The sequence below is a fragment of a genome, unplaced genomic scaffold (genome assembly GCF_019419815.1).
Source record: "Pyrus x bretschneideri cultivar Hongxiangsu unplaced genomic scaffold, Pyrus_bretschneideri_v1 Contig28, whole genome shotgun sequence".
Taxonomy (NCBI): Eukaryota; Viridiplantae; Streptophyta; class Magnoliopsida; order Rosales; family Rosaceae; genus Pyrus; species Pyrus x bretschneideri.
Genome location: NW_025999590.1, coordinates 5,229,278 through 5,502,437, shown reverse-complemented (window position 1 = coordinate 5,502,437; position 273,160 = coordinate 5,229,278). Strand labels below are relative to the sequence as shown.

The window sequence follows — 273,160 nt, the reverse complement described above, 5'->3', positions numbered from 1 at the left end:
ATTTTTTAATTCCTAAATTTATAATCCCTAACCCTAATTAATTGTTTAAAACGAATTTTGTTTAATTGGTATTAAATCATATGGTAATGCACTAATATGATTATTGGCTATTGGTTATTGATATAATTCTATGATTATTGATATGAAATTATGAAATTATTTTTTAGGGTAAAAATTAAAATTTGAATTCTCGATTATTGATTAATTAATTGAATTGTTACATAATGTATTATGTATACAATTATTCATATGATTAGTTGAATTAAATTTTTATTTATCGAATAATTTATATGCTTATTGGTATTGATCGATTGAATTGTTGGTAGGATTAGTTAGTATGCATACTATAGTATAGTCTAAGAGTCTAAGAATTTTTTTTTTCTTTCCATTTTACAGTTACGTAATGGAACGATAATATAATAAACAATGCTTAAATCCTCCTTCAAACATTTCGGGTAGTCATTCTCCTTCAAATATTCCGAGTAGTCCTCCTCCTCCTCCTTCAAAATTTCCAAGAAGTCCTCATTCGAATATTCCAAGTAGGTCACAACAAAGTGAGGCCACTAAGTGGGATGGGATATTGGTTAATCTTCCTGTAGACCCTGCACATAGACGTCGAATGCTTGATTATCTCCCTAATTATCGTGAAGCAATTCGTAGATACTATCTCCAAAATGATCCTTGTCAACCTAGAGACCACATCATGCCAAGAAAAGTTAGCGACAAACGATGTTTTATCATTGGTTGGTTTGATAAGTTTAAGTGGTTGGAGTATAGTATATCAAAAGATGCTACATTTTGTCGTTATTGCTATCTTTTCAAATGTGATTTTGATCAAATGGGTAGCATTGGAAGTGATGTCTTCACTGAGAAAGGGTTTACAAATTGGAAGAAACGACCCAAAAATCTTCGAGTCCATGAGGGGGGGTGTTGGAAGTCTTCATAATAAAGTTGTACAACAAGCTAGGGATTTGATGACACAAAAACAACACATTGAAACATTTGTGATTAAACAAATCGATGAAGCTCGCAATAATTATTATACTTTATTGAGTGCCTCACTTGAGTGCACAAGATGGTTGTTGGGACAAGGTTTGCCTTTTTGTGGCCATGATGAATCATTGAAGTCAAGCAATAAGGGTAATTATTTGGAGTTTATGCAATTTCTTTCCAAGCATAATGAACAAGTTAGGAAGGTTGTATATGAGAATGCTCCCAAGAATCTTAAGTATACTTCTTCCGATATTCAAAAAATCTTGTTCGTGCTTGTGCCATTGAAACTATAGATGCAATCACTAAAGATATGGAATGAAGCCTTTTTTTCTCCTTTGGTTGATGGAGCACATGATTATTCAACTAAAGAGCAAATGGCAGTGGTATTGCGTTATGTGAACAAAAAAGGATAAGCAATTGACTAGTAGCTCACTTGAAGAGGCCATTGAGAGATTATTTGTTACAACAAATTTTAGTATGTTCAAGTTACGAGGACAAGGCTATGATAGAGCTAGTAATATGAGAGGTGAGTTAAATGGTCTTAAAACAAAGATTTTGAACAAATACCCTCAAGCATTTTATATTCATTGTTTTGCACACCAACTCAAACTAGCTCTTGTATTCGTGGCAAAGGAAAATGAAGATGTTGCCAATTTCTTCATCAATGCTAATAGTTTAGTGAATCTTATTGGATCATCGTTTAAGCGTCGTGATGCATTTAGAGAGAAACAATAAGAACAAATTCAGAAAGCTCTTGATCTTGGTAATCTTGAAACAGGTAAAGGGCTAAATCAAGAAGGTAGTCTCATGTGTTTATGTGATACACGGTGGAACTCGAATTATGGTACTGTAGTTAGTATTATTGTTATGTTTGAAGCCGTGGTGGAGGTGGTTGAGTGGATTAAAAGTGATCGCAACCAAGATAATCTCGGTGAAACAACTAGGTTATTCAAAGACATACAAACTTTTGATTTTACATTTCACCTTTTCTTGATGAGACTTATATTGGGAATTACAAATGAGTTATCACATGCATTGCAAAAGAAAGATCGAGATATTGTGAATGCGATGGCGTTAGTGGAAGTATGCAAGCAAAGACTACAATCCTTGAGAGATGATGACTTTGGGGACTTGTTTCATGATGTAGAAAAGTTTTGTGAGGAGCATGATATTATCATTCCTAACATGGAGATTTGCATTTCATACCTGGAAAATCAAGGCATAAAGCTCCAAAAATCACAAACTTTCATTACTATCGTGTGGACCTCTATTTTCAAGTCCTTGATATGCAACTAAAGGAATTGAATGAGCGCTTCAATGAGGTTAACACCGAGTTGCTTCTTCGTATGGCATGTTTGAGTCCGGTGAATAATTTTGCATCTTTTGACAAAGCAAAAATTGTTCGTTTAGCCCAACTTTATCCTCAAGATCTTGATCATATGGACCTCATGAATCTTCCAATTCAACTTGACAATTACATTCATGATATGAAGATGCATGGTGAGTTTTCATCATTGAGAGGACTTAGTGATCTTGCAAAATAGTTAGTGAAGACTGGGAGGTGTGAAAGCTATATATTAGTGTATAAACTTCTTACATTGGCTTTGGTGTTACCGGTTGCAACCGCTTCGGTAAAGAGAGCTTTTTCAGCTATGAAGATTGTGAAAACACCATTGCGTAACAAAATGGGAGATCAATGGTTAAGTGATAGCATGATTGTTTACATTGAGAGAGATATATTTACTTGTATTGATAATAAGCCTATTATGCGATGTTTTCATGACATGAAACCTCGCCGGCAACAATTGTAATTTGTTTGTATTGATTAATTATGGAAGACATTACTGTATAAAAAATTTAGTTGTTGCTATTTTTCTTTAACCTTGCACTCTTTTAAGTTCACCCCTCCTCTCGAGAAAACCTGGCTTCGCCACTGGTACTAACTGACTGATTTTTAAGTTATTGATTTTTTAACACAAATATTTCACCATTCGTATAATAACACTAACACTATGTTTGGATGAAGAAATTTTAAATTACTAAGGAATTTTAAAATGACGGAAATTGAAATGATGAGATTTTATTTTATAAAATTGTGAATTTTTTTGTTTGCTTAACATAAAAAAACAATGGAATTGAATATGGAATTGTTATTTTTAAGCTGTCAATCATAAGATTTGGGAAATAATGCATATTTACATGGAATTTAAACTTGGAAATTGGAGGTCCCAAATTTCAATTTTTTTTCTCACGCTAAAATTATAAATTTTTATGTTTATAAATCCAAACAAAAAAATTCATGCATATCAATTTATAAATTCTAATGATTATCCAAATTTCAATTTTATTCCTCTCGTCTAAAAACATAACATATTTCATCCCAGTGAAAATTCTCCCCTCTGTTGGCGTTTCCCTCCGCTAAAACTATCGCCACCCGAAACAAAACAAACCGATAAAATACTCAATAGAATACCATTAACCATACCCAATTGAGTAATTCAGTTGGCTGGGGTTTGTCGCCGCTTAACAGCCATCCCCAACTGCAACACCACAACTCAGCTCTCTCACTAGCAAAATTGAGCCAATCAAATTCAAAGGAAGTGTAAAGATGATGCTTCTGCCAGTGCCAGGTTCGACTTGCTTCCCTTCCATTCAATTGGCTTCTCCGACACTCATCCGCCACCACCACCATGTCTGGCCTCTGTCTGCCACCGCAGCCGCTGCCGTTACCAATTCATCCGAACCCCATCTGCCCCCAATTCCATCTTCCTCAACTACGAATCATTTAACCTCAACCTCGAGACGACGCCGCTTTGGGGACGACCAAGCTGCCGCTTCCCCCTATGACTTTGGCCCCCTCCTCACCTTCCTAGCCAACTCATTGTCATCCGATGATGATTCCGCCTCCTCCTCTTCCTCCTCCTCCTCCTCCTCCTCCTCCTCTCCAACCTCACTCGACCCGTCCGAGTTCCAGCTGGCCCAGTCCTACCGCGCTGTCCCTGCCCCACTCTGGCACTCCCTCCTCAAGTCCCTCTGCGCCTCCCACTCCTCTTCCGACATTGGACTTGCCTACGCCGTCGTTTCGTGGCTCCAAAAGCACAACCTCTGCTTCTCCTACGAACTCCTCTACTCCATCCTCATCCACGCCCTCGGCCGCTCCGAGAAGCTCTACGAGGCTTTCTTGCTCTCCCAGCGCCAATCCCTTACTCCCCTCACCTACAATGCTCTCATCGGCGCCTGTGCTCGCAACGGGGACCTCGAGAAGGCCCTCCATTTGATGTCCCGCATGCGCCAGGACGGTTACCGCTCCGACTTCGTCAACTACAGCTTGATCATTCAGTCCCTCACCCGCTCCAATAAGATTGATTCCCCAATCATGTTCAAGCTCTACAGGGAGATTGAGTCCGAGAGCATTGAGATTGATGGCCAGCTCTTCAACGACATCATTGCTGGTTTCGCTAAGGCTGGCGAGGCCTCCCAGGCTGTGCACCTTCTGGCCATGGTCCAGGCCACTGGCTTGAGCCCCAAAACTGCCACTCTGGTTGCTGTCATCTCAGCCTTGGGGAATTCCGGCAGGGTAGTTGAAGCTGAAGCTATCTTTGAGGAAATGAGAGAAGGAGGATTGCAACCCAGGACTAGGGCTTACAATGCCCTCCTCAAAGGCTATGTGAAGGCAGGCCAACTGAAAGATGCCGAATCCATCGTGTCCCAGATGGAGAAGAGCGGTATTTCTCCTGATGAGCACACTTACAGCCTGCTCATTGATGCCTATGCGAATGCAGGTAGGTGGGAAAGCGCAAGAATTGTGTTGAAAGAGATGGAAGCTAGCAATGTGCAGCCTAATTCCTATGTTTTCAGCAGGATTTTAGCCAGCTACCGTGATAGAGGGGAGTGGCAAAAGTCGTTCCAAGTTTTGAGGGAGATGAAGAGCAGTGGAGTAAGACCCGATAGGCATTTTTACAATGTCATGATTGACACTTTTGGAAAGTCCAACTGTCTTGATCATGCTATGGCTACCTTTGAAAGGATGCTATCTGAGGGAATCCACCCGGACACCGTCACCTGGAATACACTTATAGATTGTCATTGCAAGTCAGGCCACCATATAAGGGCGGAGGAGTTGTTTGAGGAAATGCAGCAAAGTGGGTGCGCCCCTTGCGCCACCACCTATAACATCATGATCAATTCCTTTGGGGAGCAGCAAAGATGGGATGAGGTGAAAGGCTTGTTGGGGAAGATGCAGTCTCAGGGTTTACTGCCTAACATAGTTACCTATACCACATTAGTTGACATTTATGGAAAGTCGGGGAGATTTACTGATGCAATAGAGTGTTTGGAGGTTATGAAGTCTGCAGGCATGAAGCCATCCCCGACGATGTACAATGCCCTAATTAATGCCTATGCACAAAGAGTAAATTGTCTTCCTTACTCTAATGTTAATGTGTGTCTATGCACAAAGAGTAAATTGTCTTCCTTACTCTAATGTGTGTGTGTGTGTGTGTTTACTTCTATTCCAATGCTGAAGCTTTTAGATAGATATCAACCAGAAAGCTATTCTTCTTACTTCAGACTACCAGTTTTGTCTTTCTGTTTGAATCCCTGATAGTGAATTGGATAGAGTCTTATCGTGAGTGTGAGGGTTGAGCATCCATTTGATTTGATCTTCCATTGGAATCTTTGACAGGGTTTGTCGGAGCAAGCACTGAACGCATTTAGGGTAATGAGAGCAGATGGATTAAAACCCAGTCCCTTGGCTCTCAATTCGTTAATCAACGCATTTGGTGAAGATAGAAGGGATACTGAGGCCTTTTCTGTGTTGCAGTACATGAAGGAAAATGTGAGTTATTTCTAATGTTGTGACAGTCACTGTTACTGCACGGATTGGTACAAAAATTGATTTTGTTTCCTTATAACTGCAGGACCTGAAACCAGATGTAGTTACGTATACTACACTTATGAAAACCCTTATCCGTGTTGATAAATTTTGTAAGGTATGAATTTCGTATAATATTAGCATAGATAACCGTTGCATGCATAACAGCCAGGCTTTCAGCTTATAAGGTTTTATTGAATATCTTACCGCTTCACTTCTGTGTATGCACACATATATGTATGTACGCATACACACACACATACCCATATTCATATATTTGATTTTGAATGTATAAGTTGCATGATTTTGGTTTCAGGTTCCAGCAGTGTATGAAGAAATGATTATGTCTGGCTGCACTCCAGATAGGAAAGCTAGGGCAATGTTACGGTCTGCGCTGAAATACATGAAACAGACACTCAGATCCTAAATGACATGATTTGAGTCATACAGCCACAGTTAAATGTGTTCACCTATTATTTTGGTCTGGTCAGGTCTGATACGAAGGTTAGGCCAAACCCGTTTATTTTTATGATGGTCAAAATTTTGTGGAATTAAGTTTCACATATGCCAGCATCTTCGACAGTCTGATGATTTTGCAGGAATGATGATTCGCACTGGCCATCGTGCAAGAATATCAAGGGCAATCGTGTTCCGGAGTTTGGGAACGATGACACTGAGCACACCCTAGTGACAAACACAGGAACAACTGAAGAAATACACCCCCTTTACCATTACCATTACCTCACTCAAATTTTAGGTTGCAACTGTTTTCCATAAGCACGGCTGCACCAGAAAAAATGTGATTCATTGCTTGTATCCTGTAAAAATTTGTCCGATTATTTTTCATCATAAAGTAGAATGTAATTATAAAACTAAGTTGCATGTGTTTTTGTTAATTTATCAAAAGGAAGTATGCAAACAAATATGGTGACGTCAACTCTTGATTATTCAAGGCATGAACAAGAAGAACGATTAATTGCTCAGAGATTCAGTAAAATGCGAGTATAAATTCAATCCAAGCAAATAGATGATCACTTAAATTAAAAGAATATTATGGGTTTGAAAATTGTTCCCATCGTGTGTACTTGTACAGAATAAAAAATTCAACTTAAAGTACATCTTTTCTAAAAAATTTGGCATACACCCACCCCCTATATATTTCTTATTTTTGCTTCTCCTTTTTCCCATGACAACTAGGAACGTGAAATCAAAAAATTCACTTCAAATTACGGACCTAAACTTCTTGCTGCTCATGGTGTTTCACAATTGGTATTGAAAATCAATGGAGAAGTGGAGGAACTGTGCGGAACAACACCTCGGTCAATACAGTGCAGCACGAAGCCTCTAACACGGAGTCGTTTCTCAATATCAGATTGCAATAGCAGAAACAATTGGTCTAGCACACTTGCTTTTTGAAATTCTGGAACAGAACATGAACATTAACAGAACAGACGATAACAAGAAGAGCCTGAAATATGTTCTTATCTCCTGCATTCCTAGTTCAAGCACCTCCATCTTCTTTCCGTATCTACTACTCCTCTCGACTAAGTACCCTTCAAGATACTCATCTATGGATACCCACTTGTCTAATAAGGTGGGCACAGAAGACTTTGAATAATTTTCACCAAGCTGCTCTGGCCCCAATTTAAAAATTGTGAAAAATGCAGCAGACCATTCATTGAGAACTCTCTGAAAGCAAAAAGATTTATACTGTTTTCATTAACTGAACCTTCTATATTTGCAGAAACTTAAAAGATGACCAAAAAACTGACATACATTGAAGGTACCCAATTCTGTGGGATTGAACATTTTGAAGCAATCTCTTGATGAGGCTGCTCCATCTCCATATATCTGAGTCACAATGAAAAAGGATGCAGATTTGTCTGGGTCAGGTTGCTTTAAGATCAGAACTTTGAGGGGAAAATGAGGGATAACTTGACAAACCTCAAAGGTGAAAGCCATTGGCACCTTTACAATGTCGAACATAAAATCAGTTGCTGTCCCATGTGCCAGGTACCTAGAAATAAAACTTGATGAAAAACTATTTTAAAGAGTAAGCATCGAAACCTACGAATTTGGCTCATGATTCGAGGAGAAATGTTAGCTCTTTTTTTTTTTTTGGGAGGGGGGGGGGGGGTGTAAAGGTTAATGAGTCAAATAAACCACTTAAAATTTCAGTCGCAGCAGAGCTTAGCCTTGCAGTCCAGCTACCACCACAAAAGGTGGTTATGTGGTTATGAGAATAGAGTCTGATCTTAAAATTTCAGGTAACAATCAACTGAACATTATAATAATGACTGTTAGTAATACTAACCCAACAGAACCTCCACCAGACCCAACCATGCAACGCTTTTGGAAATGCAGTTGGTTGAGTTCTTCAAGCAATGACTTCATCTGGTGGGAGGAAACTCCATCTGGGGTTGTGTTCTTATGGTCATACGGCATAAATAGAGCCTGAACAAACCAGAAGCTATATAAGAAATGTATCATATGCAGAGTACACAAACCCTAAGTTGAAAAGATTCAAAAATTGAGGATCACTTTGACACTTCAATGGTAATTGGAAAAAGAACATAAAATTGTATAAAGTGGCAAACCATAGGGTGACATTGCATTTGGTAAAACGGAATTACATTAATCATTAACTTCAAAAATGGTAGATATGACTTCGGAGTCAACATGAGGGAATACTAATTGAACCTACCTCCATCCCAGAGTGTATATTAATCCATATGTGTGGATCAAATGACATGGAAACTTTCCGCATTATCTGAGTTTCAGGCTCGCTGAAAGGAGCAGTTCCAGGATTTTCCTCATATGGATCATAATCCTGGGATAGAAAAACAAAATAAAAGCAAAGGAATAGTCTTAAGCACAAAATAGAACCAGAAATGGAATGACAGTTGAATATTGAAGTTAAGGAGACGAAGCAGGAAACAATACGTGAAGCTCATCAGCTAATGGTGGGTTATATATTAAGTGTAGTGCTATATAATCTTAAAGAACATCCACCTAAAGAAGACATCTTAATCAATTCAATACATTTAAATGATGAAATAAACAAGCAACATGATAAATGCAGTATTGTATGATTAACCTTCTCTTTTTTTCCCCAATCCACGCTCCAATTACGGTTGGGATCAACTCCCCTCCCTGTCCAATATGCAAATTAAGCATTCAACAATCTTTATAAGAAGTGATACATAAATCAAGGATTCATGCACATAAACAGACATAAAATCTTGAAGAATTACCACACACACGGGGGGCATTTTACAGTTACCATGCTATCCGTGGAAAAATCTCTTATTAGTGTTCTTTCATATAATAGGGGAGCATTTGATTGACAGAGAATTCTATTTATAATGGTGTCTGTGTGTCTCTCTGTGCATGTGTGCATATATATTTTAGATCCCAGAAAATCAATTGCTTTACCATTTCTCCTCTCACAGAGATCTCCTGCTTCAACAAGTCTACGGCCATTTAAGTTTTCCATTGGAACCACCTGACATAAAATAAGATATCAGAACCCAAAAAATACCAAACTTGTTAAAGTATCTCTCTCCAAAGAAATAGCTAAGAACTGCAGCACATTACAAAAATGTTACCTTTATCAAGAGCTTGTCAAGGGTACTGTCTAAGGAGGTTGGGTCCAGGTTGGGTAGAAACTGTTCTTTACTCAAGATTGATAGGATTCGTAATGCAAGCTCGGATGTAATAAGCTCCCTTCCATGCTGCCCAAAACTCTGGAAGACAAGGAATCATCTGTCAAAAACACCAGCCATTACCAATCTGAGATTATCTATGACCATAAACAGCCAGCCCGCTATGCAAAATATAGTCAGAACGAATCCAGCGTATAATAATACATGAAAAAAAAACTTACAAGAAGGATCCGTAACTTTGGCTGGTCATCAGTCTCTTGCCTTCTCCGGCAATAGGTAACTATTGCGATCTCAGCAGAGTAGCCCTTGTTTCGAGATTTAATTGTATCCAACTGCCATTAACATCAAAGTATTAGAATATGAAATGAATTTCAGAAAAATGATAAGACTCTCAAGCAGAGGAAACCTACAGTGAGCTCGTCTGGGTGCCGAAAGACGAGAGCTTTAATTTCTTCCATCAAATCCCCACTGCAGACAAATAAAAAAGGAAAACTTGAATTGTTATACATTTATTGTAGATGATGTTTTCCGGGTTAAATTAAATTGGCTGAGGAATTCATAACAAGTTCACAAGATCAAAGTAAGGCAAATAATTGAAAGGTGAGGGAGGGAATAGCCAAGGTTCCCTACAACTTGTGACCAACCTAACCAACCATAGAGTCAGAAAACAAGAAATTAAAGAAAGAAACAGAATTTAGAGAAACAAGAAATTAAAGAAAGAAACAGAAACCCATCTCAAGATTTAAACAAAAATACATGAATCAACCAGTAACTGCCATTCGGCACAATTCCGCAGAAGGCAGATGAGATTAATCAGTCAAAATATATGATTAGTGCAAAAAGATTGGAATAAAGTAAAGAATAAAACAAATTGAGATAGAAAGTAGAGGTGACCTGGAATGATAGAGATCGCGATTGATGGGGGTGAGAGAAGAAGGATTGGTGATGTTATTAGTATTGCCATGGACGACCAAGAAAGCTTGCAACCACGCAAAGAAGCAGAGAGTGATGGATAAAGGAGAGAGAGAGGAAGGAGATGAGCCATGGCATTGGCAGTCATCGGAGGAACAAGGAGTTGAGCCATGGTTTGGGTTTTCATTATTCCATTATTTATTATATTCTCTCTTTTCTTTGGAGCTGTGGTTGGTCAATGGTTCAATGTTTCAATGGTCACGGTGGCAAAATGGCATCAAAATGACATAAGAAGAAAACACAAGAAACAAGGGAAAGACAAGGGTTGTGTTGTCTTTTGGTCTCTTGATTATTATTCCTCTTTCCACGTTCGACGGTCTTGATGATATTGATGCCTCCGCAGCGCTCCACTTTATTACATTAAATTTTAAAGTGTTTTAACGAAATGCTTTCAGTACTATTTTTTTTAATGAAAAATTATATTTTTACACTAAATCAGGCTGGGACTCTGTCAATCCACTCCAGCCCACAAACTTTCCTGGCACCCAGCCCAAGCTGGTTTCCAGGCCAGCCCAAACTTGACTGGCCAAGGAATCGGGCTATTTGCCTGGTGCGTGGCTTTCACGCGACCGAGGGCGCGAGTACATGATAGCCATTCAAAGGCAGGGCCCACGACGCTAGCGCACTCACATCCCACCCCGGGTAGGCGACGTGGCCCACAGTCTGCCGTTAGATTTCCAACAGCTAGTTTTTCTAGAGCGTTGGATTTTCAATGGTAAAAGAAAATTGAATTTCACTTTTGATACGGACCATCTGATTACAAATCAACGATCCACGTTTTTTCTTGAAAAATTAAAAGAATAAATAAATAAAAAGGCCCAACGGTCAGAATTATGATCATTGGCCACGTGGCATGTAACATTCCACATCGTCCAGGGGAGTGGATCTTGTAAGCCTTATATGTATATTCTCATCTCTACCTAGCACGAGGCCTTTTGGGAGCTCACTGACTTCGGGTTCCATTGGAACTTCGAAGTTAAGCGAGTAGGGACGAGAGCAATCCCAAGATGGGTGACTTACTGGAAAGTTCTCGTGTGAGTTCCTAGAAACAAAACCGTGAGGGTGTGGTCGAGGCCCAAAGCGGACAATATAGTGTTATGGTGGAGTCGAGCCGAGGATGTGGTGGGGACCTAGGCTAGGATGTGACAATTTGGTATCATAGCCAATCCTTGGCCGGAAGTGTGCCAACGAGGATGTCGGGCCCCTAAGGGCGGTGGATTGTAACATCCCACATCATCCAGGGGAGTGGATCCTGCAAGCCTTATATATATATTCTCATCTCTACTTAGCACGAGGCCTTTTGGGAACTCACTGACTTCGGGTTCTATGGGAACTTCAAAGTTAAGCGAGTAAGGGCGAGAGCAATTCCAGGATAGGTGACTCACTGAGAAGTTCTCGTGTGAATTCCTAGAAACAAAACCGTGAGGGCGTAGTCGGAGTCCCAAGAGGACAATATCATGCTACGGTGGAGTCGAGCCCAGAATGTGGTGAGGGCCCGAGTGGGGATGTGACATGGCAGCTTATAGGCTGTTGGATTTGAATATTTTTCAAATCTAATGGTCCAGATTAATTAACTAAATTAAAAATTATTAAAAATTATGAAAAAAATACAGAAATATTATTAAAAAATACAGAGACTTTTTATAATTTCATATTTATTTGTAGTACTTTATTTAATTTCTTATGTAATTTTTATGTAATTTCGTCTTTATTTTTAGTACTTTATGTAATTTCTTATTTATTTTTATTTATAGATGTAATTTCTTATTTATTATTAGTACTTTGTGTAATTTCTTATTTATTTTTAGAACTTAGTACGTTCGGATAATGACACATGGCGTAATAAAATTGGTTGAAAATCTTATCATAATCTTGGCTAAATTATTGTAAACATATAGTAACACGTGGCGCGTCGGGATTGGTTGCAAATCTTAGCGGAGATCTATTCACAAAATAGTACATTCGGATAATGACACGTGATGTGACTAGATTGGTTAAAAAATTTATCCAAAATTAAAACTATTTTATTTATTTATTTTTTATAAAAAAAATTAAAATATTTTAAATGGGTTGAGTGCCAGCGCATTTTGTAGAGATGTAGATCGTTTGTGCCAACTCATTTTTTTAGAGGTGGAGATGCCCTTGGTCTATTACTGTTCATTGAAATCTATCATTGTTCATTGAATGGATAAATGGGCTGGATGTTAGCGCAAAATCTTTAGGAGTAGAATTGCCCTAATGGGCTCATTGGTCGTTGCAATCAATGCCCAGGTCATCTTTGATCTTCCCGGCAAGGGGGTAAAATCCAGTCAAGATCTCCGACAAAGACGTCTTCAGAACACGCAACCTTTTCATGATTGTGGCGTCATCATCGTCTTCGTCGTTGTCATCTTCGAGATCATCATCTTCAAGGAGAGTGATATTAGTGCAGGGTTTTATGAGGTAGGAGTATCATAATAGTATAAGAATTGTCATAAAAGAGGATAATGGGAGCAAGGGAGCATGTATGAGTTGATCCAAAAGGGAAAGCTTAAAAAATTTTAGGTGGGAGGGTGCTGGGGAGGATGGTTTAATTCTCTCTTTGGAAAAATTTTCCACTTCCATTTTCATCATGAATGTATTATGGTGTGTACTTTTGTTTGACAATTTCTTAATTTAAAATAAAAATAAATGTTAAAAAGAAAAAATCTTGGAGGTTTCAACTACCTAGTTTATAATTTTCACTTTACTAATCTTAAGTATATTGAAATTCCAACTTTCATACCTAAAGTTTTTTTGTCTTACTTTCATTCCTAAAGTTTGAATTTTGTGATACTTTCATACTTCCGTTAGCCTTTATGTCAAGACTCTGTTATCTGCCTACATGGACGTCACATAACCCATAATATTTGAGCCACGTGGGTAAAATTAAAAATGAATTATTACTATTTTTATCCACATGGCACAAAATATTATGCAATCCACGACATTCATAGAAGTAGACGAAAGTGTGAAAGTCTCACAAAATTCAAACTTTAGGTATGAAAGTGAGACAAAAAAAAACTTTTAGTATGAAAGTTGAAAATTAACGATATTTGAAAGTAGAAAGTGACAATTTTTCTTAATGGCTTAATGTTAGGGAAACTAAATTTGTACACAAAATTTGCAAACTAAATGATGTGTCACCAATAGGAATGAGTTCGTTTATCAATGCTTAAAGTCATAATCCAATCATCAACTTCTATGTCATTTAGTTTACAAAAATTTGTATACAAATTTGGTCTCCTTAGCATTATTCTTTTTATTAGCACCCCACATTAAAAGTAAATATTAAATGACTTATGTACCCTACTATGCAATGACAATTTCGATCTTATTAGATTTTAAAAAAGATAAAAACTTTCTAAATAGACCTCAAATTACTTTTAACGTATTATTTATCTTCTTCAACTATCAAAGTCAATTCCACTTTCATTGTTGAACAAAACCCTAACCAATGAAATTATCTTTGAAAACCTTCACTGCACTCTCGTATATTGCTGGGTATCAAATTGTGAACCAAGATCACAATTTTTTTTTTCAAAATTTTATTTTATAGGAGGCCTTTCTTTCTTCCCAAATACCTGCTTGTGATTCCCAAGATAACCATACTACCCAATATTTTTTTCAGCCTATTATTGATTCAAGCCCAATGTTTATTTACAATGTCACTACTGCTACTAATCAATAATTTTAAATAATTTTGATCTTGAGGTGTATGATTCTTAGCAAATTATATTAGTTTGCTATAATCACTATCTCTAGCAGAAATGTTTCAGTTTGGTCTGCTGGATGTTTATTGGAGTGCTATGAGTACTCGCAGAAACAATCGCTAGAACAACCAAGTGGGATTTAGAGATTCTGGAAGCAGCAATAATAGAGGACATGGTTTCCCAGTTCTTGGCACAACTGGCCCACACAAGTGAGGAGCAACATGTGGTTATGGTTGATAAACAGGAGGGTTTACTGCTACGAATTTCCAAGTTTTCTTAGTGGGAAGGGTACTAAAGCGGAAAACTTTGAATAAGGAGAGATTCAAGAAACAAATGAGTACTATAAGATTTGAGGAAGTGGGGCATATAGAAATTGTGGGATGTATTAGAAATGTAATGTGTATGTTGAGAATGTGGGGTGTGAAAGTATTATGGGAAAATATATGAGGTGTATTAAGATAATTTTCAATTGAAAAAGTAAATGTAATGTGTATTAAGTATGTAAGGTTTATTTAACAATATATAGGGTGTTAATATAATAAACATTTCTTAATTATCTATTAATTGCTAAGGATTTAAATATTTTGTGATTAGTCCGGATTCTCTGCTAGGATTTCCTGTACTTGGATACAAGTCAATTGATTGTGTTGTTAAGGATTTTAGGGTGCATTTGTTTGACTTCACTGAACTAGACTAGACTACTCATCGGTGCAATCCTATGTTTGTTACTAACTCTTCACTAAAGGGGACTTGCGTTCACTAACTCTTCACTAAAGGGTCTTAGCGAGACCCCCAAATACCATGGGACTGCTTAGACCCTCGCTGCATTCTTCTTCTTCGCGTCGCATCCTACACTCACCAAACTATGGCAAGATCACACCGCAAGTCCAAACCACCACCAATCTCTCTCTCTCTCTCTCTCTCTCTCCTCACCCTGAGCCCAGAATCACGAATGAGACCTCAGATTCGACCCTTAATTAGAGAACCCATGAGCTCCATTCCAATTCGAGAGAACTTCGTCGATTTAAGGTTTTCAGATCGAATTGCTGATCCTACATATACAAGTGAGCTTGAATGATTTAATTTTTCTGGGATTTACTTTTCCTTACGAAGGATTATAACTATGGAGGGTTTGCAGAAGATGATTGGGTTCTAGGTTGGGTGCTTTGCGTTCTTCCTCTGTCTCTCTTTCTTTTTATTTTTTTACTTTACTTTATTTGTTTTGTTCTTTAAAGTTTCGGAACATTTGATGGATTATGTGAATTCGTTGCTTTTGGTCTGTGAAGGGAAGCTGGATTTGTGAGTATTTTGGGATACCATTTCGTTCAGATCAAATTGAACGAAATCTGGATTCTACGAATGGACTGGTTAATCAAATTTTAAATGATTTCAATTAGTTCTGATTTTTCTAGGATACCAAATTGAACGATTTCTGATTTATTTGGAATTTGGGTTAAGCATTTGTTATTGGAAGTTTTGCAATTTCCAAGGTGCAGAGGAGCACCAACAATTTGCGAAGAAGATGCCATTTTTTACATATTGATATTTTTAATAGAAAAGAAATTAAAATATAATAATAATAATTTATTGTTAGTCTAACTTCTTAATCCGACACTGTATTAAACGTTTCACTAAGTTAGTCCAAATTAGTCTAGTCTAAGCCAATCCAACTTAATCCCTGAAGCTAGTTTAGTTCGAGATAGTCCGGTGTAACAAACGCATCCTTATAGATATTTGTTCGCTTCGGCAAATAGCAAATCATGTTTGTGAAATAAAAAAATGGAATTCATGGATACTGTAGCAAAAAAAAATGAAAAAGGATTTTGCGGTTTCTTCCGATTCATCCGATAAACGATCAAAAGTCCAAATCTCTCTCTTCGTGAGAGTTCCTTCTCTCCTTTCGTGAGAGTTCCTTCCCCCTTGTGAGAGTTTGTTTTTAACTGCTTCCTCCCCCTTCCGTCGCTGGCCTTAGCTGTGTCCAGGGTCGGTGGTTGTCTCCCTTTTCTCTTTTTCTTCCTTTATTTTCTGCATGCTTGTTGGCCTGCGTTTTGTCCCCATTGTTTCGACCCACTTTACCTGCACTCCTAGCTCTGATCCCCTCTTCTTCCAATCTTAGTTTCCCAACATCCTTATTGCTCTTCCTTCACCATCCTATCCATCAAACATTCCTCTGTCTCACTCAATTTGGGCTCTGCAAGCCATTTTTCTTCACGCGATTTGTCACGACCTCTCGGAAGGTGAGTACAGCTCTGGCTTCAGTAGAAACATTACCACCTTCCATGTGTATGCCTTTATTGGCATTGTTACGTGTGGGATGTCCTTCCATCTGGTTTCCTTTAATATGTGGCTTAGATCTATTTGGTTGGAGCTCTCTTTTCCACCACTTATGGGACATCGGTTGGCTGGATCTCTGGTATTTTCCAGGGATGGAGGTGCACGATAGTGGATTCCGGTTGATGGTGATTGTGGTGCAGGCTGCTTCGGCTTCTTGTTTTTTTTTTTGTTTTTCAGTTTGGGCCCAATTCTTTGTTTGGGCTCTGTTTTACTTGAGGCCTTATTTTTTTTTTCTGCTGGACTTGTAATTGAGCCTCATATTTTGTATAGGTGTTGGGTTGTTAATGAAGTCACATTTGTCCCAAAAAAAGAAAAAAAAAAAGAAATTGGAAAAAAGAAAACCTCCTTGAAAAATGATAAAAGAAAAGAAATAGTCCTGTAAGCAGAAGGACAAAAAAAAAAAAAAAAAAAAGGCGCTGGCCTGGGCCTCTTTATCGGGTTGCTTGGATTGGGTCACACAGGTTCGCGGTTGGGACTTGGCAGTTGGCAGTCAGCAGTGGGAGGGAGAGTGAGTCCCCGAGCCTGGAGTCGGAGAAATTTGAAGCCCTCCTCCTTCAGGGAATCCATGTCGGTCTGTCATTTTGCCGAGAAATGTCCTGTTTCCGTCAAAATGCTTAAACCCTAAACATAATTCAGAAGAGAAAAGCTCGGCTAGGCTAGGAGGATTGAGGATCGAGGAAGCTCTATAATCTGACAGTAATCAATGATGCACAGGCGACCTCTGTGAGTTCGTCGAACTTCCTCCAGTCCTCCTACATATTTAGGTATTAGGTTTATTCTATTCTGTTCTATTCTATTGTATTCATGTTTGGCTTGTTTTGCTTTTACAGAGCGACAGTGAGAGCGAGGGTTTCGTTGCGCTCAATTTCAGATTGGCTTTGTAAATCTCAAACACACTACCACCACCACCATCATGTATGTTAAGTTCCAATGTTGCAATGTTCACTCTCTTGTGGGTTTGCTCAGGAATCGAATGACATCGAACTTTGTAATTATAATTATCTTCTTCTTCGCTTTATTGCTTTTCTGCTTGATTACTAGAGTGTTGTTTTTTCATTAGGGACCAAGACTTGCTTCTCAAAAACTGGACTCCCCTCGCACTCTTACAACATCTAATGGTAATCTTTCCCTACTCTTCCACTCTTTAGCAACTGTCTACCTACCATCTGCATTACGCTTTACACTCTCACTACTTATTAATCTTTTGTTAGTCTACTCTTCTCTGTTTTCTCGCTTGTGCATGTGAATTCTTGCGTGTTTTGCCTTTGTGCAATTATACCCGTGCACAAGTCCAAACGGACATAAAAGTTGTAGAGCATTAATGTGCAAGTCCTTTTTCTGAATTTTGGTGCATAGTGGTTAATGCAGGTCATCAAGTTATGTGGCACGGAACAGAATCCATTACAAGGTCCGTGCAGATGCAAATTGTTGATGCACTACGCTTGGGTGAGAGGGGCAAAGCTTCAAATATGCTTTTGAATCTTAGCCATGTGAACCATTCCTTAGGAGCTGATGATTTCCTTCATATTCTTAAGTACTGTGCCAGGTCACCTGATCCATTGGTAAGCTGACAAACGTGGAATTTAAAGGTTGCGTGTCTCTTCTATTATGCTACATATTGTTGACATCAACTAGTTAGATGATTTGTTTTGCTAGCTGTTTAATCATCATTTAAGTTGTTGATGTTTGTAGCTGATTATGGTAATTTGAACAGTATCAAAGGAAAGCTTAGAAAATTATTTGTAGACAATTTTACTCCATGTATATCAGTAGGATCACATTGTCAATTTTCTTTGATATAACTTTCTGAAAATGCACTAACTGTTATAATTGTCTCATCCTGCCCCTTGGCTTGATTCAGCTATGCCATTGTGAAGGTAAGGATGGCATCTTCCAATTTTTTGACACGGCACTAGTTGCTTCCAAGTGTGTCTTTGTTTGGGTCCCAACACTAAAAACTCAGTTGTTTCCTTTTCGTGCAGTTTGTAATGGAGACTTGGAGAGTAATGGATGAAAAGGAGATTACCCTGAATAACTTATGCTCCTTGCTCATGATGCAAGCTCTATGTAAAGGAGGATATTTAGAGGAGGTAAGATTCATGCTATAGACTTAATCATTATTATCTAGCTACCCTAGTCAGCTGGTAATAGCAGAACTATTTTGTTAGGATTACTGTGATATTATTACTTTACTGTAGCTATTGAACTATCAGAACTACCATTAACATGGAACCATACCCGTAGCATCATTCTTTGTCAGCTGCTTTTAATAACTTAGCACTTGTGTGTCTACCTGTTGTTCTTTGATCAGGCATTTAAGTTGATAAATTTCCTGGGAGAAAGTCAAGGCATCTATCCAGTTCTACCTATCTACAACAGTTTCTTAAGGGCTTGTGCTAAAATGCAAAGTATGATAAATGCCAATCAGTGTTTGGACTTGATGGAGCATCAAATGGCAGGGAAGAATGAAGTTACATATTCGGAGCTTCTCAAGGTGTGTAAAGAAAAACATTTTTTTTGTATTGATCTGTTCAAATATCATTCCTTTCCTCTTTTCACTCACAAAAATTTCCTCTTCACTTGAGCCGTTTTTATTTATTATTTAGGCTAAACAAAAGATTGTGTGGGCTTTATTTTTGCTTTAATCACTGTAAGATAACCTAACAAGGGAATTGGTTTGGGTGACTGATGTAGTCAGATTACTATTAATCTCCCAATTGTGGCTTCAAATGTTTTGTGTTGTAATGTTTCAATGTGCTTGTAAGGGATAAAAAGGTGGAAATAGCGTCGTGATTTGTCTGTGACATTCAGAAGTATCATCTTCAATTGCCATTTCTATTTTTGATGAGGATGAGGATGGTGATTTGATGCTCTCTTGAATTTTCACACTTCCAGGATTTCACTTAAGAAAAAAAAAAAGTTAATTCTTTTACGTCAATTTTCAAGGATGGATATTACAAAATTGACAGTGTTTGTACTGTCTGATAGCAAAGTTATGTTTCTGGATGACTTACTCACATGCCTAGTTATTTTTCCCTGACCATGTCTGAGGATATGACATGTTTTCCCTGTAGTTCACTTTTAGCATGCATAAGAGAACCACCTGATTTAAAGTTATTTGGATCATATCATAGTTACCCTGCATTTTCATTTCTTCTAGTTTGCAGTTTGGCAACAAAGCCTCCCTGCAGCACATGAAATTTGGGAGGACTATATCAAACACTACAGTCTGAGCATTATACCTCTACGGAAGTTTATTTGGTCCTTTACTAGGTTGGGAGATTTAAAATCTGCGTATGTGACGTTGCAACATATGGTGGCTTTAGCCACCAAAGGAAACACGAATGTTAATAGAACTTCTGAAGGAAAGTTGTTTTCTTCAAGATTGGACATTCCTATACCTTCAAATTGTGAATTAAGCTTGAGGAAACTAGATTTGGAGGAGAATGAACTTTCTGTTCCTTCCATATACTGTAAACCTTTGGATGATCATGCTGTTAGTGCAGATCAGTTGACTACTTTTGGCTTGGGAGTTGGAGAAGTTGAGAATAATCAGCTAGATATCCTTGATAAACATTTAAGCAAGCCTGTTAAGAAAATTTTGAGATGGTCATTCAATGATGTGATTCATGCTTGTGCACAGTTGAGAAATGATGGTCTGGCAGAGCAGTTAATCCTACAGGTATAATAACATTTTTACTTCAGCTTGTTTATGTGATTTCCTATTATACAAACATGTTCAAATGTCTCAAATTTTTGTTCGTATAAGCAAATCTTAAATGTATACTCACTGAAATATGATATTCTTGTTGGGAGAACTATGTAATTATAAGATGCTGAATTTTAAATTACAGTTTTCTATGCTTTTGCTGTGATGGCTACTTTGCGGATTTCAATCGTCTAGTTTAATTACGTGGTTCTCTATCCTTCCCTTTTTTATTCTGTATATACTTGGTTCAGATATCATCTTATGACATACTAAAGAGGCCCATTTTCATCTAGATGCAAAATTTTGGGTTGCAACCATCAAGCCATACATATGATGGCTTTGTCAGAGCAGTTGCTTCTCAGAGAGGTTTCAGTATTGGAATGGAAATTGTAAGTTATATTGGTTTGCATATGCCAATCATCTTTTTTAAAAAAAAAAAAAAAAAAAAAAAGGGGGTGATCTTGTATTTGGTGGCAATTCATTTTGGTCGTTTTGGTTTTGGCCTTTTAATTACAGAATTTTGCAACTTTTTTGGGTTTTTATCCTTCTGCAGTTACAAGATATGCAGCAGAGAAATCTGAAGCCATATGATTCTACTCTTGTCACCCTTTCTATAGGTAGCAGCAAAGTGCTAGAACTGAATTTAGCTGAGGCTCTGCTGGATCAAATATCTGAATGTTCATATCCACATCCTTTCAATGCTTTTTTTGCAGCATGCGATACAACGGTGAGCTGATATTGTATAAAACTGAGTTCTCATATCAGAATTCCTTTGTGACCTTGTTAATTAACATTTTTAAAATCTTAAAATTGGATTGCAGCGCACATAGGTAGTCTATAACTGTGCAAGTTTTGGTTCTTCATATTTGTTTTGATAGCTAAAAAATTCGGTTGGCTCTAATAGTAGAAGTTATTTAACATGGGCACACCAAAAGAGTGTTTGTGCTAGCAGAGGGCAGCAGATGGATATCAATCTGTTTTTTTTATTTTCTTACTTGAAATTCTCCAGTGCCTGAAAGTTTTTTTCATGTTTTTTTCTTTTTGTTTCCAATCAATTAAAATATTGTTGCGTGAACTGTGCAGGATCAACCTGAACGAGCAGTGCAGATGTTGGCTAAAATGAAACAATTAGAAGTTGTGCCTAATATTAACACGTACGAGCTGCTGTTTTTATTATTTGGAAACGTGAATGCCCCATATGAAGAGGGCAACATGTTGTCACAGGTGGATGCTGGTAAACGTATCAATGCTATAGAAATGGATATGGCAAGATACGGTATTCAACACAGTTACTTATCAATGAACAACTTGGTAACTCCCTAGCCTCATGTATCTCCTTCCTTTATTTAGAGAATGAAATGGAGTATTGGTAGGTGACTAGGTGGCGTACTGCTTCCTTTGACTGACAAGGGTCACTATGAGACATGATACATAGTTTTGTATATGGAAATCTTAAGAACATCATCATCTGATAACGGGAAAATGTGGTTATAAAATGTTAATCTGATAGGTGACAAAATATTCTTCATTCTGTACATGGTTTATCAAATAATTAATTCTCTATTCAAATTGAAGGTATATGGAGCTTGATAAATGTACATTTTGTTTCCTCGAAAAGTTTTATATGTAAACTTGTGTTAATTATGGGTACTGCGATAGAATTTTATTTGTTAAATTGTTAATAATAAAAAATTGTAACAGTGCACATACACAGTAGTTCCAATCGTTTAACAGTGTGCAACATTTGCATATCAAAGTCTTTGGTAAAAGCGTTAGAAGAGAAAAGACATTGCTCACAGATGGAAGATAACATGTAGTTGTAAAAAATTTCATTGTGCATGCAGGGAGTTTCATTCATGACTGCTTAGTGTTGCATTAATATTTTGATTATATGAGATCATTTAAAACTTCTTTTCTGCCTTCTTGAAGTTCATCTGCTTGGTAATACTAAAACTTCTTGAAGCTCACAAGGGCGCTACCTTTTTTTTTTTTTTTTTGTCCTTCCCTTCATGGAGTCCTACAAGCTATTCAGTCCTTTTCTTTTTCTTCTTTTTTCCCTGTTTCACCTTACCTCATCTGGGGCATTCTTTATTTTATTTTCCAGTTGAAGGCCCTTGGAACAGAGGGGATGATAAGAGAGCTGATCCAGTATTTGCATGTGGCAGAAAATCTTTTTTGTCGTAATAACGTTGATCTGGGAACACCCATGTATAATACAGTGTTGCATTCACTTGTTGAGGCTAAGGAAGTAGGTGCTTTCAACAGTGTTGCTTTTCCTTTTGTTTGAAACTTCATGATATGTGCAACATTTGACCAGTGTTATCTACTTTATGTGCAGAGTCAAATGGCAATTAAGATATTCAAGAGTATGAAGTCATTTGGTTTCCCGGCAGATGCTGCAACGTATAATATAATGATTGATTGCTGTAGCATTCTGAAATGTTATAGATCTGCTTCTGCATTGATTTCCATGATGTTGCGAGATGGCTTTTATCCAGTAACAGTGACTTACACTGCTCTCATAAAGGTAGAAGGTTTTAATAAGGGTGTTTTTATCCTTGTTAGTGCATTCCCTCTTTTTATATATATCTAGTATGGGTTATGATGTTGTAAGCCCATCTTGTTTCAGATTCTGTTGGAAGATGATGACATTGATGAAGCATTGAATCTTTTGGATCAAGCCAGCTCAGAAGGGAACAAACTTGATTCTTTGTTATTCAATACCATTCTCCAAAAAGCCTGTGAAAAGGTATATCATATGTGCCGTTTTTCTCTTTCAAATGAAGTGTCTGTAAGATCAAAAAAGCAGTGTGGTTCTTGATATAAATTATGACAGTTTGGTCAACCAAATATTATGTTGTTGCACTGCTTGCTAATAGTTTATCTTTCTTTCTTTTTTTCTTCCCTAAAATGAATGTTAGGAATTGATCGAGGCAGTTGAATTAGTAGTTGAATGGATGCACCAAGAAAAGATCCAGCCTGATCCAGCGACCTGCCATTTTGTTTTCTCGGCATATGTGAACTGTGGCTTTCACAGCACAGCCATGGAAGCACTGCAGGTTTTGAGTATGCGTATGATATGCAACGAAGATGGAAGCTTTCCAGAAAAGGCAGAATACGAGGATGACTTTATATTTGCTGAGGACCTGGAAGCGGAATCACGAATAGTACAGCTTTTTGAAGATTCTGAAGAGAACCTTGCTGCTGCCCTTTTGAATTTAAGATGGTGTGCGGTGCTAGGCTTCCCAATTTCTTGGTCACCTAGTGAAAGCCCATGGGCCAGAAGACTCTCATCTAACTACACTACCAGGAAAGGAGCCGCCTAATATATTGGTAGAACTCTGGCTCGAGCAAGTTTCCTTGATTTTTTTTAGTTTGGGGGGGGCTGCGGTGCGTGGTGTTGGAACGAGGCCTAAGGGTTTAGGAAGAAGCATTTTAGCAGAAAGGAGCTCCTTGAATACAAAGACACTGGTTTAGGTCCTGATGAGACCACAGTGGGGAGATTGATACGTAGTGCGACTAACTAATATTGAATAAAATGGACCAACTAGGAAGGTCTGGGAACAAACAAGCATTGATGTATTGTAGATTGTAGAAAATTAGGTGAGCCGAGTGTGGATGTTACATAGTAACTGGGCGGTTTTGGATGACGGGATGCCCTTCTAATTTTCTATCCGATAGTGTTAATTTGTAAGTTGTTGCTTTGTGCCTAGATCGGTCTGCGGTTGTCTAAACAAGATTAACAGTGCCTAATAGTAATAGCCTTGCGGAACAAGTTTGCTTTGATTCCTAGTTTCTCTCGTCCTTATAACTGTGTCATGCTTCTACTTGTAATCAGGGATATTAGGCCGCCCTTGCAGTAGCGGTAGCAGGCTAGCCCAGTACAAATATTCGAAACAAAATCTTACTTCGGATTTTTGTATACAATAACAATTGTGTAAACTGATATAGCGTAGTTTTTCTTCTTCTAATCATTAGTCAATCTGTTATTGGAAAAATGGTTTTCAAACAACATAAAAGACGGACCAAAATAAAAAATGAATTAGGACAAAAGTTCAAGTTTATTGCTAAAAAAATATTATTTGGAGTTTCTTGCTAAAAGTAGAAGATCCCCGGCCGCCTCCTAATTTTCATCTAATTTTTTTTCCCCCCTTCCATGCTTGCGAGTATCTCTATGGAAGACCACCACCCTCCGACATCCCCTCTCATTAACTTCGACGCCTATTTTGCGATTCTTTGCGGAGTAATTAAACGTTCTCTCCTGGAGGCAATTCTGCTAGCTTCGGTGGAGTCCCAAGTACTCGTTCCATATCAAAACGAACTTCGATATTGCGAATGCTGTATCCAACAACCATCAGCCAATACAGCAGCTTCGCAAGTTCCGGTGCAGTTGTCTCTGTCACACTTGTCTGTACCAACACATACCAGTTGTTCAACAAGGTTACTTGATGAATGCATTCATCAACTTAAGAGCAATATGATATAGCAAACCTTCATTTGGCCAGGATCAGAAACAGCCAAAAGCCGCTTGATGAATGTATTCATCGCAACCACAACATCGTCTCCAGCACTGCTTGTCAATTCCTTCAAATTTGAAGACATTTAACCAGAAGTCAGAGAGATTAATGGACCCTTATAAATAAATCTACTAATTTCAGAAGCAATAATGGATAATTTTCTTGACGAACAACTATGAGTGTTTTTCTCCTTTGTAAAAATAACACTAGTACAATCCACATTAGATAGCTACAATATGTTGTGGATGATGGCGCAGCCAACTCGTATTATCTTTTCAACCAAAAATTTTACCTCGGACAATAACAGTAACAAATTAATAATAGTAGTGTGCGTCTTGAGACATTCCAACAGAAAGGACTTAAAATTTAGTCACAAACCTACCATTGCACAGCTGCCAGCCACGAAACTAAACATTTAGCCAACCAAAAGTAGTTGGGATAAGCAGAGGGGTGTTGTTTACCTTTAAATTTTGGGGTTCAAGAGACTTCAGGTATTCCAACAATTCATTTTGTCCGCCCGCAGATTTCCTACCAACTTGGTTATTTAGTTCCTCAATCTCTGCTTCAAGTAACTCAATGTACTTCTTAGCATCTATTCTCTCAGGGCCAGAAACATTATTCCACCTAATAACTTCACCTGACACGTTCTTCTGTGTACCAGGTGCATAATCTGGTGCATCCTGTAACAGTCACAGGGCACTATTTAAAGGTTGTACAGCAGAACCTCTCAATAACTAAACTAGAAAGATTGAAAAAGTCATATAAATGACTATGAAAAATGTATCAGAAACATCAGAATGAGCGAATGTCACAAACTCTACATATTACTTAGGAGAAGCAGGAGTTTGCATGTTAGTGACACGGGTCAGATGATTGAACTTGCCATCACGACCTAATATCAGTTCCATCAGAAATACACAATAACAAATACATGGTAAGCCAAAGCCTTCTCAAATTCACAGTATGGTTTTTCTTCAGTAAATGATAATGTAGTAAAAGGTTTCCTCAACGAGCAAAAGGATGAGTATGGTTCATAAATAGAAAGTGAAAAGAAAATGAGAAAAAATATAACCTTTGTATCTTGCACATCAGGAAGAGCAGCTGGCTGCTCTAAACCTTGCTGCAGTTCCAACCTGTACTGTGCATTCTGGAACATATATCCAGTCATCATGATACTGTACATGAGTTGTGCAAGATTTTCTGCGACCTGAGATGGAAGTTAATCAATCCCACTGAGTAAATAAATTCCTTAAATGTTACTATACTCAGATCAGATGAAATTTGCATCAGTTTAAAGTCAGTCAGCCGCCCAAATTCCAACATAAGGAACCCATCAGATCATATGTTACTATACTCAAGCTGATATGGCGATGAAAAGAAAGAATAAAAGTTATAGACTTACGGTGGTGACTGTCACTGCAAAAAATTGTGGGGGTAATGTTCCAATCATGTTTGTCACTGTTTGGCGCATTGCATCAACAACCTACATGAACAAGCGTTAACGTGCTGTCAAGTCAAGGAGAAGGCATGGAAATTGCATTAGTAGGTCGTGGTAATACACCCTCATCGACATCAAGATAGTATGCACTAATGGCAAATAAACGTAGAAATACCTGCTGGGGCGCCCTTTTTACAAACAGCTCCATAAATTCTGGCTGCACATTTTTGACATACTCCAACAGAATTTCTCTCCTGCTCTTTGGCTGTCGAGTTGAGGAAAGTAGCCAGCAAGGAGTTCAGTCAATGATATGAGCTAGCTAGCAAAACAATCATATATGTGTTTCAACTAGATATTTGGCGAAATGAAGCATGACGCGTTGATTCAAAGCTCTAGTTTGCAGGTATTGTTGTTACCATCTGAGCAATATCATCATCATCATCATCATCCATAATCCATATCATTTGTTCCAGTAACATACAAACTCAAATACGGTAAAATTACAAATTAAACGGCCAGTAAACGACAACTAGACTAGCATAACATTAACAAAGGGGACTAAAATTGAGATAGTACCAGAGTGGTGGCGTTGGGAGGGTTGGAATCGGCAGAGCCATTGGGAGTGTCGCTCTTCGAGGAATCGTAAGCATCAAGTCTCAGTGGGCGTCTGTTTCCTCTGTTTCTCGTCTTTATTGGGAAGCTGATAGAGGAAGAACACGGCCCAGCCCGACAATGTGCAGAAGAAGAAGAAGACGATGACGACGGCGGAGACAATTTGGGTAAGATGAAAGAGGGCTTGACCGTCAACGAATACATGGTTTCGTTAGCTGCCCCTTTCCTCCTAAAAATCCAATAGAATAAGAATTCAATTAAGTCTCGAAATCCCCTAATATCCCTATTCCTGCTACTGCTACTCTCGTGTTCTTGCCATCAACAACATCAAATACGCCAGACGCAGTTGGTGAGACTAGAGACTTCAAGTTCAAACTACACCGCAGGGGATGAGGAGCCGAGGCCTTTGCACGTGTGCTTTAAATGTGCGTATAATATACTCCACGAAAAGTACCGTGCAGCTTCACTATTGGATAATATCTAAGCTGTATCACAGTGAAAGAGTAACTGCAATCTTAGTTCGAGTTATGTACTCACTTTTTTACTTTGATTCAATGATATTTTAATAATATATCTCGAGAGAAATGGCTTTCTTAAAAAAGGATTTTTTATGAACTCTTCACCGTCTCATATTTTTAGTATAATTCCACCATTATTATAATCTTCTTAGCATTTTTCATGTCCTAAAATCAAAGATCTCAAAATCTAATTGATGTCTTAATATTGCATTCGGTACTACAGTCTGATGGTATTTATTTTTCCTTGAAAGTGAGATGTCTTATGTTCGAATCTCATAAATGGTGAATTCGATACTACATTAGGCTGCCCATTATATGATTTTGCTGAACTTTCTCTCTTTAATGTAAAAATATCAAGGAATTAAAAAAAAAAAATTGATGTCTTAATGTTAGAGAGAGAAGGCAGAGTTTTGACCTATAGTGAAAAAAGGCCCTATCTCCATCGTGGGCTGGACCGCTCAACAATAAAATTGGAATTCTGGGGACGAAATTTGAAGGGATGGATGGGGAGAGCATATCCTCTACCTTGGTTTTGGAATGTGAACGGAAATGGGTGGAGTGCAGACGGAGAAAATGAACAAATGTTACAACCCCACTCCCACCTCCAAAGCCAAAAGGTCACCTGCCAAAACTTGAAGTGGATGGGAACTACTTGTTTGAAAACATGTCTTTATTCAAAAACCCAAATGACGCAGAGTTTGTGACGAGGGGAGTGTTAAACCCATAAAATTGGTCAATGTTGACGAACTCGCCTGTTACTATAGAATCATAATGAAAAGTTGTGGCTTTTTAATCAAAATGTTTTTTGAGATTTTCATAACTCCTTATTTTGGTTACTGAGATTTGAAATAAATAGAATTGGTTCTTGAGTTTGTCCATCATGAATCATTTTGGTTATTCCGTGAAAAATCTTCATAAAATAAAGGTAAAATGACAAAAGTATCCTTAATTTTTGTCATTTTGGCCTATTGTTTACTAGACTGAGGGTAATTTTATCATTTTGATCTTTAGTTAACATAATTTTTCAAGCAATGACTAAAATGATTGATTGTGAATAAACTGAAGGACCAATTCTATTGATTTCAAATCTTAGGGATTAAAGTAAGGAGTTATACAAATATCAGAGACCATTTTGGCTAGAAATCCAAAAGTTGTTGAGCTAGGCTATGTCTTGTGGAAAATGAGAGTTTTTTCTAATGTCATTTTCGTTTTTATAATGAACTCACTTGAAGAGCTACTTTAGTTTTTCATTAAAAAAATAAAAACTAAAAGTAGCTACTAGTTTTCATTTTTAAAAATTGCAAACCGAGAGAAATTATCAAACAGTTCCAATTTTTTTTAACTTTGACATAGAAATTTTTTTCAATTCTTACAATAGGCATATCCTATATGAAAAACTCGCCGCCTGTTTATCATCTTAGCATTGATTTAACAAGTATAGAAAAGGGCAAACGCATCACTTCCTCTCTAGGCACAACGCCACATGCATCCGTCTGTTTGGCAAAACGGACTTGCTGCAATTTGCAAAAAAATAAATAAAGTTACTAATTATGCATACGGAAAAAAAAAAAAAGGGGCTTTTGGATTTAGGTCCAAAAACATAAGTTGTTTTTGGGACTGAGTCCAGTTATCCAATTACATATTTTGATATCAATTTTGTCCCTTCAGATAAAAATATTTAAATTCTTTAATTTTTTATCATTTATTCAGTTTTTAAATTTTGAATATTTAAATACTCAAACTAAAATATTATCTAGTAACTACCTACTATTTATGAAGAAAACAAAACTGATATAATTTAGTAACTACCTACCTATTGTATAGGAAGAAAAATGCTTTATACCTACAAAGTAGATATAATCTACCTGCAAAACAAAAATAAACTACCTATTGTATTGGAAGAAAAATGCTGGGAACCTATAGAAATATAAATATGATATAATATACCTCCATTAAATGAACGAATTTGGAGGGAAGAACACAAAAATATCACCCATGAAAAGAAGAGACAAAAAAGAGGAGGATTGATAGAGGGAATTGTTTGGAAGAAGGAAAAAAGGAGGGATGAAACGGATTGGGGGTTGAGGTGATTATATGGCTATAACTAATCCTACAATTAAGGGATTAGTTAAACGACAAATAATCCTATAATTAAGAAATTTTGTGTATTTACAACAATTCGTAAGCCTAAGGGGTAAATATGGTACAAACCACAAACAAACATACGTAGAATCTCAATTATTGGACCTATTTCAATGAAGTGGACTAATTCTACTAATGACTCACAAAATTGGATCTATATTAAGTTATCCCAAAAAAAAAAGAAAAAAAAAGAAGGGGTTACGACTAGGCGTGGAAGAATCAAGCACGTTTGCTAACGCTACCACACCAAACGAAAATAAAAGGGTTAGGAAAAATCAAATAATTATCTGTGCCGGTGAAGGGAGTATCTGTAAGTGTTTATTTCAAATTTGGCACGGGAGCAGGGCGGAGCAGGGCAGAGCGGCGAGCAGAGTGTCAGCAACAAAACCGTTTCGTATCGTCTCGTACAAAAGAGAGAGAGAGAGAGAGAGAGAGAGAGGTCTACTCCTTGTGCTGGGTGCCAGGCTGCCAACCCACACACCCCATCCACATCGCACAACCTCAAGTCTCAGCCTCTGCGGATAGTGGGAGGGCGGTGGTGCTCGGTGGTCGATCTGTTTCATAATTCATTCATCCAGATTCCAAACTAAAAACCCCACACAAACCAAAATAGAACAAGAGAGGAGTGTGATTGAGTGTGCGACTCTTTTAAAGAGAACCGCCGTGCCACTGTACCAATGCCTTTTCATTTCCAGCGCCGCCGCCTCCACTACTACCATCGCTTTCGCTTTCTCCTTCCCCTCATTTCCGCCATCTCCGGAGCACTTCTCATCCTCTTTGCACTTCTCTTGGTTCTTGCTCCTTCCCCTCTGGATGTCAATAATCAACTACGTCATTCTTCTAAGGTACTTTCTCTCCCTTTCACGAATTTCTTCTTATTCACAATTAACGATTCATTTGATTGGATTCGGATCCTAATTTCATCTTTTCCTTCTAGTTCAATGTTGCCATGGACGACGATGCCGTTGCTGCAGGGCTTACAGTCTTCCGTGTTCCGGTTAGGGCCTTTTCTTTTTCCTTCTCAATTTTGGATTTCAACCTAATGTAATTTTAGGTTTGGTTTGGATCTTTACGGCTTCTCTTTACTTGTTCAAAATCAGAGCGGTGGAGGGAGATTGGATCGTGATCTTTGGAGCTCCAGGAATTCCAAATTCTACTATGGATGCAGCAATGCCACCAAGAAATTTCCAGGTCTGTTTCTTATTCCGATTTGCTTTCCATTTAGTATATCATGGTCTATAGGGTTTCGTAATTGATTGACCACAATTATGCATTGTTGCTACTTATTTGTGGTTTCTGTTATATGTTTGTTTTATATGGTTCGTAAAATGACACTTCCATTTGTGTTAACAATGACATCACTGTTTTTAATATAATCCTGAATGCTATCTGGTCCATATTTGCAGATGTTGACGAAATTACGCGTCCTAATAGGTACTTGGCGATTGCAACCAGTGGAGGCTTGAATCAACAAAGAACTGGGGTAACTTACTTTTTTTTTCTTTACTTTTGTTTATCTTCTGCAGCATTATAGTCATCGTTACTGCATTGATGGTTCCAGAGGCTGTCAGAGGGGATACTTGATTCCACCCTAACTCTGAACAGTTCAACTGATGCATAACCAGGGTATAATATAGACTAAGAGTTTTCCTGGTGTTAAATAAGATATTGATGCTTGCATGTATGCATTTCTAACCATTTTCCTTGCATTTGTGAGGGCTCTGGAGACATAGTCTTTTACTTTATTAGTTGACATCCGTGTTCTTAGTCTGAGAGTATAATTAGTGACATAGCTTGGTTGGCTTTGGTTTAGTTGATTTTTCACTGGAATTAGTTTAGTCACCCTTTATGACGGGATACGAATGTACTATTCCAGTCATCATCTTGTAACCTATCCTGTCGCATTTGTGCTCCTTGATTATAGAGTATTTGTATAGTTTTGTTGCTTTTAGTGAGGAGCTTACTCTACCTATACTTTTGGTAGATCACAGATGCCGTTGTAGCAGCTCGTATACTGAATGCTAGTCTTGTTGTTCCAAAGTTAGACCAGAAATCTTTCTGGAAGGATGCAAGGTCAGTCTTGAATCATATCTATGCTTCCATATTTACTTGCAATCTGGATTTTTTAATCGCATGGACATGTTTCAATCAATTGTTTTTTTTTTTTTTTTTGGCAGTAACTTTTCAGAGATCTTTGATGTTGGTTGGTTTATGTCATTTCTGTCAAAAGATGTTAAAATCATAAAGCAGCTTCCAAGAAGGGGAGGTAAAATGTGGACACCATCCACTATGCGTGTTCCAAGGAAGTGTAGTGAAAGATGTTATCAAAATCGTGTATTACCTGTTCTTTTGAAAAGGCATGTAAGTTTTCAGTTCTCTTAAGCTTCTTAAGCTTTTAATTCTTATTGAATGTAGAAACTTCCTTTCCTCTGTAAGTTGCATCACTACTGCCTTCTCCTTTACTTATTTTTGTGTTCCGCTGTTTGTTTGCCAACTGTTAATTTCAAAATACATGATATTTCCATATTTCGTGCACTTATCCAGTGCCCAATCTTGTGGACCAAATGGTTCTTGTCTGAAAATCGAAACATTGCATAACTGATGAACCCGATGTGAAGTAAACATGGAAAGGCATAGCATACCTTGCACTTTTCTTGGTCAGACATTTTGTTTTCCATAAGGATTATATTGTTGCATTTAAAATAAAAACAATATATTCAGGCTTGCAAGTACATGAGCCAAGCCCCAGGCTTGGGCTCGTTTACTAAATAAGTATCAGTTTAGCTTTGAGTGTGGCTCTAGTGATTGATTTGATCCCTTAATGGATGGCACCGCTTGTTTGCATCCCTAGATACGTCTTCTTGAATTATCTTTCTACAAGTATACAAAATTTATGGAAAAGGCACTTATTAGTTTTCATTCTGCAACAGGCCGTTCAGCTCAACAAGTTTGATTACAGACTTGCAAACAGGTTGAATACAGATCTGCAAAAATTAAGATGTAGAGTCAACTACCATGCTTTAAAGTTTACCGACCCAATACAGAAAATGGCTAAAAAGTTGGTTCATCGAATGAGGATGAGAAGCAAGCATTATATCGCATTGCACCTGAGGTAATTTTATCCATCTTTTATTGTTTTTATGTTTAGAATGACCATTTAACTAGCGTTATTGCCCTGTCTTTCTTGCATATTTAGATTGAACCATAAAATTGCAGGTCGAACCTTGTTCCATGATCATATTTCTATGTACATTAGTATACCAACTTTCCATATCTAGTTGATACATTTACAGAAGGCTTTTTAGCCAAAATGGTTCCTGAGATTTGCATAACACATCATTTTGGTCCCTAAGATTGAAAATCAATAGAAATGGTCCCTAAGATTGTCCACCATCTATTATTTTGGTCATTCTGTTAAAAAACTCCGTAAGTGTCTTTGAGCTCTTAGCCGGAAGTTTGGGCAATTTTCAAAGCTTCGTAACTCAATTGTTTCTTAACCAAATTCGACCCATAATATATCAAAGTGAAGATAGGAAAGTGTAGAACAAGATTAGACGTATTTGGAAGCCCAATGGTTGCCAGTGATGGCCAGAAAATAGCCTGAAAGGTGACTGATTTGCGGGAAAACTGAAAAACTCTCCGGAAACTGGGTAAACTTTAAATGTTCATAACTTCTTCAATACTCAACAAAATCGAGTGATTCAAAAACGAAAATCATACTTCTCGACGAGACGAAGAGAATGGTACCTTTCTTGATGGCTAATTCGACGTGGTTTGACTGAAAAACAGCTCGAAAGTGGCTAACTTGAGACCAAAACACAATTTCGTTTTCCGGCCAAACCACGGCGATTTCGTTTTTGAATCACTCGATTTCGTTGAGTATTGAAGAAGTTATGAACGTTTAAAGTTTACCCAGTTTCCGACGAATTTTCTAGTTTTCCGTGGACCAGTCATCTTTCAGGCTATTTTCCGGCCATCTCTGGCAACCATTGGGCTTCCAAATACGTATAATCTTGTTCTACACTTTCTATCTTCATTTTGTTATATTATGGGTCGAATTTGGTTAAGAAACGATTGAGTTACGAAGCTTGAAAATTGCCCAAACTTTCGGCCAAGAGCTCCGGGACACTTAACGGAGTTTTTAATGGAAGGACCAAAATAATGGATGGTGGACAATCTCAGGGACCATTTCTATTGATTTTCAATCTCAGGGACCAAAGTGATGTGTTATGCAAATCTCAGGGACCATTTTGTCTAAAAAGCCTTTATAGAAACAATTACAAGTGCATGATCATGAGTAGGCTAACACAAACCCCCCAAATACCTTCACACGGTTGGGCAACCAACAGGTTGCCCCCATATTAGAAACGAGATTCTGCAAATTTTAAAGCTCACTTGTGAAGTTGTTTCTTATGCAGTTAAATGTTTACTGTTACAGGTATGAACCTGATATGCTTGCATTCTCAGGGTGTTATTATGGTGGAGGAGACAAGGAAAGGAAAGAACTGGGTGCCATACGAAAGAGGTGGAAGACTTTACATGTAAGGACTGAGATTGTCCTTTTGGATTTATGTCATCTTATTTCCCCTGAATCAGATACTGAGAGTAAATTGATTAAAACCCGACCCTTTATTTTTTATTGTAATAAATGTGCAAGCGCAAGTTGTGTGCGCGCTTATGTTTGTTTAGTAAAGAGTAAAAAATAAGCAACTGTGAGATAGGAATTTGAAAAGAAAATGTTCTGAACAATGCTAGGCCTCTGCCTGTTCCAGACTTTAGTCTCTAATCAAGTATGATGTGTGTATCGAGTCGATTTATATCCCATTGCTCTGTATCTTTTAGAAGGTAGTCTATAAGATGTATTTTGGATGGAGTTGCAGATTAGTAATCCTGATAAGCCTAGGAGGCATGGGAGGTGTCCACTTACTCCAGAAGAAGTCGGTCTGATGTTGAGAGCACTGGGTTATGGCAGTGATGTTCACATCTATGTGGCATCAGGGGAAGTCTATGGAGGAGAAGAAACATTGGCACCCCTTAAGGCACTATTCCCCAACTTTTATTCGAAAGAGACAATAGCAACCAAGGAGGAACTGGAACCGTTTTATTCATTTTCTTCTCGTATGGCGGCACTTGACTTTATAGTTTGTGATGAGAGTGATGTCTTTGTCACCAACAACAATGGCAATATGGCCAAAATACTAGCTGGACGAAGGTGTGCTGTCTTTCTTTCCCTTTTCATTTCTCTTCTTATCTTATTCTTCTTCCCCCCTGCCTGCTTAGTTTTCACATCTTTTATTTGTTGCAGGAGATATTTTGGACATAAGCCTACTATTCGTCCAAATGCTAAAAAACTCTACCACTTGTTCCTAAGTAAAGAGAACATGACCTGGGGAGCTTTTGCTTCTAATGTTCGTACTTACCAGAGAGGCTTTATGGGTGAGCCGAATGAAGTGAGGCCAGGCAGGGGAGGTTTTCATGAGAACCCATATACCTGCATATGTGAAGATTCTCAGCCCAAAGCCAAGAGGGATGTGGGACCTAGAAAATACGGTAAGAGTAATAATATAACTAGAAAAGACGAAGTAGAATTTCATGCCCAAAACATGGAAGGCGATTCAGAATGGCCTGATACTGATGAGGATGAATATGAAAGTGGCCCCTTGGACAATGATCTGTTAAACCGAACAGGCGTGGATTATGATGCTGTCAACTCCGAGGAACCTGAATTGGAGGAGATGCTCTCAGACTAGATGGTTCTATCTTGACCCTTGCTAATAGTTGTCAACTGCATTTAACTGATTCCTATACGCAATTTCTTCATATTTCTGCCCTCAAAATTTTCAAGCTGTAGCCAAAAGTTTTGGATATGGTTCCTCCTATATCTACTGTATATAAAAGTAGGAGGATAGATAATGTGCATCCCACATATATGAACAGTGGCACGAAGCTCATTTGATAGCAGCAAACTGATTTTCGACTTGTGAAACACCGGGGGATGCGATGGTATCTACAAGTGACCTGAGTGGAAGATGAATTTTCAGAGAGTAACGAGTCAGGAACAGGTAAGTGGGCTGAAGCGGAGACCATGGTTGGCTTGAGCCTTGAGCCTTGAGGGTTATTCGTACCAAGGATTTTTGAGCGACTCCAAGAGTTTAGTGTTAGTTTCTTTTCTAGTCATCTGAGAAATCATGCTAAGGATGGGGTTGGTGTCCAGAATTTGGTTTGCATTCTTTTATGGATATTTTTACCAAATTGAGAAACACACGGCAGTTGTAAATAAATTTAGACTTGACCAATCTCTGTATTTCTAAAAGGTCCATTAAAAATGTCTTGTTTTGTTGTCGCAACTTAATCTTCTTGAATTATATGTTGGAAATAACTTCCGGGACTTGCTAGCATTTTCTATGTATTATTCCTTAATTCGCATGCAACTTAGAAACTACATTTCAGAACCCAATTTCATGTCACTTTTGCCCCAACCTTAGCTTGTACAATTTTAGCCAGCCGGTTTTTCCCAAAAAAAAAAGGAAAAAAAAAAAAAAAAAAAAAAAGCTAGCCGGTGAAATGAATAAGTCGTGTCATAATAAATACTTCTGGAGGTCCATAAACTACAAGACCACTTCCAAAGGACTTAAAACGTTGCCCTTAATTTGAGTGCAAAATACCTCGCAAAACTAAAGCATTCGATTTTTACAAAAACTGTGAAAGCCACGATTTTTTATCGATTTGCCAATTTCCACAAACACCATTCAGTATTAATTTTCATATTATTTTTACCCTACCCCAAGTTTAATTTTCAAAACTTCACGGTGAGGCGAATGTGAAATTAAAAATATTGAACGATGATTTATATACGAATTTGCAAAACCGACTAAAAACTGTGAATGTTAACCTCACGGTTTTTGTCAAAAACTGCAAATTTTTTATTTTCGTGAAATATTTTCCGTGAGTATTAAGGAAAATTTTATAAGCCATTTGGAAGTGGATGTACAATGTATTAAGCAACAAATGTATATTTAGTAAATTATTTAAGTCCAAAACCAAAAAGATAAATGAAAAATATAGTAGTGAGATCCAAAACCACCCTCAAGAATATTAACGGAAAGTATTCCCTTAATTTTCAAACTTCACGATGAGGCGAAGGTGAAAATAAATAGTTTGAACGATGATTTATGTACGAATTTGTAAAAACCGACAAAAAACCGTGAGTGTTAACCCACGTTTTTTGTCAAAAATGTGAATTTTTTATTTTGGCGAAATATTTTCCTTGACAATGGAGGAAAATTTATAAAGCATTTGGAAGCAGATTTATGATTTATTGAGTAACAAATGTATATTTAGTAGACTATTTAAGTCGAAAACAAAAAATAAGTGAAAAATATAGTAGTGAGACCCAAAACATTGTTAAAATGGGGTTCCACCGTCAAGAATATAACGGAACGTATTACTATAATTTTCAAACTTCACGGTGAGGCGAATGTGAAAATAAATAGTTTGAATGATGATTTATGTACGAATTTGTAAAAACTGACAATAAACCATGTGTGTTAACCCACGTTTTCTTGGTCAAAAATGCAAATTTTTATTTTTGCATAATATTTTTCGCAAGCATTAAGGAAAACTTTGTAAGGTGTTTGGAAGCGGTATGATGATTTATTGAGCAACAAATGTATACTTAGCAAAATATGTAAACCAAAAACTGAAAAAAATAAGTGAAAAACACAATAGTGAAGACCAAAACATTGTCAAATGGGGTTCCACCGTCAAGAATCTCAATGGAAAGTCTTACCTTAATTTTCAAAATTTCACGATGAGGCAAAGGCGAAAGCAAATAGTTTGAACGACGATTTATGTACAAATTTGTAAAACTGACTAAAAATCGTAAGTGTTAACCCACGCTTTTTGGTGAAAAATATAATTTTTTATTTTCTCAAAATATTTTCCGTGAGCTCTAAGGAAAACTTTATAAGGCATTTGGAAGCGTTTTTACAGCTTTTATGGCAATAAATTTATATTAAATATAATATTTAACATGAAAACTAAGAAAATAAGTCAAAAAACACAGTTGTGAGGCTCAAAACATTGCTAAAATGGGGTTGCATCCTCCATAATATCAACAAAAGTCTAACTTTAATTTTCAAAATTTCACAGTGAGGCTAAGGTGAAATAATTACATTGAACTATGATTTATGTACAAATTTGCAAAACCAACTAAAAACCGTGAGTGCTAACCCCTTTTTTTGGTGAAAAATGCGAATTTTTTATTTTCATGAAATATTTTCCGTGAGCTTTCAGGAAATCTTTATAAGGCATTTGGAAGCAGTTTTACAGCTTTTTGAACAATAAATGTATACTTAGTATAATATTTAAATCGAAAACTAAGAAAATTTGTGAAAAATAGGGTCGTGAGTGTTATCCCACGTTTTTTTTTATCAAAAATGCAAATTTTTTATTCTCGCAAAATATTTTCTATGAGCATTAAGCAAAATTTATAAGGCATTTGGAAGTGGTTTTGCGATTTATTGAGCAACAACTGTATATTGAGTAGACTATTTAAATTGAAAACAAAAAAACGAGAGAAAAATATAATAGTAAGGCCCAAAACGTTGTTAAAATGGGGTTCCACCATCAAGAATATAACAAAAAGTATTACTAATTTTCAAATTTCACGGTAAGGCAAGGGTGAAAATACATAGTTTTAAGGACGATTTATGTACGAATTTGTGGAAATTGACTAAAAACCATGAGTGTTAACCCACGTTTTTTTGTCAAAAATGCAAATTTTTTATTTTCATGAAATATTTTCCGTCAGTATTAAGGAAAATTTATAAGGCAGTTGGCAGCGCATTTACGATTTATTGAGCAACAAATGTATATTTAGTAGACTATTTAAGTCGAAAACTAATAAAATAAGTGAAAAATATAGTAGTGAGGCCGAAGACATTGTTAAAATAGGGTCCACCCTCAACTATATTAACGAAAAGTATTACTATAATTTTCAAACTTCACAGTGAGGCAAAGGTGAAAATAAAGAGTTTGAACGATGTTTTATGTACGAATTTGTAAAAATCGTGAGTGTTAACCCACTTTTTTTGTCAAAATGCAAATTTTTTATTTTCACAAAATATTTTCCGTGAGCATTAAGAAAAAAATTATAAGGCATTTGGAAATCGATTTACGATTTGTTGAGCAACAATTGTACATTTAGTAGACTATTTAAGTCGAAAACTTAAAAAATAAGTGAAAAATATAGTAGTGAGGCCTAAAATATTGTTAAAATAGGGTTCCACCCTCAAGAATATTAGCGGAAAGTATTACTTTAATTTTCTAACTTCACATTGAAGCGAATCTGAAAATAAATTGTTTGAACGACGATTTATGTATGAATTTGTGAAAATCGTGAGTGTTAACACACGTTTTTTTTTTTTTTAAATGCAAATATTTTATTTTAGTGAAATATTTTCTGTGAGAATTAAGGAAAATTTTATAAGGCATGTGGAAGCGGGTTTACAATTTATTGAGCAGCAAATGTATATTTAGTAGAGTATTTAAGTCGAACCAAAAAAATAATGAAAAATATAGTAGTGAGGCTTAAAACATTGTTAAAATAGGGTTCCACCCTCAAGAATATTAATGGAAAGTATTACTTTAATTTCAAACTTCACGGTGAGGCGATGGTGAAAATAAATAGTTTGAACGACAACTTTTGTACGAATTTAGTAGACTATTTAATTTGAAAACTAAAAAAATAAGAGAAAGATTTAGTAGTGAAGCCCAATACATTGTTAAAATTGGGTTCCACCCTTTAGAATATTAACGGAAAGTAGTACTTTAATTTTTAAACTTAACGGTGAGGCGAATGTGAAAATAAATTGTTTGAACAACGATTTATATATGACTTTGTAAAAATTGACTAAAAATCGTGAGTTTTAACCCGCGTTTTTTGTCAAAATGCAAAAAAAAAAAATTCGCAAATTTTTTTTTGTGAGCTTTAAGGAATATTTTATAAGGCATTTGAAAGCGGATTTTTAATTTATTGAGTAACAAATGTATATTTAGTAGACTATTTAAGTCGAAAACTAAAAAAAATAAGTGAAAAATATAGTAGTGAGGCCAAAATATTATTAAAATTGGGTTCCACCCCCAAGAATATTAATGGAAAGTATTACTTTAATTTTCAAACTTCACATTGAGGCGAATTTGAAAATAAATTGTTTGAACGACGATTTATGTACGAATTTGTAAAAACCGACTAAAAACTGTGAGTGTTAACCCATGTTTTTTGTTAAAAAAAAAAAAAAAAAAAACCTCAAGTTTTTAATTTTCGTGAAATATTTTCCGTGAGCATGAAGAAAATTTTTATAAGGCATTTGGAAGCGGATTTACGATTTATTGAGCACCAAATGTATATTTAGTAGGTTATTTAAGTCGAAAACTAAAAAAAATAAGTGGAAATATATAGTAGTGAGGCGCAAAACATTATTAAAATGGGGTTCCACCCTCAAGAATATAAAGAAAAATATTACTATAATTTTCAAACTTCATGGTGAGGCGAAGGTGAAAATAAATAGTTTGAACGACGATTAATGTACAGATTTGTAAAAACTGACTTAAAACCGTGAGTGTTATCCCACGTTTTTTTGTCAAAAATGCAAATATTTTATTTTTGCGAAATATTTTTCGTGAGCATTAAGGAAAATTTATAAAGCATTTGGAAGCGGATTTACAATTTATTGAGCAACATATGTATATTTAGTAGACTATTTAAGTTGAAAACAAAAAAAAAAATATGGCAAATTACACAAAATTACCTCAACTATTGAGCCAATCACAGTTCCATACCCCATCTTTAAAATATTTCAATGTCATACCTAATCTTCTAATTTGTTGCAATGTCATACCTTCCGTCAGTTTGTCTATCAATTCCTCAGTTAAATGTTGACATGGCTTGAGGCGGGGCCCACTCCCTATTAAAAAATTAATTAAATATTAAAAACTAACAAAATCATTTAATATTTTTTTTAAATGGGGGACCCACCCCTATAAACCCACCACCCCTTCTTCCTTATCCACCCGATTCCCCCTAACCTTCCTTACCACCAAAACCAAAACCCCACCGTTACCCTCTCTTCCTCCATCTTCACCTTCCTCCCATGGTGCTCATCCCCCTCCCCCTCTTCCTACACACCCATCACCCTCACCAAATTAATCCTTGTAACCAATTTCAAACAAAATACCCCAATTCCACCCAAACCCTAAATTTCAATTTCTTAGCACTAATCATCCTCATAGCAATGTCCACAACACCACCACTGCCGTCTCCCATGGCCTCAGTCTCCACCACCACTGCAGTCGTCCACGATCCCAGTCTCCGCCTCACCTCCTGTCCTAAATTTCAAATTCTCCTGCTTTGAAGAAAGCTTCGGGCTTTACTCAAGTGTTTGTGGGTCTTGGCTCAAGGGGCAGGAGGCAGCTATGCTTAGGTTTTGGGGACGAAGGATATCGGGTTCGATTAGGTTTTCTGGGTTTTGATTTGGGGTTTGGGAGAGGAGGCCGAGACGATTGGGTTTGGGGTTTGGGAGAGGAGGCTAGGACGATTGGGTTTGGGGTCTGGGAGGCGGGGACGATGGATAAAACCATTTGGGATTGGAGGTACGAGTTTGAGCTGGGTGGTACACTAAGAAAGAGTGGTGATTGGCAGGTGAAGGCTGGGTAGGGTGGTTTTGTTGTTGGGCTAAGCGAAGACGAGAGCAGGGAAGAAGTGAGAGGAGGATAAAGGGTGGGTCCCATATTTGTTTTATAAAATATTTAAATGATTTGATTTTTAATTTTTTAATATTTAGTTAATTTTTTAATCTAGTTGGAATAGGAAGTGGGGCCCGTTTCAAGCCACATCGGCATTTATTAGAGAGATTAATAGAAAACCTAACGGAGTTCTGATATTGTAACAAATTCGTAAGATAAGGTATGACATTGAAATATTTTAAAGATACGGTATGAAACTATGATTGGCCCAATAGTTGAAGTTGTTTTGTATAATTTACCCAAACAAATAAGTGAAAATATAGTAGTGGAGCCCAAAACATTGTTAAAATGGGGTTCCACCCTCAAGAATATAACGGAAAGTATTACTATAATTTTCAAAGTTCACGGTGAGGCGAAGGTGAAAATAAATAGTTTGAACGACGATTTATATACAAAATTTGTAAAAACTGACAATAAACCGTGAGTGTTAACCTATGTTTTTTGTCAAAAACATAAATTTTTTATTTTCGCAAAATATTTTCAGTGAGCATTAAGAAAAAAATTATAAGGTATTTGGAAGCGGATTTACGATTTGTTGAGCAACATATGTACACTTAGTACACTATTTAAGTTGAAAACTAAAAAAATAAGTGAAAAATATAGTAGTGAGGCCTAAAACATTGTTAAAATAGGGTTCCACCCTCAAGAATATTAATGGAAAGTATTACTTTAATTTTCTAACTTCATGTTGAAGCGTATCTGAAAATAAATTGTTTGAACGATGATTTATGTACGAATTTGTACAAACCAACTAAAAACCGTGAGTGTTAACACATGTTTTTTTTTTCAAAAATGCAAATTTTTTATTTTAGTGAAATATTTTCCGTGAGCATTAAGGAAAATTTTATAAGGCATTTGGAAGCGAATTTACGATTTATTGAGCACCAAATGTATATTTAGTAGAGTATTTAAGTTGAACTAAAAAAAATAATGAAAAATATAGTAGTGAGGCTTAAAACATTGTTAAAATAGGGTTCCATCCTCAAGAATATTAATGGAAAGTATTACTTTAATTTTCAAACTTCACGGTGAGGCGAGGGTGAAAATAAATAGTTTGAACGACAATTTATGTACGAATTTATAAAAACCGTGAGTTTTAACCCATGTTTTTTTTGTCAAAAATGCAAATTTTTTGTTTTCATGAAATATTTTCCATGAGCATTAAGGAAAATTTATAAGTCATTTGGAAGTGGATTTAAGATTTATTGAGCAACATATGTATATTTAGTAGACTATGTAAGTCGAAAACTGAAAAAATAAGTGAAACATATAGTAGTGATGCCCAAAACATTGTTAAAATCGGGTTCCACCCTCTAGAATATTAATGGAAAGTATTATCTTAGTTTTCAAACTTCACGATGGGGCGAATGTGAAAATAAATTGTTTGAACGATGATTTATATACGACTTTGTAAAAACTGACTAAAAATCGTGGGTGTTAGTTAACCCACGTTTTTTTGGTCAAAAATGGAATTTTTTATTTTTGTAAATATTTTCTGCGAGCATTAAGGAGAACTTTTTAATGTGTTTGGAAGTGGTTTTATGATTTATTGAGCAACAAATGTATTCTTAGTAGAATATTTAAGTCGAAAATTGAAACAATAAGTGAAAAATACAATAGTGAGGACCAAAACAATGTCAAATGGGGTTCCACCCTCAAGAATCTCAATGAAAGGTCTCACCTTAATTTTCAAAACTTCACATTGAGTCAAATGTGAAAATAAATAGATTGAACGATGATTTATGTACGAATTTGCAAAACCGACTAAAAGTTGTGTAACACCCACGTTTTTTTGGTCAAAAATGAAAAATTTTACTTTTGCGAAATATTTTTCGCGAACATTAAGGAAAACTTTATAAGGTGTTTGGAATCAGTTTTATGATTTATTGAGCAACAAATGTATGTTTAGTGGAATATTTAAGCCAAAAATTGAAGAAAAAAAAATACGTGAAAAATACAATAATGAGGACCAAAACATTGTCAAATGGGGTTCCACCCTCAAGAATCTCAATGGAAAGTCTCACCTTAATTTTCAAAACTTCACATTGAGGCGAAGGTGAAAATAAATAGATTGAACGGTGATTTATGTACAAATTTACAAAGCCGACTTAAAGCAGTGAGTGTTAACCCACGTTTTTTTGGTCAAAAATGAAATTTTTTATTTTTGTGAAATATTTTTCACGAGTTTTAAGGAAAACTTTATAAGGTGTTTGGAAGTGGTTTTATGATTATAGTAGTGAGGCCTAAAACATTGTTAAAATAGGGTTCCACTCTCAAGAATATTAACGGAAAGTATTACTTTAATTTTCTAACTTCACATTGAAGCGAATCTGAAAGTAACTTGTTTGAACGACGATTTATGTACGAATTTGTAAAAACCGACTAAAAACCGTGACACACGTTTTTTTTTTTCAAAAATGCAAACTTTTTTATTTTCGTGAAATATTTTCCGTGAGCATTTAGGAAAATTTTATAAGGCATTTGGAAGCGGATTTACGATTTATTGAACAACAAATGTATATTTAGTAGAGTATTTAAGTCGAACTAAAAAAATAATGAAAAATATAGTAGTGAGGCTTAAAACATTGTTAAAATGGGGTTCCACCCTTAAGAATATTAATGGAAACTATTACTTTAATTTTCAAACTTCACGGTGAGGCGAGGGTGAAAATAAATAGTTTGAATGACGATTTATGTACAAATTTATAAAAACCAACTAAAAACCGTGAGTTTTAACCCCTATTTTTTGTCAAAATTGCAAATTTTCTGTTTTCATGAAATATTTTCCATGAGCATTAAGGAAAATTTATTAGGCATTTGGAAGTGGATTTAAGATTTATTGAGCAACATATGTATATTTAGTAGACTATTTAAGTTGAAAACTAAAAAATAAGTGAAACATATAATACTGAAGCCCAATACATTGTTAAAATTGGGTTCCACCCTCTAGAATATTAACGGAAAGTATTACTTCACTTTTCAAACTTCATGGTGAGGTGAATGTGAAAATAAATTGTTTGAACGACGATTTATATACGACTTTGTAAAAACTAACTAAAAACCGTGGGTGTTAACCCACGTTTTTTTGTCAAAAATGCAAAAAAAAAATTTCACAAAATATTTTCTGTGAGCATTAAGGAATATTTTATAAGGCATTTTGAAGCAGATATCTAATTTATTGATCAACAAATGTATATTTAGTAAACGATTTAAGTTGAAAGCTAAAAGAATAGTGAAAAATATAGTAGTGAGGCAATAAATATTATTAAAATAGGGTTCCACCCTCAAGAATATTAACGGAAAGTATTAATTTAATTTTTAAATTTCACGGTGAGGCGAGTATGAAAACAAATAGTCTGAACGACGAATTATGTACGAATTTGTAAAAACCGACTAAAAACCACGATTTTTGTCAAAAATGCAAATTTTTTATTTTCACGAATTTTTTTCTGTGAGCATTGAGGAAAATTTTATAAGGCATTTGGAAGCAGAATTGTGATTTATTGACCAACAAATGTACATTTAGTACACTATTTAAGTCGATCGATTTTTACAAAAATTTGTGAGCTATAAGTAGCTAACGGTTTTGCCAATTTCTAAAAAGACTTTTGAGAATTCAATTTAATTTTCTCCGCACACCCTAAGCTTGTAAAAATTAGTACGTTTTTCCTAAAAAGACCTTTGAAAGACGATACGGATGCCAGGACCATTCTAGGACCATGCTAGTATTTTCCTATCTATTATTCTATTTTGTGATTTAGAAAATTCATCAAAACTTTTTCCGGGGGTCATTGAAATCTCCCGACGGATAACGTCCTAGAAAACAGCACCGAATAAGACCTTGTAATGATTTTTGCAAAAGTTGAAAAAACCGAATCAAAATTGTGAAAACGTATTTTGGTCATACAAGCAAGAACATATAGATACCAGAAATCTCCGTCGGGTGTGGAAGAAGTAGAATGCAACTCTCCAAAAAAATAATGCGAAAAAATATAGCAGCATTCAGCCTAACTAAAAACTCAAAACTAAACGTAGTGGCGACTGAAAGAATGAATAAAATGAAGACTAAAATGTCCGTTACAAAAGACGAGTTTCAGCCAATATAATTGGACTTCGATCCACATTCTAAACTGGACCACCTAAGTTTGGTCACCTTTCATTGTGGAGAAAATTCATCTGGCGGTTCATCAACCGGAGGCGACAATGATCCAAAATCAAGGGCAGGGTAGACACCAGGTGGCCTTTCTCGAGGTTTAATTGACAGCAATTGGCTAGAGTCACCAACAACATCTGCCCATCCGTAATGCGGCTCAGCCCTTCATCAAAGATTGAAAAATCAAAATTAGTTTTACAGTAAAAGCAATAACAGAAGATATAATCTAAATTATACATATATTTGATTCCCTAGAATCCTTTTGACCGCTTCAGTATACTATATGCAAACAGAACCACCTCCAGCACGAAGTGTGTGTGGAGAGTGAGTTGGAGACAGAGAGAGAAACAGAGAGAGTGAGAAACTATTACTCATAATAGGTCTCCTCGTCCACAACAATATCCCAGCTTTCCCCAGTCGTGCTTTTCCCATATTTGTGCACCTTACTGCAAAGAGAAAGCAAGTCAACTTGTCAAAGAAAAACCAAAACAATAGATGACAATGCAGTTCAGCAAGCTTATCCCTTTTCCGTACCCATTTCCAAAGTGCTCTTCTCCCCATGTCCTTGACCAACCTAGACATTAGAGAACAAAAACAGAGTTGCCTCAGATTACATTATTGAAAGTTAAATGAACATGAAGATCTGAATAATTGGAACGGATTCAAGACTATATAGTAAAAGGAAACAATTAAGGGGCAAACAAATTTTGTGTTAATCATAGTTCAAGGTCCTTCCACATACGTTCACCGCTTGGCGATACATGCCATGTCTCCCCTTGTCGTGAACCTATTCCAGCAAAGAACTTCTCTTCCCACTTGTCTCCCCATTTGGTTCCAAGTTCAGTCTCAGCCCATTTATCAGTCCTGAAAATTATAGCATCCAGCATATATCAATGACTAGATATTTTTTAGCTGCCTATATTGTGCTTCATACTTTTCATTGTAAATGGTCAAATGATGATACCAGATGACAAACGAATTTCTGAATTTAAGAGGAAGGAGGAACAATGAAGGGTTTTTTGTTTTAATATGAACAGATGAAGAATTAAATCAAGTCAGTTAGAGAAGATAATTAGAAAAAAAAACCATTTGAGAACAGATCCCCTTCCATCATAATGCTCTCCCCACTTCTCCCACCAGGACTGCTCATTAAGTCTACCATATTTGTGTGCTCCTTTCTCGGTCCAGCCTTTAGCATCATATTTCTCCCACCTGCATCCAAAATATTAAGTAAAATCGTCCATATGTTTTATCTAATTCATCAATGCATTATAATGTGACTGAAAAATGAATTAGCAGCAAACCGTACTTTAGCTTACCATTTCTCATACCATCCCGCATTTTCAGTGCCTGATTTTGCTTGTTTCTGTGCACTTCTCTCAATTCTTGCTACATTACTGTGCTTTCAAAGTTGCAACATTAATTTATATTGGGAGAATGAAACAAGAGGAGGTCAAGAAATATAAATTAAAAAAATTTCTATAACTACCGCTCACTTAGTAAGTTAAAAGTAATTCTCTAAAACTTAATGAAATAGAGCTAAAATAAAGACCTCCATTCATCTTGATGAAGAACTTCTTGCCAAGTTTCCCACCATGAATCCCCTTCAGCATTTCTACCAGATTTCTCCACACCTATGAAAAGATAACAGATGGGAATTATGCATGCCTATATGTACCCATGCCCATGATATAGTAATGAAATTAGCTGAAAGACGAGTTACTGTAAACGTATACAGGACAGAACAGTGTCTTCAGAAAGAAAAAAAAGCAGAAATTGATTAATTAATCAAGTCTGTAGTGAATGATTGTCGTTCAATGCCCTTAGATATATGTGCTAGTTTTCCACAGCAGTGTGAAGTGTTGAGTTCAAAAATTTCCAGAAACAAGGATGATACTGGACCTACGAAGACAGTGCCTACAAATTTACTTTAAGAGGACCATATATGTTTTATATTGCAGCAAAAACATTTTTCCCGTCTAGAAAAATGAATGTGTTGTTTTGTTTATATCAAACCACTCTGAAGTTTGTGGTTTATTCAGGACAATGAAGAACCTAAGATATCTCATTCATTGAAATTTTATAGTGATGGACATGGTTAATGATAGCTAGCAGTTGAAGATGAAGACAAGGAAGAAGTATACCTAGCTCTTTGTATCCGGTCCAGTCACTTTTCTCCCACCACTGTCAATAAGATCAATAAATCCAATTAAATGCATCCACCTGGGATGATTCTCAATGGGGTTATAAAGACAAAGTCAAGGCAGCAAGGGACTTAGAATATGAATATGACGTTAGTTTACAGGTAGCAGGATGTCCAAGTCCCCCTCTACTTTTTTAGGGCTTTCGAGCATGAAATATAAGGCGCCTTGATAATACAATCTTAGAATTCAGTGATAACTATTACTGTAAACAAAATGACGGAGATGCCTAATAAAGTGAAGGATAGTCAAGAAGGTTCGTCAAGTCATATATGGCAGAGCTAACAAAGTTAAAAAAGCAAAATAATTATGATAAATTATGATATTATACAGTTTCTTTCCATTGTGAAGAAGCGTCGTGGGAGGTACCACCCATCCTTGTCCACCTACATCTGTAGCCATTGTTGCCAAGGTCCTCGCCACTTTCGCGATACCAAGTGCTGCCATCTTCATTGGTGCCAGACTCGTTTACATTTTCGTTTAACAAGCTGATGCCCCACTCCTTCTCATTGGCAATGCCAGTATCTATAAAACATATCAAACACCACAATAATCACAACAAGAACAATGATCAATCAAATATCTTAGTAATTATCTACCGAAACCATCCATGAAGCACAATGATGGTATATTAGCAAGTGGTGAATGATTGATTGATTGATTGATTGAATTACCTCTTTTCGGAGGACTGTCACGAGATTGCGGGCCGGAGTTTCTTGGGGTACAGCGAGGGTAGTGTTTCTCTTGTTTGGACAGGAAGCGAGATCTGCAGCAATATACAGTGGAGTAGAGTGAATTAATTATAAACACCAAAAGCCAAAAACAATACTTGAACAAACAGAATGGAATTGAAGTAAATTCCCTCATAAATTGAAATGAAATTGAAAATGTAACGTACTGAGCAGGAGAAGAAGAGGAAGACGAAGCGAAGAAGGGTAATGCGGCGGAGGCTTGGACTCCAGCAGCTCTGTGAGCCCTTTTCTTGGAATCGAAGCGCCGGTCGTCCGCCTTGTCGACGGTCTTTCCGGAGAGAATCGGAACAACGGAGTCGGAGCAGCAGCAAGTGATTAGAGTGACTACGGGTGGGTCAGCCCTGGGAAGGGAGAGTCTCCTCCTGCGCTTCCTGAGATCCCACGGGCGGCCGGCATTAGTAGCAGTAGAAGGATGGGGTTGGGGATGTGGATGGAAAGCGAGGCCGAGACGGGTGAGCTTGAAATCAGGCGGAGAAGCGAAGCCTCTGGAAGTGGCCACCATTGCGTTTACAAAAAAGCCATCCCAATGAATCCCAAGCGGAGGAAACGTGGACTGACACTGAGAGGGTTGGGAGGGAGTCCTCACAGTAGGAGTAAGAGTGGGAGACTGACTAAGTAGTCTCTCTCTCTCCCTGAGTTTGGGTTTGGGTTTTGCGTTTGGGTTGAGTTTTGGTTTTGGGTTTGGGTTTGGGGGAAATTAATTAATTGATGAGGTGGGAGAAGTAATGTGGTTAGTAGTTCAATTTATAAAGAAAGAAATAAGGGAAGGGGAGAAGGTTAGGGGGAGGGAGGGCAATGAGAGCAAAAAGCAGAGAATTTCGAGCGAATCTTTGTTTTAGCGACATTTGAAAATTGACTGATTGAATGAGGTGGGCTGTGGCCACTGGCCAGAAGAAGATGAACAACCAAGGAAGGAAGGAAGGAAGGAAGGATGGAGCGACTGGGGACTCGGGAGGCCTCGCCTCCTCTCGTCTTTTGTAAACCAACCTCTCCACCTTTTTCAATTTCTCCTCCTCCTCCTCCTGGATGTGACAGAAAGAGAGACGGTGGAGGGAAATGGTAATGATGTGGTGGGTGTGACTGTGTTATACAGGAAATTGAAGGATAGACTCAGAAATTGGAGAAATTAGAGATTAGGGCGATTAAAATTTGGCCTCATGGTTATCTGTATATTTAATTAAATTTAAAATATAAAAAAAATAAACAATTGAATTAATTAAAAACAGGGCCGATCATTTTATTCCTTCATAGATATCCCATCCTTTAAAGAGACGTGGCGAGATTCTAGAAAGGGTAACAGTCACCTTAAGTTAAGGGTGAGCAAAACGGATTTGGATCATTCCCTGAGCTAATGGAGAGGATCCTCCTCATCAATCATCCTTGGTCATTGGATTTTTATCCAACAACTACAAACAGAGGAATTCTTTTAAAGTTATAACAATTGTAACAGTTGGATAAAAATTCAACGACCATGGATGATTGATGAGGGAGATCCTCTCCATTAGCTCAAGAGAGGATCCAAATCCGAGCAAAACAGACTCGAGTGAGGGAGATGGGTTGGTGGCTGCGAGTGCAACGCAATCGGCCGTGCCTTCCGTATCCAATCCCGCGATTTTATCTTACCACCGTTACACGTGAGCAGACTCGACCCCACATCCATTCTTTCTTCTGTTTTGTGTTTCTCTCCACCATGGCTCTCTCTACCGCTTACACGTGCTCTCTTCCACAAGTCTTGACTCTTACTCTAGCCAAAATTCATATAACAAATTAAGTAGCTACTTGTTCATTCGATTGCTTCGGTTCAGAAAGCTGTGTTCAATCCTAAACCCTATGTTCCTTCCTCATTCTTATAAAATAACAAGAATAATAAGAAGATGATTTATTCTAACTACACAACACTAGTTTCAAAGTGAATCCTTTCATATTTATATATACGCATTTTAATGAAATAACGAGAAAAACTTACATACATTAATTTTTTTACATTTGCAACATCATGCATCGTTTACATGACTTTGAATGCCCAACACGTGTCACATTGGTGAATTCAAATCTCGTCCTTTTGATGCAAGTTTGTTACTACTTTCCAACCACTTCAACTAAAATCAAGGGATCAGTTGTAACTTACTACTAAGGTTCAATAGTATTACTCCACACTTGTACAGTGAGAGATCTTTAAGTTCAATTATCATCAATAACGAATTCGAACCAAATATTATGGTTAGTCCATTGCAAGACTTTGTCGACTCTCCCCTTAATGCAGATATGTGAGGTTACGAGTTAGTTTATCCTAAACCATGTATTTCAAAAACAGGATAATTTCTCCCCTTCCCCCACAACTGTTTCAAAAAATAGAACTCTATTGATTTGAATTTGCGCTAAATTCAAACATATGATTGCCGAATACTTTATCCACTTTGAAACCACAAAAAAATAACAGTGCTCACACCATTGTACTATTTTCTATCCACATTATATTTTCCCCATTTACTATTATTCCGAAAGTTACCTTCAATACTCCACTTAATAAAACCCCGTTCCGGCCATGTCGTACGGAATCCCCAATCCTCACCACACAACACTCGGGCGACCGACCCTCTTCAAGCCCGCCAGTCACAACATTCAAACTCACTCTCCTCCAAAATCAACCCATTATCATCCCCATCCCGCTTTCCCTTTCCCGCTCTCTTTCTCATCCTCCTCCTCCTCTTGCCCTTCCTCCACCAAAACTCCACCGTGCTCACCCTGACCATCCACCTCTGTTTTCAACCTCGCCAATCCAAAATCTCCAATCTTGGCATTGGGAATCCTAGTCCAGCAACACATTGCGAGGGCTTCGCATCACCGTGAATCACCGGTGAGTCACAAACATGGTGCAAATACTCGAGCCCAAGAGCCACATCAAGCACAACACCAAACCTTTTCTTCCAAACTATAAGCTCCCGGCACTTCCAATCCAGCAATGCTTCTTGGCGGCTTCTAATGGGCATGAGCTTGTGGACCAACCGCAGCTTCCAGCCGTGGCGGTCGGTGGAGAAGCCGAGAGAGAAGAAATAGAAGACAGAGAAGCACGAGGCAAGAGAAATGGGGGTAGAAGAGAGAGACGGTAGGGAAGAGAAAAGGGGTAGGGGTCTAAAAGTCTTTTTCTAAAAAAGATTTTCACTAATATTTTTGTTAAAATATAGGTAGAAAATAAAACAACCACCCATTCCAATAGGAACAAGGATTGTCTGCCCTTCCACTTCTGGTGCTCTTCCGTTCTTTTCTGTTTTGTGTGACCACGGTTAAGCTACGTCAACATTTTATATTGTTTTTTTTATAGATATAATAAAACAAAATTGAATAGTAATATAAAATGTTAACGTAGGTTAACTGTAACCATACAAACAGAGGGCACGGAAGAACACTGGAAGTGGGACGACAGACAATCCTTATCCTTCCAATAGGCAGAGGGCTTCCGAATTCCATAAACCCTTATCAGGTTGCTTGACACGCGTCTAGCCAATTGGCTCCGCCACGTGTCAGTCCTTGGCAGCTTGATGACATGGCCGGAGCACCTGTTGACCATGAGCTTAGAAATGCTTGTGGATAAACGATCTTGCATTTGACAGAAAGAAGGATAAGGTATCGTACGTGTAAAGCAGGAGGTGGCACGAGAGAGAGTCATGGTGTAATGATGGCCATGTGTCTGGCTGATACAACATGTGGGACCACTTGGATGTCTCCTGTGCTGTTGGAGGACGAGGAAACCAAGCACATTTCTTTTGGCGCGTCTGGAATCTGGATTGGATAAGGTTAACGTCGTCACTTGATCACGAAAGTTGGGGAGGCAACAAATCCATCTTTGTCGACAACTACCACCTCATAAACCAAAACAAAAATCCACCTTCAAGAGTCTTCGATTTTATTATGTATTCTTGTGCTTGCGTCTCTCACATTGCATGAATCGTCAAGCAATGAGAGAGTTGATGTAAAAAGATTGGTAGAGCAGCACAAGTATAAGTTTTGAAATTCCAGTGTTAAGGAAAAAGGGTGCATATCCTTCACATCCTTCAAACAAGAGATGATAAGATCAAAATTGGTAACAGTCGCACGTGTTAAGCAACCCATTATTCAAGTAATCATTCAAATAACTAAAAGGGGGAGGGAGGGAAATACAATGAGCTTATTTGACAAAGACGAAATCTAAGAAAGATGAATTGTACTCAACACATGAATGAATTTCAAACGAAATCAGAACAACACACACTAAGTAGACCAAACACAACAACAGGGACCAGTTTCTCAAACCTTATTTCTTGGACAGAAATGGCTTCACTGATTCTACAACTACCTGTTTTTCATGGAAAAGAAAGAATTTCACCTTTATCAGACACAGTTTAACTGGTTAGCGCGCACACTTCTTTCAAAACATAGACAATACATGCCTGCGTGACGATGACGCATTTGATGCATACATGCGAATTGCAGATAAAGCATGTTACAAATGCATATGAAACTGGCATCATTTAACAAAACTTATACTAAAATTCATGCTTCTACTGGAAGAAAAAAATGAATGATTTGAAACAAATAGATCTTGGTGTCCCTAGTGGTTCTTTCCCTCCCATCATAGGATAATGATGCAAAGATCCAAGGCTCACTAGAGCTCCATTCAAGACCTATAGTTTCAAGTAAAATTAATTTAGTTTAAGATAAAAAAAATATAAAAAAAAAAAAATCAATTATATGCCTCAAGAGTTGCCTTAGTTACCATAAATACTATCTTCATAGGTCACTGTAAGAGTTAAGCAATGGATCAATCCGCCTTTGAGTGAGAGAGAGAGAGAGAACAAACCAACATCAGCCCATCGTACTCAGGGTTATACCGGGCAGCCCATGTCCTGAAAAAATTTCAAAAGGTAACGATCAGACAATTAAAGTTTGCAATTATTGGCACTTCTTTGATACAAGTATGAACATCCAAAAAATTCTGAAACATACACCGATGCACAAAAGGTCATCAGGCAAAACCATGGCTGAAGAGACCGAAATGCAACAGTACAGAAAATATTTACCTCTGTGTGTGTCCTGGAAGCTTGTGGATAGGCACGTTTGGCTTCCTAAGATCCCATACGTGTATACCAGATTCATCTTCTGCAGTTATCTGTAAAAGTGTTAACAATTTGTGATATAGTAACAGAAACAAATGATCGTGATAACTGCCATGTTGAGAAATGATAAAGAAAAATAAAAAGAAAAAAATCATTATATATTTTGGAAGACATAAGTACACCCTGTCAATTAATCATTATGTATTTTGGAAGACATAAGTACACCCTGTTATTCATTTTTTCTGCGAAATGCTCTAATGTATTTTGAAAGTAGACAGATTTCTTGTGAGATGAGAATACTGTTACTCGATTTTTATGCAACACAATAGACTAATCCTTGTCTCTGTATCAGTGCAATGTGTCGAGCATGCAAGTTATGTGAACATCTTTCAAGTTCTCAAATTCAGAATCGACTCGAGAGAATAATTGAAGAGAATGAATTAAATATAGACAGAGAATGAAACAAGCACACTCAGAGGAATAGAAAACTACATTCTTACAAGCACATGTTTCTTCTTGGGGTTATAATCAACATTGCGAACGTGAGCATGCTCAATAGAATTTGTCTTCCTGCAGATAAACGGTAACTATTATTGATCAAGAAAGGATATTGATGACAAAAACCTCAAACAAGTAACAGTCCCTAAAATAGCTCTGTTCATTCCTGGTTGATAATAAATATAATCTGTAGAATGACAAGCCAGTCCCTTCATGTGAACTATCAAAACTTAATATATGCTTCACATGAGGATTTGACTAATTAAGTTTAAAAATCCATGTTGGCCCTGTTTAACGAATAAAAACAATGCAAGTGTTAATACGTACTTCATTGTTCGTAGATCCCAAAACTGAATGGATGATTCACATGTCGCTGCAACAGCATTGATATCCTGTGGATCCCATGCACCAGCAGACAAGTAGTGCATCACACCAGCTGACTCCTGTGATTGTACCTGGACTCGGAAAAATAACCTAAATAAGAATCAGTCTGGAATTCAAAGTGATATACCATTGACTTCTAAGCCTTTTAAGATCTTGAAAGGCCAATAAGTTTTATTATGGTAACAAGACTGAATACAAAACATACGTGAGAGAGTGAGAGTGAGAGGAAAATTTCGTTGTCTTTTCCTTCCTACCTTGCTCACAACAATAACAGTTTATCCTTCTTTGGTTCATGCATAAGTAAATTTTGATGAAGTGGGAAACCAAAATAATTTTAAATGGAGTAAATTTATAAGTAAGTTTTGGTTTTTATCCACGCCATTATTTCAATTACATGTCAGCATATTCAATTTTATAATTAAAAATCATTTAACCATTTCCAAATATATCTATTTTTAATTTGTACCCATTTTTTAATTTGCAACCAATTTTTTTATTTTAATTTATACCCATAAATTTAATTTCTTTCTATGCCCATATTTTGAAATATTTATGTGTACCCACTCTTCTAGAAATCCACACCTAGAGGCTAGGCGGCTAGCCACCGCCCCGAATAATCCCTAGATGTATGAAAATTTAAAAAAGGCGGCTAGCCCTGCCTAGGCACCCAACTAGATCGTGTCTCTTATTTAGACAAAAAATAGATAATTTTCATTTTGCATTTTATTTTTTTAATAAATTATCATAAACTTGTTGAATACTTGAATGAACACTCATTTCATTTTGCATTTTATTTTTTCAATAAATTACCATAGACTTGTCGAATACTTGGATGAACACTCATTATATGCTTCCATGTTCTCAATATGTTGTAATACTTTATAATCTATGTCAATCTATTTTGTAATTTATGTATCTCAATATAATTATATATTTTTTCAAGTATAAGCAAACATTTATTTATATGTTATATAATAAATTTAATTAAAATTAAAAAAATTGCCTAGGCCCCACCTAGATACCTAGGCGCTAGGCGCTAGGCCCTTGACCGCCACTCGACTAGCGCCTTTTAGAACCTTGTGTACACCCATCATTGTTTTAATCTTTTATTTGTACCCATAATTTTAAACCTTTTATTTGTACCCTTAATTTATTTATATGTAACCATTCATATATTTAAAAGGAAACTTTGGATGCAGTCCTGATTGACTAAAATCTTAGATTGAAACTTTATTAATTTGAATACTTTGATTGAAGGACAAAATGTTAAATTTCAATATCATGTAAGAAATTTGATAACAAAATTATTAAATCATGCAACGATTAATATCAAATAGGGATATTTATTTATTTATTTTTTCTCAAATTAGAATTGTGAGAAAACTGATCCAATTTTTTATTTTGAATATTTTTATGTTTAAATATTGGTTCATTTTAAATAACAAAAATGGTGAAAGGTATAGAATAGCGAAAAAGGAGGCGAAGAAAGCGGTAAGAGAAGCGAAGCTAGTGACTTTTGACGATATGTATAAGCAACTAGATACCAAAGAATGAGAGTTGGATATCTATAAACTAGCTAGAGCAAGGGAAAAGAAGACAAGAGACTTGAACCAAGTGAGGCGCATCAAGGATGAGAATGGAAAGGTTCTTGCTAAAGAGAACGCGATCATTATGAGTTTCTTGTGATGACATTCGGGTTAACTAATGCTCCAGCAGCTTTTATCGACCTAATGAATCGGGTATTCCGTCCGTATCTTGACAGTTTTGTAATTATGACATTTTGGTGTATTATAAGAGCAAGGTTGACCATGTTAGACATTTACGTGTGGTTTTGAAGAAGTTAAGGGAGAATCAATTGTATGCTAAATTTAGTAAATGTCAGTTCTGGCTGGATCAGGTGTCATTCTTGGGACACGTGATATCAGCTCAGGGTGTTCTCGTGGATCCTCAGAAAGTAGCAGCAGTGGAAAATTGGGAGAAACCTCAAACTGTCACTGAAGTACGGAGTTTTCTTAGTCTTGCTAGCTACTATCGATGCTTTGTGAAAGATTTCTCAGCCATAACCTTGCCTCTTCATCATCGTCATCATCACGAGCATTCTCAGAATCTTCAACACGAAGCAGAACCTCAAATAATTCTTGGTAGGTAGAGCATGGAGTAGAAGTCGCCAAAGAACGCAGTCGCTTACGAGTCCCCATCTTAAAATAACAAAGCATCTCTCTGGGATTCCCAACGATCTCCGGACAATAACAGGATAAGTTAATGAACTTCCAATCGTACTATATGACTGACATTTTACCTTGTTTCATCTTTGTGAATTCATTTTTCTTCTGATCCTTGTATTTCGGAGATGTGAATCTAGCCTCAAACAGGCGCCTAAAAACATCCCAATTTATGGCATCTTGAACAGACAATAGGCGTGACTCCTAATCCACCATGATTCCGCTCCCAGACGAAAGAACCAAGTCGCTGTCTCGACCCATCTCTCTGCTGAAAAATTCCCCTATCGCTGCATAACGTGAAAGGTCTTTTCAACATGGTTGATCCACCTCGGAATTCTCGGGTTCCTCATTACCAAAGAAATTATTTATTTGAAGATGGGATACGGTCTCTAAAGTAGTCCTTTGGGGAGGGTGAAGTGTAAATTGAATGGTGCTAGCGATGCGTTACCCAAAATCAAGAAAATTAGTTTCATAATGGACAGGTGGCGCTGTATGAGGTGGCATGATACTGACATAAGAGATAAAAAATGATTAGGACCTATAACACCTACAAGGAATGCAGGACTGCCAAACCTATGCTCTGATACCAAACTGACACACCCCGACCGGAATCGAGGCATGCTGGCCATCACCTGAATGTGACGTAACCAAAAGGAAAGTGATGCATAAAATTATGGATAAATTTAAACCAAATCTAAAACTTATTTAAACTAAAGTAGCGAGTGTGCAGTAGTGGGAAAAACCCATAAAACACAAGTGTTCAGAGCATAGATGACATAAAAGTGTGTAGTCGAAACTAGTTAAAGTGCTTATTACACAACAGGAAAAACTCCTACATTTATTTAGAGGGTATGTCAGAACCGCCAGATATTCCTCGTATGCCATTGAGTAATCAACTAACTAGGACCTGGAGGGACGAAAAACAGAATGATGAGTAGGCAAAAACAAAGGTTTATAAACACATTTATTTTCGGAATATACTAACCCATCGCCGTAAAACATATATAGTTTCCAGAAAATCATACTACATATAAGTATGAAATCAATGTAAATCAACAATAAATCCATACGACAAATCACAATATCACAACAGTAGCATAATAAAATCAAGTGCCCATCAATTTATGCTAACACATGAGTTCATGCAGATGCAGAGGAAATCTGACATAAAACTGAGTGTAATCATAATATACGCTCTAATACTACAAGCACGTCAAGTTCCACTTTTGCCAAAAGGGGCATAAACGTCAATTTACACTCAGGGAGAAAATTACATAGAAAATTTAGGGACGGATCGTCACAATCTACTCCCTTTAAGAGATAAAATTTCAACACTCCTAAAGATCAGTCAAAGAATAAACGTGGATAAAGATCTCGCATACGTTCCTCTGTCTCCCAAGTAACTTCCTCAACAAAGTGGTTTCTCCATAAAACTTTCACCATACAAACGGTTTTGTTCCTAAAAACTTTGTCTTTCCAGTCAAGAATCGTCACTTGAATCTCATCATAAGTCTAATCTGGGTTAATCATAAACCATTATAGATCATGAAAAAAGCATATGATACGGTTCCAAGAGACATTCTTTAGAGGGATTTAGAGAAGATAGGAGTACGAGTAGCATATATCCAAACTATAAAGGATATGTATGATGGAGTAAGGACTGCCGTAAGAACTCATGAATGACAAACCAAAAGCTTTCTCATAACTGTAGAGTTACATAAAGGTTCATCTTTAAGTCTTTCCTTTTTTGCATTGGTAATGGATGAGTTAACGTAACATATTCAAGATGATATTCCTTGGTGTATGCTTTTCGCAGACGATATAATGTTGATAGATGAAACTTAGGAATGAGTAATAGAGAAGCTTAACCTTTGGAGAGAAGTGTTGGAATTTAAAGGTCTTCACCTAAGTTGGTCGATGATAGAGTATATTGAGTGCAAGTTCAGTGCGAACGGAGGTTCAGAAGAGTTAGGGGTGAGGATTATATATTAGGAAGTACCAAAGAGCGATCGCTTTCACTACCTAGGATCAATCTAGCAAAAGAATGGAGAGTTGGATGAAGACCTTAACCATACAATACAAGCTGAATGAATGAAGTGGAAAAATGCATCAGGTGTGTTGTGCAGCCGTTGTATGTCACTAAAGCTCAAGGAAAATTTCTACAGGACGGCAATAAAGCCAACAATGCTTTATGGCACAGAATGTTGGACGGTGAATCATCAACACGTACATACAATGAGTTTAGCGAAGATGAGAATGCTTCGTTGGATGTGTGGGCACACGAGAAAGGATACGGAATGAGGATATCCGGGGTTAAGTAGGAGTAGCCAAGATTGAAGGAAAAATAAGAGAAAATCGGTTAAGGTGGTTTGGATATGTGAAACGAATGCCTACAGACACTCCTATTAAAAGATGCGATTACGAGACAAAAGTTCAAGGTCGAAAGGGTAGAAAAAGATCTAGGAAGACTTGGAAAGAGACTCTAAGAAAAGATTTTGAATACTTGAATCTAACGGAAGACGTAGCACAGAACCGAGCGTAATGGTGATATAGCCAAGCCCATTTAATAGGATAAGATTTTATTGTTGTTGTTGATCCATTTTAAATAATAAAAAAATTATTATAAAATATGGCATATAAATAAATAAATAAAATTATAAAATTATAAATAAAAAAATAAAAAATAATAAAAAAGTGAATAGATTACATTGAGAAAATGGGTACAATTACATTTTACGTATATATAACAAAGTGATACATTTTTAATGAAAAATGGGTACAAATAAGTACAAATAAAAGATTAAAAAAATATAGGTACAAATAAAAGTTTTAAAATACAGGCACAAAAATATATGGGTACAAACTAAAACTAAAACTAAAAAAATGGTTGCAAATTAAATTTGAGTACAAATTGAAAATGCATTTGTCATAAATCTAAACTACATATTAATACAACCTTCTTTGTCAACCTAAAGAAGGTGAAAAGACCATTTAGTCTTCTATCACAACAAAAAAGTTAAGGATAATAACGCAAATTCACAAAACGACATTTTGTTGTTTTTTGTTTAAACCTCACCTATAAATGATTTTAACATCTCTAATTTAAAAGAAAAAAAATTTAAAACATATTAATAGAATCCTCTTTGTCATGTAAATATTATATTATTGAAACAATGACGTGCATAAAAACCAAAGAACGTTGATCAAAAATTGAAATTGAATAAGGTTTCAAACAATGAAATTAAAAAAATGAGAGATGAGAACCTAAATGTACCATTTTTCATAAAATAAAAAAAAATGTACCCACTTTTCATAAAAAAATAAATAAATTAAAAAAGTACCCACTTTTCATTTTAAAAAAAATAGGGGGGGTACCACTTTGTTTTATGTAAAACCAACCAATTTTTTTTAACTACAATGTATCCATATTTTAAAATAAAATGTACCCTTTTGTAAACGTACCCAAATTAAAAAATAAAAAAATTGTAATAAATAAAAAAATTTGATCTAATTTCACATAATTCAAATTTGAGGAAAATTTTGAAAATCCCTATTTGGTATTGAACTTTGCATGATTTTAGGAAGGAATTGTTAATTTTCATTTTAAAAACTATTTATTAATACTGAAATTTATATTTTGTCCTTGAATCAAAGTATTCAAATAAATAAAGTTTCAGTCTAAGATTTTGGTCAACCAGGGACCGGAACCAAAGTTTTCCATTTTAAATTTTGAAAAGAGACCGAGAATATGGTTTACTTATCCATAAACATGTATCACATAGGCAGATGATTGACGAGAAATTTCTAAAGGAAATTCATCATAAAATTACCTGAGCAGCTTTTTTGGACAAATCTAAGCTCCATAAGGACAAATTTTCTTCATCAATGCTGATCAACTTATCATGCCTTCCCGATGGCCACTAAAGAATGCTGTTCAATGTATATTCACATTGCATAAGAGAGTCAAAGAATCAATGAGTCCAACATATAATACAAAGTTCATACCAAACCACATCTCAAAACAAATAACACGAAACAAACTCGAGTTATATTCCACAAGAAATTTATTGCAAAGTAACGCCTGTTACAAGAATACACCAAATACTCCTCCACAAACCTACATGATCCAAGAACATTAGATGAGCATCTTCCTTCTAAGCATAACATAATGATTCCTTAAATTTAACTACTAACGTAATCATTTATATTTCTAGAGATCCTTTTTCTGTGGTGGCATACATCTTTCTATTTCATTCCAAAAAAGACAACAACAGAAAAGAAAAGATGGTTGGGAAGATGAAAGATAAATTCAAAATTAATAAAACACAATCGGGCAACTAAATGATGCCGAGAGACAGAGCAGTCTTAACATACTGACCACTTGATCTTGCCAACCTGTGAGTCGAGGGAGGTAATTCTTTCCAACTGAGGGGAATTCAATTCACCGTATAATTCGGGGATCTGCCATATTGCTGCTCCGTATGACTCACCTTCAAGCACATTGAACTTTATAAAAACACTGCCAATGTCTGACATACTGGACTTGGAGAGAATTGAAAGCAAAATACAAATAGAGAAGCAAGATAAACTAAAAGATGAAAATGCATAATTACCATTATTATTAGCATAAAACTTAAGAGAAATAGGAAAGATAAAAGAGGAAAAGCATCCAATTAACACTGAGAATATGTCATCCAAGCATTATTCAAAAGGTTCAAAGGTATCATATCAGGGGAAATCCGAAATAATCAGAATAAGAAGAAAACAGAATAGCAATTACCAGTAGAGTAAACAGTAGACAAGATGCGTTGGTCGAAGGGACAGGAAGCAAGGTCCCAGATCTCGTTGGGGGTTAGAAAACAAACCCTCGCACACGAGTTCGGTTCCATCGGAAGAGAGCCGAATCAAATGCACCTACTCAATTTCAACATTTCAATTCAATTATTCCGATCCACCGATTTTGTTTGAAAGAATTCGACGAGAGGGAAGAAAGCAGGCAGGCAAACCTCGTTTTCTTCTTTGAGGCTGAGAGTGCCGGTGATGAAGCTAGTATGATCTGTGTCGGCTTTAACATCTGATATACATCTAGCCTGGCCGATTGTTCGATTGTTCGAATGGGAATCGAAATCGAATCAGTAGGGTTTATGAATTTGGGGGAAAAAGGGTAAAAGAAGGGAAATGGGGATTAGGGATTTCTAGAGTTCACGTGGTATTTCAGACCATATCCGATCCCCGATGATCCTCCTTGCATTGCTATTTGCTGCTCCACTGCTCGAAACTGAAACTCCGACCGTCGTCGTTGCAACTTGCATGCACAACCCAACCCCGTCCTCACCTCACTTCCAAGTTACAGCACCCAAAATTTCATTTTCTTGGGCTAATGAACCGTAGAGGCCCAACTTAAAAATGTTGAACACGTTACCGTTTTCTTCTTGTTTTTTCCCCCTTAATTCTATTTTCCTTTAATTATAGAAAATATATTTATGGGAACCGAAAAAGAAAAGAATTGAGAGGGACAAAAAATAATAAAAAAAAGAATGCAAAGCTTCCCTATCTATTTTTCACACTTATCACTTCACACGTCTATGCAATTAACAAATTAGACTACGAACTCGCTTGAAAATGCTTTTACAACGACTGAAAGTGTTTTTAGTAAAAATATTATTGAGTTCCAAAAGCACTAGAAGTGCTTCCAGCAAAAAGCAACAGTTATGTGCTTTTCGTAGGACACACTTCAAATGTCTTTCCAAAATTCACTTGCAATTTTACTAAGAAATAGTTTCAAAAATATTTTTTAACAAAAACACTTTTAATTATTTAAAATACAATTCCAAACAAACCCTAACTCTTCCTATTGAAGCAAGCATTATTAATACTTTGCCCTTGGCCTTTTCCTATTGAAGCCAGCATTATTTATACTTTGCCCTTGGCCTTTTCCCATGGAAGCCGGAAAAGTCGAAGATAGACAAGCATAGGCAAGTCCAGAGCCCAAGAAGATACAATAGGATGTAGCTAGTTTACCAACCAAACAATAGACACCGAGTCAAACCCAAGAAAATTAAAAACCAAACCCAGACAGCTGGATCAAGTAAGTCAACAAGAGCCCGTAGGCTCCCGAAACGGAAAATTCCTCTGCCCCTAAAATATCACGTCATTATATCATGATCCTCCTTTAAACCTAATTTTAAGAATCTCATATCGTCCCCTCACACCAAAACGCTTTGCCATCTTCCTTCCTTCTCCACAGTCGATCCCATCCAACACCCAAAAGCAAAACAAAGTTGGCAGCGGAAACCGAAAAATATGGGAATAACATCAAAGTGGTGTGATTAAAGTGTTGAGGTGAAGAGGGAGGAGTAAACGCAAAGTCACCCCCTAATTTCTCAAGCCACTTATTGCCACGGGATCCAATCCAGCACCATCATCATCGTCAACATCTATCTAATCAGATGACATGGTAAAGTGGAGAACCCTCCTCCCTGAAAACAGGATGACCGTCTATTTCTCCAGATGGTTTTCCGATCTCGATTGGCGCCGGCTGCTCTTACTCATCCCTCCCCTATCTCTCATACTCTTCCTCTCGCTCTCCTCCTTCTCTTCTTCCTCTTCTTTTTTCTCTCCCACCAATATCCCTTTTGCTCCCATCCGATCCATCTTTCGCGGCGGCCGTGCCTTCCAGTTCCAGGTGCCGTCCAACAACTTCAATTCAACGCCAATTGCTTCGCCCACTTCACCTACAGGGACTCCAAACCAAAATCAAAATCGGACCGAGTCGTTGATCAAGAAGAAGAAGGAGGATGAATTGGGTCGCTCCAGAATCGCCGTCTGCTTGGTAGGTGGGGCCCGGAGGTTCGAGCTCACGGGGCCGTCCATCCTCGATAAGATTCTCAACAAATATTCCAATTCCGATCTTTTCTTGCACAGTCCTGTGGACCCCAACGCCTTCAAGTTCTCGCTCCTCAAATCGGCGCCAAGGATCGCCGCCGTCAAAATCTTCCACCCCAAACCAATGCCCGAGACTGAGTTCCAGCTCCGAGTCCTAACCGCCCAGAACTCGCCCAATGGCATCCAGGTTCCTCTTTCTTTCTCAATTCTTCCTCTCTTTTTTCTTTTTTTTTTTTTTTTTTTTTTTTGTAATTTCTCTCTTGAAACAGAAATAACATAAACTATTAACTATATTTCTGTTTTGGGATATTATAGTATAGTCACACGGAATTAATTGATTTTGGCTGGACCAGAAAGAAAGAAGATTAGGGAACGTGACTAATCGTGGTATATAACGTGTTTACAACAATTACTTCTAGTTGCCGTTTCAATCGTGTGCTCTAACCTCTTAGTCGGAGCTACGCGTAGGACAAGGAGGAGGAAGTACAAAGAATGCACTCACATGCCATAGAATTTATGTTAATTTATTATACTTAGGCCAGCTGAACAACCAACTGTTGAATAATCATAATAATTTAAATAAAGAGGAAACTTGATATATAAGTTTAATTTTTAAAAGTAATAGTAGAACTAGTTTAATTTATTAAAATAAATTCAATTTTTTAAATTTAATTATTTTGTTATCAATAATTAATGATAAAATTTATTATAAAAATTAAATTTCTTCCTGATTATTTCTTTGATTTTTTCGTTATTTTTTGTTCTTTCTTCTGCTTTAAACCCTATCATAGATTTTATTTTTAATTTTTATAATCAATTTATATCAATTTTTATTTATTTTTTCATTATTTTATGTTCTTACTTATATGGCAGATTTTTTTTTATAATCAACTATTATAGATTTTATTTTTAATTTTTTTAATCAATATATATCAATTTTTATTTTTTTATTTGTTATTTTTTGTTCTTACTATTATTGTTACATCCCAGCCCGGAGGGATCACTTTCGGAGCCCACTCCATCACTGTAGCACGATATTGTTCGTTTTGGGCTTACCATTTCTTCACGGTTTTGTTTTTGGGAACTCACGAGCAATTTCCCAGTGGGTCACTCATCATGGGATTGCTCTAGTCTCCTTCTCATTTAACTTCAGAGTTCCTACGGAACCCGAAACTAGTGAGCTCCCAAAAGGCCTCGTGCTACATAGGGATGAGAATATACATATAAGGATCACTCCCCTGGACGATGTGGGATCTTACAATCCATCCCCTTGGGGGCCCGACGTCCTCGTCGGCACACCACGGTCAGGGTTAGGTTCTGATACCAATTGTCACATCCCGCCCCAAGGCGGATTACTTCCTGGGCCCACTCCACCACCGTAGCACGATATTATCCACTTTGGGCTTACCATTCTCTCACGGTTTTGTTTTTGGGAACTCACGAGCAACTTCTCAGTTGGTCACCCATTATGGGATTGTTCTAGCCCCTTCTCGCTTAATTTCGGAATTCCTATGGAACCCGAAGCCAGTGAGCTTTCAAAAGGTCTCGTACTAGGTAGGGATGAGAATATACATATAAAGATCACTCCTCTGAACGATGTGGGATCTTACAATTATGACAGTTTTTTTTTATAATCAACCCGTCACATATTAATGTATCTTACTTATAGGCATATTATATATTTTTTACCTTTAGTTAGGTTTCATATCTCGTTTATAGGTATAATATACATTCATATATTGTTACTTGAGTTCGGATAAAATATTTTGCAGATAGATTTATGTTAGTGTATTGGCTTTTTTTGTTATAAGATGTTAATTAGATTTTTTTTGAGTTGAAAAGTGCAGTATTAATTGATTTTTAATATTTAAAAAATATAAAATAAGTATAAAAAAATAAAAATATATAATTAGATAACTGAACTCACTTCTAAAAGTTATATATGTTTTTGGATCTCGATCTAAAGCCCTTAATTAAATTGTAGCAGCAAGGAAAGGTCTAAAAAGTCATTTTTTCTCTTGAATTAACATAACATTTAAAGAGAAATAAAACGTCATTTTGTCTCTTCCGTTGCTCTCTTTTCTTTTTCTTGTTTGATAGTTGATACATAATATAAAAAGTGGAAATTTTAATTCATGAAATTCCAACTTCTAAGTAATTATATTACATTTATTTTATGAGTCATACATGTGCAGGGTCTGTTGCAATATTTCAACCTGGTGGAAGGCTGCCTAACTATGATCCAAGCTTACCAAAAACAGAACAACTTCACCTACGACTGGATTGTCCGAACCCGAGTTGACGGCTACTGGAACGCCCCCCTCCACCCCAAATACTTCGTGCCCGGTCACTACCTGGTCCCACCAGGCTCCAGCTATGGCGGACTCAACGACCGCTTTGGAGTTGGCGACCTCAACACCTCCACTGTCGCCCTCTCCCGCCTCTCCCTCCTTCCCCAGCTCGACGCAGCCGGACTCCACCAACTCAACTCCGAAACCGCCTTCAAGGCCCAACTCACCAGCCAAGGGGTACCTTACGTCACTAAACGACTCCCCTTTTGTATCGTAACAGACCGCCAGTACGAGTTCCCGCCACACCGCTTTGGAGTGCCGGTGGCGTCCTTGTCAAGCCCAGGGCCATTGAGCGGGGCCAAGTGCAGGCCTTGCACGCCTGTGTGCCGAGGGCCATGCGTGGCGGACGTGATGTTGAGCCTCTACAAAGGATGGAGCTGGACCCACTGGGCCAACGGCACCCTTGATCTCTGTGATGCTCATAAAGCTTGGGAAAAGAATTGGGAGAGCAAATTTGACCGAGTTGCTGGGAAGAAACTCGCTGCCGAGCGAAAGCGAGTTGCAGGCATGACGACAGAGCAATGCATTCATGATTTCAACCAACTGAAGAACCGAACTGCCAACTGGGACGCACCGCCGGCGGAACAGATTTGTAGCCACTGAACATTAACAAATACAGAACGACAATGATAGGAGAAAGAAATATAGTGGGGAAGAGAGTGTTTTTGGATCCGTACATTCTCTTGATTTTGTTTTTTTTTTTTTTTTTTTTTAACAAGAAACATTTTCTTGATTTAATCATTTGGAGTGATTTTTTAACAAGAACACTCAGGCTTTACAGCTCAAACTATATTACTTTTTGTCTTTAACAACAAAGTATGGATGGAATAGTCTTTTCAGAAGTCATTTAAGCAATCAAATTAATCGATATTCAAACATCTTCTTAAGTAAGTGCTTATTTATATATGAGATACGATGAAAGGACAAATATTTTTACAAACACTTTTACACTTCTTTGTAGCTTTAAATTTTATAACATTCAACGGTCTAGATTAAAAGTGATGTGGAGAGTTTTAAACGTTAAATGACTTGGATGATGATGTGGATTATAATTAATAAAGAAAACAGTAATCTAAATTAAAAATAAATATCTAGTAGGATAAAATTGAAAAAACAAATAATCAAACTTTGAACCCATAGTAAAAAATCAAAAAAATTAAGAAAACAGATACGTGAAAATAATTGTAACCCCCATCTTCCTCTTTGTTGATGAGGTCTGCAATGCTTTGGATGAAATTTTTTCTTTCATTTTATAAAAAATGAACCTTAGTAAATAACAAAAAAAGCATGATTTAACAAAAACCGTGATACCAGGCATAGGATTAATCCCAGCATAAACGAAACTACTACAATGAAAAAAATTGAAAGCGCACACGAATGAAATCAAAAGAGATAGTTGTTTGTTTGATTCGAAAACTAAAAAAAAGTTGAAAACTCATCAAAGACCTAAATTGACAAAACTAAAAAGATTTTGCAAAACCTAATTTAATCACCCTACATTTATGAACAATAATTAGGGTTTACAGTTTTGTTTTGCTTACCTAATGAACAACAATATCGGGTTTAGGGTTTTGTTTTGCTTACAATAATATAGGATTTACGGTCCAGTGATCTTCCTCTTCATTTGTAAGTGAGAGATTTTAGGTTCGATTCTCGTCAAATGTGAGTTTGAACCACATTATTGCTAGCCCATTATGAGGCTAAGCCCATCCACTCCTCCTTAGCGTAGATAATATCATTTGTTAAAAAAAAAAAAAAAAAAATTTCATTGTAGAAGCCATCAAAATTTCATATCAATCCCATGAAAGTTGCATACCTCATTATCAAAGAGGGAGATGGAGGTTACAATACTTTGAATCAATAGAGTTCTACCTCCTTTCTATTTTGCACGCTTACATCTAAGGTTTCTTCATTTTTAATTTTATTTTTGATTACTTTCATATTTTATGCTTTTTTAGTTTTGTTTTTATCTTTAATATAAGTTAAAGTCTACGTAAGCATCCATGTCATTTAATGAATGAATAAAGACCTTTGATGTTTTGTAATCCAAAGGTTTGCATAAATATTTGTCCATATATATATATATATAGTTTTAGGTAATATTTGGATGGAATAGGTAGTCTTTGAAAAAGAGAAATAAGGATAAATGTAACAACTTTTTTTTTTTTTTGAACTAACGACGTTTAAAGTAAGGAATAATATAACATTCAAAAATATAAAAATAAAAAAATGTTTTTTTTTCTACTGGCCAATCATGAGAATATTAGTAAAATAATAACTAATAAAAATTATTATCTAATATATATATATATATATATATATATATATAGTATATGAGAAAGCACAATAATAAAAGGTAATGTTACTAAATTTTGTAAACTAAATAATATAGAAGTTGATGATTGAATTATTAAGTGTTGATTAACGTGCTTATCTTTTATTAGTGACACATCATTTAGTTTACAAATTTAATCGACCTAACATTATTCAATATTGAAAAAAAAAAGTGAAAAGAAAAATATAGTGGGGTAATAAATGTCATTAAAAAAATATTTAAAATAAAAATGTGAAAAATAGTTGGGTAATAAATGCCAGCAAAATGGGGTCAATTTAAGCTTTAAAAAGAAAAAATATATATATAAAAAAACGAACTCAAGTAAAAACATAGTCATCATCTTCATCTCCTTTGATGGTTTTCATGGTCTGCAACTCAAAAATTACAAATTTCAGCAACTTAAAAATTAAAAATGGATGCCTAGTCGACGCCTCAGGCACGCTCAGCGAACCCTAGGTCAGTATTTGGTAGACACTCACAAAACAAATGCGAAAATGTTGCCACCCCACATCCAAGGCTGACTAGGAATGCCCAGAGACGAGTTTTTTAAAACACTGATGAATACAAAGTGTTGGGAATTTACGAGGACGAACAGGTTCTCTTCAACCATGGCCTTTCAAGACTCCCAATATGCCATGTATGAGAAGGCAGGGATGCCATAAAGGCGATGGACCTGTTCCATATAACCTCCTTTCCGACTTTACTCAACGAGAACAATAATCAAAGACTTCAAGATTGAAAATTGCTTTTCAACCAGTCCAAAACTGAGAGCATTAGGACCTTGACCTACCTACCTACCTACCTTGTCATTAGATTTTTTGAATATTAGGATTTCTCTTCTTGGGTTATGTAGTTGCTTGCTTGCGAGCAAACCGTTTCAAAGTTGCTGATAACTCCACTTGTTCAGTTGTTTTCAGCTTCTTTCTAGCCACTTGTTCTTCCCTCTTTCATTTGTTGCTCCAAGAAAGGCCTCTTGGCATTTGCAATCATCTCCTTCTTCTTCGTCGCCCTCTTGCCCAGCTTATTCCTCCCCTTCGTTTTCTTCTTCGAGACACTTCCGTTGGCAGCTTCAATGTTAGACTCTTTCTCTTGCTTTGTTGGTATCCGTTTCTTCCTCTCAGGCATCACTGTGCCAATGGCTGTGGGCCGGGAGCCTAACCAATAGAGACAGCACTCGCCTCTCGCTTCTCTGTTCACGGTTTTCAAATGGATTTGCCACCCACGAATCAAAGTTGGGTTCATCAGAACCAGGAATCAGAATTCTCGACCACCCCATGGAGTGCCCTATGCCTAGAACATCTTCATAAGGTCGAAACAACACATTTCCTATTGGGTAACCTTTAACCATTTTATGAGTCATATATGTCTTTTTCTCAAAGCTCTGAGTCCGAGACAAATCGTTCGGGACTACTGCACGTGAACCATCTGCATAAGCAAGAAGACCCTTCTGACTGAAGGCCAAAGTGTTTGTTTGGCCAGGTAAAGTTTGGAGCGGCTCATCCTGAAGTTTTCAAGTCCCAGAGCTTAATTTTATTCTCTTTACCAGCTGTGGCCATTATTAGGGTGGAATGCCATTGCCTAGGTGGAGCCCCTGTGACACAGCAGCTTCAGAAGAGGAACACATGTTGTAGGCTTCCACATGGAAACTGTACCGAGAGAATGACCCAAAGCAACAAACCCATCGTAGGGGTTCACCTGCATCACATTAGTGCAGCCTAACCCAGTCCTGTAACTACCTGCCATCACACCGTTTGTCATATCGTGATAATGAAGCTGCCCAAGATTGTTTATTGATGCCAACAGTTAGTGCTTGTCCAAAAACTGAAGCCTAGAAACTGCACCATGTTCCTACATGGACAAGATATACATATAACCTTTTAGAAATTCTAGTGGAGCTGTGCTATAAACATGTGTTTCTAGTCTCCCATATCTGGTCTGTCGAAAAAATGATATCCAGAGTAAGCATCTCTATATAAATAACAGGGAATCAAAGATTTATTGATTGAGGAAAGAAGGAATGCACCAATCTTAAAGTATACTTTTGCTGCTGTCCTATACCATCACCAACCTAAGATTTAAAAAACCATATCCCACCTTTTTATGAACTGATCAGTTATCAGATAGTAAAGATATAATTTATTAGAGTCATCAGTAATAAATCCGAAAGTCCCAAAATACATAAAGCAGTACGCTAACCTTTAAGCAGTGAATTTCAGTTCCACGATTGTTATAAACATACGGATACCTGCCAATAACTGATTTGGTTAGCAGCATAATATGTCAAGTAGCATAATATGATTAAACATAGAGGCCTAGATTAAGTTAAACAGAAGACAAGGACATAACACAATTTGAGATTGTTGCTTATAAAGCCAACTCGTGTTCTTGTAAAACAATTAACAAGTTCCTGACCGGTCTTATTTTTTCTTGTAACCTCTAACTTGCAAACGAAATTTCATTAAAATAGTAGTAGTAGTAGTAGTAGTAGTAGTAGTGGTAGTATAAACCAATGAACAAGAAATCCATTGAATCACATGCAATAGAATACACTTCCAACAATTGCATAATCTACCCTGTAATGTCAAAAGATTTCCAAAACAGATAAAACTAACTTAAATAGCAAACAGTCTCTTACTTTTTCTGAGCTGCAGCAAAAAACTCATAAGTGTCCAAGAACACCACATCACGCACTGTTTCCCCAACCTGAAAATCAATAGTTAGTTAATCAGCCCCGTGGCCAAACCCTCAGGTACAAATAACACAAGCACCCACCAAGAAAAGGTTAGCTTTCAACCGGGTAAGACCATATCAATTTGACATTTTGAGCTTGAGATAGCTACTTCATGAGTAATCGATTTTTGTTTGAACCCCCATGTTTTCTCAATGCCTTCTGCCTCCAAGCAACCTCCCTCACTTGGCAGAAGCCACTGACAATTGGAGGAGGATTCTCTACCCTTCTAATCTCTCTACCCTTCCATGCCCTCCCATTTGAACGGTTATGGTTAAGTCATGTCAACAATTTTATGTTGATTTTTTTATAGAAATAATAAGACAAAAAGCAGTGTGTGAGATGAGGGGATGGAAGGAGATGGGAATATGAGGGTAGAGAATCCTCCTCCCTAACAATTTGATGACAAAGCATGTCTCTGTTTAATTACATGTACTAAAACCAGCTACGCAAACCCACGGAGGACAAATCTTAGGGCCAAATAGTATTGTTTAGGCTAAAATAAGGAAAAAATGTGCTCACCACCATTAACTTTGGTGGATGCTCACCATCCATTTCTTAGTTTGCTATTTTAGTGGTGAGCAAAAATGCTCCCAATAGCATATTGTTAGACAAATAAGGAATATGGTTGGAGTCCTTGTGTAATTGTATATAATATTATTCACTAGCCGTCCTACAGCCGTCAAGCCGTCCTACAGCCGTCCTACCTTGTCCTACCTACACACTAGCCGTCCTACAGCCGTCAAGTCGTCCTACAGCCGTCAAGTCGTCCTACAGCCGTCCTACCTTGTCCTACCTACACACTAGCCGTCAAGTCGTCCTACAGCCGTCCTACCTTGTCCTACCTACACACTAGGACGGCTACCTTGTCCTACCTACACACTTGTATCATGTACATATATCCTTGTAATCTTGTAGAGAAAGATAATGAGAAAAAAAGCATTCTCTTCCATTTTTTTCCACATTCACGTATCAATAACAAATATATTTTTTAGCCTACATACATTTTTCTACATGGTATACAGAGCAGGTTTATAACCCTAGCCCTAATTTTTTTTTTCGGCAGCTTTCTCTGCCGTTCCCATGGCTGACTCTTCTTCTTCCGATGGTGTTTTTTCCCTTCATCATTCCGACCACCCGAATCTTGTCCTTGTATCCAAGAAGTTGAATGGTGATAACTACACATCCTGGGCCCGTGGCATGCAGCTTTCCTTGAGTGCCAAGAATAAACTTGGTTTCATCACTGGCGATATCCAAGAACCTTCTTCCTCCGACGACCCTGATGCTCACGCGGCTTGGCGTCATTGCAATGACATGATTCTCTCTTGGCTTCTGCATTCCTTGGAACCTGACCTTCAAGAATCTGTGTTTTTTTCCACCTCTGTCAAAGCTGTATGGGATGATCTTCGCGAACGCTTCTCTCAGAGTAATGCTCCACGCATCTTCCAACTCAACCGGGAACTTGCTACAATTTCTCAAGGTTATTCTTCTATCTCCGCCTATTTTACTCGCCTGAAAGCTCTCTGGGATGAGCTTGCTTCTTATAATGATGGCTGCACGTGCTCTTGCAACGCCAAGCATGACCGTCAACAACTCATGCAATTTTTAATGGGCCTCAACGAATCCTTTGCTGCTGTTCGTGACCAGATTCTTTTAATGAATCCCCTCCCCACTGTTCGTCAGGCCTGTTCCTCGGTGTCTCAAGCTGAAAAACAACGCTCCCTGGGCGTCCTCCGCTCTGTCGATCAACCTGCTGCCATGGCTGTTCGTGGCCCGTCTCGTCCCTCCTCTGCTCGTCCTCTCCTCCACTGCACCTACTGCAATTTTGATTATCATACCCGAGACACCTGCCATAAACTTCATGGCTATCCCGTTGGCCATCCCCTCCATGGCCAACCGTGGCGACCACCGCGCCGTGCCACTGCTTCCAGTTCTTCCCGCAGCCATGCACCTTCCAGTCATCCCCGGCAGCCACGGTTTTCTGCTTCCCGGCCCCATAATTTCACCCAGGCCCATCACGTGCAAGGCACCCAGGCCCCCGCCTCCTCTTCTACTCCAGCGACCCACCAAGTGCACGGGGCCCAGCCCACTTTGCATGACTTGCAGCTTGCCATGCCTGACCTCTCTGCCGAACAGCACTCCCGTGTTCTAGCTGCTCTACGTGACACCACCACCCCTCCTCAGGCCAATGCCGTGCTCACTACTGATTTTGCCCAAGGTTTGTTACCTGTCACCTCTCGTCATGGTCAATGGATTCTTGACAGTGGTGCTACGGATCATATTACTTCTTCCGCCTCATGTTTGGTTAATCGTTCTCCTTCACATTTGCCGCCTGTTTCTTTGCCTAGTGGTGCTTCCGCTCCCATTACTTTTACCGGCACTCTTCCTTTAAATTCATCAGTTACTTTGAAGGATGTTTTATGTGTCCCTAATTTCCGAGTTGACCTTTTATCGGTTGGTAAACTTACAGATGGATTATCGTGTTCCATAACCTTCTTTCCTTCTTGGTGTGTTTTGCAGGACTTGGTTTCGAAGGCGATGATTGGTGTGGGTAAGCGACGTGGCGATCTGTATTACCTTGTGGCCCTTACCTCTTCTCTCCCCACCCGTCAACCTCTCTGCAACATCATTACCATCCCCTGCTCCCTCTGGCATAGGCGTCTTGGTCACCCCTCCTCCACTCGTTTGCAAGCTTTAGCATCTAGCTCTCTTAATTGTCCTTTTGATTCTAGTCATATTTGTGATGTTTGTCCGTTGGCAAAACAAACTCGTCAACCTTTTCCTTTGAGTTCAATTTCATCAACTTTCCCTTTTGCTTTAATTCATTGTGATATTTGGGGCCCGAATCGTCAATCTTCTCTTTCTGGTGCTCATTATTTCTTAACCATTGTGGATGATTTTTCTCGCTTTACGTGGGTCTTCCTCATGAAACATAAATCCGACACTCAACAATTAATTAAGGATTTTTTTGCTTATGTCACTACCCAATTCCGCACTACCATCAAATGCATTCGTACTGACAATGGTGGTGAATTTTTATCTCTTCGTAGTTTTTTCTCTGATCATGGGGTGCTTTTACAAACTTCTTGTGTTTTTACCCCCCAACAAAATGGCGTTGTTGAAAGAAAACATTGTCATCTTCTTGAAACCGCTCGCGCCCTTCGTTTTCAATCCCATCTTCCTATCAAGTTTTGGGGGGAATGTGTTCTTACTGCTACTTATCTCATCAATCGTCTCCCTACCCGTCTTCTGTTGGAAATGTGCCCTAAAACCAATCATATGATGATACTTTACGGACATTTCAAACTAATGTAGTTTAAAGGGCAAACATTATTGTTTGAGCCGTCTCATATAAATGTTATATGCTTAAACGATAAGTCCAAGGAATATGTGATTGGAAGAATGCGATCTAAAGAAGTTAGATTCATGAGACCATTCTTTCGTTGACACATCCTAAACGTTCCTGATCATAGGATTGTCAATTGGGCATTGACAGTCCGTTAAGATCAGTACGTGCTATGTCTTCTCTCAGGGAGAGTGACTAGTCTCAAGTCATTGGTGTGTGTGACATCAAGACAAGTACGTAGGTGCTCAATAGAGAATGAGTTCACTGAACACGATCAACGAAGAGTTCTCATATTCATGTCACATAAGAACTCATGGTTGGGATAATGCAAATTAGTCTTTTGACCTGAGGCATCACAGTTGTCTTGTGGTTAGGTCCTTAATCTTTGATTATGTCAACGTCACTCTATCAGGGTGTCCACGGCATCGTTGGGGTTAAGCCACTTAGCCATGGAGGCAAGTGAATGCGCAACAAGGGATCTCTAACCTTCAAACTGTTTGAGGGAGAATACTCTATGATATGATTTAGAATCTCTGGCCAGAGTATGAATGAGATGTTGGAATGCGTTCCAGATCACATTCAAGGTAATCATATAAGCACAAGATTCACATTGGATAGTAGACATGAATAAACTATCAAACCAAACAATGTGGTCAAGAGTATTGTATTAGAGAAAGACCGTATTGCATTTGTAATCCTAAACTGAATAGGTTCTCAACCTCTTCTGATTAGCTTGGGTAACCATGATATGCTGCTAGGTGTCACTCATGGTTTGTGGAAGCCCTAAAAGTGTATTATCACTAACGGGAGAATTGAAAGTAAGTTTCAATTCACAATCGATTTGAAAGAGTTTGAATCGCCCACTGCCTCGCTAAAAGGAACCTAATGGATCGTACACCGTGTAAGGTAGAGTTTGAAGATTCAACAGAGATGAGTAAGAATAATTAAATGGTTTAATTATTTATGGCAAGGATTAATTAATATGATTATTAATCAAACGAATAAATTCGTTGAAGACCTCGGGATAGTTTTGGACCTTAAGGCCCAATGGGCTTCGAACGTCAAGCCCATTGACTTAAGTTGTATGACAACTTAATGAATAATGATTCACAAAGGCCCAAATAGCCCAATTAATCCCCATAGGCCGGCCATTTAGAGGAGGGTAGTGAACTTGGCTTAATTGCAAGTTTGTCACTCCATTGTGAGGTGGTATAAAGACATCTTTATAGCCATTTCATCCTTAGGGTTTTCTAGGGAGTAAAGATGAGAACACAAACCTCCCTTTGCTCTCAAAGAATTCGGCCAATCTAGAGAGGAAAATCTAGCAATCTTACTTCCTCTAGGTCACTCATTTCTTCTTCAATATACCTTGGTGTGGAGACTTAGAGGTTCTCAATTTTGGGAACTTGGGGAAACCTTTTCATCCATCCAAATCCATGGATCTAAGATGCAAGGAATGAAGACCCTCTCTTTGGGTGATTAGCCTTTGCTTATGCAAAGAGGAATCTACAAAGGTATTGATTTCTCAACTCACTTTATTTTTGAGTTGAGTCTTGATTCACCTATTTACTAGGCTTTGAATTTCATGGGTAAATGTTTTGTTTTAAGTGCATACAAGCATGATTCCGCCTTTAATTGTTAATTGCATGCTATTGATGTTGCTTAAATGAACATGTTTTTCACAAATTTTCCTTCAAGTGGTATCAAGAGCCTAAGTCTAGTAGTTGGTGAATCCTTTTGGGTTTTGTAGTTCATAGTTTGTGATTTGAATGTTGTAATTGTTACAAGCTTTATTCTTGCTTCTTTGAATGTAAATTTTGTTAGAAAATTTGCCATCTCAAATGTTGTAGATGTAGTTCATATGAGCATGAATTTTGGAGCTAAAATTTGGTGCCATGTTTTTTGGGAAATTCGGCCAAATCCAAAGGGTGGAATTTTGGGTTCTTGTTTGACTTGTTAAAAGTGTTTTAAAGTGACTTTTGGAACCCCTATGTACCCTAGTTTGGTTGTATGTTATTTCCCTTAAGTTTGAGTGGTTTTGGTATGTTTTTGGGTGAAGAATGTTCATGGAGCTCTTATGGGTTTTCATGAATGTTCTTCATTGTTCTTGATATGTTCTTGCCAAGAACAAAAGGTTTGGTGTTTTGATTCAAAGTTTTGATTTATTTCATAAAGTTTTTGTTTTGAAATATTTCTTATGTTTAAATATATTAGATATTTATTTTGAAAAATTAAAGAAATTTTAGTGGGTTGGTGTGTAATGATTTATTCCATTACACACACCCCACTTACAAAAACTTTGAAATTTTTTTTATTACTTTGCTTCAAAATCAGCCACCCTACTCAATTAGGGTCTTTGTGGGGCTTTTGTGCAATTATATAAAGTTTTGATACTTTTGTGTATTTGCATTTTGACCCAAAAGTTTACGTTTTTACGTAAAGGTCCAAAATCACTAAAAGGACAAATTGTTTTGCTCCTTTAATGAAGTTTTATTTTTTGTGGAAATTTTTGGGTTCTAGTTGTAATTACATGAAGTAGTGGACTTTTGTGTTTTTACAAAGTGACCCCAAAAGTTTAAGTTTTTGCAAAATAGCCCAAAAGTTGAGGTTAATTGCACTATGGCCCAAACAAGTTGAGGTCATAGCATTTTGGCCCAAATTAGGTAGAGAACAAAATTGTTTTGTCTCTTTAAATGAGAATTGGATTTTCATTTCATTTAGCTCCATTTAAATCAATTCTATGGATACAAAAACCAAATGAAAATGTTGCATTCAAGTTTAATTAGTTAAAGCGTTAATTAATTAAAGAAAGGGTGATTATGAACCTTAGCCTACGATAATTGAGCTATGTGAAAGGCCGTTTCAAATTTGTTTGAACCATGGGAATGTGTAGATTAAATTTTGGTTGTAATTTGATATGATCAATTGTTGTAAAAGAGCATAAGCTCTTCTTTACTTTAAAGTAATTTGATTTGATCAATTGTTGTAAAAGAGCATAAGCTCTTATTTACTTTGAAGTACTCCTTTCTTGTTTTATTCGATATGCATGAAAATGGAGTAGTTGGGTCCAACGCCCAATAAGACAACACGCCTTAATGTGATTAAACGCGTAACTAAAATCAATCACCATCCCTAGACCGAGATTCAACACTAGGCTCGTGTTTGAATCGAATCAAAGGTTCATAGTCATCCTAAGGCCCTAAGGCAACTATATAGTCCATCAATGAATGCAAACCTTATGTTAGTAGTATCATATACTCTTGCTTTAAAAACCGTTTTAAAAGCTTAGTGGGAGTATTATATACAACTAAATCAATCAAATGGACCAATAGTTGTAATAGGACCAAAATGTTTTAATTGGATTAAAATATATGTTTATATGTGATGAGACCTAAAAACCCTCAACCAAATCAATATTAAGTTGATAAGCGAGAGATGCTTTGAATATCTCTTCGTGGCCTTCCACCGTGGTAGGCTCCAATCGTTTGTGACTTGTACACCGGCTTCACCCTATCATGGGGGAGTACAAAGTGCATGCTTACATTCAGGAGGAGTCTATACGCATATGATGAGGTGAGTGTAGGCAACGAGGATAGCCAACATCGTATCATCGTGAGGTTATTCTTGAACCCCTACACGAACTAAGCATGGTGGGAATAACTTAACTAAGTGCAATAGTGCCAACATCGTATCATCGTGAGGCAACATTCTCTAGAGGCCAAACAAGATGGGTAATTACAAACGTTGTAAATGAGTAAAGCGTTATTCTCTCATCATTATTTTTGCTAACCAACATCGTATCATCGTGAGGTGGGCTTGGTAATGGTGAGCCTCCCATACCCTACTAAGAGTTTCCTCCAAAACTCTCGAATTCCGATGAGGGATATGGAATTTGCCAAAAATAGTGGGTGGTGCTATTTGATTTAAAGACCCGAATCAAATGGCTTAAAATCAATCAATTTATATTCGTTATGTATTTGTTTACCAATATATTTGCAAACGCTGTCCAAAACTTGACAAAGAAAAACCAAACGCTTTAATTTCTGGACTTAGTTCTACAATCCCATAGATTGTCTTTAATGGCTTGTAGATGTAACTAAGTAGTCTCATCCTCACAATCTTCCTATTGATAATGTATCAATGGAAGAACATGTTAGATAAGTCTACCATGAAGAGGACAATGCAAACTCTAGTGCTTGTCTCTTTGTTAAACGAACAAGGAACTTGAGAAGTAAGCACAAGGGCATGGACACTTTATGTGCCATGATTCTTCACTTACAAAATGTTGTATGAAGAAATGAGAGTTGCCTTGAACAACTCTTGAAAGTTTGTTATTATGTTTAGAACATAATGGTTGGTTGACAAAAATAGTCCATTTATATGGACTTATGATGATTTTGAATCATTGAGTGTTGAAGTGTTAAACCACTTAACGAGACGGAAACTAGGCAAGGACTTCACCTTTGTGTCCCTATCCTAATGGTTCACTAAGTTTATTGTAAACTATATAGTTAACAATAACCGTACGCTCTCCAAATCGTTTGATGTGTATAACACATTTGAAATGAGTTTCAAGAGAGATAGTGGGAGTTTAGGGACCATGACTATTGTAATCAAAAGGGAAGTCAAATGAAGAAGGCAAAATAACTCCAAGGGAACAAACTTTCTTTATGAAAGGATGGACATTGGAAGGGGTATTTGCAAGAAATGTCTTGCAAGTGTCAAGAACACACTTTTCGAAGGTGTTGTAATATGTTCTTGAAATAGTTCAAAATAGTTGGTTCTTCTACTTGAATGCATGATTCCGTATTAGTAACTATGTTTTACAATTGATGTAAAAGTGTGCTAATAAGAAGTAGAAGATTAATGAGAGAAGAGAAAGTACTTCACATTCCAAACGTGAATCGAATATAGATCTCTGCGAAAGCGGATTGTACTTACTTCCTCATATGAACTACCAAAGAAATTGGAAAATACTAAAGATTGTCTTTACATTCCAATTTTAAGGAACTTAAATCCGTCACTATAGTAGAGATGGATAAATGTTTTGTTTGACAAAAACATTGTTCTTTATTAATCAATAATTAGATTATTGTAATTGGTTGTCTCTATAGTAGAGATGATGTGGTAGTTTAACTGTTTAGAATACGATGATGCTTAAAACCCAAAAGGTTGAAAGGTAGTGACTAATCCCAACTGAGTTGTGATACCTCTAAAACATAAGTTATGAGTTGGTCATAGATGGATGCTTTGGATCGTTAGATCCGGATCCAATACCTTCTTGTTAAAATTGTATAGAGGCGAAATGTTCGAATCTTTATTCTTTTGGAAAGAAGAAAGAATCACAAAGTTGTTGAGGTTAATTCACTTAGATGTTAGTGGCACTTGTCCACAACATAATACTAGTCATGTTGTATGACATTCACCGAAGATCACTCTCGGTTGGACTATAGTTTATTTTGAATAAACACAAGTCCGAATACTTTGCAAAAGGTTTCAAAGAATTCAAGAAATGTAAGTAGATGAGTAAGACGTCTAAAGTATTTACCTCCTTAGATTTGATCCAAGGAAAAAGTAACACTTTAGATTAATTTCCTTGAAAAATATCAAGGAAAGTAGCATCATAAGATAATGAATTTCTCCATTAGGAGAATAATGAACATAAATAAGATTTAGTTCGTTGGACATTATCAATTACCCATATATATATATATATGTGATATATACTTCTGAGACATGTTAGTTGTAGAGATCCATCCATCATGGATCTTAGCAAGCTAATGGGAACCATAAGCGTCTTATGAGAAAAGATCAATTGTTTGATTTCTCATAAAGATGTAAATGAATCTTTTGTTTACTAGGTTTACAAAAGATTAGTGGGAGTTGATTATATTCCTAAATTGAATATATATACATGATATATATTAATTTTGAAAATGAAAGGAATTCTTCATCGTTAAAGTTATGACTTTAAACATTCTATAATGATAGAATGTATATGGGAGACATAGTCTATATACATGGGATGGAAATCTATAATGATAGATTTCAAGATATAATTGGATTATATCAATCCCTAAAATAGACAAGAGATGCTAGGAAGTTTCTCATATGATGATAAACTTCAATTAGAATGACAATTCTAGTGAGACTAGGAAGTTGTTCTTCTCAAAGGGAATGTACCCTTTGACTCCCAAAGAAATAATGCGTAAATAGAATCCTTTATGCATACGCAGAAAGGTGATTTATGTATTTCATATTGTATGAAAACATTGATATAAGTCGTACCTAGAACGGTACAAGATGATATCAATGCAAGCCCAGGATCAGAACCATGGCAACTGTCAAGTGAATCCTTAGGTATTTAAGAAATACTAAGGATGGATTCCTTAAGAATGAGGAAGAATTAGAGTAACGTAATGGAAGCGTAAATGTATTAGATTATGAATCTAATCCATCATAGAATATCTCTTCATTATGACTAAAGAGATATTTGGGTGGAAACGTTAAAAGTAAATGACTTTAATGTGTTCCATCATGTATGCAAAATATATTGCCATATAGAAGCTTACAACATTGTTGTTTGGATGGGAAAGTTCATTCATGAACTCTTCATTCGGTTCCAACCAGAAAGTGTATGACACTAATGGGGCGATAGCTCAAGCCAGGGAATCAAGGTCTCATCAAGGTCCGAACTCAAATGAGAGACTGAACCACATGATTGAGAATCATGTATAATGGTGACGTCGTTATTCTCAAAGTTGCTTCTATGGATAACATATAGATATCCATTGTCTAGGCCTACTACTCAGCCATTTATGAAATGAATTACAGAAGAGGTATCATCAATGATGACTAAGCTGATTGGCTCTAGTGCAAGTGGGAGATTGTTGGAAATGTGCCCTAAAACCAATCATATGATGATACTTTACGGACATTTCAAACTAATGTAGTTTAAAGGGCAAACATTATTGTTTGAGCCGTCTCATATAAATGTTATATGCTTAAACGATAAGTCCAAGGAATATGTGATTGGAAGAATGCGATCTAAAGAAGTTAGATTCATGAGACCATTCTTTCGTTGACACATCCTAAACGTTCCTGATCATAGGATTGTCAATTGGGCATTGACAGTCCGTTAAGATCAGTACGTGCTATGTCTTCTCTCAGGGAGAGTGACTAGTCTCAAGTCATTGGTGTGTGTGACATCAAGACAAGTACGTAGGTGCTCAATAGAGAATGAGTTCACTGAACACGATCAACGAAGAGTTCTCATATTCATGTCACATAAGAACTCATGGTTGGGATAATGCAAATTAGTCTTTTGACCTGAGGCATCACAGTTGTCTTGTGGTTAGGTCCTTAATCTTTGATTATGTCAACGTCACTCTATCAGGGTGTCCACGGCATCGTTGGGGTTAAGCCACTTAGCCATGGAGGCAAGTGAATGCGCAACAAGGGATCTCTAACCTTCAAACTGTTTGAGGGAGAATACTCTATGATATGATTTAGAATCTCTGGCCAGAGTATGAATGAGATGTTGGAATGCGTTCCAGATCACATTCAAGGTAATCATATAAGCACAAGATTCACATTGGATAGTAGACATGAATAAACTATCAAACCAAACAATGTGGTCAAGAGTATTGTATTAGAGAAAGACCGTATTGCATTTGTAATCCTAAACTGAATAGGTTCTCAACCTCTTCTGATTAGCTTGGGTAACCATGATATGCTGCTAGGTGTCACTCATGGTTTGTGGAAGCCCTAAAAGTGTATTATCACTAACGGGAGAATTGAAAGTAAGTTTCAATTCACAATCGATTTGAAAGAGTTTGAATCGCCCACTGCCTCGCTAAAAGGAACCTAATGGATCGTACACCGTGTAAGGTAGAGTTTGAAGATTCAACAGAGATGAGTAAGAATAATTAAATGGTTTAATTATTTATGGCAAGGATTAATTAATATGATTATTAATCAAACGAATAAATTCGTTGAAGACCTCGGGATAGTTTTGGACCTTAAGGCCCAATGGGCTTCGAACGTCAAGCCCATTGACTTAAGTTGTATGACAACTTAATGAATAATGATTCACAAAGGCCCAAATAGCCCAATTAATCCCCATAGGCCGGCCATTTAGAGGAGGGTAGTGAACTTGGCTTAATTGCAAGTTTGTCACTCCATTGTGAGGTGGTATAAAGACATCTTTATAGCCATTTCATCCTTAGGGTTTTCTAGGGAGTAAAGATGAGAACACAAACCTCCCTTTGCTCTCAAAGAATTCGGCCAATCTAGAGAGGAAAATCTAGCAATCTTACTTCCTCTAGGTCACTCATTTCTTCTTCAATATACCTTGGTGTGGAGACTTAGAGGTTCTCAATTTTGGGAACTTGGGGAAACCTTTTCATCCATCCAAATCCATGGATCTAAGATGCAAGGAATGAAGACCCTCTCTTTGGGTGATTAGCCTTTGCTTATGCAAAGAGGAATCTACAAAGGTATTGATTTCTCAACTCACTTTATTTTTGAGTTGAGTCTTGATTCACCTATTTACTAGGCTTTGAATTTCATGGGTAAATGTTTTGTTTTAAGTGCATACAAGCATGATTCCGCCTTTAATTGTTAATTGCATGCTATTGATGTTGCTTAAATGAACATGTTTTTCACAAATTTTCCTTCATCTTCTCCATCATAAATCCCCATTTGAGGTTCTCTTTTCGCAAACCCCATCTTATGACCACTTCCGCGTCTTTGGTTGTCTGGCATATGCCACCTCTGTCACTCCCACCACCAAATTTTCCCCTCGGGCTCATCGTTGCATTTTTCTCGGTTATCCTCATGGACAAAAGGCCTATACCCTTTACGATCTCGACAATCACCGCATTTTCACTAGTCGAGACGTCATCTTTCACGAAACTACTTTCCCTTATGCCGTTTCTCACCCTTCTATCTCATCCTCTTCGCCTACCCTACCCATCCCACCCCCTCTGGACTTTACATATAACCCACCCCTTCCTGCCCCGACGCCTCACCCTCCTCCACCTTCCTCCCCTTCCATGCCTCCCACAGATTCCCTTGCTGCCCCATTACCCGTTCCTCCCCATGCCCCTTTACCCACGGACATCCCTACCCCCCCACTACCTACCAATCCTCCCCTTCCCCGCACCTCTTCCCGTGCTCATAAACCTCCATCCTATTTAAAAGACTACGTTTGCTCACAGGTGATTCTGCCATCCCACCCATCTTCGACTTTGCAACCCAGTTCTACACAAGGTACGCGATATCCACTTTGTAATTTTCTCTCTTATCACCGTTACTCTCCCAGGCATTTTTCTTACATTAACTCTGTCAGTCGGACTGTGAAGCCTTCCTCATTTGCCGAGGCTGCCACTGACCCCAATTGGTAATGTGCTATGACTGAGGAGCTTCAAGCTTTACATGCTAATGGTACTTGGACTTTAACTTCCTTGCCCCCTGGCAAAATTCCCATTGGTTGTAAGTGGGTGTACAAACTCAAGCACAATTCCGACGGCTCTATTGACCGCTACAAAGCTCGTTTGGTTGCTAAAGGCTTCACTCAGGCTGAAGGTATTGATTATCATGACACTTTTTCTGCTACTGCTAAGATGATTACGGTGCGTTGTCTTCTTGCTCTTGCTGCTAGTCAGTCTTGGTCTCTTCATCAGCTTGATGTTAATAATGTTTTCTTACATGGTGACTTACATGAAGAAATCTATATGTCTCCTCCTCCTGGTCTTCGGCGACAGGGGGAGAATCTTGTGTGTCGCCTTCACAAGTCACTTTATGGTCTTAAGCAGGCTTCTCGCCAATGGTTTGCCAAATTCACTAGTGCCATCATTTCTGCCGGTTTTCAACAATCCAAAGCTGACTATTCATTGTTCACTAAAAAGTCTGGTATTTCTTTCACAGCTTTGCTCATTTATGTGGATGATATTGTGATTACAGGCAATGATGCTAGTGCCATTAATTCTCTGAAGTCTTTTCTCCGTGATCATTTTCGGATAAAAGACCTTGGTGATTTAAAATATTTTTTGGGTATTGAGGTTTCTCGTTCCAAACAAGGGATTTATATTTCTCAACGCAAGTATGCATTAGAGATTCTCAAGGACTATGGTTTTTTGGGAGCACGACCCATTGCTTTTCCTATGGATGACACAAAATTATCTGATAAAGGAGAACTTCTCAAGGATCCTGAAAAGTATCGACGATTAGTAGGTCGGTTAATATATCTCACTATCACTCGGCCGGATATCACCTATTATGTGCATGTTCTAAGCCGTTTTATGCACGAGCCAAGGATATCTCATATGGATGCTGCGCTTCGTATTGTTCGTTATTTGAAGGCTACTCCAGGTCAAGGTTTATTATTTCGTTCTGACAACCAGACCAAGTTAACTGCGTTTTGTGATTCTGATTGGGCAGGTTGCCCTATCACTCACCGTTCGACTACTGGGTATTGTGTATTCTTGGGCGGTTCTTTGATTTCTTGGCAGACGAAACGACAGAAAACCGTTTCGCTCTCTTCAGCAGAGGCGGAATATAGGGCCATGGCAGGTGCTTGTTGCGAGATAGTTTGGCTTCGTTTTTTGTTGAAGGATTTGAACATTCCTTTGGATGGTCCTTCCATTTTATTTTGTGATAATCAAGCAGCGTTACATATAGCTGCCAATCCTGTTTTTCATGAACGAACTCGTCACATTGAGATGGATTGTCACTTTATACGAGATAAGATTGTAGATGGCACAATAGAGACCAAGCATGTGGGTACGGCACAACAGTTGGCAGACTTGTTTACCAAACCTCTTGGGAAAGAAAAGTTTTCGGGTATGTTACGCAAGTTGGGAGTTCTTGACATCCACTCTCCAACTTGAGGGGGAGTGTTAGACAAATAAGGAATATAGTTGGAGTCCTTGTGTAATTGTATATAATATTATTCACTAGCCGTCCTACAGCCGTCAAGCCGTCCTACCTTGTCCTACCTACACACTAGCCGTCTTACAGCCGTCAAGTCGTCCTACAGCCGTCCTACCTTGTCCTACCTATACACTAGCCGTCCTACAGCCGTCCTACCTTGTCCTACCTACACACTAGGACGGCTACCTTGTCCTACCTACACACTTGTATCATGTATATATATATCCTTGTAATCTTGTAGAGAAAGATAATGGGAAAAAAAGCATTCTCTTCCATTTGCATTCTCTTCCATTTTTTTCCACATTCACGTATCAATAACAAATATATTTTTTAGCCTACATACCTTTTTCTACACATATATGATGCTTTTAACCTAACAATAAATAGATTTAGCCCCAAGTTGCGAAAAGAAAAAAAAAAATGTTTTGTAATGCATTCAACTAGTTTAGGCTAGTTGCAGTCCAAGGCTCCTTGTGAGATCAAGCTTACTTCTGAAAATAACTTGTATAAGTTATAAGTAGTATGACAACATTTTGTGTCAAGAGTAGAAGAATATGTGCTAATGCTTTTTACTTGTCTTTGTATTACCCGCATGGAACACCACTATGCCGGTGTAGCTATGCCATAAAAGTTGATTTCAACTTCTTAACCCGTTACTTGGACATGTAGTATTGGGTAACCACGCATGCATTTTATATGTGTTAATTAATTTGTGCCACTTGATATTTGGTTTTGGTCATCTTTTCTGGCATTTGATTATATGTTTTTGCTCATGTTTTGTTCCCCCAAACAATCCCCTTGAAATGTTGGACCCTCACTAATTATAAATTATAAGACTGAAGAATGATAATATTGGTGGTAATGGTCTATGCATCATTCTTCTTAACTAATTTGTGCCACTTGATTATTTGTTTTTGCTTATCTTTTATTCCCCCAATCATGTTCATGTACCTTGAAAACTTGGTCACTAATTATTATATATTGGTAGCCCTGCATATTGTATATTTTATACGTATATATAATTATACACCATATTCAAATCAACTAACTCAATTCTCAAACAACCTTCCACTATAATTCCAACATACTACTACTTGTGATCATTGATCATCAGTTAATTTTGACGCGCTTGAGCACCGTCAACCATCCTCTCTCTTTAATTATAGTCTCCCAAAAACATATAAAATCAAAAATAATTCCCTTCAGTTAGTTATGATAAGTTGTGCAGTTCTGGACTAATCAGCAAGTTCTTCAAATTTAATTAATTAATTAAGAAATGACAATTAAAAACGTGACAGATATTCTTAGTTGTTATAATAAGTAGATAATATACTTTTCAACATATTGCAAGCTAGCTCTAATCTTCTCGATCGTGGGATGACTCAATGCCACTGCATATATATGATGTATATAAAACCGGGTGCAAAATAGAACCCACCACCTTTGCCGTTGTATCATGCTAACTAAATAACGAATGTCCTAGTGGCCTGGAATGGGAGCGTTTTATGCATGCATGGACCACTGGACACCGAATCTCTTACTTATTTTCGAATTAATGTTGTATCAAATTTAAAAAGTCAATGCCCATGAATAATTATTTGAGCTGGCTACGTCTTGAAACGACAATTTTTTCACCCCCCACCTTCTGTCAAAGATTGTCGTGTCTGGATTCCCAAGCATATGCATGAAGGTTTTACAGCGTTTCTGGATTTCCAAAACCAGGGGAGATGCTCCAAATACAATGCCATCTCTACACAAAATTAACACATTCTAGAGAGACGCAAATTTAAAATGTAAAAATCACATTTGGTTCTTATTTTGCATTTTTGAGAGATGGATGTTGGTTCCACTCCAATGGAGAAAATGCAAATTTTTTTTTATCTCATTTATTTTTCTCTATATAACTCACAGGACACACCTTATATATATATATATATATATATATATATATATATATATATTTACAAGAAGCAATAGATTAATATTTTATTAAAACACTACAAACGAATATAGATGTTCTAATTGGGCATATTATTTTAGTGACCAAAAAATCAATCGGGAGTAAATAAGTTCAAACAAATAAACTTGAGTAACCACTAAAACAGCTATCACATGTGGATTCCACACACACATATATATATATATATATGGATATTTTATATCAATATATTGAAGAGCTTTTCCGGCTAATTAATAAGAAATATAAAATGTTTATTTGAAGGATTTTGTTTTTGTATCACCCATTGAAGATGTTTTACTGAAAGTAATGCGGATGTAATTTAATTGAGAGTAAAAAAAAGAGGTGGATTGTTTGTCATTCCATTTCTATACTCTTTTTATGTCTTTTTGTGATATGTGATCACGGTTAAGCTATGTAAATATTTTATATTAATTTTTTATAGAAATAATAAATAAAAAGTAATAGGAATATAAAATATTGACCTGATTTAACCGTAACTATACAAACATGAAGGTATAAGAAGAGTATGAAAATAGAAGGGCAGAGAATCCAGGGAAAAAAAAAACTAAAAAACATTGGCCATCAGAAATTGATGGAACAGCGTGGCCAGTGTGTCGATACCACGTGGTGTGTCCCCCATTCCAACATGATTGAGCGATATGTACACTGCTGACAGCTCAGCTGTATAGCCTGTATTAGGGTTGACTGCCTGCCCGATCGTTCCATTCATCTAATCTAATCCAACTATTGATCCAATAGTAAGAATTATAATTACTTTGATTAATATTTGATTATCGCTGATTATCTAATAATATCCCCGATCGTGTACCTCCGGCGCTAGCTAGGGTTACCTGTTAACTAATATTTCCCTCTCCTTGCATATAAATATCCCATGCAAGATATAATGCAACCATCAACCTCATCTCCACAAGTCTCAACTCGTATCTCAACTAATACGCAAGTAAAAAAATCATGGTAGGCGTTTTCCGGCGGTCTTTCTCTTTCCCAAACAAAATAAACCCAAACAATCTTCCAAATAACCGTGACCACCGTCCATCAACAGTCCGACCGCCGTTGTCTCGTCACACCAGATCCATCAGTCTTCCAACCAGACCCCACCCCTTCATTTCCCACCTCAAAGAACACATAGCCCGCCTTCAATCCTTCAAATATTCCTATTCCACCACCAACTCCTCCTCTTCCTCCTCAGTCCCCTTCTCCGATTGGCTATGCGAAGGCTTGACCCGCCTCAAAGACTTGCACCACTGCCTCGATGACACTCTCCGCCTTCCCCAAACCCAAGAATCCCTCCGCCGTCTCAAAGGCTGCTGCTCCGTCGATAACCTTCTCGACCAATTCCTCCGTTTCGCCGACATATACGGAATATTCCGCACCTCCGTTTTGGCTCTCAAACAGGATCACTCCGCTGCTCAAGTGGCTTTGAGGAAGAGAAACGACTCCCAGGTAGCATTGTACGTCAAAGCTAGAAAGAGAATGGCCAAGGAAATGATTAAGCTAGTCAACGCACTTCGTTCCATCGCACGGCCAGCACCGGCCGCCGTCACGCCGTTCGAGTACGTTGGCGATGATATTAGTTACTATAACGTTGACCATGAACTGGCGGGTGTTATGAGCGAGGTTGTTCAAGTGACGGTCGCGGTGTCTCTTGCACTTTTTACTGGAGTCGCGGCAGACATATCATTCGGCGGGCCCACAATATCATCATCCAAATCGACTGTCACGTCGTCAATGCGGGCAACGTGGATGGGAATATTCAACATCAAGGCAACGTTAGACAATCAATTATGTACTGATCGTCACGAAAACCCAGTACGAGTTAGTAATAATATTGGAGTTGAGAGCTTGCGTAACTTGAGAAAGAAAGGAGATGAAGAAGTCAAAACAACATTAAAGAAGATGCAGGGATTGGAGGCGTCCATCGCTGGGATTGAAATTTGCTCCGAAACAGTTTTCAGGAGTTTAATCAACGCTAGGGTTTCACTGCTCAACACTCTCACCCTACTCTAAATTATTGTTTACTGCTTGTGTACATTTAATTAAATATATGTCTTCAAATTCTATTATATTTTTTTCCTTTTTACTTTCTATACAAATTAAGTAATGTTCTTGTTGATGTTTTTCTTTCCCATCATTTTATTAATTCTTCTCCGTCGTCGAATTAAATTAATAGAAGACTTGTGTGCAATAGCATAAAGCGTTGGGGTTAATATTGCAGCCGATGATTAACAAGTAAATGTGCTTGATTAACTAACTATTAATTTATTACCGACATTGACAAAAACTCCATGCACGCTTGATGAGAAAGGCAACCAACATGCGTTGTATACATGCGTGGAGAAAGGCAACCAACCTAGCTAGCATGGTTACATGGGAGCCAACCTGGCACGATACGTTATTATCTTAATAATGTTATAATTAATGTCGGGACCGGACTAACTTGTTATTTATCTTCTAATTATACATGCGTTGTATAATTAGAAGAAGAGGGTTTACGAGCAGCCTTGCTTGCTTGGATAGAGGGTTTGATGTGATTCAAGCGGAAACGGATTCTAAGGGGCTTGTGGATATGATCAATTGAACAACACAACCAAACGTCATTATCAAAAGTCTTTGTCTTCAACAGTGTAAAAAAAAAAAAGAAAAAAAAAAGTCTTCTCTTCAACATTAAGTGTGTGCAAATGCAATTGAGGTCGGTAGTAGAGTTTATATTTGCTCCGCAAAGTTGTAATAGAGTAGCACGTCTAGTGACTTCGTTTGTCTCTAGCATAGGTAGCTTTCATACATGAGATTCTTTTGAACTAAAGTGGTTGTTCAATACTCTGGTTTCTAATGTAAATATTGCGATTCAAGTTTAATTATACTTATCTTTCGAAAAAAATTATACATGCGTGCGTTGTATATATATGTATGACATTAGGTATTCTCCATATACTGTCACAGACGCAGCTAATTTTAACTTTAGGCTTAGCATGTTTTTGTTCTCAAACACAACGAGGATTTGTGGTAGAGATATTAGTGGTCCTTAATTATTCCTAATAATACTAGGGAGCTTTTAATTTAAATACCTAATCTCAAACAACTTTAAGCTAAAATATCATATTTTTAGTTTGGGTAATTCTATTTTACTACCTCAAGTTTCACACAAATTACATTTTACCACACTTACTTTTTTTTTCTCACATTCATACCATATAGTTTGATTTTTAGGTCACTTTCATACCTCCATTTGAATATATGTCAACTTAACTGATGACTTGTCGTAACTTTTGCACACCAAATGTAACACACGGAGTACTTGACAAATATAAATAAACATTAAAAAAATTAATAATTAATAAAATCTGGAAAAAACAACTTGCACCTAGCCACCCTCTTCATGCTCACCCTTCCTCCTCATAGATCCCCCTGAACCTGATCGTCCACTCCTTTCTCCTCATTCTCCCCCTTCAAGTATTAGGTATGTAATTTGAATTTAGCTATAATATTAATACGCAGATAGGTAGTGATGGACGGTTGGTGAATGTATGATCATCTAGGAATATAAGGAAAAAAATGTGTTTGAAGATTAACAAAAAGAATGGCAAAACTAGCAGTTAATTTCAATCTCAAATCTCAATCGTAACAGGCTGAAGTCTTACTCAATCTAAATGTAAAATCTCAATTCTTAAACGTACCTTTGATCCAAGTCCTACGTAATAAAATAAAGGTTGAAGTGTTGATTTAGTCCCTGAATTATCATATCAGTGAAAATTAGGCCCCTAAATGATTTTTTTCAATAAATAAGTCCATAAATTCATTAAAAATTGTTAATTTCATCCCTAATATTATATTTAAAGCTATTTTATCTAATTTTTTCGTCAACTTAAATTACGACACACTTTAGAGTATCATACGATCATTTTCTCGCTTATAAGCCCTTAACATTTTATATAGGTTGGTTATCTAATGTTTAATTTACCCTTCAAAGTTAACTCGAAGCACTAATTATTTATGAAAATTACCAATCTACCATCCAATGTGTATCACATGAAAGTAACGTGACTTAAATTGATTGAAAATGAAATATAATAGCTTTAAATATAATATTAAGGATATAATTATTAGATTTTTATAATTCAATGACTGATTCTTTTATAAAAAAAAATAATTTAAAAACTTAATTTTTATTCAAGTGACAATTTAAAGGCTAAATTAACAATGGACCGTAAAATAAAAGGCTGGATTGAAAGTTTGGGACCGGCCTTCAGCAGGCGCTGGCCAAATGATGACTCATTATGAAAAGCACCAGCGACCAAGTGAGAAAACCAACCACCTGCACTTCACCAACCTATAGTCTATATCTATCAGTCGTCAAATATGACATAATGACAGTAAAAAAAGATAGAAAAAATGTTAAGGCTTTCCTAAATCCGGAAAGGGATCCTTTCGAAACATTTTCTCCAAATTCTGTTAATCAAAATTTGGCCTAATGATTAAAATTATTATAATTTTTAAAAGAATTTTATATTTTTAACTATTTGATTAAATTTTAAAAACTCAAATTAGTTGATTTATGAGATTTACTAAAAAGGGTCTAGATATGAGCCTTTTTCCCTAAATCCTAAGATATAGATATCCTGCATCTTACACCAACCCATCCTCATCCCGATCCTCATCATAATTATTACTACTATTATTCAGAAATTATGATTTTCTTGAAATTTTTGGTTCGGAAATTTACCTTCACAGTTCCACACCCATGAATACATGACATGCATAACGGTTACTTCCCTGTCATATATCATTTTTGTCATTAATTGGATGTCATGATCATTTATTTGACCTTTCAATTAGCCTTTTTCTTTTCTTTTTAACTTGCGCCAAAACCTTTTTGGCTACTTTTATGAATTATAATTACCAGTACTTTACCATATAGTGTTTGAAATTTTGAATTCCAACATCACAGAAATTGACTGCTTTGGCTTTTCATTCCGGGTTGAGTATACCTGAGACGGAAAATTACAATACGTACACTTATACTTTATGGGGCGTGGGGGGTAGGGGTATAAATGAAGATATGAAAATAAAAACGCAGTAAGGATGGAATACACCTAAACACACGGGGCAACAACGAAATAATCTGAAAAATTAAAAAAGAGACGTTAGCCCCATATCCCGCCAGGTTTTCCCTGTTTGAGCAATTGAGGAAGGAACATAATTGAACAGTTCACCAGACGCGCAGAGCAGTAAATACCAAATTACCAAGTAAGCCATTCATAGCTATTTAAAATCTGCACACACAAAACCCAAATCAGAAAGAAAAATCAGAGAAATCAGAGAATGTTGGTGGTGCCTTGCAAGTTAAGGAGATTGCTCAACACATTCAATTGAGAAATACTGAGAATTGCGATGGGTTGCGCCGCCTCAAAGTTGGAGAATCTTCCGGCTGTGGCATTGTGCCGAGACCGGTGCAAGTACCTGGAGGAAGCTCTCAGCCAAGCCCAAGTTCTGGCTGATGCCCACGTCGCTTACTTGGCCTCCCTCAGGACCCTTGGCCCCGCTCTCCACCGTTTCTTCCATGACATTCCCGCAGGAAATGAACCGCCGCCGCCACCAGAATCAGACTCGCACCTCCAATTCCCTTCCGACTCCGAATCCGAATCCAAAGAGGACCACACCGTTAAACAGTTGGGTGAAACGCCGACACCAGTTTCTGAGCGTGATCAATATTTCAGGGAAGGGGAGGGGGAGACCTACAAAAATTCAGCCCGCGGACTGACTTCCGAACCCCTTCCTCAGCCACCGCCTCCGCTTAGCTCCGCTTGGGATTTCCTTAGTCTGTTTGATGCCTACGAGAGGGATATTTACCTAGCACCACTTTATTCTTGCACTAATTCGGATCTTGAAGAAGCTGCTCATACTCCTGCACTTGCTGCTGCCGCTGCTGACAAAATCAAAGTCGATAATTGTGGCGGCAATAACGATATCAATGTTAAACACAATACTAAAAATATTGGAGATAATCAGGAAGAGGAGAGTAGGTCAGGAAAGAGTAAGACGACTCATATGGCGACGTCGACGGCAACTCCTCCGTCTGTCTCTGTCTCGGTCCCTGTGCTAGAAGAAACAGAGGCAATGCGAGAGCTTAATCTTCTATTTGACAGGGCGTCTGAGTCCGGGAATCAAGTTTTATTGTCGCTGCAGTCTCATCATCACACGATTTCTCTTGATCAGGGTAATTTATCCATTTCAATTTTCTCAGTCAATTTTTAGTATTATTCCAAATTAATAGATAAAGAATGCATAATTAATTTGACGAATTGGCGTTGGAGAAGCAGAGTATGGATTTGATGACCGTGAGGGCTTGGTGATGAGCTCGCAAAACCTTTCTTACACTCTGAAGACGCTCTTCCTGTGGGAAAAGAAACTTTACCACGAAGTCAAGGTAAATATATGCTTCTTTTTCTTCATTAGCTTTTGCTGATTAATCAAAATTTTAAAGCATAATCTTGACTACTTAATTGTGCTATATATATAATTAGGCTGAGGAAAGATTGCGCGTTACGCACGAGAAGAAGAGTAGAATGCTGAAACATTTAGAACATGGCAACGGCAATACTACTAGTGCTGCTGAGGCTCCCAAACTCAACCCCCTTCGCAGTGCAGTCCGCGATCTTTTAACAAAAATGAAAATTGCAATTCAGATTGTTGACAAAATATCAATTACCATCAACAAGTTGAGGGACGAGGAGCTATGGCCGCAAATTATCGAATTCATCAACAGGTATATCTGTTCTATCCCATCACCGTTGAGGAATATGATCAATTCTACGAAATGGCAAGTGATTAGTGAACTTGTTTTGGTGCTTGTAGGTTACTCGACATGTGGAAAGCTATGGTAGAATGTCACAAGAGTCAGTACCGAGCAATGGTGGAAGCCAAGGGTTTAGATGGCGTTGCAATATCCAAAGCAAAGTTGAGCGGCGCACATAATGCTGAAACTGCAATTCGACTCAAGTTAGAGCTTCAAAACTGGAATGTGTGCTTCTCCAATTGGATTGTCGCCCAAAAGGTGTATGTAAAAGCATTAAATGGATGGGTTCAAAGATGTCTTCTACACGAACCAAATGTAGCCGATCAAGAATTAACAGCAGACGAGGCTATTGGAGCACCGCCCGTTTTTGTGATATGTAATGAGTGGTCACAAGCTATGGATAGACTCTCAGATGAGGAAGTTGTTGAAGCCATCGGGGGATTCACAACTAGTATACATACGCTTTTAATGGAAGGCAACAATATTAATGTAGAAATGGTGCAGCAAAGGATGGTAGCTGAAAACAAAGATGTAGCAAGGAAAGTAAAGTTTTTGGAGGCAGAGGAGGGGAAGGAACAGAAGATACTGCATAAGCTGATGCGCGGTAGAGGAGGAAAAAAGAACGTTGCTTCGAGTAGTTTGCGAGCAGGAGAAGATGAGTCGAACAGAGAGAGACTGCAGCAACCGAGTCGGAGTGACAGGAATATTAATCTAGTGTGGGATTTGAAGCAGACATTGATGGCGATGGAGAAATTCACCGCAAACGCATTGCAAGCATACAATGAGATTCATGCACACATTGAACGACAACAAGTCAGCTGCAGGCAATCCGGATGATGAATTAACAAATAAAAGTGCCAAGTCTTTACTTCTTTTATTTTTTTTTTAAATAAAAAGATCATAGGCCACTTAGCTTTCTTAATGATGAAACTTTGCTCGGCTCCGATCTCAAAAGCGGGAGGTGGTGGAATGGAATGCATATTTTAATACTATAGGCTACCTATGTGGATAATATCGTTTGTTAAAAAAAACTATTAAGAACTGGTTTTTGTATATAATTTTTTTTTTCGTTTTATGCATACTCTTCATTTTCATTTTTTAATAGAATCGATGTGATTTGCATTAAAGAGTAAGAGAGTGAGTCTAACGTCACAATAGACTAGTCATAATAATTTAGTTCAAAATTGCTTTTGGACAAAATCGAATCTAAGAATTTTCTTACAAATAAAAATGAATATCACTAGAAAGTAGTAATAAGTGTCCACTTTTCATTTTCATCATGTATCTTCATTTTTATCCAATAGCTAAATATAATCTAAAAATATGATTTCATTCTTTTTCATTTATAAGTGAGAGGTTATTGTGAAGTTTAGTCATCTCCCGCCCTTTTAGACTACACCCAACCCTGAGATAAAAGCCAAAATAGCCCACTTATTCCCTCCCCAAACACAACCTAACCCAAGCCAAATGCCAAACCAAGGCCGAATACCCCCCAAGATTTAGCCCACAAACGCGTGGACTCGTCCAAAATTACCCCACTCTCGGCCTGTTCACTCGCCCACGCGGCCCGTGAGCTTTCAACGCCCGACAGGGAGGGCCCACTGTCAGGGCCGTTGTTAGCCACTACCCATAGCCCAACGGCTCTTTTCTGCATCCAACGGCTAAAATAATTAAAAAATAATTTATTTAACTCAAAGTTCACCCAAATTTAGTGATTTTTCAATATTTATCAGAATTTAAATATTTTTAGATTAAAATATTCATAAAAATAATTTACGATAGTCTACATAATTTTTTTTTTAAAGTTAATTTAAGAAAAAAAATTAGCCTAAGTTCATTCTTTAGTAATCTCGGGCTAAAATTTTAGGTCAAAATGGTTGGAGCAGAAAAATTGTTTCTGAGCTAAAAGCTAAGTTTTCGAGGCTAAAAACTTTGGCTTTTAGCCCAAAGATTGGAGATGATCTTAGTATAGATAATATCGTTTTTTTTTCTATAGAAATAAAAAATAATCTCCTAACATTTTCGATATATTTGATACCAAATTATTGTTCGATGCTTTTAGCCTAAATCTACTGAAGTGTTAAATATCATGTGTATACAAAAAAAATTAGTGATAAAAGAAAAGAATATTGTTACATTTATCACATTTTTTATGTTACATTGTAAATTGTATCATCTCTCTAATAAATATAGGATAAACCAACAAATATGAATTTTATATTTATTAAAGAGATATTACAAATATGGTATATAAAATCTGCTGAGAGTAGCATTTAAAAAAAAAAAAAAAAAAAAAAAGCACAGAGATGTAAAGAGATAACTACCATAATGCCCTTCATGATTAGAGATGGGCAACGGTTATACCGTTATAGTGGGTGGGTAATCGCGGTTATTTACTTGTAACCGTTTATGTTTATACCCGTATAACCGTTTACCCGTTGGATAATTGCATAAACGGTTATACTCATACCCATAACCATTTATAAACGGTTAACCATACACATAACCATGTACCCATTTAACTATAACCGTTTACTCATTTAACCATAACCATTTACCCTTTTACCCATTTTTGAACCCATTTGTCCTTTTTTCCCCATTTTTTCATCCGTTTACATGTTTTTTTTTAACAACTTGAAAATTACAAAAGAAAAATTTGTCATAATTTTTGTTTTCTGACAATTAAACACCGTTATAGGTATATTTTAGCATACATTTCTCTATTTTAATCATTTAAGTCATCATACAATTCTAATAATTGAAATAATAGTTTACGAGCGATATTTTTCTGCTAGACCCAAGCAAGTCTTTAATTTCAAGACCGATTTCAAATCAAAATTTCAGGAATCCTAAAATAATTTCGGAATTTTAGAACAAATCGGAATCTGTAAATTACTTACTGTAACTCAACCATCGATCCATTCTACAGAAGTTTATCAGGTGGATACCACCATACTAGTAAAATGACAAATACTTTCATCATTCGATAGCATAAAGCACTTTTTTCAGTACATTGCCAGGTAATATACTAGACAACACAAAGCATCAAACTTCTTCCAGCCTTAGAAACATATAAACACGGGAAAAGAAACTATCAGATACGAATTCAACCACAGAACTTCGATGTTAAATTAAATGGGTATAACCAATCCAACGGCCTATAATTTTTTTTAAATTTTTTTACATATATTAAATTAAATGAATAAATAGATATCCGTTATAACCTTGGGTAATACCCATAACCGTCTATTTAAATTTCACGAATAAACGGTTATACTCATACTCGTTTGTTCGTCGAACGGTTACCCATAAATATAATCGTGAACTTTAAATAAACGGGTAATCGCGATTTCCAAATCCATATGTATTTTGCCCATCCCTATTCATGATAAGGAAAGGACAATTCAACCGTCAGACGAATACAGGGAGAGAGGTTTTTGGCGGTGCAGAGGGAGGATGCAAGCAAGCAAATTAGCAATGCGAAGGAAAAGAAAGCTGCAGCTCGCAAACACTCCTCCTCATTAGAATTTACAAATACAAAATTCCATGCATCTTTCTCCGTATTTTCCAGAATTTTGACCCAATTTCCTCTCCCTCGGCAGTCCGCATATATTTTATTATTACTATACGCACGTACATGTTTTTAAACCAAGAGCTGGCTGAGGCGCGGCACTGAGTCAACTCAGCTGAGTTATGGGGTGCTGCGAGTCGTCTTTTATACATGCACGCCAACACCAGCACCACCCCTTGAACACCTTCAGCTCCACCGCCACCGCCACCGCCACAACCACCAACCGCGTTCCTCAACCGTCCAACGGTGGAACCGATGCCGCCGGAGCTGGAGCAGTGCCGGGATTTTCGGAATTCTCGCTGGCTGACTTGAAAAGCGCCACAAATAACTTCAGCTCCGACTTCATCGTCTCCGAGAGCGGCGAGAAAGCCCCCAATGTCGTCTACAAGGGACGCCTCCAGAACCAAAATAACCGTCGTTGGATTGCCGTCAAGAAATTTTCCAAATTGGCCTGGCCTGACCCCAAGCAATTCGCCGTATATAATCACTCTCTCTCTCTTCTTCTCCATTCATTATTTATTTTTATTATTATTATAATCCCTCTATTAGGGAATTTTTGGGAATTGTGGTTAGGGTTTCCATTTCCAATTGAATTGAGAAATTTGAACTTTGGGGCAACAGGATGAAGCTTGGGGCGTTGGGAAGCTGAGGCACAAAAGGCTTGCCAATTTGATAGGGTATTGCTGCGACGGCGACGAAAGGCTGCTGGTGGCGGAGTACATGCCTAATGATACCCTTGCCAAACATCTCTTCCACTGTATGTGCCTCTTAACTTTGTCAATGATTTTGTTTCTCATACAATCCTTGGCTTTTCTTTTCTGCACGAGAAATGAGAACATGTTTGACACATTGCTTGAAATATGAGGAGGAACACCCTCTATTTTAAAGTTGCACTGCATTTCAACGAATACGAATTGGTTGCATCCACTGTCCACCGTCGATATGTAATGTGAAAAGCCATGCAATTGAAACTTCAAACTTTTCAATATATATTTGTTGACAGTTCTGCAAAGATATAACTCTCTCTTCTTTTACATAAGATATTGGTTTATGGGTCATTCCTCGCTTTTAAGAATGCATTTGTTCTGCTTGAGCATAATATTGTAATCTCAAACCACTCTCACGAAGCTGATTCATTATCTACACGTGTGCTATTTTCATTTCAAATTGTGACTGCTATTTTGCTTTTCCCATTCTCATATTCTTGACAACTGACGTCTGAAATTTATTGCCTATAGCTTTTCAAAGTGGTTCAGGGTTCCGATATAAATTCATCTCACACTTTCTTGACAGGGGAGAATCAGACCATTGAGTGGGCTATGCGACTAAGAGTTGCTCTGAACATTGCCGAAGCATTGGATTACTGCAGTAGTGAAGGCCGCCCATTGTACCACGACTTAAATGCATATAGGGTTCTCTTTGATGAGGTGCTGTCTCAATTTTCCTTTCCCAAGTTTGTTTATTTAGTTTTTCAGTTTTTACAAGAAGTGAGATAATTTTAATCACGTATCATTGTGGCCCTTTTTTGATAAGTAGACATATTTCTTTCTGTGTTAAGATTTTTTATATGATAACTACATGGATTTGTATGAGATCAGAGTGGTAATTTTGTGGATGTTGTTGGCAGAATGGTGATCCTCGGCTTTCATGTTTTGGATTGATGAAAAATAGCAGGGATGGAAAAAGTTACAGCACTAATCTTGCGTACACACCTCCTGAATATCTAAGAAATGGTAATTGCTTATTTTCCTTAAATCATATTATTATTTATTATACCACTTTTTATACACCTTAGGGAGGTATAAACTGAACTATGGCCGAGTCAATGAGTAAGATAGTATGAGTCAGGAGTTATATTTTACAATCTGCTGGACTCAATGAAGTCTTTGACAAGTGCCTTCCATACCAACTATAATACATTGATGCTGCAGGAAGGGTGACTCCAGAAAGTGTTATCTTCAGCTTTGGGACTGTCCTTTTGGATCTTCTAAGTGGAAAACACATCCCTCCTGGTCATGTAAGTATTTACTGCGCCAGGCACTTGTTCTCCAGTCAGTCGGTTTGGAATGGACCCATAATCTAATAGTTAAAATGCAGTGCTACTGCTATTTGAGTTATGCAGAAGTCCAGATTCTGTATGATCACAGAAGAGTTGTTTGTTAAAGTGGCTCTTGCTTGTATGTGTTTAGTACTCGGCATTAGGGAAACCCTTGTTTTTAGCGAGGTGTGGTAGTAAAATATAGTTGCATATACTCAAAAAACGTTTTGCACACTTAAGTTGCCTTTTCTTGTAATGATTATTTATTATGTACTAAGATTAATTGATACTGAATTTCCGATAGTTTGGTTGTGATTGATCGCAAGACACTGATGTTGAAGACCAGCTTCTAGCTTGGATCATAGTTTTATACTTTTATTCTTCTATTCGTCTGATTTTGCCCGGACAATCTCTTAGTATAATTACGTAGGCAGGTTTTGATAAACAGAATCTCCTTATAATTGATGTTTGTGTTGATGCAGGCTCTTGATATGATTCGGGGCAAAAACATTCTTCTCTTGATGGATTCACATCTGGAGGGAAATTTTTCAACTGAAGAAGCAACTGTGGTTTTTGATCTTGCCTCAAGATGTTTGCAATATGAACCTAGGGAGCGACCAAATATCAAAGACCTTGTTGTAACAGTTGCTCCATTGCAAAATAAACCTGATGTAAGTCTTCTTGCCTTTTCCCCACATGAATGCAATGATCTGTTATTAAGTTTTTCTATTAAATATTACCATGACAGCAATTTTAAGTACCTTTAAATTTTCCCAAACATGCTTGGTCAGCATTTTTTTTATGGTGATGATGCTTTGTAGGTTCCTTCTTATGTGATGCTGGGAATTCCCAAGCACGAGGAAGCACCTCCAACTCCACAACATCCTCTTTCTGCCATGGGTGATGCCTGTTCAAGGATGGACCTTACGGCCATCCATCAGATTTTGTTAATGATACACTATAAAGATGATGAAGGAAGCAATGAGGTAATTGAATTGTGCAAAAGTAGGTTTAGATGGTTCTCTGGTTGCCCTTCTGAAAGTTTTTGTCTTTGGCATTAGTTGTCTTTCCAAGAATGGACTCAGCAAATGAAAGATATGTTGGAGGCAAGAAAACGTGGGGACTTGGCATTTCGTGACAAAGATTTTAGATCTGCAATAGACTGCTATTCCCAGGTATTTATTCTGCAATGTACTGAGAATGGGTAGTGCCTAAGGGAAAGTACTCCATTTCTTGTCAAGAACTTTTAACTTGATAAGTTTTTCATGCACAAGGGGTTAGGGCACTTCAGTTCTTCTCCCCTAGATAATGAGTGTCGAATTAGCATGATTTCATAGTACAAAGGACAATGCTGCTGGAAGTTTGTTGATAAATGAGATCTCGATCGTGATGTTGAGAAAAACATTATTCATATTGGAGTCTTAAGCAGTTTTTGTAATTGGTACTTGTCTTCTTGAACTGTCCAGAACTTCATACATTATAGAGGATTTATAAGGGGATGATAATTCATGTCATGATGTTTAGATTTACGGCCATCTTAATTTTACTGCAGCGTTCCCCTTGTTATGGTTCATTAATTTCATTCTAACTGATATTGTAGTTCATAGATGTTGGGACTATGGTTTCCCCTACGGTGTATGCAAGAAGAAGCCTATGTTATCTCCTCTGTGATCAGCCAGATGCTGCCCTCCGAGATGCAATGCAAGCGCAATGTGTCTACCCTGACTGGTCCACTGCATTTTACATGCAGGCGGTTGCTCTTGCCAAGCTAGATATGCACAAGGATGCAGCTGACATGCTGAATGAGGCTGCTGCCCTAGAAGAAAAAAGACATCGGGGAGGGAGATGATATGAGAGAAGAGGACCCTGAAATGCTCTGTAATTATTTTTGTTGTATTGAAGTTGCTCCAGCTGTTGTAACTTGTAACAAAAATGTAGGGTTATCATGTGCAACGGGGTAAGAGAGTAGTTTCATCCCAAAAGTGTGCAATATATAGGTAGAGGGAGATGCTTGTATCTTGTGTTTCAACTGCTGCGCAGTTCTTTTCCTCTAATTTTTCATTGAATAATTAATTGGTTCTTAATGTGTACTTGTGTATATGAAACTTATAATACAACAGTTTTGCGATGTCGCGGAGTGATACATAATACATGAATTTGCTCCTGTGAGACGGATAATACATGGATAATGAATTTGCTCGATTCGGGTGTCTGTCTAACTAAGCAACATACAGCTCAGCCTTTCCATCAATAAAGAGGCTCATGAACTCTTCACCGTCAACAGTTTCCTTCTCCATGAGGAGCTGGGCAAGCGTGTGGAGGATATCAATGTGAGTTGTGACGATATCCTTGGCCCTTGAATAAGCTGTCTCTACCAATTCCCTTACCTCTGCATCCACCACATCAGCAGTTGCCATGGAGTAGTCTTTTTGGGGCGACATCTGCAAATTCAAATATATAGCTTCTATCACTTCTCTTGTATGATTGTATCCCATAGGCATTTGATTAAACCGTGAATAAACGACCGTATTCGATTATAGTCTCTACCTGTTGCCCTAAGAAGGGATTGCCACCAGAAGCACCGATCGCGACTTGTCCAATCTTTTTGCTGAACCCAAATCTCTCAACCATCTGCCTTGCCACCCTTGACACTTGCATGAAATCACTAGATGCCCCTGTTGTCACATTCTCCTGACCAAAGATAACTTCTTCGGCAACTCTGCAACGGCAGGACAATGGGCTCAGAACAAAATTTCTCATATACATACACTAGACTTCCAATATCAGCTCAAATTCAATAGGGAAGAATCATTAGACTGTTTGAAAGCAGTTAAACTGAAGAGTTTGTATAACCAACCTTCCACCAAGGGCAACAGCCATTTGATTCTCCAGGTAGCTTCTACTGTATAGTCCAGACTCGAGTCTCTCTTCACTGGGGGCAAAGAAGGTTAGACCGCCGGCTTGGCCACGAGGAATGATGGATATCTTAGCAACAGGATCGTATTCCGGCATCAATGCACCAACAAGAGCATGCCCCGCCTCTGCAAAACAATCACGTAATGGACGAATTAAAAATCCAAACCAAATAATAGCAAATCACAAGTTAATATTGGATATGGGGGAGAACTGGTCGTGTTCTATATAGTATATACCATGGTAGGCGACTAATTTCTTCTTATCCTCCGAGACAACAGCATTTTTCTTCTCGGGTCCTGCAATGATCCGCTCCAGAGCATCGGAAATCTCGTCTTTACTTATTTCTTTGAGATCACGTCTGGCTGCGAGAATGGCAGCCTCATTCATCAGGTTCTGCAGATCAGCCCCCGTGAAACCAGGTGTTCTCCTTGCAATTTTGTCAAAGTCCACATCCTTTGCAAGCGCCTTCCCTCTAGAATGCACCTGCCATTCGAAAATGCTTCAGTTGAGAGAATATGGAGTGTACAATTCTAGCAAACCACCTTCAACCACACTTAATTTCGAAACAACCGTGCAAACCACAACGGTTTACAAGCATGCATAAAATTCAATTTACACAACATATAAGTTGCTTAAGCAGATATGTAAATGGATTTCATGCTAATTAAGACTGATAAACTAGTACTGATTCTAGGCAATTGTTCTAACCTGCAGGATTTTAACTCTGCCAGCAACATCAGGCCTGTCGACGGTCACCTGTCGGTCAAACCTCCCGGGCCTCAACAATGCCGAATCAAGAACATCCGGCCTGTTGGTTGCCGCCAAAACTATCACACCGGAATTACCAGAAAACCCATCCATCTCCGTCAGCAGCTGATTAATAGTTTGCTCCCTCTCATCATTCCCGCCGCCCATCCCCGCGCCTCTCTGCCTCCCCACCGCATCTATCTCATCAATGAACACAATGCACGGCGCTTTCGACTTGGCCTTCTCGAACAAGTCCCGCACTCTCGACGCCCCCACTCCCACAAACAACTCCACGAACTCGGAAGCCGCGCACGAGAAAAACGGCGTCCCAGCCTCGCCGGCCACGGCGCGAGCCAGAAGGGTCTTCCCGGTACCAGGTGGGCCCACCAAAAGACATCCTTTTGGGATTTTGGCGCCGAGGGCGGTGTACTTGTCCGGGTTCTTCAAGAAATCCACCACCTCCTGCAGCTCCAATTTTGCTTGGTCAGCTCCAGCTACATCGGCGAAAGTCACCCCCGTTTCCGGAACTTCTTGGAATTTGGATTTGGACCTACCGAAATCCATGGGCCCGCCCAGCCCGCCCGGCCCTCCTGGGCCTCCTCCAGCACGCCGGAAGAGGAGGAACAATCCGGCAAAGGCCAAGATTGGGAACAACAAATTGCCGATGATATTGAACAGCCCACCTCCTGAATCGCCTTCGGAGACGGAAATATCGACGCCGTTCATGGCCAAGATGTCGATGAGGTCAGGGTCGTTGGGGACAACGACAGAGGCGCGGCGGCCATCGACGGCAGTGAGCTGAAGGGCAGAACCGTCTTTCATGAACCTGACTCTCTCGACCTTGCCCTTCTTGACGGCGTTGAGGAACTCGCTGTAGCGCCATTGGCTGCCTTCGGGGAGGTCAGTGGCGACCTGGGATTGGGGCTTAGGGGCGTTGAGGAGAAGGTTTTGGGAGAAAGGAGAGGCGGCGTTGGGTTTGGAAGGCTGGGGTTGGAGTACGGGTGGCGGCGTGGGAGTGGGGGTGTTGTCTATGGCTAGGGCTTGTGGGGTGAGGGAGGAGAAGAGCAGGGCGGCTAAAGTGGCTTGGGAAGCTGCGGATTTTAACGGCTCTGAATGGGGTTGAGAGTTGAAGATGTTTTTGGTGGCGAAAAGCTTTCGCTTGGAGAAGAAGGGCAGGGGAATTGGGAGGGATGAGTTGGATTTGGAGGTGGTTTTAGGTGTGGGCGGAGAGTGGAGGACTGTGGTGACTCCGAAGAAGTTGGAAAAGAGCAAAGGGTTGGTGGTGGAAGCCATGGCTTGGGTGCTGTTATCTGTTGCTGTTGGTGTTGGATAAAAACACAGCTATTTCTTTCTTTCGAAATTACTTACGATTTTTTATTCCTGTTTATTTTTTTGGTTTGCTGAGATAGGTGTGTTGTATTAGATTGGATAAGAGGGGAAATGAACGTTGGAGTGGATTCATCTTTATAGGGGAAAAGGAGTCTAAAAATACATGAATCGTGGCAAGCTGGGAGCTGTGAATTGATTTGTCCTTTCTCTTTTTCACTTGGATTTTGATTCAACCAGCGTGTTGGTTATGTTCTCTCCGCTTTCAAACGAAACGACACCATAAAATGATTGTTGCTTGGGTTGCGCCTACGTGTTCAATATGCTATCCATTCATTCACTATTTGTCGTTTTTATTAAGTTTCTCGTTGATTTTTTCACTAGCGTAGACTAGAGAGAGAGTATGGTGTTGAACTGATATGGATCCAGGAGCCCACCCCTTTTGTGAGATGGAGATGAGGCTTTAAGTTTATTTGAATCGGACTGTGCTTATGGGCCTTTTGGGCGACCACACACCTGCGACTCCTCCCAAGTGCAAAATTGATCTCCAACTCAAGTCAAAAGTAAAATCAATCAACCTGCAATGTCATGCACTCTACTCTACTCTCCTATCATACATTCCATCTAACTTCTTTACCTACTCAATATTTGCTTTATGACACACGTATGCCTGTATGATTTCTTTTGCACCTCCGGAGGAACTTCAGTTGCAGAAAAATTCAAGCGAAACCAAAATGAAACAAAAGGGCACCCAATACAAGCATCATAAATTTAGCATTCCGAAACGGAGTTTGATGTCATCACACCATTCGCATCACAATTTTTTTTCTTCACAATCACTTTATTAAACGGAAATTAAGAAAGATGCACCGTTTACGCTTTCACTAGTATCCCGCCGAATAAGCCCTTTATGTTATCAACTCTTGGCTCTTCCACACGATCCCTGCAACAATACGGTAAGGGCACGGTTCAATTATTTCTTTCGACATTTCCTTCCATGCGAAAAATTAGTTACAGAAACTTTAAAGTCTATTTGAGAACACCCAAAGATAAAGATAAGAGGCACTGGTCCTCGAACTCATGGACTTCCTCAATTGCTAGCCACTTTCTTCAAATGAAAACCAAGGGGAAGTAGGGTATCAACAAACATAAATCAAACCAAACCAAAACTAACTTGTCGTGATGATCTCTATTTGGGCAACATCCTTGTTTTCAGTATTTACTTCATTCAAAGAAACCTGAACTACTAAGCCTAGACCTTAAAATGAAAGGCACATAATCATCGATGAACAGTGTGTACGCATGGTAACAACTAATCAAACCCAGTTGGTAGCCAAAAGCTACTCTAAATAGGAGTTCATGAGTTCAAACCCCACTCCACAAATGTCACAATTGATCAAAGGCGAAAAAGTACACATGAAGCAAATAAAATACAGTGGATCATGCAAGTATCTGATAAGTGGTGGTCAAGTCGTTGTACCCGTACCTAATGATGATCATCGTGGCCCTCCCAGGGGTGCCTCCAACCCTAAAAGACATAATAAGAAAGTGAGTAACATGAGCTTATAAAATTGCAAAGAAAAGTCAAAATAAGAGAAGCTCTTACCAAAACTACAGGACCATCCTTCTTGGCCCTGTACAGTACCCAAAACCTGATCCATTAAAATTTAAACAAAACCATAAGCTACCGTGGTTACATGATTCAAATATCTTGGCACTTTTACTAGTAAAAATTATTAAGTTGAATCCATTCAATCTGCATTATCTCCATGCAGGAACCAAGGTTAACACCAATAGAAAACCTGTCCAAGGTTCAAAATTTTATCCCATGACTCCAACTCGTATTGAAAGCACCACAAAAACCTGTCCTCTATGCCGAAGGCACCACAAAAACCATTAATTGGTCCGGAAGCTTACCGGTAAGAAAAAGATACAAAGTAATGTTTGATAGTATAGCTTTATATAAGCTACTCATCAACCAAATGTTGCCTAAGTCAATTTCGGCTGAGAAGAAATCCCTGATTTTTCATCTCCACAACTATTCAACTGCCTGAATCCCCAACTTGAATCCCAACCTTTAAGAGAATTCTAAATTCCTCATGTCTAAGTTCCTAACCGATCGACCCCTACTCGTATTGAGCTGCCTGAATCCCCAAATTGAATCCCAACATTCAAGTGAATGAATTACAATTTCTTCCTATTAGCATTTTCAGGTCTACGTTCCTAACAATCGATGCCTAAACATGAATCCGAGATTCCGAAAACATTATAAACTGTACAAAAGACAAGATTAAAACAACACGGCAGGCAGATCCTAAATAACAGAAATTTGACCTCATCACGCCAATGTACAGACGAAGTAGGGAGAGTAGACGGAGTTTACCACATCACAGCACACATGCCTTTGCCGGTGAGGGTGTGCCACCGCTTTGGCTGATGCACCGTGATTCCCTTGTATGTTATGCCCTCTCCGTGTCCTCCTCCCATCTTCGCCGATAACTCTCTCTTTCTCCGTCTCTATTTGAGCTAGCCAGCCCTACACTCTGAAATCTCTCTCGATCGAGGAGTTCTCCAGACCCGATAACAACTCTATTATTCCCGACCCACTTTTGCTTCCCATGAGTCCATGACGACGAATCTATTTCCCATCGTGGGCTTCGCTTGACTAGTTTTGCTGCAAGCCCAGCTTCAAGATGAATTCATAGATTTTGGAATCAGCATTAGCCCAATACAAGCCCATAGAAAGCAAAATTTCTTTCTTGACAAACGATAGAGTCAATAAGTTAAATAAACTGGTTGCGGATTCGTTATTTTCAAGATAAAATTAAAATAAAACATAATTTTTTATTATATTTTTCGAAGATAGTGTGATGGTGTTCTTTTGATACAAGCGAAAATTTGAGATAAAATACATAATGACTTAGTTTAGGTATCAAACTAAACACAAAAATAAATCGTCGTGTAATACAAATATATAGTATTTGCCTAGTTTAAAAAAAAGGGTGAAATTAAATAATATATTCTCTCCTCCTCACTCTCTCGCCTCCCTGTCAAAATGCAGAAACTCCAACAAAAATTCTCCCCGGTATACTAGTCTTCCTTTCGCCATGAAATTGATAATCATCGTTCCTAGTTACACAAACGACGACGAAAAATTTTCGAGCAAACTCAACATTTGATCTATAACTAAACAAAAAAAGAGATCCAAACTCCGAAGATGTAAGGGAAAAAATATTGAAAATTTAAGGAGGATCTGTTTGATATCCTACTAAAAAAAAAAATTATAATTCTTAAAAACAACTTGGATGAACTTCTCTCAAGAACAATTTTTTTTATAACCCAAAAACTTGTTTGGTATCTAACCTGGAAACTATTTTAAATCTTCAAGGATTAGGCTACATAACCCAAAAACTTGTCTGTACAAAACCATTAGGTGGCAATGGCTGAGGGAGGATATTAAGGTTGGGTCGAGATCCGAGAAGCGACCCGGAAAATACTCACCAAGACCCAATATCTTGACGACTTGATTTGGAACTCTCAATTTCACACTTCATACTATGAAGTCATGTTGCCTTCATATGGGTTTTGTTCACATATATGGTGGTGGGTTGCTAATTTCAAACGTTGCCATTGAAATTGAGCAAATTGAGTTTGAAATAAAGCTTTGGTAATGGTGGAGAGATAAGGTTGGGGCTTGCAGGTGATTAGAGTGAGAGGACAGTGGGTCAGGGATGGTGAGAAGAAAATATCTCGGTCGCTGGAAACATTTACTCTCAATTGATGTTTAGTGTCGCTGGTCTCAACTCCAAGGTCTTGTAGGTGTCATGAAGGAGAAAAAAAAAACAGTAAAAACATACTTTTGTTGTTCTCAGATTTTAGGCTAGTTTTTGAGTTATTTTTTAGTTCAAGTTTTGCAAAATTAGCTTACCAAACAAGTTTTTGAGTTGTAAATTGAGAAACAGTTTTGGAGTTAAAAATCTTGAATTCAAATAAAATACCAAATAAGCTCTAAATATTCGTCCATGCTCATCTTTTTCTCTCCCGTAATTGTTAGTTTGCTAACATTTCTCTCAAAAAACACAATTCCTGTTTCAAAATTCTCCATAAATTTATATCTTCAAAAATTCCAGTCATCATATGAGATTGTAATGTTGTTGATATTAAAGTGTGAAAAATAAAATGCATTAATTCTTGGTAAACGGACGACTGGAATTTTGAGAAGAATTCTGAGTTTCAACTTTCAAAGAAAAGACGAGATGAGAGAGGTATAAAACGTTGTTTTAAAGGAAAATTAATATAAAAAAATTCAAAATTTTGAGTTTTAATGATAAAAAAAATTCAAAATTTTGAGTTTTAATGATAAGGACAAAATAAAGGGTAAAGTGAATAATACCAGGATTGACTTTTTAGTGTAAAAATGTGATTTTTCGTTAAAATAAATAGTACTGAGAGTTTTTTTTGTTAAAATTCTCTTATTTTAATTGTTTTTTTTTTAATTGAGTTAATTAGAGTGCCCTCACGCAAAACTGTTTGAGTGGGAAAACATGCGTCCCACTATTTTATGACATTTTGCCTTTCCAATTTTCTTTAGCCAGATTGACTGCGTACATTCCATTACCCATAATAATGGAACACTAATATAAATAAATGAATAATGTTATTCATACTATATTTTTATACTATATTTCTATCTTATCTTAGATGACATCTGATGTGGACAACCACATTATTTGAAAAATTTGCAAAATCTAAGGAAATGAAGGAGAAGGACTTTTCGTATAACACAATTATCATTTAATTAACTATTTTTTTAATTATTAATTTATTAAATAATAAATTAAATTTAAAAATCTGATTAATTCAAATAATTTAATTACCCACATTAAATACCATCTAAAATAGTATGAAAATATGTTATGAATTTATTTATCGGAAGAAAAGTAAACAAAAAGGCATCAACGACAAGCACGTTGTAATTTGATAAAAAAATATTACTTTGTCAATGATTTAGGTGCCCCCTGCTGAACTGGAGGCTTTGCTGCTCACGCATCCCGAAATTGTTGATGCTGCCGTTATACCGTAAGTTGTCCAGAGATTCTCTCCAGTTATATTATCAAATCAAGTGATATGAATTTATAAAATTTCATCTAACGATCAATTTTTTTTTTATTTCTTAAAAATTATAATAAATTAATAATTTTTTTCTATGAAATTTTAAAAGCTTGAATTACTTGATTTAATGGTTTTGGTGGAAGACTCTTCCTTTCTTAGCTTTCCATTTTTATGTCAAAGTAATACTTTTCCAGTACTTGATGATCAATGCATACATGTATGTAAGTGTTGTTGTTGGCAGATTTCCAGATGAAAAGGTTGGACAGTATCCAATGGCATATATGGTAAGAAAAGCCGGAAGCAGTTTAACGAGAGCGGAGTGATGAAGTTTGTGGGCAAGCAGATGGCTCCCTACAAGAGAATTAGTCCTAATTTGGTACTGAAGTGATTCTGAAAAAAGTGATTTTATGTTTGGTAAACATTCAGTTTCAGTTTTTTTTCACAGTTTTGGATGAAAAAAAACCAAAAACGCAAAACTGCAAAACCCAACTTTGAAAAATCAATTTTTTTTCACATTTGTTTTACATAAAAGTTTATTAAACAATATAGTACTGTTTTTTTTTTTTCAAAAACACTTTTACAAAAAAGTCTACCAAACACTCTGCAGCTTATTTTCACAGCACACCAGAAATAGTTTTTTTTCAAAACACATCAATACCAAATCAGCCCTTAGGAGGATGGCATTTATGGATTCCGTGCCTAAGAATCCATCTGGCAAGATTCTCTGGAAGGATCTCATCCAGATTGCAAGAGAATTTGGATGATCATTGTGGCATCTATTATGGGAGATGGAAAATGCTTTGGAATTGGCATTTTGCATCTTTTGGAGGTGAATATTGCTAGACTCAAAAGGAAAAATAAATGAAATACAAAATTTACATTTATCACGTTGGAATAAAGCTAAAATATACATCTCTCGAAATATAAAATAAGATATAAATATCAAACTTGAAACGTTTTAGTGAAGATGCTCTAATTAAATAAGTAAATATACCGAGTCTTATCTACTAGAAGGCATGCATTATGCACATTATGCATATAAATATATGAACGCGTTTGTTTGAAAATCTTGCAACCGAATCCCTTTGTGTCAATCAGTCCCCATTCATAAACAAAATAGCTACAAATAATAATGGTAGTGCCTACAATTTCAAACGCATTTTTCTAATCCCAGAAGGGGGGAGAAATCACATCAATTTGTTAATTGCCCCCATTTTCAAACTTTCTGGAAGGACGCTGAATTCTCATCTGTAATTTAGTGCAAATTTTTGTCAAAAAAAAAAAAGGAGAAAATTCCATCGAGGAAGTTACAAGGAAAATAACTACATAAGACGTCCACTCACGATGACTGTGAGCTTCTTGGTCTACCAATTAATTGAGGCGCTCCGAGAATAACAGTCTGACCTTGTGAGAATTATCGTATAGATTCGGTGTTAATCCGATTGGTAATTAGTGATTAAATTAAGTATTGCAGCGGGACTCTCTGAAAACCGCAACCCAGTCCAAGTCTACCGGAAACGACCTTCCTCACATATACACTTAACTCGAGAATTAAAATAAACATTGCATGATTAGCTAACTAGAAAGATGGAAAGGATACCCTTTGAGGAAATAATTGATCAAGGCATGCATAATAGTCAATGTCAAATCGTTGTGGGTGTTGATCCCAGAAAAAGCAGGAGCCGGTCAAAAGCAGTTGTCGACCCACAACCACCAATTAATGAACATCACCATCACCATCAACTCCCCCACTTTACTAATTAGCATATATGCAAGAAAAGACTTGGATCCATCAGTTGATTCGGTACCCTATATAATCAAGCTATAGCATTTGGCTTGTGTATCGAACTAGATGGAGGAATATCAGAATCCAAGAAAGATGAGTGCTAGTGATGAATTTACAGTCGAAGACATTTCCACTACAATCGACGCCCCCTCCGATGATCAAATATTCCGCGTGGATGAAGATCAAGGGGAACACCATGATCATCATGTTGATGGTCATGATAGTGCGGTCGCGGCGCAGGCACCTCCAATGCAGTCATCATCCTCAGAGGGACAGGGACAGGGAGAGGGCAGTGCATTTAGTTCGCCATCCATGTCAAAAAAGCCCCTTCTGCTCTCTATAGTGCCTTCAAACGTTGCTGCCCGTAGAGCTACCCCATGGATGTCTCGCACTCCCAACTTCCTCACACCTCTTGGTAGCCCCATTCGAAGGGCCATCCGACTTACCAAGCTCGACCCTCAGGACGCTTGGCTCCCCATCACCGAGTCAAGGAATGGCAATGCCTACTATGCTGCCTTCCATACCCTTTGCTCTGGAATTGGAATGCAAGCCCTTGTGCTCCCCGTCTCCTTCACCGTTCTTGGCTGGTAATTTCACCTTTACGTACCTGCCTACCACGTATAAAGTTTTTGAGTACAACCGTCACACTAATCTTATGTTACTAATCCACGTTCTAATATCAATATTGAACGACAAGGTTTATATTTCATGAACTTAATATATAATACTAATCAACAAAATTCACAAATTATAACATCAGCGGATCGATTGATGATATCATGCAGGTAGCAGTAGTGCGAGGATCGTACTGAAAAGTTTCTAATAAGTGGATTTTGATCATGCATGCAGGACATGGGGGACCATATGCTTGACAGTGGCGTTCATATGGCAGCTATACACCCTATGGCTTTTGGTAATGCTTCATGAATCCACTGAAACTGGGATGCGTTACAGCAGATATCTTCAACTCTTCCGCGCTACCTTCGGTGACAAAATGGCCAAGATCTTCGCTATCTTCCCCATCTATTACCTTTCGGGCGGCACCTGTGTCGCCTTGATTATCGTTGGCGGCTCCAGCATGAAGCTCTTCTTCGAAATCGTGTGTGGCCACGAATGCACCGCCAAGCCACTCACCACCGTCGAGTGGTATTTGGTCTTTACCAGCGCCGCCGTTCTTCTGTCTCAGCTCCCCAATTTGAACTCCATTGCAGGTGTCTCTCTGATTGGTGCCATCACTGCCATTGGCTATTGTACCATTATGTGGCTCGTCGCGGTCACGGAGGGCAGGCTGGACGGCGTTTCTTACGATCCAAAAAGAGAAAACAGCAACACCGCTATGATTTTCAGTGTCCTCAATTCTCTTGGCATTATTGCTTTCGCTTTCAAAGGCCACAATCTTATCCTTGAAATTCAGGTAATTAACAAGATATATAGCAATCGAACGCCTCTGCTTTTGAGAAATTAATAAGTTGGTCCAAAACTACATGTTTTCTTTGCTATGCAGGCAACTATGCCTTCAAGTGAGAAGAAACCATCTCATGTGCCAATGTGGAGAGGGGTAAAAGTTGCCTATCTAATGGTCGCAATGTGCTTGTTTCCCTTAGCAATTGGAGGATATTGGGCCTACGGACACATGGTAACATTTGTAAATTTATAAATTTATGAGAGTTGCTATCCGCACTTTGAATAAGTTATTATGTATAATATTATATAGAATCTTTTAGAAAAGGGATTCCTATTTTTTTTATGTAAAAATAAGGATTAGTTGTAGGGTTTACACTACGTACATCGAACTTTAACGATTTGAACTGTCTATTTTTCAAGTTGCACCTCATATATCATCCTTACAAAATATTAGTCAAATCGGAAATGTTTAATACATCTAATTAGGTTTAAAGAAATTAACGAATACTTTGTTATATAAGAAACAATGAAATTTTATCTTGATAATTAAATAAGCAAATAGTTTCAGATTGAATTGAATTTTTGCAAAAATGATCTAAGAATCGAGACTTACAAAATAAATAGTTCAGATCGCTGAAGTTCGATGCGGAGTGAGCCCCACACTTAATCCCCATTTTTTGAAAAAAAAAATAGAAATCCCTTTATATAAAGGGCCTGATATTATATACTGCCTAACAACTATTTTGAAGTGCTAAATATCAGTAACAATTTCCATCTTGCAGATTGGAGGATATAAAGCTATTTTTATTTGAATACGTACGACAATGTCGAATGAACATTGACTAATCGTTTTTAGCATTTTTTTTGTTTTGTTTTTGGAAACAGATACCGCCAAATGGAGGGATGCTAACTGCAATATATCAGTACCATGGACGTGACACTTCACAGTGGGTTCTGTCATTAACGAGCTTATTTGTGGTAATCAATGCGGTTAGCTCATTCCAAATCTTTGGCATGCCCATGTTTGACGATATGGAATCCAAATACATCAAACGCATGAACAAGCCGTGCCCGTGGTGGCTCCGCTCGATATCCCGAGCCATGTTCGGGTACGGCTGCTTCTTCGTAGCAGTGGCGATTCCATTCTTGGGAAGCTTTGCCGGTCTCATAGGAGGGATTTCCATCCCGATTACCTTTGTCTATCCTTCCTTGCTTTGGTTGAAAATTAAGAAGCCCAAGAAATATAGCATTATGTGGTGCCTCAATTGGGGACTCGGACTTTTGGGCACAGCTCTCTGTATAATACTCATAGCTGCTGGAGTTTATGTTGTCATTGACACCGGGATTCAAGTGAGCTTTTTTAAGCCTCAATAGTATTGGGAACGTACGTATTTCAGATATGTATGTATGTATGTATGTATGTTCTTTGACACTCAATAAATCGTTTTTCATTTCTTCCGAAAACATCAAGACAGAAACACATTGAAATTGCCGTAAGCATAGGGTTCAAAGGTAACCTGCAAACTCCAATCCTTCCAATTCAAACAACCGTCTCTCCCCAGATTAGGTGTTTATATTGATGATTACAATCATAGCCTCCGAATGATTGTGTGTGGTTGTGGGGGAATTGTTAAGCAAATACACAGAAATTGAACAAAGTCACTACAAATGACAAAAAGGGAAAACCATATGAAATCAATCCCCATCTGAATAATAGTAGAAGCAAATCTACGTTGTATGAACACGGATACGGATACAGAGATACGACATGACACGGAATACGTCAATTAAGAAGAATAATTGTTGGATGACTACCAAAGAATACGACACGGGGATACGAGGGGATACCACCATGTCCATGTATCAAGCAAATACACCTCTCTTCTTTAGGTCATGTCATAGCTTAAGGCATTTTTGCAAAGTGATTTTCACAACTTTTTGGTCATTTGTTTTTATTTTTGAGATTGAATACAACAAATGAAAACAACAGCCAAAATTAAAGAGGGTAAGAATATAAAGATGAGAAGTCGCTTTAGGCTTCCTTTAAGCATCTAGTGATAGCCAATGATAGGCAAACGAGGAGGGCTTCGAAGAAACTTCACAAGGGAATGAATGAACAGATATGTATAGCCAAACCGGCCCTGTTATATGCACGCATGCATGCCTCTATATGTCATTTGCTGCTGAAAAGAAGTGTCGCCTTTGAAGAATGAATAAAGGTTATGTCATATTATGTGGTGTGGAGAGTGGAGTTCCCATTATGCATAATGCATATGGACCCAATTCATTACAATTTATAGTAAATTAACGAACAGGATTGATTTGATATCCAATAAAAGCAATTTTTGACTAATGATGAATCCAATCTCAAGGTTCGCTCAGTTAAGTATTTCACTACGGTCCCTACGTGCTATTAGCTGCATTAAGGTTGCAATGCATATACATATACATATACCATACATACATACATACATATATATATAACACTAATTCATCTTTTCTGCAAGACTTGCTTCTTTGTGAGTGTGCAGTGTTAGCACTACAGAATTTAAGATTAATGAAGTAAATTTACAGAGAGTGATGGATGATGTCCATGCCAATTGCCATGGATCATGGAATCCGGATCCTCTTTGTAAGGATCTCGAGAATTCGTGAATCGTGTATATTCATCATACATCGTGTGGCTAGAAATCATTTTAAATATTTTTATTTAAAATTAAATACAAACAATACCTGATAAAAATTAACCACACAATGTATGATGAATAAACATAATTCACGAATTCCTAAGATCCTCTTCCTAATCCTTTTGGTGAGAATAGTGGCACTCTGCAATTGGCAAAGTGGTTGTGGTATGCTAGCTAGCATACGGACAAGGCTCTAGCTAAAAGAAAAAGTGTTGGTCAACCACGAATGCATTCTCCTTTCCGAAGTCTTTTTACAACGAAAGTACAAATAACATGCAAAGCAGCCAAGCCAACTCAGTCAAAAGATTCCAGTTTGAACTTTGAATTAAACATATTTCCCACCTTTGCCTTAATTGGTCCTCAATCCTCACAAGTACCAAAGCTTAATTTCACTCGCGTAAATTATGGATTCATTTTCCTCCTACCTTCCCATTAATTTCACTCAAAGTCTTTCTTCTCTTCTAAACTTCAAATAAACTTTTTAAAGAGATGATCTCTATATTTGATAATAAAATGGTCTATTTTAGACCAACTGAATTTGATCGTAAATCACATATACGCATTAGAACACGAATATATATCGTGGTTCACCTCAAGTAGTGCTACATTCATATTAGTGCAGATTCAGATTTCATTATGTAAGATGCGGGTTATATTATACATAGAGGCTTGTTGCTAGACAGACTAGGATTTGTCATCTCCAAAATGAGGGTGAAGGATCATTTTTATAGATTAAGGGTTTCCTTATCTCCTACGTAAATCATGAACTAAGTAACAAGGCACAAATACTGATGCTCAATATAGGTACAACATAAAAAGATAAATAATTTCAAATATATATAAATTTTATACAATACTAAAGATCACATTAAAAAGGGAAATAAATCATATGTTCATCATCGTCTCAGTCCATGCATGAATCATGATCCACTGATCCCATGGCCCCACCCCACCTTTTTTACTCCAAAAAGAAATGATCAGAAACCACCTCCCAAGTCCCTAGCCACATCTAACTTACTTTTGTCGGCGTCTCAGTTCTCTAGCTATATATATTCAGCAAAATATATATTTGGTATATACAGTAAAGAGGAACCCTCCGAATCAGAACATGCAGGATCAGATGGATGAGGTGGAGGAAGTGAAGTCGAGCCCAATGAGTAATCCAAACATGACCCCTAAAAGTCCGTTCGTTTCTCGTTTTGTGGCGACTCCTTTGGCGAGTCCGATGAAGAAGGCGATGACAAGCATGCGAGGCTACCTAGAAGAAGTTGGACACTTGACAAAGCTTGATCCTCAGGACGCATGGCTGCCCATCACCGAGTCCAGAAACGGAAATGCCCTCTACTCCGCCTTTCACACGCTCAGTTCCGGAATAGGCATTCCAGCCCTCCTTCTTCCTTTATCTTTCGCTACTCTTGGCTGGTAAGTTCAATTAATTAATTAATTAATTAATTGGCTCTCTCTAAATTATGATATTTATAATTATTTACGTATTATTAATATGCATAGACCAAAATGATCCTTAATATGTAATTAATTTGTTGGTTGTTCATTTGCTTAACTAATTTAACTGCATGTGTATATGTGCATGTATTGCAGGGCATGGGGAATTATATGTCTCTCGGTGGCTTTCATGTGGCAGCTCTATACTCTCTGGTTACTGATACAACTGCACGAATCCGAATCGGGAGTGCGCTACAGCAGATACCTTCGACTTTCCATGGCAGCTTTTGGTAATTAACCATGCATAATATATATACATATACACACATACATATATTGATATATTAACTGATCGAACACTCGCTACTACAAAATAGTGGTTCTCGCAACGTCCTAAAAAAGATACCAATCAAATAGTGGTTCAATAATTGTTCAAAAATCTGTAATTAAGCTAGAGTGTGTAAACTGATTCTCTCTTAATATTAATCGCAAAACGTTTCCTTTTTATTATTATTATTTTGTTTTTATGTATTCGTTGCAGGTGAGAAGCTAGGGAAAATTCTGGCATTGTTTCCAATCATGTACCTCTCAGGTGGTACGTGTGTAACCCTGATCATGATCGGAGGTGGGACAATGAAAATATTTTTCCAAATCGTGTGCGGTGAGACATGCCGCCATGTAAGTCCACTGTCAACGATAGAGTGCTACTTGGTGTTCACCGGCACTGCCATTCTTCTCGCTCAGCTTCCTAACCTCAACTCAATAGCTGGAATTTCCCTCATTGGAGCTATCACCGCCGTAAGCTACTGCACACTCATTTGGGTGGTTTCTGTCACCAAAGATAGACCCAACGGTGTTTCTTATAAGCCGCTGGAAACAAAATCTGATGCAGCCACCGTTTTTGGCGTCCTAAATGCGCTTGGGATCACTATCTTTGCTTTTAGAGGCCACAACCTTGTGCTTGAAATACAGGTATGTAACCAGGCTCGTTTGGAAGTGCTTTTAAATTGATCAAAAATATTTTAAAACCAATTTTTAGTTAAAAAGCAAGTAAATCTTAAAAAAATACTTGAAATGCTTCCTGGAATAAGCATTAGGAAAAAGATATACAAGTACTTCAAATACTTTTTAAATAAAAAAATATTTTCTAAAAGTACTTTTAATCACTTTAAAAGTAGTTTCAAATGAGCCAATAATTAAAAAGGCTATGTATATACACACGAAGTTTCTCCACGTGCATGTGGTCGAAACCGTGAATATAATTGATATAGTTGTCAACAAGCTCTTTAAGGGAAGAGATCTTCCTTTTTCAAAAAAAAAAATGAGAACACCCTCTTAATCATTAAATTTAATTTTAATGAAATTCTGTGGTTGAGATTAAATCACAGACCACAGAATCTCAACCACAGAATTTCATTAAAGCCAAATCTAATGGTTAAGAGGATGTCCTTATTTTTTTTTTAAATGGAATCCCTCCCTTAAAAGCTTCCTATTTGTCAATATATCCAAAATATTTTATTCAATTGAAAAATAATCACATTCATCATATGGTTATATTCGCAGGGAACCATGCCCTCGAACGGTAAGAGGCCTTCGCGTTTGCCGATGTGGAAGGGAGTGAAGTTCGCATATCTCATCATCGCACTGTGTTTGTTTCCCCTGGCAATTGGCGGCTACTGGGCTTACGGAAATTTCGTAAGAACACGACATTTTGTTCATTGTCTTACCATTCAAAACATCTTTTGACTAAATTGAAATTAGCGCATGTTTTTCTGCCCGGATTTATTTGGTTTATTGAAGGTCGTACTTACGTATAGAAGTGTACTGCGATTGTATCTATGTATGGCAGATACCTTCAAGTGGAGGGATGTTAGGTGCTTTGAACAAATACCACGGACACGACACATCAAAATTTGTCCTAGGATTGACGAGCATGCTTATTGTGGTTAACAGTCTAAGCTCCTTTCAAATATATGCAATGCCGGTTTTCGACAATCTGGAATTCAGATTCACTAGCAGCATGAACAAACCTTGTCCGCGGTGGCTACGCTCCGGATTTAGGATTTTCTATGGCTGCGTTGCATTTTTTATATCTGTTGCACTACCATTCTTGCCCAGCTTAGCAGGACTCATCGGAGGAGTTGCGGTTCCAATCACCTTGGCGTATCCGTGTTTCATGTGGATATTGATCAAGAAACCTTGTAAATGTAGCACAATTTTTAACTGGGTACTCGGAGCCTTGGGGATAGTCCTAAGCATATTAATCATCACCGGAGCAATTTGGAATATAGTCACGATCGGAATAGAAGTCCACTTCTTCAAGCCTGAAAAATAACCGAGGCAACAACACCACCAAGGAGCCTCCCACTCTCGACCTTAACCATCAACCGATGACTCTTTCACTTCGTCCTGGTCCTATAACCACTGGCTTATAAGGGAACATACACAACGGTGATCTTAAAGAAGGAAGCAACAATATTAACAAGTGTTCTGACATCTAAAATAATTGTGTACTTCACGCTGCATATCCAAACACTAAAATAACACTTTGGGTATATGCATCTGAAATGTCATTCATTGGTTTCTTATGTCATTGTATTGTTGATAAGTAATGCAAACATCATCACTATATCATTGGTAAAAACAAAATATTCTCGGTAGTAACAGAAGAAACCGTATGGTCAACTAACCTTTCCTCCCCTCACTAACCAAATCTTCATATCTTGATCGATCAACTTGCCACTCTGATGAGCATCTTCCACAGCAATCACATCAGTTTTTCACCTAATGTTCGAAGGCAATGATTACACATCCCAATACACCAAAAAAGAGGATACAGGCCAAATGCAATGGCCAAGACTCTTCAAGATTTACACGATAAGGTTGGGTAGTGCGTGCCCCTCATCTAGTATTACATAGATAATGGAAGAAGCATCCTCCGTTTCTTTTTCCTAGCCAATCTCACTTGCTTTGTAACTTTTATGCACAAAAGCAAGAGCATTGCAATACATGCTAAGACAAAAGCAAGTCGCATATGCCTAAAATATAAAGAAACTGCCGAAAAAACCAAGAAAGCTAGGATTACCAGTTCCCATATTACAAAGAGCACTACATCCACCCTGCATCCATAAGTTGAGAAGAAGGAAATTAGCATCAATAGTAACGTCTCAGACATATCGGTATGAGAAATATGCACAACCACAATACTTCTACATTTATCAAAAAGGGTAAGTTCTAACCAAGTTCATTATGTGCAAAAGACTAGAGAACATCAGGAGAATCAAAGACAACATAAAAGCAGCATGCACCTAAATGCAATCACTATCCAAGATAACCCTAATGACACATCATCTTCTTCACAAACTGAATCTTCTGATGATCAGCAAAATCAACGATTGTTAGCAGTTAGTTAATTAATCGTTATAGTTTAGTTTCAGTCAATACAATTAGCTAGTTAGATATTGTTAACTGAGCGGGACAAGTGTTAGCTTGTATGTCCAAACCCATTTAAACCTCTCTGTAATCATTATTCAATCATATCGAGAAAATCATTTCATTTTTCATTCTCTCTTGCTTCTCCTTAAAACCTGCTATTTATGGGAAGTTTATTCACTAGAATGCATTTCCATGTTCGGACAGAGAACGCATAACAACAATCTGTGTAAAGTTCCTCGCTGATGCAGAAGCCAAGTTCATACGGTGATGAATTGAGATTCTTTCTAGTTTCTTGAGAAATAAATGGAGTTTAAACATGTGTCTGCATGTTCATAGTCTTTGAGTCTCTCTGGCGGAAGGCCGGAAGGTCCAGAACCGGACCTCTTTATCCTACATCACTCCCTGAGATGAATCGACAATCTGAGCACCTAAGCATCTATAGGAATCCAGCCACTCCCAAATTTAAAGAAAAAATCACCATAGCAACGCATATATTTTCATCACCATTTTGTTTTCCCTTTTATTTAGAATTATGACATTGTACCCCTTCCTCCATTGAAGTATTGATTAAATCGAGCTCAAACGACAGGAATTAGGCCTCGAGTCGAAGCTAAAGCCTAAAGTTGTGATTAAAACCCCCAATTTAAATAATTAGCAATTATCAAATCTAAAGTAGAGCAAAATTTAATGTTTCTCCCAAATTGTTCAGCATATAGATCGCATAATCAAAAAGCAAAGATAATATAAATAAAAGATTAATGGAGAAATTAAACAGAAATCGTGGAAAAGTGGAAGGGAGTGGGTTGAAACCTTGACAAAGTATGAGTGGAGGAGGTGGAGGAGAAGAAGGAGACGGAGGCCCAGTCATGCTTCGATCGAATCTGATACTCTCTCAACTGCTCCGCCAGATTCGATCGCGTTATCATCTCTTTGCCTTTGCTTTGTATGAATCTCTCTTATTATATTTACAGGAGCTCTCCTACGAGGTCCTCTGCAACTGCAACAATGGATTCGAACGACGAAACGACGAGTATTTGCTGGTTTTCGTTACGTCTTCCCGATCCACCCTGCAACTTTAGCCCTCTCTCCTTCTTCTTCTACCCTTATTTTCTTGCCCTTCTCTAAATTCAATTAATTTAAAGATTTTTTTTCCCAAAAAAAAAATATATATATATTTAAAGATTTTCATAAAAAGTAAAATACAATAAAAAAAAAGACTAACTTTAAGAGAAATTTTTCAATGTGGTATGAATATAAATAATTAAAATTATTTTTTTAATATTTAATTACTTGTATTATAACATTTGATATATTTAATCGTGTTACCAGCACATTAAAAAATCGTTTCAACCTTAAAATTGATTTTTGTGAGGGAAAAAGATCATCTGCAGATACACTTTGTGGGGATCCTAGGGATCCCCACATCCTAGTTGTTCATCACACATTGGGCGGTTAGTTTTTGTCACGTATTATTTGTGTTTAATTTTAAATAAAAAAATTCAAATGATTTATGACCGCACAATACACGATAAATGACTAAAATATAAGAATTCCTATGATTCCCACAATTTGGATCCGTATGGTATCCAAATCCCTATGTGAGTTGCTCAAATAGCATGGTTTTATCGTACAATTTGGTATGTCGGGTTTTTTCTAACAAAAATCGATTGAACCAGCTATTTATTCTAATTTTTTTCCAATATACTAATGGTAAACCATAATGAATTAACATTAATAGATTTGGTTGCGGTTTAGATATCAAAATGTTTGGTTCAACTGAACCAAATTGACACCCTCGAATATTTTTGGTACAAATTTAGACATTTACATGTGGCATTGGTCCATTTCGTTGGGCAAAAGCATGCATCAACCTTCACCTAAATATACCACCACATCAAACAATTTTGAAAGCTTAAAACCCTAAGCATATCCTATTTTTGTCAAGTGGATGCTTTTCTTGTTTCATCAACTTATACTTTTTCTCGCAACTATGATATTCTTTCCTTTTCCCATACATACATGTCCTCTATTTTATCTCTCGCATCATTTTTTTTTTCTCAAACACAACATTTCACTCTGCATAAATCTCATCTTCAATCTTCTTCGATCTCATTCGAAAGTTTGAACCACCAGCCCAAAAATCTTTATAAAAAGAGCACTTTGACTTGTGTCACTCGATCGCCCGGTGGGTGATTTACCATTGCGATTAAACAAACTGATTCCAACCATATAATTTGGCGGTCATGAAATTGTGTTGACCGTATATAAAAAATGAAGCAAATAAACAAGACTAAGCTAAAGCCCTTCCATCATGGACCGTCAACGGCAAGGAGTCGTGCTTGGGCCTAAAGAGAGTATGACAATCAATAACACCTTTATTCGTAGAAGGATGGGCAAGGAAAGTAATAGCTTATGAAATTATTATCAAGTATTTCAAGTTTTGTATCTTGACTCATTGTCGGGATAATGGTTTACTGTGCTTCACTACTGTAGTTCATGTTACAACAGATTGGTTTATATTTTAGAGAATATACGTTTGTTATGCATTGTATGTCATATAATAACTTTGATTCTTCTACTCTTTTGGGTCACGTATGTAGTGTTATGGTATCCTTATATCCAATCTCACTCACTTAATCAACTCGAATAACGCTAATTTCATTCTAAGTACATGCAAACATAACTTGGTTGTTTAAATTTTACTTGAAGCATTTTTGGAAGCTTGAGAAGTGAAACTTGTTATGGAAAAATTTTAATACCCTTCTACAAATATTAAATAAATAAATAAATAATAATCAAAACCAGTATACAAGTTTAGGTAAATTTGATAAAATAAAATTCACAATACTTACTACTGTTTATTTACCATGAATTAATATACAAGTAATTGTATCACTCGTTAAATGTGTCGCACAATCTTTTACTTACACATACTCCTAAAATAAGTGTCATACATTAAAATCGCTACCATGATACTTGAACAATCAACTACCAAGCATCAAATCTACTAGAGAGGGAGGTAATTTCAAATCTTGTGATCATGACTTTCTCAGTAAGTATTGTAATCAAATCCTTATTTATGATGACTTTTGGCGGAAGAAAAAAAAAAACAAAAAGTTAAACTTAAGGCGGGCTTTTCACCCGGCCCATTTCTCTTGTGTTTGGGGTAAAGCTGGGCCTTCTTAAGTTCCAAAGCCCCACAACTCTTTTTGATATGGAACTTTTTTTGAATCCGAAAGCCCTAAAATTCGGTTCGAGTTAAAAGACAGTCCACATTTGCAGTGGAGCCGAATGAATGACATTCCCACATGGAAACAACGGACAACCCCCAAAACCCCTCCGATAATCCCCCTAACGACGTCGTCTTCGATGACTCGTCGCCGGAAACCGACCTAACTCCCTCAAGCTCGACCCCTCACGAAAACCACTCGTCGGAAAACCCGTCGGCACCTCCCCAAACGACTCTCGAAGCCCCCGTTTCGGACTCTCAAGATGACTCATCCGAGCCCATTCTCGAAGGCGAAGACACCCTTCTCGATCAACAGCACCTCCAAAACCCTATCGAACCGGGCCCAGCTGAACCCGGTCTGCCAGCGAAGAGACGCCGTCGCAGGAAGAAGTTCTTCACGGAGCTCAATGGCTCTCCATCGTTGGCCAAGAACCGCCGCACCGACCTTAACAAAGACGTAGACGTCGAAGCCCTAATCGCAATCTCAGTGGGGTTTCCGGTCGACTCACTCACTGAGGAGGAAATCGAGGCCAACGTGGTCCCCACCATCGGCGGCGTTGAGCAAGCCAACTATATCGTCGTGAGGAACCACATTCTGTCTCGGTGGAGGTCAAATGTGTCTTTCTGGTTAACCCGGGAGCTGGCGCTGGAGTCGATTCGCTCGGAGCACAAAGCCCTGGTCGACTCAGCTTACGACTTTCTGGTGGAGCACGGCTACATCAACTTCGGGCTTGCACCGGCGGTGAAAGATGCAAAATTGAGGTCGTTTGACGGGGCCGAGAGGGGCAATGTGGTCATTGTGGGGGCTGGCTTGGCGGGTTTGGTGGCGGCGAGGCAATTGGTGTTTTTGGGCTTCAAAGTTGTGGTCTTGGAAGGTAGAAGCAGGCCTGGTGGTCGCGTGAAGACGAGGAAGATGGTGGGCGAGCGCGAGGGAGTGGAGGCTGCGGCGGATCTCGGGGGAAGTGTTCTCACCGGAATCAATGGAAACCCGCTCGGAGTTTTAGCTAGGCAACTGGGTTTGCCTCTTCATAAGGTGAGGGATATTTGCCCGCTTTATTTACCAGATGGGAAAACTGTGAATTCTGAGATGGATTCTAGTATAGAGGCTTCTTTCAATAAGTTGTTAGATAGAGTTTGTAAGCTTAGGCACGCAATGATTGAAGAAGTTAAGTCCGTAGATGTTCCATTAGGCACTGCGTTGGAAGCTTTTCGACGCGTTTATAGTGTTGCACGAGACCCGCAGGAGAGAATGCTCTTGGACTGGCATCTTGCTAATTTGGAATATGCTAATGCTTCCTTGATGTCCAATTTGTCCATGGCCTATTGGGATCAGGATGATCCCTATGAGATGGGAGGTGACCATTGTTTTATCCCGGGAGGCAATGAGACTTTTGTGCGGTCCCTTGCAGAGGGCCTTCCAATCTTCTATGAAAGGACTGTGCAGAGTATTCGGTACGGTTCTGATGGGGTTTTGGTTTATGCAAACGGGCAGGAGTTTCGTGGGGACATGGTTCTTTGCACAGTCCCATTAGGCGTGCTTAAGAAGGGTTCCATTGAATTTGTCCCTCAGCTTCCACAAAGGAAGAAGGATGCAATTCAGAGTATAGGATTTGGATTACTGAATAAGGTTGCCATATTGTTCCCTTATAACTTCTGGGGTGGAGATATTGATACTTTTGGGCATTTGACTGAGGATCCGAGAATGAGAGGCGAGTTCTTTCTGTTTTATAGCTACTCTTCTGTATCAGGAGGGCCTCTTCTGGTTGCTCTTGTGGCTGGAGATGCTGCAATTAAGTTTGAGTTGATGTCTCCTGTTGAGTCTGTGAATAGGGTGTTGGACATATTAAGGGGTATTTTCAACCCGAAAGGGATTGCTGTTCCAGAACCTATTCAGGCAGTGTGCACTCGGTGGGGGAAGGACGACTTTGCATACGGTTCGTATTCTTACGTTGCAGTAGGTTCTTCAGGAGATGATTATGATATTCTGGCAGAGAGTATTGGGGATGGGAGAGTATTCTTTGCTGGGGAGGCCACTAACAAGCAGTATCCGGCAACAATGCACGGAGCTTTTCTGAGTGGGATGAGAGAGGCTGCTAACATACTGAGAGTAGCCAAAAAGCGGACAATTATCCCGTTGGAAAAACCAAGTAATATTGGTGATGAAATGGACGATTTGAATAAGTTATTTGACACCCCTGACGTAAGATGTGGGAGCTTCTCCGTTTTGTTTGATCCTCGGTCAGATGAGTTTGATTCTGCCAACTCGCTGTTGAGGGTGAAATTTGGAGTGGGAAATATGGAGGTGGGATCACGTCTCTCTCTTTGTCTGTATGGCTTGATTTCGAGGAATCAGGCGATGAAGTTGAGTGAGGTAGAGGGTGATGGGAACAAGATGAGAATGATAAATGTGGAATTTGGGGTGAGGTTGGTTGGGAGGAAAGGATTAAGTGGTGTTGGGGAATCTCTATTAAGCTACATTAAGACAGCAAAATCAAAACCCAACTTAGACGGAGGAGTTCAAGTATGAAGAATCCTGGGTTTGGGTTGTGCATAATGGATGGATTGCAGTTGATTGGATCATTGATTTGAGCAGCTGGATGGAATCCATTGTCAGCTGAACTGAACTGAACTCATTTGGTCAGGTAGTGTTTATTTCAGCCTTGTTTAGTTGTTGCTTAATTCTGTCCTTGGAAGTGCAAAAGTGATTGGGAGTTATTTATTCTTCATCCTCTCTCACTCATAAATTTAGTTGAAGAAGTATGATTTTTCTTCATTCAGTTTGCGGTATGCTTTTTGTGTGGCTGTTTGTGTTTACATATATTTTTGCTCTATTGTTTGTTTCCAACCTCCATGGACTATATACATACCATAAAGGATGGATGACAGAAATGGTCGAATTTGATTGACCTTAAACATACCATAACTTGGTGGCTAGGAATTGGATTGGATTGAATTAAAAATCACTATATTCTAAATCTTACCCACTCTTACCATATTGTAAAGGATTAAGGACAAATGATTAAGAGAGGGAAGTTTTCTTCATGATCGATTCATCTGAAGTCCTTGGACTTAAGAAATTTTTTATTGTGATCAAAACACGGATAGTACACCAAGTATTTTTATGTAAGTGATGGAAAATTTTATTTTTTAAGCTATTAACTTTTTAACTCACGTATCTCATCATTTGTATAGTGTCATGTGTTGTACCATTTCGTGTGCCGATCATACTGAAAAATCTCTCCTTGAACTTGGATAAAATGCCCTCGGACGTATAACGGAAATACACATGGCGGAATATGGGCGGTGCAGTCGGTTGGTTCGCAGGGACTAAAATAGGCAAAAAAAACCCAAAATACAAGTTTGATCTATGGTTGGGGGCAATGATTGCCATTCTTGTATACTTTTATCATTATATATGTTTTGATAGTGCTCACTAATAGCATTTTCAATTTGGTAAACACCATAAATCAGATACTTTCAGTTTCTCTTATCTTTTCAAAAATAAAATTCTTTTCAAAGCCTTCATTTCTAAGCTCCTATAAACTTTTAATATGTGCATCATCGTTAGTTTTGTCGATATGTCTTTATATTGAACACTATTTTTATTCTATTATGCGTTAATAAGATATTGTATCGATGTGGTATGTGAAAAAATATGTACGTATATCATTTGACAATTTTACTAAAAGTATCTTGAAAAATTTGACAACTTTTTCAATTTTGATATTTAAAATATTTACATATTTCTATTCTTTCAATAAGACCATCTCCAATAGTTGGGTTAAAAGCCAAATATTTTAGCCCAAAAAATTTAGCTTTTAGCCCAGAAACAACTTTTATGCTCCAACCGTTCTAGCCTAAAATTTTAGTCCGGGATTATTAAAGAATGAACTTAGGCTATTTTTTTTGGTTAAATTAAATTTAAAAAATAAATAAATATGTAGACTATCGTAAATTAATTTTATAAATATTTTAATCTTAAAAAATTTAAATTCCGATAAATATTGAGTGGAGTCCACTCTGATTTCTGGGCTAAATTTTGGGAAGAATTTGATCTTGGTTTAGCATTTAGCATTTAGCCCCAATTTTCCCTTTGGGTTGGAGTGGGTTTAGAGGGAAATTTTGGAGAGTAATTTGGCTTTTAGCCCATCATTGGAGTTGGTCTAATATGTTAAAGTTACAATAAGGACGTAAATTTTTTTATTATTAAAATATGTTTGAAATAACATGATTAAAAGTGAAAAATTATGTAGTTATTTGAATTTTAAAAAATATGCAATTTAACAAATTATTAAGACGTACAAATAAATCAAACTACATATTCATCTTAAAGTTAAAAAAAAATATTAGACAAAGAGTACAAGTCACGTGCATAGGACACGTGGCAATGTCAGGTGTAGACCGTCCAAAATTGGTACTTAAGTTATATTCTATTGGACGAGGATTCCATCCAGATCTAAACGGTGGGAACTCTCACGTCCTAACCGTTTATCGTATATTATCGATTAAAAATTATTTAAAATTAAACATAAATAATACTTAATGAAAACTAACCGCATAATATACGATGAACAATTAAAATATAAGAATCCCTAAAATCCCTACCGTTTGAATCCGGATGGGGTCCTCATCCTATTCTATTGATTGAGTTTTGGGCTTAACTAAACCAAAATGATACGGCGCCCTGATGCGATATTTCGAGAAGTGCGGCAAGTGGTAAAAACCAAGGGCCACAAAATAATGCTTGCCCTCTGTACTCTGTACCCCACCAACATGTAGCAAGATGATAACCGTTCATCACGCTGTGAATACTAAAATGGCCCACCATGATTAGTTCTCGTGCACCTACCAGTCGCAAATCTCGAAAAACCCCTCTCTTTTTCCGACGACTGCCACGTGGGCCACTCCATCAAACCGACCTTCTCGCATTCATCCAAACAAAGCCGACACTCTGGGGTCCCGCAATTGCATCCCTTCACGTTCTTCTTACACGTTGCAGGCCCTTATTGGTCCATGCTCTCCTCCTTCGCATCTTTTCTACTTTCTTCTTTCGCCTTTCGACTGTTTGATTGATTTCCTTCCCATTCTTTGCTTTGCCAGCAGGGAGAGCACACTCGCCCCGCCTAACTGGCACATAAACCATCCAGACACGTGTCGGCCATCCATGGCGAGTGGAAAGTTGTGCGGATGCCAATTCTCCTATCTCCTTTGTACCACGTCGGTCGGTTACAATTGGAAAGAAGGGGAATGGCACAGCATTTTTGGTGTATCTTATCAAAAAGAAATATGGAATATTGAAAGAAGTAGGATTAGGTTTTGCCACTACTCACATTTATTTTATTAATGAATGCATTAGTTTATATAACGATATGTTATCTACATATTTTTTTTTTATTTCTCACATATTTTTAAATTTTTTATCATCTAATTAAATCAATTAAAGAATATAATAATAAAAATTAATACGAAATATGTGAAAAATAAAAAATAATGTGTGGATATCGCATCCCGTTTATATAATATATTTTAACTTAATCGTGTCATATGCGTGTGGTTGGATGCTATAAAAAGCTCACTCTCTGCATAAGCAAAGAACATCAAAGCAATATTTCATCTGCTCTCTTTACAAAATCATTATTCATTAAGTAGTAAGTTGTGATTTGATATTAAGAAAAGAATGGCGGAGGAGTACAACAAGAAGAGCGATGAACACGAGTACGAGAGGAAGACTGGGGATTACGAGGAGGGATCGGGTGCAGGCGAGACCAAGGATCGTGGGTTGTTTGATTTCTTGGGGAAGAAAGAGGCGGAGAAGCCAACTCCTTATCAGCAAGGGGATCAGGTGAACGTCGCTGAGTTTGATGAGAAAGTCAAGATCTCCGATCATCACGATCAGCATGCATCATCATACAACAAAGTAGAAAAGGAGGAGGACAAGGAGAAGAAGCACGAGACTCTCCTGCAGAAGCTTCACCGATCTGACAGCAGCTCTAGCTCTGTAAGTATTCATAAATTGATCTAGCTCTGTCAGCTCTAGATCTGACAGCAGCTCTAGCTCATCAAAAAAAAAAAATCACTTCAAGATCTCCCAGCTGGCATTTCTTGGTTTGGCTTTATAGATGAGGGTTTTTCTGCATATGCCACGTGTAATCACGTAGTGTTCTTGTCGACTGTATCCCTTCACATAACATTTGAACTTTTTCTTCTTGATTTCCCTAACTTAAAATTTAGTTTGTCTAAACTGTTGGAAATAACTCTGAATATCCTCAGTCAAGTGATGAGGAGGAAGATGAAGAGAAGAAGAAGAAGAGGAAAGAAAAGAAGGGATTGACGGATAAGATCAAGGAGAAGATCTCCGGTGATGAGCAGAAGGAAGAAGCCTATCACAAGGAGGAGGACACGGCTGTCCCGGTGGAGAAGGTGTACGAGGAGGAACATCATCATCAAGCTCCACCTCCGGTTGTTCATCACCACGAAGAGCCAACCGACTCCCCAACTGAGGAAAAGAAGGGTTTCCTCGAGAAGATCAAGGAAAAGCTACCTGGCCACAAGAAGACTGAGGAGGTTCCAGTTGGTGCTGCTTCGCACGAACAGCACAGTGACGACAAACATGCGGCGGAGCCACCGGTAGCAGCCTCTTATGAAGCTGGCGAAGAGCCCAAGGAAAAGAAGGGTATTTTGGAGAAGATCAAGGAAAAGCTTCCAGGGTACCATTCCAAGACCGAGGAAGAACACAAGGACGTCAAGGAGAAAGAGAAGGATACTCCTTCCTACTAATTAAGGGATTAAGAAAGAAAAAACACATACATAATCTTGTCTTGTGTTCGGAAAGAGTGGTTGTGGTGGTGTCATTTGTGGCTTGTTATTTTTATTTGTTTTTGTGATGGGTTGTTTATTTGCCGTTTTATTTTGAGAGACTCTGCGATCATTTCCCAGTTTGTCTAGCGTTGCCGTTCTAAGGTTCTCTCTGTTTTGGAAGGACCTTTAATTTCTTTCGTATGTGACATAAACATTATTGTTGATTAGTAAGATATTTGTTGTTCCCTTGTATTCTCTTTGTGTGATATATATATATATATGTGATATATATATATATATATATAAGTATAATGCTTATAGCATGCGTGCATTTATAAAAACTGGTGGATCATGATTATAAATCCGATTATGAATGTTGAATGGTTCCTTGTAAATTTGTTTTATCACCAAACTGTCATGGTGTTTTACCAAAAAAAAAAAAAAAGATCTTCCCTTGGAGTAATTTATACATTGACTATTTAAGAAGCAAATTAAGACATGTAAGAAAATGCCCAAGGAACCAACATTTCGTTAATTAATCTGGACGATCACTTGGATCCATGTACCGTAGATTGTTGTACATGTGTGTAAGAGAAGAGTAACATGGAATTGGAGTGATAAGTAGAGCAACATGTCAACATGCGTAGAGGTGGAAAAGAAGGGAGGCTTGACTGGTCGAGATAGGAATGTCAATGATCTCTCTTAATTTAATTAGACTTAACTTGTGAAATTATAACAATGCTACTTAGTACTTTAGTCTGGTGATATTTTTTTTTATTTAAAAATAAGAAGTTTTAGATTCGAATCTATTGGATAACGAATTTGATACTAAATTAGATTTGCTTATTACGTGGCTTAATCGAACTCTTTTTTCTTTTAATTTAAAAATATCAATGTATTAAAAAAAAAAAAGGTAGCACAACTTATTTAATATTAATTTTAGTTTTTGGTTTTTGATTTTTTGATTCTATATTTTCTTATCGTGAGCTTGTTCTAATCTTTCTTTTTTTATTTCCGCCAAATAAGCAGATGTATGAAGATGAATGTTAACACAAAATGTGGAATGGTTCACTGCCCACTGAATCGATTCAATAACGTTACCACATTGACATTGTCAGCTTGTGGTGGGCCCGCCTGGAGGGACTTACTTGGATCTCACCAGCTGGAAAAATTATAGAGTGATACCGTGTCACCACGTTAGCTGTAATACTTTCACTCGAAATCTGCCACATATGCAAATTATTTATAATTGGATTAAATATTAAAAGTTTTAATGAAAAATCTGTGGTATCGTTCATTTTAATGAAAAATCATATTTTTATATTAAAAAGTCAAACATAATATTATTTATTTTATCTTTTATTTTATCTTTATCGTTAAAATTCAAAATTTTAAAATTATTTCTATTAGTTTTTCGTTAAATATTTATTTTAATCTTACAAAATAAATTTTTTGAAAAAGGAAATTAAAAAAAAGGTCTGCAGCCATGGCTGCCGCTGTGGGCTTTCCCTTTCTTCTCCAACCTCTCTCTGCAATTCTCAATCAATATCAGAGTCGGAAAGAGTAATGGCAATTCTCAATCGATGAGACCCGTATTGATGGTTTTGTGGTTGTGCGACCCGTATTGCAATACGGCAATGAACTGGAAGGACCTGATCCTTTTCTCTAATTAGTTGTCCAAATTGATGGTTGTGCGGCGGCGGTGGGTCATGCAGGTGATGGTGGGGTGTTCCAGCACGACAGACGCAAGGTAGTGTTTGTGGTGCAGCGGGATGGTGTAGTGCAGGTTCTGGGAAATCGTGAAGCAGCAGGAGCGGTGGTGATGCAAGCGTGATGAAGATCGAGTGCGGGTGCGGTTTCGAACAGGTCATCTTTCTTCGACGAAATGCAGTGGTGGTTCCAACGAGTTCCCACGGTGTGGGTTCTTGGCAGACCCAACGATCTGGGTTCAACGTTGGTTACTGGTCAGGCAGTGACTGTGGACGGGGTTGGGAATCATCGGGGATGGAGGTGGCTATGGGATATTTTACTTTCTCCATGTTTTTTTTTTTAATTTCATTTTTTATGTTAAAATAAGTATTAAGTCCAGCTGAATAACTATTGAACATGCGTCAAACTTTGATTGGAAGTACTGTATGCTGATGCGGTAATACTGTACTATCTAATAATTTCTCCACCAGCTGTTTGCTTCTTTATTCCTACATCAATTTGAAATTTGACAAAAATATGAGGAGATGACCGTTGAGAAAATGATGGATCGTGCACGCAGTACCCATATTATTATTGATTGTCCGTTTCTTACAACCAGTGATCTGATGCTTCATATTAATATAACATATATTTTTCAATAATTAACATGATTTACGTTTTAAAAAATTAAAAATACATGACATCGTCTTGTTTTGTTGGATTAATATTAGAGGACATGAATTAAGAAATCACTCGAAACTTGAAAGACCTCATCTGCAGATATTTGTATAAAATTAATTGATTTCAATTATTATGATTTGGACGTCAAAGACTCTGAAGACATTTCATTGATCAACTAATTATCTGTAGTTGAAGGCGAGCCAATTTGCCTATTTTTGAGGGGCAAAAACGAAAAAAGTAAAAAGATAAAAAGAAGAGTGGACTGTGTGTCCCTCAAGCCCACAATCATATAGTGAATTGCGGGGCATCGACGTAAAGGCAGTTGTTGTGACCGAAAAGAGAGCTATCAAGATGGACGGATGTATGGTACTGAAAATTTCAGTGGTGGAACCATCCGGATCCAGAGGCATCCACACAGTACATTCCTTGATCTGTAGTCTTAGGTTGTGGTCATGATGAACTTTACTCCATTAGGCCCACACTCTGATATCTTGATTTTATCCCTTTGCGGGTAAAATTGACGACACTCATGATTCATGCTGATGATCAAATTCGATACTAAATATCATGCATGTCCATTAAGGAAAAGATAAATTTGAACATATATAAGTAAGTTAAAGTAGTGTTATTATTTGCATCTAAATTTGTACGATAAAATGAAGGGAAATCAAAGAAGAAATTTCACGGGTGAATGGAAAATCGAAGAAACAATATTTGATAATTACCAAAAGACTTCCTATGGCTAGAGTTGGGTACTGCATGGTTCTTTGAAGGTATATATCAAAAGATAAGGAAAAAGTTGTAAGTTTTGCTATTGGCCAATAGCTTATGGTTGAAACAAATTTTTATAAGGTCATCGCCATAGAGATTAGAGAGAGAGTGTGTGTGTGTTCAACGAGGCCATCACGCATATTGCTTTTACAAATACAAGCCTGCGTGCAACAAAGCGAGGCCCTTCAATAATTCATACAATGAACGCTGCACATGAAATTTTAACCGCCTTTTTCATGAGATCTAACCTTGCTAACCCATTAGCGCAACTTCTGACCGAATAGACAGGGATTCTTTCTAAGTCTATAACTAGTCATTTACGTAAGTCTAAACGAATTCTAATAAGAGTCTAGACAATTTGGTATTGCTTGTCTTGTTGAAGCGAAGTGTTTTATGATTATCCGTTCACCTTTTACAATATTGTATATCTTGATTGGTCTAGTTTTTAGATTAAGAGCCTAGACAAGTTGGTATTGCTTTTCTTGTCGCTCAATTGTTCAGATCAGAAATTTGCCTTATTTCGCGTATTTGATTTTTTAATTTTCTCTTTACTTTCAGTTGTTTAAAAATTAGTGGTGGCACGCTTGCAATAGAATTGACAAAATAGTACTAATTTTATCTTTGGCCTATCCTAGGCCTTGGTTGAAATTAGAGTAAAAATCTATTATATGTGCACCTAAGTTTGAATCACCACATTTTTCGTAGTGTATATGAATTTAATTAGTGTAGATCATCATAATAATTGTAAAAAATAAAAAATCATAGAAAGATGAGTAGAGTGAATATTTTGAAGTGGCTATGAACAATTCTTAACAAGTTAATATTATGATCGAATATTACGGATTAATTTGTCGATGCATTCATGAGTCATGGCATGAACTTACTTTCATGTGGCTTACAGATTCATAAAAAACTTGTGTGCAAAGTCAACAGGATATTATGATCAAGGATAGTGCTATTCACATGTACATTTTTACATTCTATACATTCTTGTTAATTTTTTTCTCATTAATTTTTTTTCAATTCATTCGATCCAACGGTCGAAAATTGAGAGAAATGTGTGAGGTAAAAATAGAAGTGTGAATAGCAGCACCCTATGACCAAAAACTCAGGAATAAACCCCTTTTGCGTCTGTGTGCACATGCAAAGAACATAAATATGTATAGTTGGCGGCACACGCAATGCCCGCAAATGTGGACAAGAGCAAACCTTGTCCATCGCTCTTGCATGCACGCGGCTGAGCAACCGAGAAAAGAGATTTTCTTGTTTTGCCAACTCAAACCCCAAAAGTTTCTTGTTTTAGGTTGAAACAAGCGATGGAAGCTAGTCACTAGCAGTCACTACATACTAAGAAAATCATTGTGCACCTATTAAAAAAAGGGACAAATTCGAAGTTATCGATAAATATATCGAGCTTTACACATATATATACAACTTCATGCTAATCAACTTAGTTAATTTGCTATCCAACATGAAGACCAGAAGCAAAATTCCACAGCAGAACTCAACTCTTCTGTCACTTATTATTGTTACCGTTTTAGTTAGCTTCCCTGTTACAAGATCAGACGACAGTAGTAATGGGGAGTATTTGATTGGAGTGGGCAGCTTTGACATGACTGGCCCAGCGGCCGGGGTCAACATGATGGGTTATGCCAACATGGACCAGAATACCGCCGGTGTACATTTCCGGCTAAGGGCAAGAACCTTCATCGTGGCCGAGAGTTCCCAAGGTCCAAGGTTCGCTTTTGTTAATCTTGATGCTGGAATGGCTTCGCAACTGGTTAACATTAAAGTGCTCGACAAACTCAAATCAAGGTATATAATTACTCGGTACTTTTTTTTATTTAACAAAGATGATATTCTAAATTAGTGTAATTTACGTAATGAAGATGCGGAATTAAGTGGAAGAAGGTCGACGCATTGTCCTAACCCCACATATGCATTAATTAATCAACACTATTTAATTAATGTGTGTCTTCAATTTGAAGGTTTGGAAACTTGTACACTGAAGACAATGTGGCGATTAGTGGGATTCACACGCACGCAGGACCAGGGGGTTATTTGCAGTACCTGGTTTACACTGTAACATCTTTGGGCTTTGTCCAACAATCCTTCGATGCCATCGTCAATGCAATTGTGCAGAGCATTGTTCTGGCTCATCGCAACCTCAAGCCTGGTTCCATTTTCATCAACCAAGGTTAACTATGTTAGACGGAGTCAAGGTTAGCCATGTTAGACGGAGTCAAGTTTCCGATCACTCCGCCTAACAAGCTACCTGTCAAATTTCCTCTATCATTATCGTTGACTAGAGCAAATCTGCTCTTTAGTATGCATCCAAGTTCGAATCCTCCTCCCAACATTTTAGATTAATTTAAAGCGGAATATTTGTTGTATCAAAATTTCTCCCGATCACTTAACTACATAAGGTCTAACTGGCGCTTATTGACGGGATTTGAATACTTTGTAGGGGATGTGGTAAACGCGGGAATAAACAGGAGTCCGAGTGCTTATCTGCTAAACCCGGCAGAGGAGAGAGCACGGTACCCGAAAGATGTGGATACTCTGATGACTCTATTGAAGTTTGTGGATGGCGGAAGCGGGAAGAGCATCGGAGCATTCAGCTGGTTTGCCACCCACGGAACCTCCATGAGCAAGGACAACAAGCTCATCAGTGGCGACAACAAAGGTGCCGCGGCCAGATTCTTTGAGGACTGGTTCACTACAACCAATACTAGTACCGGTGCCACGATATCATCTCCACCAGGTAATTATAGTTATCACCAGATCATGATCTTTAAACTACGTTCTGTAAATTAATTATGTTCATTGGTGCAGATAGTAGCGTGGCAGCAGCGCTCATAAAGAAGGCGGAAAACATCAAAGCAACGGGAGGAAAGCCCTGCGGCAAAACAACCAGTCGCAAGTTTAAGGTTAGGAAGAACGACGGCTCACTATTTGTGGGAGCTTTTTGCCAATCAAACGTGGGAGATGTGACTCCAAATGTCCTTGGAGCATTTTGCACCGATTCTGGAAAACCTTGCGACTTCACTCACTCCTCCTGTCATGGGAACAACCAACTCTGCCTCGGCCGTGGACCTGGGTATGCTCATAATGCTAACAAATCGTACCAACATGTTATCGATGCATTTCATAACAATACAATATCAGTACTCGGCCGCAATGTGTACATCTGTAACATAGCGACTCTGTTTTATTTCGTTAACCACATGCTGATAGGTACCCGGATGAAATACAAAGCACGAAAATTATAGGGGAGAGGCAATTTCTAAAGGCGGCTGATCTATTCACGTCGGCTACAGAGCAGCTGACCGGGAAAATAGACTATCGCCATGTGTACCTAGATTTCACGAATATTGAGGTTGATTTAGAAGGAAACAAGAAAGTGAAAACATGCCCCGCAGGGCTTGGTCCGGGATTTGCTGCTGGGACTACAGATGGACCGGGTGTCTTCGGCTTCCAACAGGGTGATCAAAAGGTCAGCAGCATCTTCCACTTTTACTTTGGACTATTTTCTTCCTAACGGGTACACCTTCCTTCACCCTGTTATGTAAGTTACTCTCCTAGACTCCTACTATTGGGCTAATCAATCATCTGTTTTCAGATCAATTCGACATGGAGAAGACTGAGGGATTCGCTAAAAAAACCCAGCCAATATCAAGTGAACTGCCAACAGCCCAAGGCAGTTCTGCTGAGCACTGGGGAGATGTTTGTACCTTATGCATGGGCGGTAAGACTCCTTACACAAAGCGATATGGGGAGAGGGGGGAATTCAACACATTAAACACATTTGTAGCACGCAGTTCAGAGAAAATTCTCTAACTATTCTAACCTTATGGTTCAAATGCAGCCTGCAATCGTTCCTATTCAAATGCTCAGGTTGGGGAAGCTGATCATACTTTCTGTCCCAGGAGGTTAGTCCTCTTTTACAATTCACAATTCACAACTCATACCTATATCGATTGCATGCGCACTGACTAATTCTTTACCAAAGCATAAAGGCAGCCTCATTCCAACACTACTGAGATTCGTTTACAACTTGCTGCGTAAATCAATCTAAAAACTAAAACCCTTCACAAGTGACATAAACTATAATACCAACAGCCACCAAGAGCACACACCGTTCACAGGGTTTCGCGCTCATAAGGGCTGCTCTTGACAGCTGTACTAGTGGATTTAACAAGCTCTAAGCTACCGATTCTTGCAGAATTCACCACAATGGCAGGTCGGCGGCTAAGGGAAGCAGTCAAGGAGACCCTTATAAGTAACAGCAATGGTGAATTTGATGAGGATACTCGCATTGTAATAGCAGGTCTTACTAATACTTACTCGCAATATATTGCAACTTTCGAGGAATACACACAACAACGATATGAGGTACATACTCAACCTACAAGCAAAATTTATTGTTGAACATGTTTGGCATGAGATTTACCTAAATAGATTCCTAGGGAAACAATTTCTTAACTTTGCAGTACTTAAATCTAGATTTTTCAATGCATCGTGCAATCTGCAGGCTGCTTCCACTCTCTATGGTCCTCACACATTATCAGCGTACATTCAAGAATTCAATAAATTAGCCAAAGCTATGGCAAGGGGAGACAAAGACCTTCCTAAAGGTCCCTTACCACCAGATCTTTCCTCTGTACAAATCAGACTAGGTGATCCTACTGGAGACTCACCTCCCCCAGGTACAAAATTTGGAGATATTAAAGAGGATGTCAGCTTACCAAAAAGTGGATCATTCCAAAAGGGAGATAGACCAACTGCCACATTTTGGAGCGCTAACCCAAGATATGACCTATTGACAGAAGGGACATATGCAGTGGTAGAGATGCGTCAAGGAAAACACTGGGTTCCTGTTTACGACGATGATGATTTCTCCCTGTTTTTCAAGTGGAATGTGGATAGCAGTAGCTTATATGGCACAGCAACCATAGAATGGGAAATACCGACGGATGCAAATTCGGGGGTGTACAGGCTAAGGCATTTTGGTTCAGCAAAGGAAACCAGGGACTCCCCCAACACCTACTTCACCGGCACATCTAGTGGATTTGCAGTGTCTTAAATATTTATCTAGGATTTTTCTTCCATGTGTATTATTGTTACAGAAAATAAGAGGAAAAGGTAGCAAGGGATTCAAATAAGTACTTATTTAGAAACTGAAACCTTAAATGCCTATTGATATCATAGAATAAATATAAATGTAAAGGCTGTTACTCGCAGAAGTAACTTAGTCTTTGCTCATATAGATTATACATCGAAGGCATTGCCCTTTAATGAGCAAATCGAAAGCTTTGTTGATGTCTTCAAACCTCACTTCATGTGTCACAAACTCATCCAGTTGTAGTTCCTGATAGCATGAAAATCAAAAAAATTTAAAGGATATCCAGGTTCAGTAAGGCGAAAGCAATTCAAGTAAAAAATTAAGTGCTAAATCACCTTGTCCATGTAACGATTGATGAGAGCAGGGATATCAGATTCAGGTTCGAGTCCTCCAAACAAGGATCCCATGAGGGTTTTGCCGCTGCGAAGGATGTCATGAGAGGGAAGGCTCACCTCTGACCCTGGCTTGTCGCGACACCTACCATAACTGTCTCTCCCCAGCCCTGAAGTTCAAAAGAACGATAATATTTCAATGCGTAGTGCTGACAAATCATAGTTGTCTAGGTTCATCCTGATGGCTGATCAGTACGATGCAGAGCACATTCTTGTTTGGCCAGATTTTCAACAAAATTTATGGCAAGGCATGATAGTGAAGCCTTCGAATGCATGTGTGTGCGAGTGATGGGAGCGGTAAGGGGAGAAAGAGAAAACCCTTCGGATACAAGCGTAAGCTTCTTTCACCAACGATGCAATCCATCACATTCGGAGCAATAATCTGCACCCTCGCCAGTCATCTCAATGGTCACCTGTTTACATGTGAAAAAAGGACTGGAAATGCTTAGTAGAATAATCAAGTCAACCAGAGGAAAATCAAGTTCTTCTAATAGGATCTAAATCAGTCATTTAAAAGTATTTCCCAAACTAAAAATTAAAAATCCGCTCTTTTTTTTTTAATTGAGATTTGTATAAAAAAATAAAAATATAATGATCATCAAACTGCCTTTAGATTACTGAAATAGGAAATTCAAGCAAATATTTTCAAGGCTAAGTGTGCAAATAGATTATTTGGGTTTTAATATTATTTCTCTTACTTATAAAATGTGAAAATTACAGAGTGCCAATTTAGACGATCTCGACACAAATCGTAAAAATTACAATGCCACTATTTAAACATAGACAATATCAAATTATCAATGATGTACAACTAATTGTACATCTCCTTATTATAATCTTTGAGTCACTTGAGCCACAAACACCAAATTATCTTATCTTGAAATTAAGTCAAATGTCTAAGGTCTTTCAAATTTGTTCACAACAAGAAAGAGTTATCCCAAATTTAACTTACATTTGGAAAATTAACCCCAAATGTGAGGAAGAAAGTTGAAGGCAAAAGAGGGGTTGGGGAATTCAGCTCAAATCAACACGATGGCAGATTGTTTGCCCTCTTGTTTGGGTGTCATTTTCATTCCTTTCTATTTGTGCGGTCACGGTTAAATCACATCAACATTTTATATTCCTATTACTTTTTATCTTATTACCTCTATAAAAAAATCAATATAAAATGTTGACGTAGTTTAACAACGACCGTACAAAATAGAAGAGGATAAAAAGGGCACCTAAGCAGGAAGGCAGACAATCTGCCTCCAATTAACACAAGCCAAACAGTGTACAAGAAATTTTGTTTTTTTGTTTTTTTTTTTAAATTAAAAAAGAAAAATTGTTTTCTTTAAAGTAATTTTAGGATTTAGCTTGCTATAAGGGAAAAAAATAAATAAATAACAAAAAATAAAAATGTCGTATTACACACCCTTCGTTTAACAGGAACTGGAAGCTTCCCGAACATTCCCAAAGGGATTTTGTATTTGCTTTGAAGACCACCACCTACGTATCCATCGTAGTCATCGTTCTCAGCCGATTCCATCTAGGGCTTGCAGTTGCAGACACAGGGAAACCACCGGAACCGGACTTTCCACCGTTGTGCTTCGGCTTGCGATCGCAGTCGGGATTGAAACGACTCTCGGGTATGTAGATTTGCTTTTCGGAGATCATTTGTGTCCAAGTTTGTTTGTTGGAATTTGGAATTTGTATTCTCAGCATGACATATAGCCCGTGATATTCCGCAATTCGGCAATTCCCAAATCAATGAAATTTCGAGTCTTATAGGGTTTGACTGCAAAACCCTAAATATAAATACTTGGCGTTTTACTATATTGTTTGATCCTTCAGATTCAGCTCAGTGTAGCAATAGCATCCTCCAGGATTCTATTTTGTATTGCAAAATCTGACAATTTCTGCTACTGTTTTTTTTTTTTTTTTTTTCTCCAAATTTGTTCTTCGCGTGTGGTTTCTGCAAATTATGTACTAGGAAGCTTGATCTTAGATGTTAACAGAAAAATGGTGTTTGATTCTACAGGCAGCTACTAAGGGTTGGAAACTTGAGGTTACTTTCTGAACCATTTCGCTTAGCATGGCAGATCAGCACTCCAATGAAGGCACCAGTTCCGGCACTGTTCCTGGGGCTGGTTCTGATTCAAATCTTGAGATCAATATCAAGACTTTAGACTCACAGATGTATAGTTTTCAAGTTGATAAAAATGTGAGTTCTAGTCTTTGGTCATGTCTTGCATTGCTTATATGGGTTTTAGTTTTGTTATTCTGCCGAATTAAACTGTGAACTAACTGCTAGGAACTAAATGGTTGTCCCCGCCTTTATCATGAATATGATCCCTTCAGGATCTTGTTTATTTTTATACATTTTTGATATTTGTATGTAAACATTTTTATTTCAGATGCGAGTTTCATTGTTCAAGGAAAAAATAGCTGATCAAACAGGTGTTCCAGTTGGTCAGCAGCGGCTGATTTTCAGGGGAAGAGTGTTAAAAGATGACCATCCTCTTTCTGAGTATCGTATCCTACCATTTCAAACATTTATTGTTTATGTTTGATGTATATGGGATTAACTGTGTATACAGAAGTGGACTTTGAGATTTATGACATTTCAGTAACTTCGCAGTAGTTGTCAATACAAGTATAGTGTACATATCTATATAGTGGGAGTATATGATTAACTTTCTTGGGGGTGATTGGGTGCTCTTTGCGCAATGCAATGTCTTGCTAACAAGCATAACTAGGTCTACAAGGGTTTTGGAGATTCTGGTGTATGTAGTGTGTTCACACAGGCAGAATGCTTGAAATTTGAGTAACTGAATTGGATCTCTGCCTATCATCTGTCAGCTGGGTTGGTTAGTTTATTGTGTCATCACAATGCATATGCTGACATACAAACCTCCTGTATGACAGATTAATTTAGGTATTACAATAATTATTGTTGATCCCACCACTTAGTTTCTATTGCTAAACCTTTGGGGAGTGCCTCATGATCAAATCCTTGTTGTTCCTGCAATTTGGTTGCCGTTGCACATCTTACCAATTATTGAATCAGTTTCAGCATATGATCCCTTAACCCGTTGTAGATTTGGAAAATGGGCACACATTGCACTTAGTTATAAGGCAGCCGTCCCAGCCACAACCTTCGTCGGGTACAAGTTCTGGCGAGGCACATGCAAATAGTGGTAAATAAGTAATTTGCTTTTGAGAAATGTTGGTACTTCCATTTCAGGTTCAGAGCAATTTGTTTTTGAGAAATGTTGGTATATAAGCTTCTTGATGTAATTTGGCAGGAAATGATCCTAGTGGTGTTCCTCGTGGTCGCATTGGCCAGATATCACACAGTGTAGTTCTTGGGACGTTTAATGTTGGAGATCAAGGTGAAGGTGCTGTTCCTGATCTTAATCGGGTTCGTATTCGCTTCTTGTTATGTTAAAGTAATGGGATTTATATATATATATAAATGGGCAAGGAGCCTTAAATCGGTACTTCCGGAAGCACATTATGCTATATTCTTTATTGGTAGGTTATTGGCGCAGTTCTCAATTCTATTGGAATTGGCACCCAGGCTACAACTAATGGCACAGGCAACCCCCAATTCACTACTTCGGTGAGCAATGTATGTTTCTTGAAATTACGACCGGATGTCTAATGTTATAAGTATTTTTCTCGCTTGCAATTGTGGTCCAGATAAATAAATTGGTCAAATTACTAGTTTCTCGAAAGTGCTATAATCTTGTAAAACCAAAGAAAATGTTGTAAGTGTTAATGGGCAAAGGTTCTTTAGGAAAAGAGTATAAACTTTTTGTATGGTTTTTCTACAGTTAAACACTCCTGGTCAGCCTCCTAATGGAAATGAAGCAGAAGGGTTGCATAATGTCAACCGAGGAGGACATCAAGCACAGTCTGGACAGGCATTTCCTACTCAACCATTCCAAACTTTTCCTCAGGCTGTGCAACCTCCTCATGCAGCTGCAGCATTTCCCATGCCTCCATCAAATATGGTATTGTTATGATATTTTTGGCATGTCTTAATCTTGAATTGGCCATGTATATGACATCTTAATGTTTTTTGTTTTCTGTTCAGCCAATTCCACACTCTTTGAATACTCTTTCCGAGTTTATGAACAGAATGGAGCAGGGATTATCGCAAAATGGTAACAAACCAACTATTCAGTAAGAAATAAGGATTAAGCTAACCTTTTCTTTTTCTATGTAGGTTATCAGCCAAATACATCTGCAACCAATACAGGAGAACCGCCTAGGGTGAACTTACCTTCCACTGCAGGGGGGATGCCAACACCTGAGGCATTGGGGATTGTTCTTCGTCATGCAGAGCGACTTCTCAGCGATCATGCTGTTTCTGCACTATCTGTGAGACTCCTAAATTTATCTTAACCTATTGATGTTGCTGTTTGTGCTAATTTTTTTTTTTTTCTAGAAAAACTATCATGGCACCATACATATACAATGATCATTTTTCCTTGAATTAATTGTTAGTCTTGGACTTCGATAAGTTATGTACTTCTTATTTGGAGAAGAGGTCCTTTGCATTGTTTAACAATGCAGTTCTAAAATTTCATGTCTTCTATGATTAAGGGAATTCAAATTTGCCTTTTGATAAGGATTCAAACTTTTTTGAGACTTGGATTATTAAAGTGTGTGCATAGCAGCATAGTCACTCATGCAATTTTCACTGTAGTTATGACATTTTGGAGTGTTCCAGATCCAATTCAATCCACGCAGCTGATCAGTTCAGTTTGGTGGATTGGATCCATAACAATAACTGATTCAATTTTGGTCGGTTTTTAGATTTTGGAATCAGATCTAAACCAATCCAATGCTAATAGCGTTGGATAGGTTGGATAGGATTCATAGGATTAGATGATTGATCTGTTGTCATTATCTATCCAATAATTCCAATTTCAATAGATTCACGTGTAATATGAAGATTGAATCTATTGTCAAGTGTTTTGCTCATATCCTGTACCAAACATAATTCAGTCAAAGAAAGTTATTGTTTCCATAATTTCAACTTATGAACTCTCTTTTATTAAAATTGAAAGCTTTATCTTGGTAAAGATTCATGAACCAATTCATATTTCTTTACTGCTCTGTTAACTGATTATGTGTCTAATTTTAATTTGCTGCAACTTTGTAGCACATTGCAGGACGCTTGGAACAAGAGGGAGTGTCTCCTGATCCCTCTGTGAGAAGCCAAATTCAGACAGAATCTATACAATTAGGGCTTGCAATGCAACACTTAGGTTCTCTTCTTCTTGAGCTTGGCCGAACGATTTGGACGCTTCGTATGGGGCAGTCTCCTGTATGTTCTAGTTTGATCTCAATTTCTTTGTTTAAATCTGTGAATAATAGAATATAGTCGTTTATAATTGTTTTGGCCAAAAAATCTACAGGGAGAAGCTGTTGTGAATGCTGGGCCAGCAGTTTATATATCCCCAGCAGGGCCTAATCCCATAATGGTCCAGGTTCGTTGATGCATGTATTATGAATGTATACATAGTTTCACATATGGATTAAGCAAGACAGGCAAATGAAATTATATAAATTATTTATAGTGAATAAGTCCAGTGAAAAACTTATTATTGGGGACTAAATTTGATAGTATAGTGGAGAAGCAAATATGGCCATTAGTTCAATAACTGTGGTCATTTAACACGGCATTTTATCTTTTTGTTGGTATATCCATTTTTTGAGCTTTAGTTAATTTTGGTTTAAATATATTGATTTTTAGATGCCAACCAAGCCTAGTGAATAATGTTTTGTTTGCAGCCTTTCCCTCTTCAAACAAGCTCACTCTTTGGTGGTTCTGTACCTCAATCAAACCCTACGAGTTTTGGTCCTGTTGGGATTGGAAGTGCTCCAAGGAATGTAAACATCCATATACATGCTGGTAAGTAAAATTGATCGCCGACTTGAAGCCTGTACCTATTATGTATCATTGTAACGCTTTTTATCATCGTCCCTCACTTGCACAAATTGTTTCCGCAGTTGGTGCTAGGGGTAGTAATGGGGAGGGTATCCCCTCTGGTTCTAGGGATTCAGGTGGCCGGGTGCTGCCAGTGAGAAATGTAGTTGGTGCCAGTGTTCCATCCTCCCAAACTGGTGTCGCAGTCTCCTCTGCATCGCAACCCGGTCCTGGTGGTTCTGTTTCACAGCCGCCTTCTGGCTCCTCGCTTTCCTCCATTGTTGATGAACTTAACTCACATATTAGAAATTTTGTTGGCAATGCACAACCAGATGACACAGCTCAATCAGGTACCTTGCTGTATGTGCTTTGGCTTCTGTGGATATAGAATGTCACTCTAGTTTTCCTAAGCTATTTTGTTCTGTAATCAGGTCAAGAGGTGTCCACTGGTCCATCTGTTGACTCACGTAATTATGCAGGAAGTGAACGACCAAGTACTGGCTATGTGGATGTAGCTGGGCAGTCCAGTGTATCACTACCTGGTTGTACATCTGAAAGTGAAGGTCAGAAGGTATGTTTACACATTCTTGGAATACCCTTTATTTGGGTTATTTTGTTTATTCTTTGACTGATGTAATCCGAATCCCAACCCTAATGTGACAAAGTTCATAACTGTCAGGATTCAGCAAGTGGTAGTACATTGAAAAACGATTCAAGATCCTCAGCTGGGGGTCCTCTAAGCTCTTCAAGTGGCCAAAACACCGTGGTGAGAGAAGATGAGAAGGGAAGTGCTCCACAATCCAGTGAGAAGCAGGCTGAGGGTGCGAAAGCTGTTCCACTTGGTTTAGGACTTGGGGTTTTGGAGCGTAAGGTATAATATTTTTACATCAATTTCATTGCTTTCAAAAAGAAAATAAAAATTTACGAACCAAATTTATGCCCCACCGCAGGCTTGATATTTCAGCTGTTAATTAAAGTAGAAATCCATGGCCATATTATGATGGATGTGTAGTGCTTGGGGAAGCAATTAAGAGTGCAAGTACTACTGGTTTGTTTTCAGGCTCCTACATATAAAACAAAAAAATAAATAAATATATGCGGTCAACTTTCATTTAGGTTGTTACTGAAACTGTGTATCATTGATCCAATCAGAGACAAGCCAGGCAGCCAAAACCATCGACCAAGAATGGAGGTGGCGGAACAACTAGTGCTCCCATCAATCAGAATCAGCAAGTAATAGGTGGCCAGCAAGTTTTGCAATCCCTTGCGTCTCGTGGTTCTGCTGCAAGTAGGATGAACTTAAATGATGCACCTGAAAGACAAACGGCCCCTGCTGTTGGGCAGGTCGGAGATGGTAGAACATTGGGAGGGCAAGGTCCTATTGGCCAAGTTGATATGGGAAGCATGATGTCTCAGGTTCTGCAGAGTCCAGCCCTGAATGGTCTGTTGGCAGGTGTTTCAGACCAAACTGGAGTGGGTTCTCCCGATGTATTGAGGAATATGTTACAGAGCTTTACACAGAATCCACAGATGAGGAGTGCTGTCAATCAGATTGCCGAACAGGTTGACGGCCAAGATTTGGGAAACTTGTTTGGAGGAGGCCAAGGTGGGGGGATCGATATGTCCAGGATGTTCCAACAAATGATGCCCATTGTAACTCGTGCCCTTGGGGTTGGATCGCCCCCCATCCGGCCATCCTCTGCTTTGGCTCCTGAATCTCATCCGCCCCACAATGAGCGAAGTCTCAGTAGAGATGATAATATCCCTAGTTCTGAGGTTTGTATAACTTGTCTATTCATCAAAGTCTTGTATAACATTTCACTTTTTTGGGACATGATATTTTCGTTTTGTGGCCATAAAGGGTTATGGTTTGTTTCTGAATTGATGTAACTTCTAATAGCTCTTTTTCTTCATGCTCTAGATTAACCTCGAAGAAGTGGTTCAGAGAATCGAGAACCTGAATGCACCAGGGGAAGTTTTTCATGCTTTAGTTGAAAATTCGGTGCAGCTGTCTGGCAGAGGAAGCGGTTCTCAAGAACTTGTGGATGAGTTGTGCAGGGACGAGAGTCTCTCCGGCGTATGTGCTATATGCTTGTCGTTTGTGCGAGGTGCTAGTCTTGAGATTAATCCGTACTGTATTTAAACAGTTCTCTCTCTTCGACTTTTGCAGGAATATGTTGAAATATTACGTAGGGACATACGGCGACGACTTGAGGGTGATTCGGGCAAGGACAAGTGCTAATACAGCCTTGCAGGCGGGCTGGTGTTGCTGTGAATCGTACATGCTACATGGTTTCCAGGGGAAGAGTCGTGGGTTTACTTGTGTTTTAGAGTTGCCATTTGAGATTTGTTTCACAGATTGATCAGAATGTCGATGTACAAATTAGGATTGGGGCTTTGATTTGCATTGCTTTGGATGTACCATTTGGTTCGTTGTTCGAACCAGTTTATAATTAATCGATTTCTATTGTAAACACAAAATCAGTTCTGAATCTGAGTTAATACAGATGAGCTCCCCTAAACTTTTACGATAATTGAATTACTAATTTTAATTTTTCTTGTGGATGTGACGTTTTGTTGACGTATAAAAATTGTTTGTGCGCATTTGTTCATTTTATGTGATGAATTTAGTGAAGATTGTGACATAAATTGACGTGCATTTTTATTAAGAATTAAAAACCGAAAACATTTTCGGTCATTTTTAAAACATTTTCAAACCACCCTTAAGTTTTACTTTTGATAACGATCAATAATAATAAGGATACTTTTGATAACGATCAATATTAAGGACTACTGTATCAAGGAGAAGGACGGCTTCGTAAATATGTGTAGTTTCCAAAATTGTGCGTGTGTTTTCGAAAGCAAAGAAAGAGAGGCGAGCAGAACAAAAACAATTAACTGGGAACATTCGTCATTGGTTCGCAGATCCTGAGCTTCGACCGAGTGTCGTCACGTTCAATGGAGTCGTCAGCCGACGGCAAGCAGAAGAAGGCGGGGGGCCGCCAGTGTTGCATCTGTCATGAGAGACGGGCCGCCCTCAAGAGACCCAAAACCCTAGAGCAGGTAATTTCTCCTACTGAGGTTTGATTTCCAATAAGCTGATATGAGAGGCATAAACTCATAATCTGTATCTTGCGGTCGTAAAACCCTAGAATTGAATTGAATCGAATCGGTTATTGTCTGTGAAGATTTGCAGGGAGTGTTTCTACGAGGTGTTTGAGGAGGAGATTCATCATGTTATTGTCGAAAACCAGTTATTTAAGCCTGGTGAGCGCATTGCCCTCGGTGCCTCCGGCGGCAAAGGTAAACTAATCAATCAAGCTGTGCTTGGAGTGCTAGGGAGTGGTGATAAATTATAATGCCGTACTGGATTGTAAAAGTTATGTTATATGGTCCTTAAGTTCCTTCTGCTTATTGCCTTTTGTGTTATTTGCTGCCTTCAGATTCCACTGTCCTCGCTTATGTATTATCCGAATTGAATAGGCGGCACAATTACGGCCTGGATCTCTTCCTCTTGTCAGTGGATGAGGGCATTACTGGCTACAGGGACGATTCTCTTGAAACCGTCAAAAGAAATGAAATCCAGGTCAAGTGAATTTCGACTATGAGTTTTCGGTCATGTTTAATGCCTTATGTTTCTCTACTTTTAAGCTTTAACTGACTCTCGTTTGAAATCTCTACTTTCAGTATGGTTTGCCGCTGAAAATAGTCTCGTACAAGGATTTGTATGGGTGGACCATGGATGAAATAGTAAAGATGATTGGTCTCAAGAACAATTGCACCTTCTGTGGTGTTTTTCGTCGTCAGGTATTTGGCTGTCTTGGAAATTGGTGTTTTTCCTTTTCTAGGCATCTTATATGTATGTATTTAGACATGACTTGGGCATTCAAATTTTTTTACAAAATATTATTTCCAAATCAACATGGTTATTGCACAGAAACTTATGGTGCTTGTTACGTAGTTATGAATGAGTAATTAAAGCACTAAAACTGGTCATTCAAACTTTCTGCTGATAACACCTACAAAGGCTGTCATTTGTGAGCTCTCTGTGTCTTTAAGCATGCAAGGCATGATCAAATTCTATTGGTTGGTGATAGATTACAAAGAACAATTCAACTTAATGGATATATCTACTTTAAGCATGCAAGGCATGATCAAATTCTATTGGTTGGTGATAGATTACAAGGAACAATTCAACTTAATGGATATATCTATTTACTTCTCAGGCCCTCGATCGTGGTGCTGCACTGTTGAAGGTAGACAAGCTTGCTACTGGACATAATGCAGATGATACTGCTGAAACAGTTCTGTTGAACATTTTACGAGGTGACATTGCAAGGTAATGCTTGTTCATATTTCATTAATGTTCTTTTTTTTCCTCTTAAGTTTGCAAAGTGAACTGAGTTGCTGGTTTTATTTTGTAGATTAAGTAGATGCACTTCAATTGTCGCTGGTGAAGACGGGCCAATTCCAAGATGCAAACCTTTTAAATACACCTATGAGAAGGAGATTGTTATATATCCTTGCTGCTGAATTATTCAATACTGATTTTTTTTTTTTCCTTTTTCTTTCATCACTGTTATTCATCTTAATGCTGAGTTGGAATTGATTGCAAAGCCTTAACTAATTTTGCACGTATGCATATTTCAAGAGGCTGGACTACTTCTCCACTGAATGTAATTTATCTTTCCTTTAGGCTCTTAAATAGTTCTCTCAAGTCTTCCTCGGTTATTTTCCCATCGCTCAACCACCCTTGCCACTATATTTCTATGTTTAATGCTTTTACAATTAGATCTCAGAAGACATTTTTGTCAAATTACAGGCATTTATTCACCCAATGCGTATCGTGGTTTTGCTCGTGAGTTCATCAAGGATTTAGAAAGAATCAGGTGAGTGCCTTGCTGAGAGAATGTTTTGCTGGTTGGCGTTGTAGTTGTCACAAATTTTTTTTCTTTTTTTTATTATATTACATCTTCAGTATGCACATTCTGTACTCCTAGTTTGACATTTTACTGGACTTCTTTCAACTGAAGACCCAGGGCTATACTTGACATCATCAAATCTGGGGAGAATTTCAGAATATCAACTTCAACAAAGATGCCAGAACAGGGGACATGTGAACGGTGCGGTTACATTTCCAGTCAGGTAAGTTTGTTACTAGTTTCACCCTGCGATACGTGACATGTGGTTGAGATATCCGATTAATGTTAGACTCGTTTGCTTTCGTTACTTGGGTAGAGCTTGGTTAGAGAATCTGAACATTGTTGCTTTATTGTGCAGAAATGGTGCAAGGCCTGTGTTTTGCTTGAGGGGCTGAATAAGGGTTTGCCAAAGCTGGGAATTGGCCGGACTCGAGGAGTTAATAACGATGACAAGAAGGATGCGAAGGAAAGAAATGGAACAAAAAGTATCGAAAGCAAGCAATGTGGAAGTTTGGATTTCTGATTAAACCTGCAGGCTATACAGTATAAAATCATGATCGACAGTAATAATAAAGCTAGGTTGGGATATTTTTTGCAACACTTGTAATGCTTTGGTTTTAGCGGGTAATTACTTGCTTACGTTTCCTCATCTGTAGCTTAGTTAGCATATTTACCCTCCTAATACGATTAAATTGTGTAATTTCCAATTTTGTCACAAGATAAAATCAGCTGCCTCACCACACCAGGCTCACCTTCTGGAGAGATTTCTTTGTGTGCCGGAAATACAGTCCAGTGCATCAAATGTAAAATACAATTGTTGAAAATTAAAAATAAATAAATTCTATCCAATAGTATTATTACAGTTGGTATATCGGTCATGTTTTCGTCACATTGCAAAATTTCTTCACCTTCTGATCACTTTCACATTATTTCATGTAAAGGACTACACATGTTATTTTGATATCTGTCCGGATCCTCCGGATCAACCCACAAAACCCAGTTTCGTAAGCCTCACAGTGATCTCCACTTTCACAAAGCCTTCACCATCATGAAAATCAGAAACCAAGTATCGGAGAAGCTTTCCGGCGACCTTCACAAAACCAAATATCGGAGAAGTCGTTAACAAAGCAGTATCGAAATTTTGGGGTGGCAGGCTTCTTGTGGGGGCTCGCTTTTTCTACTTCAGACGGCGACGATGGTGGGGATTTGGGGGAGGAAGGTGGAGATCACTGTGAGGCTTACGAAACTAGGTTTTTTGACTTGATCCGGAGGATCGGGACAGATATGTTCCGGAGAGGATCCTGTCCTTTATTTTGTCCTACAAACGACACATATTATTATGTCGTAAGAAATACATGTTTAAACCTCATTTTCATATGTGACTCTCGTCGGTTCGTCACACTTGCGCAGTGGCAGCGCTCTGTGTAACAGAGTTTCCGTCGTCATGGCATCATCAGCACCGCCAGGCTCCTCCGCGGGCGTCCAGAACTCAAAGAAATCGTTGGGGTTCATAGCAAATGCTGTGAAGCGCAAGGACAGCTTCATCCAGTTCTTCGCAATGACTGGAATTCTGCTGCTGAGCGTCAGATCGCTGGGCCAGAAGTACCGCCTCCACAATCTTCAGGAGGACACGACGGCTCTCAAGGAGGAGCAGGAAGCCCTAGCCGAGCGCACGAGGAACATCAAGCGGGACCTCCTCCACGAGGCCTCTCTCGAGCCCACTGGTCTCTTCGCTTCCAGGCTTCGCCTTCTCTTTGGAGAACGAGAGTGATCGCACTGTGAGTTCAGGTTCTGAGGATTCCTTCTCTTTATTGTTACTCTATGTAGCTATTCGATACGAAATACATTTGATAAGTTGGATGCTCAATTTTAGTGGCTTCGCGATTAATAATTGTTGTGGACCTACCTAGGGTTTTTGTGTGAGAGTTGGGGTTTAGGATTCTGAAGCAGAATGCATGCTGTTTTGTGTTCTAATTTCGATCAATTGCTAATTTGAATGTGACAAGGAATTAATATTTCAAATAACTTGTTGAACACTCTGCTCAATTTGTGTTTTGTTGATTGTAAGTGAATAGGGGATTTGTATTGTTTGCTTAGATTTCTTGCATTTGGTCCTTGGTTATAGGTTTTAACATTGAAATTTGACCGACTTTTGGTCGAGAAAGTGTTGGTGGTGTCAGTTCTCACTGCTCAGCTTAAAGTATGATTTTAGGTCGGGTACTATACGAATTCAATTCAAGTAAACAAGATTTAGTGGTTTGCTTGGACTTGGAGCTTGTGATTCAAACGTTCTATTGGCTCTGATCCTGTGATGGATTTCGCTTGTCATCTGTTTTCTGAAGTTTTGGCAGATTCTGAACCTGTGATGAATTTAGCATGTTATCCGTTTTCAAAATTTCTAGGTAAAGTTAAGGGTTGTCTGTTTTGGTTATGAAACATCTTGGGCAGATGAATCAAGCGCTTAAAAGTCTGTTTCAGTTTCATGTTTCCTTATAATGCTCAAGTAGACAGCGGATCTTGTGTTATGTTTTGGTTCGTTTCTGTGTCTGGATATTTGAGGGTTGATGTGTTGGACAACCTGCATCTAGTTCTGTATCACTACCATCACACTACACTCTGAACATCTCTAATTGAGTTAAACTTCTACTACCAGTTTCGTACCCCCTATCTTTCTCCTCTCGTGGCCAATGCTTTTCTGCCCCAATTCATAGAATTTCTATCATGTTCAAGCTTATGTTGCCATATCGTTGATTTGTGTGCATACGCACACATTGGCTTCTGCACCTTTGAAGCCGGTACTTCATTCTTTAATCTCATTGGCAAACAAGCAAAAGGATGGAAGAATTAAAAGTTATCCTAATGGGTTCATGGCGTTTCTCATTAAACTTTGTGTGTTGAATGATTGGTGTGAGCGAATAACTTGTTAGCCTATGTATTCAACAATTCAGGTTGGAATACACTTTGGGTCCTTGCCTGTAAGCAAGTGTTCCTTCTTGTAGATGATTTAGATATGTGGTAGAACTTGTCATTTCCTAGTTTCATTGAGAGATTTTGATTTGTGTAGAACTGTAATTCACACTTAAGGAGGAATGACTCATTATACGTAAGAAGCCAAGCGGTGTTCATTGGGTTTTACTTTATTTTCTTTGGTACATAAACGTAGAGGTCTTTTACCATGAGTCGAAATTGCTTTCCCTTGCACGCATTTCACTCAATGATTCTTGGGGGATTGGTTTAATCTCTCTTTCCATATGGACCTTCAATAGTATGAAATGATTGCATTGAAGCAGTTGGGAGGGTCAGTTTGAGGAGAGATTTTTTAGTGTGTTAGGAACTCGGTCCGGTACATCAAGTGTCATAATCCATTTTGAAGCCCTCTTATTTTTTAAGAAAAAGAAAAGAAAAGAGAAGGAAAGTGTTATGTTAGTAGGAAGAGGATCCTCTTTGGATCCACTTTGTGGGGATCTTAGGAATCTTCATATCTTAGCCGTTCATTTTACATTGTGCGGTAAGTTTTCGTTAGATACTTTTGTGTTTAATTTTAAATATAAAAAAAAAAAATCAAATGATTTCTAATCGTACGATAGACGATGAATGACTAAGATGTGAGAATTTCTAAGATCTCCATAAAGTGGATCCGGATAAGATCCCATTCCACGTTAGTAATAGAGTGGTGTCTATCGTATTTGAATTTTGAGAATTGGTCAGCTTAGTTGTAGTGCAAGTAACATATGTAGCTTTCAGACGCATTTTCCGTGTGTGTGAGAAAGAGAGAGAGTAGGGATTAGGTTGTGGGATGATTGAGATTTGAGAGCAATGTTTGTTTGCATGTCGTAGAGAGGAGGGATTAGGTTGTGGGATGGTTGAGATTTGAGAGCAATGATTGTTTGCATGTCTTGTGCTGTGTTTGTATTACTTTTTGTGGGCCTCACTGAGTACATGATTGAGTCCAACATAAGTTTTAAATCTTTTTTGAATTTATGTTTTTGTGGAACAGCTGTCTTGTGCTGTGTTACGGTACTCCACTATGGCCTCAACATAGATTTGGTTCTTTTTGTGGTTGGATGGTCCGAGTTCAACATGCCTACTAATCATGGGAATATTTTTGCTTAGGAAATTGTTATTGGCATTCCAAAAATCTCATTCTACACTCCTTACAAGTTTATTTTTCTTTCCTCATATAGAAAGTTTGGAGTGTAGAATAAGATTTTTAGAGTGCTAATAATAATTCCCTTTGCTTACTACCTTTAAGTTTTGATGGTGATACCTATTATCTCATTTATGAGTTTAAATTTCAAGATCTATGTAGTAAATAGACACAAATTTTAAAATTTAAACTTTATTATTGGGTATGAGCATTGAGCATTACCATCGCTTAAAGATGGTGAGCAAGAGCAAAAATGCAGAGTATGATTCTCTTCCCTTTTTTTCTCTCTCTCTCCCCTTCCCTTCCCCTCCATTTGAACGGTCATGGTTAAGCCATGTTAACATCTTATAAAAAAATAAAGATGAAATAGAGAATGTGAGATGAGAGGATGGAAAAATGATGGGAGAGAATGCTAGTCCTAAAAATGCACCCTCTAATCATGGTTAATGGGACCTACTACTAACCAACAAAGCAAAGCAATCAAACATTATCAATTAATTTGTTGGGTTTGGGGCCGCATTTGAATTCTAATTTAGAAACCGCGTACGCATGTGTTGCCGCGCTGTGAGCCTTGTCCCGTGGATCCTAAATCTGCTATTTTATCCCTAAATTTGGTAAATTTGAGTGATAACTTCTTCTATTCTTCTTGCATTGTGGGAAGGAAAGAATGAACGGGTATAAGATCAACTAGTCTCCTAACGAAACGAATTCTAATTTTAGGTATTGGGTAACGAATTTTAATCTCCAACTCACACTTTTTAGTTTATTTAATGTATTAGTCCAATTCATATTCGACCGTTAGTAAATGTGTTATTAATGACTTCTTTGGTCGGACTTTCTTGCATGTTTATTTGGGCTACGACAATATAAATTAATAAACAGTAACTTTGTTGGCAATCATTTAGAAAATAATTCTTCAAACATGAAAATGATTAACTATTGGTAATCAGTTAGAAAATGGTTATTCAAATACGAAAGTTATTTACTGTAAAAAACTAGACGAAAAAAGTTTTTTACATTGCACAAGTAATAATATAGAAGGGAGAACCAAAAGAAAAATCTTATATGCAGGAGTAAATGTTCTTACTTACTCGAGGTACTACTACATTTTAAGACATTATAGGAGCAAAAGAGAGGGTAAAATGTAGTTGAAAATTAAAAGGCTAGTAAGTATAGTGTCGTTCCATTCTCACGTGACTTGAATGTATCTTGCGAACAACAAAGTCTGAATTCATGTGCTTTCCTTTTTTACTTTTTTTTTATCCAGTCAAACATGTGCTTGATTTTATTCTACAGACATCCTGTTACCATTACCCATTTATGTCAAAATAACGAGAAAGAAAGAGACAAAGAAAGAAAGAAAAAAAAAAGAGAGGGAAGAAAGTGAGTTTTTGCTGGACACTGGACATTCAAATTCTGTATTACAGCTGTATTATTACCATAATAAAGTTAAGTAATCCTGACCCTGACTCCTGATTCCTAGGTAAGATCGAAGGCTATCACGAGAAGAATGAAACGAAACCCTATCTATATATGTGTATATAACCCTTACAAGTTTTGATTAATTGCGTGTGATATTCACGATAGCATTGACCCTCATATCATTATGTAATTAAGTAGAAGATTTGGGTTGGATTAGGCATTAATTATTCCAATTAAAATTAGATGTGTTATTAGCACTTCAAAAATCTCATTCTACACTTCAAATTTTTTATATTTGGAAATAAAAATACACTTGCGATAATTGTAAAATAACAGTCAATAACACTTCAAACTTTTTAGTTTTGTAATGTCAATAACACTTCTCTAAAATTATATGGCAAATGGCAGATCAGATTTGATTGGAAAATGGTTGACTTGACTAATCAGTGAGTGATGAGGGATAAGTTTAAAACTAATCACATTTACTCACATGCATTCTCCTTGGTCTTGGGATGGCGCCAAAACGAAACTACCACCCCACCACCACCACCTCCACCTCCACGCCCGCCTCCACACTCACACACAGCCAACCCATGTGGCAGACACACAATTCAGACTCCCAATTTATTCACTCATTAACTTCATAATTCAATTTCAATTATAAACAAATAAGTAGAAAAAACACCACCGACACGACATGCACCGCCATTTTATTTTCTTTCCATATTTTTTTTCATTCCAAATAAAATATCATTTTTTATTAACTTTCCCTCATTATCTTTGCGGCTAGGCTGCATTACACGGCATCCCTTTCCTGTGAGACTCTGTACCGCACTTAAATATATATACAGGTGCCATTCCTCCTCCCTTCCAAAGTCACCATCCGCAGCTCTGCTTCTCTCTTATTGTTCCAATTTCAGCCCATCCCAACGCCTTCAAAATCTCTCAGTCAGTTGTCAGCTTAATCGGAGCTAATTAGACTGCCGTACGCATAACTAAAATGCGGGTAAACGGAGCGGGAGGTGCGATTTCGGCACTGCTATGTCTCGCCGCTCTCTTCTCCATAGCCGTCGCTGAAGATCCCTACAGATTCTTCGAATGGAATGTCACTTACGGCGACATTTACCCTCTCGGTGTCCGCCAAAAGGTTTCTCATCCAAATCTAGTTATTTTATTTCTCGCATTGTTTTTATACGTTGATTCAAATCAGTATCTTATTCATCCGATCTGATTGAAATGAATGGGATTCCGATGTGTGGGATTTTCAGGGAATACTGATAAATGGACAGTTCCCGGGGCCAGACATCCACTCCGTCACCAATGACAATCTCATCATCAACGTCTTCAACAGCTTGGACGAGCCTTTCCTCCTCTCCTGGTACTCACTCCACCCTCTCTCTCTCTCTCTCTGGTTCTCTGATTAGTTAGGGCAAATTGCAAAGCCAAAGATTGTACTACATTAATATTTTATTAGTTATTTGGCATATATTGGAATTAAAATGACAAGATTGCCCAGTTTATTCTTTCTTAAACTATTTTAAGCCTTTGATTTTTTTTTTTTTTTTTTTTTTTTTTTGGATTCATACTAGTGCTGCACTGCACGTACTTCTCTGACGCCCTTGTTCTTTTCAGACTAGTATTATATCTTTTATTTTTATTTTTTTGAGTTTTGAGTTTTGAGTTTAGATCTGGGTAAGTGAGGTACGGTTAGAGTTTTGGACGGGTTCAGTTGGGCATGTTGATTGCAGTTGTTGGAGGGAAGGCATGGAATGGAACAATCAGATATAGTACTGACGACGACTACGACCACCCCAGCTGAGCTTTCTATATGTATATGTAGATATTAGAAAACAAGGAAACTAATGAAAAAAAATTGAAAATTTTGAATTTTAATGGTAAGGGTAAAATAAAAAATAAAATAAATAGTATCAGGATTGATTTTTTAGTATAAAAATGTGCTTTTTCGTTAAGGTGAACAGTATCGAAAACTTTTCATTAAAAATCCTAGAAAATATGACTCGGTTTGTCTCTAAATAAGCGACGGCTGTGGCTGAGCTTAATCATTTATTTCTTGTTAACCAACATTACCCTTATTTTGATTTTTGATGTTTGTTTCCCCTACCATTATTGATTTGTTTGAGAACGACTTGCACGATACAAACTTTTATTCAGTAGGGTGCCCAATTTTTTCCTTTTTTTTCTAAGAATTTTTTTAGCATCTTAATAAATTAAGCTACGATTTTTTAAGTTTGTTGACTTAATTTTCCTTGAAAAGGACCAAGAACGAGTAGAAAATTAATTGTCCTTTGGGACCCTAGCTACTTGTTTCTTTTTCTTGAAAAATCTCTCATAATGAGAAATCTTTTAGTTTGTTCGGAAATATGATCTGGTACATTAAGTGTTATAATAAATTGGATGAAAATTTTCTTTTTCAAGTTTTCAATCAACTGTAGTATTATATTTGATGTATCAGATTGTGTTTTCGATACTCTAAAAATAAACCTAAAGTCATCCATTAATGAAATATATTAAAAGAAATCCAGTCAATTAATCAATTCTTGTTAAAGGAAGCAGGAGGTTATTTAACGAATTAATATTTTATTTAATTTGGTTTTGTAAAAATAGGAACGGAATCCAGCAAAGAAGGAATTCATATGAGGACGGAGTGTACGGAACAACCTGCCCAATTCCACCGGGGAGGAACTTCACCTACATTCTCCAAGTCAAGGACCAAATCGGAAGTTTCTACTACTTCCCGTCACTCGATTTCCACAAGGCTGCCGGCGGCTTCGGAGGCATCCGAATTCTCAGCAGGCCCAGAATTCCCGTCCCTTTCCCCGACCCTGACGGTGATTACACTGTTCTTATTGGCGATTGGTACAAGTCTAATCACACGGTAAATCCTATTTTCCACTCCTTTTTACTTTCTCCACTAAAATCACACACAGTTCATTTACCCGTGTTCCTAGTCACATACATTTTCCCACCTTTTTTGGTTTGATCTGAAGTTTTCCGGCATTTCGGAAGGAAAGAAAACAAACAAAAATCATAAAGCGCTTATGTCGTTAGCATGTTATCGTTTACTTTTCTGTAGCTAGACCACTGGACCTGTTTGACGTCTGTTATCCTGTCTTGGCAGGATTCTCTTCCCCTTATTTTTCTTCCCATTCCTCCTTTTCTCTCACTCTTTTTTGTCTTTTCTCTCTTTAAAAATTCAAAATAAGACGTTGACGTTCCTAAATAGGAGGGGAGGGAGGGAAGAGAGATTAGGTTAGAAGAGAATCCTACCACCTCGGTAAAACAGTTCGTTTTGCGCTTTTATTCTTTTTTTTTTTTTTTCTCTTACAAACTATAAAATAATTTACACTAAATTATCAACAAATTTGAACACAAGACTTCAAATACATGAATGAATGCTCTAAATTGAGCTATAAGTTTATTTCCACTCGAAAGCAATTTTTTGTGAAAGAAAAAAAAAATCTAAAGCAATTTTTGCAACTGGTTTCTTTAGAAAAAGAAAATTAGATTAACAATTTTTGAATTTCAAGCCATTAAAGTTTTAGTCGTTAACCTAAGAATTAGTGAGTATTGATGTTCATAAAATTATTATAATGTAAAGATAAATAAGAGACGACTTCTAATAGGATTACTAAGGGAACTAGCGCTCTACAGACTATTTACACATTTCTTTTTATCTTTCATCTACCTCTCTCTCTCTCTCTCTCTCTCTCTCTCTCTCTCTCAGTTTTTAGAATTAATGAAGAGGGTGTAAAAAATCGTATATTGATAGCACCACCTTATCGAAATCGTGGTAACCCTTGTTGGTCTGCGGGCCTGTGGGTAAGTGTGTGTGTGTATGTGTTGGACCACAGACGCAGTGTTGGGCGTGTCGCCTTCTTCATCTGCCCACTCCAATTCGCCCATTTAGTCACCCAGTTTTCCCCTAATCTTGTAACTTGTTGCGCATTGTTTTATTGTGTTGTGGTTCACTCCCATTATCTACCTCACATGTGACCGAAGCTAATAAAGCCAAACAGTTCATCTCTGAAACCATATCTCAGTAGCCGGAGAATTTTCTGATGCAAGCAAATATTTTACTTTATACTATTTAAATTGCGGAAAAATATCGAACTCTAGTGCACAAAAAAACATATCGGGTCAAGTCAATGCGACTACATTCACGTCTATCTCTAGAACAACCTTGATTAGCTTTGATTGCTTTGTTAATTTATCAATGTTGATAATTTTATTTGTCTTGTACAGACCTTGAAGGCTCATCTGGACCGTGGTAAGAAGCTACCTTCTCCTGATGGAATCCTTATCAACGGTCGCGGTCCCGGTGGATTTTCTCTTAATTTCGAACAAGGTGTGCCTTCAAATTTATTCTTGATATCAACTTTTGCAATCACAACCATCCTACATTTATCTTCCTTAGATTGTTAATGGTGTATATTTATTACTGTATCTCATTGCAGGAAAAACGTACAGGCTGCGAATTTCAAATGTTGGGTTGCAAAATTCCCTCAACTTCCGCATTCAAAACCACAAAATGAAGCTGGTAGAAGTAGAGGGAACACACACCCTCCAAACTACCTACTCATCCCTTGATGTACATGTTGGCCAATCTTACTCCGTTCTTGTAACAGCTGATCAGCCCGGACAAGACTACTATGTTGTAGCTTCCTCTCGTTTCACCTCTCCAATCCTCACCACAACCGGCACTGTCCATTACGCCAACTCTGCTGGCGCAGTCTCTGGCCCACCCCCTGGCGGACCTACCATCCAAGTCGACTGGTCTTTGAACCAAGCCCGCTCTATCAGGTACTTTCTCATTTCAGACTATTTCAATCAAATTGGACTAATATCCTGACAACTACTCGATGAACTTATAAATGTTGAAACGTGTTACGTCTTACAAGTTCTATGTAGAGCTTTCGTTCAACTCTAGTCCTAGCCACCAAACGAGTTTATGTTTTAAGCCAAAACAATATGCAATATTCATTCATAATTAAATCTACACTTCAAGTTCATCGATCATGTATAACGTCCTAGCTAATTGAATTTTACGCATGTATGTTATTTCAGGACTAATCTTACAGCAAGTGGACCAAGGCCGAACCCACAGGGCTCATACCACTATGGAATGATCAACTTAACCAAAACTTACGTGCTAGAAAACTCTGCTGGTCAAGTGAATGGGAAGCAAAGATATGGAGTGAACAGTGTGTCATTTGTTCCAGCGGACACTCCCCTGAAGCTTGCGGACTACTTCAAAATTGGAGGAGTTTTCCGTGTTGGAAGCATCTCCGACAAGCCTACTGGTGGAGGATTGTATCTTGACACCTCAGTTTTGGGTGCTGATTTTAGAACATTCGTCGAGATTGTGTTCCAAAACAACGAAGATATCATTCAAAGCTGGCATCTTGATGGTTACTCTTTCTTTGTTGTTGGGTAAGCATACTCAATTATCAGCTCCATATGCTTTTAACTCAATCCAGCCTATCTTGATAAATAATTCAAAATTGCTTGTCAAATATTTGCAGTATGGATGGAGGCCAGTGGACAACTGCTAGCAGGGATGCGTACAATCTCCGAGATGCGGTTTCACGTTGCACCACTCAGGTATATAATTACTCCTCGTTACATTTGCATTTGATGCTCACATTATAACAGCTACGACAATGAAGAGAAAAACAAAAACAAAAACAAACAAGCAGTAACATAGGTATATACATATGGTTAATTTATAGAACACGGTGAATGCAGGTGTATCCCAAATCGTGGACGGCTATCCACATTGCGCTTGATAACGTGGGAATGTGGAACTTGAGGACAGAATTTTGGGCACGACAGTACCTTGGACAACAATTATATCTGCGTGTTTATACTTCATCCACTTCACTTAGGGATGAATTCCCCATTCCAAGGAATGCTCGGCTATGTGGCAAAGCAAGCGGCCAGCGCACACGACCCCTCTAAACTCTAACTTAAGGGCTATGCCAGCAGAGTGCGAGCGAGTGAAGGGCCTCTGCGATCGAGTTTTAGCTTATCTGGTTAAGATAGAACAACAGTTAACTCAACTGTTGCTTCTTATTTGATTTTTCTGCGGTGCCGTTTGATTACGACATATATTTATGCAGCATGATCGGAATTGTCAAAGACCTCAGCTCGAGGTCACATTAATTCTTTCCTAGAGCAGATTGATTGTATTCCTTTTGTTATTGCACCAGGCTTCGTATAATTATGATAAGGTTGGGTGACCCTCCTGTCCTCAAGTTGTTTCTCGATCATCTCTACCCACTAGTTTTCTGTTATTATATATTTTGCTGTGTACATAATATTGAGATCGTTTGAAAGTGTTTTTAAAATAAATGAAAGAATTTTTGCTGAAAATGTTTTTAAAATCAATTTCTAGTAAAAATTCAAGTGGATCTTAGAAAAACATTTGAAGTGCTTCCTACAAGAAGTACTATATTATCTGGTGCCTAAAAGTGAGTAGGAAGATAAACTGGTCTAACAATTCCTTCTTCTTTTAACAAGAAGATAAACTCGTCTAATTTATGAGTAGGAAGTCCAATTTTAAGTGCAAAGAAGTAAAAATTCTCTCGATCAATTGACCTATTCACATCTACCTTGTATCATGCTACTTTGTTCATGAGATTGCTCCAACAAGAAAAAGATCAAGTACAACTTGACCAAATGATTCAACAACTTTGTTTAATGAGATTTTTTTTTTTTTTTTTTTTTTTTTTGTATTGTTCAATGAGATTTGTAGTTGTAGTGCTTGACCCCCTATTTTATTATCTACGCCGATGCCTTGTGTCGAGTTTTTAGCAATGTCCACATAAACTTGAGGCCTTATTCCACATTGCCGAATAATTTTGTCACAATTTTGAATTAATTTCATAAAGTATAGCAATGTCCACATTAACAAATGCTATATTCATAGGATTACCAAAAAAAAATGCTACACTCATAAGGAATATTAGTAAATACTTGAGTTTTTAGCATTGTTCTAAAAATTCCAAATTGGCGCCGCCTAGACGCTAAACAGTTGGCCACCGCCCCTATTAATGTCTAGGCGTTTGAAAATTAAGAAAGGATGTCTATACCTACTGTGGCGCCCGCCTAGCCCGCCCAGATCCGCCTAGTTTGCAACTCACTTAGACATAAAATAGATAACTTTAATTTTACTTTTTATTTTTTTCAATTAATTGTAAGAGATTTGTTGAATATTTAAATGAACGTATATTATATGCTTGTTCCCCATATTTTTATTATGTTCCAATATTTCATAATATATATATGTCATTCTATTTTGTAATTTATGATTAAATTATATATATTTTAAGTATAAACGGACACTTATTTACATAAAATATAATATATTTACTTAAATCCGCCTAATATGACTAGGCGCTAGGCTAACTGAGTAGTGAGAAAAAATTAAGAATTGAAACTTACACATCTAAATTGAATTTAAAAATATTAAATATACCAAATAGATTAAAATAAACTTTTAATTGGACAAATTAATGATAAAATTACCAACAGCAAATTGGCACAAATTGAAAGTTTTAAGTAAGATCAAAACTAAATTAAAAGTGTGTGTTTATTGTAAACCAAATTAAGGAAGAAAAAGCCAATAAGAGAACAGCAATAGGGCCTTCCTGCGACTTCGCGCGACTACATAAAGAGTTCCCGTGCGACCTTATATATAACTCGCTAGGGCATTTGGTACTTATCATTTCAAATCACCGGCTAGAAATCACGCTGGCCCACCCTCCCCTTTCAATCCAACCGTTCGTTCCATAGCCCTTGTTCTGATGCATCACATTTTAAAAAATGGAGCAACCTAGAGGAGGCTACACATCCGGTTCTTCTCACTACTTCTGTTTTACTCCAGTGCTGCCGGTTCAGAGTCTTAAAACCCTCGACGCCGAAACCAGTTAGTTTGGGCGGGATCTAGAGTCTTCGATTCTCCGTTCACCGTCTCCGTCTTCACTTTCTCTTCTGTAAGATCAGGTAGTTTCTCAATCACGGTTTCCGTTTCGTAAGATTTTGAGGTTTAGGGTTTTACCAGACTTGAGATTTTATTTCCTTTAACTTTCCTCTCTTCTCTCATTTCCTTGTGATTTGCGTGTTCGGATTTTGTTGCCGTATTATTTAACTTTGTTTTGTAAAATCTCACAGATTTTCTTCAGGCGAAGTCGTTTGATATCTCGATTCCATGGCGGTATGCAAATGTTTAGAGTTTGATTATTGACATTTTATTTTTCAGATTTCCTTTTTTTTTGTTTGATTTGATTTGATTGACGAATGCGATAGGTGGAAAGAATTTTCAAAGATGAAGCTAGTGAGGAGAAAGGAGAGCGTGCCAGACTGGTGAGTTTTCTGCACTGTGCTTTGAACGTGTGTTTGTAGTAAACAAATGTTATTTATGTTAGGGTTGACAGTTCATTTGCCTATTGAAATTGATTTTATGCTTATGATGGAACGATTTAGTTTCCCGAAAGGCAACGTTTGTTACAAAATAGTAGAAATGAAATGTTGTTGGTTAATATTCTGGAGTTGAATCACAGCATTCGTTCAAATGCTGTGATTTTTCGGTTTTGACAAAATGTTTTCCAAACTTTTTTTTTTTGGAGGAATTAGTGTGGATTTTGTATAAAAATTGAGGTGTTCAAATAATCTTTCATTTGCAATAATTAATTGTGTTCGCAAGGCTTTCTGGAATTTTTGACCGTTCCAGATTATATTGGAAATTTGTTGGTGTATAATAGTGTAGGGCGGTGTATGTTAGGGGATTTTAATCTCTTTTTGTCTATTCACATGTCAAATCAATATGGCTAGCTAAAATTTGATGTATCCCTCATGCTTACTACTTATCTATAATTTGTATTGTTTAAGGCTTCATTTGTGGGTGCAATGGCAATTGCTGACTTGGTAAAGACGACCTTGGGACCAAAGGGAATGGTTGGTGTCTCTTACTCTGTTGCCAAACTAATAGACACTTGTGCGTATACAACGGTTTCCTACTTGTGTTAAATCACTTTCTTATTAATATATTTGGACAGGATAAAATTCTTCAATCAACAGGAAGAGGTCATGAGGTTACTGTTACTAATGATGGGGCCACCATCTTAAAGTCCCTGCATATTGACAATGCAGCTGCCAAAGTTCTTGTCGGTATCCTTGCAATTGCATTTTGAATTTGTGACTGTTGTTCACACTGATTATTACAGGTTACAACATGTTTTTCCATTTTAGTTATCATTTTACGTATATGTATATCTACTTGGTCAAAACTGTTGTTGGCAAGTTATCTGTGATCTTCAAGTACTGAAAGTGTATGGGAGGGGTAGAGATAGATCTTACTCACATTTTGCAATGATCCTTAATACAAGAGTCAGATATTTCAAAAGTTCAAGATGATGAAGTTGGTGATGGGACAACTTCTGTTGTTGTTTTGGCGGGGGAACTCTTAAGGGAGGCTGAAAAGCTGGTTGCATCAAAGATTCACCCAATGACAATCATTTCAGGTTTGTCTGAAGTTTCTGCAAACACCTCTCACTAGTTTTGTTGCTCTGTTCTGTTGTTGTTTATGTGGTACCATGTGACTTTGGAGTTAGTAATGCTGTCAGTTTGATTGTTTAGGTTATCGGATGGCAGCTGAATGTGCTCGTGATGCTTTGTTGCATAAGGTTGTGGATAACAAGGCTGATTCTGGTATTCACTACTGACTATTATTTTGAATTTAATTGCTTTATTTTGACTTCAGTTGCTTCTGTACCATTCATCAATTATATGACTTTAGGGATCAACATTCATTTAGTAGCTGTTGATATGAGTTATTCTAGTCACATGATGTTCAGTTAATGAATTTGATGGGCTTGATCATTATGCATGGTGCTTTCTGAGGTTGGAGCTTTTGAATGGATTAGCTATGCTTTCATTATCTTTGCCTTGCACAACTGTAACTAAATGAAGGAGGCATCACTGAATTTTGCAGAGAAATTTAAGTCAGACCTAATGAAGATCGCAATGACTACTTTGAGCTCCAAAATTCTTTCTCAGGATAAGGAACATTTTGCACAGCTAGCAGTTGATGCTGTGATGCGCCTAAAGGTGATTGTAACTTAACGTTTGGTAGTTAAGGTTCAATGTGAGTGTTGAAAACATTTCTTTTTCTTTAGTCTTCATGTTTTTTCACAAGCTGTTTGCAATGGCAGGGGAGCACCAACTTAGAGGCCATCCAAATTATAAAGAAGCCCGGTGGATCACTTATAGACTCATTTTTAGATGAAGGGTAAGAAAGAAAATGAACTTTTGAGCTTATGTTATTTTTACTGCCAATTTCGTCAATTTTGGAAATTCTATTATGCAGTGTTGGAGATTTCTGTTCCTTGTCATCAATTATCTGCATAGCTGATATGGGCTGTGAATTTCTTTTTGTTTTTTTTTTTTTTTGGTTATGCATGTTGATTTCTTATTTACTCTTGTGTGACCTCTTCCATACTTCTGTTTTTATTGTTCAGATTTATTCTTGACAAGAAAATAGGTCTTGGTCAGCCGAAGCGCATAGAGAATGCAAACATTTTGGTTGCAAATACAGCAATGGACACAGACAAAGTGAAGATTTATGGGGCTCGTGTTCGTGTTGACTCAATGGCGAAAGTTGCTGAAATTGAAGGGGCTGAGAAAGATAAAATGAGAGAAAAAGTTCAGAAGATCATAGGTCACGGAATTAACTGTTTTGTTAACAGACAGTTGATCTACAATTTCCCAGAAGAACTCTTTGCAGATGCTGGAATACTTGCAATTGAGCATGCTGATTTTGATGGCATTGAGCGTTTGGCCTTAGTTACTGGTGGTGAAATTGCATCAACCTTTGATAACCCAGAGTCCGTTAAGCTTGGGCACTGCAAGCTGATTGAGGAAATTATGATTGGTGAGGACAAGTTGATCCACTTTTCTGGAGTTGAACTGGGTCAGGCTTGCACAATAGTGCTGAGAGGCGCAAGGTATTTTTGCATTTACATTTTGTTTTCTTCTATTTCAATTCTGCACTGGCTAATATTACTGTGCCCACACGGATGTAATTCTAACCGCTTTTGTGTGTGTGTGTGTTTGGTGGGGTGGTGGGGGGAGATATAGTATATGTAATGTGAGAGTTAATATATGAAATGGAGTACCATACATGTTTAGCTTATCTTATTTGCGGCCATAGTTAAACTGGCTGAGAGTCTGTCGGACTCATATGCCTTTTGGAATACCAGAAATTATGTATGCAGGTATTACTTTTGTGGCTTGTGTTGGCTGACAGTTTTGTTATTAGCTGATTGGAAACAGCAACTCTTGTCCGCTTGTATTGCCCTTTCTTCCCACTTGTGGATATTCCTTGTAGCACCTAGAATTAGGATTTACATATAAAGTATTCCTCAAAAAGATGTAGGAAGCAGTTGTTCTGGCCCTGGAGTTAAAATTGGTTTACTTTTAGTTGGATGATGCTATGATATGTTTGTACTTTGGCAGCCATCACGTGCTTGACGAGGCTGAAAGGTCTCTGCATGATGCCTTGTGCGTTCTGTCTCAGACGGTCAATGACAGCAGAGTTTTGCTTGGTGGTGGATGGCCTGAGATGATAATGGCAAAGGAAGTTGATGAGCTGGCCAGGAAAACGCCTGGAAAGAAATCTCATGCTATTGAAGCTTTCTCGCGGGCACTCTTGGCCATTCCTACTATCATTGCTGACAATGCTGGTTTGGACAGTGCTGAATTGATTGCAAAGCTACGTGCGGAGCACCAGAAAGAAGGATGCACTTCCGGCATTGATGTCATCTCTGGAACAGTAAGTACCGGAACGAAAAGAAATGAACAAAATCATAGATGTATGACATTTCTTTAGTATATTGAGCATGGTGTTTGACCTCAGCTTTGGAATGCCGTATCCATTACGTGATACTGTCATCTCTCATGCAAAGCGAAGCATTACATGTTAATGGGGAGTAATTACTTGTCGAGTGTCTGAACTCTCATGGTGATTTGACGGGTGGCATTTTTTTTAACATTGTGACAGGTAGGAGACATGGCGGAACGAGGGATATCAGAAGCGTTTAAAGTTAAGCAGGCCGTGCTGCTGTCTGCAACAGAGGCTGCGGAGATGATTCTTAGAGTTGATGAGATCATCACCTGTGCACCACGGAAGAGAGAAGATAGAATGTGATTTGCCAGAAACAGATGTATTTTGATGTCTGCTCTTTTGCCTGGCAATATGTGGTTTTGTATGTTGATGTTATTGTTAGATGGGATCGAAACAAAATTTTGGAAGAATGGGTTTTCGATATCGTCGGGACTGTAACTGAGGACTTAATTTGAATTTATTTTGAGTGGATGTTTCTTATTTGGTCTGGTCATCTCGTTTGGGCTACTGATTTATGTTGTTAATTCCACCCGACAGCAGCCTCCACCCTCTCCGGTGGTTGTATCGCGGACACCCGCTGTCTTTATTCCCAACCACTCCAATTCATCAATTCGTGGTTGTCCTCAATGGACACTGGTAAAAGTAGTCCCCATGTTTGGTAGCTCGGACCACCACGGAATTTGCGGTTGTTGCCGAGGTAGGAGGTGGTTTTCTCTGTTGTGATTTTTTTCACAACAATTTTCTTTTTACACCCAATATCGTTTACGGGTAAAACGTGGTTGGGTTTTCTTTGTTTTGATTATTTTCTTAACAATTTTCCTTCTACAGCCAACATCTTTTCAGGGTTAACCGGAAAGTTTGTAGGATAACATTTTTAAGTCGAGTGTGGAAAGATAATTGTATTTTTTTCATTTTTTATTTTATAGTATATAATATTCTGCTTTAACGGAGTAAAAATATGAAGTATATGAAGTTAAGTCATAATTAAGTATCGAACTTGTAATTTTTTCAATACTATGTAGCACTAATGATACAGAATGAAAAGAGAAGATATACATAACTGTAGAAATCAAATTTAATGTTAAAACACCCATAACATTGAGTTAGACGTAGCATTGAAATCACACATATCTTTAAGTGATGTATTTACAAATATCAAAACATGGTGTTCGAGCGTTGAAGCTTGCTCAACCACTTCCATGGTGTTTCAAATGTTCTTCACTCCTCCAAATTTAATTAGTCAAGGCGTAGCAACCGAAAAATGGATATGAGAATGAAGTTGAGAATGTCGGGTGTCTTTAAGGTGGTGGTGCGTTCTTTGTGGTTTAACATCAATGAAGGATATGTGGACAAATAAAAAAACGAATAAAGGGCAATATAGACTTAGTCATAAGAAAAAGCACAGCTATTTTTAGAATATGATCAGAAGCACAATCAAATGTCAAAAACATGTCTACTTTTAGCTAATGACCCTTGTTTTAATTAGTCGGAAGTGATGCAATCTTTTATCACACCAGAACATAGTCAGACCGAGATGATAATACATTATTAAATCGCCTGTTTGGCGTGTAATACGTCGTTCCAAACGAGACCTTAATAATAGTAGTGAATATTTGGACATTATTAAATGGGAATAGGTACGCGTGCCAACATTTTGCGACCTCCCTCGCTGACTTGCAGTTCTTCTGACCATTATCTACCCCTTCCATCATCCCATTCCAAGCGTACTCAGAATTCACAGCAGAAACAAAGAGCGTTGATATGGCGTCCGATGCGTCGTCCGAGTTCGATCCCGCTCGTATCGAATCTCACAAATTCCCCGAGGTGCTTTTCGCGCCTTGTTTAATTGCTTGTTTCTGTACCTCTCAGCGCTGCAATTAATCTTGTTTTCTGGTAGTTCTTTGGATTGCGATCCACTAAGCCTACCTCTCTGATCTCGTTTTCTCATAACTTCGTTTTGCTTCCTCTTTTTGTTGCGCGCGCATATTTTTATGGGGACTTCAGCGCACGTACACCTACTCCGAGAGGTAAGCTTAAGCACTTCCATTACAGCAATTCCGAAAGCTCCTTTTTTTTTTTTTTTTTTTTTTTTTTTTTTTTTTAAATAATTAAATTCATATATAATTCTCAATTAACGCCGCTTAATTACTTGCTTACTGCCTGTGCTGATGTTTTATAACTCGGCAGAGATGTCGCGCTGTATGCGTTGGGCATTGGAGCTTGCGCTCGGGATGCCGTGGATGTCGACCAACTGAAATATGTTTATCATGAAAAGGGCCAGAATTTCATCCAGGTGCGGTGTTAATAATTCATTCGATTTTGCTTTCGCTAAATCATGATTTGATTTGTTTTGTTTAGCACAATACGTTGAGTAAATTGTAAAAACACGTTGCTGTGAGGTGCGTGTATGCTTGTGTGTTTTACATAACATATGCATTTTGCGTAGCGTAAATGAATGTTGCTGTTTTCGGTAGGTCTTGCCGACGTTTTCTGCTCTATTCTCGCTCGGATCTCTGCCAGGTGGTGCTGGTCTTCCAGGGTTGCAGTAAGTATCAGTGATAAGATCCCCTTACATATTTCATGAGTAAAATACTTTCTGAGTTCTTGCTTGAATTTACATTGCCTTGACGAGAAGCAAACTGGAATTTCTGGTTTTTGTTGCCGCCAGATATGATCCGCAACTCTTGCTGCATGGACAACAATACATAGAACTGTACAAGCCACTGCCTTCAAGTGCTGTTGTGAGGCCTTTGAAAACAAGATATATATGATACATAGTTCGTGTTATGCCTGAATATGCAGTAGTTGGTTTCTTTACATAGAATTAGTTTAACTTTTTTACCAGCATATGGAATAACTGGTTTAAGTAAAGGGAGATTGTCTGCCTCCAATTCAACAATTTTTATTAAGTACCTTGCTTTTATAACATTCAAAGTTGATAGTTTATATCTTGATCGATCTTTCAGCGATTGCCTTGGTAGGAGTCTTTTTTATTGGTTTTGTTAAGCTCCATGTTATGTTGTTTTATGCAGTTAAAAAATACTGTGACTCTTGCTGGACTCCATGATAAAGGTTTGTATCTATCAGTAGAAGTATTATTATTTCTTTAACTTGCAGAATCATCTGCATACGAGTACAAGGAAGTTTGACTTAAAAGGTTTATTAATATTGAAACATAAGTAAGATGTATGTGTATCAGTTTGATGTGTATATATTGCTTGAAGGCTCACATCTCTTAAACGAAGGTCCAAAATAAGTTGTACTGTTCATTTTTTAAAAATTCTTTTTTAATAGTAAGGCCATAATTAGCAAATTGTTGCTGTTGATTTACAGGTAAAGCTGCTATTCTCGAGATTGAAACAAAAAGTTACGACAAAGATTCTGGTGTACTGTATTGCATGAATCGGTGAGTACTCATTTGAAATAGATGATCTAATATTGTCAAGCAATTGACATAGATGGGGTGTTTCTTTCCAGGTCGACCGTTTTTCTGCGAGGTGCTGGTGGCTTCTCAAAATCATCCCAGCGGTATTCATATTCAACCTATCCAAAAGACCAGGTTGCATCTGTGACAACCCCAAAAGGTCAACCTTTTGCAGTGTATGAAGATTGTACACAGCCATCTCAGGCAAGTAGCATTTATTTCGTTATTTGCAAAAAGTAAAGTCACTGTCTCATGTAAAGAGTTAGGCGGTACTTTTTCCTGCAGAATTAAGAGTCGTCAAGTTCTACCAAAGCTATGTTTCAAGTCTTTTAGTCGCTCCTTCATTGTCAACCTAATTCCCAATTGGTGCTTACAATGACCAATAGGCAGCTATAAATGGCTTGTGCTTGCTTCCAAACTAAAATAATATTTCTTTAAGATGCACATGATTTTTGATGATTGTATACAAAAAAGTATATTCATCTTTGTGAGTGACGAAGATGTGCATTTTATACTTTAGATGCATTCAGATTATAAATTGACATGGTTACACAAGATATTCAATTTATCTGTTCTCCTTGAATATGGGATTCCATATAATCATTTGACTTCTTTATGCCCTTCTACAGGCATTGCTATATAGGCTATCTGGAGATTACAATCCTCTGCATTCAGATCCTATGTTCGCAAAAGCTGCAGGGTGAGTTCCACACTAAAATTGAACAGCTGGACTTTCTTAAAGATTTTTCTTTTAATTTTGCGATGGGTTACAGTCATTAGGAGGTTCATTTTATTTGAAACAAGCTTTGTTTCACGATCGAGGAAAATTACAACTTGTAGCTATTCTGCTTTCATTTTATATTCAAGGCCGCATAGTGTACCATAGATTTTCCAATTTCATCATAACCCAAGTTTTCAGTTTATCTAACTTTTTTGTGCTGCATTATCAAAGGTTCACACGGCCGATACTGCATGGCTTGTGCACACTTGGATTTGCAGTCAGGGCAATTGTGAAATGCATTTGCGGAGAAGATCCAAACCTGGTCAAGTGTGTATCAGGCCGGTTCCTGTTACATGTCTACCCTGGTGAAACTTTGCTCACTGAAATGTGGCTCGAAGGCCTAAGGTAGATTTTCCTCTTATTGGTCTTTGTGATTGATTTATTTAGAAGCACATTGAGACAATGTCAGTGTAAAAATCTGCAGGGTGATTTTTCAAACAAAGGTGAAAGAACGAAGCCGGGCGGTGCTTTCTGGCTATGTGGATCTACATGGTTTATCTTCGAGCCTGTAGAACACTTTCTGTTTATTTTTATTTGGGGACTATGGAAGTGTGATAGCCCTCTGCTTATACGTGCATGGGTAATGTAAACAATAAGAAAAAAAACTTGGTGTATTTAGTATTAAATAAAATTTCATTTAACATACTACTTCATATGTGTTGGTGTATAGGACATAGTTGTAAATAACAAGGTTGTGCAGTTGACAAATTATTCAAGTTTCTGTGATGTGTGAAAGCATAAGGAGATTATCTTTAAGTTTGGTTGAACTGAAAGAACCCTGCAGGCACTGTTTTTTTGTTGGAAACCAAACCACCGCGGACGGCAAGAGTCCACAACTAGCAGGATGCAGAATTGCAGATAGAGGGAAAAATAGTGTCGGTACGTACTCCTTGTCGAATCAAGCTTCTCTCCTAATCTCTGTGTCTAGAGCTGACGGATTCAGAGATCCAAACTACTCAACCCTTTAGCCCATATTATTGGGTCGTCTTACACAAATCAAGGGTCCATATCTCTCTATCTCTCTCTTGAAAGGTCCAATTTCTTGATCCCTTGGTTTCGAAATGCGAGATCAGGTGAGAATCTGAATTCCTCCTTGTCCATGAGTTGGGGTATAGAAAACATAGTGTTGTTAACTTTCACGTATATGCCAAATTCTTCCCCCTAAACTTGTAACTCGTTGTCAATTTACCCCTTAAACTTTAATTTCAATCAATTGTTTGCTGAACTATTTATCACTAAAACGTTGACGGGCAAATTTATATGACGTAGCGATGGGCTTGCACCTAAAGTAAACAGTACTCCGTAGTTCATGTCCTCAAATCATCTTCTCCCACTATTGCTTGTCAATTGGTCTACGTTGGAAAATAAAGTTTTGATTGGCTGACGACGAACAAGAAAATCTATACCAAATTTTCTATGTTGTTGTGGCAGGAGGATGAATTTGAAGTCTGAACATAGGACCTTGGGTTAAGGGATATGTTTTTAATTTCTTAATTACAAGTCTTTGTTCTTGAATCAAATTTTTACATGGTTTTTAAGTGTTAATTATCTATCTATATATATCTATACAACAATATAGGTGTTGTAAGCCTCTAAATATAGATGTTCACATGTCTTCCATCTATTATTTGGTTTGAGTGGATGACTCATACCATTGCAAAATTGTCAAAAAAAGTGGCTTGGCAGGTTTGTTAGGTTGAAGGCACTTTGCCTATAAACAATCATGAATACAAGAGATAAGAACACACGGCAAGAGGAGGAAAGAAAGACAAAAGCGAATAAAAGAAAATAGTGAGAACTATTTTGTACCTTTTTTTCTTTTCAGATAATGAAATAAAGTGTTACTGCTATCCTTAGAACATAGGCACATTTGCAAAACCTCGTATTTAATATCAACACTGATGTCTCATTTTCACTGAAGAAGAGGTAAAATGAGTATTATGCAAGTTTTTTTTGTGTAATGGAATAGACAGCATAAAACGTACAAAATCTTCAATAACTAAGGCGATAATAGTAATTTAATCAACCCGCCCATGGCTTATATAAGGCCATCTCTAATCGATTCGGTCAAAGGATCTTGACACAAAAATCGTCCTCAACCGAGGGTTAGGCCAAAGGGCTCGTGGTCCCTACTTGGCCAAAAATGGGAGAACCGGCCAAAGGGCTAGCTAAGAGCAACCAACCCACCAGCCCTATAGCCCAACCCTCCAGCACCAGAATGTCAAGCTTGACATTTTGCCAGCCTTCCAGCTCAGCCCATTTGAGTGCCAATGACTACCTGACATCAGGTAGCAACAGCTAGCTGACGTCATGCTGCTGTTAGGTTACAGTCGGAATTTAATTTAATTTTTTTGACGAATTTAAAAAAAAATTAGAATTTTTTTTCTATAAATACCTAAGTCATTCATACACCATTTCTCACATACTTTTCACCATTCCATACCAGCTGACGTCATGTTGCTGTTAGGTTACAGTTGGAATTTAATTTAATTTTTTTTGACGAATTTTAAAAAAAAATTCTAATTTTTTTCCTATAAATACCTAAACCATTCATACACCATTTCTCACATATTTTTCATCATTCCATACTATCTTACCTCATTTTATTTCAATTTTTAACATTATATTCTCTTACCTCTTCCAATAATCTTCCTTTAATATTTTCAATAATTTTCAAATGGTCACATTTGCAATGAAAGGAAGGGCTTGGACCTGAAAAGAAGACAAAACTCTTTGCAGGGCTTATAGATGGGTCTCGGAAGATAGTGTTAAGGGTAGTTCTCAAACAAGTGAAGGTGTTTGGATGTGTGTGAATTCTACCCCAACATCAAGCAATTTATTAACATTGGAAGCTGAAGATAAGAAGTGACACGTAAATAAGAATCTTATCTAAAGTTTGCACAACCAATTACATCTTGACACGTGGCACTCGAAATTATATTTGAAAAGTTATTAAGATTACATAAAGATAAGAAATTTGGAAAGTTACTCACTTTAGCGATACGTGTCACTCGAAATCCATCCGAAAAATTATTGAGATTACATAAAGAAAAGAAATCTAGAGAGTTACTCACGTTAGCGATACATGTCACTTGAAATCTTATCCAAAAAATTATTGAGATTATATAATTTTAAGAAATCCGGAAGCTTATTCATTTGGCGACAAATGACACTCAAAATATGTTTAAAAATCTTATTTTAATATGGTAATTTAATTTAAGTAATCATGTTAATTCAATTAAAATAATAAATTATGCTTAGCCTATAACCTTTTGACCCCACGTAAAGATGATATAAAATATGACCTAGGACCCTTTTAGGCCTTCTTCGGTTGGAAATAACCTAATAACTTGCCCAGTTTGCCCTTGATTCGACAAAGCTAGAGGAGCTTAGGGTTGGGGTTTATCGGCACAATATACGTCGTATTGGTCTGAGAAGTGGCAAACTAATCATCCACTCCATTGAGGGGCTTTTCGAAATGGCAAACGAGACCCAAGATGCTTCGCAGGCCACCGTTAATGGCGACAATGCGCAATCTCTCTGCGACGTCGTCCGAGGGTTGCCTAGTCGCGCCATCGTAGACTTATGGTCCACCGGCGTAAGCTCTGCTTTTGCCCTAGTTTATCTCTTCTTACCTTTTGCCTCTATTAATTCAAGGGTTTCACTATATTTTGGAGGCTGCTTCAATTGTCATATTCTTCCAAATATTGATGCTACTGCATTTTATTAAACCTAATACTTTTATATTTTGGAGGCTCGTTCACTTTGTAGTCGATGATTATTCAATTCGTAGTTCTAAGTAGGTTTGGTTCAAACGTCCTCATTAGTTAAGTGTTTCCGAGATTAATAAGAAAATAAAAAATTTTCCCTTGTAGGTATGCACCAGATGCATCTTACGGTTATTTGGGATCAGAGAGCATGATTACTATCGTTCTTCACTATCGCGGTCAATCTTGAGTTCAGTTGTTGGAGATTCAGAGAAACATTTGGTGGATAGTAATGTTAGAGAACCGGTAGTTTGTAGAGTTTGTTTGGGGATCTTGCAGTTCACTTATTCTGTGGATAACAAGTTGGTGGTAGAAAGGGAGAGTGCCAGTGAATTGGCTGTTTCCATTTCCGATCTGATTAGGCAACAGGGCTTTCAGATTGACAGCTTTTCTCTTGAAGTATCCATACCTCCAATTATCCAGGAAAATGATCGTATTGCTTGGTAAGAAATGTACTTTCACAGTAAGGCTCTTTGACTGTTGAACTTTGGACAGTTTCAAAATTACCTAATCTGTTAGTTATATCTTCTGCATCTGGTTCACATTCTACGTCTGAACTGTAGACAAAATCTAGTTCACATTCTATGTCTGAACTGTAGACTGGAGTCAAGTATCTGTTTATCCAAGTTTGAGCGTCTCCAAGCTCATTGAACAAACTATTTATATAGGTCAATGTAATTTTGTGTTTTCTTTTGTAGGCTATATATGAAAAGAAAGTTTGAATCTGAACTTTGGTTCCAAGGAAAATCACTCTCTGAATGCATTTCTGCAAAGGATGCTCTAAAAATTTCTCTTACGGAGATCCTTGAAACAATGTTGGTATGTAAAGCTTCTCTTCTTTCAGATTCTAATTATTTTATCCATATGACATTATTTGACAAAACAAATATAGGGTTTTATAATGTTTATTGAGAGGAATGAGTTTTATATGATCCATAAGGGCTAAGAATAATCAATTTCAAATGTATGAGAGCAATCTTCAATAATTTGAAGTCCTGCAGGGTTGTAAGTCCAGCATAAGCAGTTTCCACATCCGTTTGACATACACTCACCGTATAGCATCAATAACAGTTGATAGTTCTAATGAGGGGTGCAAAAGAAGAAAAACAGGCATGTTCAGTTTTATACTCCATCACTTGTTCTAGTTTTCTTGCCAAATTCAGTAGGATCTTGCTTTCTGTTGCCCTTATATTTCTAGCACATAAGTGGGAACTTATATACATAACTTGTGTTTCTAAAGTAATTATTCACTATTTTGGTACTGTTTGATATTTATACGCTAATACAGCATATAATGTGAATGTTGGATTTGAAGTGAGAAATCTGACAACGTTTCATATTAAGAAAACAATTGTCATGTATAACTAGGGAATATGCAAGCATTGTGTTTATAAACCTTCTGTGATGAGTCCCAAAGAGGAATCAGTCTACTGTTTGTGGAGATAGGTGTAGCCAAAGCCTAATTGTTGGTCATGCTTTCTGTCGATATCCCTTGATGATTGGTTAGAAGATGCTACATCTAGCTTTTGCTTTTATGATTTTTTCCAATGGTTTTTAAAGAGAATATTTAATAGGTTTTAACTTTTAAGAACTAATTCAGGGCTTGTTTATTAGAAACCAATTCTTCATCTGCCTAAAATGAAAAGTATTTGTTTCAAGCTGTCTATTGTTATTCTCTCTCCTCGTGCTTAAGTATATTTTCAGGGTGTTGAATAGAAGCGAGAGAACCTGTGTTAATGTCTGGTTTTCAAAGTATTTGAAAAGATAAAGTATTATCTGATAGTGAAAAAAAAGATGAAGCATTATTTATTCATCATCATCATTTTTCCACTTCAAATTCTCATTGTTAGACCGTAATTAAGGGAGGCGAGTCTCCAGCATTTCTACATGCTGACACGTAGCACATTGGCTGTTACCCCAATTTTAATGGCACCACATCTGATACCAACTTGATACCAACTGCCTGATTTTTTAAGTGTCTCTTTACTGCTATTCTAATAGGTTCAGGCAATGGTTTGGACAGAATTAATGACGACATCAAATGCTCTGGGTTTTTGACAAGTGAAGCTGATGCGGTTGTTGAAAGGTCTTTTGTGAGTTTGCAAGCTAATGAATCGCCTGTGTGCCTGAAGTTACCTCTAGAGCAGGTACTCATGGAATTTTGTATGGTATTAGTTCCCCAAGTGGCAAGTTTTTCGAATGATCTGAAGAATTTAATTGCCATTTTTTTAATGTGATGGGGCATAATGATGCATGAGTGAACTTAATTTGAGTGTTACTTGTCCAATTTTGGTTATACTATGGGTACAGTTACTGGACTGCCTTTCTTGGTTTCAAACTTTAAGCATTAACTGGTATCAGGGCTGAATGGTCTAGGTTATTCATGCTTGTACATCACCTAGTTAGTCTGGTAAATCATTTATGTTGTTGATTCTAATTTTACTTGTACTTTATCCTTTCTAGTCCAGTGAACCTTGCTGTTTAGAGTTTCTCTGCTACCGGACGCAAATCTATGTTGGTGGGAGATACCTGAAGGTAAGCTAATTGTGATTTTTCCTTTTCAAAATAACTAGCTTAACTTAGTATAACCAAATGTTAGGCTTATCTTGGCATATTGAAATCTACCGTCGACCTATTAGCTTGTATCTGAAAGTTGGAAAACGAGTTTAAATGTTTTGTTATATCTACATCAGAGTGCTTGCATCAGTTTAATATTGAGGTTGCCTCTGTGTTATAAGCCAATCTTGTTGTCACTTGTGTCATAAGCTAATCTTATGGTTACCTCTGTACCATAAGCTGACGTTATTAACACGAAATGTATTGTAATTGGTGCTAATTACTTTTTATTTTACAGTACTCGAGAAATGTGAGTCAATCCTGTTGGATTATTGATGATGAGAGAATGGGAGAAGCATCCGTCGAGGTAAAATTTACTCCAAATACTGGCCACAATCTTTCTAATTTGGCTTGTTGCTCTGGAAACAGTGGTGGAGATCTGGAGATGCTGACTGTTATTTCTGTTCTCCTTCGTAGGAGATACTAGGTAGCAACGTTCTTCCTATATGTCGTGGTGATAACTACAAGTTTCATGCTGCCGGAAGAGAAGATATCGATGTAATGGAAATCTGCCTTTCTGTACTGCAGTTTGATTTCAATTAGCAAATTCTAAAGTATGTAAATATCTTAGGTGAGGATGTTGGGTTCTGGAAGGCCGTTCCTGCTTGAGATACAAAACGCTCGCCTCGTCCCGTCTGATGACTCTGTAAAAAGTTTGGAAATAGCGATAAATAACTTGGAAAATAAATTGGTGAGCTCACTGCCAAATTGGAATTTTTGTTTCTTGTCATTGAACAATTACAAAAAAGCACAATATGCATGCAGGTAGGCGTGAAAAATCTGAAGCTGGTTGATAGTCAGTCATGGGATCTAATGCGTGAAGGGGAAGCAGAGAAACAGGTTTTCTTTCTTCTTCATTTTTTTTTTTGTCTCCCCCACCTGCTTACCCCTCTTTTCACATCATGTTGATGGCCTCTTGTTATATTGTCTTGAATTTTCATGCAGAAGCAGTATGTTGCGTTAGTGTGGATTTCTCGCCCTCTCAAGGATGAGGACTTGCATTTTATATCTTCACTTAAAGACACGGTGATCTGTTTTCTGAGCCTCGTAATAGTTTTCTACTTGGTTATTGTCAACTTTAAAGGATGACAAATTGTTGGGCCTTTTTTACTATACTTTTTTAACTAGTTCCTGTGGCTGGGGAAATCTTATCTTAGTGCTGATTCCTTACCAGTATCTGTTTATTTTGCACAGCATATTCAGCAGAGGACTCCCATCAGGGTGCTTCACCGCCGAAGTCCATTAGAACGAGAAAAGATCATACATTGGTTTGTCTATTATTCAAATATTGTGGAACAAACATTGGTTTGGACTCCAATCTTTTTCTGAATCTAAATCAGAGTCTCTCCATTTTCCAATTTAGGATGAGAATTGAGAAGATTGTTGGAAGTTCTCAGTATTTTCTTTTGCATCTGTGTACCCAGGTAAATTATCTCATTATCTTGAAAATTAAACTTGAAGCAATATATTATTGAACTAAATTTTGTTAGCCTACATATTCACATCGTAGAGGTTGGATTTGGGTAATCGAATATGTTTAGGAAGCAAGTGTTTCTGGTTTCCATACTTATTTGAGGAGAAGCCTTAATCAATGAATACTCTCCATTTTCCTATATATTTGTCCTCTTCTTTTCTCTGTAAGGCTTAGGAAAACATGTAGAAACTGTCATAAAGAGAATAAAAAATCATTTTGGATTTAATCTTTTTTCATATTAATACTGCTCTCATCAGAATTTCATTCAGCTGAGAGAAACTTTAAAAATACCTTTTTAGTAATTCAGAGAGATCCCATATTATTTGCTTATTTAGTTGAATTTCTGCCTGTTACCACTGACTGATTGAAAAGATCAAATTACAATCAATATATATGAAAAAGGCACTTATGTATGTCTTTGAAGCACAGGCTGGAACGTACATTAAGGAATTCGTTCATGGGGATCTTGGACGCACCCAACCTAGGTATAATTTTTTATTTGATCACCTTGAACTTGAGAGAGTAGGGTTCTGTCTCGATCACAGAATGGAGGATCAGTAGAGATCCCTTCTATTTAGAGGCTGGCAACTCCATTCTGTGTGTTCTGTTCATTAGAAATTTAGAATGGCCTTCTCTGTCATTTTATAATGTTGCAAACTTGAACATCGCTTCAGGGGTTGATGCATACGTGCATCAAAACTCATTTAACGGCAAAGGAAAGAGTTATATACATTTGAGTGAAATTATATAATTTCTTTTAACTTAAATTTGAACAAGCACTGATGATCAATATTGTGTTTTTGCAGCATTGGATCAATTTTAAGTTGTAGAGCAGAGATACTGCGGCTCGATGTAACAGATGTGAAGATGGATTGTTTTCTCACTGAATGAGGTTGACCCTTATGCATGTTCTTTCATTTCTTCTTATCTTACTTTCCATTGTCAGGTTTGAAAACTGGGTTGGCATTGCAGGACCGTTATTCTATAAAACCACCCTGCTGCAGCTGCGGCTTTTTGGGGTTGATCTAAGCTTATGGAACTAGACGGCGCAGAAGATGAATCAGTCGGAGCTGTGGATCCAAGCTTATCCACTTCGGCAATGTCCTTGTCCGGCACATTCATGTAGGCTGATTTATATTATATGCTTGTTTTGTTTTTCTTCTACTTTTGCTTTGCTGATATCCGTTTGATAATCCGGCTTAGAATGGAACAAGTCTTTGAGTTTGTCATGATTCATAATTTGGGCCTTTTGAGTTCCCTAGAATTTGGATGTCTCCTAGTTGACGAAGTGGCTCTCCTGGGTTTGAACTTTCGTCATAAAATATTTATAGGTCCAATTGGATACCCCAAAGTGGTAATTAGATGCGTCCCGTAGGCTTTAGGAATAGCATGTTAAGATATGTATTAGTGATGTGCACTTAGGGATAGTACGGCTAACCCTAGAAAAAACATCTGCAATAAAACTGTGGGTCAAGTTTTAGTGTCTTGGTCCCAAAAGTTTTGAACTAATTGATGGCCCTGAATTGTCTATGGCCCTAAAGGTTGATCCTTCTTTCATTTAGCCTCCAACAGGGGATAGTCGGAATCTTGGATACATAGCGCATGTTTACAAGATTTTTGGATGTGATCCTACTATATTTTTAGGAAATATTTTGCGTGGGAGTTAAACGTTGCAAGACCTTTGAATATGTTATTACCATTTATTGGGTCCCGAGACTATTTCTATTGATTTTGAAATTTATAGTATTAGGAAATATTTTGCCTGGGAGTTAAGGAAATTTTTGGTTTTTAGATATATTTTGCGTGAGAGTTCAAGAAAATGTTGCAAGACCTATGAATGTGGTCCTACAATTAATTTGATCTTGAAACTATTTAATTTGATCTTAAAAGATTAATATAAATTAATAGTGTCGCCAAAATATAATTTTATCAGTAAAAAATCTACGGGAATGTCGTAAATTAATTTGAGAAAACATGTGGTCTTGAGGAGAATGACTTAAATTTTGGTTTATACTGATTCTTGCTAAAATTCCCAAAATCAATTGAAAACGAGACTTTTGATGTGATCTTACCATTAATTGGGTTCTGAAATTTCTTATTATTTTTAAAAGTTGAATAATAGAAAAAAATATATATAAATCAATAGAAGGTCCCCAAATTAAGTTAATTTAGGAAACATGAGGTGTGGCGAAAAATCTTCGGAAATACCAAAATCAAGTTTAGAAAAACATGTGGTGCGGCGATAATAACTCGAATTTGGCTAATAATGATGCTTGTAAAAACTATCAAAATTGATTGGAAAACGTGAGTTGTAACTCACAGTTTTTGTGAAAATTTTGAAATTTTAGTTTTTGAAATATTTTGCAAGGGAGTTAAAGGAAAATCTTGCAATACATTTGCATGTGATTCTGCAATTAATCGGTCCCAAAACTATTATATTGGTTTTTAAAGTTGAAAATAAAATAATAATAATGTATACTAATAGAGTGTCACTAAAATATAATTTTATCGATGAAAAATCTACGGAATGTTAATTAATTTGAGAAACATGTAGCCTCGATGAGAATGACTTGAATAAGGCTTATAATGATTCTTGTTAAAATTTCCAGAATCAATTGGAAAACGTGGGTTACTCACAGTTTTATCAAAATTGAAATTTTTAGTTTTACGAAATATTTTGCATAAGAGTTCAGGAAAATGTTCCAAGACCTTTGGATGTGATCTTGCAATTAAATAGGTCCCGAAACTAGTTTTTTATTAATTTTTTAAGTTGAAAGATAATTAAATAATTAAACTAATAGAGTATTTGTCACATCCCGACCCGACTCCACCGTAGCACTATATTGTCCGCTTTGGGCCCCGACCACGCCTTCACGGTTTTGTTTCTGGGAACTCATGAGCAACTTCCCAGTGGGTCACCCATCATGGGATTGCTCTAGCCCCCTTCTCGCTTAACTTCGGAGTTCCTACGGAATCCGAAGCCAGTGAGCTCCCAAAAGGCCTCGTGCTAGGTAGGGATGGTAATATACATATAAGGATCACTCCCCTGGGCGATGTGGGATGTCACAATATCCCTAAATAATTTTATCGGTAAAAAATCTATGAAATGTCGTAATTAATTTGAGAAAACATGTAGTCTCGATGAGAATGGCGGGAATTTTGGCTTATAATGATTCTTCTTAAAATTCCCAAAATAGATTGGGAAACGTGGGTTATAATAACGCATAGGTTTTTTGTGAAAAAATTGAAGTTTTGAGTTTAACGAAATGATTTGCGTGAGAATTCAAGAAAATGTTGCAAGACTTATGGATGTGATCCTGTAATTAATTGGGTCCCGAAACTATTTTTGATTTATTTTTAAAGTAAAAAAATAGAAAAAATAATTTAAACTAATTGAGTGTCTCTAATTTATAATTTTATTGGTTAAAAATCAATGGAATGACTCGAATTTTGACTTATGATGATTCTTGTTAAAATTTTCAAAATCAATTGGAAAATAAGGGTTGTAACTCACAGGTTTTGTAAAAAAATTGAAATTTTTGGTTTAATGAAATATGTTGCGTGAGAGTTAAAGAAAATGTTGCAAGATCTTTAGATGTGATCCTGCAATTAATTAGATCCTGAAACTGTTTTTTTTTAATTAATTTTTAAAGTTGAAAAATAGAAAAATAATATAAACTAATATGGCGTCCCTAAAATATAATTTTATTGATTGAAAATCTACATAATGCATTAAATTAATTTGAGAAAACATGTAGTCTCGATGCGAATGACTCGACTTTCAGCTTATAATGATTCTTCTTAAAATTCCCAAAATCAACTGGAAAACATGGGCTATAGCTCATAGTTTTTTGTGAAAAAATTCAAATTTTTAGTTTTTAGAAATATTTTGCATGAGATCATAAGAAAATGTTGCAAGACATATGGATGTGACCCTACACTTAATTAGGTCCCAAAAATATTTTTTTATTGATTTTTAAAATTGAAAATAGAAAAAATAATATAAACCAACAAAGTGTCTCTAAAATATAATTTTTATTGGTCAAAAATCTATGGAATGTCGTAAGTTAATTTGATGAACATGTAGCCTCGATGAGAATGACTTGGATTTCGGATTATAACTGACACACCTCGATCCAAAAATTGGGGCATGCTGGCCGTCACGCTCACGTGACTGCCAGCACGCCCCAATTTTTGGATCGGGGTGTGTCAATAACGATTCTTGTTCAAATTCCCAAAATCAATTGGAAAACGTGGGTTACGACTCACAGTTTTTGTGAAAAAAATGAAATTTTTAGGTTTTAAAAATATTTTGTGGGAGAGTTCAAACAAATATTGCAAGTCCTATGGTTGTGATCCTGCAATTAGTTAGGTCCTTGAAACAATTTTTTATTTATTTTTAACGTTGAAAAAGAGAAAAATAACATAAACTAATTGAGTGTCCCTAAATTATAATTTTATTAGTCGAAAATCTACGAAATGACTCAAATTTTGGCTCATAATAATTCTTGTTAATTTTCCAAAATCAATTGGAAAATGTGGGTTATAAATCACAATTTTTTTTGTAAAAAATTGAAAATTTAAGTTTTACGAAATATTTTGCATAAGAGTCAGGAAAAATGTTGCAAGATCTTTGGATGTGATCCTACAATTAATTAGGTTCTAAAACTATTTTTTATTGATTTTTGAAGTTGTAAAGTAGAAAACTAATTAAACTATTAGAGTGTCCCTAAAATATAATTTTATCTGTAAAAATCTATGGAATATCGTACTTAATTTGAGAAAACATGTAGTCTCAATGAGAATGACTCAAATTTTGGCTTATAATGATTCTTCTTAAAATTCTCAAAATCATTTGGAAAATGTGGGTTATAACTCACAATTTTTTGTTTTTAGAAATATTTTGCATGAGAGTTCAAGAAAATATTGCAAGACCTATAGATGTGATCCTGCAATTAATTAGGTCCCGAAACTATTTTTTATTTATTTTTGAAATTGAAAACTATAAAAAAATAGTATAAACTAATTGAGTGTCCCTAAGTTATAATTTTATTGGTCGAAAATAAACGTAATGACTCGAATATTGGTTTATAATGATCTTTGTTAAATTTCCCAAAATCGATTAGAAAACATAGGTTATATAACTCACAGTTTTTTGTAAAAAATTGAATTTTTTAGTTTTACCAAATAATTTGCATGAGAGTTAAGGAAAATGTTGCAAGACCTTTGGATGTAATCCTACAATTACTTAGGACTCAAAACTATTTTTTATTGATTTTTAAAGGTTAAAATTATAAAAAATAATATAAACTAATAGATGGACCCTAATGTCACATCCCGGCTTGGGCCCCTACCACATCCCGGGCTTGACTCCATCGTGGCACGATATTGTCCGCTTTGAGCCCCGACCACACCCTCACGGTTTTGTTTCTGGGAACTCACACAAGAACTTCCCAGTGGATCACCCATCATGGGATTGCTCTCGCGCGAACTCGCTTAACTTCGGAGTTCTGATGGAATCATAAGCCAGTGAGTCCCCAAAAGGCCTAGTGCTAGGTAGAGATGAGAATATACATATAAGGTTTACAAGATCCGCTCTCTTGGATGATGTGGGATGTTACAATCCATCCCCCTTAGGGCCCGATGTCCTCGTCGGCACACATCCGACTAGAGATTAGCTCTGATATCAAATTGTCACATCATGGCCTGGGCCCCCACCACATCCCGGGCTCGACTCCACCGTAGCATGATATTGTCTGCTTTGGGCCTCGACCACGCCCTCACGGTTTTGTTTATGGGAACTCACATGAGAACTTCCCAGTAGATCACCCATCCTAGGATTGCTCTCGTCCGAACTCGCTTAACTTCAGAATTCCGATGGAATCCGAAGCCAATGAGTCCCCAAAAGGCCTCATGCTAGGTAGAGATGAGAATATATATATATATATAAGGCTTACAGGATCCGCTCTCCTGGGCGATGTGGGATGTTACACCTAAAATACAATTTTATCTATAAAAAATCTGCGAAATATCCTAAATTAATTTTGGAAAACATGTGGTGTGGTGAAAACGATTCAAATTTTGACTTATAATGATATTGTAAAAATTCTCAAAATCGATTGGAAAACGTGGGTTATAACCAATTGTTTTTGTGAAATAATTAAAATATTTGGTTTTAGAAAATATTTTGCCTAGGAGTTAAGGAAAATGTTGCAAGACCTTTGGATGTAATCCTACCATTAATTAGATCCCAAAACTATTTTTATTGATTTTCCAAGTTGAAATATAAGAAAATAATCACACCCCATCCCCTTAGTGTAAATAATATCGTTTGTTCAAAAAAAAAAAAGAAAAAAAAAAGAAAGTAATATAAACTAATAGAGGGTTGGTAAATTATGATTTTATTTGTCAAAAATTTACTGAATGTTCTAGATTAATTTTAAGATACACGTGGTACGATGAGAATGACTCAAATTTATCTTATAATGGATCTTGTAAAAATTCTCAAACGTGGGTTATACACTCACAGTTTTTGTGAACAATTGAAAATTTTAATTTTAGGAAATATTTTGCGTGAGAGTTAGGAGAAAATAATATAAACTAATAGAGGATCCCCAAAATATAATTCTCTCTTTAAAAAATCTTCGGAATGTCTATATATTTGTATTGTTTTGTTCTTTTTAACATATTAACTGTCCTTTTTTGTAATTTCGTTTTAAGATACAAATGCCTTTAAAAAAAGGGAATTGTTATTAGCATTCCAAAAATCTCATTCTACACTCCTCACAAGTGTATTTTTATTTCTAATCATAGTAAGTTTGGAATGCAAAATGAGATTTTTGAAATATCGATAACAATTCCTTAAAAAAATTACAAGTTATGGCGTCTCGAGGCAAATTTTTAGTGTAGACAAATTTTCCGTATAAGTTACAAGGAAAGCCTAGTCTGCTATTTAGCTTAAAAGAGCCGAACATTTGTTAGGCCCAAGAAGGTATTTCTATTCTTTTGTTGATCAGGCGACACCCGAATTTGAATTGAGAGAAAAGGATTTGCAGTCCCCGCCTGGCCATACCGCTAAAATGATACAAAATATGTGAAAAAAAATTCCTTTTGCCTTGTATTTTGAATATGAATCCCCTTTTTTTAATTCCTTGTAAGAAATCTGTCTTTTTTTGTTTGGGTTGGAATCTACCCTTCGATTGATTGTATAATTTATTAAAACACACAATATCTAAAAATTTACCTTACCCTTTTTCAATTGATTCTATTAAAAACAAATTTGGATTTTTCAGTCACAAAAGCAAAACAAACTGGAACCGTTAACTATTATTTAATGAATGATTCTATAATTTGAATAAAAAATTGGTATCTCATAAACTCATATTACTGGACCACGTTTCGTATGGGAAACTTTATAATTTGCAGCCCGGCATAGTTCATTAAAAGAAAAAAAAATTCAAGAATTAAAAAATTAGTTAAAAAATATATTCATATTACCTCCCGCCATAGTTCATCAGATCATCTCCAACCTTTAGCCTAAAACTTAAAGTTTTTAGCTCATAAATTTTAGGTTTTAACCAAAAAATAACTTTTCAGCTACAAACCTTTTAGCCTAAAATTTTACCCCAGATTATCAAAGAATGAATTTAGGTTTTTTTTTTTTTTTTATAAATTAATTAAAAAAAAATTATGTAGACTATCCTAAATTAATTTTATGAACATTTTAACCCAAAAATATTTAAATTTCGATAAATATTGAAAAATCACTAAATCGATACATGAAACTCGTGAAATACTATGGAATAATATGAAAATCATGATAGAGATGTATAAACACAAAATACATGAAACACACGAGACACATAGAACACATATGAAGCACATACAAAACACATGATAGAGATGTATAACACACCAAACATGTGAAACACATGACACACACGAAACACATACTAGATTATTAAAGTATGAATTTAGGCTAATTATTTTAGCCGTTGGACTTAAATTTGGGCCGTTAGATCTTTTTTTTAACGGTTAGATTTGATTATATTCAATCTTAGCCATTGGATTCTATAAATATAAAACAAACAAAAAAAAAATTGAATGTAGGTCGTTGGATCAACCAACGGCCAGTTGATCTCAGCCATTGGAATCTGACGCAAGTGGCCGACATGCCCACGTGGGTGAGGCCATGCGATCTATCCCTTTGGTGCGTCGCTCACGTGCGCGCGTTGCAACCCTTCGTCCGGCATTCAAACGCTGAGTTTCACTCTCGCTGGTGGGGCGTACACCATTTTCTGGGCTAAAATCTGGCTTTTTTTTTCAATTTTTAGGTTCTAACTTTAAATTAGAACTAGGGTTGGAATGGATTGGGGGGAATAGAAGGGAAATTATAGGTTTTAGGCCATGGGTTGGAGTTGGTCTTATAAAAAGATTTCTAAATTAAAGGAAAAACAAAAGCAAAAATTTATAAAAAGCCTAAGATAAAACAGGAGCCCCAAAAATTAAGGTTACAGTAGAATATAAGATCATCTTCGCTGTTAAGTAAATATCTGGCTCACTTTTGATCTCTTCTCTTAAGTATCGATATAATCTACTCTATCCATGATGCGCCCAACATCTTAGCCATGAAACTGTACCGGTCAGCTGCTTCATCAATCTGTTCGTACAAAAGCCAGTTATATAAATACAATGATTATGATACGATAAAAAACCTAGCAATGAAAATATAAAACTTACATCCGATACTTACCATTTTCTGGGTTGGACGTCCAGCTCCATGCCCTGCCTTGCACTCAATGCGACCAATAATCGGATTTGTCTGTGGGCTCTTCTCCAAACTTGTGCTCAGAACATATTGCAGGGTCTGAGAACAAAGATAACAGCAGTGACGATGAGATATCATATCAAGGCCACAAGGTTTACATTTGCATTGAATAATGACTTATGAATTCTATCCATCACAAAAGAGACTAACCGCCAGAAACTTCAACGAGTGTAATGGTACAACTCGGTCGTCATGATCCGCGGTCAATAGCATGGTAGATGGGTATTGGTGAGGTTGGGTTGCATGTTGTTCCCATGGTCTCCTGACATTGTGTAAAGGCGAGTACCTGAAAGTACAGGATATATATGGTAGGGAGAGATAAGGACATGCTTATACTCGTAAGAAGAGTGAAGAAATCTGAGCTTGTCCCGGAAACCTTACTTGATTAACCAATGGAACTCTTCCTCCTTGTCAGAGCAGCCAAAATCCGAAGTCCAGGCATGACCTGAAAGAATCTCCTAAATCAAACAAATATGACAAAACTACTGTAAAAGAAAGGAAGAAGAAAACACTTAGTGGATTAAAAGGAAGCAAACTCACCTATGGTAAACTTGTGGAACCGTAGCATATCCATAACACCAACATGAGCCAATGCACAACCAAAAAGATCGGGTCTCTGCAAGAAAGCAAATTTTTATTTTTCATTTTCTTTAATCGCTCGCTACAGTTTACATGGCAAACAAAACTAAAGATGTCACACCTGATTTATGCAAGCTCCAACCAGCAGCCCGCCATTACTTCCACCTTCAATACACAACTTGCTGGGTTGGGTATAACCGGCAGATACAAGGTATTCGGCTGCAGAAATGAAGTCATCGAAGCAATTTTGCTTTTTAGAAAGGGAGCCTGCTTTATGCCATTCCTCACCGTACTCTCCACCCCCACGGATATTGGCTATGCAGTACACAACACCTAAATGCCTTGTAAGTACACTGCGACTAACACTGAATGAAGGCGTAATACTAATGTTAAATCCACCATATCCGTTTAGCAAGCACGGATGTGATCCATTCAAAGGAATGTTCTTTCTGGCCATTACAAACATTGGTATCTTAGTGCCATCTTTACTGGGAATGAATACCTGGAGAACGGAAAATTTAATCAAGTAAACATCATTCGAAGGTTCAAAGACTAAAGAATTGAAGATATATTAGAACTGCTCTAATCACAAAGTAGAACGAAATACAGAAAAATGTTATAACAAACTGAAGATAGATTAAAAAGAGTCGGATTAAGTTAGCAACACTAAAATTATTGTCAGTGCAACAAGCTTTTAATACCTGATCAACATGGAACTCTGAGCGTTCGAACCCAGGAACCGTAATTTCGCGAAATACCTTCAAGGCCGGGATTTCATTGTCTAGATTACACTGATATATTATACCAGGGGTAAGGAAACTTGTAAACCCAAAAAAGACTGTACTGTCTTCACGTCTTGCCAAAAACCTATGAACCGATCCAATGTCAATCGGTAATTGATGCAGCAAGTTACCTGATTTCAGATCCCTTATCTGTACAATATACTTCACGTCACTCAAGTAACTAACAATCATTTGGGTACCATTTACAGCAGACGCTGATTCAAGCACATCCTTTTCGGATTCTGGGAGAACGTCAGTCCACACAGTTGGCTCCTTCAGATCAACTCGGGCCACCTTATATTTTGGAGCATCTTTATTTGTCAGAAGAGTAAACACAGTGTCATCATTTGCAATGACACGATACTGCGCATCAAATTTATCAATAACCTTGATAACTGGCAGTAAATCATTTTTCCCCCTTAGACCTTCAAGCCCATTAAGAAGTGCAGACATGTCACAGTAATAAAGTTTGTTGACCGGGTCGCAACCCTCCTCAACATACAAAAGAATATACTGCAGATTACAAAAAATAAAAGTTAGTTCTATACAAAAGTTTGACAAAAATCTGATCTAACAATTAGACAAAAGTCACAAAACACAGGCAATGCCTTCGACAGACAAAAGCCAGTATTTGCGACTGATAATGCAAGTTCGATACATTTTGAGCGTTCCACATGATACTACTGCTTCAACAATAAGAAAGTGAGAGCCATAAGAGCCAGAAAGATAATAAATCTACTTACTTTCCCATCGTCTGTAACAGCAGCTTCAAACAAGGATTTAGGATTTTCAGAATCCTTCCAGCATAATATGTCTTCTGATTGATCTGTGCCCACAAAATGATAGTATAACTCATGATAAAGATTGACGTTGGTCTCTGTCCCAGCATCAACATCTTTTCCTTCTCTGCAGAACAAATCAGCAGGCAAATTATTTAATTTCACTATATTGCATAGCTTTTACAGTCGACGAATATCAAATTAAATCTAAGATAGCTATCCACTGCCCTAATAGTAATCTCTGAAAATTCCAATTCTTGTCTCTGTAACATCAAACTGCATTCCTACACTCGCAGCCCAAACTTAAGGACAGCAGAGCCTTGCAGTAGCCATTTAACCATCTATAGATCTTCCTGAATGAAGTAAAGCAACAATGTACACCAATTCTGTCCTCACATTTAGTCATTAATTTTTTACAACTGAAGTTTCAAACTAACAACCATTGTGATTATATAACCGCATCAAATCCACGTTACACTTCAAAGTAAAGAATAAATATACATATTGCTACTTACTTAGGAGCTGGATAGCGGCTGTAGAAAAACCCTTTATGATCATGTGTCCAGCAAATACCCGAAAACTTGACCTGGAAACCAACATTGAGAAAAAATGGTAACCTCAGAATAACAAATGGTTTCACCGATAACACTTGTTTCTAAGTACATTGAAGCATACATAAACTCAGCACTTACCCAAGATATAGTTTCAGGTTCAACCGTCTTATCCTCAATCCGCATCACCTTAATCGTTGCCCAATCACTGCCACTTGTACTAAGGGCATAGGCCAAGTACTTGGCGTCCTCGCTTACTGAAGAAGCGTTCAAAGATACAGTCCCATCTTCGCTAAGCGTATTGGGATCAAGCAATACCTCTGCTTTTCCATCCAAACTATCCTAAAACCACAAATAAACCCCCTAAAAACCCATAAAAAGAAAAAAAAACAGACGAATATATCGAATGAATGAACGTATATGCACTTGAGGATCAAATTCTGAACAAAGGGCATACCTGCACGTGTAGGACACTTTGGGCTTGAAGCCCAGTGTTGTGGAAGTAGAAGTACTTATTCCCTCGCTTCCGAGGTGCATCATAACGCGGGTGATCGAAAAGCTTGGTGATCTTCTCGCCAAGCTTCCCTCTCGTATCGCATTCCTTCAGAACCGACTGCGTCAGTTCTACTTGTTTCTGTACGAACTCTTTCGTCTCTTCGGAGTCGGGATCTTCAAGCCTAAAGGATAAAAAATAAAAATAAAAACCAAAAGTCAATATCAACTCCTTTGAAAAAAATAAAAAATAAAAAATCGGCGACTAGCTGAAAATAAAAAATAAAAATAAAAACCAAAAGTCAATATCAACTCCTTTGAAAAAAATAAAAAATAAAAAATCGGCGACTAGCTGAAAATAAAAAATAAAAATAAAAACCAAAAGTCAATAGTGGAATTGCTTGTCTTACCATCTGTAAGGATCGGCGACCTTGACGCCGTGGTAGTCGTCGACGACGGACTCGTCTCGGCGGGTGGTAGGGTAGTGCAAGGGGACGTCTATGGCACAGAGGGAGCCCATTGCGTTTGTGTTTCTAGGTTTTGGGAGAGCGGAGGAGGAGGAGAGAGAGCGAACTGGAATTGATTTGATACTGAGATTGGCTGAAGCCAGTGGTGTTCTTATAGACGACGACGTGCATATGAAAAGGGAAGATGCTAAAACATTGTTTGCGGACAAAGGCAGTGGCATGTCGAGCGTATGACAACATTGTTTGCGTCCAACGCTTGCATTGGAGCGCGATCTTTCAATACTTGTGCTGAAGTGTCTTCATTATGTGTTGGTTTATGTCGCCATAATTTTGACCAGTTTCCCTTTAAAGCCAAACCACACAACCTCGCAAGCTACGTATTCGAATTCCAATGTCCTTGGATAAAACGCATCTCCATTTCCAAACTAAAATATAATGGACCAAAAATATGTTATTATGGACCAAGTATAGTGCACAATACTCTAAACAAAATATCATCCAAAGTGATATTCGGTGATTATGATTAGTTTTGGATACAATACTTATATGTATTTAATACAATCATCATCTCGACGTTCAAATAGTAATTGTATTACATATAATATTCATATAAAATATAATTAACCATTAAATAATAATTAATATTAAATATGGGAATTGTTAATGGCACTCCAAATTTCTCATTCTATACTCCAAATTTTCTATATTTAAAAAGAAAAATACACTTGTGAGGAGTGTAGAATGAGATTTTTGGAGTGTCAATAACACTTCTCTTAAATATATGTAAATGTTGTAATCAATCCTCAATTCATAATCGTTTTTTATAAAACAATATTCGAACCTCCTGCTTATAGATAGAGAGGAATGCCATAATTGAGCCAAAATTAAATAATTGGGCCGGGTTTTGGGTGGCTTAAGGCCCAGAATCTTTGCCTTAGTATTAGTTTGTCGGATTTCTACCCAAGAAAGGAATCGGGGGCCCATCACTTGTTAGGGATAAGATGGCCCATGGAATCATATTATCACACAAGGATTCCATGAAGAAAATCTTAACTAACAAATGTTGATGAGCCAAGGAAATCTTCGTTAAGTTATAAAATGGCAGGTTGCACAAGTACCAAATTATTCGTAGATTATTAGTTAACCTCAATCACAATAGTGAAAAGCAAGTTTTCCTTAAACAATATATGAAGCACATCCACATTCATCTTAGAATTTCGGAAAAAAATTTCAGTGTGTCAGGAAAAAAGTTTAGTATGTCAAGTATCATAATATAAGTAGTGGAATATTTTATTTTCAAGTATCCAACCACTTATACTATATCAAACCCTTTTTATGACACATTAAAACATCTCTCCAAAATTCTCTATTTTATTTTATTTATTAGTGATTCGAGAGACACAACCAAATCAAACCATTATTAGCAACCTGCAAATCACCTAAAATAATTCAATCCGTACCCCAAAACAAATGCAATTTACGACCCTGACCTAAACCAACTGCCAACTTATACATCTCTAAATAATTTACCACAAAAAAATAAAAAATAAAGGATATTATGTATATGTCAGCTCCAAATATATAAATAAAATGAAACTTTAACGAAAAATCGAATTTTTACACTAAAAGGTTAATCATGATACTATACACTTTAATCTTTTTTTTTTTTTTTTCGTTAAAATTCAAAATTTTTAAACCATTTCATTAGTTTTCTTTAAATAAAAATCAACAAACCATAAAAAAAAAAAAAAAATAGAAAGCGGCCCAGCACTGCCTCCTAGGTGGGACCGCAAACATCACTTACAGAAAAGTTATAACGGTAGACGTATAAATTTAGCGCTAGTCTTTTGATCTTTCCACTTTCCTGTCCTCAGCAAAGAAAGAGAGTAAGAGACAGTGTGATTTTGTTTGTTGGGGGTTTGAGTTTCCTTGATCGATGGGGAGCATCGGCGTCTCGTCCGAGGATGATGAGTTGGAGCAGTTGAGCGAGCGCTTCGACAGTTACAGCTTGAGTGCCGACGTCAGTGAATCCGAAAGCTGCAGTGGCTTTTCCTGTCGACTGTACGGTCGCCAAGCTCCTGCTGCTTCCACTTCCCTCACTTCTTCGCCTCCATCTGGACCCGACTTCGCTGACATTTCTTATTCTCAGCAGCCGCCCATGCCGTTTGTTTTGCCGGCGGTAGGTGGACGATGTGTCGACCTTCCGCCGACCATGACGGAGAAACCCCAGACCAAGTTGTCCGGTTAGTGTGTTTTACCTTAGAAATGTTTGCAATTTTACTTTGGAATGTTTGTAGTGCAAAGATTTGGAAAATTCGGGTCATTATTAGTTCATGTGGATAGTACAAAGAATTGAGCTTTCTAAATTCAGGCAAGTAATTAGTGTAGGATTTGAAGTGTTAGATAGATATGTAATGCAAGCAAATGGGGGGAAACAGTTGCAATTGCAGTGTAAAATCGAGCTATTTAAATCCACGCAAGTAATTGGTGTAGCATTTTAAGGCTTAGAACTTGTATGTCAGTCTCTTTTTTTCGCTCTGGGCGAAAAAAAAAAAAGAATGAAGCTTTGCTGGAGTGCAACTGCAAATTAGACATTTGTATACTACCATTTATAATTGTGCTTTCTGCAGAAGTTGAATTGATGAAGGAGCGGTTTGCAAAGCTTCTGCTCGGAGAAGATATGTCCGGCGGAGGCAAGGGAGTCTGTACTGCGCTTGCTATTTCCAATGCAATCACAAATCTTTCTGGTTTGTACAAACTCTGGTCTTCTTGGTTTGAATCCTTGTTTCCTTACAACTTCCCCCAAAACCCTTCTTACAGTTTTTAGCATTAAAAGACACATTGCTATACGTTCCGTCCAGTTGTCCAATTAGTTTTATGTCTTTTTCATTCGGTTTTATTGGCAGCCACCGTATTTGGGGAGTTGTGGAAGTTGGAGCCTCTGGCTCCCCAGAAGAAGGCAATGTGGTGCCGAGAGATGGATTGGCTTTTGTCTGTAAGTGATTCTATTGTTGAGCTCATACCATCAGTACAAGATTTCCCTGGTGGTGGGACCTTTGAGGTTATGGTCACTCGGCCGCGCTCTGATCTGTATGTAAACCTCCCGGCACTCAAGAAACTGGATGCAATGCTGCTTAGCATTCTTGACGGATTCCACGACTCTGAGTTTTACTATGTTGACCGAGGAATAATTGTTCCTGATTCTGATGATGGTGCCTTGTCTTCCTCTTCCGGCAGACCATCAACTAGGCAAGAAGAGAAGTGGTGGCTCCCATTCCCTAAGGTCCCCTCAAATGGTCTGTCGGAAAATGTGAGAAAGACCTTGCAACAGTGTCGGGATTGCACAAATCAGATCCTTAAGGCTGCAATGGCCATCAATAGTAGTGTGCTAGCTGAAATGGAAACCCCAGATGCTTACTTGGAGAGTTTGCCCAAGGTAAGGAGAAATCTGTACTTTCATATCTATTCCTATGCATGATCAATCGTGTATGCGAATTAGATGCGCACACAAAATATGCAGAGATCAACACATTATTTTCTTGTTGCTTTTTTCAAAACCATATGGACTATAGTTGTTTTGAGGCTCAGTTAGTCTGATTTTCGACCATCGTTGTACTTTTCCAGATTGTCAAGATATTATTCATGTTGAGTGCTGTCGTTTTTGAAGTTCATATTCATATGTATTTGTGTTAGCTATCCAGTTAGGGGGCTAGGCATGATATGGCTAAGTTATGCTTGATGTTCATTTATCTGATTTATTACCATTATGTATGTTGACATCATTTTACTGATGTCAGAGTGGGAAAGCTTGTTTAGGCGAAATCATTTACCGTTTTATAGCTGCTGATCGGTTTTCCCAAGAAGGTCTTCTTGATTACTTGGACCTCTCATCAGAATACACCACTCTAGAAATAGCAAACAGGATTGAGGCTGCCGCACACATTTGGAAGCAGAAGCATGTGAAACCCCATCTAACTCGTGTAAATTCTGCAAAGTCATCCTGGGGTGGAAAGGTCAAAGGCTTTGTCAGTGATATAGAAAAGAGTAAGCTTCTCGCATATAGGACGGATACCCTCTTACAGAATCTGAAGATACGGTTCCCTGGCCTCCCACAGACTGCTCTGGACATGAACAAGATTCAGTACAACAGGGTACGCCCCCAAAAAAACTTTGTCATCTTTGCTCGAACATAAGGAAATGATAGTTGGTCAAGCCCCTTGCCTGCTGTTTCTAACATTTTCTTTTCTGTCCCAAAGTATGATAAAAAATATTGAAACTGGAAGGTTACCAATTCAAATGTTATATGCATAAGGAGTCTGAGTTTGAAAAGGCATGTTATTGTCTTGTATTGTTGTTCTTTAGTCCAAAAATTAGGCTGTGAATTTATTCTAGTTCCGTTCATTCTAATTGAGAAAACTTAATTTCCCGTGTGCTGCAGGATGTGGGGCAATCAATCCTTGAGAGCTACTCTAGGGTGATGGAAAGCATAGCCTTCAACATAATGGCAAGGATAGATGATCTACTATACGTAGATGATGCCACCAAACAGCGGGCAGCTGCAGAGTCTATTTCTGGATGACCAGGGAAGGATTCGTGGCACATTGCCAAAACAGAAGCGGATATCACCCAGTCCTTTCTCAATTCACCGTACCACTTCAATTACATTGTCAGCATTGGATCCTGCTGTGAATCAGATAGGTAGAAGCCCCGGTGGAAGGACACATAATAAACAAACAAGGAAGAGTAATTTCAGCGACACATTGGATGACAAGTTAGAAAAATTAATCTTCTGATGATGTTGAGATAATACGCTGACCAGCTTCTCTGTCCTATGTAGCTAATTAAGGTTAGTATTTGATATGCTGTGATATGCTGTGTTTTTTAACTCTATGATCCAATAATATTGCCAGAGAATCCAAAGTGTTTACCAGAGAATCCGATGCTACTAACTAATGCAATCACGATGACGGAGAACTGCCATGTCCAAAGGAAGAAACCACCCGCCAAAGAGGCTGCCAAGGAACCTGTTCTTTTAGGCGCAATTATGTGTTTAGGCGGTCCAAATCATGTAATATGAAAGCCCAAACAAGTCCATTTACGTTTTTTAAGTACTTGAGCTAATGAATGAAGAACGATACTGGGTACTCACCAGTCAATACTCCAATTAAACTCTCCTTTTACATGCATCAATAAAATAAAAGCACTTGTCACTTTCGTAATTGGGTAGTGCTATCAACGGTCAAGATTAATACAAAGTTGAAAAATTATCACAAAGGCAAAAAATAGAATTTCTTTATTATTCTACAAATTTTACTCTTAAATATATTTGTGAATAGTATCGCTCTTGTTCTTGTCCTTACTCAATGAATAGAGTTGCACAAAAATAAGTACCATTCAAAGTAAATAGTAAGAGTAAGTTAAGCCATCTCCAACCGAAGAGGGCCAAAGGGTTCCCTTTAGCCTTGTCGCACTGCAAGAAATTATATTTTAATGAACAATAAACCATATTTTATATCATCTCCAACTGATGGGGCCAAAGGATCATAGGCCAAACATAGCCCTTTGACAAAAAATCATCTTCAACCGAGGGAGCCAAAGAGTCATAGGCCAAACATAATTTATTATTTTAATTAAAGTAATATGGTTAATTAAATTAAACTAACATATTTAAATAAAGTTTTCGAACATATTTTGAGTGCCACTTTTCGTCAAATGAATAAGCCTCCAGATTTCTTATCTTTATATAATTTTTTGGATAGGCTTTCAAGTGATACATGTCGCTAACGTGAGTAACTCTCGAGATTTCTTATCTTTATGTAATCTCAATAATTTTTCAGATATGATTTCGAGTGACACGTGTCGCTATAGGGATAACTCTCCAGATTTTTTATCTTTATGTAATTTTAATAATTGTTCGGATATGATTTCGAATGCCACGTGTCGAGATGTAATTAGTTGTGCAAATTTTAGATAGGATTCTTATCTACGTGGCACTTCTTATTTTCAGCTTTCAATGTTGTAGGAATGGTGTAGGTATTTATAGGAAAAAAAAAATTAAAATTTTGTTTTTAAATTCGTCCAAAAAATAATTCAAATTCCAACGGTAACTTGACGGTAGCATGACGTAGCTAGCCGTTACTAGTTGGAGTCATGTTGACGCCAGACAATGGACTGAGCTGGAGGGTTGGCAAAATGTCAAGCTTGACATTCTGGAGTTGAAGGGATGGCAAAATGGCAAGCTTGACATTCTAGCGTTGGAGGGTTGGCTGGAAATGGCCAGCCCGCTACCCTGATTTGAGAGTTTGGGCCCAGTAGGGCACACAAACCTTTTGGCCTAACCCTTAATTGGAGACGATTTTCGTGTTATTCCGAGTTATTTTTAACCTTATAGTCCTTTAACTGGCTCAGTTGGAGATAGCCTTACCTGCCTTGGCCTCCTTCAAAGGGTGAAAACTGCTCTTAAAGATGAGAGAGAGGGAGAAGGGGAGAAGAGTTCACATGGCATGCAGTAAAGCTGGAAAGAGATTCACCAACATCAGCATCAACATAAGCATCGTCGTAGCCCCATCATTCTTTGGGTTGAAAACTAACACACAGATATTATTCACCAACATCAGCATCAACATAAGCATCGTCGTAGCCCCATCATTCTTTGGGTTGAAAACTAAAACACAGATATTTCCTCCACACCACATCTTCCCTAACCCTAACCAGTAAACCTACAACCAAACTACCACCCCACAAGCACCTTTTTAGTCTTTTAAAATACATTACTCTATGATATGAGTGATCTTGATTCCTTGTCCTTGATACGTGTAAAAACAAAAGCAAACAAACCAGTCTCTCGTCGTCTCTCTTTTGCAAGTTTTTCAAAATTTAATTAATTAGCAGGAGGGCCCTAAGGTGACATGCCTAATGGCTAATACGCGAGGAGACGCGAGACCATATGAAAGAAGAGAGAAAGAGCGGATCCACTTGAAAAGAAAAGAAAGGAAAAGAAAAGAATAGAAAAGAATAGAAAAGAACAGAAACATCCATAGCTCACAGCCTCACACACAATCATGAAAAAAGGTGGATTATTCCAGTTCCACATGCATCGAGCTCATTTCATTCTTTTGCTTTTTAAAATTGAACGACTAGTCAACCACATTTCAAAACAGTGCTGCATTTACTAGATCATTTGCCCTTTCATAAAACTAAATATTAACTTCTGTTTTCTGCGGCTGAAATCATGAACAAATGTCTGTTGAGCAATTTCCTTTTGCTATATATGTTGCTATTGCAAATCGAAAAATTCGTCCCCACCAGGCACCAGCCCGTAATTCCAGTGCCACCATCGATCCTAATATAAATACACTTTTTCATAAAGGGAACAAAAGAATAGAAGCATGGATAAAAGTTGACACGTTAAGTTGCACACAGAGAGAAAGAGTACAGGAAAGAAACAAAGCGCATGAACTTTTTTCAAGGCTTATAGTAGTAGGCATTAAACTAAAAGGCCGGAAAAGTTTACTCCAATCTGTTTATTCTCTGGAGTCTTGACATAAAAAGAATCGGTGGATTTCTCACGTCCGACGGATATAGTAGACAGTGCATAAAGTTTTGCATGCTTTGCCCTTTAAAATTAAGCCATATTATTAATATTTCATGTGTGTAACATTGTATCAATATATGATGCAACTCTCTATGACACCAGATAGAGAGAGATGTTGTACGAGGGAAATAGATCTCTTTGGATCTATACATACGGATCTCAATGATCAAATGATCCGGACCTTAAAATTTAATTCAATGGCTAAAAGCAAAAAAATTAGTGAAAACTTTAAAAAACTACAATAATTTTTTATCTTAAGATCAAATTTTAAAGCCCATATCATTTAAACCCTGGGCTCCAAATGCATAGATGCGGAGAGTATCTCTTCCCTTGTATGAGAAAGAGATAAGGATATCTATGCATCAAAGTTTAATGTTAATTTCTGTACCAACATTTTAAAATATTATATTAAAAATATGAGGTGATAAAGAATCCATAGAGAGTTATTTTTCAAAGAATTTCCTTAACATTTCTCATATGAAAATTAAGTTTAGTTAATTTAAACACTTGACGCCCTTGAATTATTTGATTATCCCTGCTCTTCATCTTCTATCTAGGCTTCTAGCAAATTTAAACTAGGGGTGGATCCCAAATCGAAATGGGATCCCGATTTCAAACCAAATATTTTCGGGACGGGAATTTGAAAATCAATCCCGAACCAAAATTTCGGTCTTCTCAGTTTTCGGGATTTCCGAAATGTTTTCAGTATTCCGATCGGGATTGGATTTTGGGTTCTAGGCTTTTGGGTTTTTGGTTTGAAATTTGAGATTTTTTGGACGTGAGCTAAAATTTAGGTTTTTGGCCTAAAGTTTTGTTCCACAATTTTATATCAATTGAAATTTAGAGTTTTTTACCTCATATTAATTTGAAAATTTCATACGAATTCAATCATAGCAAGTCAAATTGAAGTTCCAAAGTTTCAAACTACTTAATTTCATACTTTCATTTCTAATATACTCTACTATCAAACTACTTAAATTCAACATTTAACATACATACAACCAAAATAAATATATATTTTTTTGATTCAGTTCAGGATTCTAGAACCATTGAATATGTAATCTCGATTTTCATACTAAAAGGTTTTGGATCGGTTCGGTATGGATCCCGAAAATTTTGGTATCATCAGTTTGGAAATTTTTTGGTATGAGATCGGAAATTTTTTTGTTTAGTTTGAGATTTTCGGGAAAAATTTATAGCCCTAGTTTAAACTATAAATTAACCCTAGATTATTAGAGCTAGAATTGCAAAATTTACTGTGAACTGATAAGGGAATTTAATTTGCCGCAACCATAAAATCTAGCCAAGCTATTAACTAAACACTTTTCACTCCAGGACAAGTACACCCGCACAGTACTATGTACTCAATACGTAGAAAATTTTCTTTATCATCAGAACACCAGTCGGTACATTACGTGTTACGATATAAGTAAAAATAAGTTTTTTTTTAAATATTTCTCTACTTGCATTATGACATATGACGTACCGATCTATGTTCCGAATACATAAAAAAATCTATCCTCAATTAGTATGACTGGCAGTTCAATTAATTAATATTACTAACTACAAAGTTAATTAATATTCCTAACTACTTCAACATCTTTTGGCATTTGGTTACATCTACCAGTTATAACGACCCTTTAGTCCTCGTACGTGCGCAAGGGAAGATCGAGAAGAGAAGAAGAAGGTGAAGGTGCATTGGAAACCTAGCTAGGGTTTTGAGAAAAACTAATGTTGAGGGATCGATCGTTCGCTCTCTTCCCCAGATGATCAGTTAATTAATTATCTAAATTAGTATTAGTTTGTCTAAAGTTTAAACTTTAAAATTAAATCACTGACAATATCTTCTACAAAATGGAAAAACAAGCGTGAAGTATGATTAAGTAATTTCATTGCCCCAATGATTCAATCATGGCTACTTCTGACAGAAACTCAGCCAGACAACTGGTATGGACGCAGAGAGAAAGAGAAAGACTAATGGGACGTTGACAGGTCACATGAGTACAATACATGTCAAATTCAAATTCAATTTTCAGTCGATGAACATTTATTCTACGCGGGAGTGGGATCCTAATTTCTTCACTTCTGTTCCGTGTTTTTACGTCTGTATGGTACCTTCCCTCGTTCCTTTGAAAACTTTGAAACTGTGATAATATTTATTGGGCATGGACCGTATAGTTGGGGAGTAGAGAAGTTTGGTTGGTCTATAGTAAATGCATGCGGCTTGCTAATTGCTAGAGAGATTTAACTTGTGGAAGTGTGCTCTGATAAATAAATAAAATAAAATAACTACATATTCAGCTAGCTGGGGAGTGATGAAGTGAGGAGAAGATGATGGCCTGGGAAGTGATTTTGATGACAGCGTATGGGTTGGGTTGTGGGTGTCATGCGTAGGACGTATCAATGGACAAAGAGGAAGTTTTATCGTCTGAAATTAACCTCTCAGAGACTACTAGAGACTACAAAATTAAAAAGCAAGCACTGTACATGATGCATAGCATACACAGTGGAATTATGAAAAGGAAGCACTAAAACTATTTACTGTATGGTGTAATAATTGGAGAGGATTGACCTAAAATTTACCTTTTCGTTCCATTGTCAAATGTAAAGTATATATACGTGTGTCACATATAGGTCAAAATGACTATATTTTTGTAGGAGGGAAATGATCATGGGGTACCTAGGATTCCAAACTTAGTGGTTTAGTAGGACCCTTCATCAATAGAACGAGGTTGTCCATTAATCTTGTCGAGCTTGTCAATTAATTAAGCTTTAGTTCGAAATGCTTAGAGCTTTTTGCTGGTCAAATCCCAATGACAAATACAAATCCTGTGAAGCTTTTTATAGCATCACTCACCAATAGAATGATGCAAAATTTAGCGAAATTAAGCTTGCTCTTTAGCTAGGGAGAGTAATGTAAATAGAACGGATATGTGTTGTCATAATCGTAGCGTTTCGCATCAATTATACATCGTCATGTGGATAAAAATTTACATATATGGTATGACAGGAGAGAATTCAGAAGGTTAGTTCACCACGGGCACAATTAAGTAATGGCGGATGGAGGACTCTACCTCGTTGCATTTAAACAATAAAGGGCGCAATGGAAAAATAATTTCTTCAGTTTTTACGATGAAACATTTCGTCAAACACTTGGCCAACCCATGTGCTCTTAGCTTACATCCCCGCACTTTATTGCTCTTTTAATTGTTTCTTTAGGTCAATATTGAATAAACTGAAAAGTTAAATTATACATGTATAGAGCGGGGATCTCAAATTTATAAGAGGACTGGAGGAGGGAGGGTCGACGTTGTTTAACCTTTTTTGAATCATTTGTTTCACAGAGCATGATTGAAGAATAGATAATTTCGAGTAGTTTTATAAAACTAAGAGGGGCACGTGCACCCTGGTTTGTGATCACATTCGCCTTGTGCCATTGGAAAGGCACTACGGCGGATAGTGTACCCGTGCCCTTAGGTTCTTCAAACTAAGAGGTTGGGTTATGTACCATAGAACCTTGTTGCAAATCCTTCGGTTACAATATTCTACTTTGTTATATCTCGATACGGCACTCTAAAATGCAACAGCCCCTATCACGAGTGTCCGTGATCACATGGGAAATCAATTCCCACATGGAAACTGTTTCATTATGTTAGAGCTAACACATCTTTTAAAAATCTCAAACATTATTCATCTACTATAGCCAATATAGTTTCGAAGGCCTAGTCATTTGTCTAATATCCTTAAGCTGAAATTAGCGCATTTTTTGAAAATTCAACTTTAGGAAGCAAATTCGAACCTACTGAATCATGCTTGAGAAGTGTCAAAAATTGTATGCTCTAATATAGTGATTATAAAAATAAAAAATAGTGTTATTCACACACTCATTTTTACCTTCCACATATCATTGTTAGTTATTGATCTTCTTTAGTTCATTCAATTCGACAGTTAAAAACTAAAAAGTATGTGTGAAAAACAAAAATAGGTGTGTTAACACTACCCTAAGAAAACCCTAAACCCTTCAAGATAAAAGTGTGCCTTGCTACTTGCCAATTGTTTTTAACTTTTTATCGCTTGCTATTGCTCTTGCTGGATAGGTGATCATATGCCTTCAAATAAATGAAAAATCAAATATTAGTTAGTTTTGAAGCTTAGGGTCTAGTGATATTCTTCTTAACTTGCAAGTGAAAAATATTATGTTCGATTCTTATCAAAGAAAAATTTGAACTAAATTATAGCTAGGCCATTGTAAGACTTAACCACTCCCCCTACCTTTAGTGTGGATAATATCAGATGTATTCAAACATATTTTATTATACATTAATATAATACATAATAAAAAAATATTTAGCTAGTTCTATGCCACAATAAGCAAATAAATTAGGGAAATAGACAAAAATGATATTTTTCTTAATCTTGAGACAGAAATAGAACAAATCGATCATGCACAAGCCATGCACAAAATTGAAATTACTAAAATACCTATATATAAATACTAAGAACCCTTAGCTCATTGCACCATTTTTGTTATTTGGAAGAAAGGGATGTCGAGAGAGCCACAGAGTTCTGGGTTTTTAGGTTGAGCTCGGATTTTGAAGAGAGAAAGTCCAAAGATAGATGAGAAGAGTGAGCTGGATTTTGGGTTGACCTCATACCTCTGATTTCGAACACAGGGATGCGAGAGAGAGGTGAGAAGAATGAGGTTAGGGTTTTTAGGTTTGAGCTTAGATCTGTGAGCTATGTGTGTTATTCTTCCATAACCAAACACAACAAATTGTTCCATCCATGAAGATAGGACGTTTGTACCATATTTTCTATTTTGGCCGGAAAGTTCTATTTTTTTTCGGTGACTAAGGCTTCGGCAAGCATAGTAAAGGAGGGTGTTTAATTCCAAGTTTCTACATCAATGATTTATAGAATAAATGGGTTGTTTGTAAGATGAATTAATACTTAAAAGTTAAATTAGGGTTTGTGTTTCATGTTGGGCTTATGGGTTGTGGAATAAACTTTACTTTTTGATGTGCTACAAAATTGTGATGGAACAATTTTTGATTCAAGTGTCCAATTGCATAAATTTGTGAATTTTTTTTTGTAATGTGCATGTGGTGTGCATGGCTACAACTTAATATAAGAAGTGGGAATGTTCACTAGTTATGCACATATGTTGTGCCTCGGAATTTAGTGAGTATAATCACAACCTAGTTGGCCTCGGTGAAAAACAAAATTAAGAAAAAGCTTAGAGCACGTTAAGGGTCATGCATGTCTATGAAATAACGACAACGAGTATCTTGTTTTCCACATGCACGGTTAGGTGGTAGTTGATATACGTAACAAGACTTTTCAAATTGTCACTGTAACCTTATATACATAACAATTATATTTTAATCGTATCCACTATTGCAATACGTTGCCATTAAAGTTTCTTATTAATGCGAAAAATAGCTCGTTGCTCAATCTCCAATTCTGCGCATATCATGTGCATGTATTGTACATGTGGTGTGCATATAATGTATATGGTGCATATTTACATATTTGATACTTTTCACACTAACATAGTTTAGGACATGGTAGGCGTTGAAGATAACAAGGATATATAGTCCTTATGTCATTTATTATCATATAATAGTTAGCAATATTCGAAGAGAGTTGTGAACTCTGAGTTTTTGGGTTAAACTCAAATAAGTGAGCATATCATGTGCATGTCATATACATACAATGTATAATTTTCAAATCCTTGAAATATTTGAACCCAATCAAATTTGGTACCAAATTCAAATTAATGAATCTTTGATTCTTCATATAAAGTTGAATCCAATAAATTAAATCAAGTTGAGGATCACTTTGGTGCCGCGGAGCTTGAACGCCGCTCAATCGTAAGCCCTTGCTACCTCTATTACCATGTTGAAGGTCCCTAGACACACCCAGGAGACTCTGCGTTTTGGGTCCTGGATCTCCGCCGCATATTTGTCCCACGACCTTTGTTGGACTTCTCGGTAGTGCTTATTCTCCTATTCGTTTAAAATCACTTTCTGAACCGTAGCCAGCTTCACGATGGCCTGGTCCGAACTCATAAATTGGATAGGGTCAGGGTTGCAGGTTTCGGATCTGTTTACTTTAGAATTTGAGGCTTTTGCTCGAATTCAAAGTACTCGATGCTGACTAAAGGTTTCGAATCAAACTCAAACGAATTTTGCAAGCTCAAATTTGTGGATTTGGGAGTTGCGAGGTCGATTATTTAGGTGGAGAGAGAGCTATTAGATGAAGAAGATGGGTGGGTTAGGGTTCTTTGAGCTGGAATTAGGCGAGAGAGATTTTCTCTCTCCCTCTTCTTTGTGTTTCTCTCTCTACAAAATGAGAAATGAGGGTTGGAATTTTTGAGTAATCCATTTATATGGAAGGGCAATTTGATAATTTTAAGTTTTAAAGAAAATCTTATTTCTATCCTATTGTTGTATACGTCGTGTGTGCATATTTGAAAATTTCTATTTTAGACCCAAGATTAAGAAAATGGATCATTTTTGTCTATTTCCCAAGAAATTATATCATATAATCGTTGCAGAATCCTATTTTTCCATCTCTATTCTCTCGTAAAGAAAAAGAAAAGTGTAATGTTATTTCTATTAGAGATATGATACAAATGATGATACAAATTGTAATGCTATCATCTATCTGATAGAGATGTGACTCGCATGTCTTGTGTGTCCGTTATCTCTATTAGAAAGATGATACAAATAATGGTACAAATGTATAATAAAAGTAGTATTTTTAGAAGAAAAAAAAAAAAAATATATATATATATATATATATATATATATATGCATTTTGTCAAGTGAATGGCCTAAGACGGCCCTTTTCAAGAGAAAGGGATCGGATCCTTTTCTTGGAGATCCTAAAGATCTCGCAATAATGTTTGTTTATCGTAAATCGTATAATTAGAAATTATTTAAATTTTAAAATTTAAATATAAATATTACCTGATAAAATTAACCATATAATTTACGATAAATAAACATGATTGTAAGATGCTTAGAATCCTTAGCAAAAGGATTCGAAGAGGAACCTTTTTCCCTTTCCAAGAACCGTGAAAAATGTAAGGGAAGATTTCCGAAAAACACAATCCTTTTCTTTTTAGTGATTTTTCTTAAAGACTAGAGAGAGAAAGAGAGAGAGGTGACGTATCCAAGTATCTTATTGAATTTGTTGTGTTGGGCGTCAGAAACGAGGGGGGATGGTATGGGATGGGATTGAGGGGTGAAAAGGGGATTTAATTGGGGGTGAGTGAGGATAGGGAGGAAGGCAAGAAAAAGAGTGAAGGGAGGGTTTCATCAGAACCGAGGGAGGGGAAAAAGAGGGGAAGAAGAAGAATAAGTATGATGACGATGATAGGGTTTGTTCGTTTGGCCAAACATCCATCCTTGTAAACGTAAAATATGCCTCCTGTAGCCTCTCTCTCTACGAGTAGGATTGCAACCATCCGTCCAATCTCATCACATATCTTCTCTGCTGTCTTTTCTTTTCATTTTCTTTTTTTAACCTAGCCTCCCCCACCACCAACCCCCCTTTTCTCTCTCTCTCTCTTCTCTCTGTGAAAGAGTACTAAAACCTAGCTCTCAATTAATTAATTACACCCACAACCTTCCATCCTATTTATTGTGAGTACTAAACAAAATAAATAGAACCCATCTGTCCCCTCCTAACCCTAATTCCTCATCCACTCCATATATACATCTACGTTATCGCTGGCCATATCTTTCTGTGTTAGAAGAATCGTCTGCGTGGGTCTCGTTGCTAGTTCTGCAAACTTGGATGATCACGTGGGTTTTGCAAAGAGTTTCTTACAGAGTTCTTTGGCATTCTGTCCACCTCCCCCTCTCTCTGTGGGTCTGTGGCTCAATGGATGGAGGTGGGCATACTGCCAACAGAGCTCTGTTGGCTTCTCTTTGTAAAACCCCCGTGACGACATAGATGTATCTTTAACCAGTACTCGATCTTCCTCGTGACAATACGGTAAGAATTCTTCGTCTGCAAGGGCCTCAGTTTCTGATACTGCCGCTCATCCTGATCATTCCCCAGTTTATTAGATTTTTCTGTTTTTTTACAGATCAGATGCTTTTTTTGGTCCCATAATTTATTGGTCTGTTAATTTGCTGGGTCCAACAATTATATTGCCAGTTGAGCACCTCTTAAACAGTGCAATCATCACCAGTGAACTCTTGCAATTTGTTTCTGTTTGATCAATTTCATCACCTCATTTTGGCTAATTTTCTTTTTAATAATTGATTGGTACCGCGACTGCTGATGATTGGGAAGTAGCTAGCTAATGGAATCCTAGTTTCCATATGGTTTTTGCTTACTTATGTAGATATATATATACCCAATTTCTGAAATCTTTAATTTCTTACCTCATAACTAAGGGGTTCAATTTTGCTCTCCAAATATTTGGTAGTACTTGTAAAAAAAATAATTGTTTGCATGAACTGTTCAATTATTCCGATCTATCTATAGTTAGGGTTTTCTGAGTATTGTCTGTTTATTTTTGGGTTTATTTTATTATTTTTTTTTTTGGAAAACATTTTTGGGTTTTTTTACAAGGGAGCACGACAGAGAGGCCCAAACAAGAACCAACTTAATTAACCCAGCTAGGGTTAGCAACACCTAAGAGATCATATCGTAGGAGCTGCAAGCAACGAGGTGGAGGAGGAGGAGCCATATACACCTTATATATAAACCCAGATTTGCAGGAAGTAGCGAATGAAGCAGGAAGCTCTCTAAACACAGGTAGCATTTGACGAGGGAGGTCAAGTACTCGAAACACAGTTAGTATTTGATGATGGACAAGAAGTATTAGAACACTGTCAGACCAAAAATGATGGCTAAGGCTTCCTCAAGTTTACGGATGGATCTAACTTTTGACATTAATGTTGTTATCTTATCATCAGTGACTCCTGTTTTCTTTTCTTTTTTTCTTTTTTTCTGAATGTGTAATGATGCTGATTATATGTGAGATTAAAAAATACAAGGGGGGTAATATATCTCAGTGATTATGGCATGGCATGCATGCATGCCTGCCACCATTGTGTTTAGTGTCAGTAATTTGTGTTTTAATTATGGTTTTGTGGTGGACCAACGTCTTTTAATATCATGACTGATGAGGCCATGGCAGCCCTACCACTCACTTAAGTCAAGAGAAGTAAGAAGAATACGAATACCTTTCTATATAGTCCAAGTCTCTGCTATCTTCCACTCTTCTCACCCAAGGCCTGTACCTATTTTCCATACCACCTAAACAGCAACGTAGGATTATGATTGAACCACTGACGATGCCAATAAATAACGCAGATCAGAAACATCACCGAACACCCCTCTTTAGATGGGACAAGGATTTTTCCCCTTGTCATTATCTCTCTCTTTCATCCTGTTTAAACGGTTAAGATTTTATTTTGTTTTGATCTTTGTAGAGAGGGAAGAAGAATTTTTGTTTTTTGATCTTTGTAGAGAGGGAAGAAAATAAAAAAACCGTGAGAGGAGGGGAGGTGAGGGGAGGGGAGGGAAAAAGAGTGGGCCGGGCGAGAATAACACAACTGTGAGAATAGGGGATGGAGGGGAGAGAATAACACATTTCTATAACGGGGATATAAACGAGGGGGATGGACTACTTTCAACTAGTCAGAAGCAAAAACGGCAAAGGAAGAGAATTGATGAACGCGAGCCTCCCTACATACCTAATTTATTTTGAATAAACGCCATGCAAAATTGAGTAATGAGTGTTTTGTGGAGTGGAGCGGGATCGCTTTCTGCTGTGTGGTGGGCCGGTGGCCACAATCGTTTGTTGGCTCTATATATGCCCCTCATCGCCTTACCTGCGTACCACACGCACATGCGGGTTTACATCACGAGCTCAGTCAATATTCCTTCATTTTATTCAAAGAGTAATCTTTCTTCCGTTGACCTTAACTCCAGGGTAACTGTTGCCTGGGGTATTTTCTACCTCTACATACGTAGAAGAAAATGTGAAAAGAAAAAGGAAAATTACCATGTTTTGGCAGCAGAGAATAAGAATGTGAACACTTTCACTCACCCTGCAAGGCTGCAAGTGATGAAAAGAAATCTGCAGATTCACTTCACACACACACACACACACATATATTATTCGTTTTCATGATTGATGAAAGCACGTTTAATCCCTGCATCTGTTCAAGGAAAGCATTGGAACGAGAACAACCACCATCACCAACCATTGCCACAGTTTACAATAAAGTTTTGAAAAAGAAGAAAGGTTTTTAATTAATAAATTAAAACTCCTCATGAACCTGTATAAGTACTGCCCACAGACACAAATGTGTTGAAATCTAAGCTTTTATTTTTAGACAGGATGACCTCCCACATCTGTCAACCTATTAATCCTCAACTTGTTTAATTCAAACTTAAAACTTTGAATGCACGAATATTCTAACTTAACCACTCGATGAGTTACAAATGCCCTTATAAATACTTAATTTAATGGGAGTTTTAACAAAAAACTCGCGGTACTGTTCACTTTAACGAAAAACCACATTTTTATACTAAAAAATCAATCCTGGTACTATTCACTTTGTCCTTTATTTTGTCCTTATGTTAAAACTCAAAGTTTTCAAGCCATTTTCATTAGTTTTCCTTAATTTAAATGTTCAAAATGTGTCATTCAATACAAACAAATGAGTATTTAACCCAAAGAAAGTGATATATATATATATATATACATACATGTATGTACATATATCCCCTTAGCTCATTGTTCAAGAATCATTCAATAATTGTATGCATGATTGTCTGCATACGTAAACATCGTTATATAAAACTAAAAAGAAAATACAGACGATCAAGTTGGTAACAAAGTAAATTTAGCCTAATTTTAGCATGGTAGAAATCTGATACCAATATTACAATTTGCCTTTTGTTTTTGGTCGTCGTAAATTATAATTGTGATATCAGTATCTTGCATATTAACGCATACTGTTATTTATTATTATATTTGGTGGTAAAGAATTGTCTGATTGCATTACACATTCGTGTCCATATGGGCCGGGGGAAATCATATATCCTCTTACGGGACCAAAGCTTTCTCTTCTTTTTACTACAAACTTCGATGATTGTTTTTATGGCTCGTGCTATTCAGAGGTGATAATACAAATCACCTGGAACACACACAAACACCTTTTTCTTGTCTTTATGATAAAAGACATTGGTCAACTGGACATATTTGCTGTTTCTTTCGGTCCACTCACCATCTCTAACCTTTATTTTTCTCGTCCACATTCCTACTGTTTTACTCTTCTTATCATTGTCGTTTGTTGCGCAGGATTATATACAATTGCTATTTGAATATCAATCAAATAGTTTGACGTGGGAAGACTTTGTATAAAATTAAGACGTCAAGATAGTTAGTGTAGTTTAAAACTAATTATGCGACTACATGAAAAAATCAAAATACATAACGAAGTGCAATTGATTTCTGACACTATTATCTTGGCATTCCCATTTCATTTAAGTCTCCCTCGCAATGTGAGGGGGTCAGACATACTTTGCATAGAGGACCACTCATAGGACCACTCAATATGACATTAACCAATAAAGCAACACATTATTTTAGGGCACTAGAAATGGCCTAATGATACAACATGAAGTCTCAGTTCCATACTTGTAAGTTACTACAATGATTCCTAGTGCAAAAACCTTCCGTACAATACAAACGTCAGCTCGTCCTTTTAGCATATCCGTTCATGTAAGTCCTCCTTTATCAATGCGTATGGGGTGGAGGATGAGGACGTCGATTATCATCCTATTTGGTGTAAGTCTTATTGATATAAATACATATTAACAACCATAGTGCGTGGGCATAAATTAAGTAAAAGCTATATCTATAATATTTCTAAGCTACTTGTTCCAAACAGCATATCTGTGACCACAGGTCGCCAGTGTCCACTCCCTACCGGCTGGGGACCATGAACCATCCCCAATTTTCATGCACACTTTCTCCCCTATCATAGCAGAGTAGAGATTCGGTTGGGCCTCTAGGATCGTTATAGATGATCGGCTGTGAATGTCTTGACGCTTCCTGATGTCAATCTGCAGACAAGTGCCAATGCTAACAAATGAGAAACTTTTGTTCAAAAGACATCAAGTCGGAAAAGGGAACTGCCTATACTGCATACCAGTTTCACAATCTGATCATGAATGGAATCACCCCAATCATAGAAATGATCGTAGAAAACTGTTGGTATTCCTGGGTGCGTGAGTATGTACGAGTAACCCTGCGGAAATCATGGACTTGGAGGTTAGAGAACTTGCACTCCAATTTTTAGGTGGATTTGAAGAATTATTCTCATATCAATTAGAATATAGCAGCTGCCAGCAGTAATAACATCAATGACAGGAACTGGATTTCCCATCTAAATGCAAAGCATTTGAACTTAATAAACAAGTTTTCGTACCTCCATAACATGATTTGAAGGGAAGGGCCAATGAGCCTGCGAGACAAAATGATTATAATGTGAGTGGATTTCTTACTTTCACTATGGAACCAAACGGCCAATCTCTGAAAAGATAGGTACCACAGTAACATAAACGTGATACACTTGTACGCAGAGAAAATGTAGTTGTAATGCAGAGAGTATTAATCAGGGTTGCTTAGGCCCAAACTTGACTTGTTCAGCCCAAAAGATTGTAGCCTAAGTTCCCAATGATATTTACTTCAGCACAACAGAATAGTAACAGTACCTGCGTTGAGCCCGTATCATGGTTATCTAGGAAGGTGACAGATCGAGAAGGCCACCATCCAACTACACCTGGTGGCTTCCCTTGGGGGTCGCGCAGGCGCCACAATTGTCCTTTAACCGCTTCCTGCATAGAATGCATGTATAAATGTCCAAAGTCTAAACAAGAAGATAGGAGGGGAAGGTGGCAACCAGAAGAAAAAGGAAAGGGAAATGGTACTCATTGATTAAGAAATATTTTGATGAGTATGGACGTTGTTACAATCTGGAAAAAAAGGTGGCAAGTACTACGGATACAGCAGACTGGACATACTTGTGAGGAGTACTAGTATTCATAGACGAAGAGATACTTTGATGAAGATTGCTACATGATTTCTTTTCTTATATATAATAAAAAGGTTAACCACTCAATTGATCTAATGACCGGGACTCATTATTATTGTAAATGTCCATCTTAGTGAACTGTTGTGCATACAGTGTGCAAAGGGGTGGGCTGCGGTTGGATATGCCAATCTGTTTGCAAATGGAATTTACCTGAAGAATTCCCTTGGTTGTAAAGTCAAACGCAGTTGATAGCTGTCCTGTGCCGTTGATCCAGTTTACTATCCGCTGTCTGTGGCTATCTGCGTAACATTATCAATCATCATAAAGATCAAACAGTCAGCTCAAATCCTCAGTAGAAAGAGATTTGATCCCTGAACCCAATTAAGACAGCAAATTACAATACACATCAAACGAAAGGGCAAAAAGGAATGCTATCAACAGGGCTAAGCTACCCTTTATACGGTAGTATGCAGTGTTAAACTTATTAATTTCTTATAGAGTAATATAGTCCAATACCCTGCACATCTCGAAACCATATAATCCAATACCTTGGTTGTAATCTAGGCCATGACCGTTGTAGTTGCAAGAATCCCAATACTCCCCAACAGAAAAAATTGGTTTTGCTCCTTCAATGTATTCTTTCACATATTTTGCCGAATAACTATTGTAACATTGAAAACACGTAAAGGCCAAATAAAATCAAAGACATGGAAAAACGTACGCGGTGCATAAACCCAGTTAAAAACGAAACTCAATTTTATGCAAGTATAAGTCTTACCCCCTTGCAAAATCAAATCGGAAATCCTGAAAACCAACATTATTACGTAGCCACTGCAGCCATCCTGTAATATCTTTTCGAACAAAAAGTTGGCTATGATCAATATTCGGAACCCCATGGAAATTGTCCCCAGTGCTTCGATTACCCTGATATATAAAATACAGAGATATTCAATGAGCTCAACAGACATTGCATCATGAATCATGCAGAGTCATTCAAGCAGTGACAGATTTCATTACCAATCCACCGGTACAAGATGTGACAGCACGTTCATCCCATGACAACGAAATTCCATCATAGCGGTTGTACTTTCCACCATGCCCTCTAGTAGTCCCAACACGATGATTGATAACTATGTCAGCCATTGCTCTAACTTTATGTTGCTTCATTTTATGAAGTAAGGATTTTAACAAGTTCTCAGATCCATATTTAGAATTGAGAGAATATATGTCCTGCGGAAGGTAACCTATAATAAGAGAAAAAGAAAACAAACATGGTGATCCAATCATTTATATGCAGAGAGCACAAGAAAACAGCCTAGAAATTTTGTGCATCCAACCTTCCGGTGCAAAGGACTGAGTTGAAGGTGGCAACCATGCTGATGTAAAACCAGATCTTCCTATATCCGGAACTTTAGTTTCTAAATTTCTCCACCAATCATGTTTATGAGACTCCCAATTGAAGGCCTGTAGATATAGTTCGGTCAAATCATATTCTTGATTAAGCTGAGAGCTATGATAGCTTTAATGCAACCAAAACAATTTACCATCATTACAATATCAAGTTAAAAAAAAAAAAAACGTTTACATCATACAGCATCGACCATTTACTTTTCCAACAATCCAGAAGACCGCAGTTTAATCACTTCAAATAACAGGATTACCATATTCCATAAGGACTATATATTATATGTATAAAATGGCTCCAACAAGATGTTGAACCTATCTTAATATTATGCGGAAAGTGTAAAATTTACCTGAAAAAGGATTTCTCTTCCATTGCGCACCGCTGCACCTGCATATGAATTCAAAAGCATTCTTTAGTGTCAAGAAAAGGACGATATACAAAATGTTCTCCATGAACCAAACTTTCAAACGCCAGCAAAGTATCACATTAGTATGAACACAAGATAAACTAATGAGCCTAATCTATGCTTATTCAACAGGTACAGTTAAATTCTCAATGTTCATGATTGAAATTTCCAAATTCACAAGACAAAGTAAGATCTGCCTTTTCATACGGCCTATCTGAATCCCTTATCCCCTTTAATCAAAGAGAAAATTAATGGAAAGCATCGGCAGGCGAAAGCAAAAGCATACCAATGTCAGTCTGCTGCGCGTTCTCTCGTGAATCCTGCATTTCATCAAAATGGAAGGTTAGAGAAAAGAAGTCCTCCAATCTTGTGAGTGTGCGTGCGTGCGTGAATGAAAGAGAGATTGAGAAGGCATGCATACATTACTTCCGTAACCCATTTGACTCAGGATGTAGTTTCCCAACTCGGCCCCGGATTGCAGGTAAGGCACGGGCGGTTATCCTACATGGATGAACGACATGAGTGCACCAAAACATTGGCAAGACGACACAAAATGGAGGAGAAGACAATGAAATCTTGGTGATGATATACGTTCATCTGTTTCGTCTCATAGTCCGCAAGAAAAAAGTCGTACAGGTTAAGATTAACAAAATCAAACACGAATGCAAGCATAAGTATATGAATAAATGCAGGGCTTCAGACTTTTGGCATTCTTAATTAATACGAATTCAGCAAGTTTTCTAAGTGATGCGATCAGAAGCAATCAGAATTACAACTGCAAAATTCGCACGGGAGAAAATAGAGACGTACCGAAGGCTCTATGGCTGGCTGCGAATGCGATTGCGGTTGCGGTTGTGGGTCTGGGGTTGCGCCGTTGGGCAGCTTAAATAGGACAGAAAAAGCTGAAAATTCGAGGGAGACCACCGAATTCGAATCACGCGGACGCACGATACAAGTTGAAGTTGAAAAGGTGACGAGAGAATATAGATATTCTGCTGTAAAAGGAAGAAAAAGGATTCGATATCGAAGGGCGATGGCAGAAGGGAGTTGGAATTTGGAAAGGAGGAAAACAAGAGAGATGGAAATGGAGGGAAGGTGCGTTGTGAATGGCGGGATCGGATGTTTGGCTTTGTGCTTGTTAGGCAATTGGGCACGTTAAGAAAAATGATGCGTTGGACTTGGACGGTGATAAATCATTCATGATTTCGTAATTCCAAGTACTCTGCCGGGTTAAGAAATTGACGTGCTGCAACATGAACCGTTGAAACGAGGTATTGATATATTCAAATAATATGTGCATAAAAAATATATTATGCCATCAACTCATACGATATGTAAAGTCTTGTCGGAAGTGGCTACAGAAACAATAAAATAATGATAAAGGTTGCCGACGTTTGTCAACTAAAGTATTTCATCGAGGTGGCACAATAGATTACATATAAGAAGAGAGAAAAGAAGGATAAGAATGATAAAAAAAAAAAAAAAACGTAGAAATAGAAAGAAGATGTTATAATTTAGCTTGTCTTGATGATTTATACAGTTAAATAAATACACATAAAAATATACATGAAGTTTTTTAAGTTGTCGGCAGCCAATGACCCCGCTAATGTTTGACTTTGTGACCATACACACTTTCTTACCATGGTGGGTTATCTCCATAAGCGGGAAAATACATTGAAGAGGGGGATGACTTTACATATTCTATGTTAATCCCTTTTATTTTCTAGTTACACTTTTTGTGTAAATATAAACTTATATAAAATGAAAGAAGATGGAGATAAATATGGTGGAGATGAGTATTATTCTTACATCACAGCGTGAATTTGAAATTTGTTGGTTTCCTAATTTAATATCTAATCTAATAAATTTAAATTTGCCCCCAAACATAAGTTTTACGTTAAAACTCATATTTGACCCAAGAATTGGAGTAAATTAGGATAAATATAGAATCTAAAATTTGAGTTTTACTCCAAAAAAGGTAGGTCTAAAAGCATGAATTTTTTTTTCAAATAAAAAATTACTTTAATGTACAGGATTTTTTTAAAAAATTATTTTAATGTCTATAATTTTTTTTTTCTTTCATAATATTTTCCTTTTTATTTTATTTTTTATTTTTTGAAAAAAAAGGCAAGTAAAACATGGTCACATTCTAGGGTTTTATCAGGGTACAGAGAGAACTACATATCTCCACAAAATGCCTACAGCGGCCTGTTAATGAAAATGGAGTCCTCGACCAACGTTAACAAGCCCCACTCTCATCACTGAACATGGAGAACCCAGATACGAAACCCACTAGATCACCACCGCCGCCCCAGCCACACGAGCCAGAGCCCAAGAAGCTCAAAATGTCCACCAGCGACGACGAAGAAGCCACCACCACCACAGCCAAAACGCCCAGGTACAAGCGTCGAAAGGTTGCAATTTTCTTCGCTTATTTAGGTGTGGGATACCAAGGAATGCAAAAGAATCCAGGCGCCAAAACCATCGAGGGCGACCTCGAAGAAGCTCTTTACCTCTCCAACGCCGTCCCCGAGCAGGACCGCAACAGCCCTAAGCGCTACGATTGGGCCCGCTCCGCCCGCACCGATAAGGGGGTCAGCGCCGTGGGCCAGGTTGTCTCGGGCCGCTTCTATGTTGATCCACCGGGATTCGTCGACCGCCTCAATTCAAACCTTTCTCCTCAGATTCGGATTTTCGGCTATAAACGCGTCACAGCGTCGTTTAACGCGAAGAAGTTCTGTGATCGGAGAAGGTATGTGTATCTCATTCCTGTGTTTGCTCTTGATCCGAGTGCTCATCGCGATAGAGAGAGCGTGTTGGCCAGTCTTGGGTCTGATCAGGAGTTTGTTAAGTGTTTGGAGTGCTCCGAGAGAGGGCGTAAAGTCGGGGGCTTGATGGGTAAGCGCACGTATGAATTGAGGGGGACGAGTTTTGAGCTAGGCATTTCGTCGAACACCAATGAGGCTATGGTTGAATCTGAAATTAGTGAAGAAATTAAGGTTCTTCCCGGAAATGCTGGGGATGATAATTCGATTTCTGAGCCCAGAAATGAAGTTAGCCTTAGCATTAATGAAGAAACTAGGGTTCTTACGGAGAATGCTGGGGTTGATACTTCGAATTCTGAACTCAAAACTGAAATTAGCATCAGTATTAATAACAATGAAGTTTCTGAAATTGAGGTTGAGAATAATCGAGCGGTCCCCAATGAGGCAGACGCTGCTGATTTGAATTCCGAGTCAATGAATGATACGAATGTTAGTCTTGGTGAAGAGAAGGCTAATGGAGACGAGAAGACAGAGGAGGGAAGTGGAAGGGGAAGTGGATCTTGTTATGGTGAGAAGGAGAGGGAAAGGTTTAACAAAATTTTGAATAGTTATGAGGGGACTCATAACTTCCACAACTTCACCACCAGAACTAAAGCTGTAGATCCTGCTGCTCAGCGCTACATCATTTCGTTCAATGCAAACACCACGGTTACAGTTGAGGGTATGGAATTCGTTAAGTGTGAAGTTGTGGGGCAGAGCTTCATGCTTCATCAGATTAGGAAGATGATCGGGCTTGCGGTGGCAATCTTCAGGGGATGTGCTTCTGAGTCATTGCTAGAAAGGGCATTGCAAAAGTAAGTACTTGGATCATCATAGTATGTTGGTGTGTGCTTTTTGTTTTTTTTGACTCTGAGAGAATATGTAATGTATGCTTAACTGAGTTTATTATGCACAAAATATAGGGATGTTAACATCAATGTGCCGACGGCTCCTGAGGTTGGTTTGTACTTGGATGAGTGCTTCTTTGCGTCGTACAACCAGAAATGGGGAGATAGTCATGAAGAACTGTCAATGAAAGACTATGAACAAGAGGCAGAAGACTTCAAGATGAAGCATATATACGCTCACATTGCATCCACTGAGCATAAAGAAGGTGTTGTGGGTCTCTGGTTGCACTCCCTCAACCACCGTAACTATCCGGATTTAGGTCCTGCCGAGAACCATGGAAACACCGCCAACGGAATAAGTGCTGATGCGGGTAATGTCGCCCCCGAGTAAGTTTTTTTTTCCACAGGGAATCAGGTTTCTTCAATGAAGACAAACTCTTATGTCTTTTAGGGAATGATGAATTGCTAATTTAGTCTCTGAATTATCATGAAAATTAAGTTTTTAAACTATTTTTTTTCAAAAAAATCAATCCTTGAATTAAAAAAAAAAAAAAAAAGTGTCAATTACATCCTTAATATTAGATTTGAAGATACTATATTCAATTTTTCGTCAATTTAAGTCACGTTACTTGCATGTGATACACACTGGAGGGTAGATTGGTAATTTTCTTTTATAAAGAAATAGCGTATGGAGTTAACTTTGGTGGATAAATTAGACGTTAAATTCGCGTCCTATATAATATGTTAAGGGCTTATAGGCGAGAAAATAACAATATTACATTCTAAAGTGTGAAATGACTTAAGTTGACGAAAAATTAGATAAAATAGCTTTGAATATAATAGTAGGGAAGAAATTTGTAATTTTTAATAAATTTAGATACTTATTTTACTGAAAAAATAATTCATGAGCCTAATTTTTACTAAAATAATAATTCAAAAACTAAATCGACATTTTACGGAAAACAAAAAATGTAACTTCGGCTCCTGAACTTAGAGTCCGTTAACATCGCTCGGTACTTGAATTTGGCAACATGAGGAACATTGGTCCTTCACTCCAGCTTGTGAGAATTTTCGTCAGCACGTGAGCCCGTGAACATCATGGGCCTTGGCTTAACGGCCCAGTTTCATTTCCAAATTCCAGAGCGACCTTCCCAGTGGTCCAATGTAAACTCAAATGTGGTGGAATATTTTTTATATGTAAAGTTGAATTGAATTAGAGCGACAGAATATTGTTCAAGTGAGAAGGAAAGCCAAACCTCTGTGGCGGGGGGCGGTGGGGTCCTTCGTGTCTACCAGCGAGAATGGAGGTGGATTGGACCCAACTACCACCAGAACTCGCCGAATCAATCTCCAAAAAGCTCACAATCTACGCCGACTACCTCCGATTCCGGGTGGTGTGTCACAGCTGGCGAGCCTCCGTCCCCAAAACCCCGCACCACCTCCCTCCCCAGCTCCCTTGGCTGATGCTCCCCCAATCCCAGCCCAACCAATCCCACCGCGCCTTCTTCAACATCTCTAACAGCAGAGTCCACTTCCTCCACCTTCCAGAAGCTTCTCACCGTAAGCGCCGCTGCGGCTCCTCCCACGGATGGCTCGTCATCCTCGACGAGACCCCTTCCGTCCTCCTCGTTAACCCCCTCACGCGCGCCAAGCGCCACCTCCCTCCGCTCTCCACCTTCCCCAACGTTGTTCGATTTGATTACGCCGATGTTGGCCGAGAATACGCCCTCGTATCCCCGTCCGGTGACGTCTACACGCGCAGCCTGACCCAGATGCGCGATTCGTTTCTGAAAAAGGTGGTCCTTTCTTCGAGTCCTCTGGAAGCCAGGGGCTTCACTTTCACCGCCGTAGCGATTGTCAATCAAACCGGCGACTTGGCGTTTTGCAGGGACGGAGACCAGACCTGGACTTTTATCGACGGCGCACAGTCGTATTCCGAGGATGTCGTATCTGTCAACGGTTTGTTTTACGCCGTCGACAAGAAGGGCACCGTGGCGGAGTGCGATGTTAATGGTCCGTCTCCGCCTAGGGTCAGGTTAATCCGAACGCCGAGACTAGAGGATGCGGACATGCGATATTTGGTTAGTTCAGGGGATGATTTGTTGTTGGTGAGTCGGTATTTGCAGATTGATTATGGTTTTCTGGTGTACAATGCAAATGTAAATTACAGGACAGCGAAATTTGATGTTTTTAGGATGAATTGGTTGGGGGAGAGGTGGGACAAGGTTGAGAACTTGGGTGATAGGATGGTGTTTATCGGTGAAAACTCATCGTTTTCATTGTCGGCGTCTGATTTTCCGGGAAGCCTTGGAAACTGCGTTTATTTCACAGACGATTATTCGGAATCAAACAATGAGAGCGGAGTCTGGGGATATGATTCGGGCATTTTCAAATTGTGGGATGGAACAATTCAAGAGTTGCCCCCTTATCCAAGGAATTCGAATTATGAGGTGCATTGGCCTGCCGGTTCTCTACCTCTTTGGGTAACTCCAAATCCATGCTGATGCAGTGAAGGCAGGATCATCAATTCAATTGAATGGTAAGTAATCGCAATTATCCGGTGTTAATTGTAATGTTAAACGATGGTTTGTATATAATTATTTCTATGTTTTCTGTTTCGTGCATTTGTTTATACATTCTATGTAATAATTGACACTCTACTCTGCAGTAATCCATTATATATCAATGTTTAATAACACAGATACTGCCCTTTTGTATCAATCTCTCTAGTAACTTGGTGTGCAAGGGAGGTGACTTGTGGTGTTGGATGGTTTAGGTGATAGGGTGATGAGATTGGTTAACGTTGGCCGAGTGGTGTTTAGATGATTTAAACAAAATGTGTCATCGGAGAAACTCTCATACGTCGCCGGATGTGTATCTTTGTGTCGCACTAACGCTAAGAGCGTTGTGTGCAGGGGGATATGATCCGGTTACACGGCAGATTCCCCTCGTCTCAGATGGACTGATGTACAATTTGTCAATGACAGATGAAACATTGTGGTGGTGATTAGTTTTCGTTTTGTAGAAGCAGGGATTCTCAAATTTTGCTGAAATTATTTGGCAATTGGCCTATGAATTAATGGTGATTTTTTGGACATTACCTGTCTACTTCACGTGGCTAGGCCGGACGATAGGTTAGTATTGTCCTTTAGCTATTGCAAGTGGCCTTTCGGGGCCGGTCTTTTTAATAACGAAGACAAAACCTTTTTCTTTAAAGTAAATTGTAGCAATAGTTCTTCAATTTTAATCAAATTGGAGCAATGGTCTCTCAACTAAAAATTCATTACCATTGATCTCTCAACTCATTAAAGTGTTTAGCTATGGTCATTTTCGCCAACTTCGTCAGAATTTTGTCAAAATGAGTTATGTTGGAAAGACCATTACTATAATTGGAGTCCCTCAATTCATCAAAACGTGTAGCTATGGTCAGTGTCGTCAATTTCGTCATAATTTTGTCAAAATGATTTATGTTGAAAGGACCATTGCTACAATTAGGTTATAGTTGAGGGATCATTGCTCCAATTGAGTTTAAGTTAAGGGACCATTGCTCCAATTGGGTTAAAATTGAGGGATCATTTCTCTAGTTGGATTAAAGTTGAGGGACCAATGGTAATATATTTTTAGTTGAAGGATTATAGTTGCACGTTTTGATGAGTTGAGAGACCAATGGTAATGAATTTTTAGTTGAGAGATCATTATCCCAATTGAGTTAAAATTACGAGATCATTGATGTATAGGGAGAGGGTACGATTTTGATTTTGTTTGACAGAAAAACTTACAACTTCGTTTGGTTTCGTTGAATCGTTTCCTGGATACACACCTGGATCTGGAAGGGCTTGGAACAAAATTGTAGTAAAAACATTTCTAACAAAAACGCATCGGTGCACAAGTGTTTCTTACAACTGAGAAACTATGCCTACCTATCAAATTTTGGACTGAGATTCATGCTGCGTATGGCCAAACCGGAGAGCCTAATGCCATTTCTGATGTGTTTGTAAACGACCCAGACATTCTTTACTGAGGAACCAAGTACGAAACAGAAATCAAACCGATTTTTTCGGACTTGAAATTTTCGTACAATTTGAAGTTACTAGGAACAACCTAAAACAAACTCATATCCTCCAACTTAGGTGCAGCCTAGCTAGGCAATACAACGCATGGAGTACATGGAAACAGCAGGCCAATCCAGCGTAGACGACGTCATAGAAGACGCAAAACAGGAAGCTTCGTAGACTCTGGGGTGATCACTCTCTAATCCATAATCCATGATCGGAGGGCACTCCAGCTCCTCATCGTAATCGTACACCAACTCCGGAACCTCCACCTCATTCCTCCGCACCTGGTTCCACAGAAACTCCAGCCTTTGCACATATTTTAGCTTCTTGTACAACCTGCAGGTCCACCAATAAAACCACAAGCCACTCATCACCATTACCATTCACTAACGTGCGCCATGGGTCAACGTTTGATAAAACTGTTAGTTAATATTTGATCGTGTTAATAACCATCTTAATTAAATATGCATCGATGTTTGTTAATTAGTGTTACGTAATGTACCCTCCGGTGAAAGGGAGACGACCAAAGGTGGCGAGGAAGAGCTTGGCCTGCAATCCCGGGTGGAGAAAGTAAACAGCTTGGAGGCGATCCTTGATGGCAGTCGTAATTGCCTCGTAGATGGATTGGAGGGTTGAAATTCCGGTTGTCACCGCGATTCACATCTGTGTGCACGTACACCACCGAGAAGTAAGCCTTTTCCCCTAACTTTGGGAATATTTTCTCCTCCAAGTACTTGTTCACAGCCTCGTTGGTCACACTTCGAGCTGATCGTGAACATTTAACATAACAAAAATAAATTCAGCATAACAAATTAATAACGTCTTAATTAAGCAACAAATATTTTATCTTGAGTTTGGTAGCGTCGAACTTGTAACTAAGGAGTGCGCTAAAATAAAAAGACATTGGATTTTTTCAAATAATTACCTGGAAAGAACTTTCCAACGATGCGAAGAACGTTTCGACCATGTTTGTCCCGGCCTTGGATGTTAGACACTTGAAGTTTCTCAAGGAGGTGTTGCTGGTCCGACAGAGTGTTGGTATGGAAGGAGAAGAAAAATAATTCATTTTTTATAAATTTTTAACTTTCTCGATTTAGTTGTATTTATTAATTATATAGTGGAATTTGCGAAAATTAAGCAGAATATGCTCTGGAAACGGAAATCCGAAAGTGTGAAAAGGTAAGAGGGGATGGAGAGGGTTGCTTTTGCTTTTAAGTTTTGAGAGGGATAACGATGATAAAGCGTTGCTGCAAAGTGCAAAGCAGCGTTTCTGTTTCTCGTGATTATATAGCGAGGCGAGGCGCCCAATTTCTGGATTAGAGTATGCAAAATGAAAGAGAATATTTGCACGAGAACATGATTTGGTACACAAAATATATTATAATTGGTTGGAATCTTGATAAAAAAACATTAATAAAAAAAATTCAACCAATTGTAATATGACATTTGATTACGGAACGTGTTTTAGGCACGTTGAAAAATTTCTCGTATAATCTTTTTGTTATTATAAAGGACCAGTTAGTAGCTTCATCATGACAATACACATTTCAGAAATCGAGATAATACACAGAGGTATTTCAGCATTCTCATAACCACTATCGTGTGATTTCCCAATAAAAAATTGAATCAAATGCCGGATAATGGAGCCCAAACAAATGAGTGTGATGGAGGATGATGAGCGAGGGCATTGAGGTGGGTATATTCTTAAGAATCTTCCGAATGGTCTACCTCGGTGCAGGTAGTTTACCAAGTTTGCAAAGTGCCTGTGGATTCAATGGATTGTTGATAATTGTTTGATATAATTAAGGCAATATTTTCATGATTATTAGTAGCAGCAAAAATGTGGTTGGGAACGTGACATAGAAACATCTACCTGTAAATGGTCTACGTCCATGGTAATATTTAAGATATGGTAAGAACAAATTACAATTTAATTACCTTATGTAATTATCCAAGCAAAAATATTGAAATTCGTGAAATTTACACATTCAAAGTAAATTAACATTTAATCTTGCAATAGAATTAAGGAAACAGATCCCTAAATAAGGGTTGTTAACCCAACTAGATCATACTATTCAAATCGATATTAGTTGATATATATGTTCATATAAAATAAGTGTGTATGGTTGAGATAACGAAATAAATAAAGCGAATTATATTGTTTTGATAATATATGGTTGATATATATATGTTCATATAAAATAAATAAACGATATTAGTTGATATATAGATGGTGGAGATAATGAATGAGACCCACTAGGACCAACTACCACCCGTCCAATCTCGATGGAAACTTTGCAAACCCTTTGTTCTTCGTAATTCACCAAACTACGTACATAGGCCAAATGACCGATTAACTAATGCTACTTTTATCGAATATAATTAAGTTAAAACCGTGGTATAATCATTGATCAACATGTTATAATCTAATATGCAAAATGCTGAGGAGACTCTCGAAAATGAGATATAATGTTAGCACAAGAATTAACGTTAAACTATGAAATAGCAGAAAGTCAGTTCCACTTTGAAAAAAATCCCCTAATCATTTTTCATCTAATATAACAAGGTGTAGCATGCATAGTTTGAAAGGTCCACCGTAACTTCTTCACAATGTGGCCGGCACCCGACCTCACCTTTAACAAAACAAAAGAAAGGGGTGTTCCGATAATCGAACAATGAATAATTGCTTCAAGAGGTTGAAGAAGTTGAAAACATAAGAAGAAGAAGGATAGATAGGGGCATTCCGAGAATCGAACTCGGGATCTCTCGCACCCAAAGCTAGAATCATACCACTAGACCACATGCCCTCGTGGATGCTTTTTGAACTTTTGAAATTTAATATTCAGGTATAACTTGGGGGAACAAAACAAAACATGCTGTGTTAATGAGTGAGAAGTTGGAGCTGCTTCCCAAAATGTTTCGAGGCCTTTCAAGTCCTGGATATTAGGCAAGCCCTGGATTACAATGGAATAGCACTAATCTGGGAAAATTAAACCCTACTTTATGTTTTGGGCCATCCATGTCGGCTCAGTTTTAAGCCCATAAAAGGCAGAGAAAAATAACATTACACCCATCCCCTAACATAATTTAAGGATGGAAAAAAATACCGGAAATTTCAAACCATACCAAAACCGAACTGAAAAAAGTCCGAACTGAAAATCTCGAAAATTTTAGTACTGAAACCGAACCGATTCCGAATTATTCGGTATGGGATTCGGTCTCACATCTTAACATCATTTGGTATTCATGTCCCGAACCGAACTTTAATAAATATATTTTATATATGTATATATGTTGGAACATCTGTAATAGCCCTATTATTTCTACTAATTAATGAAACTCTCTTTGTCAACCAAAAGAGGGAGAAAAGACAACTTAGTCTTCTATCATACAAAAAAAATGATGGGCAAAAATGTAATTTCACATGTCCAAATTTTGCTCTTTTTTTTTATTTATTTAAACCTCACCTACATATGATGTTAAAATATCTCTATTATGTAAAATAAATAAAAATAATAATAAAAACCAAAACCTCCCGCTCCCTTCCCGTTATCTTTCTCTCTCTCTCTCTCTCTTTCCCTCTTTCATTCTCATTTTCTAAAAAAATGTGTAGGCAAATGCTAGTATATTATTAAAATAAGTAAAGTGTAAAGGGCCTATTATATTATTAAAGACACATCCCTACTCACTCTCTCCCATCTCTGCCTTCACCGAGAGTTTCAGACTCTCTGTCTTTCCTCTTGAATTCGAAGCTCAAAAGCCACCCACCCACCCATCCTCTCACAATTTAACTTCGACCAACTCTCTCCACTTTGGGCACCACCACACCTCGTTGCTTCATCCCCACCTCCAATTATCTCCAACGATTCTATGTGTCTTGGGGGTTTCAAATTGGGGGCTTGGGTCAGGAGGAAGACGCGTGTTTGACTATCTCTTCACTTTGTCTCTCTCAACCTTCAATCTTCATTGATTCACTCATTGACTCTTTTTTATTTGGGGTTTTAATGCAGGTTTGGATGATTTTAATTTCAATCTATATGATTTGGATTTTGATGTAGGTTCGGTTTCTAGAAATTCCGAAATATTGAAAAATATTTTGGGAATACCGAAATTTTAGTTTGGGATCGGTCGTCAGATCCCCTTCCCAAAAATAATCAATTTGGGACTTGATATACTATTTTTGGTTCGGTATCCCATATCAAACCAACCCTACATAATTTATAGTTTTCTACTTTACCTTCAGTATAGATATTTTGATACAATAAATTAGTTATAATAAATTGGTATTAAACTTGTTGTTCATGGGAATCGAATCTAAGATTTTCATTTCAAGTGAATAAGACTAATACTATAAGATCCCACATTGCCTAGGGGAGTGATCCTTATATGTACATTCTCATCCCTACCTAGCACGAAGCTTTTGGAAGCTCACTAGCTTCGGGTTATGTCGGAACTTCGAAGTTAAGCGAGTAGCGCGCGAGAGCAATCTCATGATGGGTGACCCACTGGTAAGTTCTCGTGTGAGTTCCCATAAACAAAACCGTGAGGGCGTGGTTGGGGCCCAAAGCGGAAAATATCGTACTACGGTGGAGTCGAGCTTGGGATGTGGTGGTGCTCGGGCCGGGATGTGACAATTTGGTATCAGAGCCTAACCCTGGTCATGGTGTGCCGACGAGGACATCGGGCCCTTAAGGGGGTGGATTGTAAGGTCCCACATCGCGCAGGGAAGTGATCCTTATATGTATATTCTCATTCCTACCTAGCATGAGGCCTTTTGGGAGCTCACTAGCTTCGAGTTCCGTTGGAACTCCGAAGCTAAGCGAGTAGCGCGCAAAAGCAATCCCATGATGGGTGACCCACTGGGAAGTTCTCGTGTGAGTTCCCAGAAACAAAACCATGAGGGCGAAGTTAGGACCCAAAACGGACAATATCGTGTTACGGCAGAATCGAACCCGAGATATGGTGGTGCTCGGGCCAGAATGTGACAAATATTAAGTAACAAAAATTTGTATTTACTTCATCCCTATGATTTTTAAAGACCATAATTTCATACTGCATCCTACTATAGGGGACTCTTCTACTAAATTTTTTTTGTAACTATAAATCGCTAGCTAATACGTATGTAAAACTAACTCATTGAAATCGAAAAAATAACAATTATGAGTAGGCGTAAAATTATAGTTTGTTTGTAAGAAACTTTAATAGACATCATTATAGTTGTATACCATTATTTGACTTCATATTCTTAATTGTAAATTATTACAAGGAAACTATCTGACTCGGTATCTTAACTGCAAATAATTGTCTGAAACATTGATATGATCACACTCCAAATTCGATCTAAACATAGTTGACTTACTGCAAGAGGTCAACTACTATTCTAAATATAGTAAGATGGTGAATTAGGGGTGGGCATAAAAACCGTCAAACTGGAAAACCGAATCAAATTGTGACAAAAAAAACCGTAAAAAATCGCGTTGATAAAAAAAGTCAAAACCGGAACAAAAACTGAATCGAACCGTTTCAAACGGTTCCGGTTATGGTTTGATATTAAGAACTAGAGGAACTGGACCGAACCGTTTTTAATATAAATTATTATTATATTATTATTTTTACATAAATAAGACATTTTTCCAAGAAGACCATGTGCATAAGCCCAATATTTTTCTTCACTTCTCTCCCCCTCTTTTGTTATTTTATCACTTTTCTCCTCTTGCATTATTTTTCTCCATTATTTTCCAATATATTATGCATTATGTACATTTTAGTTTTAATTTAAGATCTACACTTTGGTCTTGATATGAGCTTTTTTTATCTTTTGATTTATATTTATATGCACACTTTCTATCTTCCGATCACAAATCTTATAGATCTAGTAGTGGAAATTCAAATTTACTTGAATTTGTGGTTCAAATATGTGTTTGGTATTAGAAGTAGAAAATTAGAAAAAAACATATATTTAATTTTGGTTAGAACTGTAAACCGGCATAAATTGAACTGTACAATTTTAGTAATAAATTTAAGCAGAACTGCACCAAACCAAACCGTTGAAATTTTTCCGTTCCAGTTCCATTTTAAGGATGAAATCGAATCGAACCAAACCATGCCCACGTGAACTATTGTTCATTAGGAGCGCTTGAGTTGTGTCCATTGAGGTCAACTTTGGTAAGGCAATATTTACGATAGCTCTAGTTATACTCCTACAGGATTATTAAATGGCATGCAAAATCTTATGATAATTGATAAATGGTTGAGGGATAAAAATGAGACGGGCCATAAATGATGAAAAGGATTTTCGTGCACAACAATCTTAAACCACCCGGCAGCTAGCTGCACTGATGGAGAGAAATCACCGCTCGAGATTCTTGTCGGATTCTCTAAGGATTTGGGAGATTTTTAATTCATATTTGTTTATTGTACATCGTATGGTCAGAAATTATTAGAATTTTTTTTAATTTAAAATTGAATATTAACAATACATAACGAAAATTAATTACACGATACACGATGAATGAATATAATTAGATAATTTCCAAGATCATAAAGAAGATCCGGCAAAGATCTTTTCTCAGAAATCACCAAAAATATACTATCTGGTATTTACCAAATCCGGGCCCCCATATAGCGCAAGGACCGAAGTCAAATAGTCAAACTTAATCAACGATGCAGGTTGCGTGCATGGATAAGCTTCCGATGGGGTTGAATGCACTGGAAACAACCAGAGAAGTTGGTCACCGGCAGTATCTACCAGCGGATGTACGCCAAGATTTTGTTTCAGTCAACAGTTTCATAGGCACTGGAGCAACGGCCAAGGATCTGCTGTTTCTAAAACAGTGTCTCCTTCTGTGTTTCCTATCTATTTATTTGCCATGTGCCATGCACTTTGAAGGAGATAAACTTCTGTTAAGTTATTATTATGCGTTTAGATGGAACAAAAATATCACCAAAATACATGAGGAGTATAAGATAGCCAAGCAACAGGCGCCGTCAGCTACCCACCTCAACCACCCCACCTCCCCGGCGACAACACCCTCGGCCTTGATTTGTGTTTCTCCTTCTAATGCCGACTCCGGTTCAATTGGATTTCAGCCGACAACTCCGATTCCATTCAAGTCCAATCTTCAAAGATATGTTTTTTCATGGTACACGCATTAATGAGAATTATTGCAACTTTTGGGATGGTTGGGGTGTTCGGATGAAAGTTTACTGGATGTTTTATAATTATTTTTCCTTGCAGAATAATATAACCTAACAGAAGTTAACCACCGTTAAAACGGAAGACGCGTGTGAGATATATAGAGAAGAGACATGAAAGGAGACTGCATGTCAAACCTCCTCTCGGACTTTGCACAAAGACAAGAGAGGGAAGTGAGGTTTCTCGTTTCTCCTCTCTCTCTCTCCCGTCAGTCCTCAGTCCTCAGAGAGATATTATACAGAGAGCTAGCTAGATACGTACAGATGGATGTCAGTCTTCGAACAACTCAAACATTACACGGAGGGGAGAGAGAAAGAGAGAGAGTAGTGAGAGCGCAATTAATTAATTAATTAGCTTAAGAGGAGGCTTCGAAATGACAGAAAAAATCAATTCGGCACAAGCGTTACATACATCTCACGCGTCCCAATTTCTTTCTTAAGCTTTGGTCAGAGTATTTAATGTATAGCTTAATTACGCGTTAAGCTTATCCCGGAAATCATCGCTTTCTTTGGTCTTTATACACTCTTTACTCTTTTACTTATAACTGTTATATATCTCATTAGTAGTGTTTTCTTTACTCTCACCCTTGTTGGTGGCTTTCCGGCGAGGGTGTGGCGGAGAAGAAGAGAGGGGGAGGAGATGTCGCCGGTAGTGAGGAGAGAGCAGGTTCTGCAGGGTGTGCATTATCCAGCACCACTTGCCACTCACGAGGAGGTTGTGAAGGACGCTGTTGTTTTTTGGGATACTCTCCGGCGCTTCCATTTCAAGATCAACACCACCAAGTTTATGTAACCCTACTCTTCTTCTCCTTCTCCTCTTATTTTTCTTTATTTTTTATGATCCCAAAATTTAATTTATTCTTGAGGATTTGGGTACGACCAGAAAACTCATGGGAACTTTAAAGGTCAGGAATTTTAATATCTATTTTTTCTTCAAGGGTTCCTGTGATTGGAGGGAAGGAGCTAGATTTGCACATGTTATATGTAGAGGTAACAAGGAGGGGTGGCTTTGACAAGGTTTGGCTATCAATTTATCTATATTTCTTCATTTAACTAAATTAAATAATTATTAACATTTTCATTTTTTAATTAAAGGATAAAAGAAAGATTAGAACATCATATGTATTAAATTATATATGCAGGTAGTTGCAGAGAAGAAATGGAGGGAAGTGGGAGGTGTTTTCATGTTCTCCCCAACAACAACAAGCGCTTCATTTGTGTTGAGGAAACACTACTCAACCCTTCTTTACCATTACGAACAGGTTCACTTTTTTAGGACACAGGGTCCTTTATCTACTCCCACGCCCACACCCTCACCCTCACCCTCAGGTATTCATTTAATTCTTACTGCTCCAATTTCTTACCATCTTTTTTTTTTTTTTTTTTTTTTTTTTTTAAGTGAGTTTTAACGAAAATCCAAGGAACTGTTCATTTTAACAAAAAATTATTTTTTTACATTAAAAAGTTAATTCTGGTATTATTCATTTTATTTTTTTCTTATCTTTAAAACTTTTAAATTTTCAAGCTTTTTCATTAATCGGAGGTTCAAGTAAATAATAGTTTAGTTTCCGTGTCTCTTTGTTTCTGCATTTTCCATTAGTAACCATTGTGAGTGCGCAGAGAAACCAGAACCGGCGCCGGTTGAATATTCCCCCACAGGCACAGGCAAAGGTGCCAAAGGGACCAAACCCATAAATGATTGTCCGGTTTCGGTCACTGACGAAGGTATATATTATAGGGCTCATTTTTCTCGATACACAGATCATATTGGATAAGGTGATTTCAATCACACAACCACTCACCACAAATGTTTGATATGGTTTTTCTGGCCCCCCCCCTTTTCCCAAAACATTTTTGTATTTTTTTTTTATAATATTGTAGTGTTTTAAAGGAATAGTGATAAGCTTTATCATGTTATGCTGAATTACGACATAAACATAGTTTAGTTCTTTACTTATAAAGAGTCATTTCTTTTTCAATGTTGATGTGACATTATTAAATGTACAAACGTCGTAATTGGACTCTTTATTGTCATCTAAAAAATCATTCAACTTAGAGATTGTTTAACCATCTGTATGATAAACAAATTGGCAATTTATCAAGAGTATGCTACCATAATTATCAATTTGTTCACATATATGGATGATTAAAAAATTTAGAAATTGAATGAAGTCTTTTAGAGACAATCTTATAATAAAAATCTCCAAATTTGGGTAATAAACGCCCACTTTACTTCTCATGCATTTTTTATTTTTTGATTGTCGGATCAAATAAATTGAAGAAGATCAATGACAAAAAATAAACAAAAGGTTTTTGAAAGATAAAAATAGATGTGTGAATAGGCCGAATAACACTTTCTTTAACTTCTAACTTTTATGACATAGATATATACCTAAACTTCCAACTTTTATGACATAGATATATATCGTATGTCACAGCGTGCAATGATGGGTCCATGTCACCCCCACACACGACAGATATGGGACCATTTTAATCCCTTATTTCTGACGAATGATCATGTTTCCTCGTATCATCCACGAATGAGGTTTTTGTTTGGAGCATGTAATGTAACTAAGATCTAGATCAGTGATCTATCAAATTTCAACTTAATCAAGGTTAATTAGAATAAAAACATCATGACGATGGTTTTTTTTTTATTTTTTTCAGGTACTGGAACAATTGATGGGAAATTCGATTGCGGCTATCTTGTAACGGTGAAGTTGGGTTCGGAGATTCTCAGCGGAGTACTCTACCACCCCAACCAGCAGACTCTAGCCGGTCCTAATCCAACTCCATCCCCCGAACCTGTCAATGCCATTGTACCCTACACGCCCGCAACATCTGGTCGTGTTGCGGGTTTGAGGAGGAGGAGATCAAGGAGGAGGACAGACCCCAACTACCCAAAACCCAACCGGAGCGGCTACAATTTCTTCTTTGCAGAAACGCATTTCAAGCTCAAGTCCCATTACCCAAACAGAGAGAGGGAGTTTACCAAGATGATTGGCGAGTCTTGGAACAAACTCCCTGCAGAAGAGAGGCTGGTAACCACAAATAGATAACATATATACTTCTTAGCAGGGATCTCGTTGTATTATAGAAAGAAAGGGACGATAGGGCCCATAGGAACCATGTATTCACCATAAGGATCCTAGACGGTAAATACATGGTTCCTCTGGGCCCTATCGTCCATAGGCCACCGGCCTATCCTTAACTATCCCCTTTTTTACTACAGTAAAACAGGATCCCCACTTAGCTGCTCCTACGTATATATAGTTGCTTAATTACCTTTCATATTTATATTTATCACATTCTTTTGTCAAATTTTTTTATTATTAGGTTTACCAGAATATTGGGTTGCAAGACAAAGCAAGATACAAGAGAGAGTTGAAAGAGTACAAGGAAAGTTTGCAGCTCAAGATTCAGACAGGCCATGGAAACTAAGTCGATTCCAGCTCGAGTGAGCTTTTCGGATGTGCGTAGAGAGATTTATGTAGTAGTTTATGGTTTTCAAACAGAGTTTATGCAACCATTTTGCTCTGAGACATGATCAAAATCACAATCTTCAGTTTCAAACTTTCAATGCAAGATGCACTTAGGAACTCCTTCCCCGCTTCGATCTTTTTATTGTATTTTATTAGTCAGGGTGGGTTTTTAGTTTTTGGTAAAATGAGGCTGCATAAATATCTCATCTTATTGCAAAACAGAATGTTGTATATTTACAGCAATGAAGAACCATAAGCTGCGCATCATTGTGGTGCAAGAAAGATTAAGCAAAGGAAAAAGCAGATAAACCGTGCAAATACTATGAAGCATCAAGAAAGCCTGCTGAGGCCGTGAAAGAAGCGGTGTCTCCTCCTCTTCGAATGCTTACGAGAATCCTTGAGCGCAATATAAGGAACAAAATGCACCTGAGGACATGGATAGCAGTAAATAAGTTGACAGAAGTGACGGAAAAGACCAACGGTGCAACTCGGGGTGAAATTGGAAGACGGCCAGACCAATTTGTATCTGTTAGTTTAACTACCGTTGCTATATACACAAGTAAGCCTAAAGTAAGTAACAATTCGAACGAATAACATTCCAAATAGTAGAGGAAACCTGAGAATGATTGTGTATGCCAAAATGCTGAACTGGAGCATTGTCATCAAGCAACTTCTCATTGTGGTATGAGAGGCAAAAATTCCTCCAAACGTGATTCCTGATTGCATACGCATTGAATCAAAATCGAAATGTAATTAATTGTATCCATCTTTTTGGTTGACAATGGGGGTAAAGCCCGAACGGAAAAAAAACTACATTAAAATGTCACGAGGCCAAGTGACCCGCTGACGATGACAAGACAACCATATTCATTTTCAAACACAAACAGAATAATATCAATTTTGAACTTACCATGAAATGTGGCGGTGACCCATCTTAGATTGCTCCATCTCATTGATTTTCTTCCTGATTGCAAGCTTAAGGTCCTTCACCGTAGCAGAATTCATCACTGCCACATCTTCAGTCAACCAAAATCAAATGCATCGGTTTTTTCTTCAGTATACATTGACAATATATGGAAAAAAAAACTGAAAAAATTGGCAGATGAAGTGTTCGAGAAAATGCCGAGGTGAATAGTACCGACCGAAGGAAGTGCCGTCGAGCTTGAGGACGGAGATGCGCATGGCGCTGCCCAATTCGAGGCTGATGAGAGTGTCGACATCGGATAAGGTTGGTTTTTTGGGAACGTCGGAAAGTATAGGATCATTGACAAGGGCAGCAAGCGTCGACTGCAACCTGGCTTTCTTTATGTTGCTTTCCTTGTATCCTTCCACGCTTATCTCCCCCTTCCCCTTCGCATCCGACTCCATCGGCGATTGAGCTCACTGCTCTTGGTCTTATTTAGGCCTCTCGCTGAACGAGACAAGCCACAGCCAATGGCTTTTCGCGGGATGTTTCTTTAAGACCCCAACCAATTTTACTAGGTGTATTGGGTGTTTCAATTAAGTCCACTTGCACCACAATATTTGCCCCAATTAGGAATAAATTAAGTAGTAGATCTAGGGAAGTCCGAAGTTCACACGTTCATTGCGCCAGTGATATTATTGTCCACATATTAAAGTTGGGAAAACATTTGTATATCAAAAAGTTAAAAACCTCGCATAAACTTAAAAGAGTTAATTACTCTCTTTATGCCAATTGGTATTCGGAATCTCAAATTACTTTAATGAATTAGACTTGAGTAGTCCATGTATAAAGCCCAACATCAACACATGCTTTACGTCACCTAGTTAAACCTGTGCACCTGGTTTGAATTTTCGTCTTCGTCTATCAGAGTAATTTAGAAACATTGATTTGTTAAATAAATAATGAACCAAGAAATCATCACATATTTAGCAAACTCTTTACCAAAACAGTCTCCAAACTCAACAAACCCTAACAACAAGGTTTCTGGTTGAAGAACATCAACAACTAATTTATTCAAGTCTGCAATCAAGTGAGCTAACTGCAGGACTGATCAACTTTAAGTAGGCTTTTGCATCTCAACCACCTTCTGCCACGATTCCCGGCTCGATATCTCAGACCACCACCTTCCCACATTCTCTCTCGAAGTAATCAGCTCTCCCCTGTCCGTGGCATTCACCAGGTACTGCGTGTTGGGCAAGTGCGACAGATCAGCCAGCGAGAATTCATCCCCCGCCAAGAACCGGCTCTCCCCCAGCCTCTTTTCGTACACATCCAGCACCTTGGCAAACTTCTCTTCATTCTGCCTTATCGCTCCCTCGTCTTGCTTCAGCTTCATTCTCGGCGCGAACGCAAGCTGAAACACCAGCGTTGAGCTCGGAGGGCTGAAGCTCTGCCCTTCGGCCTCCAGCCACTGATCTATTGAGGCTTTTGCCAATGGATTCATACCGTACAAACCCTTGTTTCCCTTATCTACATACTTGTTACATATGTACCGGCATATGGCTCTGGATTCTGAGTGAAAAAATCATAAATTAAGATGCATTCCCCAATTAAATTATCCATAATTAGGAATTCGCTGCCGAATTAGTAAAATAAAAACAATGAAATTAGGATCTATACCGAAGAGGGAGATGTCTTCGTCTTCAAAAGCTGGTACTTGTCCGAATGGCTTAAAAGAACACCATATCATGAATGTGAGTATGTGAGTGAGAGAAAATATACATACATACATACATACATACATATATATATATATATATATATATATATGCTATATTATATTGGAAACGATACCTGAATCTTGAGGTAGTCGGGCTTCTTGTGCTCGCCTTTGGCCATGTTGACGGAAATGAGCTGATAGTCTACCCCTTTCTCATGGAGACAGGCCAACACTCTTGACACCGCCGTTGATAACGGTGGTCCGTACACCTTCACCGGAGTCGCCATTCGATTTGGACTCAGATTTTGAGATTGGATGGGTTTCCAATTGTCTTCTTGTACTGTTTTACACCATACAAAAGGTCGACGAAGTGCTCTGACACTTTATCCCTTACTTGAAAATGGTGGGTTCGTTGGGCCCACCACCTAACTTAACCGTAAAAGATGCCACTAAAGCTTACAAGAGAAATTTTACACTCTTCATGTACTCTCTGTCATCTCACAGTTTAACGTAAATTATCGTGTCAACATTATAAATCATTGTGCCGAAAATATAACATGACAAAGAGTCCACGGAGAGTCCCACTTTTTAGAGAGTTTTCATAGCATTTCTCAACTTATAAACACAAAGCTCACTGTTTTTTTAATTTTTTTTAAAATATTATTTTGGCAGCGTAAAGGTTTAAAGGCCCAAATTTGTTTTGAGCTTAAAGAAGGTAAGGAAATGAGAATAGATGAATCGGGTTAATATAACTGGTCTCGGCCCAGTAACCCAAATCACCCCTAGCATTAACAAGAGTTTTGCTCTCCTAAGCATGAAATTAAACTAAATAACTCTCTTCATGAAATATGATGAGCTGGAGAGAATCATGCACATTAACAATTTCACCCAACACCAACAGGACGAGAAACGAAGCCTTGGGAAACTGATCTTCCATATATCTTTCAAATCAGACATTGAATACAATCAAGGCAATGGAAGAAGAATTGAGCAACCAAATCCGAAATTAGAATTGACAAATCCATCTTTAACATCAGATATCTCATGATTTAGAAACCTCTTCACTATTCTATTTCTCACCTAATATTTTCCTCGTGAAACATAAAAAACCCGTCGCTAAACTGATTGGAAAACGAATACAATAAAACACATTAAGGTTTCACTGATTATGCAAAGTTAATGTAAAAGCAGCATCACCTGCAGGAAGATTCTTCCTGAAATCAGACGGAACAAGGACTTTGCCAAGTTGATATGTCAGTGATAAGATCCCGTAGTTGATCTATTAGAAATTTGATATACACATTCTTGTTCGCAAGCTCCTACAAAATAAAACAACGTCGATTGAAACTATTACAGAAACATTGGAGCAACAACTAAAGCGCTCGTCAAAGATTAAAATTCCATATAATTAAAGACATGAACTCTCCAAACAAAGTTCAACCCCTCTAGACATGGTACCTGAGAAATCAACCTTACCTTTCTCAAATTGGAAGCTCGCTCATCTAACTTCTCAAGTTCAGCTTCATCTGCCGGTGATTCTGAACCGACTGCAGTTGAACTAGTTTTGGATGTTGCCTATTTTAAAATGAACTTATGTATGTTAGCTAACTAATATGGTTCACAAACTGTGATATCTCAATCCGAAATAAAATCATTCCGATTAGATACATACACACACATAAACTCGAGACAAAGAACTATTCACAATGACAATACACCTAAAGTATTGACTCTTATAACATTCCAAGTTTTTCATTGAAGCATTTGCTGCATTTCACGAAGTTTGAGATTTCGAGTAAACGGAGCAAACATTTCGTTCAATTCAGCAGTTAAAGCTTGTCACTTTCATACACAAAATCAACGGAAATCTCAACTCATCCAGTTCAACAGTGGTTCAGTCAATCAAGTAATTTCAATTATTTCCCGATTTTATAAATAAACACTGCACTGGATCCTCCACCACACAAATAACCACTTGAAGAAATCATACTTCACAAGATCATTGGCATTGGTTAAATATGAATGCATAAATGTGATTATGTAGGCAATTTCACTATTTAATTTGACAACTGTGGATCGAAAATTGACCAAATTAAAGAAAAGGGTGTCAGAAATCACCTTCCGAGATTTGGGAATTGCGGCGAGAACGGCACGAAGCAAGCCCACAGAGTTCTTATACCGAAATCGAGCCTCCTCAAGAGCTCCACCGGTGCCAGGACCACCAGCGCCAACCAAGTCTCCATGGTAATGGGAAGAAGTGTTTTCAGAAGAAGACGAATCGCCGTTATTGACGCCATTAGAGTGGGAAGAAGGGCCATTTGCAGCGTTAGAGGAGGCGGTGCCGGTGGAGGACCACAAGGTGGGGTTGCAGAGCTCGTCGTTCATGGAGGAGAGGATCCGGAAAGCTGCCTCGATGGTTTCTTCGAGATGCTTCTGGCCTTCCATTGCTAGTTCTTGCGTCGTCTGAGGGCTTGCTATAAATTCATTGGCATCCTTCTCTTCCATTCTTTTGGAAGCTGCGCGACGCAGAGTGAGAACGGAGAATGGAGAAAGTGTTTTGACAATGGAGAGTGCCAAAAGCCCAATAAAACAGCAGTTTCTTAGGCGTTGTAGATCTTATGTTACTGGGCCTTTGTATGTTTTTCGAACAATACTTGGCTATTTAAATGATGAAGAAGAATGCCTACTCAAAATTGTTTGTTACTAATGTATAGAATTTCGTGTTTATAATTAGAGCCGTTCATATTATAAATAATCTTATAAAGATTCTCTCTGCAAAAAATGAATTAAAACTAAGGTTGTTTAGTCAATCTATTCTTACAAATACATAGATGGCTTGTAATGCTTTTACAGTGTAATTGATAATATGAACGGTTTTGATCATAAGTACAAAGCTCTGTGATTCAAATACTAAGATTTTCAAGTAGATGTTTCTACTTATATTTGAGTAGCCAAGTAATGTTTTTTTTTTTATTTTCTTTCAAATGTTGTTCAGGGATGAGACCCGAACTTGACATATAACTTCGGTCAACTCAACCTAAATCCTAAAAAAAATTCAGCCGTAAATTACCGCATTCTGTCATATTATTTAGTGCATGAACTCAGCTAAAGCAATGGTTTCTAAACTTTAGCTCGATTGGAGCTTTGGTACTTGAACTTTAACTCAATTGGAGCCTTGGTTCTTGAACTTTAGCTCAATTGGAGCCTTGGTTCTTGAACTTTAGCTCAATTGGAGCTTTTGGTGAATACCATTGGAACTTCCATCCAAAGAGTTTAAAGGGACAAAAAGTGAATGAAAGTTTTAACGAAATTAGCCAAAAGAACCATTGTTACACATTGTAACACGCTAAGGAACCACCATACCCACGAATTTTTAATTTAGGGACCAAAACTCCAATTGGACCAAAGTTCGAGACCATAGCTCCAATTTTTTTTTAATAAGAATAGAAACAAAATAGTTTAGTACAAAACGTAACATCTGGATTGAGTAGAACTACCATGATTGAAACATCATGCATAACGTACATATGTGTCTGAAACTACAAGCATCTTCTGTTATTTCTCATCAATCATTCATTCCGAAGAACCCTCATCCGTCATTCCGGTACTGCAGGTCTTAGTTTAAAAGTGGCAACAGCGTACTTGGAAGTTTATTAACTTGCTGGCTTCGGGGCACTGGTTGTCCAATTTGAAGGAAGTCTGTTGGAGGTTAAACTTGGCATGGCTCGGACGTTGATGTCAATAGGCAGTAACCGGTAATCAATATCGAGCTCTCTAAACACTTTGATCATCTCTTCGACCAAAAGGCTTCTCCTCCTCCATCTCTCCTCTATGTCCTGATAGTTCATCTTGTGTGTCGGCCATACCGATATCATCAGTTTGTTCAAATCCAGCACATCCCTTGTGACCAGCAACGGATCATCATGCCAGTGATCCTTCCTGCTTTTCATATACCTGCACAACATGTTAAGTAGCCAGAGCCCAGATTAAGACTGATTCAATTTGGATAGACATGATCCAACAAAAACACACGTATTTTATGCAGTCGATTATCATATGATGGCTGTACTTCCTTCATAGCAAAGGCCGAAAGGCCTTTACACATTGCACCAAACATTCCATAACATGAATGGATGTGTTGTTTCGAAAATATTAGAGAAAAAAAACAGGAAAAGTAAAATATTCGTTCGAATGCATACTTCTGTAGTCTTTCTTTCATAGTGGCCACCTTATCCATAGGAGTTGCGATATGAACACAGAAATCAATAAATTCAACCGTGTCAGGACTACGATGATAATTAGCAATTCCCTTGGTCGCAAGAACACTGTTAGGGTATATGATCTTCTGGTTATCATACTTCAGAAAGACTGTAGTTAATATATTCATCTCGTCAACTACCATCTGAAACGCAGAGAACATCAAGCAGTTAGGTAAATCTGTATAAACATAAATCCTAGGGTAATACACACAACACAGTAAGCATAATTTCTGACTCAAATTTTCACCTGGACTCCATCCACTTCACAGCGATCACCCACATCAAACGGATGCCTTACAAACAGAAAGATGATTGCTTCAAAAACCGTCTTACATGTGTTCCCAAAGACGAATGCAACCAAAAGAAGCTGGGAGCTTATTAAGAGAAGGTAGTGGCTGACATGAACCCCAAGAATAATAAGCCAGATTATCACAATGACAATAGCTACAAGGACATTTATAATTTTATGGAGTTCGTCCACAGCTGTTTTTGTATCATTCAAAGACAATGCTAGTGCTCTTCTTTCTTTAAATGCACTGACCTACAAGAAATGAGAAAAACACATCCATCCTTCAATTAATGGTTCGTCGATGGCAGAAAGCACATCTTACCTCTTGCTTCTCCAAGATTTGGATATGCATAGACTTTACTAGCTGATTAACAGCAAAAACAAACAAGAACCAACGGTAGAAGTGTTAAAAAGGCATTATTACCACCCAATTTTTAAGAGCGGTCTTCCCGATTTTGTCATGTTCACTTGCTGCACCAAAGAGTTGAAGCGTCTTCAAAGCTTCATCTTTATCCATAAACCGCATCAAATCCTCCAGGTAAATGTGTCTGTCACAACAAAATGCATTAGCAGAACACGTTCTAGGTAAGTCCAATAAAGTACTTCCCTAAATGTTTTTAACGGAAGGATAGAGCTTAACATCTGAGCATGTACTTGCACAGAGCTAACACTAAAATACAGAATAAAGCACTCATCAAACCATTCAGTAATTAAACATAGTGTAACTTACATGTAGAGGAAGATCAAACAATATCAATATCGAATGATGAAAAGAATTGAATAAACTTACGGGGACCCTGGCTTGGCTACTCTCATGAATATCTTCCTGGCTGCCTCTTTTGCTTGACATTCAGTTGTAATCTTCAAAGAAGACTCATCTCCCACATTGGAGTTCAGTATATGCTCATCTAGAGTGGTTAAGGACCCGTGCCGGATGATGTTTACCATCCTCCTCATATTCCAGGCCGACACATTCTTCTGATTTAGCTTCTGCAAGTGATCTACCGGGATCTCCTCATCTTGGCTCTCAGACATTGGCCTAGAAACCGCGGGACTCTTCCCTACTCTGGGGCTATTATGGCTTCCACTCCCGACAACTCTCCCACTCCTTGTCCTCGGAAAAAGAGTTGCCCTGAGATCACGAGGCATAGCTACCCCGGCCTTCTGAAACTCCCTAATCTCAGCTGCCGCGGCCTTTTCCTCTTCCCGTGTGTGTTGCCTTTCAAACATAGGGGGACCAGATAGCGTCTCAAACACATACTGAGTGAACAAAGCTTCCTGGATCCGGTCGAAGAAGGCGTTGACATGGAAATACAAGGCAAGAACCTTAACAAGTATTGTCTTCAGGAGCCAAATCAATGTCCCAACCAGAAAACATACCAAAATCTTGGTCACATAAGGCAAAATCCTATGCTTGGCCTTCTGCTCCATCTTCTTATCAAAAATCAAGCGCCATACCAACAAAACCAATCCCAACCACAGACAATTCTGAACAGATCTCCTTAAACCGTATACGAAATACAAAACCCGTTTTCGCAACAAGAAATTTCGCTCTACAAAGAACACAATCACCCGAATTCCCCAACCCGAAACCAAACGACCACAAATCAATGCCAGAACCAGAATTTCCCACTTCCACAGCGGAAGATTCCACAAAGTTTTCTTCTTTATTACTGGAATCCATAGATTGCAAACTAAAGCAGCTATAACAATAACAAGACTCACCCACTGAACCAATGTGAGGGCATCGAACTTGATCTTCTTATACTCATCTGGAATGTCTTCGAGGTCGTCGTCATCGAAAGCCGAAGCGTCGTCATCTCTCCGCGGAGTTCGTCCGGAGCCCACAGCTCTGTCCGATTTCAGACACGCTTCCTCAGGTGGTGGGTCGAGCAGCCTGGACTTGGTCTTGCTCACCGGCGGTTTCCAGGAGCGTCGGGGGGAGGCGTTGGGGCTGCATCGGACAATCTCGGGAGCTCCGGCCGGGCTGGAGGAAGTTCCCGGCAGATCTTTGCTTCTCCGTCGGACTGATTCAGTAGGGTTCTCTGGGGAGCCGTGAATTATTGGCGACCTTGGAGCTGCTTCTCCGTCGATATTTGGTGCAGTCTCTGTTTCTTTGCTGGAAGAAGCATCACCGCCGTCGACCTTGAGTAGAACTTGTCCTTCCCTCGTTGCCATTTGATAATCCTCTTCTTCTTGATACGATTGCTGCTGCTGCTGCTCTGGTACTTGTAGCTCAAGAGTTTCTTCATCACCTTCCAATTAAGGACTGCAGTGCAATAAAAGTTTGGAATGTTTGCCTCTAATCACCGGACACGTGTCCAATAATTAAAATTAAAATTAAAATTGAAATTAAATTATAATTATAATTGGACACCTGCTAAGACCACAAAAGACAAAAATAGGGTTACTTTTATACTTTCCCCACCATTTTCTGAGTCCCTTCTTTGAGAAAAATCGACAACAGGCTGGCAATGTGAGACCGCCATCACAGCATTTTCCCACGGTTTCCGAATCTTTTCTTTCCTTTGACGAAAAGGACTGTTCATTTGTTACGATTTTAATTAGAAAATCACACTTTTCAATTTTACCGCCTTGTATTAATAAACAAATAGAATTGGGAAACAAAATGCTACCAGTGTACGGGAGATATTTTTTAGTGTGTTAAGAACACGGTTCACGTATTAAGTGTGATAATATAAGTGGTGGAAATTTTTTTATTTCAAGTATCCAACTACTAGGGATGACAACGGATCGGTTTGGGGACGGAAAAACTATATTCATCCCATAACCACGAAAATTAACCATATTCGTAACTGCAAATTAACCATCGGGTATTATCCATAACCATACCCATCGGATAACGGATTTCTCATCGGGTAACGATTATATCCATCTTTGTTAATACAAAAAATATATTCTCTAATTAACGTATGATAATTTAGTAAATATTAATTTCGTCATTAAATATTTAATGTATAAAATGATTTAATTAATAGATCTTGTGGAACATAAAAATTAAAGCTAAACATTGATAATGTTGGTTGATCTTCGATATCTCGCATAAATACTATTAAATTCTCGTAGATTTTGATTTATATCAAAACTTTTGAACTTTGCCACAAAATGCAACTCACACAATGCAATTTTTGTATTCTCGAGGTAATGGATTCGGTGAATAATGAATATACATATAATTATATTATATATTATTCGGTTCGGATTCGGATTCAGGTAGGGATATGGATTGGGGACTACTATAATCATATCCAAAACCATAACCGCATAATATTCACGGTTTTTCCCATACCCAAAATATATCCAAATTTTCATACCCAAATTCAATCCATTTAGACGATTATCGGGTTTAACGGTTAGAATTACCATCCTTACCAACTACTTGGTATACCCGGCACCCTTCCCATGTTCAAACTCAATACACCATACGATTAGAGTGATGGAATAGTACCAAAATGGTCCATCTGAAGTGAGGGGGATTGGCACTTTATCTATAATCTATGCATAATTTCATATGTTAGTCTGGAACTACAAGCATCTGCTCTGCTGTTATATCTCAGCATCAAACGTTATGTTCCAAAAAACCCTCATCCGTCATGCCAGTCCTCCCAGAGTACAAGTTGAAGAGTGTTAATCTGCTGGTGCCGGCACTGTTCGAAAAATCCCCGTCAGCGCCACCTAGGCGGCCTAGGCGCTAGACGGCTGGCCACCTTCTCCAAAGGATTTGAAATATGCACACAAAAATCAATAGCGTCGCCCATGTCAGGACTACGACGATAGTTAGCAATTGCCTTGGTAGTAAGAACACTGTTAGGGTATATGATCTTGTGGTTATCAAACTTCAGAAAGACTGTAGTTAATATATTCATCTCTTCAACTACCATCTGAAACCGAAAAAATCATCAAGCCATTAGGTATATTGGTATAACCACAGATCCTAAGGTAATACACACCACACATAAACATAAACTTCTGATTCAAATCGTCACCTGGACTCCATCCACTTCACAACGATCACCCACATCAAACGGGTGCATTACAAATAGAAAGATGATTGCTTCAAAAACTGTCTTGCATGTGTTCCCGAAGATAAATGCAACCAAAAGAAGCTGGGTGCCCATTAAGAGAAGGAAGTGGGTGACATGAACCTCAAGTATAATAAGCCAGATTATCAAAATGACGATAGCTACAAGGACGTTTAAATGTTATGGAGTTCATCCACAGCTGTTTTTGCATCGTTCAAAGACAATGCTAGTGCTCTACTGTCTTTAAAAGCATTGACCTAAAGAAACGAGAAAAACACATTCATTCTTCAATAAATAGTTCATCGATGACAGAAAGCACAACTTAAAAGGCATTATTACCACCCAATTCCTAAGAGCGGTCTTGCTGATTTTGTCATCTTCGCTTGCTGCACCAAAGAGACGAAATGAATTTAAAGCTTCATCTTTATCCATAAACTGCATCAAATCCTCAAGGTCAATGTATCTGTCACAACAAAATGCATTAGCACATGTGGAAGGTAATTCCTGTAGACTACTCACATACAAAGTACTTCTGAGCAGGTAACCATTAGGTAATTTAACATAGTGTAGCTCACATGCAGATGAAGATCAAACCAAATTAATATCTAATGGTAAAATTAATTATGTAAACTTACGGAGAACCCAGCTTGGCTACTCTGAAAAATATCTTCCTGGCTGCATCTTTTGCTTGAGATTCTGAGTTCAGTATCTGTTCATCTAGAGTGGTTAAGGCCCCGTGCCGGATGATGTTTACCATTTTTCTCATATTCCAAGCCGACACATTCTTTTGGTTTAGTTTATGCAAGTGATCAGCCGGGATACCTTCATCTTGCTTCTCAGATGCTGGCCTAGAAACCGCGGGACTCTTCCCTACTCTGGGGCTATTTTGGTGTCCACTCCCTACAGCTCTCCCACTCCTTGCCCTGAGCTCGCGAGGCGTAGCAGCCCCCGCTTTCTGAAACTCCTGAATCTCAGCTGCCGCAGCTTTTTCCTCTTCTAGTGACAGTTGCCTTTCAAACAGGGGGGGCCCACGAGGCATAGTAGCCCCGGCCTTCTGAAACTCCCTAATCTCAGCTGCCGCGGCCTTTTCCTCTTCCCGTGTGTGTTGCCTTTCAAACATAGGGGGACAAGATAGCGTCTCAAACACATACTGATTGAACAAAGCCTCCTGGATCCGGTCGAAGAAGGCGTTGACATGGAAATACAAGGCAAGAACCTTAACAAGTATTGTCTTCAGCAGCCAAATCAATGTCCCAACCAGAAAACATACCAAAATCTTGGTCACATAAGGTAAAATCCTATGCTTGGTCTTCTCCTCCATCTTCTTATCAAAAATCAAGTTCCATACCAACAAAACCAATCCTAACCACAGACAATTCTGAACAGATCTCCTTATACCGTATACGAAATACAAAACCCGTTTTCGAAACAAGAAATTTCGCTCTACTAGGAACACAATCACCCGAATTCCCCAACCCGAAACCAAACGACCACAAATCAATGCCAGAACCAGAATTTCCCACTTCCACAGCGGAAGATTCCACAAAGTTTTCTTCTTTATTACTGGAATCCATAGATTGCAAACTAAAGCAGCTATAACAATAACAAGACTCACCCACTGAACCAATGTGAGGGCATCGAACTTGATCTTCTTATACTCATCTGGAATGTCTTCGAGGTCGTCGTCATCGAAAGCCGAAGCGCCGTCATCTCTCCGCGGAGTTCGTCCAGAGCCCACAGCTCTATCCGATTTCAGACACGCTTCCTCGGGTGGTGGGTCGAGCAGCCTGGACTTGGTCTTGCTCACCGGCGGTTTCCAGGAGCTTCGGGGGGAGGCATTGGGGCTGCATCGGACAATCTCGGGAGCTCCCGGCAGAACTTTGCTTCTCCGTCGGACTGATTCAGTAGGGTTTTCTGGGGAGCCGTGAATTATTGGCGACCTTGGAGCTGCTTCTCCGTCGATATTTGGTGCAGTCTCTGTTTCTTTGCTGGAAGAAGCATCACCGCCGTCGATCTTGACTATAAGTTGTCCTTCCCTCGTTGCCATTGATAATCCTCTTCTTCTTGATACGATTGCTGCTCTTAGACATGGGGATTAAATCCAATATTGGTGGACAACTAGAAAGTTCTCTAGTCATTATCGTGGTACTCGTAGGGAACTCTTTGAACGAATTGTCCCAATACAAACACTCACAAAAATAGTTTACATCCATCTCCATCATAGCTACCGGTCCTCCAGCATTAGCTGCTCTGGTAGTTGTAGTTGAAGATTTTCTTCGTCAACTTCCAATTAAGGAACTGCAGTGCAATAAAGGTTTTCTTTTCTTTTTTTGATAAAAAGGACATGCACTTCTGCTGTAAATAGTGGGATTGTAATTGTATGCCCACGTGCAAACAGTATCTCTACCATATGCCTAATAGGGTTGTTTTGTAAGCTTTCAACGAAGTCGCTCTATATATAGAGCACTACAAGTGATGAAAACACACAGCAAGAAAGGAAAAGTTGGAATAATATAAGTAATCTTCCTATTTTCTTTTATCTGCAATCATTTTGTGTCAGAGTTAAGAAACAAGATAGTGTGATATTTTGCATTCGCTTTGTCCTTGTTCCTAATAAATATTATCTTTCTAACTTTTGTCTATTTAAAACAACTTCATCATTTTACCGCACAAAAATCATGACTGAAACTATTCATTCTATTGTCATGTAAATATCATTATTTTGGAAAGAATTCATTCGATTTAAATATTATTTAATAATTCATATGAATTAAACAAATTAACAATTCTTTATGAAGTGCTTGTTACGATTTTAATAAGAAAATCACACTTTTCAATTTTACCACCTTATATTAATAAACAAATAGAATTAGGAAACAAATTGGTATTAGTATATAAGAGATATTTTTCAATGTTCAGGAACACAGTACGCACATCAAGAGTGATAATATAAATGGTGGAAGTTTTTTTATTTCTAAGTATCCAACTACTTGGTGTACCTGGCACCCTTCCCAAGTTCAAACTCAATACACTTTACAATTAGAGTGAGAAAATTTTCATTGTGACCAGAAGACGGATGGTACACCAATTGGTTTTATATAAGTGGTGAGAAATTTTATTTTTTAAGTTATTAACTTTTTAAGACATATCCTACCATTCGTATAGTGATACGTAATGTATCATTCCGTATACCGGTCACACTGAAAAGTCTCTCCATTAGAATGATGGATTAGTACCAAGGTGGTCCATCTGAAGTGAGGAGGATTGGCACTTTATCTATAATATACGCATAATTTCATATGTTAGTCTGGAACAACAATCATCTGCTCTGCTGTTATATCTCAGCATCAAACGTCATGTTCCAAAGAACCCTCAACCGTCATGCCAGTCCTCCCAGAGTACAAGTTGAAGAGTGTTAGTTTGCTGGTGGCGGGACACAAGTTGTCCAATTTGAAGGAAGCTTGTTGGAGGTTGAACTTGGCATGGCTCGGATGTTGACATCGAGAGGCAGTAACCGGTACTCAATATCTAGCTCTCTGAACACTTTGATCATCTCTTCGATCAAAAGGCTCCTCCTGTGCCATCTCTCCAGCATGTCCTGATGGTTCATCTTGTGTGTCAGCCATACCGATATCTTCAGTTTGTTCAACTCCTCCACATCCCTCATGATCAACATTGGAGCGTCGTACCAGTGGTCCTTCTTGTCTTCAATATACCTGTGTAACACGTTAAGCAGTTGATAATCATATAAGGGGTGTGATTCCTCCGTAGCAAAACCCGAAAGGCATATGCTCATACTTTTTAACATGTGTGGATGTATTGTTTCCAAAACGTAAATATTTCTTTTCAAGGTATACCTCTGTATTCTTCCTTTCATAGTAGCCACCTTCTCCAAAGGAGTTGAAATATGCACACAAAAATCAATAGCATCGCCCATGTCAGGACTACGACGATAGTTAGCAATTGCCTTGGTAGCAAGAACACTGTTAGGGTATATGATCTTGTGGTTATCAAACTTCAGAAAGACCGTAGTTAATATATTCATCTCTTCAACTACCATCTGAAACCGAAAAAAACATCAAGCAATTAGATATATCGGTATAAACACAGATCCTAAGGTAACACACACTACATATAAACATAACTTCTGATTCAAATCTTCACCTGGACTCCATCCACTTCACAACGATCACCCACATCAAACGGGTGCATTACAAATAGAAAGATGATTGCTTCAAAAACTGTCTTGCATGTGTTCCCAAAGATAAATACAACCAAAAGGAGCTGGGAGCTCATTAAGAGAAGGAAGTGGCCGAAATGAACCTCAAGTATAATAAGCCAGATTATCAAGATGACGATAGCTACAAGGACGTTTAAAATGTTATGGAGTTCATCCACAGCTGTTTTTGTATCGTTCAAAGAAAATGCTAGTGCTCTTCTGTCTTTAAATGCATTGACCTAAAAGAAACGAGAAAAACACATTCATTCTTCAATAAATGGTTCGTCGATGACAGAAACCACAACATAAAAGGCATTATTACCACCCAATTCCTAAGAGCGGTCTTGCTAATTTTGTCATCTTCACTTGCTGCACCAAAGAGACGAAATGTCTTTAAAGCTTCATCTTTATCCATAAACTGCATCAAATCCTCGAGGTAAATGTATCTGTCACAACAAAATGCATTAGCACATGTTGAAGGTAACTCCTGTAGACTACTCCCATACAAAGTACTTCTGAGCAGGTAACCATTAGGTAATTTAACATAGTGTAGCTCACATGCAGATGAAGATCAAACCAAATTAATATCTAATGGTAAAATTAATTATGTAAACTTACGGAGACCCTGGCTTGGCTACTCTGAAAAATATCTTCCTGGCTGCATCTTTTGCTTGAGATTCAGTTGTAATCATCAAAGAAGAGTTGTCGCCCATATCAGAGTTCAGTATGTGTTCATCTAGAGTGGTTAAGGCCCCGTGCCGGATGATGTTTACCATTTTTCTCATATTCCAAGCCGACACATTCTTTTGGTTTAGCTTATGCAAGTGATCTACCGGGATGCCTTCATCTTGCTTCCCAGATGCTGGCCTAGAAACCGTGGGACTCTTCCCTACTCTGGGGCTATTTTGGTGTCCACTCCCTACAACTCTCCCACTCCTTGACCTGCGAAGAAGAGTTGCACTGAGCTCGCGAGGCATAGCAGCCCCCGCTTTCTGAAACTCCTGAATCTCAGCTGCCGCAGCTTTTTCCTCTTCTAGTGACAGTCGCCTTCCAAACAGAGGGGGGCCTGAAAGTGTCTCCAACACATACTGATTGAACAAAGCCTCCTGAATTCGATCGAAAAATGCGTTGACATGGAAAGACAGGGCAAGAACCTTAACAAGTATTGTCTTCAGCAGCCAAATCAATGTCCCAACCAGAAAACACACAAGAATCTTCGTCACATAAGGCAAAATCCTACTCTTGGTCTTCTCCTGCACGTTCTTATCAAATATCAAGTGCCACGCCAACAAGACCAAACCCAACCAGAGACAATTCTGCACCGATTTCCTTAATCCATAAACGAAATACAAAACCCGTTTTCGCAACAAGAAATTTCGTTCTACCAAGAACACAACCACCCGAATTCCCCAACCAGAAACCAAACGACCACAAATCAATGCCAGAACCAGAATTTCCCACTTCCACAGCGGAAGATCCCACAAAGTTTGCTTCTTTAAAATCGGAATCCAAAGATTGCAAACCAAAGCAGCTATAACAATAACAAGACTCACCCACTGAAGCAACGTGAGCGCGCTGAACTTCCATTTCCTGTACTCCTCTGGAATGTCTTCAAGGTCGGGGTCGTCGAAAGCCGAAGCGTCGTCGTCTTTTCCATGCGATCGTCCGGAAGCCACCGTTCTGTCGGATTTCAGAGACACTTCCTCCGGTAGGTCGAGAAGCCTGGACTTTGTCTTGCTCATGGGGGGTTTCCAGGGGCTTCGCGAGAAGGAGGCGTTGGAGCTGCATTGGATGACAGCCTCAGCTCCGTCGGAGCTGGAGGAAGCTTCCGGAAGCTCTTTGCTTCTCCGTCGGAAAGATTCAGTCAGTTTTTCTGGGGAGCCCTGAATTACTGGTGTCCTTGGAGCAGGTTCTCCGTTATACGGTGCGGTCTCTGTTTCTATGCTACAGGAACCATCGCCATCGTCGATCTTGACTACCACTTCTCCTTCCCTCGTTGCCATTTGATCTTCTTCTTCTTGGTGGTGAGTTCGGTTGCTGCTTCTGCAGACTGCAGGGCAGGAAAGTGGTGACTTATGTAGTTGAAGACGGATACTTTTTCTCAAACCTTCCAAGTTAAGCAATGAATTTATAGAAATTGCTTGTGATTCTTTTGTTCGTTTGGGTAAAAGCGAAAGAGAAGCAACGTGAGACCGTCATTGTCGAATATAAAACGGCTTTCTGAAATGTTTAAAAATTATTCCCCCAAAACCAAAAGGTGAGGGTCTAAAGGAAGTCTCCGTTCCCGTTATGGATACGTCTCTCTCATCATCTTGTCAATTATTATATTTTTGGCTGGTCGTCCTCCATGTTTTATAGAAAAGTAAACGAATAAATATGCGAGAGATGAAAAGGAAGGGTGGAGGACATCGGATTCCCGACACGCCGTCATAGTAACTGCGACTTGGGAACATATGTTTTAGTGGGCTGTCGAATTTTCAGGAGAGAATCTCTGTTCATCAAGTTGAAGATTTTTTTGTTTTTATTCGAAGGATACTCTAATTTGATTTATTATAATCTAAATTATGCTTAAAGAATTCAAACTTTATTTAGTAGATGAGACACGTTTTTTTAATCAGCTTGACTCTGATTATGAACGAAAAGTTTGAACATTTACTTTAAATTAATAAAATAAAACCCAACATAACACATATAGAGTCGTGTCACGTCACCGATCTGCTCAAGAATTTCTCCTCATTGGGTACTACTTTAGCTGACTTTCCCTTTCGTCTATCTCGCTTGCCTTTGCAACCTTTAAGTGTACCGGAATTGTAGACTTTCAGAATTGCAGACTTGGGAAGGAAGAATAAAGACGAGTGTTGGATCTTTTTCCCTGTACCTTTCTGGCCCTATTTACCGACAGCTCGAATTCACGGCACAACTTATACCGTGCTACCAGCTACTAAATAAAACTTCTCATCAGGAAAAGGAAGCTCAATTCCATCAAGTATAAAGATCAAAGAATGGCTTATATTGCTGGAAAAAAAAGTACACGAATACCTTCTGGACTATGCCAACTGCCGCTTGTAACGGAGTTAAGTTCTTGTCGGGAAGCTGACATTGCAGTCACGAAACATGGACAGAGGTGGACGAGAGAACAACCCTCAAGCTAAATACATGAGCTTTATGATCGTATGTCCTATGTTTTATGACCTTCCTTGATCAACAGAAAGTAATCATGTGTCAGACACTAGTGTGATATCCAGATGCATAATTCCAGTGAAGCAAATGAGGTGGTTAATATCTAGGGAACACAGTTACACAGACCTCGGGAGCGACAAGTGCCATTTTCTGCAGTCATAACACCATACTGTGCATGTACTCTCGCGGTGCCAAAATTAGCTACTTTCACTACCTGTCAACAATAATTTCAAACTTAAAGAAAATCGAATAATTAAGTTTGATTACCATGTTAAATCTACACACACCAAAAATATAACCTGATGATAAGCTCGTGTTGAAAGAGAAATATGTAACAAGGACAAGAACGCACACGTCCTGCCCATGCCTCTTTCATTTTGAGAAAAGTACACTAAATAAAGTACTTATATATGCAACATAGTTAAGAGATACAAAGAATCTATTACTCCAGTTCCGTCTACCAAAAGATTAGCAGCTTTCGACTGCCTATGAATTATATTGCTTTGGTGCAAGTAGTTCATTCCCCTGGAAACATCAATTTGCGACTCTGAGCAAGAACAGAAGTGATAACACACCCCTTTGGTTATGCAGAAAGTCATACATACTTCCCCCAGACAGAAATTCTGAGAACGAAAAAGGAAATATAAAAAACTTGAATTGAACCGAAAACCATGTGAGGGCATAAACAAATATAAATACATAAATTACAATAGGTTACACCTTACATATGTCTTCATTGAGAAATATCAAAGTTAATTAGAAGATTCGGAATTTCAAATATGAAGATAAACAAATCACCTTACCTATGTAAGAAGATCCGGAACTGTAAGTGAATCACATCACATACTTGTAAAACTAAGAAACGCTTAACATGTTACCGACTGTTTACATCATTGAGAATATCAACGAAGATGATGTAAATTGAAAACCACATTAGATTGATTGACATTGCAGAACAGCAATTTTAAACATATATTCAAAGGGGGAAAACAAATCTACCTCACTGAGGAGGAGTTTGGGCTTGTCATTCGTGGAAATAGTAATTTCATGCATCGACCTGTAAAATTTGAAGTATAGGAAAGTTAATTATATAAGAACAATGCAAAACTATAGCAATCAATTATTTGCTGTAATTCCTTCCTGTCAAATATCTTCTCAGACACAACAAAGTCATACGAGACATTCCTATATACATATAGAAATGATAGGTATAAAAGGCAGTACAGATCACACTGCAAAAAGGAGAAGCATCTTTTTTCGTGTACTTCATTATGTGAAAATGATGACAATCATAAAGAAACGTATTTCAAGCTAATTACCTTGTAAACAGTTGACTGGCATACACGGAGTTATCTGTAACCTCTCAGCTTCAAGAGCAAGTTCAAAGTCTGGTGACAAACCAAAAGCTGGCGGTGGATGACCGAATACATAAGAAATAACGTGCCATATGTGTTTGGGCCCGAAATAATATTGTTGGGCCGAGCAGAAGGTTGTGCTCGGCCCAAGGCTGTGTCAAATACTATGGGCCGAGTGGTAAATTCCAGGCCGGTTAACAGGGTCAGTCGAGTCCTATCCTGAGAAGGAGTAGTCCAGATGAACAGAAAGGGTCGAGGAAGTCCTGGTGCAACCAGGATTCCTAGCCGGCAGAGAATAAAGCCTCGGAAGAGGGGAAAATTCGAAGTCCTAGTAGGGGTAGGTTTGTTCGAAGTAAAGTTGGAACGGGACAAAGACTCCTAATCCAGATAAGGGTGCAATTCGGTCTCAAGGAATGGGGGCTATAAATACAAGAAATCATGCAATGCAGACGACCTTCGATTCAACATACAATTGCCCTGCGCAAAGCCTCTCATACATCTTGAGATTTTTTCCTTTTCTTTTCCGCCAACATACCTTCAGTTTGGATAAACAGCACTGTCGCCGTAGAATCAGCCGACCGAGGAGCACCTTCAGTTTGGATAAACAGCACTGCGTCGAGGCCGACTGGTTACCTATCCAAGTCTTGGCCGAGAAGGGTTTTCGAATCCTTGTTGGCAGAGGTCACCTTGTTAGCTCTCTTGGCGAAGCAAGGTGTCACGAGTTCGTTATTCGGCGTGTTGGACGCCGAGTGATTTTATGATTGGATACTCACAAGTGAGTTTCAGAGTTCGGCATTCTGACGACCGAACTACATTCACCATCAAGACCTACATCACCCTTGAGTACTTGTGTCCATATAGTCTAGTGTCGATTCGACGTGCTTATACTCTTACGAATATAATCACAGTGACCGAATCGGGCGCCGACGATTTGTGAACTTCGCAAAACTAGCAGCCTTGTCTTCAGGCTCTAGAACCCAAAGGCCGAGAGTGTTCCTTCCTCGGTCGCAGTCGCAAGATAAAGAAGTCAACAACGCGCTCAACGCGACATCAACAAATTTTACTCCTCGGCCGAGCTCAGCAGACGAGTTGGCACGCCCCGCATTCAACCGAATGACGTAGTTAGCTTGTTAGTTACTCGGCCTGCGCGCCACGTAGGCTTTGTAATTTTTAGGGTTAACAATATGAGAGATGTAAAGATCAATGTTTTCAATAGAGAGAGCCAACTCCAAATAAATATTCATATAGCCGTGCCTCACTTTGTTGGCAGCAGCAGAACATTGACATTCGCTTTCCTCGATGAATTTGAGCCGGAAGCAGAACGAACCTGCATAAAAGATTGGCTAAGCAAATAACTTCCTATGCCAATAATTCCTTGTCCCAGACGAACTTGGACTGCGGCGGGTCTAGTGGCAGGGTCATGTGCCCCATACAGTAATCTCTTATGTATCAGAAAATCTTGTGCCCTCTCCGGCGAAGGAGTGTACTGTGCATTTAATATTTCTTAATGTTTAGCTTTCAGCTAATTTCTCTCTCTTACATTTAGCGAGTGACTGTTCAAAGTGTTAGAATAGCTTAGCTAGCTTGAGGGAAATGTTCTTACCTCTTTTTTTTTTATATATATATATTAAAAATAAAAAAAAATAAAAAAAAATAAAAAAAGAGGATTGGGCTAGCTTCTTCTTTAATTTTTAAAACTAACCGGGCCCAGAAACTTCGATCCAGAAAGATCTTGACAAGTCATCTCTTCTTAAAAGATTATTATGCGTTTTACTTGTGAAAATATGACAAAGAACATATACATAATGGGGTGCCCCAAGATTCAAGATGTTTATAGAGTGTGGATAACTATACTGTGACTTTTTATATGTAAAGTATATTTATTTATAGAGAACGATGGCTTAAATTGTGTACATATACAATTTCTTTTCTAATTTTTAAGTGTTGTTGATATTTCAGTTTTTTAATTTCTACTTTTTAGTTTTCAGGTATAAAGATAAATGACGATGGGTTGAAAGTTTTTGTTAATTGTTTCTGTTTTTATTTATTGCGGAAAATGAAACAAATGAAAAAACGTGTAGCAAAATATTCATCGCATATTTTTTAGTTATGGTGATTTTTTTGTTAAATATTAAGTTGGTAGCTAGTCTTGAGGTCCTGGGTTCGAATTAGGTATAACAAGAGTCAGTTGGCAAGATCAAAATTAGAAGCCTAGATATTGAGTTTCGAGAGTAGATTAATACATGTTTTGTAATGTAAAATTGGTTATCAAACTAAGAATTAAAAATAGTATGGTAGTCAAATGGTCCCTCAACGAGTTGAATAATATTTTTACGTATGTAAAAAGTTAAACAATGTTTTTAAACATGGTCAACTACCCAGTCTCCCAATTTTTTTAGCAGAAAATGAATCAGATGTGCAATGTGAATTTCCTCAACTCAAGAATTAACTAATTAGCAAGGCTAACTCAACTGAAGTCTCTCTCCCTCTTCTAGTCTCCATATCCCGCGGTTATTAATTAGTAAACAGAAAGCAAGGGACCAAAAATGGCATCGCCACTGTGAGTACTGACGAGATTCCACAACTAGTAATTAAGATGGATGAAGTAGTTGGTTCAGTAAAGACTAAAGGGAGACTGGGAGATAATAATAAAAAGTTGCATGGCCATTGTGGGGGGTGGTGGGGGTGTTACTTTGACAACTTATTTGATATTCCTTTTACTTTAGTTTAATTTAACGTACGTAATTCAAATTTTTAGTTTTGATTAGCGTGTTCGTGTTTCTGCTGGTGCTGCGGCCTACAGAGAGAGAGAGAGAGAGAGATATTAGATAGATGTGTGCCTCTGGGTCTGCATCTTCTGTTAATAATAAGAAGAGTAGAGAAAAGAAATTTATCCTGCAACCCAATAGAGAGTGAGATTCCGTTATTAATGTGGAGGCACTGCAACTGCAACCTTGTTGTTTCTGTGCCTAGCAAGCTTCTGTGGAAGTGTGTATCATAGAGATGAGAGAGATGAGAGAGAGAATCTAGAAAAAGAGAGAGTAGAGAGAGAGAGAGAATATTATGGGCTGGGCTGATGGGAGGTTAGCATGGTATTGAATGCTGCTATGGTCCTTTGGCATTAGGGTTTTAATTCGGTAGCTGCCGGTTTTTAATGCACCACCAGTTCCCTGCAACTACAATATGCTTCTCTCTCTCTCTCTCTCTCTCTCTCTCTCTCTAGTCCTTCCTTAAATATTGATTCATGACATTCCCAATTTCACCATCATTATTATCAATATATATATATATATATATATATATATCCTCCTCGACAGTCAGTCCTCTCCTATCCTTCAATTTCTTTCTCTGCTTCATGTGGTAAATAATTCTATATATATATGTGTGTGTGTGTGTGTGTGTGTGTGTGTGTGTGTGTGTGTGTGAAGTTGATGCAGCATGCAGGAAAAATATAGAATGTTTTGCGGATATACAATTACTTTATTGAAATAGTTACTGTGATGTTGGCCTGGTTCACTCAGAGAAGAAGACTACTTACTGCATTTGCATGTACGTAGATACGTACGTTGTTCTATGGTCACTTGAATCTGATTGAGCCGCGCCAATATCTCAGTGTTCTTTCATCCTCTCACGCCGGCTGCCTCCGCCCTCTTCCTCGCTCTCTCAATATCGATCTGGTCAATATTTCATTTTTTTTCTCTTTATTTCTGTTTCAATTCATTTTTTTGATGTTTTTCCTTTTTCATTCTCTTTTACAAAATGGAATATATATATATATATATCTTCGTTTTTTTGCTTATTTTACACTTACTCAACTTACGTGACAGAACATAATTGAGAACCCTGGTACTTCGGTTTTGGGTCGCTACTTCTCATATTGCCAATTGGTTTTATGGTAGAACCTCAACTTTTTTCATGGTATCAGAGTAGGTTGTCCCACGTGTCCACGTTATCCCGTTGTGTTGTCCACTTGTTAGGCTTGAAAATTCGTCACACGTGAGGGGGCATGTCGAGAATGAGTCCCACATTGATGGGATGAGGTAAGGGACCTTGCATGGGCTTATAAGAGGTTGGGCTACTTCCCATATTGCCAATTGGTTTTATGGTGGAATCTCAACTTTCTTCGTGGTATCAGAGCAGGTTGTCCCACGTGTCCACATCATCCCATTGTGTTATCCACATGTTAGGCTTGAAAATTCGTCACACGTAATTCACCACACGTGAGGGGGCGTGTTGAGAATGAGTCTCACATTGATGGGATGAGGTGAGGGACCTTGCATGGGCTTATAAGAGGTTTGGCTACTTCCCATATTGCCAATTGGTTTTATGGTGGAAACCCAACTTTCTTCATGGTATCAAAGCAGGTTGTCCCACGTGTCCACGTCATCCCGTTGCGTTATCCACGTGTTAGGCTTGAAAATTTGTCACACGTGATTCGCCACACATGAGGGGGCGTGGTGAGAATGAGTCCCACATTGATGGGAAAATGACCACGCATGGGCTTATAAGAGGTTAGGCTACTCCCCATATTGCCAATTGATTTTATGGTGTAACCTTAACTTTCTTCAGTTTCGACCGGCAACCATCTTTGTTAATGTAATTAACAGCAGGCCAGGGGGTACTACCGTCTAGCAAAAACTAATTAAATACGTTCACTGTATACCGTAAACGTAAACAGTAAGTCAGTAACCAGAAATATGTATTTATTGGATAGCCAATATTATCATGTGAGTCTGTAACTGTGCTACTTGGTTGTCCTTCCAATTGTAACTAACGAATTTTCACCGCACACGTGTGGCTTCATAGCCGTGTAGTTACCATGGAATATAGAAAAAAATTCTTAATGCTGGGAGTGGGAGTGGGGATCAAAGAAAGTAGGAGAAGAAATAGTTAGAAGAGTAAATGCAGCAAGGCGGAGCGTTGGCCAATTTAATTACTGCGTAAGTACGTGCCGTCGGCCCGTCGGTGTCGGCTAGCTACTGTTAATTTTCCTCTCGCAAATCACAAGCAATTGAGTGAGGGAATCCACTCTCCGTCTATCTGTCCCCTTGGACTTCATTTGATACTACTTTCAAGGCGCGTTTACATAATCGAAATTAAAATACGGAATTAAATTTTAATTACGGGGTATAATTTTGTCTATTAAACTTGAGAAGTAAAAGAAAAGATAGGACCCACACAAAATTTTGGAATTCAATTCCAAAATTTGGAGGATTTGGATTCTTTAGATTAACATGGTATTTGGATTCCTGATTGTTTGGGCAATTAAAATGACACTTTTGTTCGCTTTATGCTTACACTTACTTTTTTTACTTCCAAGACTATCCTTTATAAACCCATTAACCCTAGTTTAATTGTGCACAACTCCTTACTTTTTTATTTTCATGCTTATTCACATTATGCACAACTCCATGCATATGCTGAAGAGAATAAACTACAACTTGAGCAAGAAAATTTAAATATTAAAGTAAATAATTAAATTTATAAATAAATAAATAAAACAAAAGCATTTTAGTGTGTCTATGAAATAAAAAAGCAATTTAATTTTATTTCTTACTATTATATATTATATCAAATTTTATTAAAAAAAGTATATAAAATATTTGATTTGGGACAAGGGCATTTTAGTAAATCACACTAGTTTATATCTGATTCTGCTAAATTAGTAAACAGCTTTATGAAATTAGTATCATTTCTATTCCGATTCCAGAGCATTTAAGTAAACAGCTTCAACAGGGATTCAATTCTGACTTCTTCTCATTCCAACTCTTCCTCAATTCAATTCCCCCTCAATTCGATTCCTCTTATTTTCAATACGGTTACATAAACACGCCATCAGTCCTCAATGAATATAAGCTATGGCCTATCAACCAAGTTTTAGCATTGACGGGGACAAGAAATTATTCGGATCGTATTTGTTTGTTATTTCGTTAAGCGAGCTGTTAGAAGATACTTCGAAAACAAAGTCATTCAACACTCCTATCAATATTCAATATATTTGAAGTGTACGATGATTTTTTTTAATTTTAAAAGATTTTTGTTGAGAAAAATAACACATATACTTGTGCAATTTTTTATGATCGTAACGAAATTTTGACGCAGTGATAGGAGCATATTTATGCGCCTTAGTTAGCTAGTTCTTATGCATTTTTGTTATGTTTTATTCGTTAAAGTAGTCTTTTAAGCTACTTTCATGTGTTTTCAGGTTTAAAGGACATATTACATGAAATGATGCAATTGGGAGCTTTTGGAGCAAAACTGAGCTGGAATGTGGTGTATGCAAATGGAGCACGAGGAATGAACGAGGTTGAAGGTCAAAGGAGCTTAAGAAATGAAGAAATGAAAGTGAAGAGCAAGGAAGTCGGAATTGGTAACCAAAGTTTCTAAAGTTGGAAGTTTCTATTCTTGGAGGTTTCCATTGTCGTGAGTTTCTATTCTTGGCTTTGGGCTTTTAGATGACCTAAACCCTAACTCTTTGTGGACCCTAAGCCTATGCCGCACCTAAACCCTAACCTTAGCCCATTTTAGAGCCATTGCCGTGGGCTTTAGCCCAAGTCCTTTCCCTTGCCATGCAAGGGGAGGCATTTTAGGCCCAAATCCATGCATTAAGCCCTTCACCCTAATTGGCCCAAATCCATGCATTAAGCCCTTCACCCTAATTCTTCCTCCTAATTAGTGCATCCCACCATTCCATTCCATAATTTCCATTAGTGCATCCCACCATTCCATTCACACTTAAATGCCCATTATCCCATTTTTTTTAGCTTTTAATTCCACACCATCCCATTATCCTTTACATCCACTAAACCATGCATCCACATTCACCTAAATAAACCCTAAATTACATCCACTAAACCATCCATCCACCATAATTCCCACCATCCACACCTTTTCCCATCCACCAAATACCTTAAACAAACATCCATTAACACCCATTCTCTTCCTATAAATACCCATTCATTCCATTCACCAAATCATCTCATTTTCCATTGTAATACACAAACACTTCCCCTTCTCCATCTTCTCCATTTCCACTCCATTCCACACTTCCATCCCCCCAACCAACCTATCCTTAAACCTTGTGCTACAACAACGAGGAAGAGAAGAGTGCCTAAACGTTCATACAATTCAAGTTTTGAGTTGTTGGAATGTTTAGGTGTTTCTTTGATTTCAAAGTTTCATTTTAATTCTCTTTGTTTTGTACGTATAAGGAATGGAAGAGAAGAGTGCTTAAACGTTCATACAATTCAAGTTTTGAGTTGTTGGAATGTTTAGGTGTTTCTTTGATTTCAAAGTTATGAGGAACTAAACCCCCTTTAGCTAGGGGGTGATTCGAAACTATGTTTATATTTGCAATATGAATTGATTAACTTTCGTTGGAATTTCATAAGTTGTGGATTCAATTTGTTTAACCGTTTGATTGATAACTTATTTATGAATGTTTATTAAGAATGCGCGCTTAATTTTCATGCATAAATATGACGCTAGAATATAAGTGAATTTCACCTAATCGTTATGAACTTATATTCACAAGTAGTGGAGGTTGCTTATAAACAATCGCGTTAAATGAATTCTTGGCACGAGTTTCATGCTCATCATAGTAACGAATGCCTCGTCAACACTTATAGTTTTCATAATGCTTAATGATCTTTGATTGTATCTTTATTGTGCTGTTCACGTAAAGGACTTTTGGAGAATGTTGTGAATTGCGTTGCGCAAACCCATCCAATTCATTAACTTAAGGAAAACTTGACGGTTAATTTAAGCGGACCTAATTAATCCGGAGTGTTGAGTTTCATAATTTATCGAAAGACCAACTGAGAATCAATCTTGTATGCAAGTATAACATGTGTGGAGAAGAACCCCTTAGCTAGCCTCCATCCATTCATTTCCGTCAAATCCATATTTACAATTTGTTTTATTTCCAAGTTTCCATTTTTAGTTTAAAGTCGTCCAAATCCAATCCCCCTTTACTTTATTGTTCAATTTAGTTAGAAATCAATTTAGTTTGTGTTTTTAAAGCATTTTGAGTCTTTTGGTTTGTCTTAGTGTTTTAACGTTTAGTTTCACATTCTTTGAGTCTAGTTTAGTGTTTTATCTTGTTTTTACGTTTTTGAGTCAGTTTCCAAGTGATTTAGTAATCCCTCCTAATCCCCGGTCTAGAACGATCCCTACTTATACTTATACTACAATTGACAAAAAGAGGGTTTAATTTGTGTGCGTATAAATCTCGCATCACGCAGCTAGCCACAAGGTCTAGTAGCTAATTTTGATCAAATATTTGGTTCCTTTTGCACCAAGAAACTAGACGAATTTAGTCCATAATCTCACACATGAACCAAATGAACCCAAACTGTAAGATCAGCCACTCATTCATATCATATGTAGATCATAGATTGTTTGTCCTCTTGTCTATCCACTTCCACTAGTTTGACATACTTGCAAGCTCTCACACTCCACCTCCCATCACTAAGCTCCAGTGCCACGTCATCGGATAGCATCTCCACCCAATGCCACTCATTCACTATATCCAATCACCAATTCCTCCACCACACATAACCTACCCCCTCCCACCCTATTAAAACACACCCTTCCTATCTTCTCCTTTTGATCGCTTTTAGAACTTCAGGCGACCTGCTTGCGAGAACACGTTCAATTAACTACATACAATGGCCTCCGTCAACCCCGCCGCGGTCGCTATCCCATCATTCACCGGACTCAAATCCGCCGGTGCAGCCAAGGTTAACGCTGCCGTTAAGGTCTCAGCCTCCCGAAGGCAGATGTGCATCGTCAAGTCATCCCTCAAGGATATCGGTGTGGCCGTTGCCGCCACTGCCGCCAGTGCTATCCTCGCCAGTAATGCCATGGCGATTGAGGTCTTGCTAGGCAGCGATGACGGTGGCTTGGCCTTCGTCCCCAACAGCTTCTCCGTCGCCCCCGGTGAGAAAATTGTGTTCAAGAACAATGCTGGATTCCCACACAACATTGTGTTTGACGAGGACGAGGTTCCCGGCGGTGTGGATGCTGGAAAGATCTCGATGAGCGAGGAGGACCTCCTGAATGCCCCCGGGGAGACCTACGCCATCACCTTGACCGAAAAAGGTTCATACTCTTTCTACTGCTCTCCTCACCAGGGAGCTGGCATGGTCGGCAAAGTTACCGTTAACTAATTCATGATCAGTTGTCTGATTAATAATATTTATGCTTCCTTTTTTGGAGGCAAAGTAGGACTTCTGTACTGATCAGATTATATATTGCCATGAGAGACAACGTGCGAGGTGAAACCATTTATATATTGAGCGCCCTTCATGCTTTTCATCATTCTTCTTTATTTAAAGTTGGATAGTTTGTGTGCTAGCTTTTATTTCATTTCGTTATTTAAGGCTTGTTCGAGAATACTTCCCTAAAAACTACTTTTTTCACTTTTACTGTAAGTGCTTTTATTATAAACACTACCAAAAATGCTTTCTAAAAAAAATGCTTCTATAAATCACAGCACTCTTGTATTTTACTGTCAAACGTAGTAGAAAAAACTTTTTAACTCTTTAAGAAGCAGTTTTAAATCGACCCTAAAACATATGTTAAAGTGTAGTGGTTAATTAACCAATTGCGTGTGTACAAACGTTAACTAGGCCAATAAATTAAGATAGTATGTATGCGATCTTATTAAAATATAATTTAAATAAAGAAAAAAGTATTGTCTACATTCTGATGGTAAACCAAAAACAAAAAAGAAATGAAGAGATCAATTGAATTACATTTCATTAGGCTATATACTATTGCCTATTGAGGTGATAAATTACAAGAGCTATGTACCCTAAATTGTAAATTCATTCAAGTAATGGGGTGTTTGCGATCGATCTGTCACTAAGACTTGCACGCTCCCACCCCTTTTGTATAGACTCTTCTTTCAATCAGGCCAGTCTTTTCCGATTGAATGGTGATGAAAACATAAACATGTAATTAAGAAAAAATTGGAGGAGCCTGCAGCCTGCCTAATGTTTAAAGTTAAGTAGTGAGTGCTTCAGGAAGGGTAGTTCGGGCTCCGAGGATCTTACCGCAGACGTCAGGGAAACTCTCTCGTCCAGGAAGTACACTTACCTTCCCATTGACAACTACCGCAACAGGGTATTTCATCAGATGCCCTTGTAATGGTGCAAAGTCATCTGCCACAAACCTCGTCCAGTTATCTCCAGCGATCGCGTTCACACTCTTCACACAATCCAACGTTTCAGCCTCCTTGAAGCATTTGTCCACCATCCCCAAATGTTCTGGCCAAAGTGACATCTATAACCATAGACCTGGCCACGAGGATGTCGTTTCTTCTTACCCCAAGAGTGGTGGGGCTGATACGCTCCCATGGCTATCTCGGTGTCTCTAGAACCGGCCATAGATCGTTGGTTGATATTGGCGGAACCTATGATCACGTACTCATCATCTACCACCATTCCCTTGGCATGTACGTAAATCATAAACCATTGAAACTTTTGGGACGCCGAAACCTGAAAGCATTTGCGCAGATTGGTATCAAAAGGCCTAACTTAATTCAACTATGAAATTATGTTGCTAATGTATAATTACCGTGTGAAGTTCTCCATTTCTGTTAGTTTGATACACGTGACAGAACAGTTTTATTAGAGAAATGATACATTTACCTAACAGAACAACTTTCTTAGAAGTAGAGCTCACTAACACATGTGAGTCATATCTCTATTATGTGATATGAAAAACATGGTAAGAGTAGCATTTTTTTATTATAAAAACCTCATGCATATGTTTTAAGCTTATTGTACAAGAAAAGGAAACGACATTCCACTATTTGCTTTCTTTTGCTTAAGTTTATGAGCGTCACCGTCAAAAAAAAAAAAAAAAAACTTGAGTAGGAGTGCCTGACCACGTCATTTATAAGGCACATTTCAGAAAAAATATGAGATTCTCTCTACTAGTCTCACATATGTGAGTGTTGCACTAATTAGGCAACCCTACTAAAGTTTTTCTCTTCTCGTGTAAGGACCAGACTCCACCATGTCACCCTTCCAAAGCATGCACCAAAATTACATTGTCAATAAATTGGCAGCAAAAACTTAAGCCAGCAGCACAACAGGACCATTGAGCTTTACAGTAGTGATGTACTAGGGTCAGCCTGGAACTAGACGAGGAACAATCTGTCTTCGAACTTTCAAAAACTAGGGCTCCGTGTGATTGCAACTTTCACTGACACGTCGGCTCGAGAGGGGAGGAGCAGCCCTTATCATCACGCTTTGAATGAAGGCTATCATCTGCAAATAAATGTCAAATACAAATATGAAATAACAAGCCAATTAGCAGAACATATACAGGTACACATAACTTGATATGTTCTTACCGCTGCAAATCCAACGCAAATGAGACTAAAGCCAGGGAAATTAAATGGCGCCTTTTCGGACAGGAACAAAGCTGGAATAACAATTCGAATTTATCAGTTCGAATTAACTTTGGCCGGACAAAAAATACGAATGTAATTTCAAATCACCTGTGAGAGGGGAGAAAGCAATCGGAGATATAACATTTGCAAGTGAACATATGCCTGAAATGCACCCTTGAGCCTTCCCCTGAAAATATTGTACAAAAAAAAGATCATGTATTTGCCAAAAGAATTGGATCCAAAGGGGCAGGGCAAGGGAAGTAAAATCCAAAATGCATACTGAAAATTACCTGCTCAGACGGTCCAACTTGTTTCGATACAATGCTTCGCATCTGTAAAGTTTGAACCAAATCACTTTAAAGACAACATTTGACAATGTTTAACTCAAAGCGAAGCAGAAACGATGAGACTTACACATGGATGTGCAAACACATAAAAGATGGAGAACATGGCAGCAGCATATGGCACCCAGAAGGACCACGCAATGCCGTAAAGAAACATCTGCATTTGATATGTGAATGATTAGATAAAAAGCTTAAATGACATGTCAAAACTTTTAGTTTTACTTTCCGTGAGTAGATGCAATGCAATGTTTACAAATCCACAGTTGTCTAACAAATAAGATCAAATTTGTAACTTGTTGGGACTAAATACAAGACGGTTAGATGCTTACTTGTGCGCAGCTAAAAAGGAGGCCTATCGAAAGTAGCCTCTCCTCTCCTAAAGCAGGAGCCAGCAAGGGCATGAGAACCAGCTGCATCAAGGTTTATTTTTAGTGTCAGGGAAAATGAAATCGAAACTGCGAAAAAAAGAGGTATGCAGAGGATCAAAACGGGAAAACAAATGCAGCACCTGCGAAACAGTGCCTGCAACCCCGGAAATAACCATCAGGTCAGCAAACTGATTCTTGTTGAAGTGAAACCGCGCCTTTAGAAAGTACTGCTCAACAAACAATGATTTTCGATTCAGCATTTCTTATGTTCAAAAGAGCTTACTGATCTATGATTAGATGCAAATCATCCACAAACAATGATTAAATATGTGATTACTAATTCATAGGATGAGAGACGTACCAACATTGAAGCATGGAGGCCAACATCCGCTAGATTACTGAAAAACGCAACAATTGCAGCTTGCGAAAACGTTGTGCTGCAAATCAATTAAGAGTAAGCAATTACTTGAACTACAAGTCTGCAAATTAATTAAGAGCAACCCTTAGCGGGAAAGTAACTGACCTAGTTTTCAACAAGGAGATTAAATCACTTAAGGAAGGCAATGTTTTGGCTGGCTGCAATATCTCAGCACTTGAAGTCTCAGTTGAATCCTTAATTGTGATCTTTTCGTCTGAGAGTAACGGAGCGGAAAGATTCTTGTCTATGTTGGAATCCGGTAGGAAAACCCTCAGGTAAATAACTGCCACAGCTGCCACCACCGTCGCAACCTATTGATAGTAATAGTAATAATTATAAACATTAAAATGCAATCAGATCACAATTAAGCATATTAACAGAGAGGATAGAGTCCTAGAGAGCGAGAGAGAGATTGGACCTGAAAAGTAGTGGAAGTGGAGAGGAAACGAGTGAAGAGGGTTCCGCAGACAAATGCACAGGAACTAATCCCCGATAGGACTCCGAACGTCGAGGCTCGCCTTCCTTCTGCCACATTATCTGCCTGAAAATCATTGATTTTTCACACCTCCATCAAAATTTCAAATCCAACAACCAACAACATGAACAAACATGGGGTGTTTTGTTTGCAACAAAATGGACCTAGTCTAGTCATTTAACACACTCAGGCCCATAATAAGCCCAAATAATTGTTTAATAATGGGCCTTATAATCCTTGGTGAGGCCCAAATACGAGCGAGGAAGACTGGAATGTTACCACATAGGCAAGGGCGAGGCAATGAACGCTGCCTTCACAAACCATGGCGGTTAGAGTTTTGGCCACGAAGTAGACGTAGAAGAAACTCTTGCTCCTGCTATATCCCAGTATCCCTGTAATTGTGCAATTAACCCATTTCTTGATTTTTGACCCAAAAAAAACATTTCTTGATCAATCGTGTATTGCTTATTTTTCGGAACTTGTTATTAGCAGTGTAAAATAATTTCTCGAACTCTTTCGTCTTTTAGTTTTTCGAATTAAGCAAGATTACAGAATAACTATTTTAACATGCCAATAGCAATTCCGTTAATTTGTCCAAAAATCAATAAACTTTAGTTCACATTAACTTCATATAATATAGTCAAAATTAGAATTAGAGCTTGATGTTCAGCAAAAATAAAAGAAAAATAAATAAAGCTAAAGTGATCGAATACTTTTTTTTCTTCTTTTTTTTTTTCTTGGAATTAAGGACTTTTTGGAGCAATGTATTAATAAAGTGATAGGTAAACAAGTTAATCATCATAAAAGTACATAAATTTATGTCTTAATATCCTCTGTGACTTTATCTATGTTGTTAATTGGTACGGATTTAACGAGTTGAAAGATTACCTAAAGGGATAATTGTGAAGATCATTGGCAGTGTAAGCAAAGCTTTTCTCCCAAATTTGTCTGAGAGATTCCCTACCAATGGCATCATCACCAGTGTTCCCAGCCCTACGATCTGCATCAACCATGCACAAATCAAACTATTTTCAACCCTAAATCATGCACAAGGGCTAGGTTAATTCTTACACCAAATCATTAGTTGAGACCCACCATCCATTCCTAATCAAAATTTTCAAAGAAAGTAATTTCCAAACATTTTTTTTTTTCACATGCATACACTTGTTTATTTCTAGCGTTAAATTGAACAGATCAGAATCGATAAATGAACAAAAATAAACACATGGTGCAGTAACCTAAAGAGAAAAATAAACACATCCCATTCTTCACATGTGGAGATGCTGTAAGGTAAATCGTAAACCCCCTTGTTTAAGTTTCTCTTTGTATTTTTGCCTTTTATTTTGATTGGGGAAAAGAAAGATTTGATGACTATTTTTTAAGAAATGGTTTGAAAACTTTGAGTTTTAACGATAAAGACAAAACAAAAGGTAAATTGAACATACTAGAATTGATTTTTTAGTGTAAAATGTGATTTTTCGTTAAAATGAACAGTACCGAGAATTGTTCGTTAAAGTTTTTTTTTTTTTTTTTATTACAAGAGATAGACATCATGAGTTGACATTCAAAACATAACAAATGAAATGATGATTAGGAACGTAAAATTTTGTCCACGAGTTAATACGATTGAAAAATGCCAAAATGCATCTCCTATGAAAACCAAAGGGAAATTTCCGATGGAAGTACTGCATGCGCGTGAAGCTTTTTCCTATGCATCAATCTTTGAGTACATACCTACCGCGATAGTACGTCAATTTCATGTGATTGCAAAAATAACAGGGTGAGAGCATGTAGGCGGCTTCGCACACGACAGTGTCGGCTGTGTAGCCACAAGTAGAAATCCATAAGCATTCATGCCAACGCTAATCACGCTAACTAATCTTTGCTAAGTAAAAGTTTTATCTTGGTTTCTCCCACAATATATATCACACATATTTTTTATATTCATTTTGAGACATATTTTATGATGTTTACTCTGTAATGTATTTTAACAATTCAATGGTATATTTTTTTATGTCTTACCTCAAAGACCATATCTACAAAAAACTCATCCAAATTCGAAACTTGGATTAAATTTAGTATTTATTTATAGAACCTTATTCGTCCATTTTTCTTCATTATAGATGAATGTCTTAATGATTTTGGATTTGTCTAATTTTTTGTAAAAGTTATCTATAAATGAGGTGTTAAATATAGACGGCTTGAATTGTTAAAATATATTACGAAATGGGTGATATAAATAGGTGTCAAAATATGTGATAAAAGCATGTGTCTTCGAATTCTATGAAAGGGGTTATGTGTAGACCAACCGTTGATGCACTGGCTATGTTGGAATCTTGGACACAATCTGCATTTGGTGAGATGACGAAAGAGATTAAGGCATAACAGAAGGGACCTAATTAAAGGAAATGGATCCTTTCCGGATCCCTTCCTCCTAATCTACCAAATCAGGGAGATCCGTGCGTTGAAATTTGATCAAACGGTTGAAGTTATTATAACTTTTTAAAGTGGGCCCCTATTTGTAGCCGTTTGATCAAATTTTAACTGCACGAATTTCCTGATTTGATGGATTATGAGAAAATGATATGGAGATGACCTCTTTCCCTAATTAAACTGGAAAAGTGTGTTTGTGGTGGGGCCTTAATTTTGAAAATTCGTCCCTCCTCCTTAAATTCAAAGACCTATAGTATTGAATCTAAATGTTGATTAAACCCTACGCAAAAAAGTTGGGGGAAGTTTCCTTTAAACAAAGACAAAGTTTTGGGGCTGCAATAGACATCACTTGAGTTAGTTTAGCTGATCAAATCATTCCATAGACATTTGGGTTTGCACTTTGCAGTACTAAAGTGCTATTTTTTTTTTTTTTTTTAAGTTGTATTGCTTGAGCGTTGTAATTATTTTTTACGATAGGATCCACATTTCTAAAAGTTCTCGTTTAGCACTGCCAAGGTCCTGCTTAGGCGCTAGGCGGCTGACTACCGTCCCGATTAGTCTTTACTTATTTGAAAATTAAGAAAGTGCGCCTAGACCTGCTCAGGCGTTCACCTAGCCTGCTTAGGCGCCCGGCTAGGTTGCGACTCTCATTTGGACAAAAAATCGATAACTTTCATTATGCATTTATTTGTTCGATAAAAAAAATAAGAGATTTGTTGAATACTTGGATAAACACTCATTATATGCTTGTTCCCCATGTTTTCAATATGTTCTAATACTTTATAATCTTTATGGTATTTTATTTTTCGATTTATGTATACAATTATCTAATTTTTTTTTAGTATAAATAGACACTTATTTATACAATATATAATAAATTCACTTAAATTTGCCTAGTACGTGTAGGGCCCGCCTAGCCGTCTGAACGCTAGGTCCAGCCCGCCACTTAACTAGCGCCTAACGTCTTTTAGAACCTTGATAACATCAAGGGATGTTTAATGAGCTACATAACTAAGTCCGCTCATAACTAAGTCAAAAGAAAATTAACCTCGGGCGATAACCCTAAGACATGATTTTCAAAGGAGAAGATATTTGTAAAGGCTAAAGCTAGAGATATACTGATATCAATTTGCTTGTGGTGGAAATAACTTAACAACTATTGATGTTAACAATGATATATGTGTTTGTAATTAACGTGGACAATTAAAGTTGATTCGTTGAGTTGGGTTATAGTATCTATGTGTAGAAAATTGTACGTACCGCTTGTTGAAATCCGGTGAGGTAGATGGCGATGGAGCACTCATCTCTTCCGGGACAAAGGGCAGACATGGTAACGTCGGTGATGGCCGGAATCACCATGAACGTGGCGAAGTTGTGCAGAAAGATTGTCATGAAGAGGTGGCTCAACCCTGCCGAAAGCTTTTCCATCTTTGCGATCACACCGCTCTTCAATTGCTGAGTAACTAAATTAATAAGAGAGACACCGCCTACTACTTCCCGACTGAACTCGCTTAGCTACCGCTGATACTTAACCAGGAAAAGAGGAGTTGGATTTAAAAGAAATGCGTGCGCAGTTTGTGCCTTACACTTTTCGTCTTGAAATATTTGGCATATAGAGAGAGCGGGAGGGGAGTGAAACTGTGTACGTCGAATGTTTAAAGGAAATAAATTGCCGAAAAGCAACAAAGTGGGAAGGTGAAGCAAAAGAATGCGTAACTCGTAAGTTCATTACCTCAATACGTACAGAATGTATTTCATGCGTCCAAGTCTCATTTACTATTTCTCTCCTCTCGGTCGCCTTTCTACCTGCTGCCGCCTATTTTGTTTCCATTTTTGAAAGAGAATGAGTTTTGTAGGTTAAATTGGGGTGGCTTTGAACTTTAAAATCTATTGAGGAAAGAGAAAGACGTTCTTAAACATGAATACCTTTCTACTACTTATTTTGTGGCTTTTGATGGTATGTTGATGTATTGTTTTGATCCATGATGCGTTTATGCTAGTGGATCGATCCGACATAAGGAATCAATTACTTGAAGAATTATTTAAGAGATAACCAAAAAGGATAATTTATCTCGTAGTTAAATAACGAAGTATCGTTTTGATTCAAGACTTCTATTACACCAAACAAGTGAACATCCACGCTTGGATGGTACCACCGGTTTTCATGTTACTTTGATGTAACGCTTATTATTGGATTTGGCTCAAAAAGTTAGACAGATTTATCGGTCATAAAAACACTTTATCATAATGCACTTACTAAATGAGTCATATTAGCGATGAATTGGATTTACCCGGCCCATTTGAGGTCCCTGCGAATGGAAAATGCCAGTTTAGGCACCTGCTAGACCACGTTTAGCAACAAAGGCCTTGTGGGCTATGCCGGTTTCCCTAGTTGGGTTTTGACTGAACGCAACAAGGCCTAGTATGAGATACACAATCAAACAGGCGACCCGGGACTGGCCCAGTTTTAATCGAGTCCGAACCATGTAAGAAAAACCACCAATTTACGTGGTCACTTCTTGAAGCTTACCGTACAATAATGTGAACTTTGCCTGAAAGTGTTCTTAGAAGCAATATATTTGGATTCTTAGATATAACAAGAAACGCTATCATTTTTGGGTAAATTTTTTCTTCGAATCAAACCGAAAGCTTCTGCTGGTTGGGTGGTTTTTCGGCAAAGTGGAGTTTTGTGTGAGAAAAAGCGAGATAGAGGGGTAGAAACTGAAGGAATTGTCCAGAAGATGTAGTCGAAGTAGAGCCTTCGACGCTGAAGGAATATTCCAGAAGATGTGGTCGAAGCAGAGCCTTCGCCGATGGACGCGTGGCCTAAGAGGACAAAACCGTCTTTTAACTATGTAAAAAGTGGAAAAAATGGCTGATAACAAAATAATTGAAGGGCAATTCAGTTTGCACACTGTAGATCAATATTGCCATCCGAAAACTCAATTTTAGTATATATAATAATATATTTGGATTCTAAAAACATGTAAGAAAAAAGACTCGTCTGAAATTACATTTAAAATAGTTGAAAGTGTTCTTAGATATAATATATTTGGATTCTAAAAGCATTTGCATTTTTATTAAGAATTGATTATAAAAATATTTTCATCAAAGTGTTTTCCGTAATTTTATAAGCACTCTCAAACGAGTTCTAAAACACATGATGAGTAATTTTCCTATTGTTAATTAGTTATAGAATGAAAGCTCACAATATTAGGGTAAGTTAACACACTTACCTAGCTCAACGAAGCACGTGAAACCCAAATGATGATATTATTAGATGAGGAAATCAGGAAAAACAAAATAAATTAAGTGCTGGAATTACTGTATAATGGAAGTGAGGAAAACGCATCCAATTGCACAAAGGGATGTGCTATCCACATATCATTTTTTACTTTTCACACACATTTTGTTAATTTCTGTAATTTGATCTTTTTCATTTCATCCGATCTGACGTTCGAAAATTAAAAAAATGTGTAAAAAGTAAAAATAGATGTGTGAATATCACATCTCTTGCACAAAATGAGCGGAGACTTTCTTTTTACTTAAACAAGAAAAAGATAAAAGGGACAAATGCTTACAGATCCAAAGGCAACTTTTTCATTTTTTTCTTCTGGATTCAGAAAAAATATGGCAAAGAAAAAGAAGCAGAAAAATCTGCAATGTCCGTGGAGTCACGGTTTGATAAAGAAGCTTCCTCCTGATTGGCTCATTACCATGTGGTCCAACATCCACTACAAAAGTGAAATATCAAAGTTTACAAGAGATTTTTCAGTATGTTCGTATTTTGAAATGATACATTTATCATTAATGAGATATTTGTGTTAAAATATCAATAATTTAAAAATTAATTCTTTTTTTGCATATAATGATACGTATGTTCCAACCACAATAAAAAATCTCACATCCATATTAAGATTCTGGACCTGCTCCATTTTTTTTCTTCTAAATTTTCCCAGCAGCACGATCTCATTAAAGGAGATCGAACGGCTGTGCGCATCATCCCATTTTTTGGCTGAAATGGGGATACCAATCCTTAAACAGCCTGTATATGTATGTATGTATGTGTGTGTATATATATGTTGGACATGCAACTTGCAATATTAATTAAAATAATAACCCAACTTCATTAGGCAACAAAGCTTTAAAATATTTAAGGCTAACTTGGTTTCTATCATGAGTCACGAGTGACCAAAATCGCCCAAAAAAGCTTACAAGTGATAGATATATCACGTGGAGTTGCAATCTGGTCGTCTTATATCATTTGTATTGGAGTCGACTCATTTCAAATTTGTATCGACTAACAAGATATCATACTTATTTGCTTATTACTATTATTATTTTTAAATGAAATAGGTGGTTTTGAAGAATATGTTTAAGGGTGAGGGGTTACGACATCGGAAACTTAACTAAATTAAATATTTAAACTACATATTAATAGAATTATAACTAAAAACTAATGAAATTATAATTATATCCTTTAAAATATAACTAAAAATATTTAAAAAGAAAAAAATATAAACATTAAAGTAAATTCGAAAAAGCAAGTTTTTACTGTTTTCTTTTTAAACCTCACAACCAGCAAGGGTAGCAGTTTTCTTCCACCACATTCTGCTCAAACTTAACCGATTTTCATTTCAAGTGGCATCCATGTTGCGAACAGATCCAAAGCGAGTGGCCAAATAAAGAGAGAAGGAGAAGTCTCCATCACCTAACAACAATATCTTCTGTCCAGTCTTCTGTTTCGACATCTGCTTCCCTTTGTTCTTTATAAATTTGATTGCACACAGAAAACGTATGTGTAGGTTGCTAGTAGTTTATAAAACTTTTCACTTACAATTGACTACAGTTACCCTGATGGTGACAATGAGTAGAGTAATCGATAGGTACATT

General features: G+C 37.7%; 38 protein-coding genes, 1 long non-coding RNA gene and 4 pseudogenes across 46 annotated transcripts; 25 read left to right on the top strand and 18 right to left on the bottom strand.

Moving 5' to 3' along the window:
• The first annotated feature begins 3,581 nt into the window (after positions 1-3,581).
• On the top strand, positions 3,582-6,742 carry LOC103929120 (pentatricopeptide repeat-containing protein At5g42310, chloroplastic). The gene is made up of 5 exons (XM_048588294.1): positions 3,582-5,404; positions 5,678-5,830; positions 5,913-5,984; positions 6,183-6,370; positions 6,466-6,742. The coding sequence occupies exons 1-4, from the start codon at positions 3,602-3,604 to the stop codon at positions 6,291-6,293; spliced, it is 2,139 nt and encodes a 712-aa protein (XP_048444251.1). The 5' UTR covers positions 3,582-3,601; the 3' UTR covers positions 6,294-6,370; positions 6,466-6,742.
• A 133-nt stretch (positions 6,743-6,875) lies between these two features.
• LOC125479204 (carboxypeptidase B) lies at positions 6,876-10,665 on the bottom strand. The gene is made up of 11 exons (XM_048588295.1): positions 10,426-10,665; positions 9,942-9,999; positions 9,753-9,863; positions 9,475-9,612; positions 9,302-9,371; positions 8,964-9,019; positions 8,571-8,696; positions 8,181-8,320; positions 7,811-7,883; positions 7,643-7,717; positions 6,876-7,555 (listed from the first exon to the last, which is right to left on the bottom strand). Exons 2-11 carry the CDS (start codon positions 9,987-9,989, stop codon positions 7,235-7,237), a joined length of 1,158 nt encoding a protein of 385 aa, XP_048444252.1. The 5' UTR covers positions 9,990-9,999; positions 10,426-10,665; the 3' UTR covers positions 6,876-7,234.
• Positions 10,666-16,031: 5,366 nt separating this feature from the next.
• On the top strand, positions 16,032-24,063 carry LOC125479345 (pentatricopeptide repeat-containing protein At1g76280). Of its 3 annotated transcripts, none has more exons than XM_048588558.1 (14): positions 16,032-17,291; positions 17,399-17,483; positions 17,629-17,686; positions 17,925-18,130; positions 18,551-18,658; positions 18,880-19,062; positions 19,729-20,250; positions 20,571-20,666; positions 20,831-21,004; positions 21,361-21,588; positions 22,382-22,525; positions 22,616-22,804; positions 22,907-23,026; positions 23,199-24,063. In XM_048588558.1, the coding sequence occupies exons 1-14, from the start codon at positions 17,272-17,274 to the stop codon at positions 23,601-23,603; spliced, it is 2,538 nt and encodes an 845-aa protein (XP_048444515.1). In that variant the 5' UTR covers positions 16,032-17,271; the 3' UTR covers positions 23,604-24,063. The 3 variants fall into 3 exon arrangements, with proteins under 3 accessions (XP_048444515.1, XP_048444516.1, XP_048444517.1); XM_048588559.1 differs by having other exon boundaries at positions 16,033-17,291; positions 17,937-18,130; XM_048588560.1 differs by lacking the exons at positions 16,032-17,291; positions 17,399-17,483; positions 17,629-17,686 and adding an exon at positions 18,430-18,445 and having other exon boundaries at positions 17,943-18,130.
• A 147-nt stretch (positions 24,064-24,210) lies between these two features.
• On the bottom strand, positions 24,211-27,196 carry LOC103927072. Its single transcript, XM_048588561.1, has 7 exons — positions 26,809-27,196; positions 26,408-26,497; positions 26,197-26,277; positions 25,867-26,001; positions 25,256-25,474; positions 24,769-24,861; positions 24,211-24,686 (listed from the first exon to the last, which is right to left on the bottom strand). Exons 1-7 carry the CDS (start codon positions 27,046-27,048, stop codon positions 24,525-24,527), a joined length of 1,020 nt encoding a protein of 339 aa, XP_048444518.1. The 5' UTR covers positions 27,049-27,196; the 3' UTR covers positions 24,211-24,524.
• Positions 27,197-29,766: 2,570 nt separating this feature from the next.
• LOC125479344 (O-fucosyltransferase 16) lies at positions 29,767-35,902 on the top strand. Its single transcript, XM_048588557.1, has 10 exons — positions 29,767-30,349; positions 30,442-30,501; positions 30,605-30,695; positions 30,911-30,987; positions 31,489-31,577; positions 31,682-31,865; positions 32,435-32,616; positions 33,943-34,045; positions 34,385-34,716; positions 34,810-35,902. The coding sequence occupies exons 1-10, from the start codon at positions 30,182-30,184 to the stop codon at positions 35,252-35,254; spliced, it is 1,731 nt and encodes a 576-aa protein (XP_048444514.1). The 5' UTR covers positions 29,767-30,181; the 3' UTR covers positions 35,255-35,902.
• A 9,269-nt stretch (positions 35,903-45,171) lies between these two features.
• On the bottom strand, positions 45,172-49,046 carry LOC103927052. The gene is made up of 11 exons (XM_048588556.1): positions 48,562-49,046; positions 48,338-48,429; positions 47,995-48,188; positions 47,607-47,646; positions 47,015-47,096; positions 46,782-46,859; positions 46,549-46,674; positions 46,205-46,326; positions 45,997-46,036; positions 45,834-45,908; positions 45,172-45,625 (listed from the first exon to the last, which is right to left on the bottom strand). Exons 1-11 carry the CDS (start codon positions 48,915-48,917, stop codon positions 45,466-45,468), a joined length of 1,365 nt encoding a protein of 454 aa, XP_048444513.1. The 5' UTR covers positions 48,918-49,046; the 3' UTR covers positions 45,172-45,465.
• Positions 49,047-52,754: 3,708 nt separating this feature from the next.
• Positions 52,755-61,744, bottom strand: LOC125479133 (WD repeat-containing protein DWA2; the record flags this gene model as incomplete). Its single annotated transcript, XM_048588166.1, is given in 12 exon segments — positions 52,755-53,076; positions 53,169-53,187; positions 53,189-53,255; positions 53,257-53,298; positions 53,473-53,561; positions 54,009-54,078; positions 54,334-54,461; positions 60,443-60,542; positions 60,991-61,102; positions 61,393-61,462; positions 61,464-61,526; positions 61,619-61,744. Coding segments are annotated over 12 exon segments (1,017 nt in total), but the record flags the coding sequence as incomplete, so codon positions are not given.
• Positions 61,745-63,052: 1,308 nt separating this feature from the next.
• Positions 63,053-66,649, top strand: LOC125479343. The gene is made up of 2 exons (XM_048588555.1): positions 63,053-63,684; positions 65,693-66,649. The coding sequence occupies exons 1-2, from the start codon at positions 63,067-63,069 to the stop codon at positions 66,449-66,451; spliced, it is 1,377 nt and encodes a 458-aa protein (XP_048444512.1). The 5' UTR covers positions 63,053-63,066; the 3' UTR covers positions 66,452-66,649.
• Positions 66,650-69,028: 2,379 nt separating this feature from the next.
• LOC125479132 lies at positions 69,029-71,171 on the bottom strand (annotated as a pseudogene).
• Positions 71,172-87,896: 16,725 nt separating this feature from the next.
• On the top strand, positions 87,897-89,286 carry LOC125479320. Its single transcript, XM_048588515.1, has one exon. It carries the CDS (start codon positions 88,125-88,127, stop codon positions 89,178-89,180), a length of 1,056 nt encoding a protein of 351 aa, XP_048444472.1. The 5' UTR covers positions 87,897-88,124; the 3' UTR covers positions 89,181-89,286.
• Positions 89,287-92,358: 3,072 nt separating this feature from the next.
• Positions 92,359-95,041, top strand: LOC125479307 (nitrate regulatory gene2 protein-like). Its single transcript, XM_048588495.1, has 4 exons — positions 92,359-93,387; positions 93,491-93,597; positions 93,695-93,936; positions 94,026-95,041. The coding sequence occupies exons 1-4, from the start codon at positions 92,562-92,564 to the stop codon at positions 94,801-94,803; spliced, it is 1,953 nt and encodes a 650-aa protein (XP_048444452.1). The 5' UTR covers positions 92,359-92,561; the 3' UTR covers positions 94,804-95,041.
• Positions 95,042-97,616: 2,575 nt separating this feature from the next.
• Positions 97,617-101,703, top strand: LOC125479301 (serine/threonine-protein kinase BSK1-like). Its single transcript, XM_048588472.1, has 9 exons — positions 97,617-98,013; positions 98,159-98,294; positions 98,831-98,964; positions 99,165-99,270; positions 99,469-99,554; positions 100,058-100,246; positions 100,397-100,561; positions 100,637-100,750; positions 101,176-101,703. Exons 1-9 carry the CDS (start codon positions 97,660-97,662, stop codon positions 101,422-101,424), a joined length of 1,533 nt encoding a protein of 510 aa, XP_048444429.1. The 5' UTR covers positions 97,617-97,659; the 3' UTR covers positions 101,425-101,703.
• On the bottom strand, positions 101,594-104,632 carry LOC103927102 (ATP-dependent zinc metalloprotease FTSH, chloroplastic). Its single transcript, XM_048588471.1, has 5 exons — positions 103,200-104,632; positions 102,728-102,974; positions 102,433-102,616; positions 102,123-102,294; positions 101,594-102,016 (listed from the first exon to the last, which is right to left on the bottom strand). Exons 1-5 carry the CDS (start codon positions 104,529-104,531, stop codon positions 101,795-101,797), a joined length of 2,157 nt encoding a protein of 718 aa, XP_048444428.1. The 5' UTR covers positions 104,532-104,632; the 3' UTR covers positions 101,594-101,794.
• Positions 104,633-105,299: 667 nt separating this feature from the next.
• On the bottom strand, positions 105,300-107,183 carry LOC103927129 (NADH dehydrogenase [ubiquinone] 1 beta subcomplex subunit 2). The gene is made up of 4 exons (XM_048588473.1): positions 106,948-107,183; positions 106,171-106,216; positions 106,051-106,092; positions 105,300-105,507 (listed from the first exon to the last, which is right to left on the bottom strand). The coding sequence occupies exons 1-3, from the start codon at positions 107,049-107,051 to the stop codon at positions 106,051-106,053; spliced, it is 192 nt and encodes a 63-aa protein (XP_048444430.1). The 5' UTR covers positions 107,052-107,183; the 3' UTR covers positions 105,300-105,507.
• A 4,286-nt stretch (positions 107,184-111,469) lies between these two features.
• Positions 111,470-114,321, top strand: LOC125479160 (lysine histidine transporter-like 8). The gene is made up of 4 exons (XM_048588216.1): positions 111,470-112,049; positions 112,312-112,876; positions 112,967-113,098; positions 113,752-114,321. The coding sequence occupies exons 1-4, from the start codon at positions 111,529-111,531 to the stop codon at positions 114,238-114,240; spliced, it is 1,707 nt and encodes a 568-aa protein (XP_048444173.1). The 5' UTR covers positions 111,470-111,528; the 3' UTR covers positions 114,241-114,321.
• A 2,122-nt stretch (positions 114,322-116,443) lies between these two features.
• Positions 116,444-119,817, top strand: LOC125479148 (lysine histidine transporter-like 8). The gene is made up of 5 exons (XM_048588189.1): positions 116,444-116,975; positions 117,153-117,286; positions 117,538-117,968; positions 118,560-118,691; positions 118,846-119,817. Exons 1-5 carry the CDS (start codon positions 116,662-116,664, stop codon positions 119,329-119,331), a joined length of 1,497 nt encoding a protein of 498 aa, XP_048444146.1. The 5' UTR covers positions 116,444-116,661; the 3' UTR covers positions 119,332-119,817.
• On the bottom strand, positions 119,554-121,563 carry LOC125479149. Its single transcript, XM_048588190.1, has 2 exons — positions 121,242-121,563; positions 119,554-120,115 (listed from the first exon to the last, which is right to left on the bottom strand). The coding sequence occupies exons 1-2, from the start codon at positions 121,355-121,357 to the stop codon at positions 119,908-119,910; spliced, it is 324 nt and encodes a 107-aa protein (XP_048444147.1). The 5' UTR covers positions 121,358-121,563; the 3' UTR covers positions 119,554-119,907.
• A 2,128-nt stretch (positions 121,564-123,691) lies between these two features.
• LOC103927156 (lysine-specific histone demethylase 1 homolog 1) lies at positions 123,692-126,437 on the top strand. The gene has a single exon (XM_009336051.3). It carries the CDS (start codon positions 123,740-123,742, stop codon positions 126,185-126,187), a length of 2,448 nt encoding a protein of 815 aa, XP_009334326.2. The 5' UTR covers positions 123,692-123,739; the 3' UTR covers positions 126,188-126,437.
• A 2,813-nt stretch (positions 126,438-129,250) lies between these two features.
• Positions 129,251-130,710, top strand: LOC125479244 (dehydrin COR47-like). Its single transcript, XM_048588387.1, has 2 exons — positions 129,251-129,658; positions 129,931-130,710. Exons 1-2 carry the CDS (start codon positions 129,338-129,340, stop codon positions 130,435-130,437), a joined length of 828 nt encoding a protein of 275 aa, XP_048444344.1. The 5' UTR covers positions 129,251-129,337; the 3' UTR covers positions 130,438-130,710.
• A 4,360-nt stretch (positions 130,711-135,070) lies between these two features.
• On the top strand, positions 135,071-138,685 carry LOC125479346 (neutral ceramidase 2-like). The gene is made up of 9 exons (XM_048588562.1): positions 135,071-135,414; positions 135,588-135,796; positions 136,067-136,363; positions 136,435-136,699; positions 136,837-137,095; positions 137,222-137,347; positions 137,468-137,531; positions 137,825-137,994; positions 138,134-138,685. The coding sequence occupies exons 1-9, from the start codon at positions 135,071-135,073 to the stop codon at positions 138,683-138,685; spliced, it is 2,286 nt and encodes a 761-aa protein (XP_048444519.1).
• A 1,895-nt stretch (positions 138,686-140,580) lies between these two features.
• On the top strand, positions 140,581-147,591 carry LOC125479249 (ubiquitin-like domain-containing protein CIP73). 3 transcript variants are annotated; one of them, XM_048588398.1, is made up of 18 exons: positions 140,581-140,744; positions 141,137-141,319; positions 141,513-141,630; positions 142,197-142,295; positions 142,404-142,519; positions 142,637-142,720; positions 142,935-143,114; positions 143,198-143,267; positions 143,330-143,484; positions 144,272-144,436; positions 144,528-144,599; positions 144,904-145,024; positions 145,123-145,389; positions 145,471-145,610; positions 145,719-145,910; positions 146,192-146,815; positions 146,961-147,116; positions 147,210-147,591. In XM_048588398.1, exons 2-18 carry the CDS (start codon positions 141,191-141,193, stop codon positions 147,279-147,281), a joined length of 2,760 nt encoding a protein of 919 aa, XP_048444355.1. In that variant the 5' UTR covers positions 140,581-140,744; positions 141,137-141,190; the 3' UTR covers positions 147,282-147,591. The 3 variants fall into 3 exon arrangements, with proteins under 3 accessions (XP_048444355.1, XP_048444356.1, XP_048444354.1); XM_048588399.1 differs by having other exon boundaries at positions 142,637-142,729; positions 145,519-145,610; XM_048588397.1 differs by having other exon boundaries at positions 142,637-142,729.
• A 259-nt stretch (positions 147,592-147,850) lies between these two features.
• LOC103927203 (cytoplasmic tRNA 2-thiolation protein 1) lies at positions 147,851-150,830 on the top strand. Its single transcript, XM_009336104.3, has 10 exons — positions 147,851-148,102; positions 148,228-148,342; positions 148,483-148,625; positions 148,727-148,846; positions 149,266-149,378; positions 149,464-149,556; positions 149,675-149,715; positions 149,862-149,928; positions 150,073-150,184; positions 150,320-150,830. The coding sequence occupies exons 1-10, from the start codon at positions 147,998-148,000 to the stop codon at positions 150,482-150,484; spliced, it is 1,074 nt and encodes a 357-aa protein (XP_009334379.2). The 5' UTR covers positions 147,851-147,997; the 3' UTR covers positions 150,485-150,830.
• Positions 150,831-151,405: 575 nt separating this feature from the next.
• LOC125479131 lies at positions 151,406-152,007 on the top strand. Its single transcript, XM_048588165.1, has one exon. It carries the CDS (start codon positions 151,406-151,408, stop codon positions 151,730-151,732), a length of 327 nt encoding a protein of 108 aa, XP_048444122.1. The 3' UTR covers positions 151,733-152,007.
• A 4,508-nt stretch (positions 152,008-156,515) lies between these two features.
• LOC125479250 (L-ascorbate oxidase homolog) lies at positions 156,516-161,820 on the top strand. Its single transcript, XM_048588400.1, has 8 exons — positions 156,516-156,677; positions 156,799-156,908; positions 158,156-158,426; positions 159,794-159,896; positions 160,006-160,351; positions 160,616-160,981; positions 161,074-161,152; positions 161,297-161,820. Exons 1-8 carry the CDS (start codon positions 156,531-156,533, stop codon positions 161,507-161,509), a joined length of 1,635 nt encoding a protein of 544 aa, XP_048444357.1. The 5' UTR covers positions 156,516-156,530; the 3' UTR covers positions 161,510-161,820.
• A 1,564-nt stretch (positions 161,821-163,384) lies between these two features.
• On the top strand, positions 163,385-167,933 carry LOC103927221 (T-complex protein 1 subunit beta). The gene is made up of 12 exons (XM_048588478.1): positions 163,385-163,555; positions 163,724-163,766; positions 163,859-163,915; positions 164,441-164,506; positions 164,608-164,719; positions 164,944-165,072; positions 165,188-165,259; positions 165,543-165,658; positions 165,763-165,839; positions 166,069-166,554; positions 167,066-167,381; positions 167,610-167,933. The coding sequence occupies exons 2-12, from the start codon at positions 163,761-163,763 to the stop codon at positions 167,754-167,756; spliced, it is 1,584 nt and encodes a 527-aa protein (XP_048444435.1). The 5' UTR covers positions 163,385-163,555; positions 163,724-163,760; the 3' UTR covers positions 167,757-167,933.
• A 1,188-nt stretch (positions 167,934-169,121) lies between these two features.
• Positions 169,122-172,306, top strand: LOC125479139 (enoyl-CoA hydratase 2, peroxisomal). The gene is made up of 11 exons (XM_048588174.1): positions 169,122-169,277; positions 169,458-169,480; positions 169,641-169,746; positions 169,928-169,998; positions 170,122-170,194; positions 170,486-170,525; positions 170,787-170,859; positions 170,931-171,081; positions 171,507-171,577; positions 171,830-172,003; positions 172,083-172,306. The coding sequence occupies exons 1-11, from the start codon at positions 169,215-169,217 to the stop codon at positions 172,168-172,170; spliced, it is 933 nt and encodes a 310-aa protein (XP_048444131.1). The 5' UTR covers positions 169,122-169,214; the 3' UTR covers positions 172,171-172,306.
• A 2,715-nt stretch (positions 172,307-175,021) lies between these two features.
• Positions 175,022-180,779, top strand: LOC125479327 (tRNA pseudouridine synthase Pus10). 2 transcript variants are annotated; one of them, XM_048588524.1, is made up of 16 exons: positions 175,022-175,256; positions 175,534-175,868; positions 176,124-176,244; positions 176,427-176,535; positions 177,427-177,572; positions 177,889-177,960; positions 178,280-178,348; positions 178,459-178,539; positions 178,613-178,732; positions 178,807-178,881; positions 178,987-179,088; positions 179,236-179,309; positions 179,405-179,465; positions 179,945-180,000; positions 180,322-180,407; positions 180,488-180,779. In XM_048588524.1, exons 1-15 carry the CDS (start codon positions 175,137-175,139, stop codon positions 180,404-180,406), a joined length of 1,626 nt encoding a protein of 541 aa, XP_048444481.1. In that variant the 5' UTR covers positions 175,022-175,136; the 3' UTR covers position 180,407; positions 180,488-180,779. The 2 variants fall into 2 exon arrangements, with proteins under 2 accessions (XP_048444481.1, XP_048444483.1); XM_048588526.1 differs by having other exon boundaries at positions 175,024-175,256; positions 178,987-179,067.
• Positions 180,780-187,957: 7,178 nt separating this feature from the next.
• Positions 187,958-192,201, bottom strand: LOC125479140 (prolyl endopeptidase-like). Its single transcript, XM_048588175.1, has 12 exons — positions 191,936-192,201; positions 191,491-191,710; positions 191,175-191,375; positions 190,998-191,068; positions 190,447-190,609; positions 189,623-190,216; positions 189,043-189,423; positions 188,883-188,958; positions 188,724-188,787; positions 188,493-188,628; positions 188,268-188,381; positions 187,958-188,174 (listed from the first exon to the last, which is right to left on the bottom strand). Exons 1-12 carry the CDS (start codon positions 192,043-192,045, stop codon positions 188,109-188,111), a joined length of 2,196 nt encoding a protein of 731 aa, XP_048444132.1. The 5' UTR covers positions 192,046-192,201; the 3' UTR covers positions 187,958-188,108.
• A 1,705-nt stretch (positions 192,202-193,906) lies between these two features.
• Positions 193,907-197,211, top strand: LOC125479136 (annotated as a pseudogene).
• Positions 197,212-206,824: 9,613 nt separating this feature from the next.
• Positions 206,825-208,679, top strand: LOC125479182. Its single transcript, XR_007259859.1, has 2 exons — positions 206,825-207,593; positions 208,179-208,679. It is a non-coding gene; the product is annotated as an uncharacterized LOC125479182 (long non-coding RNA).
• Positions 208,680-211,186: 2,507 nt separating this feature from the next.
• LOC125479337 (probable alpha-amylase 2) lies at positions 211,187-215,553 on the bottom strand. Its single transcript, XM_048588544.1, has 13 exons — positions 215,284-215,553; positions 214,895-214,974; positions 214,760-214,793; positions 214,417-214,454; positions 214,000-214,126; positions 213,680-213,906; positions 213,441-213,586; positions 213,211-213,323; positions 212,873-212,961; positions 212,343-212,465; positions 212,057-212,092; positions 211,778-211,876; positions 211,187-211,691 (listed from the first exon to the last, which is right to left on the bottom strand). Exons 2-13 carry the CDS (start codon positions 214,910-214,912, stop codon positions 211,500-211,502), a joined length of 1,242 nt encoding a protein of 413 aa, XP_048444501.1. The 5' UTR covers positions 214,913-214,974; positions 215,284-215,553; the 3' UTR covers positions 211,187-211,499.
• Positions 215,554-216,643: 1,090 nt separating this feature from the next.
• Positions 216,644-218,635, top strand: LOC125479336 (pseudouridylate synthase 1 homolog). The gene is made up of 2 exons (XM_048588543.1): positions 216,644-218,092; positions 218,201-218,635. The coding sequence occupies exons 1-2, from the start codon at positions 216,741-216,743 to the stop codon at positions 218,514-218,516; spliced, it is 1,668 nt and encodes a 555-aa protein (XP_048444500.1). The 5' UTR covers positions 216,644-216,740; the 3' UTR covers positions 218,517-218,635.
• Positions 218,636-218,787: 152 nt separating this feature from the next.
• Positions 218,788-220,846, top strand: LOC103927275 (F-box protein SKIP23). Its single transcript, XM_009336177.3, has one exon. It carries the CDS (start codon positions 219,427-219,429, stop codon positions 220,627-220,629), a length of 1,203 nt encoding a protein of 400 aa, XP_009334452.2. The 5' UTR covers positions 218,788-219,426; the 3' UTR covers positions 220,630-220,846.
• Positions 220,847-221,865: 1,019 nt separating this feature from the next.
• On the bottom strand, positions 221,866-223,220 carry LOC125479130 (annotated as a pseudogene).
• Positions 223,221-229,071: 5,851 nt separating this feature from the next.
• Positions 229,072-232,976, top strand: LOC125479223 (high mobility group B protein 9-like). Of its 2 annotated transcripts, XM_048588319.1 has the most exons (7): positions 229,072-229,322; positions 229,418-230,163; positions 230,313-230,391; positions 230,517-230,703; positions 230,995-231,099; positions 232,042-232,415; positions 232,711-232,976. In XM_048588319.1, exons 2-7 carry the CDS (start codon positions 230,015-230,017, stop codon positions 232,813-232,815), a joined length of 999 nt encoding a protein of 332 aa, XP_048444276.1. In that variant the 5' UTR covers positions 229,072-229,322; positions 229,418-230,014; the 3' UTR covers positions 232,816-232,976. The 2 variants fall into 2 exon arrangements, with proteins under 2 accessions (XP_048444276.1, XP_048444275.1); XM_048588318.1 differs by having other exon boundaries at positions 229,072-230,163.
• Positions 232,977-233,047: 71 nt separating this feature from the next.
• LOC103929182 (U11/U12 small nuclear ribonucleoprotein 25 kDa protein) lies at positions 233,048-234,403 on the bottom strand. Of its 2 annotated transcripts, none has more exons than XM_048588321.1 (4): positions 233,999-234,403; positions 233,767-233,863; positions 233,473-233,572; positions 233,048-233,282 (listed from the first exon to the last, which is right to left on the bottom strand). In XM_048588321.1, exons 1-4 carry the CDS (start codon positions 234,222-234,224, stop codon positions 233,187-233,189), a joined length of 519 nt encoding a protein of 172 aa, XP_048444278.1. In that variant the 5' UTR covers positions 234,225-234,403; the 3' UTR covers positions 233,048-233,186. The 2 variants fall into 2 exon arrangements, with proteins under 2 accessions (XP_048444278.1, XP_018498089.2); XM_018642573.2 differs by having other exon boundaries at positions 233,767-233,872; positions 233,999-234,383.
• A 320-nt stretch (positions 234,404-234,723) lies between these two features.
• Positions 234,724-236,243, bottom strand: LOC108865549 (glutathione S-transferase-like). The gene is made up of 3 exons (XM_048588320.1): positions 235,615-236,243; positions 235,441-235,489; positions 234,724-235,332 (listed from the first exon to the last, which is right to left on the bottom strand). Exons 1-3 carry the CDS (start codon positions 235,765-235,767, stop codon positions 234,878-234,880), a joined length of 657 nt encoding a protein of 218 aa, XP_048444277.1. The 5' UTR covers positions 235,768-236,243; the 3' UTR covers positions 234,724-234,877.
• A 154-nt stretch (positions 236,244-236,397) lies between these two features.
• LOC103927293 (mediator of RNA polymerase II transcription subunit 30) lies at positions 236,398-238,078 on the bottom strand. Its single transcript, XM_009336200.3, has 3 exons — positions 237,599-238,078; positions 236,957-237,055; positions 236,398-236,799 (listed from the first exon to the last, which is right to left on the bottom strand). Exons 1-3 carry the CDS (start codon positions 237,983-237,985, stop codon positions 236,701-236,703), a joined length of 585 nt encoding a protein of 194 aa, XP_009334475.2. The 5' UTR covers positions 237,986-238,078; the 3' UTR covers positions 236,398-236,700.
• Positions 238,079-238,877: 799 nt separating this feature from the next.
• LOC125479212 (mechanosensitive ion channel protein 8-like) lies at positions 238,878-242,282 on the bottom strand. Its single transcript, XM_048588303.1, has 5 exons — positions 240,819-242,282; positions 240,453-240,576; positions 239,987-240,280; positions 239,680-239,882; positions 238,878-239,434 (listed from the first exon to the last, which is right to left on the bottom strand). The coding sequence occupies exons 1-5, from the start codon at positions 242,204-242,206 to the stop codon at positions 239,134-239,136; spliced, it is 2,310 nt and encodes a 769-aa protein (XP_048444260.1). The 5' UTR covers positions 242,207-242,282; the 3' UTR covers positions 238,878-239,133.
• A 1,234-nt stretch (positions 242,283-243,516) lies between these two features.
• On the bottom strand, positions 243,517-246,399 carry LOC125479213 (annotated as a pseudogene).
• A 760-nt stretch (positions 246,400-247,159) lies between these two features.
• LOC125479172 (mechanosensitive ion channel protein 8-like) lies at positions 247,160-250,474 on the bottom strand. Its single transcript, XM_048588241.1, has 5 exons — positions 248,909-250,474; positions 248,613-248,736; positions 248,236-248,529; positions 247,929-248,131; positions 247,160-247,787 (listed from the first exon to the last, which is right to left on the bottom strand). The coding sequence occupies exons 1-5, from the start codon at positions 250,291-250,293 to the stop codon at positions 247,487-247,489; spliced, it is 2,307 nt and encodes a 768-aa protein (XP_048444198.1). The 5' UTR covers positions 250,294-250,474; the 3' UTR covers positions 247,160-247,486.
• A 10,934-nt stretch (positions 250,475-261,408) lies between these two features.
• LOC125479350 (plastocyanin-like) lies at positions 261,409-262,143 on the top strand. The gene has a single exon (XM_048588572.1). The coding sequence runs from the start codon at positions 261,495-261,497 to the stop codon at positions 261,993-261,995; it is 501 nt and encodes a 166-aa protein (XP_048444529.1). The 5' UTR covers positions 261,409-261,494; the 3' UTR covers positions 261,996-262,143.
• Positions 262,144-263,560: 1,417 nt separating this feature from the next.
• LOC125479349 (tetracycline resistance protein, class B-like) lies at positions 263,561-270,196 on the bottom strand. Its single transcript, XM_048588571.1, has 14 exons — positions 270,000-270,196; positions 269,528-269,794; positions 266,723-266,834; positions 266,114-266,226; positions 265,778-265,900; positions 265,465-265,670; positions 265,303-265,378; positions 265,082-265,168; positions 264,903-264,983; positions 264,644-264,730; positions 264,520-264,561; positions 264,338-264,416; positions 264,191-264,261; positions 263,561-264,104 (listed from the first exon to the last, which is right to left on the bottom strand). Exons 2-14 carry the CDS (start codon positions 269,693-269,695, stop codon positions 264,012-264,014), a joined length of 1,338 nt encoding a protein of 445 aa, XP_048444528.1. The 5' UTR covers positions 269,696-269,794; positions 270,000-270,196; the 3' UTR covers positions 263,561-264,011.
• Positions 270,197-273,160: the final 2,964 nt, after the last annotated feature.

Coding starts and splice junctions, on each gene's coding strand:
- LOC125479140 (XM_048588175.1), bottom strand. CDS start 192,045: ATGGGCTCCCTCTGTGCCATAGACGTCCCCTTGCACTACCCTACCACC. Junction 191,376..191,490: donor AAAGTGTCCTACACGTGCAG/GTATGCCCTTTG, acceptor TTGTGGTTTTAG/GATAGTTTGGATGGAAAAGC. Junction 188,959..189,042: donor TTGGAGCTTGCATAAATCAG/GTGTGACATCTT, acceptor GCTTTCTTGCAG/AGACCCGATCTTTTTGGTTG.
- LOC125479337 (XM_048588544.1), bottom strand. Junction 214,455..214,759: donor CGCGCAGCAGACTGACATTG/GTATGCTTTTGC, acceptor ATTCATATGCAG/GTGCAGCGGTGCGCAATGGA. Junction 212,093..212,342: donor ATGATACGGGCTCAACGCAG/GTACTGTTACTA, acceptor TTTGTCTCGCAG/GCTCATTGGCCCTTCCCTTC.
- LOC103927052 (XM_048588556.1), bottom strand. CDS start 48,917: ATGGTGGCCACTTCCAGAGGCTTCGCTTCTCCGCCTGATTTCAAGCTC. Junction 47,647..47,994: donor CTTCACAATGGAAAGAAACT/GTATAATATCAT, acceptor TCTTATTGACAG/TGGTGGGAGAAAAGTGACTG. Junction 45,626..45,833: donor GACGAGGAGACCTATTATGA/GTAATAGTTTCT, acceptor TCTTTGATGAAG/GGCTGAGCCGCATTACGGAT.
- LOC125479204 (XM_048588295.1), bottom strand. CDS start 9,989: ATGGAAGAAATTAAAGCTCTCGTCTTTCGGCACCCAGACGAGCTCACT. Junction 9,864..9,941: donor GGCACCCAGACGAGCTCACT/GTAGGTTTCCTC, acceptor TGTTAATGGCAG/TTGGATACAATTAAATCTCG. Junction 9,372..9,474: donor TTGACAAGCTCTTGATAAAG/GTAACATTTTTG, acceptor ATTTTATGTCAG/GTGGTTCCAATGGAAAACTT.
- LOC125479172 (XM_048588241.1), bottom strand. CDS start 250,293: ATGGCAACGAGGGAAGGAGAAGTGGTAGTCAAGATCGACGATGGCGAT. Junction 248,737..248,908: donor GTAGCCAAGCCAGGGTCTCC/GTAAGTTTACAT, acceptor TTGTTGTGACAG/ATACATTTACCTCGAGGATT. Junction 248,132..248,235: donor GTGAAGTGGATGGAGTCCAG/GTGAAGATTTGA, acceptor TTTCGGTTTCAG/ATGGTAGTTGAAGAGATGAA.
- LOC103927129 (XM_048588473.1), bottom strand. CDS start 107,051: ATGGGAGGAGGACACGGAGAGGGCATAACATACAAGGGAATCACGGTG. Junction 106,217..106,947: donor GGCATGTGTGCTGTGATGTG/GTAAACTCCGTC, acceptor TTAATGGATCAG/GTTTTGGGTACTGTACAGGG. Junction 106,093..106,170: donor AGGATGGTCCTGTAGTTTTG/GTAAGAGCTTCT, acceptor TATGTCTTTTAG/GGTTGGAGGCACCCCTGGGA.
- LOC125479244 (XM_048588387.1), top strand. CDS start 129,338: ATGGCGGAGGAGTACAACAAGAAGAGCGATGAACACGAGTACGAGAGG. Junction 129,659..129,930: donor CTGACAGCAGCTCTAGCTCT/GTAAGTATTCAT, acceptor GAATATCCTCAG/TCAAGTGATGAGGAGGAAGA.
- LOC125479336 (XM_048588543.1), top strand. CDS start 216,741: ATGGAGAACCCAGATACGAAACCCACTAGATCACCACCGCCGCCCCAG. Junction 218,093..218,200: donor CTAGAAAGGGCATTGCAAAA/GTAAGTACTTGG, acceptor CACAAAATATAG/GGATGTTAACATCAATGTGC.
- LOC125479307 (XM_048588495.1), top strand. CDS start 92,562: ATGGGTTGCGCCGCCTCAAAGTTGGAGAATCTTCCGGCTGTGGCATTG. Junction 93,388..93,490: donor CACGATTTCTCTTGATCAGG/GTAATTTATCCA, acceptor TTGGAGAAGCAG/AGTATGGATTTGATGACCGT. Junction 93,937..94,025: donor ATTATCGAATTCATCAACAG/GTATATCTGTTC, acceptor TGGTGCTTGTAG/GTTACTCGACATGTGGAAAG.
- LOC125479131 (XM_048588165.1), top strand. CDS start 151,406: ATGGCATCATCAGCACCGCCAGGCTCCTCCGCGGGCGTCCAGAACTCA.
- LOC103927072 (XM_048588561.1), bottom strand. CDS start 27,048: ATGTATTCGTTGACGGTCAAGCCCTCTTTCATCTTACCCAAATTGTCT. Junction 26,002..26,196: donor TTGCAGTGACAGTCACCACC/GTAAGTCTATAA, acceptor CTTCCATCTCAG/GTCGCAGAAAATCTTGCACA. Junction 24,687..24,768: donor CTGATCCTGGCCAAATGAAG/GTTTGCTATATC, acceptor GTGTTGGTACAG/ACAAGTGTGACAGAGACAAC.
- LOC125479320 (XM_048588515.1), top strand. CDS start 88,125: ATGGTAGGCGTTTTCCGGCGGTCTTTCTCTTTCCCAAACAAAATAAAC.
- LOC125479148 (XM_048588189.1), top strand. CDS start 116,662: ATGCAGGATCAGATGGATGAGGTGGAGGAAGTGAAGTCGAGCCCAATG. Junction 117,287..117,537: donor ACTTTCCATGGCAGCTTTTG/GTAATTAACCAT, acceptor TATTCGTTGCAG/GTGAGAAGCTAGGGAAAATT. Junction 117,969..118,559: donor ACCTTGTGCTTGAAATACAG/GTATGTAACCAG, acceptor TTATATTCGCAG/GGAACCATGCCCTCGAACGG.
- LOC103927293 (XM_009336200.3), bottom strand. CDS start 237,985: ATGGAAGAGAAGGATGCCAATGAATTTATAGCAAGCCCTCAGACGACG. Junction 237,056..237,598: donor CAATTCCCAAATCTCGGAAG/GTGATTTCTGAC, acceptor ATTTTAAAATAG/GCAACATCCAAAACTAGTTC. Junction 236,800..236,956: donor GAGCTTCCAATTTGAGAAAG/GTAAGGTTGATT, acceptor TTTATTTTGTAG/GAGCTTGCGAACAAGAATGT.
- LOC125479301 (XM_048588472.1), top strand. CDS start 97,660: ATGGGGTGCTGCGAGTCGTCTTTTATACATGCACGCCAACACCAGCAC. Junction 98,965..99,164: donor ATAGGGTTCTCTTTGATGAG/GTGCTGTCTCAA, acceptor TGTTGTTGGCAG/AATGGTGATCCTCGGCTTTC. Junction 99,271..99,468: donor TCCTGAATATCTAAGAAATG/GTAATTGCTTAT, acceptor TTGATGCTGCAG/GAAGGGTGACTCCAGAAAGT.
- LOC103927221 (XM_048588478.1), top strand. Junction 164,507..164,607: donor CCTTGGGACCAAAGGGAATG/GTTGGTGTCTCT, acceptor ATATTTGGACAG/GATAAAATTCTTCAATCAAC. Junction 167,382..167,609: donor TTGATGTCATCTCTGGAACA/GTAAGTACCGGA, acceptor ACATTGTGACAG/GTAGGAGACATGGCGGAACG.
- LOC125479250 (XM_048588400.1), top strand. CDS start 156,531: ATGCGGGTAAACGGAGCGGGAGGTGCGATTTCGGCACTGCTATGTCTC. Junction 156,678..156,798: donor CTCTCGGTGTCCGCCAAAAG/GTTTCTCATCCA, acceptor TGGGATTTTCAG/GGAATACTGATAAATGGACA. Junction 156,909..158,155: donor GAGCCTTTCCTCCTCTCCTG/GTACTCACTCCA, acceptor TTGTAAAAATAG/GAACGGAATCCAGCAAAGAA.
- LOC103927203 (XM_009336104.3), top strand. CDS start 147,998: ATGGAGTCGTCAGCCGACGGCAAGCAGAAGAAGGCGGGGGGCCGCCAG. Junction 149,557..149,674: donor TATGAGAAGGAGATTGTTAT/ATATCCTTGCTG, acceptor CTAATTTTGCAC/GTATGCATATTTCAAGAGGC. Junction 149,929..150,072: donor AAGGATTTAGAAAGAATCAG/GTGAGTGCCTTG, acceptor TTTCAACTGAAG/ACCCAGGGCTATACTTGACA.
- LOC125479223 (XM_048588319.1), top strand. CDS start 230,015: ATGTCGCCGGTAGTGAGGAGAGAGCAGGTTCTGCAGGGTGTGCATTAT. Junction 230,164..230,312: donor ATCAACACCACCAAGTTTAT/GTAACCCTACTC, acceptor TTTTTCTTCAAG/GGTTCCTGTGATTGGAGGGA. Junction 231,100..232,041: donor GGTTTCGGTCACTGACGAAG/GTATATATTATA, acceptor TATTTTTTTCAG/GTACTGGAACAATTGATGGG.
- LOC103929182 (XM_018642573.2), bottom strand. CDS start 234,224: ATGGAGTCGGATGCGAAGGGGAAGGGGGAGATAAGCGTGGAAGGATAC. Junction 233,873..233,998: donor GCTCGACGGCACTTCCTTCG/GTCGGTACTATT, acceptor GGTTGACTGAAG/ATGTGGCAGTGATGAATTCT. Junction 233,573..233,766: donor GGTCACCGCCACATTTCATG/GTAAGTTCAAAA, acceptor GTATGCAATCAG/GAATCACGTTTGGAGGAATT.
- LOC103927275 (XM_009336177.3), top strand. CDS start 219,427: ATGGAGGTGGATTGGACCCAACTACCACCAGAACTCGCCGAATCAATC.
- LOC125479343 (XM_048588555.1), top strand. CDS start 63,067: ATGGTAAAGTGGAGAACCCTCCTCCCTGAAAACAGGATGACCGTCTAT. Junction 63,685..65,692: donor ACTCGCCCAATGGCATCCAG/GTTCCTCTTTCT, acceptor ATACATGTGCAG/GGTCTGTTGCAATATTTCAA.
- LOC125479346 (XM_048588562.1), top strand. CDS start 135,071: ATGAAGACCAGAAGCAAAATTCCACAGCAGAACTCAACTCTTCTGTCA. Junction 136,364..136,434: donor CACGATATCATCTCCACCAG/GTAATTATAGTT, acceptor TCATTGGTGCAG/ATAGTAGCGTGGCAGCAGCG. Junction 136,700..136,836: donor TGCCTCGGCCGTGGACCTGG/GTATGCTCATAA, acceptor ACATGCTGATAG/GTACCCGGATGAAATACAAA.
- LOC103927156 (XM_009336051.3), top strand. CDS start 123,740: ATGGAAACAACGGACAACCCCCAAAACCCCTCCGATAATCCCCCTAAC.
- LOC125479345 (XM_048588558.1), top strand. CDS start 17,272: ATGATGCACAGGCGACCTCT. Junction 21,589..22,381: donor ACTTATCAATGAACAACTTG/GTAACTCCCTAG, acceptor TTTATTTTCCAG/TTGAAGGCCCTTGGAACAGA. Junction 23,027..23,198: donor TCCAAAAAGCCTGTGAAAAG/GTATATCATATG, acceptor AATGAATGTTAG/GAATTGATCGAGGCAGTTGA.
- LOC103929120 (XM_048588294.1), top strand. CDS start 3,602: ATGATGCTTCTGCCAGTGCCAGGTTCGACTTGCTTCCCTTCCATTCAA. Junction 5,405..5,677: donor TTAATGCCTATGCACAAAGA/GTAAATTGTCTT, acceptor AATCTTTGACAG/GGTTTGTCGGAGCAAGCACT. Junction 5,831..5,912: donor TGCAGTACATGAAGGAAAAT/GTGAGTTATTTC, acceptor TTATAACTGCAG/GACCTGAAACCAGATGTAGT.
- LOC103927102 (XM_048588471.1), bottom strand. CDS start 104,531: ATGGCTTCCACCACCAACCCTTTGCTCTTTTCCAACTTCTTCGGAGTC. Junction 102,975..103,199: donor GCAGAGTTAAAATCCTGCAG/GTTAGAACAATT, acceptor TTCGAATGGCAG/GTGCATTCTAGAGGGAAGGC. Junction 102,295..102,432: donor GCTGTTGCCCTTGGTGGAAG/GTTGGTTATACA, acceptor CTGCCGTTGCAG/AGTTGCCGAAGAAGTTATCT.
- LOC108865549 (XM_048588320.1), bottom strand. CDS start 235,767: ATGGCGACTCCGGTGAAGGTGTACGGACCACCGTTATCAACGGCGGTG. Junction 235,490..235,614: donor CCGACTACCTCAAGATTCAG/GTATCGTTTCCA, acceptor TGTTCTTTTAAG/CCATTCGGACAAGTACCAGC. Junction 235,333..235,440: donor CGAAGACATCTCCCTCTTCG/GTATAGATCCTA, acceptor TTTTTCACTCAG/AATCCAGAGCCATATGCCGG.
- LOC125479344 (XM_048588557.1), top strand. CDS start 30,182: ATGCCTTTTCATTTCCAGCGCCGCCGCCTCCACTACTACCATCGCTTT. Junction 31,866..32,434: donor CTGTTCTTTTGAAAAGGCAT/GTAAGTTTTCAG, acceptor ATTCTGCAACAG/GCCGTTCAGCTCAACAAGTT. Junction 34,717..34,809: donor AAAATACTAGCTGGACGAAG/GTGTGCTGTCTT, acceptor TATTTGTTGCAG/GAGATATTTTGGACATAAGC.
- LOC125479327 (XM_048588524.1), top strand. CDS start 175,137: ATGGCAAACGAGACCCAAGATGCTTCGCAGGCCACCGTTAATGGCGAC. Junction 178,349..178,458: donor TGGGAGAAGCATCCGTCGAG/GTAAAATTTACT, acceptor TCTCCTTCGTAG/GAGATACTAGGTAGCAACGT. Junction 178,733..178,806: donor ATAACTTGGAAAATAAATTG/GTGAGCTCACTG, acceptor ATATGCATGCAG/GTAGGCGTGAAAAATCTGAA.
- LOC125479349 (XM_048588571.1), bottom strand. CDS start 269,695: ATGGAAAAGCTTTCGGCAGGGTTGAGCCACCTCTTCATGACAATCTTT. Junction 264,417..264,519: donor AAGTTGGACCGTCTGAGCAG/GTAATTTTCAGT, acceptor CAATATTTTCAG/GGGAAGGCTCAAGGGTGCAT. Junction 264,105..264,190: donor TTTGCGTTGGATTTGCAGCG/GTAAGAACATAT, acceptor ATTTATTTGCAG/ATGATAGCCTTCATTCAAAG.
- LOC125479160 (XM_048588216.1), top strand. CDS start 111,529: ATGGAGGAATATCAGAATCCAAGAAAGATGAGTGCTAGTGATGAATTT. Junction 112,877..112,966: donor ATCTTATCCTTGAAATTCAG/GTAATTAACAAG, acceptor TTTGCTATGCAG/GCAACTATGCCTTCAAGTGA. Junction 113,099..113,751: donor ATTGGGCCTACGGACACATG/GTAACATTTGTA, acceptor TTTTGGAAACAG/ATACCGCCAAATGGAGGGAT.
- LOC125479149 (XM_048588190.1), bottom strand. CDS start 121,357: ATGATAACGCGATCGAATCTGGCGGAGCAGTTGAGAGAGTATCAGATT. Junction 120,116..121,241: donor TCCACTCATACTTTGTCAAG/GTTTCAACCCAC, acceptor TTATGGATGCAG/GGTGGATGTAGTGCTCTTTG.
- LOC125479350 (XM_048588572.1), top strand. CDS start 261,495: ATGGCCTCCGTCAACCCCGCCGCGGTCGCTATCCCATCATTCACCGGA.
- LOC125479212 (XM_048588303.1), bottom strand. CDS start 242,206: ATGGCAACGAGGGAAGGACAAGTTCTACTCAAGGTCGACGGCGGTGAT. Junction 240,577..240,818: donor GTAGCCAAGCCAGGGTCCCC/GTAAGTTTATTC, acceptor TTGTTGTGACAG/ACACATTTACCTGGAGGATT. Junction 239,883..239,986: donor GTGAAGTGGATGGAGTCCAG/GTGAAAATTTGA, acceptor TCTGCGTTTCAG/ATGGTAGTTGACGAGATGAA.
- LOC125479249 (XM_048588397.1), top strand. CDS start 141,191: ATGGCAGATCAGCACTCCAATGAAGGCACCAGTTCCGGCACTGTTCCT. Junction 143,268..143,329: donor GCAGGGATTATCGCAAAATG/GTAACAAACCAA, acceptor TTTTCTATGTAG/GTTATCAGCCAAATACATCT. Junction 147,117..147,209: donor GGGACGAGAGTCTCTCCGGC/GTATGTGCTATA, acceptor CGACTTTTGCAG/GAATATGTTGAAATATTACG.
- LOC125479139 (XM_048588174.1), top strand. CDS start 169,215: ATGGCGTCCGATGCGTCGTCCGAGTTCGATCCCGCTCGTATCGAATCT. Junction 169,999..170,121: donor GCTGGTCTTCCAGGGTTGCA/GTAAGTATCAGT, acceptor TGTTGCCGCCAG/ATATGATCCGCAACTCTTGC. Junction 170,526..170,786: donor TGCTGGACTCCATGATAAAG/GTTTGTATCTAT, acceptor GTTGATTTACAG/GTAAAGCTGCTATTCTCGAG.